A 288358-nucleotide genomic window follows, 5' to 3' on the forward strand; every position below is an offset into this window, starting at 1 on the left:
ATAAATATTTAGGTTGCAACTCTATGAGGTAGTGTGATGGGATATACCATGACCTTGGGGGCCCTCTGCTGGAGGCATTGTGGTCCTACCACACCCGGCCCCCAGAAAAGGAGCAGTGAAGGTGGGTCCTCCAGGCCTGCCTAGAAAGGCTGCAGGGAAGCAACCAATCAGAGCGCAGCAGGCTCAGTTAAAAGGCACTGTGGGGCCTGAGCAGTTCAGTTGCTGGTTGGGACCAGAAGGGTGAAGAAGGACTAAGGGGCTGTGAAACTCCACAGGTAAAGAGACTGGGAGAAACCCTGCTCAAGCAGGGACAGGACTGTTACAAGCTTGTCAGGCAAAGAAGCCTGAGAGAAGACCCTGAGAAATCAGGACAGAGACTAAGAAACTCTCCAGGCAAGGAGACCTGGAAGAGACCCTGCTCAAACAGGGAACAGACAGAGAACCCAAGAGGAGGAAGGGGCTATGTGGGAAGTGTCCCAGGGAGTAGCAGCAGCACCTATTGCAGGAAGCAGCATGTGGCTGTTATTTATAGGATTCCTGGGTCAGGACCTGGAGTAGCGGGTGGGCCAGGTCCCCCCCACTGGCAGAGTGGCCAAAGGCCCAAGAAGGGGATGAGGCTTGTTTAGAGGCCAAGTGATGGGCAGGTCTTAAAGGGGCACCAGAGAATGGCTAAGGGACTTAGAGTCTCCATGGAAAAAGTCCTGGGGTCACTGCTCTGTACTAGGGCAGACATGGACTTAGAGCTAGCCCAGAAGGGGCTGAGAACTGAGCCAGAGACAGGGCTGCAGATGTTACCAATGGCAAAGGGACAGGCCCTGCTGGACCTCTTACCTGGGAAAGGGTTTGTTCATTTGTGCATTTGACTGTGTGACTTAGCCAGAGGGTGACAGCTCACACCACAAAGAGAGAGAGAGTGCAGGTTCACACCCAACCAACAGGAGGTGCTCATGAGGGGTGTCCATCACCTCAGGTAGAAACATTCTATGAACTCAGTTTTTACCCTTTTATCATGAGTCTCATGATATCTGATGCTTTTCTGAAAGCCCCAGATGCTGGAGTCAAGGGAAGTTTTTAAGGTCAGGCTTGACAAAGCCCTGGCTGGGATGATTTAATTGGGGATCGGTCCTGCTTTGAGCAGGGGGTTGGACTAGATGACCTCCTCAGGTCCCTTCCAACTCTGATATTCTATGATTTCAATGAGAATCTCTGCTTTCAGTTTCTAGCCCCCAGGGATCCAAAAAAAAGCTTGAAAACTTGACCTCCAGTGCATCCTAAATGCTCCCAAACCAGAAGGCAAATAAAAAGAACCCCTGGTTTATTTTTATTTCTGCAACTCTCATGATTCTGGGTTGCCTGACTCATTGTTCTTGAATACTTAGGGTTGGCAATACTGAAATTGGAAAACAAAATTTCAAGGCTACTAGTCACGGCAGGTGGCCCTGCAATGATCAGAATGGGAATTCATTCCAAAGCCAAGGCATTTGCAGCAGGCTGGTGAGGAAAGAAGTTTGCATTGCCCACAGGCAGCAGCATCCTCTCATAACTGAGCCACTGCCTGTTAGAGAAAGACATCAGGCCTGGGACAATCTGCTTTCATTTGCACTGCTGTTATGCCAGTGAAATTCCATTAATCTCAGTGGAAATGCTCCTGATTTATACCCTTTTGGGATCAGAATCAGGCCTTGCTGTATTTCCCCCTTCTGCTTGGGGTTATGGTTCTGCACCCTTCAGTGCAGTGGCAATGAGAGAATAAGGAGAGCAAGAGAATGGGCTAGAGAGAATGCTAATACGAGCAGCCTCTCCCCAAGAGAAAGCAGGATTCGGTGTGCTATTGACTGGAGTCTCCTTAAGACTATGAATCCTCAAGGGAGAGCCAAAGAGTCTGCCATCCTGCTCGCGCATCACAGCCATGTAGCAGTAGGGTGTAAACTCTTGGTTTTGATGAGGATAACCAGGGGGTGCGGAGCTTGTGATGTGTAAGAAAATCGCCTCCATCCCAACTTACTAACAGCCACAATCAGGGGCCATGAGGCAAACAGCTGTTTATTTTCAAAATGGAGGGGGGGGGGCTGGTCTGTTTGTAATCCAGATTTGTTTAGAGGCCCCAAATCAAGGTCAGGACCCTGTTGTCCTCGGTGTTGTCCAAATGTGCTGGAAGAGGCAGTCCCTGACACTAATTGCTTAAAGTCTAAATACCTTACCCTGATGAATTTTAACAATATGAATTAAAGGTCTTGGGGGGGGGGGGGGGATATAGGGCCTGATCCAAAGCCCACTGAAGTCAATGGGAGTCATTTCATTGGTTTCAATGCCTTTGGATCAGGCCCCTAGTGCATTTGACTAGATGAAGGCAATAGAGGGGGGTTTTTACTGGTGAAATTGACACGATAGTGACAGAAAGTGTCTGTCCTGAAAGGTCTGAAATGTGTTTGCTTCCAGATCCCTGTGTACCTTCATCTACCCCTGGCAGTGACTAAAGCCAAAAGTGCCCTCCGGGAAATTTGATCGCAAATTGCGATCTTAATAGTCAGTCTAAAAACAGTGTTTGCAAAGCAATATCATATCTGCTCAGAGGACACTGCTGCAAAGCAATCCCTGTGTGACAGCCTCTCGGCCCCAGATTTCATTATCGCCAGCATTAGGGAATACCATCACTTAATTTCCTCTTAGATACATGTGCCCCACCCCTGCAAACACACAGACCATTTTGAAACTAAAGGTGAAAAGTGCATCTCTCCAACCCTGCAGTGTTTTCCTGAGCAACAGAGAAACAAGACCGATAATGATTATTTGTTGCCAGGCTTGTCAAGTCAATGTGATGTCAATTTAGAGGAAGTTCAACTAAAAATAGCTGCCATGACAAATTATACCAGTTCCAAACAGCAAATGAATATTTATAAATGCTTAGGCGTCCCTGATTTTCACTGTGCACACTGGATAGTTTTGCCAGCCCAGATTAACATGTAAATATGCATATAATCAGGCAATTATATGCAAAAATGACTCTCATCACTGGGGAACAAGAAGTGTTTTTTCTTACTGCTACGCTTTGCTATAAGGGCTGATATACTAAGTTCCCTCTACACTGCTCCAGTAAGTTACTCCCATTTAAAGGCCCTCTGCCAGAGTGGTGTAAAGGGACCTTAGCATAAACAAGACTCAGTCACAATAGCTGATTGCTAAAATGGAATTAGCATTTCATCTTCATTTTGGATTATTGTTAAAAGACACAGACAGTAGAAAGCAATTCCAGAATGCCGTGGGTATTGATTTGTTGTAAGCGCAAGATATTAAAACCTTATTTTTTGATTTATTATGGATGTGGACCCAATTTGTACTTTTTGCAAAGCTAAAAAAACTCTGAAAACACATGGAATAATATCTGAAATATAAATATCTTAAATACAGCTCTTACAATCCCCAATAACACCATTTTTGGTCTAAAAAGAGCACATCTCTTGGATAAAGTGGTTTTTATTTGTTTGGTTTTTGTTTTGCATTCCACAATGTTTTTCTTTTTTAATCAGTTAATAAAATCATGGTCCTCTTCGACATTGGTTTAGCTGATCTGGGAGAATTGAATCCACAAGGTATTCAAACAAGAAAAATATCCATACTATGTTCCTATTGACACTACGAACAGGATTTTCATCTTAGTCTGATGAATAGAACGTTCTGAAAATGCTCCTTAAATGTCTTGATTTTTCTCACTGCATGCATGTAATTCCCATTATTGTTAACGAGTTTAATCAAAGAAACAATATACCCTTTAGAAACACTGAGGAGGATATTTTATTTTTCTTCACTTAATAGCTTAGATTTATTAAAGTGCCTGATAATTCTTAGAGAGTTTGTTAAAACAAAGCAACCTGTCTTCTGTTATTTCAGATAAAGGAAAATTAACGTGTTTTGAAATTTTTAGAAGTGTTTTTAATTGCCTAAACAATATCTTTCTAAATGAATCCAATTATTTAAATCAATGGAACATTTAATAAGCTACTATACATGGCTCTCCTCAGTTCTCGGATAAGCAGCCCATATTGCTGTGCGTTTAAACCAATACATCATACAAAAATGCACTTCATGTCAACCTTTTCATTCAATTACCATGACCTCAAAGATCTGAGCTGAAATAGGTCATGTGGTGTATGAGGCTGTATGTGGGGAAGTTTAAAAGCACTGAGAATGAAGAGTAATATGGAGTGGGAGCTCATTTGTATGAGTCCTTTCTCTGCTCTGTGGCTATGGCAGAGATCAGTATTTATTTATCTTTCCTTATGGACTTAAAAGGAACAATGACAAGTAAAATGTTACATCTATTATGTACACATATGTATCCATTTCCTTACTTTTGTTGCTGTTAATACCTTAGATTGTTAAAACAAAGAATTTTAAAAATCTAATTTACACTCATTTAACTTTTTCCATTTTGTTCAGTTACACAATGCAAATCGACTAGTGGTCCTTTCTGATGCTAAAATCTGACCACATGAATCTTTTGCACAGCAGGAGTGCTACAAAGGAAATGGAGTGAGAATCCTAGACCTGGCCTATATATTTTCCCATATATAATTTTGGATTCAGAAGTACAAAGTGCTTTGTGCTAAACACAGGGCCTTATTAAGAGAATATAGAGCCATCAGGTCAGGGAAATGTAGGACCCTCTAACATGATGATATAGCGTCCAGTGTCTGTGACTCTGTTTATATTAATAATACTCAGGAATTGCCAAGGGTAGCCAGAATTTGACACACACGCCCTGGTAGGCTGTACATAGAGAGTTTCTGTCCATAAAAAGGTCACGTGTGTTGGGTTTAAACACTAACAGCTCAGTAAAACACAGTCAAAATCTCCCCGTGGTGAAATCATGAAACATTCAAAGTTGCATCATATAATTTCAACTTGATCAGTGGTTCTCAAACTTTTGTACTGGTGACCACTTTCACATAGCAAGCCTCTGTGTGTGACCCTCCACCCCCCCCCACCAAATTAAAAATTTTGTTACCATATTTAACGCCATTAAAAATGCTGGAGGCAAAGCAGGGTTTGGGGTGGAGGCTGACAGCTTGCAACCCCCCATGTAATAACCTCGTGACCCCCTGAGGCGTCCTGACTCCCAGTTTGAGAACCCCTGAACTTGATGAAAGTATAAAGTGTCCTGAGGTCACTCATCTCACTTCAATTTCCTTTAACCTGGACTGAGCTTCAAGTTTGTAACAAAACACCAAACCAGGCAAGTTGTCATTCGAGTATGACTATTTTGCATGACTAGCTCACAATACTATAGCAGGCTGCTGGACAGAGGAGGAGGAGATTCATGTTAAAATCCATGTTGGAAAAAAGAAAAATCTGTACATATTGAAAGAGTCCCTGTGGTGGGGCAGAGCCCCACCCCCTGAGAAAAAGGGCTGAACCAGGCCAGAGAGGATGCTTGGACCAGCAGCCAATCAGTGAAGGCCTGGGGAGAGCCAATCAGGGCAGGGGAGGGGCAGCCAGGCAGGACCGGGCTAGGTCCTATATAAAGGCTCCCCAGCTAGGGAGAAGGTAGTCACTCCCTGGCCAGCAAGGGAGAAAGACTGGCTCCTGACAAAAGGAGCAGCACCTTGGACAGAGCAGTGCTGCACAGGCTTGGGGAAGCAGATAGGGGTGAGATTGAAGCGTTGGGCATTGCTGGTGGGCAGTGTCCTGAAGCAGATGAGGACTGTCCTGAAGAGGACGCCGCCGAGCAGGGAGCAACGCGGGTCCCAGGGCAGCGGAGCAAATGATGAGCTCGACACCATGCATCAAGGGTGCTCTGCAGTGGTTGAGAGCTAATTCCCAGAGTGACCGGCAGGAGGTGCCAGCGGTGGTGAGTTGAACCCCGTCACAGTCCCAAATCCAGATTCTTCCTAGAAGACTTTGCCATGAAACTACCTGAAAGGGGGTTCCAAAGAGGATGGATCTAGACTGTTCTCAGTGGTAGCTGGTGACAGAACAAGGAGTAATGGTCTCAAGTTGCAGTGGGGGAGGTTTAGGTTGGATATTAGGAAAAACTTTTTCACTAGGAGGGTGGTGAAACACTGGAATGGGTTACCTAGGGAGGTGGTGGAATCTCCTTCCTTAGAAGTTTTTAAGGTCCAGCTTGACAAAGCCCTGGCTGGGATGATTTAGTTGGGGATTGGTCCTGCTTTGAGCAGGGGGTTGGACTAGATGACCTCCTCAGGTCCCTTCCAACCCTAATCTACTATGATACTAACACGCTGCTCAAAAGATAGAATACACTGGGGAAGTGGAGAAGTTCCATTTGTCTACCAGTGGAAAGAAAGCGGAACAAGGCGAATATTTCTACATCTTGAAACAAAGCCCCAGAGCTTTGCTGCAAAATGCAACCATGATTCTAGCAGTCTGCTGAAAAGACACAATTTCAAAATGAACTTCACTCCTTGAACCATAGAAAGGAAACAGCCTTTGTAGGAGAATCCCCAAGTGTCTCAGATGCCTGTAGCTGGCAGTAGTAGATAGTCTTTTGTTAAAGGACTGAGATTCCCTTTCTCAGCAAGTAGAAAAACAGGTTCAAGCCCATAAAAAGGCTAACAGTTACATTATTTTTCTAGCTGAATTAATCTCCTATGGACAAACTGTTCCTTTCAATGGCTTGTCACCAGCAGCAGGTACTTGGTAGCACTGCATCTTTTTGCTCTAGCCTCTCCTCTTGGGAGATATTGGTTCAGAACTTAGTCTGCTCATACAGGTGAGTGTGGTGGTCTTATTTTAATCCTCCATGAACAGTTGCACACTGTGTAACTGGAGGCCTTAACCAAAGAGAAGACCAGGAGTGTGGAAATCCTGGGAGCAGAATGTAGCCAGAAGTTCTGTGTCAAAACGTGGCATTCCCTTCTTAACTCTTGACATTAGCATCAACTACAAGGCTGTCCTACACATCTCTATATCTGCTGTGAGGCTCCTGCATATAGACTTGCAGAAATGATCTCTAATCCATAAAAAGCAGGCTGCCCTAGAAGGTTCATAGAATATCAGGGTTGAAAGGGACCTCAGGAGGTCATCTAGTCCAACCTCCTGCTCAAAGGTTCTTCCTCCTGCAAGGATTTGAAGTGTTGGGTTGCATCTTGCTGACAAGGGCCGGAGGAAGAGAATCCTTCTCTCCCTTACCTTACTTTCTCTTGTCCCCTCAGGCCCACCAAATTCTGGTGTCTAAGTTAGACTCTGTTCTAGTGGTTTCCCTCCTGACTGAGATACTGTGATAACAGCAGTAGACACCAGCCTGAAAATCCTGAGGTGTTTTTTTTTATTTTTTTCAAGTTTGCATGTGCTTTTCGAATCAGAATTCCCTTCCTCTAGACTCCATCCAGACCTAGAGAAGGTAAGGTGTTTTTCATTCCTCCCAACAAACTGAGGCCCAGACATGGGAGGCAATGGGTGACAAAGACCCAGAATGAGACCAAAAAAAATTCATGCAAGAAAAATTAAAATGCTATGGGGTTCCCTCTAGTAGTACAAGTTAACTCTTTCTAGAGCCTCAGTTTTGTGATTCTTTATTTCTGAGGTAAATGATTTCTAGTGATACCAAATTTGCGGGAAATGGGTGTCACTGGGACTAAAATGAGAGACACTCAAGAGGTCCAGATGTATTTTGATTTGGTCCATTGTGTGTTCACCTCTTTGACCGGCAGCCTATAAGTATATAAATATTTGCTAGGTGAGGCTGGGGGGTAATTTAAGGCAGGAATGTAATGAGCCTACAAGGCCTGTAAGACAATAGTTTAGCTAAACTAGGCATAAGGCCCAAAACCATTAGCATAAGCAGCTAACCGGAGGTAACCCTAAATCAGTGGTTCCCAAACTTGTTCTGCTGCTGGTGCGGAGAAAGACCCTGGCGGGCTGGGCTGGTTTGTTTACCTGCCACGTCCGCAGGTTCGGCCGATCATGGCTCCCAGTGGCCGTAGTTCAGGCCAATGGGAGCTCCTGGAAGCGGCGTGGGCCGAGGGACATATTGGCCGCCGCTTCCAGCAGCTCCCATTGGCCTGGAGCAGGCCCCGCCACTTTCAGCAGCTCCCATTGGCCTGGAGCAGTGAACCGCTATCTACTATCTCTTGCTTCATTTAACCATCCTTCTTGTGGCTTTCACTTCAGCTTCTCCTCTACTCAGGGGCATGCATATGGGCGCCACATGGCTCCCCAATAATCAGGGGCACAGAACTCCTACAGCCCCAGGGCTGCAGGGAAGTGGGGGCGGAGAGATCTCCTGCTGGAGTCAGGGGCAGGGAGGGAAGAGTGAGTTCCTGCTGGGCCTGAGGCAGGGGGCACAGAACCCTCCCGCCCCCACAAAAGGCATCAAAGTTAAATTTGTGCACACGCCCCTGCCTCTACTCTAAACAACCACCCTGGCTCCCCCAGCAGCTAAATGGGATTCCCTTTTTCTTCGAAGTCAGGGAATGAGGCCATTCAAAATAAATCATAGAAGCCATTTCCAATCTGGTTAAACAAATGACTGTCCACTGAGCTCCCACCAATAGGAAATGGCTTTTGGAAACTGTTTTGAGCCATGTTGCTGAATTTTCCATCTAGCTGAATTCCAGATGGGGTGTTTTGTATGACAATCCTTGTGGTGTATGCTTGATTGATTAATCACCCTCTCAATGAACCTGCTACAAATATCGGGCTATCATTTGACAAGTAAAAGTGATAAATTGGTTTGGTCTCCTTATGTTTTTTTTTTTCTCTTTTTAAATCTTCTGTGAACATCCATTAAATCCCAACCTCAAAGCCTTACTGACTTAGCTTAATGGAATCAAGAAACTAATTCTGAGTAAGGCCTTTCTCATACCAGGCTCCTGCCTGAGAGGAGGGACAGCTTTGTGGGCAAGGCATTGGCTTGGCACATGAGAGAGCTGGGTTCATTTCCCGCCTCTGCCATGTATTTCCTGTGTGACCTTGGGTCCCGAAGTGTGAAATGGGAGTGGTGATAATTCCATTTTCCCACTTTTTGTATTGTCTGCTTCACTTCTAAACTCTGAAGGGGAGGGATTGTCTTGCTGTGCGTGTACAAGACCTAGTACAATTGGTTGGCACCTCTAATTGCCATCATAACAGAAATAATAATGCTGACAGGGTTGGTGCTGCCTTAAACCGGCAGGTTTGGCGTAAGATGATGGGCTCTCAGCTGTCTGTCCCCTGCCCCCCCTTCCATGCTGGAGCCCGACTGCTGGCACAAAGGGATTCACTGAAAGAAGTGATGGTGACTCAAATTTCCTCCCTTTGATGAAGCTTGGGTGAAAGGAACAGGTTTTCCTCTTCTTTCGGCCCCTTTGTAAATAGATAAATAGGTGGGGACTTTTTGGCCCTTTATCTTTCAAGGCTTACTGAGCACGTGTGCCCCAAACCCCCTTCATAGAGTAATTCAATTAAGTAGGAGTGAGGCAAAGTTTGACCCCTCCTCTTCCTCCATCCATAAGGCCTCTGATGTTTGTGCTAAGAGCACAAACTAGGTCCTTTGTTTCCATCTTTTTTTTTTTTTTACCTTAGTAAGTACCTCGCCTTCATTTAAAACTACTAACATGGCAAATCATGCGAGTTTTCTACCCCTTTTTCTACAGTTTGCAAAAATGTTTGGTCAGGCAATTGGGGATTCCTTGTTCACCCTCATGCTCTTAATATGACGTGCAAAGAAAATGCAAGCTGTCTCTCTTTCCTGCTACCCTGGACTAGTTTTCATGTGTGCTACCTCTGGTCATACCTTGCTACATGCTGTTCTACAGGAATTCTCAGAGCTGAAGTTTCTTTCCTTCAGAAAAATATTGCTACCCATTATACAAATGACAAACCCCCGTGCATGCCTTTCAAAGGTATTCTTTATCTGACTTCCAGTAGCACCTAGTGGCTCCAGCTGAGGTGAGGCCCTGGTGTGCTAAGCTCCATGCAAATATTATAAGAGACAGTCCCTGCCCTAGAGAGTCTACAAACTAAAGCAAGACAGATTACATGATGAAACAAAGTAGTGTTATCCCTATTTTTACCAATGGGGACAGGCAGAGTGATTTACCAAAGATCACACAGTCAGTAGCAAATCTAGGACTTGACCCCAGAGTGCCATCCCAGTGCCTTATCCACAAGACCATCCTTCCTCAATGTAAATAAATGAAGTGTCTTCCTGTCTCCTGTAGCTGAGTGGATTATCGCTTTAGCCACAGTGAAGGGATGGGCAGTCAGGATGAGCTGTTCAGAGAGAACGAAATGTCATGTTAATTCATATGAAAAGGAATGTCTCTTGTGGTGGTTTTTTTTTTAGCAGCCGTCTATTGGTTAAGTAATTTTCCCCATGATAGATAATAAGTCCTCAATTCTGAGGCACTGCTGATCATCTGCCCTCTAGACGAACTGGCAAGTAATTCAGTTTGTGAGCAGAATCTGAAGTTAAATCAAGCAGAGCTACTTACTGATACCTGAAGACATACAGCAGTTAGTTGCTCCATGAAACCAAAGGCTTGTGAATGCAGCTGGGAAACTGTAGCTGATGCATGAGAAATAGAAGCATTGTCTCATAACAAATTAATTACATACAGTTAAGGCCACAGTGGTGGGGCGCCTAACATGCCTGTCAAGTGTTTTTGAAACCTTACTTCTCAAAATCCATGATTTTTCCCTTTTGCAGTCCATTTTCCGTGCTGCCCTATGCCACTTGAAAAGAAGCTAATTGTGTATTTGAGCGTTACTGGATATTGCGGACAACAGAACTCGGCAACAACAGCCAAATCCTTTCTACTTGCCTATTTTAAATACTGCTCCGGCCTTCATTACTGTAGTCTCCAAGCACCTCACAAGCTATCTTCACAACAAGTAGGGAAATACTGTTACCTACATCTTACAGATGTGGAACTGAGGCATGAAGGCCCAAATCCTGAAAGCACTTAGGCTCCTAACTTGCAGTGAAATAATGGATGTGAGGAGCCTAAAAACCTTTGAGGATCAGAGCCTAAGGGCTTGGCTACACTTGAGAGTTAGAGCGCATTAAAGCAGACCCGGGCGCCCTAGCTCACTCCCTGTCCACACTGGCAAGGCACGTAGAGCGCTCCGACTCCACAGTTAGAGCGCTCTGGGTGCTCCACCTCGGTGAGAAGATTAACGCTTGTTGCGCGTTGGCTGAAACACCCGGGCCTCAGTGTGATCGAGGTGTTGCACTACTGCTCTCCGATCAGCCTCTGGAAACTTCCCATAATCCCAGCCACTCTTGTCATTGTTTTGGAATCGCTGCAGGAATGCAGATATGCCCTTTGAAAGCTCCGTTTCTGACAGCCGGCTGCTTATCTGCTCCGGGACAAAGCAATCATTAGTGTGGAATGCTGTGTGTGTGTGTGTGGGGGGTCTTCTGCTGTCTGAACTTACAAGACACATGCTGATATGCTCTCAGCCCCCCCAAAACCCACTCTCTCTCCTCCCACATTCCTGTCACACTCCACCCCAATCCCCCATTTGAAAAGCACTTTGCAGCCACTTGCATGCTGGGATAGCTACCACAATGCACTGCTCTCTGGCCATTGCAAGAGCTGCTAATGTGGCCACGCCAGTGCCCTTGTAGCTGTCAGTGTGGACAGACTGCAGCGCTTTCCCTACTGCGCTCTACGAAGGCTGGTTTAACTCAAAGCACTGTACACCTGCAAGTGTAGCCATGCCCTAAGTAACTTGCTCAAGGTAATGCAGGAAATCTGATGAGGAACAGGGAATTAAATCGGGTCTCTCAAGTCCCAGGCTCAGCACTGGGCCACCAATTTTGCTGGTTTACCAGTGGAATCACACTGGACTCAGGGTTGCATGAGTGTAACAGAGAGCTGAATTTTGACCACAGGTGTCTGCTTGTCCGAAGAGTGAAGATCAGATTCCTATATAATAATTCCTTGCTAGGTGCCTTGTGCTCTCCGTGCTGCACTCCATAGGATAAGCAACTGTTTGGAAAATAGTTTAACAAAAAGGCCTCCAAGCGATTTGTGACTCTTCTCACTCCGTTGCTACAGCTGGAAGTCCCTAGTCCAGATCTTAGGTCTAGATCTTGGCTTCAAACCACAGATGGGAGGGGTGGCAGAGGCGGATTACCCTGGTCACAGCTTGGGAGATCAGACATATTCTCTTGGGGTGCTGAGGGGAGTGCGTGCAGCTTTATCTGTGTCTGATTCTTTTAACAAGTCCACAGCGGTATCTGTTGCTGTGCCCTTTGATAGGGCTGGGAGCAAAGGGTGAGGCTTTGGCCCTGCTCCAGTGTTAGTCAGTCCTACTTCCAACATTGAATTCAGCCCTGTGCAAAGGACCACCGCCACCTAAACCCAAATCCCGGGAAGAGCTCTGTTGATGATTTATGTGTGCAGGTCCCGCCACGCAGAGCTCTCTGCATGACCACAGCCTCAAGGCTAAAGAAATGCAAAGGCCTTATGCTGGCTTCCCACACAAGGTTGTGTTTCGTTTTCAGTGAGCAAGGACTGAGGGGAAATGCTTGACCTCTGCATGACTGCAAGGGAAGCAAGGATCTGTGCACTCTCCATCCTCTTGTGCCTAGCCCTGTGCAAATGAACAATTCTTTGCTCCCTCCATTGCACAAGCAGATCTGCTGCCTCTCAGTGCTAGTCTGCTGAAATTCATTTTCTCTCTTTAAAGAAAGCATAGCATTTAAACTTTTGCTTTTGCTAAGAGATTAAACAAAAAAAAGTAGGTCACATTTGAGGCTACCAACCTTGACAGAGTCCCTTTGAGAATTCAGAGAAACATTTTGGAATGAAAGAGAATATGACTGTCTGTGTTACTGGAGTTTATGTTCACGGGTTGCTTGCCCAGACACACTGCTCTTGTTTTTTGTATTCTGATATGGAAAACCTAACCCAACTTAAATATGGCTGGTGGTCAATTATATTCTAGTGTCTTTAATGAGGGCATTTGATTAACAGTAATACATTGTGTTTGCGGCATCTGGCTTTGCTAAGTGATAATTATACAGTGGTATTGTGATTGTTTTGTTTGAAATTTAGCCTGATTTTACTAAAAAGAAATAGTAGCATTAATTTTTGCTCTGCAGTAGTAGAGGGTTTTTTTTTTTAGCTAAATTTGCTGAAATTTACTAATTACAGAATGCTCCTGTTTAAAGTACTGGAATAATATAATCTGGAAGCTAATATCTAAAAGGATGTGATTGATCTAGACAAGGGGTTGGATTTTTAATAGGGAAGGGGAAATTGAGTTAAAAAAATAAAACTGACCTCAATCTTTGTCCAAAACTAAACTTCAAGCAAGCCTTCTTTGGATTTTGAAAAATGATTTATTGTGTCACTTTCCACTTAATTTCACCTGAACCATATATTGAGTTACCAAAGAAAAACTGATATGGCTATTCTAGGTTTTCCTATGCAGTTGGAGGAAGAAAAAATCTGGAGACTATTTGCATCCGATGAAGTGAGCTGTAGCTCACGAAAGCTTATGCTCAAATAAATTGGTTAGTCTCTAAGGTGCCACAAGTACTCCTTTTCTTTTTGAGACTATTTGTGACACTGGCAGGCCAGAGGCCAGCTCTTGCCCAGGTTGCAGGCATTAGCGAAGAATGGGGACACGTATAGTTGGAGACCAGACCAGTTCACCTGTATGTTAGTTTTGCTCAAAATCAGTATTCGTCTTGTAAGAATATATTTAGTGTTTACACTCCATGAAATGCTGGTAAATTGCTGCATGCATTAATCTCACTTGCAATGTCTGTTTTCCATGCTATAAGGAAATAGGCAAGTTTTGCTGTATAACTTTTGAAAATGTTTGCTCTGAACTTGTGCACTTGGGTATGGTTCAAGTGCTGATTTTCTATTGTAGTGCCCAGAGCCCCAGTTGTGGACCGTTGTTAGGTGTGTACAAACACAGAACAAAAAGACATTCTGTGACCTAAAGAGGTTCCAATCAACTCCTTGTTAACCAAAATTCCTTGGTATCCCTAAGGCTAATAGCAAGCAGTGGCATCTGCCCTCAATTTTACAAATGCTTTGGGTATCCTCTGAGACTCTTGTAACAATGATGTTTGCCTGTAAATACATCATGACACAGAATAAAGAGACATCATGAGAAATCTGACTGCCTTGTAATGTTACTTAAAAGAAGCTATACTGAATATAGCGATGAAAATTAAAAGCTTTAGTTTCTGCCAGAGGTGCCAGAATGGCAAATGCAACATGCTAAAGATGCCTTTTCCTCCTCTGCTCCAAAATAATTGTCATTTAACCCATTTGAATTCTAACCACTGATTCATTAAATAACTGTTTTGTCCTTTTTTCCAAGCTGTTTTGCGCCAAAGCCAACATTTGTCTGTGTTCTGACTGTTTCTAGTTCTAAGTTGTAGCTGTTATGTTGCAATACTTTGAGGTCTCTTACTTCACTGGACACCTTTCCACTTGAAGGCAGTTAATGACTCCATTTGGCCCCATTTTATATGCATAAAGCATTTTATTGGAAAACAACAGTTTACTGAGAATTATTTAAATTCAGAGATACGTGACTATGTCTGAGGAACGAACAATGGTTTGCTACCAGATCTGTATTGCTGGTGGTCTTTTGGCTTTGTTTTTTGGTTGTTTTTGTTTTTTGTAGAGGTATGTTGGCAAATCTGCATCTTCCTATTTCAGTATTTGCAGGATGTCTGTTGGTATTAGTATATTTCCGATTGCAGATTGTCTCCGTGATAGTAAGACACCTTCTATTTTACACGGGTATTTGCTGCGTTACACATATTGAATACAAATGTATAACTATTGACGGCTCCTCACATAATTTTCCAAAAAGTTATTTAGAGTGACTGAGAGTTGTTGTCAAAAGCACATCCAATTTTGTAAGGGGGGGGGGGGGGTTGTATTTGGCCTTAGCAACTATGGCATCAAGAGAAAACCCTCTGAAGCTGTTCTGGAGTCACTGTATTTCTACTGAAAGCCTCTTGAAACGAATACTGGAGCAGCTATTCCTACTTCGTACGGTCACAGGCATTAAGCCCGGGAGAGACATTATGATCATTAAGTCTGACCTGCATAATACAGGCCAAAGAACCCCATGTATCGACTCAGCCGGCAAGCCCAATCATGTCTGGTTGAGCTAGAGTGTATATTCATACTATGGGCAACCGTCCCCTGTTACCTTTCCTCTCACAGCACGAAGAGGGTCATTCATGAAGAAAGGCTGCAGAATGGAACCTCCACAGCTGTGAGTGCCACTTCCATGCTATAACCAGCTCCCACCGGCTCAGTCTCTTCACATGAGTTTTTCTTGGATTGCCAGAGCAGAGGTTACTGAAGTCTCTACACAACCTCCTGTGCAGCACCCCAAGTGCCCTATTTGGCTACTGGAGGTGGAATTCCTATTTGCCCCAAAAGCAAACGTTTGTGGGGGGCTGCAGGTAGCTTTGGGACTGGACTTGTCATTCAGACAAAACACAGCCATAGAAACAATCCACAAAGACAGTCAGATGGGTGAGTGAGCTAACAGGTCTTTTCCTGGGAATTAGTTGGGGAAAGCTTTGTGCCCTGTATCATACAGGGGGTCAGACTAGACAATTACAATGTTCCCTACTGGCTTTGCAATCTATGGATCCGTTCTAACTCCTGTGGCTCAAACAGGGTCCAAATGTATCTGTTCGTTGCTGGGGCATGAGGTGAAGGTTCAGACACTCCTATTGCTGAGGCAGAACATGCTACAGAGAAATATTTTAATCTAATCGCTTCTGATAGCGACTAGATGTACAGCTTTAAAAAAAAAAACCTCCTTTCCTTCTTGGGCATCTGCCAAGAGATAATATATGGTGAACAAATTTGATAACTGAGACCCACAAAGGGCATAATGATCCTCATCAGTATGGATCCTGAAAAGAGTGACAAGGGAGAGTGTGAGACTTAGTCCTAGTCTACACTAGAACCATCTGGTGTGCTAAGCACCATATGGTTCCCCGAATGTGTGTGTGTGTGTAAGACCTCAGACCACACACAACTGCCCCCAACACAGCACTGATATTACATCCACCAGTGAGTTTCAGCTTGCTATAACCATCTGGTCTTCCACAGTGCCCGTCTCTACTGATGCAATGCCACTATGGATGGCGATCGTTGATGGATTTGCCCTATCACATAGCAATCAAGTCATAGATTCAATACTGGAAATACAAGAATACTGGGAAGGAAAAAAAAAGCAGAAAAGACCTCGGGATCATGTAAAGCATAGAGGGAAAATATACATCTGCTACTTTTAATGTTAGGTCCAAAAATAGTGTTTTAATGTTACCAAAATTCCCGTTGGAACATCAAAACAATGTAGATCCCTGGTAAAGTAAGTTAGAACAAGCCTTTCTCCAAGTTAAAGAAAATCTTTCCAGGCTGATGCAGCTCTCTGCCATGTCTCCAGGCTGAACACAGCCTTTGCAGCTTGGAAGAGGCCTCTGCCTAGGCCAGGTTCTGAAGCTAACTTCCGTTCCCGGTGAAATCTTCGAAAGCCAGAGCCGGCCTCTGCCAAAGTTTGGATCCCAACCCAGACCCAGCTCTGAAAGACTTTAGCAGGCCTCTAATCAAGCTCCACTAAATACTGGCCAATTGGTTAACCCTCTCAGTGAAGTACCATTCTGTCTCAAGCCCCAGATAATCCTCCCATTACCATCCCACACTGATAACTGCTTAGGTGGCCTGTCTGATCTGCTCTCTGCACTTCACTGCACAGCAGTCAAGAATAGAGTGACCAGATCACCTGAGTAAAATATCAGGACACATGTGGGGAGGGTAGCAGCCACAGGCTCACAGCCCCCACTGGAGCCATGGGGGAGGGGGACGCACAGCCGTAGGAAGCTGTGAGGAGGGCACATGGCCCCAGCTCTGCCCCGCCCCTCAAGCCATGGGTCAGGGGCGCATGGCCTTGGCTCCATCCCCTGCTGCAAGGGGGGTGTCTCAGGGCTGCAGCAGGGGGTTGGAGCACAGGAGGGGGGTTGGGGTGCTGACTCCGGGAGGGAGTTTGGGTGTGGGAGGGGGCTCAGGGCTGGGACAGGGGGAGGGGGTTGTGGGAGGGAGTGCAGGCTCTGGGAGGCGCTTACCCCAGGCAGCTCCCCGGAATTAGCAACGTCTCCCTCTGGGTCCTAGGCAGAGGCACGGCCAGGCAGCTCTGTGTTCTGCCTTGCCCACGGGAGACGCCCCGCAGCTCCCATTGGCCATGGTTCCCAGCCAATGGGAGCTGCAGAGCTGGCACTCATGGCGAGGGCAGCACGCAGAGCCCCCCGGCCCTCCCTGCACCTAGGACCCAGAGGGAGATGTTGCCACTTCTGGGGAGCTGCATGGATCTGGGTAGGGAGCCTGCCAGCCTGATGCCAACCGGATGCCTGGCAACCCTACAATATCGAGACAAATGGTGTCCCGATCGTACAGCGGTCGGGACACGGAACAAAGAGTTAAATATCAGGACAGTTCTGATTTTATCGGGATGTCTGGTCACCCTAGTCAAGAATCCACTTTGCTGTAAACTGTGCATCACAGCTGTCCTCTCCACCAGCTTCTCCGTTGCTTCCTCAGTCTTCTCGTCTTTTAATCTTCAGCCCGCAACACCTGTGCGCTTTGCCTTCCCTTTACGGCCACCCTAGCATGCTTCTTCTGCATTGCTGCTGAGAAAGGGGTTGCTCGTAATACACACACCATTGGGGCAGCAAGGGGAAGTCCGGACATGTGGGGATCTAGCACGTGATCCTGCAGGGCAGAGCCACAGAGAGGTTTTTAGGAGCCCGGGGCAAAGTCTGAATCTGCCCTTCCATTAGAATTATGACTGAGGGGAGGCTGGGGAGGTGGACCATTGAAGCATGAGCCTGCAGGGCATGCACCCTGCAGCAGCTGCTCCTGTCCCACAGGGCTGGGTCTGGCTTCCCACTTTGGGCATTGTGACCTGGCGGGTGGAGTTGCAGCACCACTCAGGTTTGGCTTGGTAGCCCCTTGATGGAGGGGCCACCAGGCCAAATGTGAGTAGCGTTGCCCCTTGTGCCAGGTTGCAACACCACTTGGTTCAGTGGCCCACTCAAATGGGGGGCCTGGGGCAAACTGCCCCTTTTGCTTCCTCTTCTGGGCAGCCCTATGGAAGCAATAAAGCTGCGGGAGGAAACCATGCCATTGTGGGAGTCAGACATCACTGTACATGTTGACAAAAAGGGCTCTCTTGACCTGTTTATCCATCTTTTGGATTGTCTTATAATGGCATTAATCGGGGAAGTTCTTATAGAATCACAGAATATAGGGTTGGAAGAGACCTCAGGAGGTCATCTAGTCCCATCCCCTGCTCAAAGCTGGAACAACACCAACTAAATCATCCCAGCCAAGGCTTTGTCAAGCCGGGCCTTAAAAAATTCTTCCTGAATTAGTGTTAACAAATTGTGTTTTCTGCCATTCAAGAGAACGAGGTATGGGCTTGCGGAGTTCTGTAGATGGGGCTGATCACTATTTTTGCCTAGACAAACAAGTCCATGGTTCTTAAGTTGGTATGTTTAACTCTTAAACCGCTAATATCTGCATTTCTGCCATTTTAAATTGACCTTGATTTCTTACACAAAGAAAGAAGAGAGAGAAGAAAACAACGACCTGATTGTGATTTTCTACACCCAGAGTAATTGCAAGCTGGCATTGGCAGTTTTCTTATTACCCTGTTTTGTGAAGGAGCGAACAAGCATATTGGTTGGATAAGAAAGGTGGAGCACAAGAATTGTTGTCCCTGTATTGTGAATGTAATCTTTGAGAAGTGCGCTCCATGGTTTTGATGACCCGGTGAAAGAGGTTTCATCCCTCTGAAACATTTTTTTAACCTCTTTAGTCTCTCTACCATTCATCACAAAGATTTATAATTGCACCTCTTCTGCATTTTTGGGAGGCACTGCTTACCAAGCACAGTCATACAGGTGTGAAAACGCAGTGGAATATAATTTAGCACAAACCTAATTTTAGTCTCTAGATCCTTACTCTCCCCTTCAGAGTTTCCAATTGCAGACCTAGCACATTTGCTTGTTTGAATGCAGGTTTGAGGTTTTTTATGTAGTATCAAAAGGCGTGGGTCTTTGTTTCTTGAATTTGAGGTGTCATTAGTAGAGTAAGATTTAGATTGGGAGCTTTAAAGCCAGTGAGACATTTCTACTGCTAAGATGTCTAAGGTTTTGTGTGCAAAGAGAGCAGCTGTGAAAGCCAAAAAAAGCATTTGTGTTTCAGTGTGGCAGAATGTGCTAACAGCCATCTGGAAGACTCAATAAAGGGTAGAGCAGATATTGGTCCATAACCAGACTGGTCCATTGGTGCCATGTTCATCTGAGGATTTCCATTCAAAGAGAGATCTGACCATGAACTGGCTCTGTGCTGAAATAGCATCAAATGATCATGAGCCACAAATGCCATTAGGTCATAAGGGAAGAAAATTAAAAAAAAAAAGAAAAAGACAAAGGCACTTGCATATGTAAATCAAAATGCAAGCATAAAAAATTAAAAAGCAGGAAGCAAAATAATCCTGTGTTTCTTCAAGATGGCCCAGCTTTTCTTCAATGTGCTGTGTATAATCTCTGAAAACTGTAGCCAAGTGTATTGCTAATAAATTACAGGAGTGTCTGTTAAGGATGGGATTTTCAAGAGGCTAAGGAAGGTAGGTGTCTGAATTCCACTGATAGTCAATGGGAGTTGGCCACTTAACTCCCTCCTTTGAAAATCCCAGCCTAATTTACCCAGGTCAAATTGTGATTGTGAGAAATGATCTTTCCGTATCCATCACAGGTTCATCCTGATTTTCAACTGCCTGTTAGACATTTCAGTATTATTTTTATCCTCCATTTTTGGAATTACGTGAACCTAAATCGATTCAACAAATCTCCAATTTAAAAACTATTCTCTGTGAAAACTACTCTATTAAAGGAAAGGTACCATGAAAGCTACTCTAAATAGTAAGTACCGGTAAGTAGAATGGAAATCTCAGAACTAGCAGTTTGGGCAGTCATTTATATTAGTGCAAACTAAGTATAAATCTTTAGATGACATCTGAGGTATTATCTAGGCTATGATCCTGGGATGGAACTGGAAACCTCTGAAGGAAGAAGGACAACGTGCTAGCTCTTTACATACAGTGGCCCTATTTCTTTGACAGGTCTGTGGCAAGGTCCTCACATTAATCTACCAAAGCACCTCCACACTGGCCTGGAGATACAATGTCTAGGAGTCAGAGGATAACTTGCATCTCTCTGCATGTTCATTCTGTCGCAGCTACATTGAGATTACCAACAAAGAATGTCACGTGGTGATGGTGCGTTTTGGCTTAAGACCACTAATTCATTTCACCTGTACAACCAAACAGCCAGCATCTGTCTGATCACTAGAGTCCCTCAAAAATGCTCTATATTTTTCACTGAAATTTTTGAATGAAAAAAAAATTCTGTGGATTTTTCAGTTTTATTATTAAAAGAAAACTAAAATCTTTTTCAGTTTTTAACCTCTCACCCACATGCACTCTCTCTACCTGTTTTTTTCCCTAGGAAAAAAGAATAGAAGTGTGTGTATATATACATTTTTTTTCTTTAAAATTTTAATTTGGGTAAAAGTTATTTTGCATTTGAAAAAAATGTTTTGATGAATTTTTTTTCCACCTCTGTTGCATGCTACAGATCTGGCTCGGATATAAATTGATGACCTTTGGATGAAAGACTCTGTGTAAAATTACCATTAGGCTCTGAGCAATTCAGTCCCCCCCTAAACTGTTCTTGATTCCTAGACTTTCTAAAACCATGTTTTTAATGCAGTTTCTGTATTTATTTGTTTTTTACAGCTCTAGACTGGAAAAGGCTAACCAAATTACTGATTTAAACTTTTGATTATGATTAGCTCCTTATGTGGAGTAACAGCTTCAGGTATTTAAAAAATGAAAATGCTTGGAAATGTACTTAAGGCCCAGATGGAGGCCCAGACACTGAATGTGCTTAACTATACCAGCATTCCTACTGAGACAATTTGTGGTAGTTAAATAAAGCATGTGCATAAATGTTTCCTGGATTGGGGCCTAAACCTGGAAATGCTAGCTGCAGAGCACGTGCAGTTGTTATGCAATAAGATGCTTCGCCCCCACCCTGCCTTACCTTCTCTTTATCCTTCACTTTAGCAGGACATAATTCCATCACAAAGTTCCCACTGTAAGGTTCTTCATGTTGAAAGGAAATGAAACTCTGTCAGCGTGAGAGGGTGATGTAAAGGAGGAAAGACAAACGGGAAATGCTCTCAATGCCAGGCTATGGCAATGATATATTATTAAGGCTATGTTAGGAAATGATGCCAAACCCATTGTTCTGCTGTCAAGAAAATGTTACAAAAATGCCAGTGTGGGTCTCTGCAACTGGTAGGATGGCATAACAATTCGGTTGCCACATAAATTTGTTTCACGGGGTCTAATGTAGAATGTGCTCTGGGGTGGGGAATTATCTTGCATCTCACTTTTTAAATGTCAGATTGTGTGTTGAAGATTTTTAACACCGATGGCTAGAACTGGTGGAAAGATGCTTAGATCTGGGAACGTTTTTTCTTGAATTCTTTTCCACGCAAAGAAATAATTTTCAGATTTTCTGACAAAACTCACTGACAGTGGTTGTTTTCACTTTGCTTTTTCTCTCCTTTTCCCCTTCCGCTGCCTCCTCCTTTTACCTTCCCCTCCCTTCACCTTTTCTCCTTTTGCAAGTAAAAATGCATGTCCAGTGATTGGGCGGGGGGGGGGGACTAAAACAATTGGAGAAACAAATTTTAAAAATGGGAGGGTTGTTCTGACACACGCCCAAACACACAAAAACTGGACAGCTAAAATAATCCCTCAACATGTTTTTGTGAAAATATTTTTAATTTTAAAACCATTTTTAAATAATTTTTCAGCCAGTTCTACGGCTGGAGAATGGTGTTCTGTAAGGCCGTTGAACTCTGGGGACTAAGCCCGCTGTGCGTTTGCAGGATCGGGGACCAGGTGTTCCGTGTCTCTTTGGCAAACCCGGGGGGTTAATAGACGGGTCAGTTTGCGATTGGGTTTTTTGGGTTGAAAAGGAGCCTCACAAACGTCTCAAAGCTTCAGAGCCTTGTCAGCATCAATGCAGCTGCCCTCTAGGTCCCCGGGAACGGGGCTGCGCCTCGCCATCCGCTCGGAACTCCCCGGTTCAGAGCCACCGGCACGTTCGCCGGCTTCCCAACTCCATAGTGTGCCCTAAGCCATCAGCTGGTCCCCTGCACCCCATCCCTTCGTGCCCCCATCGCTCGTGCTCCCCTTAGCCCCTCTCAGCCCTGCGGGGGCCTTTCCCTCCACCCTGCTGCAGGCTCTGTAACCCGACAGCCTCCCACCCCAAACTCACATCCCCACCCCGGCTCCCCTCGCTCCTCAGCTCGGCTCCTTCCCCCTCTGAGCCCCATGCCCACTGCCACCCCAGCCCCTCCCGGGCAGCGCCCCTCCTTAGCTGCTCGCCTCCCCGCCCGCTCCCCGCGCGGGCCCCGGGGCGCGCCCTGGCCTCCCCAGCCCAGCGCGCCCATGCCCGGGAAGGCGGGGCAGAGGCACCCGGCCAGCCCCTCCCTTGCCTCCGCCCAGCGCGCTCGGCTGGCGTGTGCCACAGCCCGGCGTGCCCGTGTGGAGGGAGCGCAGAGCCCGGCTCCAGCCCCGGCTCCTGGGTGGCTTCTCCGGGCGCGCAGCGGCGCAGGCACCGCGTCTCCAAGCGGCCTCTGCGCGCAGCGGCCCCCGGGCGCTTTGACGCGCTAGCCGGGGAGGGCAGTGAACTTTTGGGCGTCGGGGGCAGAGGCTTCGGAGCAGTGATGGAGGCGGTGAACCAGGTACGGGGAGAGGCGGCTTGGGGCAAGGGCCCGGGCCGGGGCTGGCTCTCGCTCTGCTCCATGATCCCGTCTTGTGTTTGCTTTCTCCTTAGCTCGCCTCCACGGGCACCTTCCGGGCGGTGAAGGAGCCGCTGGCTTTCCTGCGGGTGCTGGAATGGGTGAGTCGGAGGAGCTGGCAGGGGCGCGCCGCGCAGGGCAGAGGATGCGCCCTGGTTGGGCGAGGGGCTTGCAATGGGGCTGGGGGCTGCAGCTGGCTCCCAAGTGCATGGAGCGGTCTGGAGCGGGCGAGGCGTTTGCCGGCGCTGGTGCCGGTTCGTGTGCTGGGGGCCGGTCCCCTGCTGGAGAAGCCCCTGCCGCGCAGTCTCCCCGTTTCCCCGGGGCTTGGGGAGGGAGAGACGTGCCTTGGTGGTGGGCTTGGTGCTCATCAGCTAGCTCCGACCCTGGCACGCCGAGTGCTGTTGTGTTCTTCCAGTTCCTGGTGGACTCCTGGCCATGTTGAAGGCGCAGTGCTCGGTGTGTATGCGCCGAAGCCCTTCTGTCTCTGGGGGGGCACAGCCTGGATCGCCTCCTCCAGCCGTGCTGGAGTGGGAGTGTGGAGGCAGAGACTTTCCAAAAGTGTAAACACAGAACAGGCGGCTGCGTGCACATGTTCCCCCTCGCAGCGAGCTCAGGAAACGGGTAGCGATGGACAAAGGAGACTTGGAAGTGAGGGGGAGACAGCAAGGGGGAAAGGAAATAGGGGCTGGGCTGGGGTAGCTCCCACCATCCCAGCTAGCTTCCCCCGTCACCCTAGCTGCAAAGTTCTTTGGATTCTAGCACCCTCCCGTTTGGCTCTGCTCTTTGGCTGTCGTCCCCTTCCCTGCCCCCCCAGATCCTTGCACACAAATAGAAGGGGAGGGAGAATTGTGTTGTTTTTTTCCATTCTCCATTAAAAAAAATCTTTACTGTACATTTAGCAAATTTGTCTCTGGGCTGAGCTGCAAAGGAGGCAAATAATGGGTTAGTGGCCACTGTTTCTCTGATCGTTATTCAGAGTGAAATCTGCAGGTCAAATGACACCCACTGCCAGTAGGTCTGAAGGAGGAGGAGAGGCTGTCTGAAGGGAAAGTTCAGAGCATGTCATGTAGGATTAATCACATTCGCCTAACGCTGAGTGGCTGGTAAATGTCAGATACATGTATGTTTGTGTGTTATACATGTGTGTGTAGATTAACATGTAGTGGGATATATTGATCTCCTTTGAAGAGGTATATTTTGCTGTTTCATGCATTTTTATATTCAAATTGCAAATTCGACATAGTGTTTCTGAGCCCAGCATTTCAATGTGCTGTAAGAATATGTATTCATATTGCTCTGTGCTGCTTGGGGACATTCTCTGCAATTGTTTCATGGTGTCTGTGTATATAATAATGTATTCTGCAATTTCCACAGTATGCATCCAATGAAGTGAGCTGTAGCTCACGAAAGCTCATGCTCAAATAAATTGGTTAGTCTCTAAGGTGCCACAAGTCCTCCTATTCTCTGCAATGATTCTCAAGAGGCGCTCTGCTCTTGTATGTATGTGTCTGTAACAGCCATGCTAAGCATTAGTGCTTCTGGATTCTGGGGGACTTGGAACATCAGGTTTTGTATGGCAGGGTCAGGGAGTCCTGCCTGCATCAGTTTGATAGCAGGGCCTGGGCACCTGTGAAATTTTTAAGGAGAGGGTGTTTTCTCTTGCCGAATGGGTATTAAATGTAATGGACGGTTGTGTGTCCCTGTTATAATGTCACTCCTGACCCCATTTTTTATATGGATAATTTAGGCCAGCCAGGGGATAAACAATGGGAAGCTTTTGGTGCTTTCAATCATTGCGACTTATTTTAAAAGCTTACTGTAGTTGTGAACTGGAAACATTGGTATCTAAGCTATGCGTACAACTTACAGCTTCCCTTGTGCTATTGACCAAAATGACCCTCCTCTGATGGCTGTCTGGAGGCCTGTGGGAAATGAGTTGGGGCTCTTAGTCCAGTTCCTTATGGACAAGTGTCCACATGATAAAACTTGCCCCCCTTTCTTGGCGGTCTCAGTACAGATCCCAAGCAAGGACCAACTCGGTCTAGAAACTGGGCCTCCCAGTTTCACGAGATGGTTCCTCTCCATCCATTAGGTTCTTCGGGCAGTGAGTGGAAGCCTGCACTGCTGCTCTCAGTGCTGAATTTGTGCTATGACTAAAGAGTGGACTTCATTCTCTAGGGCAAACCAGCCAGTACTAACATATGACAGCAAGCTCTTGTGGTCACGGGTGACATGCAAAACAAGGGTGTGGAACTCTTTGCCCAGTATCCTGTGTTCTTGCCAGCATATGAGTGTTATAGAGAGACATCTCTTGACTCCATTGAAGTACACTGGATTAAAGGGAGCTTTATGCGTTGAGAGAGTGGGCAAACTGTAATCTTTTGCTAACATGTCAGAGGGGTTGGGAAATAATTGTTCATTCTAAATAGATGTATGTGAAAGTAAAAGTGCTGTTCAGTATCTGATGTTTAAAAGAGTGTGGATGATTTTAAATACCTTTCATATGATCCGTTTTTCTGCTTTTCCCAGTTTGCCTTCCCCCCCTGCAATCTTTTCGCTCCTCTCTTCATCTCCCCTTGCAGTCCTTTCTCCCTGCTCTCCTAGTGCGTCTGCACTCTCCTTCATTCCCCACCTCTTCTGAACATTCATTTGTTAAGTACTTTAATTTTAAAACCAAGCACTCCTGCAGATTCTGTGGCAGCTCTCAAATTCCACAGCGGCACTTGATCAGAACAGTCAAAGTACAGCGCTAATTGCTGGATTTACAGCTGTTTCATTTTGGATGTTGAATGGCGTGTGAGTGATTTTTGTTTTATGCAAAAAGTGCTGACCACAGTGGAATTCATCAAAGCTGCTCATGTTGGTAGTGATGAGTTTTTCAGGACTTTATAGTCCTAAACTATAAGGAGGCCTATCCAGTGTTGTGTGTTGGAGATTTGATAGTGAAATTGTAATGTAATACATTGAACTTTAAAGTATTTTTTTAAAGATTTCAAAAGAAAATTTAAAGAATTTTCTGATGCCGCCTTTTTGCTCCTTTATGACGTGTAAAGTAGGCCTAAACTTTTTTTCAGCAACCACAAAACTCATAGCTTTTTCCTGACTGTGTTGTTTTTTTTAACCTTAGCAATATTAAGAAATGTCAAGTCTGTTCTTTCCTGATTTTGCTGAATCAGATATCTTTGTGTGCGCTGAGCTTTCTCACCATTGAATTGAACAGGCACTGGGAATCTTAACCACAAACATCCTTTTCTCCCAAAATGTTGCTCAGATTAGCCAAGTAGGTGTGTGTTTATTTAAAGAAATATTCTGAAAATAGAAATTTTAAGCAGCCTGACTAGCAAATCACTCCTCCTGTCATTTGTTCCTCTTTTGTGATGTCATAATCCCACTAGTTTTCCAGCCAGAAGGAGTGTTCCAGGAGAGACGAGGTTTCAGTTTCTAAAGTGAAAAAGTAGTAGGAAACATACCGAGGTGGGGAAAAGCTCTTTATATATCATAAAGAAGCAAAAAAAAGTACCAAACTCCCTTTCCCCCCACCCCTTCTGCCTAAATATGTCCCACTCGAGCCAGAAATTGTATTTGTGCATATAATTTTTCTGTGGAGAAATGGTGTTCTTCGCTTCCTGCTCTTACTGATCGTGTGGTGTTACTGTGGGATATTGAGCAGCTGCCATGTTTCATCTCAGAAGCGTCTGCATTCTGGGGAAGGGGTTTGATTATTACAACAAAGATGATAAAGAAAAGAATAACACGCTGAAATAGGAAGTCAATCCTGTCTATCTGTTCATAAAGAGCTTTGGGAATCCTTCAGCATGGACAGTGCTGTAGAAACACAAGGTGTTACGTTTATTTACTGAGATGACTTTGTCTTGATCTTACGGCAGACAGAGGGAATTAAACACCCTTGATATTTAGAAACAGGCCTCTCTGTTTTACTGTGCCAGATACAGCAGTCCAAAGTTCAGATGAGCACATTTTAAATGTAGTCCAGTCTCACATTTTGCAGTCACAGCCTTTCATTCCTGTCAGTTAGGCCCCTAGAGAGAACAGTTTATAGGCTAAATTCATGATAATCAGTAACTATATTTATTATAAATACTGATTGCCACAGAGCTTTTGGAAGGGCTAGCAAACCTACAGCCCCATCACCACGGGAGAAGTAAGCACAAATATTTATAAATCTAGGTCACTGGTGGAATGGGTTTAGAGTCACAACCGTGAAACTATGTCCATATCAAAAAAACACCACACAGCTGGGCAAAATTCAGCTTACATGTCAGCCTTTTCTAAGAGGAGGACACAGACCTTGAAAAGCAGTAGCAGACTGATGCAGGAGAAACTTATCTAAAGTGTACTGATGTGTGGTTTCTCTCTGTTTTCCAGTATCATCGTTTGATCAGCACCAAACATCTAAAGAGATAATGTTGTAAAAGGAAGCATTTTAAAAAGGGCTGATTTCTCTGGATAGCGATGCAAGTCTGTGTGTAATATATTTTTATTTATATTTCTCATGTACATCATCAGCTGCTTTGTAATCTCATTTCAAGCAAAATTATGGATTCAGGGGATTTAGAGACTAAATTGATTTAGGTCCAATAAAAGAAAGATGAGAAAAGAGGTTTGCAAGAGACTTTAACTATTAAGCAATGGAGGTGGATATTACGGCCGGTACAGAACAGTAACATTATAACATATAACATTGACAGATATATAATTCTTTGTGTAGTAAGACAATTAAGAGTTGCACTGTCTGGATTTTATATATTTCACTTTTTTGAGCCAATGTCAAAATGTTGGAAAGACTTCTCTAAAAGCAGTTCTGTCTGTTGTCTTTTCTTCCCTTGTTTGTTGTTGTTAGAAACATTTGCATGAAAAGAGGATATTTGTTTCTTAAGGATTCATCTGTTTCTGCTGCTTATTTCTCTCATTGCAAGCCTCAGCAGCCAGTTGCGATGTCACAAACAGAGCATTGCCAGTCAGCTGAGAAATGGCTCTCGCACATGTGTTTCTGCCAACAACAAACAAGTTAGGAGGCAAGGAAAAGCAGAATTTTCTCTCGATATAGATATAGACACATATATGCTCACACCCATATATATGGTGCATGTGTATATACACAAAAATATATGCTATGCATCCGATGAAGTGAGCTGTAGCTCACGAAAGCTCATGCTCAAATAAACTGGTTAGTCTCTAAGGTGCCACAAGTACTCCTTTTCTTTTTTCTTTTTACGAATACAGACTAACACGGCTGTTACTCTGAAACAAAAATATATGGCATTATTGTAGGCAGAATTATTTGTAAATACAAGGTTTTTCCAAAGTACTTCTTAATGTTAGCCAAGTCTTGACAGATTTCTGCTTTTTCTCTGTCATTTGCTACAGCGCATGCAAAAGTTCACCCTCAAACGTGAAGTAACTTCTTGACTTTTTTATAATTCTATCTATAAAAAACAGTATGAGTCAAAGTATCATTTTTAATATCTACACCCAAACAGTGAAATTGCTGCAGGTTTAGGAGCCCAGGGTGCTATGATTGCCTTGGGCTCAAATAAATTTGTTAGTCTCTAAGGTGCCACAAGTACTCCTTTTCTTTTCACATTTATATTGTTGTTTTTAAAGCTGACGTCATAAACTCAAGTCTGGAGAATCAAGTGTCATGTTAGCCTTGTCTACACTAGGCTTATTTCTGAGTTTTCTCACCAGTTCAGCTTCCCCAGTAAGAGCCCTAATGTAGAGAAGGTGCTAAGTACCTTCCTGATCTGAACAGGATATAGACAGCACCTGGCTACCTGGAGCCCTTTCTACACTCATATGGTGGCAACAGTGGGGCCATTTTTGACAGAAAAAGCCTAGTGTCGATACTCCCCTAGAGTAAGCAGGTGCTGTTTTTACCAGGGAGGGACTAAGTCATTTACACTAAAGGACAAATCATAAGGCCAGATTTTCAAAAGTGCTCAGCGTGTAAACCCACCTCCCAACATTGTTACTGGTAGGGTTACATCGATGGTTAATTAATTGGTATTTTTACAGCCTGTTAATTAGTGACAGAAAACCCTGCAATGTAAATCAGAATGGGTATTTTAATCTGCCCGCACTGTAATGTTCTGAAAAATGATCACTAGGTGTTTTGGATGAGACAATTGGCATTTGGACATTAAAATGCTTAGTGAACCTGAGATCTTTAAAATGAAGTACAGGATTTATGACTTTAGATAATCATTATATATGAGCATCTTTATTATATGTGGCTGAGATTTGCAAAGCTGTACAGGGCAATTGGACATCCAACTTGCCCAATTTCTAGTGGGAATTGTGCATTCCAATTCCTAAGTCATCTTCAGCACTCCATTGGTCAGCTGATTGGTCAGCATGCAGAGCCAGGGCAAGGCTGCTTCTATCAGTCTGTCACAAGTCACATTTGCCTTGACTCTGTAGTCTTTTGATTATGCCTTGCAAACATTACATAGATCTATGATACAAAGTTAAAGCTCTTGACAGACTGGTAGCAACAGCCTTGCTTTTGTCTCAGTGACAAGACGTAAATTCAGCTGAAGCTGTCCAGAGCGGAGTGCCGGTAAATATTTTCAACCCCTGTGGAGTTTTATAGCATGCTGGAGGCAGGAGGAATGCGGGGGGGAGGGGAGGAAATACTCTGAGAATTTAAGCCCTGCTCAATGTGGTTAGTCAGCTGACCCATAGAGTGTTTTAGTCAGATTGTTTTGCTTGATATATGAAAGGACATCGGAGCTGAATGCTACCAAGTGTGTCCTGAAAAGCCATCAGGAGAGATGGGCCTAGAAAAATATGTCATCCCGGATACTTTGGGTCATGAGGTAAAGGTTAGCATCTGTTTTAATTAAGACATTTCTGGATAGCAAGTTATTCTACAGACTGTATTACAGACCCATAGTTTTTAAAGGAGCCTCAAGCCCTCCTTTACATTTCCCTATGCGAGTTTGATTTCTGCCCTCCAATAAGGAAGATATCCAACCACCTGATCTGTGCAAATGGGGAACTTACAAATGGAGGGCCTGTAATGGGAACTGTCAGATGAACCACAGCACAGAATTGTTGAGGTCAGCAGGGCTACACATGGATGCAGGGATTTGCCAGGGTTGGGGCCAGGCCAAATGGCATACCAAGTGAGGAGCATCTTCAGCCCCCCACCGCCCATTTGTTAACCTTCTGAATACCTTATCTTTTTATTGCATTTGTAGCCCATTTCATGACTTTGCATGATTTTTACATGTATGATTTATCACTGTCATATAAGACCATACATTTGCATGCTAGGATCTGTTAATCTGTATTTATTCATGCCAAGAAGTAACGGTATTTCTTTTATAGTGTTGCATAGATAGGGGCTCGATAGAGATCTCTGGCATCTCATTAAATATGTCCTTTATTAGTAGCTACTCACACTCTTCAAGTCTTAAAACACAAGTAGACTTTCACAATTACACAATAAAACAAGGTTCATAATATCGCAGCTGGGCTCTCACATCACTTCGTTCTTATATCTCACTGACTGATTGGTGACGCCATTTGCCTTAAATACCCGGGAGGGCCTGGCTGACAACATTGGAGACTCAGGGAAAATGTAGTTCTCAAAGTCTGGAAGGTTTCACAAGGTTCTATAAAGGTCCAGAACATTCTAGGAGGTTAGTGACAAACGAATCCGCATATGGAATACCGGAAACATGTTATTTCAAACATTCTGTTTTCCCTTTTGTCGCTCACAACAAAAATAGCAGTCGTCTGCCCCTAAATCCATCCCTAGTTAGGGCCAGAAGAGGGATATTTGACCCTCATGCATTTAGAGCAGAGGTTTTAACGTAGCCTTGTTGTCTGCCTGGTGATGCTTACACTACACTAGCAGCCAGATACTCTGTTATGAATTAGGCCCTGACTAAAGGTTGTGAAGCTGTGGCCCCTTCCCCACAGATCTGACACAGGCAGGGTCAGGGAGAGGGATGCAATAGAACATGTGTCAGGCTGTCCTTTAGTGGCTCAAAAGCATGAGTAATAAGCAGGGTGCAAACACTAAACTGGTTGTGAGTTCTACACTTAGATTTCACCAACCAATTATCAAGTGTAAATCTCTCACACACTATAACAGCCTTAATGTGGAGTCACAGACAGTCTCCGGGGTACTCCGGTCTATCTTGCTACCCAGATAAGCTTGTCTCTCTGAGAGCTGGTCCCTTTCACCAAAAGTCACGATACTATTCAGGGTGCTCCCAGTCCCAAAGGACCAGTCACTTACCGAGGTCAGTTGCTCCTTAGACCTCACACCAAAGATGATGCTTGTAGCAAATCCTATCATAATCTATCTAAAGATCCCTTAACTAGGAAAAGGAAGTAAGAATTTTTTAAAGGTTAAAGCAGGTAAACATGCACACACAAATGAGTTACAGTTTTAAGTTTCAAAAGGTAATAGAAGCTTGTATAATAAGCAAACTCTATGTCCTAGGGCTACCCCAGGCTTAACACTGAGGATCTCGTGTTTAGGCCTAGAAAATCTTGCCCTTGAGAGTCCATGCAGTATAGAGGTACAGTTCCTCCTTGTTAGGGCTTTTTATTCCTTCCCTCCTTCGGTTTTGCGCTGCAAACTTAGCGGATGGGAAGAATCCACTTGCATCTCTCCTCTTCATGGGGGGGGGCGCACTCAGGGAGAAAGAACAATCAGCAAAGTTTTTTGTCCTCTGATATTCGGCAATAGTTTGTCTGGTGTTGATGGGTCTTCTTGTCGGGCAGGACTTAATGCCTTCTGTTGGAAGCCAGCATTTCACACTCATTCATACCCCTTTGTGGTCTAGTGATTTGCCCAGTCACGGAGGCTGACAATGCAAATGCTCAGCTATTACCTTGTAACGTGGGATACAGATGTCATAAGTGAGATTAATGTAGGCAGCAATTTACAAACATTCAATCAAGTCTAAACAATGAGCACATTTTTATAATTCTAGTACCTGTTTTAACAATACCTATACCTGGGTGAGCCAGACTCATTCCAGCTATGTGTTTGTCAGTATCCAGGTGAGGCACAGGGACCTTGGCATAAGCTGGCACCTGGTTTGCCAGTGTTACATTGTTCCGTTTTAAAAGTGACTATGAAACCATGTACAGTACTTTAATATAATTATGTAAGTGTCACATGAGTCGCTCTGACTAAGCATCATTACCTGGTTGATTGCTTATAGGCAGCATGGCATAATGTCATGTTGACTGTAAAGCATTAAAAAATGTACTAAGGGTTCTCTCATAGCGTGCTTAAATGACTTGACAAAGGTCACACGGTGAGTCACTGGTAGAGCTGTGAACTGAGCCCGATTGTTCTAGTAGCCACCTGCTGTTGCTATTTAGACAGCACTGTCACCCTTTGCTATGGAAACACTCTTTAAAATCGTTAGCTATTTTACAGAAGCTTTATATATACCGTTAAAGGTGAGAGAAACCTCAAATCCCATTAACTTCAATAGGTTTTAAGCATATTGAATGTCTTGAACCACGGACTCAGCCCCTTGTGGCACCAGGCCCTAAGAACAGACTTAGTCCTGATAATTGGCACTGTAACTCTTGCATACAGCTTCACCCGAAGCTCAAACCAGGATCCCAGTGGCCTGCGGGTAGAAACTCTTCCACATGTATTATTTTTATTATTTGAGAGGGGCCGGGTAGCCGGGTTCTCCATTTAAAATCGGGACCCTATTATGCTAGGTGGTGTCAAAGTACATTAAAAGACCACCTATACCAGTGGTTCTCAAACTTTTGTACTGGTGACCCCTTTCACATAGCAAGCCTCTGAGTGCAACCTCCCTTATAAATTAAAAACAAATTTTTATATATTTAACTCCATTATAAATGCTGGAGGCAAAGTGGGGTTTGGGGTGGAGGCTGACAGCTTGTGACCCCCCATGTAATAACCTCGCGACCCCGACCCCAGTTTGAGAACCCCTGACCTATACCATGAAGAGCTCATAATCTAATTTAAGACAAGATGGAACAAGTTGTTGTTACAGTCCATAGATAGGATTGGGGTAAAGGAGGAAAAAGCAATTAAGAACACATGCAGGGTTGTCAACTCTCTGGATATTTACTGCTTTTCTTAAAGCCTCAGCGCCTGGAGTCATGTGATTACATGAGACTCTCAGCTTTCACTTTAAAAAATAGTACATTTCTAGCCTTCATGGTGGCAGAGAAAAACTTGAAGATGCAAACTCTCAAGGTTCAAACACTGGAAGACAAATAAAAGAACTGCAAATCCATTAGTGATATAATCTCTTTTCTATGATAATCTCACAATGTTTGAATGTGTGGGGCTGGCAGTACTGCACATGTTAATGTAGTCTAACTCTGTGTATTAACTTGAAGGGAAGAAGTTGGACTTCACTCAGATCTTGCCAATAAGAGCTGTGCTATTTTTTTCTCATCTGATAGTTAGTGTTACAAAGTGAGTCTGGACAAAATAGGTTTTATCGATTTCAAATTTTTTTTTTTTTGATGACTTGAACATAAATTGGAGGTATGTGATTTCTGGTCTGAGTGGTTGTCTTTTAGCATTTAATCAATTAATTAAATTAAACACAAAAGTATGGCTGACAAGAGACAGTGGGATCAGTATTGATTTAATTCCTTCAGTAACTTTAAAATTAAAAACAACGAGGAGTATTTGTAGCACCTTAGAGACTAAAATTAAAATTGTCTGGATACAGATGCCTTTTCCCTTCAGTATTTGCTATATTATTTCATCTGTCTTGAAATGGGAACTTAAAGTGCTTTCATCAATGGAGAGCACAGTTGTTTACTGCTTTCTGTCTTGAAATACGAAGTCTTTGGAACTGTTTTTGATAGTGTTCATCAGAGAGTCAAAATATGACTCTCAGCATCCAACAGAAAAACGTATAATGGGAGGACCGAGACAAACAGTCTGCTAGAGTTAGCTACATTCCTTTTTCCTTTTGTGGATATAACCTGTAGGCAGCAACCATATGTAAGGAAATAATCAAATAAAGACTAGGAAAGATCATCCTTTACCGGTGATATGCTCTGCATCTAAAACGAAATGCATTGCAGCTGATAATAAGCATTTATTTGAATAGCTAACTCCCTGCCTTTAATGACAGAACTAACCAGATCATCTATAATAATGCCCCCTGTGACTCCTAATAACTTTATAAATAGAGCTGGTTATGAATTTTTTGAGGGGGCATATCAGGTTTGATGAATCTTCCATTAAGAAGGTTTCTCAGGTCCAGGATGAAGTGTATTTGGGGCAGAGGGTTGTAACACTCATCTGAGTCTCCCACATCTCAGTAAGTGCCATAACCACAGAGCCATGAAACACTGCTGCACAAAATAGGAAACTCTTTGGAGTTATGTGGTCCCTGTTTGCTTTGGTAGGCATTTGTCATTGAAACGGGTGAGATCGGTTTTTGGTGAGGCTTCTTTGTGACGGAAGAAAAGCTGGTATTATCACCATGTGTGTGTGAACGTTCTAAGCACTCAAAATAGGGGCTGGGGAGAGAGACTGATTAATGCTAAATGTTTATTATATATGCAAGTCAAGAGTCTGTGAAGGGAAGAGCAAAAATGATTTGACTTTCAATGAAGAGGCATGGGGGCGGAGAACTGTGTCATTAGACACACTACAGTAATGTGCATCAGAAGTATTCTTGCCAATTTGTATCGGGGAGATGCTTCAGCCATTTCTTTCCTATACATTGACGTCTGCATGATTTCAGCCACTGGGTAAAAAGCCTTACAAATTGAAATCTGTGGGTGCAGATCCTGCACAAAGGGCTGGGGAAGCCTGGGACGCCAGAGAAGCTTCGCTCAGTGAGCAAGCTGCTACTGTTACGATTTGAAACCTGAGTTCTGGATCCCTGACTTGAAGGCCGTGGTAACTCTGGTTACGTTAACGTTTTTTGTGTAGTGAGTCGCCTAGCAATCCAAAGAGAAGGTATCAATTCCCCCAGCCTCTGTATGTACATCTGTCCTAGAGAAAGGAACTCTCTAGTCCCTTTTTGCTGAAGCAATCACGGGGTGGTACAGAAAGCACGTGATACTGTCCCAGGTACAGTACTGTGGGTATGCTAACATTCAGTTCCACACACATGCAAATTCAGTCTTTCCCCTTTTGTATCAGAGGCCGTTAAACATCGTAACAGGACTGTAAAACAATACATAAAATAGCGCATAGCCACCTTTCTGTTTGGTCAGTCACATAACTTCGAAACAAGGGTGCATATAACTCATATATTTTAATCTTCCGATAGTGTCTCTAAAATTACTGTAAAAAGTACAAAAGATCACACAACATGCTGTGTGGATGTGCTGCTTCTAAGGTGTCTTGTTAAGAATGGCGTATGTACTGCAAAACGTGACGTAGTTGCTAAGGTCGTGACAGCGTGGTTTTATTTGGCAGAGTGCTGAACTTTGGCAAACTGTAAATTGTTGCTTCATTTACTCTACATTATTTACTCTTATGGCTGTTTTGGGCACCATTTCATCAGAAGAAGCTTTTTCACATTTAGAAGATTTTACTTTCTTAATCAGAATGACTGGAACCTTCCCCCCGTCCCCTTTGAGCAGGTGCTTAGAGTGCATCTATAATTATGGATTTTTCAGTGGCTCTAATTGTGATGCAAAATATTGTATTGTAATAAGTTTGGCAATAGGATACATTCACCTAAGGAAGTTTTCCCAAAGAAGTACCACACAGTATAAATAAAGAACTATTTATTTCTTCGTTAGCTGTTTCTTCGTTAGCAGATCATGCGTAACTGTGCATGCACAACCGAGTGTCTGATTTGTGTGCATGCATTACTTTCCTAATCCTAGCTAGTAACCTTTGGGTGGGCTAGAGTTTGCTTCATCGCCCTTCGCCGATGCCTAAAACCCCCAACTCCCATAGAAAAGTAGCTGGAGACCCAGAGTTCAGGCTCTTAAGGATTTTCAGCAAGGATTGCACAGGGTCAGTCTCCCCACATTCAAGTCCCAAAAGGAACTAAAGAAATGAATTCAATTAAATAACTTTATAAAGTCTTATGATAAACAAATTAATAATCTAATTTTCACAGCATAACATAGCTATTTTATAATCCACACACATTATCTTCACAGTTATACATAAACATAAAGAAAGAAAACAAATTAAAATCTGAACAGTTCAGTCCCCACAGAAACACAGTGAGAAGAAACGGAGAGTTCCCAAAAGCTTAGGGCTAATTCATCTAAGTCTCAGTTAGAGTCTTTGGCCACCAAATCTGTACAGTCTGCTGAGTCTAAAACACCATCTTCCCTCCACTTGCTTGTAGGAATCTTCATGGAATCCAGGCAGACTCTTCCTCTGCTGAAATCACTGCTAGCCAGTCAGCTGATGGATTAACCAACCGCTCAGTTAAGTGTATAGATTTAAAGAAAACCCTGCCGCAAAATGCTTCAGGGTTAGGGACAACAGCCTGCTTCCTGCTCCTGGGCTCAGCTTCTTCCAACTCACACAGGACACATGGCCTTCTGCAAAGCAGCTGCCCTGGCTGTTTGCTCTCACAGAGTCTGACCCCGGCACCAGCGAACCTATTGGAGCAGACCCAAAACTACCACACCCAAATCCAGAAGCTTCTGGATGTGGAGTGCTAAATCTGCCTAGCAACAATGACCCAGACGCAACTCACTCCTACCTCCCCACAATGGGTCTCTTAGAGACAATTCTCCCTATTAGGCACATGGATTACAGGTGCATGTGCAAAGCCCAGCTTGAGCATGTGCTTGGCGGTCCATGCGCACTAATGCGCGTAGCTTTCCAAGACAGAGTTAAATAGTTGCATGCTTACATCCTTCAGAGTCCGTGCTGTCCTAGGTACCATATTAAACAAACTGAAGTCTAGCAAGTCCACCAAGTACGTGAGACGGTGCTTATGCTATTCAGGTGTAAGTCAGTGGTGTAATGTCCAGTGTATGTAAGGTGACCAGATAGCAACTGTGAAAAAACGGGACAGCGGGTGGGGAGTAACAGGTGCCTATATAACAAAAAGTCCCCCAAAACGGGACTGTCCCTTTAAAAAAGGGACATCTGGTCACCCTAAGTGTATGTGAAAGGGGAATCAGGCCCCATATCTCTTGAATGACATGGTATTTAACCTGGAGCATTAGACCAAGATGCGGGAGCAGAAATCTGTGGAACATAAAGCTCTCGTTAGGTTCAGGCCGTTTCAGAAGACAGGAAGTGTATGCATCCAGAACCAACGTTAGAAATAAATCGGATCTGATTGCATTGCGACACTGCTGGCCTGTCAACTCGATCTTTATTCCATGAGAAATACCAGAAAGCGCTCCAGACGCTCAAGTAGAATATTCCTTTAGAAATACATGAAAGCAAAGTATTGAGGGAGAAAATTCCCCCAGAATTTCACCAAGAGAGGAATCCTGTCTAAAATCCTTGAGATCTTTTACACCTGAGAGGAAGATCTACAGTGGCACTCCAGTGGAGTTTTGAATTTTTAAAAAAAATATTGGTTATATTCTAGTGGCGTTTTAGCCTCCTTTTCTGCTAATGTTAATGCTTTGCCTTAATGTGAAATTCCTTGGATGATGCAAATCTACTGTTTTTGTGGTTTGAAATTATAAACTGAAGCTCAGATCTTCTTATACTGCTGTGCAGCAATTGGATATCTGAGTGGGATTTGGCTGTATGTGTTTGTTACATATTGATTGTTTCCATCTCTTTTTATGGCCGTAAGGAGTTAGGCAAGCATGTAGTTCCTGAGTCACACCCTGGATGTAGGAGAGTTCATGGGAGCAGCATCTCTGAACTGGGATGCAGCAGGATTTGCCGTGTACTGTGGAAAGCTAGTTGGGAAACATGCTGTATCAGAAGATTTGCCAGACGCCTTCACCTTGTCTCTTCCTTTCCGGGCTCAGTCAGCTTTGAGCCAGGTATTAACAGCTATATGTAAAAGGCTGTGCACTCGATGTTCTTGAGTGCCTTCTGCTGGCACCTTATCTATTGCCTAACTATTGACCTCTATTCAGGTGTCTCTCTTTATTGTGCATTCTCGTAATGCCTGGAGAGAGAGAGGGGTGAGCAACCTGAGCCACTGCATTCCTGGCTTGAGGTGGGCTTTGGGGAATCTGCATCCAGATGTTCCCCTGACGGAATCAAGGCCCATAGTATGTAGCTCGCTGGAACTCAAAATAAATAGCATAGAAGTGTATTAATCTTCCTTGCCAGTCCACGAGTTAATTAGCTTGTGTTATGCCTCCTGAAAAACCAATAAGGCAGTCTTCACTGCTGTTATTTTCTTGTGATTGTAGATGGCTCATGGCTGACACATGGCACCTATTATTGTCCCTGCTAATGATGCACATGCTCAGAGTCCAAGTTGTGCTCAGAGTCCAAGTTGTAATACTCAAAGAAACACCTTGTGCTTTACGTTCCTATACGGCCAACAAACGTAGTGTTTCCAGGAACGCTGGACTCAGAGCCCAGCCCCTCCTGGTCTGACATTTGTCAGTAGTAATGGAGCGTGGGGCGTGGAATAAAAGTCGGATGGTCAGAAGCAGCTTCTGTTCTAGCAGCAGGCACTAAATATTATGCTTTTTTTCTCCCCTGCGTGTGACAGGTTTAAAGCTCCTTGGCTGAAAGGTCAACGGCAAATGAACATTTTTAGCGTGCCCTTTTCCGCTCCTTTACAGTGCATAAAGTTGGACTCAAACGTTTTGTTCCAAAGTTTATTTTCTCCTTGTGTTTAGCCTTAGAAATAGCTGCAATATTAAGTCCCGACTTCCTTGTTTTCACTAGAGCACAGAAGAAATGGAGTGGGATGGTTTTATCTGTCTGGATTGAAACTGAAGGAGCCACTGCTCTCAGCCCCCAAATGAGCCTGCGGGATTCTGAGTCTTTCAGAGAGAGTTTTTCTCCCAACTGTTTGGGAATTGGAGGCGATGAGGTTTCTAATTAAAATACACATTCAAAACAATGGGCTCCAAACAGTCTTCCCTGCTCTCAGAGGAGGACTGGGAAAATTGTGGCTCAGGCTTCAGTCTGTGGTGTCATATTGTGGTGTTGCACTAAAAGAATGTGGGTTTCTTTCTGTCCACTATATTGGCTAGTTCACAGCAGAGGTCTATGAGTCTGCTCGTGCTTCTACTGCAGGGAGTTTGTTCTTTAGCTCAAGTGGTAGAGGCTCATGCTTCTGGTACTGAAGGTGCTGGTTTAACCTCCCCTGTCAGTCTGGAGAAGTTACTTTATGTTGTCCTAGTCCCTCCTACTGCCAAAGCATCCTCTTGCAAAAATAAAACATGGAAATCAAGGTTCAATGTTTTTAATATTAAAAAAATGGAGAAAATAAAATTATGAAATAAAAAAGTTGAAGTTTGTGCGTGACAGACGCCTTGTTATCCATGCCCAGGGATTGACCCAGGGCCCTCTGCAGCAACACGCATCAGCCTCTACAGCTAGAGTGTCAGAAGCAGGCTCTGTATGTGGGGGTTATAACACACGCATCATCTGTGTGTTGGGCACTGAAGGGGGATGTGACTCACTTTGACGTGTTGGTTACAAGGGCTTTTATATAGTGCTTTATTCATCCTTAGATTTTTAAAACGCTTCACAAAGGGCAGAAGGTAGCATTATCCCCGTTGTTGTCTGCTGTGCTGTGGTAGCCATATTGGTCCCAGGATACTAGACAAGGTGGGTGAGGTGATATCTTTTACTAGATCAACTTCTGTTGGTGAGAGACACAAGCTTTTGAGCTTGTCTGAAGAAGAGCTGTTTGTAAGCTCGAAAACTTGTCTCCCCAAGAGAAGTTGGTCCAGTAAAATATATTACCTCCCCCACCTTATCTCTCTATTGTCCCCATTATGCAGCTGGGGAAACTGAATGATAGAGACACAAGTGACTAGCCCAAGATCACACAGTAGGTCACTGGCAGAGTAGGGAAGTGTCTAGTGGACCCTGCATCATTAATAAACACAAGAGCACAAACACATTTTTATTTTTTTTAGCTTTGTAGTTCATCTTCAGCCAGTTAAAGCCATTAGATGTAGTTTGCGTCCACCATAAATCCATATAACTCTCCACCAGGATTTATTCTCCTCTTCACCAGCAGCACAATGGTTCCTGTTGTTCTTTTGCCTTTGTTTTAGTGTTCACTTTAATGAAACTCTGCACTGGACGTAGGGTGGTACAAAATTCTGGATAAGGCTCTGATGTGACAGTAATGGCTGTGCAGGGCCGGGGCTGTAATGTGTGAAAGTGATTTGACCACGGTCATTCAAACGTCTAAGTGAAGAAATGGTTTCGCATTCCGACAGCTGGCATAAACTCATCCGGGGTGCAAGCAAGAGCGACTTGTGAAGGGAGCCTTGACCTCCCACCTGCCCCCCCCCATTCTCTAAGCAAGAGCAACTTGTGAAGGGAACCTTGACCCCACACATGCACAGTCTGTAGTGGGGTCTTGTTCGTGGAAGGCTCTAGGCAGTTCTTTGAGTGCTGAGTGGGTGCCCACAATGAAGCTCACCCCCAAACCAGTGAGTCCTTTGATTCTAGTAGGATGGGGCCCCGGGTCATGAGGAATTATCCAGCTGAGGACACATCTTCTGTGTTGGGCAAAAGGAGAGAAATATCCTGCCTTGAGGGATAACGCTTCCTGCATTTAGCTGGGTGTTTAGGTAGAGATTAAAAGAAAAAAAATCACATGTTTACTCTGGCAGTGAATTAGTGTTGAATCTGAACGGGTATTCAACCACCACACTCCAGCCCAGAGCAAGAGTGGTATGTGGTTAGAAGTTTGGACTGTACAGAACCACCAGGGGAGGATGTTCATGTCAACGACAGATTGGGGGGGGTACAATCCTGAGGGAACTACACCTCAGATTGTGGGGGAGAGTTAGATTCAGTAGGGTCACAGCCTCATGTTTGAGATGGCAAACGCTCTGCATCAGGGACTGCTTCTGTGTTTGTACAGCACCCTGTACAATGGGACCTTGATCTTCCTTGGAGGCTTTGGCTGCTGCTACCATATAAATATTTATTAATGAATGAAAAGTGTTTTAAAATTAGGCAGTTTCCACAATCAGTATTTGGGGCCTGTAATTTGAATATATCCCTCCAAAATCAAAGGCAAATGTGTGTTTTTTAAATCCAGCTTCTGATAAATCCAGCAAAACCCTCATGATTATCATCTACAAGGAGGGCAAGAGCATATGACTCGAATTTCGATCCCACTTTCAAATAAGATGCCTGCTAACAGATTAAACAATAGGCGCCTTCCTGCTTAATTTTAACATTTTAATTAAATTCTTTGCTGCTGTGTCTCTTTGATCTCAGCGAGCTGATACATGCAGTGTCACTTAGTGTGTTAGAACAGTATTTTATGCTAATCTCGCAAAAAGAAGCGGGGATGCATTTGAGTGTGAATGGTTCTTAAGGTGCAGAAGATACACTCTGCCAAGCATTGAATGTAGCACAAAATGACCTTTCAAACTGATGACTAGAGATAGGTGCATACAGAGAAACTATTCATGAATGTTTTGGAGACTTCTACGGCTATTTCTACACTACAGTCTTAAATCGACCTATGTTAGGTCGACTTACAGCGACCGCATTAATTACTGCAGTGGCTGATGTCCACACTACCCTCCTGTCGGTGGTGTGTGTCCTCACCAGGAGTGCTTCCACCAAATGAAGAGGGCAGTGGGGGGGACTTGGAGTCCCCTCAGTTCAACGCAGCTCCCCACCAGCAGCCCAGCTGCCCCCCCCATGGCTTCTCGCCTTCCTGCTCCCAGCTGGCAGTGGGGGAGTGGGAAGCTGCCTGGGGCTTCTTGTCTCCGGCACAGAGATCCGTGCCCAGAGTCTGGTTGGCTGCCATGCTCCCAGCCTGGAGCGGGGAGCCGGGACCCCAGGGGGCAGCATGGTTCCCACCGGGGAGCAGGGAGTCTGGGCACCAGCCCAAGCCGGGAACCTGGCTGGGGAGCCAGCAGATGGCTTTCTTGTCAATTTCATGGCTCTGCATTTCAGTGTGTACACCTCTACTGTTTTGTCAATGAAAGCTGACTTGTTGACAAAATTGTGTAGTGTAGACAAGGCCTTAGTAGACATTCACTTTGACCACATTTGGTCCTGTTTTTATGAGTGTTGCTGAAAGAAGAAGTTCAGTTTATACGATTTTTTGTGAAAAGATTTCAGGCCCAGAGCCGAGATTGGCTTATCTGTGAAACAAAATTCATTTCCAGTGGAAGCAATTTATAAATGTAGGTCATCCAAGTGAGGGACAGAAACAACACCATGTGACTTTGATGACCAGCTTGTCTATTGAATACTCTCAGTGGACAGTTTGAGGGTATTCCACAGGCTGGAATTTGTTCGCACAGAAAAATGAACATGGCTACTTCAAACTGTGAGCCAATTAGTAAAAACCTCAATCTGTTTGTAGATAATGTGCACATGGGCAGAAAACGGCTAAATTCACCAAGTGACGAGTTAGTACCCTGCATCCTCAGCTCCATTGACGAGCAGCCTTTGCAAATAAAGGAAGAGAAATAAGCCCTCCAGCAATGTGTTAAACTTTAATAGCAAAGAACTGTATTATAATGGGTTTCCCCGTTTCCATGAGCTGGGTTTGCAAGTGGCTGTGGTTTGAGAGAGGCAGGGGAACGGGGAATGTGGAAACTGAAAGAAAAAGTTCTTAGGAGTGGGGTAGGGTAGGGTGGGGTGATATGGCCTGTAACTGGCTTTTAGGGGACTAGACACAGTGGCATGAAGGCTCCAGCTGGATTAAAAAGGGATGTTGGTAAATGTTTTTTCCCTCCCTTCCCCCACCCGGAAAATTTTAAGCAAACTGAAAAATAATTAATTTTTTGTCTAGATTTGTCTATGGAAAATGTCAGTTTTTTGGTCAAAATTTGAGTACCAGAATATTTCCACTGGAACACAATATTTCAGCCAAAACTGAAATATTTTACTTTGGGAATGCTGCTGCGGTGGGACTCATAGTTTGAGTGTGTCATGCTCCCGTTCTCTGTAGGCTCCCTGGTTGGACTACATCTCCCATGATGCACGATGGTTTCCCTTCTTGGAGAGGGGAGGTGGTATATCATGGGAATCCCTGACCATGTTGCATCATGGGAGATGTTGTCTGATTAGGGACACCTGCCTATAGAGGAGAATGAATTGCATTCAGATGCTTTAGATCTTTGACTGTAACATGTGCCCAACCTTTACATGGTCAGAGCAGGTGCTTTTCAGAGCATTATGGAACCAGCATAATTCAAAGTCAATAGAAGGGAATTGCTTGTGGTAGGTACTACCTGGCTTGCTACCTCAGTTCACTGGGTTTTCTATGTTCCCACTGCTCTCATTCATGGCAGTTTGCTCTACAATAAGAGCACCAGGTCCAGCACAGAATCTGTGTTTTCAGATTGGTCTAGCCCTGAAAGACAATCGATGCTGGCTTCAGGGCGTGCCAACATATGCGGGGAAAGCTCATAACAAGAATCCTGCTGCTTCAGAGAAAGTCACAGAGATGTTATGTAATTGAGCCCCGTGTCTGCAGTCCACTAGTGCCTGTTCTAAGGACAAGCATACGCCTCACTGGGGAAACTGCATGGGATATTTGTTGATTTTTTTATTATTATTATTTTTAACCATGCTACACACAGTGGAGTTACAAAAAGCAGGACAGTAGAATCTGGAGAATCCTCATATCATGCAGTTGCCCACGCAATATTCATAGATTACAAGGCCAGAAGACACCATTGTGATCATGTAGAACATAGATCACAGAACTTCCCCAACATAATTCCTAGGGCAGATATTTTAGCAAAACATACGGTCTTGATTTAAAAATTGTCAGTGATGGAGAATCCACCAGGGCCCTTGGTAAATTGTTCCGGTGGTTAATTTGTCTCATGTGATCTTTCTTGTGTGTGCTGTGTCCTGTCTCCCACAGCCCAACTGTCACCAGCTTTACGAAAGAGGGCACAAAGATTGAGGGGAAGTCCAGTGTGACCAACCCCAATAGTTAAAAACCATGAGACTGGCATTAAAATCTTGAGATTAAAAACAAAAAATCCATTTTGCATTCTCTTTATTTGCCTTCAGGTTTGACTCTTCAGAGTGTGTTTGGGTTCTGTTTCCAAGCTTTCCTTCTCAGCCATGAGGGCTGGAAGAGCATGCATGTAAAAGAGAGCTGGAATTCTCATCTAATAATATGCCTCCAAGAGCTGAGGCATTAAGAAAAATGCCAGCCATTGTGTGACTCAGGATAGAATTGTGAGGGATGGCAGCCTTGGAAGTCTGAAGCTTTTGTTACAAAGCTGCACGCCATAGTCAGTGCTGCTGTATGTTAGAATGAAGATAAAAGTCAAATGAATTTAGGGTGAAATTCACTCCTCTTACAGATACCTGGGTACTCCGGCTCTTTGCGGATGGAGAAGGGAGGGGCAGGGACAGTGGGGTTTTCTGCCCTCATAACCGTCGGCTGTTGAACAAGATTTACACATTCCCCAGTTGCTACCATTTCTGTCAAACCATCATCCATCTGCATCGGTGGGATCTGGTGTTGGAGCTATTGGAGCTGGGTAAATGTGAATGTTGTGGCCTGTCCCTTGACTTCCTTCCATCTCAGCCTTCTGCCAGGATCTATGAGAGGATGATAACTTTCTACAGTATGTAGGGATTGTGCAGGCCCATATACAGGGCTTAAATATGATGGCAGTCCTTATGTTGCCTTCTGCAACCTTGGTGAATTTCACCCTGAGTCCAGTCATTATGTTAATAAAACATAGTACAGTAGAACCTCCGAGTGAGGAACACCTGCAGAATGGAGCTTGTTCATAACTGAAATGTTTGTAACTCTGAACAAAACGTTCTGGTTGTTCTTTCAAATGTTTACAACATTGAATTAATACAGCTTTGAAACTTCACTATGAAGAAGAAAAATGCTGCTTCTAACCATCTTAATTTAAATGAAACAAGCACAGAAAGTTTCCTTACCTTGTCCAGTCTTTTTTTTTTTAATTTTCCTTTTATTTTTTTAGTAGTTTACGTTTAACACAGTACTGTACTGTATTTGCTTTCTTTCTTTTTTTTTTTTTTTGTCTCTGCTGCTTCTTGATTGCATACTTCTGGTTCCAAATGAGGTGTGTGGTTGACAGGTCAGTTTGTAACTCTGGTGTTCATAATTCTGAGGTTCTGCTGTATGAGGGATGAAACTAAAGAGACGGTAACATATCCTAGTCCAGCAGGTGTGTAACTTCAGTTGTCATATTCTCCAGTGCTACTCTGATGTAGGGCAGGAGGACCATATACCTTCACTGCTAATAGGTAAAGCAAAACACATGATATAATTCTGAATTGCATTTAATTTATTTTATGGCCACAGGTCAGTAACTTTATATAAGCTCCCTGGTGTGTTACATGTTTTTAAATAGTACTTTCTATTAGCAGCAATAAAATATTGTATAGTATCCAATAACACGTTCATCTGATTTGGAAGCAGAACTAAAAGCTGCAAGAGTCCATTGATATGTTGCTTGACATAAAAGAATATTCTGATAGTCTCAAGGTAGCAACAAATCATAATAAGGTGTATTAGTATCTGGGAAGGAGTTAGATAAAGATAGGTAAGTTATAGCTTGTTACACAACAGAAGATGGCCTGTGACGGAACCTTCTCATCACTCCTATATCTGACCATCAGAACTGACATGAAAATGGTCCTTGATGTGCCAGACCAGCTCTGGTTAGCAACTTAGGGGTAGCCTGAGGGCAGCTCTAAGTTGTGCAGGCTGCCACAGCCCGCAAAGGGCCGTTCCAGTAGCTAGGGGTTGCTAGAGTGCAGAGCTGCTTCGGCCATGCCTTCTAGAGCCAAGCAGGGATTGAGGGGGAGGGGGCACAGAGCTGCTACACTGACTGCACAGCACCTAACACAGTGGGCTCCTGGTCTGTTTCCTCATATTGCTCATACGCAAAACAGCTGAGTCCATGGCAAGGCTGGAGTTGGACTCTCTTTAGGCTCTGATCTTATTGTATATTTAGGCTTTGTTAATCAACACTTAGAATTAAGCATCTAAGTCCAAGTGGTCAGGGAGTTTACCATCTTACACAAGTTAAGGTGCTTAAAACATGCTAAAAACCTCTTGGTGGTTCCCCCAGATGCGCTATCACTTAGCACTGATGCCAGAATTAGCTCAGTCGCAGAAAGAATACTTCCATTTACACTTGCTTTACTCTTCTGGAAATTGCGCCTTAGAAGCTTACGAGGGCTCTGTCCCAGAGAGCATTAAAGTCCCAGAAAGCCTCCGCAGGCTTTACCAGCACAAAGTATGATGAAATTAAAGGCAAGCAAAAGAAATGTGGGTAAACCTACACAATCCTTTGCTCTATTGTCCAGCATTCTCTAAGTAAACAACTGGGAAACCCCCCAGACCAGCTACTCTAAATCTTTGGTTCTGCTTTGGGCATAAGAGCAGTCTGCTTCGTTTGAAAGAGATTCTAGCGATTTTCACATCCACCAAGCACTTCGGGATGTTTTCGACCTTCTCTGCTGAATAGGGCTCCAGATGAAGGAAATAAATTATCATAAATTAGAATAGATTACACTCTTCAGCATCATTACATCTGTCATTGTTTCTCTAACAGTGCCATTTATTTAACATTGATACACACTTTGACAGCAGTTACGCGTATGTGTGTTATAAATATTGGCTAAGTAGCAGATAGCAATCCAGTTCTAGCTCAATGTTAGATTCCATTTACTGTTACAAATTTGTATGACGATGTGCAGAGGAGAAGCATTAAAGGCATCATAGTATTGTTCTAGAACTATATTTGCTAGACACAGGCATGCCGGTATGTTACTTGGGAATGGTGTTTCTGAAAAGTACATATGGCCTCAAAGATAAAAACCCCTGTTATCTCTTCAGTTCTTTAGTCCCCTTCCATTTTGAGACTGTTCCTTACTCTTTGTTACATTTAGATCTACAGCTAGCAAATAACTTTTTCTAGAATTTTAGCACATCATATCCAATTGGCTGCATTGTTTTTTCAGAAAACAAGGTAGTGAAAGTTTGACCACAGAAGCAATGGTTGTGTACACGGTGTATATAACACCAGGAGAGAGTCAAGCAAGTAAGATATCTCCTACAGCTCCTCCCTGAGAGACTAGCATGTCGTCGGAAAGAGACGAGAGAGATCAGAGGATGGCTGTCTACATTCACCCTACATTGACAGCTATTGCTAACTCTGAAACTAATGGCTGTTGAAACACACTGACACCCTGTGATAGCTCTGTTTTTAGAGTGGGAGGGTGGATGCAAATCACTTGCCAGATGTGTCTGTGGTTAACATTACTTGGGAGCTTTGCACAGCAAATTGGCTTAAGCCACAGTGAAATTTCTGTTTAGTGACCACTTATAGGAATAACATCAAAGGATAACAGAGAGTGGAAATGTGCTTTGTACACTTCGAGATACCTTGCGGAGGTGTGAGGGGGCACACACAATAGTAGAGAGCAGGCTAACGAGTTTTCATGGGTTCAGCCATCACTAACAAGACACACCTGTAAGGCTTGCGCCGCCTGGAGAGAGGAGGCTTAAAAGGGGAAGGCCTGCTGCAGGAAGACTGGTGAGTGAGGGGAAGACTGCTGGCTTCAGGGACAGCTCAGTGAAGAGAGAGACATTTGCAGACCCTGCTGCCCATGAGATTGTATGGACTGGGTATAAAGGAGGGGCGGGAGGCAGACCCTAACTCTGATCAGCCTGCAGATAAGCCAAACCCTGAAGGGGTGACAAAAAGGCTGACCGACAGGCTGACCACCTTTGTCTTTTTCTTTTACTCTGATTCTCCCTTTCCCAGGTTGGGGGAGGGGGACGTGTTTGGAGAATCCCTGGTGTGCCACGACCTGGGGAAGGATTCTGTAAGCTGCCCAAATTGGGGTGGGGTTGGGTGAGGCTCTCTCCCTCCCTCCTACCTACCCACTACAGGTGGTCTCAAGACAGAAGCTTGCCCTAGTAAGGGTAGCGCTTTGTACAGATTTCACTGCACTTGTGTTTGTCAGCTGCAGCCTCTTGGCTACTTGAGTCTGTCCACGGTGGGACTCTCTCAGGTGCTGGTATTTCTCGGGCTTCCCAGCTGTGGGCTGGTGGTGTGGCACCCAACTGCACTTGTCCCAGAGACTGGCCATTTGGGGGGAGCTGGTGAAGCAAAGTGCTTAGCCCATCTGAAGCACCTAATTCAGCCGTTTGGTGAAACATCGGGCTAGTGCCTTCCCCGAAGCAGCTTTTCCTCCTGCTACAGTCGTATGCTTCCGGTTCTGTGGATGCTTAATTTGCCACTGTATAATGCAACATAGAGTAACCTTAATGTCCGAGCTGACTCCAAGCGTGGCATGTGAAGGTTGTAGGATGTGCTCTTCAAGCTGTAAATTGCTAATGGTCTCTATGATGCCTGTGTGTTGAAAGCTGGGAAGAAAAATCCTACAGCTGTGTAATTTCAAGACCACTCTCCTGAAAGCTGCTGAGGGGAAACAGATAGGAATGTCCAAATGGAAACTGATTTACATTTTGCATCTTGCACAGCTCTTGGTTATCACAAGGAAAACAGCGAGCGGGGGTGTTTCCTTTTTCTTCGGAGCTGGAGAGGTTTTTTTATGGCAAGTGTGTTCTCATGCTGTTTGCTGAGGGGCCTCATTGGGCTGAAGCGCTGAAGGAAATAAATACCAGACTGTGGAAAGAGGCTTTCGAAGGACCTTTTTATTACGTAATTTGGCTGGATGGGAAAATGAACTAAAATAATCCAATTCGGTGCTGGCTAAGGGTGGTGCTGCAGTTCTCTGCTAATTTAGGTCAGCTCAGTCTGGAGGCTTCTGGGGCTACGGGTCTGTGCTTTCAAACCCAAGTAACTTTCATAGGGAATTCTAGCATTCCCGGGGTCCATCCAGCCCCCACTGACTTAAAAGGAGCTGGCTCAGGGCCTTGTAACCCAGGGAGCTGTCAGAATTTGCCCTCTCATAACTGATCAATCACCCTTAATTTGCCTTTTGAAATCAAAGGCAGAAAGTAATCAAAGAAACTCTCCCTTTTGTGTTTACAAGGCTAAAATTGGCAGATCCAGAAAGACAATAAGCCCATCTGTGCTCCTCCCCAGCACCCAGCAATGGCAAGACTGTTTCTCTTGCCAGGATGGCACTGGCCCAGTCCCCATCCTTGCCCAGCACTCATGCCCTGTCCAATGGCGTGGAAGCTGCAGAGGGAGAGTATACTCCTGCCTAGTTTTTGTATTATGTCTTAAGATATGGGAAGGGAGCATGCTGCTTAGTGGCTGCTGTTTCCCTCCCCCCCCCAGCGCTCAGGGCATCCCCACCACCCTTTGTGTTACATAGTGGCCGTGTTGTGTTAGAGGTATGGAGGGGTAGGAAGCAGGTAAGCTCTGAGGAGGTGTTACATGCAGTTATTTCCCCCCTCTGTACTGCTGTCCCAATGCAATTTTGTTCCCTATCCACAACCATGGGAGAGTGATAAGGCTCATCAACAATAAATTGCCAGTACGTGTTTGGTAGTTGATGAGAGAAGAGTGAATGTGGTACCTGGCTAACCCACTGGTCAGCATTTGTTGCATCTCCTTTACTCTGCCTAATCCACAGAGCATGTTGGAGACCAGCTACAGTGCCTGGCACCCGAGGTCAAGCTGTAGCGACCTCTGCTTTTGGCACTGGAGGTCCTTCATTCAGTCCATACTGTGTTGGCCAATTGTTGCCCATGACACACATGCAGGCTTTGTTTGTTAAGCTGACACACAGGCTGGCTAATAAACTTCGGAATGGACTGGTTGCAGGACGAAACACAGGGTTACAGTCCAGACAGTGGCTGCTGTCAAGATGCATTAAGTCTATGGCCCAACAACCTTGACAGCATCTTTTCAAATTGCTTGTTCTTGTTAAAATGCATAATTCTGTTAGGAGTGAACAGAGCTGTGCAAATAACTGACTTTGTGGTAGGTAGGTCAAGTGAAAAATCAAACGAATTTGGGGTTGACCGAGAAGCTTTGTTCAATCCAATATGTTTAGTTTTTGTTTTAACTTTTTTTAAAAATTAAAATTGATCTAGAATTTGACACAAACTTATGAAATGTCTCAATTTTTTCTAACACCTCCGGTAACAATTTGGCAGATTTGCCACAAATTAGCAAATATTTCCATCCACCTGAATTGGTATTCTTCAATGAAAAATATCTGCCTGACAAGTGTTGCCCAGTTCTACTTCTGAATTTCTGAAAAGATAGGATTTTAATTTTGATTGCCGTTTGTTTTTATAGGACATTCTCTAGTGTTTTGTTGCTTGAAACATACAATTTATTTTCCTGGGGAAGGTGCCTATATAGTCTATTTGCGTAAACCTGCTAAATTTTCACTTTCCCACACTTCTGCAACTATGTAATAAGGGGATATGGTAGGTGTTTATCAATCTTATTTCCTTTTATAAATACCTAGAATTGCCCCTCCACCTCCCTGAGTAAATTTTGAGGAATGGCATTACCCATCTGTTGCTCCTTTAAATTGCAGGGTCATATCAAAAGACGATAGTATACTGTAGTCTCTTGGTAAGATGGGAGGGCCGCATGCTTTCTGGACTTAGATCAATGCTAAATCTCAGGATTTAAAAATATTGCAAGTGAAAAGTGTGCATGTGACTCATACAGACCAACTCCATATCCCTTTCATTCTAAGGAGAATATGAAGATCACAGACATTCATTCCTCAGATGTCTGTTCCTCCCAAGAGGTAGACACATCTAAGGTTTCAGTTTGAAGTATTTAATCATAAATGTCAGTCCCTATTGTCAGATACACCATGAGATCTAACATATGACTGCTAAATGTCACTAGTTAATAGACTATGTAGAAATAAATAAATGGTAATGGACCAATTTTCCTCTGTAAAAGAAAAGAAATTCACTGAAGGCTAAAATTTAGTTGTGTGTGTGTGTCCAGGTGCTCCACTGATTGCAATCTGTAGCAAGTGGTCCTCTTTGTAGAAAGGATATGCCTCATTTTAGACCTAAACACCCATACATTTCATGAATCTGGTGCTGTAAATTGTTTCTCACAAATGCAGAATCATGGAACAATCTGCTAAAGAAATGGATTGTATGTAGTGTTTATAATTTTTGCAATGTTTTCTTGCTGTTTGCTTTGGGTTCTTATCTCCTTTGCCTCTCAGCAGGTAGAAAATTATGCTTTTGGGTCAGCGAGGCTGAATGATGAAAACTTACATTCATCTTCTAATTTTTAAAGCAAGTGCACATTAAAATGTATAAGCATCACAGTTTCCCTGTGTTTATACAAGATTAATATTTTAAAAAGGACATTTGATACATAAGTGCTAAAAATTATTTAAATCTGGCCCATGCTGCAGAGATCAGAGCATTGTGATAAACTGGAGAATTAACAGGAGTACTTGTGGCACCTTAGAGACTAACAAAAAATTTATTTGAGCATAAGCTTTCGTGGGCTACAGCCCATTTCATCGGATGCATATTAATAAAATCCCATTAGGGAATGCTCTTCAATTTTAAATGACTAAAAGGTTTTTCTGAGAGAGAATTTTGCCCACACTTTTCATGTCTTCAGTCACCCCCTAAAACAATTAAATATTATGCTGTGGCTGCTGAGAGATCTCCACATTGCTCATAATGCAGGGTAACCTATCGATTCTAAGCATATGTAACTCACTGGTGAGCGGGTGTGTTACAGGTCCCTCTCTGTGTCTGAGCTGCGGAGGATATGGCTCTTTTGCTCAAGCTGTAGCAGCTCATGCTTTGAGCACTGGCGATCCCTGATATGTCAGCCAAGATGGCTACATTCAGGCCCTGATTCTCTAATCTGTTCCATTTGGGCAGACCTCTGCAGCTGTGAGGAGTCTCATTGGCCTCAGTGGAACTCTGCTTGGGAGTACAGTCCTGGCTGGGCAGATCCAGAAATGGGACTGGGCCCTTCATGTACAATTTTATACTTTTATTGAAACCTTTGGTCGTCTTCCTATATAAAAGGACGCAGACCATGGCTGCCCTTTCACGATGCTCTAGAATAGAGTTTAGTACTGTTACTGCAATATCATCCATGAATTCTAAATGGGAGGCTCTTAATCAGAAATAACGCCTCATCTCACAAATATTTTTCCTGCGTGGCCTTTTGGATGCCTAAAAGCCTGTGCAACGTGACGTGAATTACAATTGTGCCTGACTCGTTCTTAACTTTTAGAGGCCTTCATCTCTCACAATCGCCCTTTGAAGCACGCCTGACATGAAAGCATAATAAAGGAATTAATATACCAGGCCCACCAAATACTTCTCATGTATGTTGCTTTTAAAAATTGTGATTGGCAGAGGATGAAGTGGAAGCAGTGCCAGCTTCTTACAGCCGGAAGTTCCTCTCTGATGAATTAGATAAATATGAAAAACGGTGCGTGCGTGTGTATATGTTTGCAGCTTAAAACTCTTTCTGGGTTTCAGCTGGAACATATTTGATGAAACAATGCAAAATTAGCTTTTTTAAGTATTTTTTTGAACTTTTCTTAATTATTTCATTATAATGGTAAGGAACAAAGTGGAAGAATCAGTCTGCTCAATTATTACATCTAAATGCAGAGAAATTAGTCAGTCTCTCTCTTCTCCCAGGAGGATTAATCTTCCTGTGCTTTATTTCCAATGTCTACTAGAAAAAATGAAAGGCTTATCATCTAGCAAACATATGGTCTTAATCACACAGGTCTGGCATATTTGTGGATTTATAGGCAGAGAGTGGACTCTTACTTAGCTGGTCTTTTGTCGCACAAAAATAGACTTTCATTTATTTTTAACCACTTCATCTTGGTTTTGTAGTTGGAAACCTTGAGCCACAAATGTTGATGGCTCCAAGAACTGGTAATGAGATAGCGTTTTGCTGACTGCTGGAGGCCGTTCCCTGCATGTAGGCCTGAAGGGGCTGTGGTCTAGTGGATGTAGGACAGGACAGATATGCAGAAGGTGGGTTCTCTTTCTGGCTCTGCCACCAGCCTGTTGGGTGATCTTGGGCAAGTCACTTTGCTTCTTTGTGCCTCAGTTTCCCTCCCATTGTTTGTGTTGTCTGTTTAGATTGTAAGCTCTCTGGGGCAGGTCTTTAGCTCAGTGTGACTCTGATGGCACTACTGCAATACAAAGAATTCAAAAAGAGCAATAAATGGGCCAGTCTGGGGAGACCTGCACTGCACCTTCTGTGGATGACCAGAGGACATGGGTCCTCCAGGGCTCTCATCTGTATAAATGAGGTCAGCATCAGTTCTTTGGGAGTCCATTTGTATGGCACATAGAAAAACATTAAATTGCTTTTATATCATGATAGTGTGATGTCCAGCCCTTCTCACTCAATCACCACGGAGTCCTCAAGGAACCTGAGGCACCAGTTCAGTGAGAAGCTTAACTTCGTGTGAACCTTAAGCATGTGCATATCCAGTGGTGCAAGTGGAATCCATTTATGACTGGTGTGCTGCCCCCCCCGCCCTTCCCCCACCGGGGCCATGTGACCTCCTCACGTGACCCTCCGTGTGAGTCCTCCCCACCCCAGCCCAGGACCCTCATGCTCTCCTCGCATCCCCTCCCCATGATTCACTCCCCTTACTGGGAGCCGGGCTCCATCTGTCCTCCTGGTGTGGCTGCTGTACTATCCCAGCCCTTCCACGCCTGGTCTCCTCCACCTGTACAGCAACCAGCTGCACCAGAGGACAGGGCTAGGGGTGATACAGCTGCCAGCATGGGGCCGCCTGGTGGCCCCACGTTCTGCTCCTTTCCCTGCTGCAGTTCCCAGGAGAGCCCTGAACCTATGTGCTTAAAGGTACAGATGTTCCTAAGTACCTTGCTGAAGCAGGGCCTTCTAGCAGCATTTACTTCAGAACTGTGGCTAATTGTTTTGGTGTAGCACCTGGAGGCTTAGGTCCGAGTCCCTTTGTGCACATGGAATACAGGGAGGCACAGTACATGGGTGCTGGGGCCCAGTGTCACCTTTATAATATTCTTTTTCATATAGGTTCTTATACCGCACTCATCAGTGTAGTATGTGGGCACCTTCCTTTAGCACATTAAGCATGGTGACTAGACATCTGTCACATGTTTGTTCACTCATCCTGTCCTCACAGGAAGAAAAACCAAGAAAACGGGGCGGGGTTTTCACGTCCCAGATGACGCAGGTTGAGAATAGCCATCTTTCTATGATTCGGCACAAATCATTGCCCTTAAATTCAGAATTCTCTTCCCACAAATACTCTGTCGTTTCCATACACTTTCCAGCTAGTCGCCCTTTTCTATTAGAATATTGACAGAAGGGGATTTGTGGAAGCACCGGGAAAAACTTGTGGCCTTTTCATTTTCAGAGTTCTCCCAGCCCAGTTAGATTAATTTCTTATATCACCAATTACCCTCTGTAATTCATTTTTAATATTATGTTCATTACTGGCTGATCATTAGTTAATATACTGCTGTATTGTATTGCTCTATGTAAATTACATTCAGATATTCAAATTCGAACACCTGCTTTAAGGAGCGGATCCAAGTCCCACTGAAGTCTTTTTATTGTTTTGAACTGCGTTTTGGATCAGGCCTTAAAGCTACATTTTGGTCTTTCAACTGCCAAAATGTACAATTCAAGGTTGGTCGCTTACTGACAGAATTTAAGGGAGCGTTTCAAAATGTCAGAGTTCCTTTTCCAGAGACAAACCGGACTTGCATTTTTTTGTGCTCGCAGGTCACTGAGTGAAGGTCTACCTGAGTACGCATGCAAAATCAGATGTCGTCACCACTTAACGTTTGTATGTGTCATTACCTAAAAATGTGAGCACCTTTTATGGATGCAGCTTGCATCTATGAGCTGCAGGGTTGGGCCACACCTTTGCTGAAAGCCCACTGCTTAGTATATAATAAATGCATCAGATAAAACATGAAGCCCAGATAAGGAAGGGCTCTTCTCTTGGGTTACAATGGGGAAATTGGCCTTGAGTTTTGCAAAACAGAGTGATAGCTAGCTAAGGGGGAGTGCTTGTTTCCATCAATTATTTTGCATTATTGGGATTGCATTACTCACGGCAGTTTATTAATTAGTTGCTATTTTATACTTTATCTCAAAAATAAAACAACCCATAAAACTCATTCTGTATCATTCAGTTCCAAAAAAGCATTCCTCAAATTATGGTCCGTTCATGTCCCCTTTGGCTATCCATCTTCTTATCTGTGGCGACAGTAACTGGAGGGCATGGGATGGGCTACTGATGAATCGCCTGATTATGTGGCCAAAGAAAACCCTGAGGTAAAACCTCTGTTACCAGAATAAATTGGGATTTTCTGCCAACTAATTGTTGGTGAAGCCTGCGGTAATGTTAGTTTCTGCTAGATGATGCATTATGGGAGCCAATTAGCCTTTGCTGGGACAAAGTAAGCTTTGATTAAGCAGATTCAGGTGCTCTCATTGCAAGTAACCTGTATTACTCATTGGACGTGCAAGCATATCTGTTGGGTGTAATTATAAAATATTTTATAGGCGTGACCTATTTAAAACAAGGTTTTTGTTCACTACTGTTCCTCAGTTGCTCCCGCAAATGCAGTTGTAACGTCTAATTCAGCAAATGTAAGTGACTGGCCTGAGGAGTTAAAATATCTCCGTAAATATTTTCTGCTTCAGATGCTGAATATAATGAAGCCCACTGTGGTGGGTCTGGAAGCCATTTGAAAAGGCGTTGTGCTCTGTAGCAAGTCTTCAGGAGCAGTGGACTGGCAATACCATGATCCAAAGCTTGAATCAGTTGGAGAGTGATCCTGATCTGATAATGAACTGTGCCAATGAATTCTTTCCGTTGCCCTGAGATTTGGATCAGGCCTGTAGCTCATGACTGTAGCAAGAGAGGTCCTGGGTTCGATTTCTGCTCATGACTGCCATGGGGTCATATACAGGATGTGCATGTTTGGGAGTTTTGCAACATCAGGCCCTGAGGTTGGGGTGGGGGGGAAGGGAGGGGTGTGTGTGTGTGTGGTTTTTACTACTTCAGTGCTAGGAGCCACTAACCTTTGAATTAGCAATTGGGTAACTCATTAATGAGACTTTAGGAGCCTAAACCTTTTCCTAGTCTAGGTGACAGCTTAGCATGTCTACAGTGGAATAGTAGCCCCCTGTGTAGCTTAATGTTCAGGAAGAGGCAGATACAAGCAGGACAGAAACGTATCCATTGGGTGATAGAGAGTTTTTGGCGTTGTATGGGATTGGGCAAGCAGGAGTTTCCTGCAGGTGACATTTTCTTTAGCATCTGATGGACTGAGTGATTGTAGGGGTGTCCCAGCTCTTTCTTCCCAACCGCAGCCCCGTGCAACCTTTCAAGTTAACCAGGAATTGATCCATCCTTCAGAGTCCTGTGCAGGGCTCGTTCTAGGGGCAGGTAAGTAGGGTGGTTGCCCTGGCGCCAAATTCCAGGGTCACTGTACCACTTAGCCAATTTTTTTTTTCTCAACTGCTCTTGGAGGTGCCAAAAACATCTTTCTGCTCTGGCTGGCAAAATGCCTGTGTCTGCTCCTGATTCTGTGTTGTTGAATCTTCAGCGCAAGGGAGAGTCCATATCATGGGTGTGTGCAGCGACTACAAGCCAGGACACACAGATTTGGTCGAGATATTTAACTTTGTATTGGGCAAAGGAAAAAAAATAGATTACCACCTTTCTTCTACACTCTATGATAGACGCATATACAATCCTAAAAATATATAGCACCAAAATTAAGGGACATAAAAAGCATAAATGCTCTCTTAATCATAGCAAATTAGTAGAAAAGGTGTAATTTTAAGCAAATTGTGACTTGTGATTCACAAACTGATTAAGAATGTATATGAAAGCCAGGCACAAATTGTATTTTGAGTCTTGTAACACATTCACTTTCCTTAATCAAATAAGGATGCTGCAGTTATTTATTTGGCATGTTTCATAATGAGCAACTAGGGTACAAAAAACATCACACTGCATCACATCTGGTAGGTTTTGAGTTGGCTGACAGTATTGTTTAGTGGGACATGTATAGAAGTTAAGCTGTTACTTATTCATTTAGGTTTCCAGCTAAGTGAACTCCTTATTTTGGACCAAATTCTGCAAAACTCCCCTTGACTCATTACTATAAATATCTACCATCCTAGCATTTGGTAGGTAAGGTTTTTAGCCAAACGACTAGGTGTTTGGTGACAAAACGAGAGCTGAAATATTAATCACTTAGGTTTTGTCATACACACTTTGGGACTCATGAGTTTGCATATTGGAAATTTTGCTTTTTATTTGAGACCAGGCTCCCATTTTGACAAGTGCATGTGCTGATGTGTGCTCACTTCTGTGCACATAATGCCTGATATGTACATCTGTCATAGTCTACGCTGAATTCAATGCTTTGCAAAATAATGGATTTCACCTGGCATAAAGGTTTTAAAGCGAAATAAAGTTTTGCTAAATATAACAGGGTCTTGTAGGTCACTGTCCGTGTTTTAAATGTAACACAACTTGAATCTTTGTGTTGGAACACAAGTAAAGATTCTGGGAAACATTTCCTTATCAGAAGAGAGACTGTCCTTTTGGCTCTGGGCACAAGGCTGTGTGGAGTGCTGTAGTGAAAGAGCTGCAGAGAAGTTTGTTCTTTGTAGTCTCTCTTTTACTTCTTCTGTAAATAGCAACCAATGATTAGAGTAGTACAATAACTATTTCTTTGGATAATGTTTGACGGTTTTGGCTCTAAGGCTTAGCTTTTGCACCCACAAGTTTATAGGGGCTGGATGATTGGAAAGAATCTCTTAGCTTCAGTAGAATAAAAGTTTAGTGCCATTGTTTTGGTTCATAGTAGCTTGGATCAAAATCATTCATGTGCAGCTTCGGCATAGAAGGGTGGTGTAACATATATGATGTTATGCACTGAACCATAGAACACCCAAGTTCTTAGGCGGTTGGAAGATCTGGAAAAGGGCAGATGTCTTGAGAGCCAAGGGCCATTCGTATAATGTATGGATTAACTGGGTTACTTTTACTTGTAACACAGCATAAAACCGGATTAGCTCCTCAAGCCCTGAATGTTGTTGTTGTTCAGTGTTGTATATTTTTAATGGGTAGGTTGTTGTTGTTTTGATGGACTGCAGGAAAAAACAATGCACTCAAAGAATGCTTCAACTAAATTTTGCAGAATCTAGTACTGAACTGCAGACAGAATAAGCTCCCCATATAGGGCCTGTTCGTGAGTCCCTTATTGATTGAGTGAGTACCCTAAGTCTGCAATTTGTCCCATGTCATTCAATGGGAATGAAGTATTATTCAGTGTGACGGTGGCAGAATCTATCCTATCATTACTTCGGGGGCAGAAATCTGTTTTAAAGCATTTTCCGTGTTTATGAAATTGATCATCTATGCTTATCACCTTTCACCCTCGTTTGCCCTCAGAGAATCACAGAACTGGAAGGGACCTTGAGAGGTCATCTAGTCCAGTCCCCTGCACTTGTGGCAGGACTAATTATTTAGACCATCCCTGACAGGTGTTTGTCTAACGGGCTCTTAAAAATCTCCAATGATGAAGATTCCACAACCTCCCTAGGCAATTTGTTCCAGTGTTTAACCACCCTGACAGGAAGTTTTTCCTAATGTCCAACCTAAACCTCCCTTGCTGCAATGGGCTTAAATTGCAATGGGCTTAAATTGCAATTGATTTCAATGCATTTCCATTGCATTGAAATCAAATGTTGTATCCAGGGTCCAAAGATGGATTCAAGTGGACACATATTTTATTCTCTAATTTGCTGAAGAAAAAATAACAGATTCTCTAGCCATCATTGGATGCTACAGGGATCAGGGGAAATTGGTATTCATTTAGAGGTTACAATTAAAATTGCATTGCTCCCTCATCTAAAAGGTCTTAAAAGTAGCATGTTTGTTACACTTTTATGCATGTATATACATAATACAAAGCAGAAAAGAACTATATCATTTTGACGGCATTGATTGTCCTAGAGCTGTTTTGTTATACACGTTTCTATACCATTTTGAATCTTTAAAAAAAATCCACTCTGACATATTTTGTGTTTTCTTCTATGCTAGATTAAATGCTAACCTGTCATCTAATTTTTTTGGGGGGCTCATGGCAAACTCTTGGAAGTTAAATGGTAAATTCTTGGTAGCTTAGAAATGCAGGATTATTTAAACCTTTCTTGACATTGTTCTGTACTGAAAATATTCTCATCTTTCCATTATGGAAAAATTACTGATCTGCACAGACAATACTTTACCTCCCTGCAACTATATAATTAATAATTATAACATTTGATCATGCTGGATTTTGGGCATTTTTTGCTTTCAGGAGTCAAATATGAGTCTTCTATGTTGTCAATGTTAGCAGGCTGATGTCCATTTCACTATGCAGCACCCACTATATATATATAATGCTTCCCGATTAATAGGTTTAAAATGCCAGATTCTTTTACTCAGTATGTGGATAGATGCATCTGGGGATTTTCTTGCATATAGCATTCTGAACAGCCTTACAAAAGTAGCGTATCGCTTCAGCTGAAGAAGGTTCTTGGTTAAATATTGGAAAAGGCCACATAAAGAGAATATGATTTAAGAGTGCCACATACAAAATATGGATTAATTTAATACCCACTACTAGACAACAGGATCCTAGAGTAGGGCATGGAGTGGTTGTTGTTTTTAAAAAGCCAGCTTTTGATAGTATCGACTATATAATGGTATCTTAGATTGCCACCGTTTTTTCCTCTTTTCTTAAAGACAGATCTGTAATAATGGCGTGGTAATGTTCGGTAAATGTTGACTTTTTAACGGCTGCCACTGTAGTGTGCCATAAAGTGAAGTTACCTACTTTACTCACTGCCTGTGTGTGTGTGTGGATGTATATGTCTATAGTACAAAAAAAGTCCGTTTGGCAGGTAGCTGTCACGTGAGTGAACTTGGCTCCGGAGGCTCAACCTGCTTTATGAACCAGGAGCTGCTGGGATTGGAGCAGTGCTGATGCTGGTACTTTTGCCTCTAAGGAAGGATGATCAGTTGTTATGGAATTGGGAGCTCCTTCTATCAGTTGCTCGTCTATTTTGTGTGCAAGCAGAAGTATGTTGAAGGAGAAGAATATAAGAACAGACATACTGGATCAGACCAATGGTCCATCTAGCCCAGTATCCTGTCTTCTGACAGTGGCCAATGCCAGATGCTTCAGAAGGAATCAACAGAAAAGGGCAATGTATCAAGTGATACATCCTTGTCATCCAGTCCCAGCTTCTAGCAGTCAGAGGCTTGGGGATTGCAGAGCATGGAGTTGCACCCCTGACCATCTTGGCTAACAGCTATTGATGGACCTATCCTGCATGAACTCATGTAATTCTTAGTTGAACCCATTTATACTTTCAGCCTTTGCTACATTCCAGGGCAACAAGTTCCATGGGTTGACTGTGTGTTGTGTGAAGAAGTACTTCTGTGTGTGTGTGTGTGTGTTTTTAACATGCTGTCCATTAATTTCATCATGTCACCTCTAGTTCTTGTTGTATGTCAAGTAGAGGTAAATAACACTTCCCTATTCATTTTCTCCACGCCATTCATGACTTTATAGACCTCTATCCTATGCCCCTTAGCTGTCTCCTCTTTCCTAAGCTGAACAGTCCTAGAAGAATTCAAATGGAGGAAAAAGTAAGTTTTTCAGAAACTGCCTCAATCTGAAAAACATAAGCAGGTGTGAATTAACCCAGTCTCCGGGCGATAAGAGGCTCTTTGACATATGCCCTTTGCCACAGTCCGCAGGGAGAGGGAAAACTCATGCTGTGGTACTTTGCATCTGACACAAAACAAAAATCTGTAGGAAAACCTGGTTGTATGGTTTACTGAGAAATTATTGTGCCCATTTTTAAAAAATCCCTACTTTAACATTATAGTCCCTGAAACTCTGATACCCCTTGAGACTGAGTGGGCATTCTACAATCCTGTACAGGCAGGAAGACAATGCAGTCATATAGGTAAGATGACTGTGTGCTTGCTGATATTTGTGTTGCTGTAGCTCCTAGAGGTCCCAGGCAGGGATCGAGGCCCCATTATTCTAGGCACACAATACATATAGAGATGGACATAGTCCCTGCCCTCAAAGAGGCTGCTCAAAGCAGATACATATATAAACATCTGGCAATTGGAAACAGCATTTCTGGCTTCACTAATTATTTGTTGTTGAGGTTTTTGTGTGTGTGTGTGCGTGTGTGTGGTGGCGGGGATTAAAAGTGACAATGTGAAATCTCATTAACAAGAATCTAGAGCTGAAGGGAAAGAGAAGCCAGGAATACTAAAAAGAGAGAGAGCCCTCACTGAAAAATGCTGGCCAAGCAGCTGTTCCTGCCTTCTATTTAGTGTGAATGGAAGACATAGCTCTGACTACAGCTGCTACCTAGCATTCTGTAGCAGACTGGGCTGAAGATTACCAGATGGTTAGCTGTGATTAACTTGTCTCCATGGAGCATGGGGGCGGAGAGATGAAATATATTAAATGTGATGAACATGCTAGGTACACAGGTTTTTTTTTGTTTTTTTTTTTATAATGAATGTACCAGATTTGTTTACATGCTTTTCAAATAAAATATGGCTGCTAGTTTGACTTAAGACAGACATCTTTACTAAATACTGTGTTGCAAAACCTTGCTCTTTTGATTGTAGGTGTGACTAACTGTTTCAAATGCTGTGATACATTATAAAATTGGTTGGCAGAATGTTGATTCTGCAGTGCCGAAATGAATTGCACGGATGGGAGTCAAGTGTCGCCTTTCCTTAGGCTAACAGCATCGCCAAGGTTACGTAGAAGTTTAAAATTGAACTTGGAATCCTTGTATTTCTTTAACAGCTATGAAGTAGTAAAAACGGACACCTGGAAGAAAGGAACATAGATTAAAACATGATGGCCCTATACTCCTTGTAGCTTTTACAGCAAAAGATACAGCTGCTTATTACAAATTACAAATTCAAATGTCTGTGTTTTTGCAAAAACGCTCCTCCTTATTCTGCTAGCAAATAGGGTCGTGGTTCCCTGTAGATGTACTCTGAGGAAATGTAGGAAAGAATTGGGGCAGAGCCAAAATACTATTGCACTAATATGGTTTGGCACTGAGCTGGACTTTTGCCAGGAGGGCCCAAGACTGGGGTGAGGGAAGGGAGGTTCAAATGGGGTCACCAGATGTCCTGATGTTATAGGGACAGTCCTGATATTTTCAGGGCTTTGTCTTATGTAGGAGCCTATTATCCCCTTTTTCACACTTGTTATCTGGTCACTCTGGGTACAAAGGTGTTTTAACCACACAGCTCAGGATCTGGACATATGTTTGTCACCTGAGGAAGAGAACCAACAACTTCCATCTCACAGGAAAGAGCTGGAGCTGTTGAAAGACCCCTCTGAAACATACTGGTCTGGATTGTGCCATGGTGAGTAGCTGTCACCCATGCCCTGTAACTCGGGTGCTTTTTACAATGCCTTGCTGCTGTAGCCTCCAGCCGGCAGTGCACCTTGGCTCTTACCAGCCTGGGTTATGCAGCAGGGTGTCCCCAACACACTCCCAGTCCCAGCTCTTCCCCCAGAACAGTAGGTCTTGTACAGCCCAGCCCTCTGCTGGACAGTACAAATAGGTTAAGTCCCTTATTCCTTTAAAGGAATAATATGCACACAACTTGTTACCCCAAATGGAGGTACCCAGACACTTCAACCTGAACACACTGGATTAGATCAAACAGTAAAACAAGTATATTAACTACAAAGTGATTTGAAGCAAGTACAAGCAGTGAGGTGTAAAAGTCAGAAATAGTTGCAAGAAAAAGAAAGATAAAATGCTGACTGGTGCCTAACTTAACAAACTAGATTGGATTCAAAGCAAAGTTTTCTCACCATATGCTGTCAGCAGTCTGACTGACCACTTGTTAGGTTAGGACTCCTTCCCCAGAGTCCAATGGCTGCTTCAGGTGCAATGAATGCAATGGGTGGCGGGGAGAGGGGTAGGGAGCGTGAGTGCCTTAGGGTGTTTTTCCCCTCCTTTTTATAACTTCAGTTACCCTCTTGAAAAACACTTCCAGCTGAGACCCAGGAGAGAGAGTCTATGTGGAAAGATAGTCTCTGCTGGTTTTTTTCACCTGTTTGAACTTCCTTTGTTTTCCCTTCCTGAATGATGACTCTGTTTACCATTTAAATGCAAATTAAGCAGAGCACATATTCTTTTGTTTAGGACAGAACTATTTGTCAACTTTTGTTTGGATGAGGCTGTAGGATTTGGAACATGTGGTGTTAACATTCTATAGGGGAATCTTATAACTTCACATACAAAGTTGTCACACATTTTACCAGGACAATACTGATCAGCAAATTGAGTTCTAAAATGATACCTTACAAGGCATATTCCATACAAAAATTATGACAGTAGGGTGTGTCCATTAATGTGAACACACAGGTACATTCTGTCACACCCTCCCCCAGGAAAGGTATCCCTGTGACTTCTGACCTTGGGCTGAGCAGCCAGGGAGACAGCTACCAGTTAAGGCATACTTACGTCTGAAAATTGGGAACAATGCAATACTACTCTAGGTATCTCATGGCTGCCTATAGTCACCACCTTCCCTGGGGCAATCTCTACAACTCTGATAAGCCCAACCACCTTGAATGTCAGGAGTGAAGCAAAAATATAAACTCTCCCAATCTGCGGGAAACTTCTGATCTGGATTTAAAACTGCCTTCAGACCCTGGGTATTTTTATAAGGCTGGGTAGCTCTTTGTCTAACTTTTTCTGTAAGATGTTTCCATCAGTTATTGGGTTACATTTTAATAAACTCTCAATGCCAGTGGAAGTGCTGGGTTAGTGTTGTGCTGTTAAAAGATTCCACCAGATCGTTCCACAGCATTCAATGAAAATACCTTTATATTGGAAGAGGAATAAAATCTGAATAGCATTTGAGACAGCGGGTTGATGGGTTTTAAGACAGGATGAGGTTGCTACTGTAGCAATTTAACTACCAACCAGTTATTTAACAGCTAAGGAGTTAAGTGGGAGGAACCTGAATGCTGATAAATAGTTCAGAACTGGATTTAAGATCTAAGAGGTTCAACCAGTGGCTAAAGTATAGGCAAATAGCGTGAACCACAAGAAGAATCCGTGGCAACCAGCTAGAGAGAGTAAACACAGAGCGCTTCCTAATTAGGACCACATTTTTCTCAATGAAATATAGCGGACCTACAATAATGTGTTGGGATGGCTTAGTGGCTAATCACAGCATATGGGAAAATTTGACTTTCTAGAAACTGGTTCAGATCTCAGTAGCTCAGTTCATCCATTTCTCTTCCAAGACAGCTAAATTGAAGACCATTCAGCTTACTATGTAGGGTACTTTGAGCTGGAAAAGCAACCAAGGTTCCTGCCTGCTCTCTGGATATTCCCTACTCTGGCCCTTTTCTTAAAGGTAAAAGTTTGCCCTTGTGCGCTGGCTGGATTGTCAGTCCTGTCCACGTTGGGCCTTTTACCTATTTATAGACAAGCATGTCGGCTCTACTTAAATATGGTTCCAGACAGAGTTTTCTAACCTGGCTTTGTCAGCTAGTGTGGATGCGGGGGGGAGGGGGAGGGGGAGAGCCATTGCAATAATGTGTCGGTCCCATCCTCACTGAGGGTAAGTAGATTACCTGTTTGATTGTTTGTGATGCTTGAGAGAGAGAGAGAGAGAGAGAGAGCGAGAGCTCTGTACAAAGCCCTTAGTTTCACTTCTGCCAGCAGGCCTTGGTCAGGAGAATATTCAAACACCTTATCAAGCTCTCTTCTGTGCACATGGAAGTGGGTTGGTGGCATTGACTAGTAGATAGGACATGAGACTGGAAACACAATACCCAGCTCTGCTGTTGCCCAGATGAGTGACCAAGGGAAGGTCACTTCAACTCTCTACCTCTGGTTCCCTTCCCACCCTCTGTCTCATCAGTGTAGACGTTCAGGACGGGAGCTGTCTCTTACCATATGTTTGATTGTAGGCCTGAGACCTGATCAAGCTCTCCCCTGTGTGCATTATACCAGCCTTGGGTGAAACTCAGGGAGTTCACCACTAAAATTGAAAAAAGGAATGTTTTGCTGCTGATAAAGCACCCCCACCTCAGGAGTGTCCCTAACGAGAGTTATAGCCACCCAGGTGGTAAAGATGCGGGGAAATTAGGGAGGATACAGAAAGAGACTCAACAAATGGTAAGATAAGCTCTGACCAGTGTTTTATGCTGATGATCTGCACAAATAGAGAAGGTCCCAATTAAGTTACAGTTTGGGCATGAACAATAAAATGTAAAGAACTTGGGCAGGAAGGAGGACACATACATGCCAGTGCGTAATTGGTTACATTTTTGGTTATTTAGGAGTGTGGGATCATGTGATAGTTTTAGTAAATTTAAGGAGGGAGCTAGTTTTACCTGTCTAATGTAAATGAAAAACAATGCTCGGTGGGAACTGTTTCTGGACTACAGTTCAACATCAAGCTGCTGGAACTCTGACCCCTCTGCACGACTGGGATGGGCAGAGGCGTTACCGGGAACCCCCAGATGAGTGGATCCTGACTGGCCAGCGGGTGAAATTTGTCTATATGGTGGGAGTGGTGAGCACAAGAGATTGGCTTGGTAGCCGTATTCTGTGTGTGTTGCTAATAAATAGATGTTTAGAGAACAACTTCTGCAGATCCACAGAGCCCTGAGCCCCAAGGGAAAAGGCAGGTACTTAAATTGACCAGGTTTCTTCCTGAGCCCCCTAGGTAAGGATGGGTGCCTTACACCCTGAGGCCTTGGAAGGGAAAGGGTGGGGTGCCTAAATTGATGGGTCACGCCTTGAGCCCTTGATAAGGTATAGGCGGGGTGCTATAAGTGGGTAACAGTATAGTGCCCAGCACAATGAGACCCAAGTCTCAGTATGGGCTTCTAGCTGCTCCTTTAATACAAATAATAAATCATGCCTGTTGCCTACCTTGGCTCCCATTACTCTCCGCAACGTACAAGAGGATCAGTGCTAGAAGACAACTGCAGGTAACTAAGAAAAGAAACTGCTAATTCTGAAAATAAATACCATGCTGAGGCATCAGAAAAACAGTAGTAAGCTTGAATAATTTAGAAACCTGAAGATAAACATTGTATTTGAGGCAATGTAATGCCTCCAGCTGGGGTTAGTGAGAGCAATTAACTGTGGCTTTTCTCAGAGTTGAACGTTTATTTTATAATGTATTTGTATTTATTTGTGAAGTGAATTACAAAAATGTCAAAAGGATTGAATTGTCAATAACTCTAACACCTCTCTGTATTATTGGATTATGAATCAAATTATACGATACAGATTTATGGCCATACTTGCTGTCTCCTAGAAAACATTCCTGTTGCATGTGAGAGGCTAGCCTATAACATTCAGAGCTTTGGTTAATCTTATACAGTCACGATAAGAGTGCTGACTCAGGCTTGCAACATTTGCAAGGAAATTATTTATTTTGCCTTTTTTTTTTTTTTTAAGTATTAATGTCCTGGGTACCACAGACCAGCCAGTGCAGTTGTTGTATAGTAGAGCTAGTTGAATGTTCTCAACATTCAAAAAGTACAGGTATCAAAACAGGCTGCAAATTCTTCATTTGTAAGTAAGCTGCAGATGAGAATTCTGCAGTAAGGGCTAATATTAATATTTTGCAGTTCTTTTAGCACCTTCCATCCAAGAAGTTTGAAGCACTTTGCAAACAAAATAAACTTCACAGAATAGGTCCCTATTATTCCTATTTCACAAATGGTGAAATTGAGGCACAGAGATTTTGACTTACACAGTTAATGTAGGAGAGAGCTGAGAATAAGGCCTATGTCTCCTGACTCCAGCTAAGGTTCCTGATGTGAACTACAGTACAGGTAAATGTTTGGTTACAGATTTTTCTTGTGCTATTGTGATGGCAGTCCCCTAGCATTACCCAAATGCTAGCAACACTTATGTAAGTATTTCAGGGTAATTACGAAACCTTCAAGTTCAAATATAAATGCAAGAGTCTGAGTTTGTGCTGCACTGGTGAGAATGCAGGCGGGTGTTTGAACTCTTACTCAGCCTCTGAACTTTGGGGGCTGCAGTGCATTTCAAGTTTGAGCCAGGCTAGTCGGAACAGAGAATGTAAAGCAAGTTGGATGGTATTTCCCTTATCCCTGACTGTCTGAACTTTCTTTCTCCCTATGATCAGGAGGAACAACTAAGCTTTACTTAGTAGAGTCGAATGAAAGGCATCATTGTGCTTGTGCTCTCTGTTGATGGAAAAATCAATGGTGGAAATCTGTTTTCTGCTCACTCGTGAGCCTGCCTCGTGGTCGAATAGCAAGGGTTTTTAGAAGAAGAATCCTTTGTTCCATCTTTAAAGGGGAAGGAATCCCAGACCATTTTTTCCATCTTCTTTAAACTTAACAATATTTACATGAAGTTAACATTCATTTGAAAGTTGTTGACATTAGAGCTCTGGATTCTCTTTTCATGTGTCTTACACTATCCATGTGGCTTTCAGTCCAGCACAGCATGAACACTGTAAAGAAATCAACAAAACACCTTTTGTCCTCAACATATTTCTCCAGACAGATTTACACTTGCAGGTCCACTACTAGATTGAGTATGAAGACCATGTGAAGCAATAGCTGAAAAATTGAAGGAACAACTAAAAGAAGATAAGAAATGACTTGAATGTGGCCAGAGAAACATGAATTGTAACTGAATGCTATTGATGAGCTGTCTGAATATTGCATACAACTTCTGATGATGCTGTCCAAGATTAGAGACTGTAAAAAAATTTCCTCCATTTCCTCAGACAAAAAAATAAACCATGGAAGATGAGAACTTCTCAGGTGCAATAATTCTAAAGGTCCTAGGTGTGGCTGTTCAGCACTATTTAAACAATATTGAGAAAGAAATTGCCTAATACAGCCCTACAGCCTATTGTGGAAGTTTAAAAAAAATTCTTCCATGGCCAACCGTCAATCAGCCTCTTATTTGGTTGATGGAAGGAGGATTGAGGGCCTAGCGTTGCAGTAACACTTGGTAGAATGCTCAGGAAATTGTCTCTCCACATCTGCATCCAATTAGCATAAGAATGTTTAAATTTGCACGAAGCATGAGGAGGACTGATCAAAACATAGCATGTGTTTTACACAAAAAGAGACTGCAGTGAGGCACTAAATTTACAAAAGCAACTTGAAGGAAGTTTGAGGGTCTTGACAGATTACAGGCTGCTGACACTATTGTCACAATCTCAGTGGAAAATATGGTTTGATCTGCTTAACAGCAAAGAACTATGGAATCACATAAAGACAAAATCAAAAAATGGTTCAGAGAAACTATGTGTGATGGGTTCCCCCCGGGATGCCACTTGGAACTGGGGTCCCACTGAGCTCGCATGAGCCACCAGCCTGGGTTCCCTTTACACTGTGCTGCTGTGACAGGCTCTCAAGCCTCCTTCCAGCACACACACAGGTAGGGACACACCCAGCTGCAATTTCACACAGATGCTGAGATCAGCGCTGCATGGGAAAGCTCAGCTAAAGAACTCAAATGCACAGCCCCTCTGGAGTGCAAACCCAAAATTGTATTGTATTTTGCATGGCACAGAGAACTGTACAGAGTAGGCTCATAAAATTTGTTCCCTCCATTAATGTGGGGGAATAGTCAACTAATTTAAAACAAACAAAAGGAAGTATTTTTTTTCACACAATGCACAGTCAACCTGTAGAACTCCTTGCCAGAGGATGTTGTGAAGGCCAAGACTATAACAGGGTTCAAAAAAGAACTAGATAAATTCATGCAGGATAAGTCCATCAATGGCTATTAGCCAGGATGAACAGGGATGGTGTCCCTAGCCTCGGTTTGCCAGAAGCTGGGAATGGGCAACAGGGGATGGATTGCTTGATGATTACGTATTTTGTTCATTCCCTCTGGGGCACCTGGCATTGGCCACTGTAGGAAGACAGGTTACTGGGCTGGATGGACCTTTGGTCTGACCTAGTAGGGCTGTTCTTGTGTAAGATATGCACAGCTTTTTGCCTCCCAGTTATGAATTCCACAAACTGGTTTTAGAGAAAACAAAAGCAAGTTTATTAACTACCAAAGATAGATTTTAAGTGATTATAAGTGTTAGCAAACAGATCAAAGCAGATTACCCAGTAAATAAAACAAAAACACAATGTAATCTTAAAATACTACAGAAACTGGTTACAAGTAGTAATTTCTCACCCTAAATGATGTTTTAGGCAGATTGCAGAGGTTCTTGAAGGCAAGTTTCTCTTACTTGCAGCTTAAAACTCCAGGTATTTCTTTCACAGGCCAGATACCTTCCCAGCCTGGGCTCAGTCCTTCTACCCCCGTTGGTCTTGGTTTCTTAGATGTTCACAGCAGTCATCCTGGGTGGGGATTCAGTGAAGAATGACCCCTGATTATGTCCTTCCCCTGCCTTAAATAGATTTTACATAGGGCGGGAACCCTTTGTTTTCCAGGGTGGTTCTCCCCCCCCCCTTTCACCCCCCGACTCTCAGTAGAAAAATACCTGGTACTGGACTCCATGATAGAGGACCAGTGACTTGATCACATGATCCTGCAATGTCAAAGTAGCCATGAGTCAGAGGTTGTTTGTAGTGTCCCAGGAAGATTGGAGATTAGCATCTTCAGAGACCTATTGTTCTCCCTAATGGTCCATTGACTTGTTCCTAGCCTGATTGCATTCTGTCTGGTGGGCATTCCCCAGGTGCAAACACTTCTGTAGTACAGATTTCTTGTCAATATTTCTAACTTTAGATACAACAATGATAGACGCATGCAAATAGGATAAACATATTCAGTAAATCATAACCTGTCCAATGATACCTCACATGACCCATCTTGCATCAAATAGATTATGATTATGGCACAATTGTATCCTAATATTACTATGAAAACTATGGGAAGCAGTGTCTCACTATGGAACCTTTCCTTCCCTTTCCTTCCCTTCCCTTCCCTGCATGCCTGTTCCCAAATATAAAGGGTCGCAAGTTGAGCCCAGAATAGGGAGAGGTTGAAACATGTCTGGGCTAATAATAATAATGGAAGCAGAGTTCGGTGGATGCTTTTAAAAATCCCACTTTAGGTAGTGAATGTTCCCAGTTCATAAATAGCCCCTCAGGTTCCCCACTGTCTTTCATAGTAAACCACCCCTATATAGCATGATTATAATGTTAGTTTTGTAACTGAATGTTCATAAATCAGGTGGTGTGAGTAGCAATTAGTAGAGCCACGACTCTGTCACGGTGCTCACAGAAATCATGAATGAGAATAAAATTGGGAAAATCTTGGAAATGGCTGTAAAAAGCCACATTTGATTAGGCCCCCGCAAACTGAGGGGCGTTGTAACATGGTGCATGTAACACGGTGCATGCCACTCAGGTTTGGTGCGTCTACACCTCTGCTGTGACCCTGCGCTCCAGATTGCGACACCTTCAGCAGGGAGCTGGGCATGACCCTTTGGGGGACAGGGGAGTGTGTGGCAGGCTCGCTTTTCAACCTCCTCCCTCCCCCAGGTGACTTTTCCATGCCTTTTATTTCCCTCCCAATGTCATGAAGTTTACTAAGTTTCTGTGCCAAAATCATACCTTTAGCCTTTAGAGGACACTGTCTTAAGCTATCCGAATCCATGTAAACGTGGATAGGTTGCTGTACTGATCAGCACAGCTGTTACTTATGTGTCTCGTGTTTGGTTTTAAATTGTACAGCAAATCCATGTTAATAAAATGCCACTGAATCTGCTCTTGAAGGGAAGTTTCTGTGAGTGTGGCTTTCATGTCATTTGCTATTGACCATTGTAAATACCGGCAGAAATGAAGAGATTTATGGCTTGTTTCTTCTGTGTTTTACTCCATCAGATCTAATGTTAAGATGGGCTTGTACAGTGCCTGAGATTTAATTTCTCTTTAACATAACATGCTGTATCATTTACATTTCAAATCCTGGTCTATGTATTACTGAAGCTTAACAAAAATAATTAGCTTGCTCTACGTAGAAAGCAGGTAAATGGGACTGTTTTTATTTACTGAGCTGCATCCTTTGAAAAGACACCAGCATCCAACATTTTTAAAAATATTTTTTGATTTAACTTTACTAGCAGCCTTAAAAATCCATCAGCTCCATGTCATTTTATCACGGGCAGTTCATTGCATGACTTTTTGCTTGCAATGTTTCTGAGCAGAGGTTTTGTTCCCCCGGCCCCATCAGCGGAGTGGAAATGGATTTATGCTGTCTTAGCTCAAGACCCGGTGCAGTACTGAGGATACCAGTTCACCATAAATAGCAGCTGTATGGCAGAATGTCATGTGACTAGGGTGTTCGGAATTCTGAACCCCTAAATTGGTCTCCAAAAGCCTGCGATGAATTAAACTATTCCAGCAAACCCTGATAAATGGGCATTTCTTAGTAGCAGAGTGTCTTATAAGTAGCAAAACATGTAACTAGTCAGAAAGTGGAAATCCAAACTAGCCCCGGTTTATTCATCCTGACTGAATGAAGGTTTGGCTTAAGAAAATAACATTGGGCTTTGTTCATATTCAGAGCTACACCAGTTGAATTTGCTTAAAAAGTTAACGTCATCTGGGGCAAAAAGTGTGGACGCTCTTAGTCTGATTTACCTCCTGTCTTTCAACTATGCGGCAGCTTTTTAAAAGCGCTCAAGTGACTTTGAAGCAAAAAATGCTTTTGACAATTCCGCCCTGTGTTTCTGAGTAGTGAATGCTGATCTCATGGTCCTGCCCGGGCATTTTTCTACGTCAAAATTTAAGCAGAACAAATCAGAAGCTTTGCAGAAAGCAATCAAGTTGTGTGGTGCCAGGCCTTTGTCCTAATGTTAGTAATAATGGTGACTGGATCAATTTAAATTCAAGATTTTTTTTTACTCTGTACTGTAAAGGTGGGCCAGAATGGGGGTTTTAGTAGGAACACCCCCTGTTGTTGGGTTTTTAAACTAGGCAGGCGTAGCACAATTCCTGAATGTCTAGCATTTCAACAGAGAATCCTATTGGAGTTACGGTTGGTAAATAACTCCTAGGGCTGCCTTTTGCAGCAAATTATTCAGCATTTTGATCTGTAATGCTCAGAAACATTAATATGTTTTGACATCTCTGCCCTTTACAGTGAAGCTTTGTGAATAGCTAATGCCCTACTAAGATACATCATTTCAGGTCATAGTAATAATGCTTTCCCCAACCAATACAGTTTAGGCGCAGACTTAGGATGCCTAGACCATTCGAAAACTTAGAGCAGCTTTTTGGCACGGATAGGAATTGCCTTCGGGGAAGGGATCCAGATCACATTGCTTAACCAGTCTGCTCAGTCAACGGTGTTGACTCCAAAGGGACCTATGCATTCAAACTGCTGCCAAGATATCTAAATTAGCAGCCTAAGCAAGAAGGGAAAGGTGTGTTGGATGTAATCTGGCAAACCCCCAGGGAGGCATTTTTAAAAACATCTCTGGGAGTTTGGTGGCCGGCTCTCCCTGAAAGACTGGGGGAGTTAGGCCCTTAACTCCTTTAGCTGACTTTGAAACTTTTGTTGCAGATTCTCTCCTGTGGGCCATCTACTATTGGAGACCTCACCCCTAATCATAGGCCTGTGTTTTTACCCCAGTTACAGTGCTGTGAGATGGCAGCTGATCCAGCCTGTTCTGAGCTCGGACCACACTTTCTTCTTCCAAGCTCTGTAGTCCTTTCTGCAGGCAATATTGCCATTGATATAAAGCTTGGTGTTTTTTATCTCCCCCAGCCCTTTATGTCAAATATCTTCTGCAGTTTTACAATAATGCTCCTGTTTAACATTGCAAAACACGGTATTGTTCAGTATAGTTATATGTAGTGTATGTGGCCTAATTTTCAGACCGGGGTGTGTACCCCATATTTAATCACATCCGTAAAAGTGGGCTGACTGACTCTGAGAGACGCTGAGCACCCATTGACTTTTTACATGGCTTCAGATGACCAGGCATAGGCACCCAAACTTAAAAATTTCAGCTTTGGGTTTCAAAGCCTGTATGGAATTGCCCCCTGGAGCCCCATTGCTCCATTGTGGATTTGTTCTAGGGCTGCCAGGCTGACTTCGATAGAATGTGAACAACTTGGACTTTGCTAACTACTGGCTACATTAAATCCCAGCTCAGTTCAGTAACAAGATAAGAGTCTTTGTTTCCCCATGTGTGCTGTACCCTTAAGGGTAAGCCTACAGCTTCCAGCTGGAAGATACATTGTGGAGACTGGAGATAAAGAGAAACTATAATCACCCAGTTCAAAGACCTCAGTGTTATGAAAACCCTGTGTTTTGAGCTGATTTTTAAGCTTTGTTAGGAGATGTGCGTGTATAAGTCTTGCCATACAACACTCTATTGATGTGGGGTACACAAGGCCAGACGTTCAAAATCACAGGGCAACGCAGGCACCAGGTAATGGGCAAGAGGTGTTATTCATCCAGTTGGAAGCATGCACTTGTGCAAACATGCCCAACAGTGGCTTCGTGTACAGTCTGACGTGTATTTTGCAGATGTCATTTGGGTGCATGGTTTAAAAATGTTCCTCAGTGTGTTAAGCCATTTAAGAATTGCTGGTGTTTTCACGTGTGGAAAAGTGCTTCAGGACCCTGCTGCACGGATGCAGCTTCTCTTCTTGTGGCGTCCCCTGCAGTAATACAGCATGAAAATCTCATCATACAGGATTAGAGGGTTTAGTTTTGCATTGTATAGTCAGGCTGGTTAAGCTGTGCTCAACTTATCCACAAGCCTGAGTATTTGAAAGCGTTCGTGAGTACCTAGTCTAGGAGTGTGGGATGTTCCACTCACTAGCTATGGATCAAATTAAAAACAAATCTGAAGTAATGGAGCTGAGCAATTGATCTGGATTAATCAGAGTCAACGCTATTAGCCTCATACAACATTAATCTGATTCCAAACTGTTAACATATGAAAGCTGCTTAATTGTCATATGTTAGATTGACACAATAACATTGTAATGCTGTTTGATTTAGGGGCATATTATCACTGTGCTCGGCTTGACATAACACAGCACCAATAAAACACAATATGATTTAGGAGTTGATAGGAATGGGTTACCTAGAGAGGTGGTGGAATCTCCATCCTTAGAGGTTTTTAAGGCCTGGCTTGACAAAGCCCTGGCTGGGATGATTTAGTTGGGGTTGGTCCTGCTTTGAGCAGGGGGTTGGACTAAATGACCTCCTGAGGTCTCTTCCAACCCTAATCTTCTATGAGTCTATGATCTATATTTGAATTACAGTAGGATCGAGAGGCCCCAGTTGAGATGAAATGCCTGTTTCCTGGTTTTATGCATGTAGCGCAAGCTGAGATGTGAATCTGGAGAAGTTTGCTCAGATCAGATTGTTTAATAATTTATATGTTTAGTATGCACAAAGGCCCCAATCCTGTAACACGTGTTGACATAGCCAAAGTCAGGGTGCCAACTCGTCCCTGGCACCAGGGGAGTGGTGTTTGCTGTGGAATCCGCGTCTTGCTACAGAATTGGTGCAGCAGTCTCACTTTTCATCACAATAAATGTTTCTAGCCCTTTATGGGTTTGTGTGAGAATCTTCCAAGTGTAAAAGTAGCTTAAGTACATTCCCGAGTCGGTAGGTAGACTGAAACAAGTGTAACTGCACACTTTTGTCTGAACGCACACACTCAAACCTAATGATAGATTAACTGAAAACGTTGATATCTGTATCATTACATTGATATCCATACCACTGTTACCATTCCGCCAAAGCGCGTCTCCTACAATCACAAACCACCATCTATGGCTTTCTGGCTCTCGGAAGATCTGGTGTTCAGGAACCCGAGCCTCCAGGTACCCGCCCCCGCCCCCCAAACGTTTTCTACAACGCAGCTAGAATGTATTGCAAATGCCGATAGTGTGTTTCACATTTTGCGCCTGCATAACATCTTCATAATGAATACAGAGCAAGTTTTCATTGCTTGAACAGATTGAATTACTCATTTCCATATTTAATTCATCAAAAATCCTGAGAAGATTTTATATGTACATGCAGCTATTACAGAAATTTTCAAGGCTCTTGGTGTAGAACTTAGTTTAAGCTTGTCACAGAGGGCTTGGGAAAGTTGGTCAAGGTTGCCCTTCAGAAGGGAAGCATTTCTGTAGGCAGTGACCCATAGTTAGGTTATTTGTGGTTTCATATCTGTTTCAGTGATTCACCATCTGTGTGTGAGGTCTGCAAAACTTTCTAGTCTCCATGGGCGTGTCTTCTAAAGTGGTGTGGGCAGAACTGCTCCTGACCTTACCAGTGCCTTTCACCAGCAATGCAGTATTAGCCACAGAAAGAAATTTACTTCCGCTCAAGAGATGAGTGACAAGCCTCCTTTCTTTGAGGCTGACAGGATTTCTATTCAAAGAAAAAAAACCCTGCTTCTGGGAGGAAAAACATTAGCATATTCCAGTGTCCCAGGTTTGTCCTAGCACAAGCTGTTCTGCAAAATTTCACTCCCTTCAGCAAGGGAACCTAGGGATTATTGACCAGGAAAGAAGTTACAGCCCCAGATAAAATTTTTTTATCCATGGCAGCCTAGATCGGAACTGAACAAACAAATAGTTCTGAGCCCCTACAGGGAGCATCTTTCATCTGACAAGACAGAGCCCAGGATACTGAAAAAATGTTTCCTCACTGATCATCTTCAAAATAGTCTCCGTGTGGCTGTCTCTTTAGGCAGTTAGTGCTATGGCAGCATGCCCAGAATTAGTGCCATGGGGCCTCTTTCATATATGACACCCCTTCGTTTTTTCTCCCTGTGCTAGTACAGACTGGAAAATTTTACCTCCTCTGCTACTGCCATCTTTGCAGGTTACCCATGAGGCTAATAATACCTTCTCTTCAGTTGATGATGTGGCTTGGTTTTTAGAAAGGTCACCTGTGGACTAATAGAGAAGAATAGCCAAAAGATACTTTTTCTTTTCCGGTCATTGCTTTTCCTGTATTCAGCGATCCCATCTGTTGCTGTTTTGGCTCTTTGTGTTTGAAGCTTGGTTTGTACTGGAAGTAGCAATGACCACACACACAGTGTAGATTTGAGGACAGTTGGTCACTTAACACCAAATTTTTCTGAAGTGTCCCTTAACTTTGTGGGTGAGGGTGCTATGCCTGGCTTTAGGCACTTAGGACTCAACTTTCACAACTGGGGCTGTAGGTGTTCTGCACCTCTGAAAATCTTCTAAAAGTGGGCACCAAAATGAGGCCCTTTGGAAATCTGAACTGTAACCTCTCTGCCTCAGTTTCCCCTTGTAAAGCAGGGCTAATAATACTTGCCCACCTCACAGGAGGGTTTTGAGGCAAGCCAGATAACAAGTATGGTTGAAGAAAGAGGTTAGTGTGTTAACATCATGGGGGGAGGGCGTGCCTTGACAATAACAAAAAATACTTTGAAATAGACGATGAGTGCGTGGGGGAACTTTGGGGACACTAACTCCAGTCAGAACCATGAAACTTGGGCTCTGTTTTCCATTGCGCTTACTTAGAACCTGTGACATAGTGCGTTCCAACAATTAGCTGAGCTTCCTCAGTCCCCTGGCAGGTAACTAAAACAAATGGATTGGTTCTTTTATTCCTTCTATAAATGGTGAAAAATCAGAGTAATGGGGCATGAACAAAAATAAACAGCCAATAAAGTAGCTTTCTGGACACTCAAATAATGAAAAATATTTAAAATAAACCCCAACAATTTCTTAAATTAGATAAGTTTTTTTTTTATTGCTTGCTATTTGTACGTGTGGCAAATAAGAACCTGACATAATGGCTCCTAAAACTTGATCAATATTATGCAAGAATTTGGTGACACCTGGTGGTAGACTATATAATGCCCTGTAGTAGTTATCTTTCAGAAAAACATGTATACTTTTTGGTTGACCCAGTTTCACGAATGGATCCCTTTGCGTTCACTTCCACAAAATGTATTATTGTTTACTGGTGAGGATAAAATGAAGTAAACGATATTTATGTCAAGGGTTTTGCAGAAGCAAAACCTGGTGTGATTTGAGAGCTAGGTAATGGTAGGTAGCAGTAACAGAATATTGACTTCTGCATGATTATTTGTACTGTGTGCATAGGAAAGATTATGTATCTGAGATTGCCCATGCATGTTCCTAGCTGTTTGAATTCAGATGAGTGGTCCAGTTGCTCATTGAGTGTCTTTCCTGTAAAAGAAGACATGTGAGGAAGAATTACAAACTGCTGAGTCTAACCTCAGATATGTAAACACCAGAGGTATACTGGCTTCGATAAATCACATTTATATTTATCTCAGTGGTGAATTATGAATTCTAATGGGGGAGATATTGGGGTACTAGGTCTCTTAAAAATAATAGCATGCTCATCCACTAATATCTTCTACACTTGTCAGTGCCTAACCCCTCAGGGAGTGTCCTTGTGCCCGAATACAATGGCTCTGTAGCTATGTCTCTGCAAACTGATACCAAAAGCAGTGACAGGGCCCTGAGGTCTCTGATATCTCAATAGGAAGACGTTAATGTCAGATTTTGAAAAAAGCCTGGATCGAATATATGGGAGACTTCCCCCCTCCCCCCGGCTATGCTTATGTAGGGTGACTAGATGTCCTGATATTAGGGGCTTTGTCTTAGAGACACAGCTATCCCCCTCCCCCCAAAAAGTGTCCTGATTTTTCACACTTGGTATCTGGTCATCCTAAATAGACATAAGAGAGAGGGGTTTAATAATGAGGCTATAAAAACACAACCTATGCAGAGGTTAGAGCTGAGTGCATAATTTGAAACAAATTACTCACTGGGAGAATGTTTCCAATGTCTCCCCTTTTTCCCCCCCAGACCCTCACACACCCTGTTCATGTGGGGCTGCTCACAAACTCCTACACACACAACGGACCCACCCACCCACCAATGAATGGAGAGAACTGGGTTGAAGTACTTCGTGGCAGAACATTAACATTCTGTATTTATCTGTGTGTATTTGATTGTGGACGTACAGACACTTTTTTATTGGTAAAATTCAGTTGCTTGTATTTTTGTGGGGAGTACACACAAAGAATGGAAAAAAATCTAATTTTGTGCTATTCACACCCGTGTATAGGGCCTGCTGAGGTGTCTGAATGCCTCAAAACTATTGACCGACAATTGGATTCCCTTTACAATCAAGTCTGTTTTTAAGGCGCGTATAACCATTCGCGTTCAGCATGCATGCACTGTGATGAAATTCAGCCCTATGTAGATGGGGCCCCATCCTGTCCCACTTGGGTCCACAGGTCTTCCAGTAGGACCTAAGCGGGATTTAAATGGTCCATAGGCTTTATGGTAGTCCACTGTCCAGAGATGAAATTCACCCGATCAGACTCTGATGTGTAAAGTGGATTGATCTGTATTGCACATGCACAGCGTAGCTGCATTATGCTAATGAGACTAGCACTCGGTAGTTAAGAACATTCAATGTGAAAATCGTGTCTATAAACATTTTGTATTTATGTAAAAAAACATGCAAAAGCAAATGTTTGTATAATGAATATTTACTGCCTTATGTAACCTTTTTAAGATGCTTACATTTTCCAGCCACAAAGGAAAGAAAATTGGGAAGGGAGTGGGGAGTCTACAGATGTTTGTAGCTGCCTGGAGGTGAAAAGAGACAGTCAAGAAGAGTAGGCCTTGAATTTGAGTTGTCTTAGCCCTGGTCTACCCTAGGGGGGGATCGATCTAAGTTACGCAACTTCAGCTACGTGAATAACTTCAGCTGAAGTCGACGTACTTAGACCTACTCACCGCGGTGTCTTCACTACGGTGAGTCGACTGGTGCCGCTCCCCCGTCGACTCCGACTCCACCTCTCGCGGCGCTGGAGTACAGGAGTCGATGGCAGAGCGCTCGGGGCTCGATTTATCGCCTCTGGACTAGACGCGATAAATCGATCCCCGCTGGATCGATCGCTGCCCGCCCATCCGGCGGGTAGTGAAGACATACCCTTAGTATTCATATGCCGATAAAAAGTGTCCTGGGGATTTTTATGCTGTCAGTAATCAAACCCACCCTGCTTGTACAGAATCTTTTTTTAAAGGCCAATACAATCGCCACATGCCTATCTGCAGAATATTTTTGGTCCCCTACTGAACAGCCAGATGAGGACAGTTTTTTAGCACTTTTGAACAGGCCTGTTGAAAAACAAGTTGCCCAATCAACCATTCACCCCAATATAAACAATTCCTGTCCATCCACTATCCCAGAGCTGCCCATAGAGCTCGGGGGAAGGTTAGTGAGATGATTCTTTGGGACAACCCCCAAGTTTAACTGACTCAGTTGATGCTAAAAGTGTTTGTTGAGGGAGGGGACTCAGAAGGGGAACGCTGAGCTAACCCCTCATTTTGTTCATGGTTTCTTAGGTATGAAGGTTATATTTCCACACTGCACACTTCAACAGCATTAAAGTGCTGAACTCAGGTAGTGCATTTTTTCGTGAAATACTCGAGGGTCGCTGTTAAAATTCTGACCATGTGCCTTGTTTCAGTATGAACTGGTTTTTAATGGAATGCAGATGGAAATGGCAACAGTACATTTCAATTGCATTGGAGATGGGCTGACATTCCCATTTCCCTTTCTTAAAATGCCGGTAACTTACAACTAAAAGTGACTCTTTGTTGCCAGTGTCCCACTAATCTCCTAAAATGGTAATGTCCATGACACGCATGATCAATGTAAGTGACAACAGAATGTAGACATAATTGGATTAGATTGTAAGAACTTCAGCCCAAGTCTCTTCCTGCACTTGTGCAGCACCTAGCGTAAGGAGGCCCTGATCCTGATAGGTGCCTGCAAGCCTTGCCACAATACAAATAATAATAATGACCAATAATGCCCATTTGTAGGGCCTCCTGCTCCGCTCCTGTACGTGGTGGGGAGAAATCCAAAGTGTGGCAGACACAGCCATGAACAGGTGGAAGGGAGCAAGCAGTGTCTTCTCATCACTCCAAATCCTTTGATTTTGGGGCTCTGTGGCTCTGGGGAAGCATAGGGCCAGAACTGGGGAGCAGCAGCTCTTGGTGGCAGGCTTTTCTTGGTAATGGGTTATTTCTTCTCGGAAATTTCCTGGGTCACTACTGCCGCTTGGGAGCAGGCTGGGGCAGGCATGCACTAGTAGCCGAGGGCTGCACAACTCCTAAGGGATCAGGCATCTGCACATACTAGCGATTCGGAGTCTGAAACTTGCTATCTACACTTTTCAGTTAATATTTGCTGTTTCCACCATTGCTCCTGCTGGTAAACTGATTAATTGAGATATGCACCCAAAGTGAGTACGAAAAGGGTGTTGGGGAGTTTTCTGCCAAGTTCCGGTGGAGGGGAGGACTGCTTGCAGCATGCTTTTATGGCGTGGCTGCTCTCTGACACGGAGAGTGTGTTTAGCAATTTTTTCAATTGCCCCCCTCCATTCCCCAATAGCTGTAGGTTCCGATCCCAGCCCTGCAGAGGGTAGATAAACTTACAGTGAATGATGGATTATGTTTATCTGCTCATAAACTGAGTTATTAGCCACATTAAAAAGTATATGCATTCTCTATGCTGGACTGCACATACTAACAGATCATCGTATATTACCTGAAAATAACTGAGCTATCAGTATTATCTGTGCAACATCTCTTTAAAGCAATTGCAAACTGCTAAGAGCATGTTCTAACCTGCGGTATAGACATCCATCATGCAAAGCCTACTGTTGTCCATAACTGTAGATTTGAAAGATATATAGAAAATATTACAAATCTGAGGCCTGAATCAGTCTCCAAGGACCAGAATTTCAAATATTTGGCACCCAGAAAACAGGGCCACATTTTTAAAGCATTCAGCTTCCATTGTAACAATGTGCTGGACTTTTTTGAAAATCTATCCATTTTTGGGGGTGGCGGGTGGGGGAGGAAGGGCTAAGTGGAAGCTGAGATCTCAGCAAACTCTGCACTCCTAAGGAACTGGATGGGTATCGGTGCTAGGATGTGGAGTTTGGATATGTAATATTTATTCTGTCGTGTCTCTTAAGTAATAGTGAGATTTGTTTAGTCAGACAGAGGACATTATTCTTAGTGCTTGGGAATAACAAATGCACAGTTTAATTTGTTACAGATGTCTGTAATGGAGAATCAGGACCCTGGAAAGCTTCCAAAGAAAGAAACCTTCGCTTCTGAAAACCATGTGCTTTAGGCTGGTGCTGAAATCAGCTGAGTCATAATTGCATACTTTGCCATGATGTAGATGGATCCAAACTCAAAGTCTTAATTTGAGGGGTGTTTTGCAGATGTCAGCCATTAGGAGGTTTATCTGTTTCTCTGACATTGTGTTTGCTCTGGCTTCATTTGCAGTCACTTTAAACAGTGAAGGAACATATGAATAATGTAAGTCTCAGTTTGGAATATGTTTTTTTTTCCTAAATAAGTTTGATGTCATCAATGGGATGAACTGACTGCATTGTGAATGTGAGCCTCTTATCATAAAAGAGCTGACCGAGGATGTAACCAAAGCAGCATTTGTTTGCATCAATCAGTGAATAAAACCCCACTTACAATGAACTTGAATATGGGGAAACTCAACATGGTGTGAAGTGAAATGACCCCATTACAAAATCAGATTCCTGTCCTCTGCACTTACAGACAGTAGCATCTGAGAACCTCTGGTTTTCCCTATACGCAGGCTAGGAGATACTCCTGCATGCTGTGAAGTAATGTTGATGTTTTAATGGCTTTTAATACAGTGCAAAAATACCCCACTTTCTTTCAATGCATTGCAAGGTGCATGTTGCAAATGATGCTTATAGTGAAGATGTCTCTGAAAAATGGGCTTTGCTATTGGACAAATCTCATTCTGTGTACCAACGCCATAGCCCATGGGGTACATTGAAGGTGTGAAGAAGGGAGGAAACTCCCCACATTTGCTGCATTTTCCTATTGCAGCACCCATGAGAGAGAGCCATCAATTCTTCCCCCCCTTGTCTCGCTCATCTATTCCCCAAGCTCCCCACCAAGCTGCATTAAAGGAACAGACTGGGAAGAAAAAAACTTTAAAACAAAGCGCTTGTAAAGGAACAGAGATTTCTTTTGAAGAGCAGTGGAGCTAACTTTCCCTGTAACTCTTCCCAAAAGTTTCTCTGTGCTGGTAAATTAGCGTGGCCAAAATGGATAAGCCATTCTGAGCAGTTTCATGTTGCATCACTGAGTGCTGATAACAAGTAAATCTCCTACTTGGGATGTAACCCTGTCAGCACTGGGATTTTCTCTGTCCAGCATCTAGCACAATGGGACCCCGATCTCGTTGGGAGCCAATGGGTGCAAACGTAATACTAGTACACATGAGGCCTTACTGCACATCCAGGAGCGTATGTGAGACACTGAGGAATCTCAGCAACTCAAACAGAATATTAGTATAATGAGGCTCAACATGACAATCTCAAGGAATACAAGGAAGAGAGCCTGACCTACTCTGACAGAAGACGATTGGTACAGGTAACTTTAAACAAAAAAAACCCCCCTGTGCTGAGGTGATAACCTACCCCAGTATTCCACAGGACTGTGTATCATATGTTTGGAGTGTTCCCACAGAAGCTTAAGTCTTAATTTTGTGCTTTTAGAAAATGAATTAGGGAAGAGAAATGTAGTGGAGACCTTATGTCCAACCAAAGCAGCCCAGATTTGGAATATTAAATGTTCTCAATGTAATGCTCATGAACAGGTGACTGGCCAAGTATAACTTGCTGGACTCATTCTGCCAGTAATTTAGAATGGTGAGTATATTGGAGAAGGTCACAATCCTGTTTGTGAACAGAAAGACTTGGAATTTGTTGGTCAAATTGATTGTTTACCCAAATCAGTTGCTGGACATATAGAATAATTCATGATAGACAATAAAGGGTTGATCCGTTATGAAAATGTGATGAGTGTCTCAGCCCTTCCCATGGTGGCCTGCGGGAGGACACATACGGTGGATGGAGGATTGGTGAATAGCCTTGTTTTATATATCAGAGAAGAAATATATGAAGGTAAGAAACTTTCCAATAGCTTTGCTCTCTATCTTTTTGCTCTGCTTACAGTCAGCTCTGCTGGAGGTGTCTGTCCATGCCAAAACTCTTCTGGTCCTAAGCCATGACTAGATGGAGGTGCTTTAAGCAGGGCTCTTTAAATTCCCTCTCTTCTGTATATAGCCATCGCTGCATCATGCCACACACATGGTCAGACTTCTCGGAGGTCATCAGATATCTCTATTTTATATACTCTGGCAGTGAGGTGCTTATAAGCTGATCCCAGACACTGAGGCTGGAATTTTCAGAAGGGCTCTGTGGCCCTACTTGCTCTTTCTAAAGAATTCAGCACTCAGCAGCTTCCAAAATTGGGCTGCCTTTTAGGTGCCTAAATGGCAGCTGAGTTCTTCTGAAAATCAGGCCCTGGGTGTAGGGGCCGAGCACCTGTGACAGTCTAATCCTAAGCATGTGAAGTCTGCAACCCCCCCTTTCAGTGAGGCTGTCCCAAACAGCAGGGAACACATCACAACATCAGCGAGGTCACGAAGCCAAGCCAGGTTTTATTTTTTCATTATGAAGTGCAAGAATTAAGTGAAGAATAATACACAACATGAAGAGTATATGAAAGCACGGGCTGTTCTCCAGTTTTCATTGACATTCTAAGTACGCTCCAGATTCACTGCCGATCAGCTCCTTCCCGGCACCTCCCACCTGCTGCTATCAGCTGTTCCGCAGCGTGCTGGGGGGGAGGGGGAAGAATGGGGGCGGGAAGATGCAGGGTGGGATGGGGATTTGGGGGGAGGGGTGGATTGGGGGCGGGGCCTGGGAAGGAGCGGGGGTGGGAAGAAGGGGCTTGAGGGATGGAGCGGAGTGGGGGTGAAGCCTGGGGCAGAGTGGGGGTCGAGCATCCCCTGGGAACAGATGAAGTCGGTGCCTATGGTCTCTCGTGTTGTCTTTTACCAAGTGTTCTGAGTTGCTTTGCTCTTATGTTGAATTCCCAGTGGCTTAAAGCCAGCACTGAAGAAAGTGTCTCAAACTGAACTGTAGCTTGGGGTACAGCTGTCTTTAAAATGTGGATTTCTTATTCAAATATCCAATTTTTTGGGTCAAAATCCTAAATATTTTGATTTGGAAGTGCTGCTGCAGTGCTCCCTGGGATGTCTCCAGCTGTCATTCTCGACAGGCCAGTATCTCTGGCTGGACTGTATCTCTCTTGGAGAGAGGGAGTGGCACATGGCAGGAGATATAGTCTGGCCAAAGAGCTCTCCCATGGAGGAAATGGCAGCATGAAGCACCGCAATCAAACTACTTTGGGTTTTGCCCAAACCGGTTTGTTTTGAGCATTTTCAGTTTTTTGTGTTTTAAAAAAATTCTTCAGAAAGTTCATTCCAGCAAAATCCCAAATTGATGTTTCTAAAAAAGGACATTTGATGGAAAACTTTAATCCAGCCCTACTCTGAAGATTTATTTTAACTTCTCTGGCTGCAGTATCATTTTTGTCCCTTACACCTAAGCACATCCCATGTTGAATGCACCGCTACAGACTAGGGACCGAATGGCTAGGCAGCAGTTCTGCGGAAAAGGACCTAGGGGTGACAGTGGACGAGAAGCTGGATATGAGTCAACAGTGTGCCCTTGTTGCCAAGAAGGCCAATGGCATTTTGGGATGTATAAGTAGGGGCATAGCGAGCAGATCGAGGGATGTGATCGTTCCCCTCTATTCGACACTGGTGAGGCCTCATCTGGAGTACTGTGTCCAGTTTTGGGCCCCACACTACAAGAAGGATGTGGATAAATTGGAGAGAGTCCAGCGAAGGGCAACAAAAATGATTAGGGGTCTAGAGCACATGACTTATGAAGAGAGGCTGAGGGAGCTGGGATTGTTTAGTCTGCGGAAGAGAAGAATGAGGGGGGATTTGATAGCTGCTTTCAACTACCTGAAAGGGGGTTCCAAAGAGGATGGCTCTAGACTGTTCTCAATGGTAGCAGATGACAGAACGAGGAGTAATGGTCTCAAGTTGCAATGGGGGAGGTTTAGGTTGGATATTAGGAAAAACTTTTTCACTAAGAGGGTGGTGAAACACTGGAATGCGTTACCTAGGGAGGTGGTAGAATCTCCTTCCTTAGAGGTTTTTAAGGTCAGGCTTGACAAAGCCCTGGCTGGGATGATTTAACTGGGAATTGGTCCTGCTTCGAGCAGGGGGTTGGACTAGATGACCTTCTGGGGTCCCTTCCAACCCTGATATTCTATGATTCTATGATTCTATGAATGTAATGTTGTGAATTTTGTACGTTTACATTGAGTTTGGCTCCTTTGCGGTGAAGGCTACAAAAAAACTCCATGAGTGTTCAGTTGCTGGTGTGCAGAGTCCACTGTCTACTGTGGAGACCAATATTGTCTCATTGTTTGTTTCCGTGTACTCCCTCATCTGTCTGTATCCATCTTTTGTCTCATACTTAAATTGTAAGCTCTTTGGGACCTTTTAGTTCTTTGTTTGTACAGTGCCTAGCACAGTAGAATCCTGGTCCATGACTGGGCTCCTTCACACTACAATAACACAAATAATAATCTACCTTCACTTCATTGCACTCTGGCACTGTAACTCTTCCAAAAAAAATCTAGATTGAATGACTTTCAAAAGTAACTGCCGTGTGTTTTAATCGGTTGTGGCGAAATTTTTTTTTTTCATTTTAAAGTTGCAGTTTCCCCACATTCCAGCAGAGGTCATGGATGCCTTTCGGATGCAGTGTATGCAGGTATCTTCACATTTTCTGAATCAGAAATGTTGTTGTGTGCCGTTATGTGCAGCTATTAACTCCTGGCTTACCAGAAAAACCCTCAAAACACAATTTTCGGAGCCTCTTAAAACCATTTAATGGTAAGAGCCACATAAAATGTGTGGTGTTGTGCTAACAGCATTTGACTGGTGGGCTATCAAAGTGGCACCTTGGGGAGGTCTACCCTGAAATCCAGCTGACATTAACAGGACACTTGCAATTTCCCACTTGATGCTTTGAAAATTCCCCTATGAGCTTCAGAGAATGATAAACTACAATAATGTGGCCAATTCACGTAGTTTCTGGCATTTACTATGTATGTATTCATGTGGTCTTGTTAGCTATTGTAGGTACTCTTGTCAAAACTGGGGTAGTTTTAATCTTGATTTTTTTTTAAAGCCAATACACATGACGTATTTCCTTACAACCTGACTTATAATTAATGAAAGATTTCTGGTGTCTGTTGTTGTTTTCTTGACCTTCATTTAGAGAAGTACAAGGCCAACCAAGGAGTTGCTTGATTCTGTCCATCAAATCCTCAGTAGTTTTCTCTGCTTTCTTGTGGTTCATGAGGTTTGCTTGCAGGCCAAGACTGAAAACATTTGTTTCCATTTAGTTTATTTTAATATTACATTATGAAGCATGTAGGATTTTCACTTAAAAATAGAGGTCTGCCTGGCCTAATTATTAGACCTGACCCACCCAGACCCAAGCTTGAGAGGATTTTCCAACCAAACCCTGACCTGAGTCAGCACTGCCATCTCCTGCCCATGGGGTTGGCATTGCAGCGACTGCGAGCATCAGTGGCTGTGTGCCCTGTTTCTGGTCGCTACCGCCCCCTGCTGTGCTGTGTGTGCTCCAGGGTGGAGGGGTTGCAACTCACCTCAGTGCGTGCGCACACACAGCACAGAGTGGCAGCAGCTGGCAGGAGCAGGGCATACAGTCTTAGTGCCAGCCCCAAGGACAGGAGGAGAGCCGGCCCAAGCCCGAGTGGATCTGGTTGTTTTCCTATCCTACCCCACCCAGACTTGACACTTGTAATCGGGTCCCATCAGGGTTGGGTTGAAGTCCTCTACATATAGAGGGTTTTAAACATTTCTCCATAATGTGCCAGATGTCATTAGGCTTGGAAGGATTAGATTATCAGTAAATGTTTGATTTCACTGGATACACACAAACCAACACAAATATTTCCACTGATAATCAAAATGTACTGATAGGCAAAGTAAGAAAAATGCTACATGTATATATTGGAGTTTGATTTAAGGACATTTACTTTGTGTATTTTGACATGTGATGCTGAGCATTTGTGTTAACAGTTATAAAGTTTTAACTTTTTGAATCTCAGCATCTATTGTCATTAAAAGATTGTTTGCCCCACCAGAACGTTGCTCAACTGGGAAAATGTAAATTGATAAAAATGGGGGGGGGGAAATGCTCAAAAATAAACTGATATCCATTGAAATTATATTGTAAAAAAATCAAATTCTGCCAAGTCTGGACATAATTAACAATACACCATGTACACGTATAGTACATTTTAACTTTCAGTTAAAACCATAACTACTTAACAACACAACTGCAACGGTTACTGCAATTCTTTGGTATAGGAGTTTGCAGACGATACAGAAAAGGAACGCTCAACTTTCACAGCACAAACGTGAGATATTGCTGTAACTTGATCTATAATAGCAGTGCTGCCAATTCCTCTGTAATCCTTGAATGCAAAAAAAATAGTTTCTTGTTCAAAGGAGTTTGCTGAAAAGTTCCCTAACCATCATTCTGGTTTTCCATTCAGGGAGACTGTATGAAATTGCTATTTGGTACTGTAGTTTGCACAAAGCTACAGAGAAATTGCAGTCCGTACCACTCTCCACACCTTTGCAGACCTTGAAAGGAGGTGATGTTTGTTTATCTGTATAGCATCACGGCAACAAATCAGGCAAGATTCACATCAACATGCATTAGTGGATACCACAAATATTTGAAAGCAGTTTTAAAACTTGCTGGGTTTAATTTTGTCCTCAATCTCTTTGCTGGAGCTGTTATCCTTCTGTGGCTCTCTCTCCTGAAGGAAGGATGGTTTTGCAGTTAAGGTACTGAGCTTGCACTTAGGACATCTGGGTACAATTCTTGGGCAAGTAACTACTTCTCTCCTTGCCTCAGTTCCCCTTCTGTAAAATGGGGGACGATAAATCCTCCTTTTCTTCTACGCTTTGTCTTGTCTATTTAGATTGTAAGCTCTTTAGGGCAGGGACTTTCTCTACAGTTGTGAGGAAATACACTCCTGTGTTCACATCCTGCAGGCTATTGTAATGATCTTTGTACAAAGGTAGGTGATAATACTTTATTGGTCAGAAGTTGGTCTAATATTTCCTCACTCACCTTGTCTCTCTAATATCCTGGGACTGCTATGGCAACAACTACACTGCAGAAGATGCCTTGTATCATTTGAAAACTCATCATTTGCTTTTTCAGTATTGTCCTGGTAATGTGTTGCAACACTGTATGTGAAGGAAGTTCAAACAGCTGAGGAGAAAAAAAACCCAGCAGGGAATATCCTTCTACAGAGACTGTCTCCTGGGTCTCCGCCGGAAATTTTTTCAAGAGAGGAACAAACTATAAAAAGGAGGGAGAAACCAAGCCGCCCCCTCCCCCTGTTCTCTCCCTGCCCACCTCATTCTCCACACCTGAGAAAACTAAAGGAACCAGCCCTTGGATTCTGGGGGAGGGGTCCTGACCTGAAAGTTTGGCCAGTAATCTGCTGGAGCATGTGGTGATTTTGCTTTGCAACTAAGCTAGTTTCTTAAGTAAATACTAATAAACATTTTTCTTTATTTTCTTATGACCATTTATGACTCTTAAGTCTCATTATACTCGCTTAAAATCTACCTTTGTAGTTAAACTTGTTTTACTGTTTTATCTAATCCAATGTGTCTGGGTAACTCTATTTAAGGTAATAAACTGGCATATTATTCCCTTAAAGGAGAGAGCCAGGGTGCAGGCTGCAGCTACCCAGACACGCATCGGTGTGGCTTGCTTGCTGTAAGGCTGTTTGTGAGCAGCCCAGGTGGGAGCTGCTCCAGCGAGGCACCCAAGGTTGTACGGCAGGGGTGACACAGCCCCCCTCTCGTATGGGTTGCATCCTGGTATGTCACAACAGTACCTAGCACAATGGAGCCCTGATCTTGGTTTAGGACCCCAAGTGTTGCCAGGATATAAAGCTCCCATTGACTTCATTGGTACAGGATCAAACCCAATGTGTAGGAACCTGACGCTCCAACTCAGACATACCCAGCATTCTATAGACAGGCCGTGTGCTCTCTCCTCCCCTGTGCTGATGTGCCAAAGAGGAGGGGCGGTAGCAGGGAACCGCATCCCCATATTCGTGCCGTACGGGAGGATCTTGCCGTAAGTCAAGAAACTGCCTAGCGATTGGTTAATGTCCTCTTGCGCAGCATATCCCCAAGATGGGACAGCCTGTGGATTGGATGACAAGTCCGTCCCCTCACCCAGCATGTATACTGTGCCCTGTAGCTAGTGCTAAGTGGGGATGGGCTTCCCTGCTGCTCAGAGGAGCAGCAAAGTGGTCTCTACAGCTTGATCCTCATATGGAAATCTGTCCAGGCCAGCAGGTGTCCTGTTTCCAGTGTTTCTGCTCCTCCTTCCTGCACTGGCCAGAGCAGAGCATAACTGATATTACCACGCCATTTAACTGGCTTACGGCTCTTTTATCTCTGTTCTGTTCACAGGATTTCTTTCACCAAAAACAGCCCAAGGACTAGACATCACTTGAGGTCTATCTTTAGAGCTTAAATAAAAGTTAATTGGTGCTTAAGTCTCAGGCTAGCTCTCTGCACAGGGGTGAATTTCACCCTTATGGTAACGTTTTCAAAAAACACCTACTTTCCATTCCATTAAAAGTGATGTGGCATGTAGGAACCTAACTCCCATTGGCTTTCACTAGCTCCTTTGGCCTTTGGTCACTTTTGAAAATAGGGCTTACGTTCCTAGATCACTTAGGCACTTTGGAAAATTCTAGCTGTAATTATTTTAAAACTGTTTAACCCCTGAAATAGAGTGGGTGAGGTGGTTAAGGATGAGGCTGCAGGGTGTTCCCCAATACTGGGAGGGCCAGGTCTTTGGAGAAGATCCTGCTTTGTTCTATGTTTATAATACCAAATGAAGAAATGATGATAACATACTGTAACTGCTACTGGAAACGCCTAAATACTAAGCTTAAGATGAGTGAAGCAGACCTAAAAAAATCCACTGATCAAAGAATTCAGGCCAGGCTGAAAGCACCATTTTGTTCCTTCATTGGCCACAGCGTGTCCCATCTGTAATGCTAGACCTAGCCGATGCCATTAGAGAAATGGTTGAAATCCCTCCCTGATAAAATAGGTTGCACACAATTTAATTGTTCAAGCTCTGAGCTAAAGTTTGCGGCGTTGCGGGGGAGAGCGAACACAGCAGCATGTCAAGGAGATACTCTGAGCAACGTGTGATGCGGCTAGTGAAACAAGTTAGAACATACAAGTTACAGCATAACCGGTAGTGTGGAAGAGCAGTTAGAGGTAAAAGGTATTCCAGTCTTGCAAGGAGGGTTGAAATGTTCGAAAGTCTCTGAGGGACTGGCAGACGACCTATCGAGGTCCCTTCCAATCCTACATTTCTATGATTTTATGCTGTTGGAATGTGAGATTTCTGGATGAATCTCGCTCGATAAAGAGGACTCTGCCGTTCCATTTATGGAAGACACAGTCGTACGAGTGGTAGAATTACCTCTCCCTTTGAGTGGGTGTAGAGAGCCTTCCTGGCAGAAGTGAAGATTCCTGACCTATGACTGAAACAAAATGTATCCAAAACAGAACTTGAGAGGGGAACCTCAAATACGAGAGTTTTTAAAGCTATTTTCCTGTCTGAGCTTTGAGAGTCGTAACTCAAAATGAAAGAACAGAATCTTATTTTTAAAAAAGTCTTTGCTGAACTTGCTGAAGCATCACTACGCTAGTCCAAGCTCGGATTGGTTACAACAACTAAACTTTGCCCTTTCAGGATAACAACTCTCCAAAGAAAATCAAAGCAGGAACTGGAAGAAATGAGTCAGAGAATTCCCACAGGCTAAATGACTAAAGAATTACTGAGGGTGTTATAGTGCCTGTGGATGGAATCTGAATTCTTCATGTAACAGGCTTTTTATGTGAACTGCTATTTTGTGCTCCAGTTTCCCCCTATCCTGTGCAGTGTTAATGTGGGAACTTGCTGTGCAATATTAAATGGCCTGAAGCTCTTATACATGTGTTGAAAATGTTACTCACTGAATATCCTTTTTGTTTCCATTTTATGTTTAAGTAGAAAAACTTCTGCATCTAATTTTAAAGTATCGTGTATATTGCGAGTCGGCCAGTTCTTATCATATGTCTCGTAATTGCTGGTCTGTTCTTCCCCCATCACCCAAGACTTGCTGTATGTCGTAATGAAGACATAATATGACACTTGGTTTTTATGTTAACTCCTTTTGTTCATAAGGGTGAAATTCACCCTTTATGTGCAGAAGGCAGCAAAGGCCTTTGCACCCCTTGTTGTCTAGCAAGATTCATTTAAGTCACTAGGGCTTAAGTGTTGTGTAGACCTGCATCTGAGTGAATTTGACCTACTATTTGGAGTGCAATACTATTAATGCTAGAGATGGCTGAAACCAAACTCTAGAATCAAACTCCCCTGAACTGGGAAGGGGGTGACCTTTGGAATCTGGAACTGTATCAGAATATCATGAGCAGCTGCTACTTCTATAATGGAGTGGGAGGGTGCGGGTGGGAGGGAATCTGCTACAGGAGCCAAAATATGGATCCGGATTTTTTTCACTTGAGCCCATCTCTTGTGAGAACATCTAGTACTGCAGCTTGATAACTGTGACAGGGAGCAACTCACCACTGCAGTGCCTCCTGCTGGCTGTCCCGGGGATTAGCGCTGCTAGTCTCACTGCCATCACTTCTGCATCCCAGGACCTGCACTCCACCATCCAGTCACTTCCCCCAGTGGCAACTGCAGCCCATTGTTTGGCCACTTCCTCAGTGGCATGGGCAGGGGGGCTGCCCACTACTCTAGGTCCCAGCCCAGGAACCCTGGAGATGGCTGCCATTTGCTACGTCCCCTCCGAATCCTCCATTCATTTCCCCGGGCCACTTCCCCACGGCCCCCAGCACCTTCTTTGGCCTTACCTCAGGGCTTCAGCCTGCCAGTTTTAGCAGCTAGCAATGAGCTCTCCCTAGCTTCCCTGGTCCTTGCTGGCAGCACTGTGCTGTCCAGGGTGCTGGCACTCCTTCCTCCTGCTAGGAGCCTGAGCTTCCCTCCTCAAGCTCTAGGCACCTACTCAAGCTGCTTTGCCCTGCAGCTCTTCTTATATGGGCCTGCTGGGCCCTGATTGGCTGCCCCTCTCAGCCCTTCTCTGATTGGCTGCCTTGTGCACATCCTCCCTAGGTGCTTCTCTTAACCCCTTAGAGCCCAGCGTGGGGCAGATGCCCCATCACAATAGCCTTCTACTATTATAATATATTATCAAACTTTATGATGTTATAAATTTCTTGTGTGACTGAGTTATGTTCTGAGCCAGTGATTTGTACTTAAAAGCATAATAAGAGCATTTAAAGAAAAGACTAAATGAATGTGAACTATGTGACTGAATGAAATGTTCAGCATTGCCAAGATTTTTCCATTGTCCTTTTTGCTAAAAACTTTTTTTTGTTGGTACAGAAAGGTATACTTTCAGTATCAACTACTCTGAACTATGGTATAAGTGTCATCCATTCCAAGTGCAATGGCTGGCTCCAAACAGGCCTCAAACTCCCTTGAATTCTCTGATGCACAACACTAAGTTGATGCAACTAAGTTTTATGCTGGAAAGTCATTTCTGGTTCTTACCTGAAAGTCCTTCTTACAACTATAATTATCAGTTGTAAGTGAAACTGACAGCCTGGAAAATTAAAGATCTTTCCTACAGTAAAATATCTTCAGGCAACGGTAGAACTTTGGAGAGCTATGCAAAACCTATCATCTCCAATGAAATCACTTCCTTTGATCTAATGCCTCATTTTAGCTTTCTCTGATATCAAATAAAAAATGAAAATAGGGAAAAAGTTGTAAATGAGAACATGACAAGGCAGTTGCAGGATATTGTGTAACAGTAGAAGCCTAAGAAGTTGGAAACTTTAAAGGTCTTTACTAGACCATGTTTAAAGTCATTGTCTGGCAAAAAACAATCAACAAGCCATTATAGCTGTTATAAAAGATGTTTGAGATGTGACTTTACCTTTATTTATTAGTTGGAAAACTAAATGTTTGGAAATACCTTCTCATTCTCTATGGAAATGGGGCATTTCATTTGCAGAACATAAAACGAAATATATTGGAAGATCAGGAAGTGCAGGAATGAAAACAGTTCTCTGAAAAGTGACTCTGAAAGTCACTTCTTACATCCTAGACCTGCTCCTTATGCATATTCAGTTATTTCTGTATGCGTTAGTGACTAAAGGACTTTTTTTGCCCCCACTCCTCCTCATTCTTCCTAGCACTAGTCTAGTCTTAACTTCACCCACCAGCACCCTTGGTATGCCTGGAGACTTCATAGGCATTCAGACAGTTGGTGATTTTAAAGTTGCATTACATACCACCCTGCAACATACTTCAGCACCTAGGCCGTCAGGGTAGTTTAAGAATGAAGTGTCCATCTCAATTTTAAAATGCAGATGTTCAGCTGGGGCTTCTAAACTCTGTGCTCAAAAGTTCCCCATACAGATCTTGCATTTGTGATTTCTAATGGGAATTTGCATGTGAAAAGTAAGTATTTAGGCACATGGCTACCTGATGTGTTCATCCAAGTACCCAAGAGCAGAGTTTTCATGTTCTTTTGGGTTGTGCCTATGAATTGTTGTGTGTTCAAATATGTAGGGCAGTTTGGGACCAGCTGAAAACTTGGTATTTAATGCTGTTGGTTTTGTTGGTTTGTTACATTCTTTATGTTGTTTAGGCCTTATCTTTGTTAAATTGTTATACACTGAATATTAGCATTATGATTTCTACTTTGGTTAGAATTAATCTTTGGCAGGTGATAACATATTGGGATTATTTTTACATTTATTACTTACCCATACACCCCTCCATCATCTGAGACTCATTGTTTTCTTAGCCTTGATATTTTTTTTTTAGAGCGAGAGAGATTTACCAGCTCCAGTGATGAAATGAGTTCTCTTCTAAATGATGAGATGACTTTGCTGGCCTCATGTAACTTTTTATGCATTTTCTCCATTGGCCTGTTACGATGGCCCAACCCCAAGTGACATGTAACCTCGACAGCTGTTACAGCAGTCAGAGTAATCTACCAGCTGGTAAAATAAATGAATCTAATCTCAGTGCAGTAGTTTGGAACTAGATGTGACATCAGCCTTAATGTTCTGCCAACCAGTGTGGAAGGGTGGGCCCTTGTGCCACACTTCATAAAAAATTCACTCATTTGTTTACAATTTTAGTTATAAACCTAAAACTTACACGAGATTTGTTTGCAAAAAAGTTGACTAACTTGTTTTTGTTTGCAAAAAAGGTGAACCAAAGCCATGTGCAAAGCAAACCCGTTCTGATTTATGAGAGCAAGAGAGAACCTAGTCATGTGCTTGATGGCTTTAGCTCAGTTTTGCTGTGAGTTTTGGGGTTTCTAAGAACCAGATGCTCGGAAAGTGTCTGCCCCCCTGGGCCACAGCAGAAGCTTCATGCAGCTATTGCTATTGCATTAAATCAAGAATAGGTAAGGGAAAGGCGCTGACCAGTGGACCATGGGACTAAATATAGCCCAGGACTAAACAGGTGCAACTTGTCTTCCATGGAAGACAAACGTAGCAATGAAGGGGAACTACATCCACTTACATCAGTGGTTCTAAACTTTTTTAGTAAGGCAACCAACTAGTGGCTCTTCTGAACCCGGCACATGGGTTGCACTGCCACTCAGAGAAGTGTTTGTTTGCCTAGAGCCCCGTGACCCATCTAGAATCTTCTCATGACCCCACTGGTGGGTCCGCACCCACCATTTGGGAAATGTTGACTCATGTCACAACTGAGTTTGGTCCCTAGTTCCCTATCCCATTGACACATGTGAGCAAACAGTTTTCAATCCAGGGATTTTCACGGTAGACCAGAGAGTGCATGAAACCCGCCATGGTAGCTGTATCACTAGGGGAAGCCTTTCCAAGCTATGAGCCAGGAATCTGAAATGAGACGATGACCAGGACAGTTGGATCTGAGTTTGCAGAGCACTTCATTTGATGCTCCTGTGAGGGCAGGTGTCTCCATCTTTCAGGGCCTGATCTAATCCCAGTTGAAGTCAGTGGGAGTCTTTCTGTTGATTTCAGTGGGCATTGGTTTAGGCGCCCTATGCTTTTACTTGTTGCTTCCCTGAACGACTCCTGCCACGTGCCATGCTGTACCATCTCCTGTGCAGCTCCCCTATGCCGGGAATATCCCCCAGGGACCTTTGTGCCATGTGAGTGGTCTCCTCCTTCTGCCCTCTCCTCTAGACCCACTTCCTTGGCCTAGGGCTGACCTAAACTGCGTCTTCTCAAGAAATAACTAAAAGATGGACACAGGATCTCACGATTGTGGGACTCTCGACTTTTCTACTCTCCTGGTCATTAGTCGACTGTCATCCCTTGCTAATTATCTATTCTTCGTAGTCTGGTAGCACCCATCATGTTGCACTCCAAACACACAGGATGACTCCATCCCAGGCCCTGAAGAGCATGCAGGGCTAGGTCTGAGTTAGACTAGAAGCTCCTCGACATTTCTCTGAAGTGCCATGCCAAGGGCTCTATATTATGTATCACTGTTCTGCAATCTAGTCCTACATTTTTACAGCGTCCAGCAGAATGATGCCCTGATCCTGATGCAGTGGCACCTGATGCTCCCAAATGTCCCATTGTGCTAGATACTGTAAATCACATAGGACTACACTGCACATGTAGGCAAGCAGTTTGGCCCAGATTTTTAAAGGTATTTAGCCGCTGCTGCACTCAATGCCAGCGTCTGTCTCATTTTCAAAATTTAGGCACTTTGTCATTGGGATTTAGGCTCCTAAGTGCCTAAATCTTTTTTTAAAATGAGACTTAGGCTCTTAAATCAGGTAGGTGTTGCAGCTTTGAGCCCAGCAGTGCCGAAATACCTTTTAAAAATCTAGGTTTCAGAGTAGCAGCCGTGTTAGTCTGTATTCGCAAAAAGAAAAGGACTAACAAATTTATTTGAGCTACAGCTTATGCTCAGATAAATTGGTTAGTCTCTAAGGTGCCACACGTCCTCCTTTTCTTTTTATAAATCTAGGATTTATTGTCACGCAAGCGGTCCCATTGACGTCATTGCGGCTCAGCAACGTAAGAATTGCACATTAGCCCATAGCATGGGACAGGCTTTGCCCCAGAGAGAGTACAGGCTAAAAACACAAGCAACAGCCAAAGGATGTGGGGAAATGAAAATAGTCAGATAAATACAATTACCTGACATTTTTTTAAGTGGGTATAACTAGATAAAGGAAGAGTGCTGTCTCGAAACCTCACTCAACCTAGCATTCATTAATTGGGTAGTTTCTTGTTGAGGCAGCTTATGTAGGGATTATAATAATAATTAACATATTCTGCAAAAAAAAAATTCCTTTTTGGCCGGAGGAAAAGCGAAGAAATGTGGGATGAACTAGTTGTGCGAGGGGCAAAAATGAGCGAGAGCTGAAGCACAATATGAAGAACGATTCGTTAGTTTCCTCCACTGTAATCACGCATTAAAGCTGATGAGTTTTTATCCAGCATGGAAAATCCACTGCTCAAACACTCTGGCACAAACTGCTAATGTGCTATGCTCTGAGTTAGGCTTTGTAACCCTCTTCTTTTCTCTCTCTCAGAAGGGATTGTCGCAAAGAACCATCATACCAAGCTATGTGGGGCCAAGTGTTTATTGCACAGTGCAGTATGTTGTTTCTGAAGGAGTCCGATTGATTCTGGGACAGTTACTTTTCTACATGAGTCGTCTTTCCTCTAATCCTCATCGTTAGCCAGACTTACACAATAACCTAATAAGATAAAGCACACTGTCTGCACGGGGAAGACAATAAGGGAGTTTTGAACGGTAGGAATGGGATTTGAAACTGAGGAGGGGGCCAGATTAGCACAGCTCCGTCAGCTGCAGATCTGACCCCAAACTGCTGAATGATGCTGAAGAAGAAAGATGTCACGAAGTTGCAATAAAAATGTTACACTCCCGCTAGCAGCAGGAGCCCGGGCTTTTGTGCGTAATGACAGATGAGGAACTAAACATCAGAAGCAGAAACCTGCAAGGTTTGTAAACTGCAGTCAGTCCAGGTCAAGAAGGGTTCCATTATCCCATCAGATCTGCCCGCATGACTCCCATTGTAGCTAATGGGAGTTCCATGGACTCCCCAGGAGGGGAGAGCCCCCCGTGGGGCTGAGTGTCTGTTTAGAAGTGAAGAAATCTACGTGGCACATTTGTCCATTTGCAAATGAACTTTTGCAGCTGGTGAGATGTTTAGCGACAAGCACAGGTAGTGCAGTACCGGCTTGGCTAGCTGTCTCGAGCCTCCATGTTCAGCACGCCCTCCTGCTTCGCCTCTGGCTAGCTGAATTGCCCAAACGTGGACTCCTCCTTCTTAAAGAGCACGATGGAAGGGAAAAGGCTTCCTATTGTATGTGTCCTTCACCTGCTGAGCGAGGCAGTCTGTGTTAATTCCCTATATTACAGTAATACCTCGAAGCACCAATTGAGACCGGGTCCTGCTCCATGACTGGAGATCTTAGGTGCTATAGTAATATAAATGAATAATAACAGTGACTCCGTTGTGTTAGGTGTACACACACACCAGGAAAAAAATGTCAGTCCCGAACAGCTTGCGAGTTAGGTAGACAAGACAGAAAAAGGGTGAGAGAAAGGAAGGGTTATCCTCCCCGCTTTTGCGGATAGGGAAACTGAGGCACTGAGCTGCAATGGCTTAAACAACTCTTCTTAACCACACTAGCCTCTTTTGCAATCTGACCCAGAAAACTTTTCTACTCCTAAAACTAGTGCTATCTTTAGAATACCATCAGGGTTTCTGTCTAGCTATTTCTCTTCCTCCATAATCATTTCTGGTAACAGAATCTTTTAAATGCTCCCCAATCCTGATCCCCAGCACCCTGAGTATTTGGGATCCTGCGGGTCTGAGCAGAGACTGCTGGCCATGAGTTGTGTGACTCTCTCCTGTTTACTCGGGCAGTGCCAGGGAAACAGGGAGTTTGGGCTCCACTTGAAATTGTGATTTTTACCTTAGATTAATTACAACCAATTCTCATGAAAGAAAATAGACTGCATTGTATTATGTCCTGTAGGGCCTGCCACAATAGTGATAAAACACTGTGCAACCCTCTTAAAACACAGCACAACAAACTCGCGTCCAGTGTTCCACTCGTCATAGCAACTTGCCTCCTCCAAAGTGTCTAGTGAAAGAAAGTTGGATTAGTCAAAAGCCTTGGAGCATGACCTGCGGCTTACCAGATTCAGGCTCTGACAGAAGGAGCAAGTGCTGGAACCTGCAATTTAAATTACCTTTTCTGACCCAGGAAAGCTGGGCTCCAGCTTCTGACGACCACCATGTCCCATCAGGAAATGAGGGTGGAGACGGGACAGAAGGGAAAAGGGGCCCTGGACCATGAAGATTTCTCTTAGCACCTTGAACACAACCTCATATCAAGTGTGTAGCCAGAGCCAGCGGGTGGCATGCAACACAGGGGTCCAGGATTCACGTTGTCCCACTCTGCTCAGAAGGCAAGCCTCTATGTTCTGTCTTATCTGTAAACCCCAGCCACGTCTCACGATAAGGGCTGCCCCGAGCTGATATGAATAAAGAGAGGGGCTTGATGGTGAAGAAAAGCATCTTCATCTCATATGCTGTCCTCATCATTCAAGAGCTTTGCATCTGCCCCATGTGCAAAGATGGGGAGGAGTTGTCAGCTCGACTTATTGCTTGTATGAGTGATGCTTGTGCAGAGTGAAGCTGCCAGACTATTAAAAATAGCCAGGTTTTGTATCCCAGATGCTGTATAACTGTGTCAATTCCTTCCACTTTGTTCTTGCCCACTCACAATATTGATAACCAATAGTGTAAAGTATTAACATACTGACAATATGCGTGGCATCAACCTCTAATGGCTGGTCAGCCCTGTGGTAATTAGTCCCACTGGCTAATGAAGCTAACTCAAACAGAACAGGTCTACGCTGAAGGGTCCAGATTCAGCTACTGCTGCTGAATCTGTTCATGGGGTCTTTACAATTGCTTCTGTCATCCAGTTATTTTCAAGCACATTACCTGTCAACTGTTCTGCACAGTGTACCCTTTTTACATTTGGGGAAACTGAGACACAGAGGGAGGTTAGGTGATTTACTCAAGATCACGCTGAGAGTTAGAGGCAGAATTGGGAATAGAATCCAGGAGTCCTGATATCCAGTCTCTTGCTCTGATGACTAGAGCAGGGGGCCCAGTGTACTGACCTATTGTAAATTGTTGTGGTCTTCGGTGGAAATATCCCAGTAGAAACATCCCAGTTTCATCCTGGGTAGCCAGAAAAGTCTGGTATATTTGTTGGAATGAACAGACCAGCCAGTGAAAGCTGTTTTAACGTTGGAGGTCCCCGAGTACAGTCCTTTGCTTTTACTGCAGTAACCACTCTAGGGGGGTGCACAAGTTCTAGTATTTCGTTGGTTTTTCCGAAGATTTTTTTTTAATGTCTCAGGGAGTCATTTATGAGGCCAAGACAATGAGCAATCTGCATCAGCCTTTCAGTTACTGTGCTAGTTCATCCCTAGTTCATAGATAATTCTTTGCAGGATAAATAAGAGCTTGTGGAAGAACGTGAACAAAAGCAATGGGACTTGTGGCCCAAATGCACCGTCCTAAAGCAGTGAATAAAATAGTAGCTGCCACTGTCTGGAGCTGGAAAGTCAGAGTGGTAAGGGTCCAAGTTCAGTGGAGTGAGACAAACCAAGAAGTAGTGAGTTTCCATATCCAACAGGGTGCTAACTGATGTAGGAAGTGCCAGTGGAGTTGTATTGCTACCCTGCTTGGCTCTTGGAGAGAGTGACTAATTTTACTGGGTTATTTGTTGTGTTGCCCATGAGTCCTGTTGTCCTTATGCATTGGCCAGAATCATTTAGTTTTGACTCACAGGTCTCCGCAACAGCTCTCCTCTCCCTGCACCCCCATCACATGCACTCTGGATACAGGCAGGCTCTTTGTTGTGAGGATGTTCTGCAGCAGAGCACACAAGGGCATTCCAAGTGCAGACAGCAAGGAGATGTGGTGACTGGCCTTCTGCCTTTTCCATTCAAAGATGCACACCAGCTCATGGCAATCAACGGCATTATGGGAGTCTCTACTGGGGGTTGGACCTGGGAGTGGGAAGGAAGACCTGGTTTCTTGTGCTTGATGGCAGGTAAAAATAGGCAAGTGGAGTAGGCCAGATCCTTAGCTGGTAGATGTTGGCATAGCCTCGTCGATGTCACTGGAGCCCTGCATCCAGGGATCTAGCCCAGCTTGAGTAGATCCTACGTGCAGAGCTGCCACATTCTAGCTGGAGGCTGGAAAGGGAATTGGGTTTTGTTTCTTCCACTTTGCTCCTACATGTCTCCCCAGTTTGTCACCTCTTCCTACCTCCCTTTCCACCAGTTGGATGATCCACATAAGCACAGTAATGCCTGTTCTCTGACCCCAGTAAAACATTGTGAGTCTTATCAGAGTATTTGGGACCCTTTAAATACTACCAAATCATGCTACAATCCTCTAACCTCCAACTGGGTTTATTAATGCAATCAAAACAGGCAGGACCCAACAGTTCCCCAACGCGCGGACCCTTTGAGCTATCTTTTCCACTAGTACCAGAGATACACCTTGTAAGCAGAAAACAAATGAATGTTTGCTGGTCCATTTTACATACAGGTACCACCCAGGCACAGTCCATGTCCTTGTTCGTGGCTCCATCTTTGCAGTTCAGTATGCACCGATGTCGCAAAGACCCAAATCCTCATCCCATAAACAAAGCCTGTGTTCAAAAGGCCTTGCCCATAAGAGCTACGTGCAGTTGGAAGAAAAAGACCTCAGTCCCAGGCAGCTAACCAACCCGCTCCTGCTACAGGCCATGGGAGGGGTTGTGGACATGCTACTGACCATGTAAGTCCAATGGGTGTCATTATTATTAGGTGAAAGAGAACTTCCATCTTGACAGGTTCATTCCTGCCCTTGCTCTAAAAATGAGGCAGACATTAGTGGAGTCCCTCTGCCTCCAGGAGTCCATTGATTTAGGGGAGTTCTCAGTATAATGAAAACAAAGGCAGGGGCCAGACCTGGCTCAGTCTGTATCTTTTCTTAGGGTACGTCTACACTGCAGTTAAAAACCTGCAGCTGGCCTGTGCCAGCTCACTCAGGCTCCCTGGGCTTGGGCTAAGGGGCTGTGTAATTGCGGTGTAGATGTTCAGGCTCAGACTGGAGCCCAGGGTCTAGGACCCTGCGAGATAGGAGGGTCCCAGAGCTCAGGCGAGCATCTACACTGCAGTTAAACAGCCCATTAGCCTGAACCCTACGAGCCTGACTCAGCTGGCATGGGTCCGCCGTGGGTGTTTAATTGCAGTGTAGACAGACCCTTAGCGAGACATGCGGGGGAATTACTCCAGCATTTGGAATTCCTGCCCAGCTGCAATTGTGCAGTGCTAAATGAATGTGTTTAGAATGCGAAGCGGTTAGACATATTTACATTCTCTTCTCCTTCCATGTGCAGTGTTGCTACTCCCAGTACAGTGCTCGTCTGTTCCCCCCTCACCGCCCCTGTTGTCTTCCAAGCTAGACTGACCTTCCTTCTGGATGTATTCGCCCCTGTGCTCAGCACTCTGCAGCTCGGAAGGCAGTATTTTTCAGTCTACTGAATCAAGCCTTGAATATTGAAGAAGGCAGTGGGCAATTCAGTGTAAGCACATCTGTTTACTTTCTCAGAGGCATGGTCAAGGGAACTAATATAACAAGCAGCTGTATAATTAGTGGAAATTGATATCAGTACTCACATTTGTTGTATAATCCGTTTCAGTCGGAAATCGTATAGCACTTAAGGGGGGGTGGGTGGACTCATTCCACATCATTGTCTTTGTCACTTGCCAAGTTAAAACTTATGCTAAGTTGGACACAGGTGGGCTGCTAAGTGTGGTGAGAAATAATAGAGACTATTAGTTTTAGCCTGAAATAAATGGGTTGTCCAGCTGTAGTTGCTGTAGAGAGGAAGTTGAATGTTAATTAGATGCCAGCAGTAATTATAGTGATTATGCACTTTTTGAGTAGCTGGTGGGAATAGCTCGATTTACATCCAAAGACTTATGTGAATGACATGCTAATCGCTTTCAGGGGAAAAGGAAGGTACTCTTTTTTTACTAAAGAAATTATAGTGAAGCAAAGCTACACTGGGATACAAAGAACTGCAAAAGTGGCTCATTGTAATTACTGAGTAGCTGCAAGAATAGCTGCATATTGGAGAAAGTAGGGGAAAATGCTTTGGCATTGGTGCAATATGTTCTGCTTTACTCCATTCCTTAGTTATCGCCCGATGTCTCATGGAAGGGTGTAGAAAAAAACAGCACTGGAGGATCCATGACCATTGTGTCTTCACGACTTCCAGATCTCACATGCTCGGTTAACAAGTGAAAAGTAGCCTTCCAATTTCCAGCCCTGCGAACTTTCAGCCTGGGATCTGAAAGAGCCCAGCTTCAGTCTTTCTGGCTCATGCTCAACAACATTAAAGATTCTGCACTTGGTACTTGATTAACTCTTCCGTGAATAACACACAAAACAGAAAAGGATCCAGGTTGTTCTCTGTTCTATAGTCCTGGTGGGAATAAAACTTTAATTTTAGGACCTAATTCTGTAAACTTGTACATGTCTATCTTTACTCGGATGACCAGTTGCGCTGACTTCAACAGTACTACTTGCCCAAGTAAAGTCATTCACGCACCTAAGTGTTTGTAAGATTGGGCCCTTAGTAAAGTAACTCCACTGACTCTGAAGATGCCCAGGGAACAGTCTAGTGAGTAAAAGGATGGCAGTTTACATAGTCAATCTTCAGAGCAGGTCAGTACTTTAAAACCAGACATCGTGTGGAAATGAACACTTCATTTCCCAAGGCTTACAGAATCCAGCAGAGCTCTCCTGGAGCTAACACTCAAGATACACTTCTCCAACTAAATATTCAATTTAAACAAGCATTAACAGCCCCAGAATTTCCTTTCTAGTTCTGGATATTTTGTCATTGGCAACTTTATTAGCTGGGTTAATAAAATTAATAATACAGTTCTTTAAAAAAAAAACCCCAAACACTTTTTGTCCATCCTGTTTGCAGTGATAATATGTATCTGAGTACGACGCAGAAGACTTCATTAGGGGAGTTCTCTGGAGCAGTGGAGAACAGACATGGAGAGGATGCCTTTGATGACCTCAACAGTTCTCCACTAAGAGTAGATGCCTCTAGGTCAAGCAATACAGCAGTATAAATAGCAGTCTCTGAACAAACGATATATTCTGCTCCTAGCCAGGGGGGAAGTACTGGGCTGCTCCTCCAACAGCAGAAGGGCAGAGAGGACAAAGAGAAACTCTTTAGTGCTGTATGTACAAACTCTTTTGTCTGGGAGAAAAGCAAACTATAGGCTTTAACATGAACCACACAAAATCTTGTCAAAGTTTACACAGCCTAAAAAATAACCTGTGTGGATTCTGTATATCTTGAAGAGCTGAGTGAAACTGTTTGCAAATATTCAATCAAAGAACATTATTGTCCACATTCCGGTAGCACTAAGAGACCCCTACCAAAATCAAGGGCCCATCATGCTGGGCATTGCACAGAGATACAGTAAGAGGCAGTCCCAGCCTCAAAATATAGACAGGCAAAAGTTGGTGAGAATAAGGATTGTTATCCCTTGTTTACCAGTGGGAAAGTGAGGCACAGATAGATGTGGTGCACACAAGCCCATCTTTCCTTTCAAAACCACTTTGAACTTGCTTTGTTTGTTTTCAGGTGCATTTGGTGTTGGTTTTTACATTCATTGCCAGAAATTTTCATGAAACAGAATTTTGAGTGAGTCTGAGATAATATTAGCAGAAAGGGAATTTTATATTTCACACCCTAAACCAGATTCTAAGGCCATGTTTATGCTGGCACGGTTACAGCACTGCAGTTAGACACTTCTGACATTGACGGAAGGGGTAGGGGTTTTTCCATTTCTCCAAGAGGCGGTAACTAGCTTGACAGAAGAATTCTTCCATCAACCTAGCCACATTTACATGAGGATTGGGTTGATTTAACTATGACACTCCAAGGTGTGAAATCTTTCACAGCCCTGAGTGATGTAGCTAGGTCAATCTAATTTTTAAGTGTAGACCAGGACTAACAGTTACGCTTATACAATCAGGGAACAGAATCAATACCATACAACCTGGATGTCTAATCAAACATAGCTGAAAAGTGGGAGGTGTTGTTTATCATATAATCTGAATAAACAGCTCCCAAGTAATCTCTAGGCCAAGAATTATTTGCAGAATAATTTTGCATAAGAAATCACAAAAATCACTGGCAAGTCACATGCAGAAAAGAACAATTTGTTGATTATGTTATTGTACTGTAAATGATTTGCTCAGATCTAATGTATTGTATGTCCTTTCACAGTATAAAATCTTTCCTCAGGGATTCTTGGAATGTGGTGGTCCCTATAATCCCAGTACTGTATTGTGAATTTTCTCAGGGTCCCTATCTTCATGAAATAACAGGAAACTCTTGAACATTATACCTACTGACATGTGCACAGGTCTAACAGCAATGAAATTATTTGCATTGAAAATCTACAATGGTTGAACTTGGACAAACCCACTGTTTAATAGGAAAAAGACCCTCCAGGAAATGTTCTCCCTTAAGAACTTGGACCATCGCTAACTCACAAACATAAAAAAAATACGTCGTTTCCCTTCATTCACAGGGGACATACAGGTCTCCTGCATCTGATCCGACTGTTGATACTACTTGAGAGGCTTATGCTGTTGGTGACCAGGTAGATCCTTCCTTTCCTTTTGACCAGGTTACATTTAAACAAGCATTGTTTACATCGTTTACATTGTTTTGTCCCCGGGAGATGGTTGGATTTCTCATACATCAGCACTGTACGGGATTCCGCCCTATGAGATTAACACACGCCCTTGCATTTCATGATAGTACAATATATAGGGCAGTGATGTCGTGCATAGAATTGAAATAGACATCGAACTCCTTGCTGTGTCCAGGTCCTGTACCCTCCTCAGGTCTGTCATGGCTTTTCAATGCCACACTCCCGTCTGCCTGCTTCCTAGGAAGATCTAGCCTTTCGCTGAATGTCCTAGCCATCACCTCACGCCTACTTCCCTTCCTCCTTCAGGCAAGAACTCAGTTTCTCTAGGGTGCTCAATGGTAAAGGTTTCCCACCCAGCTGCAAATACAACATTTCCTAATTCCTTACATCCAGGAAAGACGACAGTCTCTTAGATGGCTTCTTTTATTGCTTCTGAAAGGTTGAATGAAAAGCATGTGGCAAGAGAAATGGTTTGCTTTCATGTTCATAATCCCGGCTCTAACCAGATTTAATCTTAACGTGAACTGTTTTTCATTGAATATTTAAACTGAAAGATATCTTACACGGTTGCATGCAGTGTTGTAACCGTGTCGGTCCCAGGACATTAGAGAAACAAGGTGGGGGACGTAATATCTTTTATTGGACCAGCTTCTGTTGGGGAGACAAGCTTTTTTGTCTCTCTCATTGACAGAAGCTGGTCTAATAAAAGATATTACCTCCCCCACCTTGTCTCTCTGATTGAAACAATAGGCCTTTACATTTTCACCGTTTCATTTGCAAGACTTAATTCTTGGGATAGGTAAAGTCAGATCCAACCCAAACTTTCACACAAGCTCAAGCCCTTACAAAGAAGTTTGAAGGGTTAGGATCAGAGGCGCTGACTTTCTAATTTCGCCAGGGGTGCTCAATCCCACTCCCCCTGCTCTGCCCCAGGCGTTGCCCCATTCCACCCCTTTCACCAAGGCCTCACCCATCCCAGCCTCTTCCTGCCCCTCTCCTCCCCCCCATCCCCCGCAGCACCTCCTGCATGCCTCTGAACAGCTGATCACTAGCAGGTGGGAGACACTGGGGGAGGGGAGGAGCTCATTGGAGGGGCCGCGGTTGGGTGCTGAGCACCCACTATTTTTTCCTATGGGTGCTCCAGCCCTAGAGCACCCACGGAGTTGATGCCTCTGGTTAGAGTGACTTTGATTATTCTGGTGGTTACAGATACTGTTTTTTCCCTTTTCAGGCTCCTCTTTAAGGATCTGCTGCTGAATGCCAGGGAGTTCCTGAAACACATGATGCCACAACAGGAAGAGCACCAAGGGGTAGCTGGGGACTTTTATTTCTTACCTAGATAGCAGACAAGCACCCTAGGTACTCCACAGAGGAACATGAAGATGAGTTTTCCATCTGCATGGACACCGTGCAAACCCCAAGGCCTGTGGGAGGTGGGGGGAATCAGGAACTCTCAGGAAGTGCTCACCACTTTGAACTTCCAGCCCCAAGGCATAGGCAGTTCATACCTTAAGGCCACCGTTTTCCAAAGTGGCCACAGATGTGGTTGTGTGTCCAACTTGAGAGTTAGCCTGGGCAAAAATGGAGCATGCAGCAGCAGTGACCCCTTTAGAAAAGGCTGGTCCAAATCCTCGAGCATTACTTGGGTTTTGTTGGCTAGTTTTTACAGCCCAGCCACTCCCATTCATCCTCTTGTTGCCATCCAGGTGCCCTGGCTGCTCCAGTTTTCCCTTTCCACCCCAACAATTCTCTCCTCCTCTTCTCCCCATCCGACACTCTGACCTAGGAGAGAATCAGAGGATCCTCACAAATGACCAAAGAACGTCCCTGTGTCTCTCAGCCAGTGACTGCTGCTTGTCTCCGCGGCAACCCTCCTCCTTCCTTCCCCGTTCCAGAATAGCGGTGGTGTCAGTGGGCCGAGGCCAGGTGGTACGGCTGGGCCTGCCCCGGGCAGCTCAATGCCCAAGTTGTTTGGAAAGGTAGGTGTGAGGCTTTGAACTCCTGGTGAGCAGGATCCCTGGGCCACGTCCGTTAATGTTCGTTTTGTTAGTTACGTGATGAAGCGCTGAAGTTTAAATACCCCCAAACTTACCTTTACAGAAAACCCATACAGGCAGAGAAGCATGCGGTGCTCTTCCCGCAGACTTGCTGCGTGTTTCGGCTCCGTCCTGACGCTCAGCAGCCGGTCCTTCCCGAGGAACCTGTAAGTAACTCTCTCTGAGGTTAGTGCTTGAAATGCTGCAGGTGTCTGGAAACAGGGAGTGGGGACAGGGCAAGGATCCTGATCCTAATGCAGCCTGCAAGGGTTAAACGCCCTTTTAAACCATTTTGGGTTTTCTTGGGGTGGAGGTTGAGAGCCCCTGTCCTGGTAGGGAGCTTCATCTGTTGTGTAAGGACATATTTAGGCCTTAACCTGTGGGTTAGTTAATCCGCACCATTAGGGTCTGTGATAAAATCCTATCTGTCAAAAGCTTTGGGCCGGCCCCATGAGTGACATTCTGTTAGACCAGAGATCACAGCTTCCTACCCTGCTGTCCTGAGCAGGGGGGAGGCAGGAGGCTCTCTCACCCTTCCCCAGAGACAGATGGTGCGAGGGCTCACTGTCTCTAGGCGAGATATAGCCCCAGCGAAGACGAGCCTGCAGGCCCTGTTGGCTCAATCCCGATGGGTCCTCTTGTTTGGTTCAGCTGGTGGAGCATCTGTCCATGGGCTGCCCTGTCACAGGTCAGGGCAACTGCATTGGTATTCCTCCTCTGTGGTCCCTCAAGGGCACCCACACCAGGCTTCTCAGCTGTCACTTCTGTTGGGCTGAGATCTGTCTCTCTCTCCCTCCTCACCGGGGTCTTTCCAGGCTGCACAGTTCCCTGCCCACACTCTGTTATTCCCCAGCAAGCCAAACTGCCTGTGTTTTGCTTTCTCGCTGAAGGCTGTGAATAGCTGTGGTTGCCAACAGCTGTGATTGCCTTCTGAAGCAAGCGCATTTATTCTTAAGGTGAAAGCATTACCGAGAAAACATATAAAACAACACAAAAGAAACTACACGTGCTAATAATCTTACCAGAGATCGCCACCAGCTTCACCAGGGCTCTGCTAGGACACAGTCCTTCAAATCCCACAGAGTGTTGACCAGTTCACAACAGCCTTAGCCCAGAACTAGCACGCCCATGAATATTCAGTCTTTCCTTTATACAATTTGGGCCTTTGATCTTCAGACTCCAGGAACAGGTAATCAGTGGCCAGTGTCCCTCTCCTCAGGGCGTAGCTTCCAAAGCTGGGTTTTTGCATAACCGGAGGTGGGTAATTTGCATTCACCTCCCCATAAAGATTCCTCAAGCAAACAATGTGACACTATTTGTCCCAAAAGTCCATTCTTGTCTGGCCCATTGTTCAGTGCAGTCCTTTGATGTTAATAACACTTCCCAGGGTTCACATCCTATCCTCCCCCGAAGTGACATGCAATCCAGGCCCCCAATAACACAGAACCTTTGCGTTTAATACAATGGACTCCAAAGAGATTTAAACTTAATTCACTAAGAGTTTTCAAGGATCTAGCAGGCAATTGCCGCAGGCCTCGTTTCAGCTATGTGCATATGCACAGGGCACTTGGCCGCTGGAGGGAAAGGTCCACTGACTGTACGTGTCCACGGTATTGAGACTAATTCCAGCTGTGCAGTCCCAGTTGTAGCCATTGTGAATTGCCTGGGTGTACCCGAGGGCAGCATGGAGTCCTCTGCTTGTCCCGCGGACATCAGACTGACATGGAGAGCGGAATTCTTCTAGCAAAGGATAAAATAAGAAGTTGTGGGGACTGGGAAGGGGAAAAAATAACCCAGTGAAAGAAAAAGAGCTGAAAACAGCATGTGTGTAATATGGGAGCGAAACCAAAGGTGAGTAAGGCTCCAAGCCTTGTGTGTGTGCAAACCAGTGCGTGTTTAACTTTGTACACTGTGAGTCATGCTGGTGGCTACCCTGAGGCTACTTGCAGTACATAAAGTTAAGTGTCTTGAGAACACTTTGCATGATGGGAGCCTAACCAAGCGTCCTTTAGAATAGCTCAGTCTCACTTATGAATCAGGTGCTCCTTTAATGCTGCCAAGGCATGTGCCCCATTGTGGTGTGGCCGTTCAGGAGCTGGTCACTCAGCAGAAGGGGCTTTGGCTTAAACTTTTTAACAAGCTGGGTGAAGTTTTTCTAAATCTTGCCCCCGCAAATTGGTACAAGATGCCTCATTTCTTTGCGGGGATGGGCTCTGTCACTCCTGTCCCACCCAGAGTAAGCAAAATCAAAGTGACTTAACCTCTGTCCCGGTTCCACCCGTCATTCAAAGCTGTTCATTTGACTGCATAGCACTGCCATCTTCCAGATGTAGGATCTCTGCAGGGCAGTTGCTCCAGTGCACCGGCCACTAGGGGGCTCCAAAACAGCAGCAGCCAGGCTCCAGGCCAGGTGACCGTTGTTCATTCAACCGTCCATCACCCACACAAAGAACAAGGGCTCCTTTTAACGGGGATGGGGAAGCTCCCAGTTCCTCTTTTCCTGCCCTGCCAGTGGAAGAGTGCAGATCTCCTTTCTTTGAACCTCCACCAGGGGTCGGGGAATATGCCTCTCCTCTCCCCATGTTGGAGGTCGGGGATGTGTGGAGCTCATTATTCTTATCTGCCCTATCTGAGGGACGCTGGCTTGACACAGTGAACTGCTCTCTTTCAGCTTGTCCTGATCTCACACAAGGGTTGATAAACTGGCCCCCTCACCTGGGACACTGACTGGATAAATGCCTGGTGGCCCGGGCCAGGTCTGCCTTTTGCCTGCTGTGGCTCCCACGTATAAAGCAGACTATGATCATGTCCTAGTTCTCCCTCTGTTGCTACGAGCCTTCCAGATTCATGAAGCGATGTGTGCACTGGCTATGCCAGTGTCTCTCTCGAGCTCAGGCCTTTGACCTTCCGCCCTGCTCCTTGACTCCACGTGCTGTCACAGCAGGTGGTGCCCATCTGCCGGAGATTCTGCCTTCTCTTCCTCATTCATGATTTATTAGTAATTTCCTTCTGTGTCCACCAGAGAGCAACACCGGTACAGGGTTGTTGTCTTAATCGAAGCAGTGTGCAGGCAATTGGAACACAGACTCAGTCAGATTACCTGATGGCATAGCTGAGAGGCAGAGCAGATAAAAGCAGCATCGGATGGAAGATGTGGATTTGGTTATAGACTCCGACCCTCTGTGCTCTCCTATCACCCCAGTGAATGGAGATGACTCTGATTTTCCAGTGCGTAATAACTCCAAAAGCTGCCTTCTGCTGTAGCTGGCACACTGGGGTCACTCAGGTAGAATGCTGTGGTATCTCTCTGGGGAGCCGGAGCCCAGCCCAATCTCTCTCACCTGTTTTGCAGGGGGAGTTTTGGGCATGCAAGAAATGAAGGGTCAGGGTCGGGGTGAAGGATATATAATATTGTCCACAGGGGAAGTAAGACTTCCTGGCTTCCAGCAGCAAAACCTACTGGCTGGATGAGAGCTGTAGGCCTGAGATTTAGCAGGGGGAGAAAGGCTGGCTTAATAGTTAAGAAGCAGGCATGACTCTGAACAAGGGCCACAACTTTCAAACTGGAACGTGTAAAGAGCTAACACACCATGAAGGCACCTAATAAGTGGCCTGGTTTCCGGGGACGCTGAGCGCACACAGGTCCCATGGATTTCAGGCCCATTATTTGGATTCAGATGCCTAAGCATGGGTTTGTGCATGAGATACTACACTAATCGTGGGGGAATAACACCAATTTTTTTTCTTATGCCCCGATTCAGCAAAGCCCGTGCGTGAAATGAAGTCCAGCTGGAGTCCGTGGGACTTCAGCCCAGTTGGAAGAGCATTGCTGAGCTGGGGTGCTAGTGGGTGTATAAAAGGCGAGGCTGAGCCCCAATAGCATGGGGGGAGAGGGGAGAAGAGACACAGCTTCTTGCTAGGTTTTTTTCTTTTTCTGGTATCATCTGGTGGCATCTGATTGACAGGCTCTGTTATGAAGCCAATACTGTGAGATTTTGGCTGTGAGTAAAATAATGCTGCTCATGTGGGAAGGAGAGTAAAGGAGGCAATTATACAGTAGTTTTAATAACAGCTTTCTGCTGGCTACATCGCTGAAAACTTAAAGTACAGTTGACAGTAATTCGGTATTTAAATAATTAAATTAAATAATTTTTTACTTTTAAATACCTTCAGGAAAATACAATAGAAATGGCTCTGATTAATTCTTATTCCACATGGTTTTCATCCGCCCTCTGCTTGTTTGGCCTCTAAGTTGTTTTTTAAAATGCCAAAAGTTTAAGAAATACAGAGAAGGGACTTAATTATGGGAACGGGCTAGGCAAAATTTTGGAGCAAAACCATAATAATGAGGTGTCGGTGGCACTGTTTTGAACTTCAGAAATACAGTGGATGTTCAGATTGACATGGGTAGGTTTTCAAATCTATTTATGCTGATTATCTGCTAGATTTTGATGGGTACGTGCCACAAAAATAATTCCAAGTCCATTAAAATAAGTGGAGAGATTAGCCATGCTCCTAAATCCTATTTTCTGGAACTCCTCAAAAATCCTCCTACATACACTTTTTTTTTGGCCAGGAGTTAGCACACCCGTTCCCACTCAATCCTGTCCTCTGTTCAAGAATTTGTAGGCCACAAATTGTCTCCCTTACTTGCAAATATGCCAAGTCAATTAAATTCAGTGCACTAATGGAACGGGATGATTTTTTCCCTGTTTAGAGGGGCAGTGAATTTAGTGCAGTGGAAAGGTACCCGATGGACAGCTCTTTCGACTGCAGTCTGCACAGAACAGCATGAGTAGATGCAGGCGGCACGGGTGTTGTTGAGCTTGCCCATGAATGGGCCTCTTCTCTGATCCTGGAGGCGCTCCCTGTAAGCGGAGGTCCAGTCTCCAGCTACTTGAACCATGGATGAAGATGTTCTCAGCACGCCATCTGAGCGGGGGGGGGAGCAGTTGGGGAATGCACCTCCCCTCAGCAAGGCAGAGAAATGGGAGCTCTTCCTCTGCTTTTAGGAGACAAGACAAGGGCTGCGCTCCACACCATTGCTTCTTCATTAAGCCCAGTGAAGCCTCAATGCCAGGTCACTCCTTGACCTCTTCCCTGAGATTGTCCACCAAGATACCAGCAGTGAGGATGGTTTACACTGGTATAAACGTCAGCCCAAGAGAAGTTGGACTCATACCAGTCCAGCATTGTCATCCCCAGGAATATCTGCAATGGCGCTAGGGCTGCTGCCTTACCTTTATAACCCCACCCAAACAACTGCCGCTTTCTTGCGGAGATTGAGTGTTGTGGTGTTTGCACTGACGAATATGCAGTCTACAGCTGTGTGGGCATCTCCTCTTCCTGTGGTTTTTCTGTCCCGATGGCTGCCTGTACTTTGGCTGCTCTCCTTGTTACTTAAGGGTTCTCTCTTAGTATTTTGTGTCTCGACATTAAATTCTCTGTTGTACCAGTAGCAGCGTTAAAACTATGAATTATTTTAACAATTCCGTAGTTTGGAATTTAGAGCAGAACTTGATGAACCAGCACAATTTCAACAGCTTATAAATTCAAAGCTCTAAGCAGCATAAAGGGAAGGGACCGGAAGAAGGCTTGCAGTCAAGATTTAAAGCTCATGATAAGATGGCTGGTTTGAGGCAGAAAGTATTTTTTCCCTCTTTGCTGAATAACACAAAAGAACAAGGTGTGATTAATGATTTTTTGGTACTTGACATTGCAATAGGATGCTGACGGGATTAACTGCCAGGTCTCCTTTTGAGTGGTTCCTGATGGGATCTTTGACACATGCAGCCAATATTCTGATCAAGATTCATGCTCCCAGGTTCAGTGGTATCCATGAGTGTGACAATGTAGCACGACTCTCTCTATATGTATATTTCTTTTCCATGTCATAAACTTCAGGTTTCAACTTTAAATCGGTGTTTTAATCCTAAATCCGCAAGTCACTCTGGAGTCGCTCTGAATCAGAGGTATGGGGAAGGGTACATGCCGGTATACATTCACAGCTGCTTTTTTATATTGGTTGGCAAGAATATACCATTTTTGGGCCACAGTAAATGGTTTGGATGGTGCAGATGAGAGATTTGATTTTAACCCCCTTTGCGTCCATTAAATCCAAGTAGGTCCTTTTCAATGCACTTTGATTTTAATTCACTTTCCTGCCCCTAGCTCTGGATCAAGGGGGCAAACCTCTAAATAAATGTCTGTCCCCCTTCCCCCCCTACCCCCCCCCCCCGAGTCCTCTTTGTAACCACAATGAACTGCTGCGTTCACCTACCCTCAGAGCAATTCCTCCTTCTACCACCCAGTCCTTTTGGTAGGATTTTTGGTGTCCAGACTCTTAGGGTATGTCTAGGCTGTTTAAAAAAAAATTAAAAATTAAACAGCAAAACCAAAGCTGTGGCAATGAGTCTCGGTGCTTGAGTCTACAAGCTGGAGTTTGCGGGGCTTGCGTTACCCTGCTAAAAATTGCCTTACTGCTGTTTCAGCTTGGGCTCTGAACCCTCCCCCCCTCACTGGACTTCAGAGCCTGAGCTGGAACAGCTACCTGGCTATCTTTAGCACCATAGCTGAAGCCCAGATCTGAAGGTCCAGGCTCCGCGGCTCACTTCTGGGGTTTAGTTTGGTTTTGGTTTTTTTGCAGTATAGAAGTACCCTAAAGGGTCCAGAAAGTCAAGGAGATTGTGTGATAGTTTGTCGTAATAGCCAAGCATCTACAATGTGCTAGGTACTACACAGGCCAGGAACGAGGCAAGGGGTGTTATCCCAGTTGCATTGAAATCAGTGACAAAGCTCCCAGTGACTTTAAGAGGAGCATTTTTAGGTTTATGGTAACTGACCCAAGGAACCTACAACCAAAGGCTCCCCGTCCTGAAATGGGAGCTTCAGTGAGACTCTGCTTGGATGCTGGGGTCCGTGCTAGCAGATTCCCTGGAAGCATTGTGGTCTAAATAAGGAACTTACAGTCCAAATAAACTTTCTCCTCCAAGAATTTCCCTGTGTAATGCTGATCTGTATCTTGTGAAACAACCTAGAGCGGGGGAACCTCTCACCCCAGGGAAAACTGACACTGAGTTGGGATCATATTACAAGAATGGGTCTGAGCTTTTTCAGGCTTGAAGTTTCAAATGTAATGGAATTTCATGGTTTTTTTCCAGAGTTTAACTTAAAATTGGGCAAGAGGAAGCCATTGTAAAATGCCTCCTTAACAGTATATGTGTGTGTGTGTTTGTTTTCTGGGGCATCTGTCCTGAACATAACATTATCTGGAGACAGGGCTGTCCCTAGGGTGGGGTGCAGGGCCAGGAGCAAATCAGCCTGTATGGGGCTCCCCTTAACATTTTTATACAGGTGAAATCTGGTTACAGTGAACTTCAAGGGCAGCTGCTGGCCGCAGGTTAAATATTGATAGCGCCCAGCTGTATAATTATAATGTTGTTATATTGTAGTTCTTTTTTATAATTAAAATGAAGTTCATATAATTAAAAAAAACCCTCACCAATCACAATTAGTGTCGCACCGCTTGCATTCTCAAATCCACCTTCCTGGACTTCCTTGCAGCAAACTCACTTCCCAGGTACCCATGGTCTCGCTACCCTCCGTGGATTTTTTAAAACTGTAATTACACATTTGCAACACTGAGAGTGCATGTCTCTGGAACTGGGTGGCTCTTGGAGAGCCTATATGTGCCCTAATGCTGGAGAACCAGGACCCTCCAGCATGGAGGAGGGGATCTAAGATCTATTTTCTCTGGTGGATGGGAGGGGGCTAGGAGGCAGAAAAGCAGATGGATGACCCTAGTCCTGGTGGGTGGTGGAGAGAACAGAGTTGTGGGACCCCAGGTCTTGGTACTGCGGGAAGGGGGACCACAAGGCTGGAGAACTGAAAGGCAAGGAGGACCCTGAGGCAGGGGGGTGATAAGAGCTGGTGCTGGCCTGAAGGTGGCATTGAAGGACCCCACCCAGTGCCTGGATAGAGGAGAAAGGGCAGTGGAAGCGGGAGGTGTGGGGCACTGGAGGGACACCAGTGCGGGGCGATGGGCGAGGGATGATGGAGGAGATGATGGCTGGCACTCACCTGTGCTAGGGGCGAGGGGGCCCCCTGTGCTGGTAGAGGGTCCTTCCGGAAAAGGGAAGGGTCTGTCTGAGGTGGAAGGGCAGGGTCAGGGTCAGCCTGCCCTGGCACTAGTGGTTGGGGGGTGCTAGGACTCTGCGGTGTCAGGCAACGCCGGGAGCCAGTGGAGCAGGAGTGGGCTGGGGCCAGCTTGCTTGCTGCTGTAGCCGCAGAGACTGAGCCCGAGCCCAGGGGGCTGCGGACAAGAAATAAATGCCCAGGCCGGTGAGTTCGGGGTGCAGACCCGACCCTTGCTGCCTGCACCAGGTCCCCCCCGGCTAGCCTCCTGGGCCGCCCTGGCCTCCCCGTGGCATTCCCCCCCAAAAGTGTGGGGGGCCCCCAAAGCACGGGGCCCAGGGCAGTTGCCCCAGTCTGTTATATGGGCGGGACAGCTCTGTCTGGAGAAGTCGTGTAAAGAGGAGCATTCTCACAATATTTCCAGCTGAGTTAGTCTTCAATGGGATATTGAGAAGGAATACAATGCCAACCACTAACTGGCAGGGGCTGGAAGGCCTTTCCCTAGAAACAGCTCATTCCATAACGGTCCACTATGAGGTTTCTTATGCCTTTCCATGAAGCAACAGGAGTCTAGCTGTAAGATGTACCAAAGCATTTTAAAATGCAACCAGTTTTCATACTAGCAAGAAAACTCAGTTGTTCATGATCATCGTGGAAAAGAGCATGCACAAGCAAGAGATCTCAGCTGGGAGTTCAATTAAGCCTTGAAGAACTGTGTATGAGGCGGAGTGGCAGAGAGCTTCATAAACAGTAATGGAAGGACATGGATTATTCCCCGTTCAGTTACAGTGGGGATTTTGGATGGTAACTTTTATGTATTCCTGGGTCATCTTTTCACATTGTATTGAATATCCCTGTGTTGCACTTTATTACTGTGCTGTTCATATTGCAGGGAAGCTGCTTCATTTTCAGTCCATCTTGAATGCCATATACGATGCCATTTATGTATTGTCCTGTGCGCGTTCGTTAGTTGATACAGTGCATTGGCACTACGCCTCAATGTGGTTACGTTCATACAAAGTGGGTCATATAGAATTTCTGCTTCCCTCTCTCTTTCCTGCCTTGCCATCTCTGAAACACAGAGAAGTGATAAAGCCCCAAACTCCTATGGGTGGAGGGGAAAGGAAAGAATTGTTCCCCAACACCCACTACTTTCATGTCCTAAAATGATCACTTGTCTAGTTAAGTAAGAATGCACTTTCTGCATTTGCACTGTTTAGGTCCTTGTCAAAACCTGTATTCACTCAGTATGTAATCCATTGCTCCAGATTAGAAAGCTGTTCAGTGTGCTGATTGAAGATGCAGTGGAATTTGAGTGCTCCCAAGTGCTGCAGATCACAGGAGTTGAGATTGCTGTTTTATCTGGATGCCTGGGGCTCCAATTACCACCCTACATCTCATTGGTCAAATACTTCACTTACCTTTTAAATACACCAAGCACTGGAGCTGCATTGTAAAGTCTCTCGCAAGAGAACTCTCTGCACACTCTATTTCCCATAAATAATAATGTCATTGGCCAACCTGGAAGCGCTGTACCTTCATGGGCCATGCTCGCCGAAAGGGCAACATCACAGACTGCAGCATCACTCACATGGAAGGGTCTGGTAGGCAAAATACCTACCTTACAACAAACTTTTGGGTATCCACTGTGTTTGGGGTTGACTTAAGATCAGGCCTGTGAGAGAGTGCATGGCTGGAGTAGCTTAAATCTAATCATCCAACTAGGGCAACCTCCTTCATTTTTGTCCTCTAGAATGTCCCAATAAAGAGAAGGCCTGCTTCTCTTCTCATTCCTACCAGTGTAAATCCAAACCCACCCTGGGAAGTTAGTGGGGTTATGCTGATGTAAAATCAATGGCCAAAGTATGGTAGCTCAAATTCTGCTCTCAGTGTCGTCAGTAGTCGAGTTGTACTGGTGTCACACAACAGAATCTAGCCCAGTGCCTCCCCTGTGCTGGAACTTTCTCCTGTCCAGCTTTTGAAAGCAAATGGGTTTCAATCTAGCTTTGCAGACTTGTCGTCACACAGTTGACATCTCTATGTGAAATATAACTATGCATCTCTTGTCCTCGAATAAAAGAGTGTGTTTTCTTGTATTAATTTGCCTTGTTTTTCTGTAAAGTCACAGGAGTGTGTGTCAGCGTATGTTTATTGCAGTGTACAGTGAAGACTTCAGATACGAAGGTTCAGGGGGTGGTAGGCCCTGTGCGAGATGGAGGAGAAGCATGCAGAAAGGGCCGTTCAGTATTGGAGTCGGTGCAAAATGCCACTGTTGTGATCTGGGAGCACTTTACACCCACTATCCACTGGTAGAAATGACAATACAAGGTGAACGGTTGAAGAATCACCCCCACAGACTAAGCACTGAACCAAGTCCTTTGCCCAAAAAGACAAGATACACGGGCGCTTTATACTTACCCTGTCAAAGGTTAACCAGCAAGGGATAAAATAAAATGCTCAGTGTAGCAAGCTCCACTGCTATGGGCTGGTTTTCCTTTTGCCCCTTGTTTAACTGCGGAGAGGGAACAAATGTGAGGAATTGATGTTTAGGCCAAAGAATGGTGAGCTGTGGAGGGACAGAGCCCGGTCCTGCAAGGCATGGGGAACTATGGGTACGGCTACATTGCAATAAAACGTGTGGCACCGGGTCTCAGAGCCTGGGTCAATTGACTCAGGCTCATGGCTCAGGCTGCAGGGCTAAAAATAGCAGCGTAGATGTTCGGGCTTGGCTGGAGCCTGGGCCCTCAGACCCACCCTCATTGCAGGGTTTGGGACCCTGGGCTTCTGCCCAAGCCCAAATGTCTACACTGCAATTTTCAGCTCCACAGCCCGAGCTCGAGTCAGCTGACCCGTGCCAGCCGCAGTTCTGTCATAGGTATTTTATTGCAGTGTAGATGTACATTGTGTTCCTCTTTCCAAGAGAATTCCATGGAAGTGCTATAAAAATCCCATGTATCCAATCTGTGAGCTGGTCTCTGTGTTTGTCAGATGTAATTAATAGACAATCTTGCTGTCTTTCCCCCTTTATCTGGTCGGCACAGGTACGGGATTAATATTTCAGGTTTTGGACAATGAATTGAATAGAACTTTTTCCTACTTTTCTTATACCAAAGAGAAGCTGTCAAGAAAAAATAAGTTCTATCAACCCTATAACGTACTGGACAACCTCAACACCCATTAAAGCCCAGGAGGATTGGAGGTGCTCAGCACTTTCACGACTGGGCTCCTCTATGTATTTAATGTACGCGAGAATCTGTGCAGATCGACAGAATATAGATCTGTCTAGATACAGTAAATATCCAAAGTGCCCCATTAACAACATCATGACTCCTACCAAGTGCTCTTTTTAAAATATCATTGATCTGAATCAACCTTTAGTCTTAGCACAAACCCAGTAGAGAAGAGAGAGAGCTTCTTTCCTATACCATGTTCATAAAAAAAAAAAAAAAAAAAGCAATCCTGCATTTACTATGGTGAGTAATGAGCTACATTTTATAGCACACCATAGTGGTAACTACACCACAACAAAGCATTCTTCTTCCCACCAAGGGGAAAGTATTCAATTTCTTTACTTAGCCTGTGTGTAGTCATTGTCTAATAATATGACCATTTTGCCATCCCTCTGCAAATAAGGTTGAGGCTGCTGCCTGATTGGTATATCATCTCACTTTCTCTCAGCATTGATTTTCTTGCTCTCCTTATTTGCTTCATAAAAAGAGAGACAAGGAGCTGGTGCTCTCTCTACTGAGAAGCTTTTTGGGAGCCTTTATTTTTAGTATGAGACAACCTTTGCTTTATTTCAGGAGAGGGAAGTTGGATTATAAATCCTTTTGTAAATGTGTATGGTGATATTTGCTCCGGTAAGTTTATATAAATGTGTGTGTGTGTAACTGTACTGTTTTTGGGGGGGTGGTTAGATGATTTTGAAATCTCCAGTTATATCAGGTTTGGTTTCTTTTCATTCACATTCTGACCCCCACTGATCTGTGTTTCTCCTGAAATTCATGTACATGAAGATATTTCCATTTTATATTTTGCTTCTCATAGTGGGGAAAACTATGTTGGAAAACTTATTCTGCACTTCATTATAACGTAGGGGGAGTGAGGTTGTAATAGGGAAGGGATTGTGATTGAGCATTTTACTTTTGGCATTTCAAATCGAAGAGTCTTTAAAAAATAGTGCAGCTGTGCTTGAGGGGTTTTTTGGGGGTTATTTTTTTAAACCATTAGGAACTGGTTAATACTGATTGAACTGAAGTATGTGAATACCAGACTGTACTTTTATGGATATGTAAGAAAAATATTGTTGATTAGCAAGGAGGTGTTGCTGATTTTACAAATGTCTTAATGAAAACTAAGGTAATCTTTAAAGGAAATAGCCAGACAGCTTTCTTCTTGCAGAGTGTAAGGTCATTACACAAGTTGGTATACTGTTGCTTTCCCGGCTCCAGCTTGTGAATAGCAATGATTGCCTCATTCCTTAGCATTCTGTCTTATTCATATACCTCCTTGCTCACCTGTAAATAAGAAGACATTGCCTTTTTATTTGTCTGTAAAGTGCCATGTACTTGGATGGGGCAATAAAAACAGTGATGATGCCCATGTACCTAAGCAAGATAAAAAAATGTTCACCATTATTGGATTGATGAGGTTGCATGGTAAACGTCTGAATTTGTAGCATTAAATTAATTCATGCATTGGTCCCATGACTCCTTCATATTAGAATTAGCTAAATATGAGTCATTCTTCATTTGATGCTTAGTATCCCAAAAGTCTTGAAAAAGTCCTGATAATTGTTATACAGCTACAGATTGATTGCTGTCATAAGAACATGTATGAAGAAATACATGTTTGTAATATCAAAATATTAGTTCTGGTATAAGTTCATTACTATCATGATATCAGTCATAGGGAGGGATTCTGGTAATGGAAATGAAAGCAGAGTTTGATAGGATGTCAGATAATCATAGGTGAGGTTATATATTTCTAGTGAAAGTTTAAGATACTGTGTCTATTAGTCTCAGGTGAGCTCTTTCAGAAAAGAAATTCAATTAGGCAATAAATGCTTTGCAATCTCAGAATCTGCTTTTGAAGCTATTTAAACGTTTTTCAGGATGAATTTGTTACTCATTCCTTCTTCCCCTGTATACGCAGAAATCAATATTCATTCCCGAAGGTTGCCACTGTGCCACTTGTACTCAGAGCTGTAGGGTTTGCTATTGATTTGGAATAATGCAATTGTAAGGACACATTCCTTTACATTTAACAAGAGAAATGATGTCGTGTATAGGACACTGAAAAATACAAGCAAAAGCTGGGCAAACCCAATCAGATTTGATTCCTTTTGAAAATGATCCAATGTATACCATTCTTAGTCACTTTTGAATATTTAGCCTGTTAGCAATTTATAAATACTGTGTATTTTATACCTGCTGCCCGTTTTCCTATAACTGCACTCTTTCTGTACAAGAAGACTCATTTCTTAAGGTTGTAGAAGATGGTGTATATCAAAATAAATATCCCGTCACTTTTTTCAGAATTGTTATGTTTCTTCTGCTAGGGAAGGGTCAGTAGCACAAATCATGTACAAGCTGCAGAAAGCCAGGTGAACCAAAAAGGTAATATTCAAAGAGGACATTGGGTGGCAATCGGGGGGAAAAGTCTTGGTGATGTGAAACATCAGACATGGTTGGCACTTTGAATACCCTCAGAAGCAAGGATATCTAGAGCTTAGGATCAAATGTCTAATATCTAATCACAGTGGGGGTTCTCGGCTTATCCTTTACTTTGAATATAAGGCTCAGGAAACACACCCGATCGAGAGCCCTGTTCTCTGAGGATCTCTGTACCAAGAACAGCAGTAGCAGGGGTAGCATTAGAGTAAGCTCCACGAATTCTGTGCAGCCCTGTCCTCCAGGGATATATATAGGGGTCAAAAGATAATTAATTCCTATTCAGCCACTGGCTACTCTATCAAGTGAAAGTCACGAGAATTTATGTACAGAAAAGCTCTCTGGGTTGGTTTTCATGGCTCTCACTGAGCCCTTTACAGCTGGCTACTAAGCCACCTGGGTTTCCAAGGGCTGGGGTTCAAAAGACGTGGTCCAACGCATCGTTTTTTAAGTCTGTGAAGCCGTGCTAAATGAGTGTTTCTATAAGATATGTGGCATATCCTGAATAATGAAGGAGTGGAGTCCTATAGAGGTATTATTGGCCCGCTTTCAGACGGCTTGCACAGCTCGCTCATGGCTTGGTCAGTCACCACATTCTTTACCATCCCAAATTCATCCTTTAAAACCTGTATAGCACTCCACACCATCATGTACTTGCTCACACATGCTTCTGGCGATCTGTAGCATTATAGAGAGAGATATGGCTATATAGACATATATGTATAATGATGGGTGTGCATACATAACCATATGTGTGTGTATCCATTCTTCCAGCACAGTAGCTGATTTTAATGAGATTGTATAGTTTTGCTAACGGCTCAGCCGCTTTGCTCTTCCCTTCCTTCGGTGCTCTTGGATATATAATATCCAGTGCTAGTGACTTGTTGCTCAGCCTTTAATTTATCTGTGTGGTCCAGCACATTTCACTCTTGCCACTGTAATCTCTGACAGTGCTTCATCTTTATTTACTGGCAAACAGTTGGGGGGGGCTGGGTCTGCTTCCCGCTAATCTATCCCCACTGTGAATGCTTCTCATTTTTCAAACTTCTAAGTGGTTTTTAGTAGCTGCCAGGAAAAATATTACTTTCTTTCCCCCAAAATTCCCCTGAGCTGAAGTGCAGATCAGGATTCAGTCCTAGATCAGGGCCATCTTAACAGCTCAATACTTCAGTTCATCCAAAATATAAATGTGAAGTTTATGCCATTGGGATTGTGAGAGTCACGCTTTCTCTCGCTGATTGCATGGGGGAGGAGGGGAAGTATTTGGGCAATTTGTGGAGGTTTCTAAAGTTTTAGTTAGGTTTTTTCTGTTCCCCTGATGCCTGTCCAGCCGACTGCATGGTAACTAAAGGAGCCTGGTGAGATGCAAACAATACCAATAGCAAAACATTCAACTCTACAATTCCTCAGATAATTGTTGCCTACAATATGAGGCATACACAGCAGGCAGGGCCTTATCCTGGAAACATTTAGGTAGGTGAGTGATGTGCCTCTTGTGCATTAGTCCCATTGAAATTGGTAGTATTTCTGTATTGAGTAAGTTATTTACGTGCATAAGTGTTTGGAGGATTGGGCCCTTAGGCCCCAATCCTGCATGGATTCGACATGAACAGACCCTGTGCCCCCATGGAGTTCTTATTACAGGATCAAGGCCTTGGACTGGGACCTCAGGTTGGGACATTTGTATGTTTGTTCGGCACCCAGCACAACAGGGCCCCGATCTCTGACGGGGCCCTCTAATTGCTTCCACAACACAAATAATAAATGTTGTGTGCAATTAAGGTTTCATGGGCTCCTGTATGGGATCAGGAGCATAACTCACTCCTGGCTCCATTAATCCTGAGTAATGCAGCTGTCAAGGAAGCATGCAGATAAAACGTTTATCTGGCAACACCCCATCATGTGCATTCTCACCCCAGCCATACACGACACACACACTCTATAGACAGCCTGGGGAAGACGGTGGCAACTATCTCCTGCCCCATATGTTGGTGTGAGGTGGAGTAGCATTGGCCCTGCAGGAGCTCCCCTGTATTGTGTGTATGATATACACACACATGGTGTGTATACACTTACCCACCTAGACTAGTGAAACTGTTCAATACTTCCTTATTTTTGTACATTGTTTTCACGTTTTGTTTCAATTTTCTTTCTAACACCCACTTGACCTTCATTTGCAAAGGTGGACAGTGCGCGTCCCATGGGGTGGAATTCAGTCCTTAAGTCCCTCCTGAACTCCTCTTGACTTCAATAAGTGGGAGTGCAGGATTGGGCCCACAGAGATTTCAGGGTGCTATAAAAGTCCTCTCCCTTCTGTGTTCCCCTCTCATCACGTTCAACTTCCCAGTTTTGTCGAAGGCCTGAGACATCGTTGAAACTTGGTATATTATCGGGTGAGTTAATTTTAAAATGAACACAACTGTCAATAACCTTCCCAAGCACTTTGGCATAAACATAGCTGATGCACTGCAATACACTCACAAGCCTTTAACATCTGGGCACCAACAACTCATTAACTGACTGATTTCATACGAGGGAGTTGGAAGATTAGGGTAAAAAGGTGATCACACTTGCGTAGAGTTGGTGTGTAGGAAAGATCCTTGTTAGCATCAATGGGAGTTTCGCCTGAGTGTTGAATGATACTGTCAGTATATACATTTTGTGCCCAGATCCTGGGGTTCTGGCTTTTATGCACCCAGTCCAGCTAGGTGGCTTTAACCCTCTCTGTGCTTCCTGACCGTGGGACCATCAGGCTAGGTACTCCGCCTTAGATAGATAACTCAGCTTCCTGTTGTGGCATTAACAAACCAGAAACTGATGGAAGAAAAACCACGTATTTGCACATTTCACTTAAAATGGCTCAATTTCATAGTAATATCTTTTAGTATGTACAGTGCCTAGAACAATGGGTCCCTGATCAGGGCCTCTAGATGGTACCATAAGGCAAATAATAAGTGCTAATAAGTGTCTCACTGGCTATCATCTTCTCTTAGTGAGAACCACTGTAATTAGCTCTTCTCTGTTTCTGAATTTACAGCATGCTCAATTGCAGAGAAGCCCATATTGACGCATTATTGGTTTTAAACAAGTTCTTGCTCTTTCCCATATCTGGCAAGAGTTGAAGCATATCGGGAAGCAGCAAAGAAAATGCACGACTGTTAGCAGTAAAAATAAATAAAAGGAAGTCTGATTATTTGAGATTGCAAATATTTCAAAACAGAAAGTAAAAATGATAATAGAATTAGGGAGAATTCAAGTGAGGGTGGGAGGTTTGCCATATTTCCTGTGTTCACAAGCTACTGTAGCTGCAGGATTTTTCTTCCTCCCCCGACTTTAAATATTAAACCTGAATAAAAATCTGTGGAAAGAGAAAGAGCCCAAGAAGACGTGTTAGGAGAAAAGTCGTGAGGATGAAGCTGTGGAGGATATAGGGGTGACGTAAGCAGGCAGTATATAATGCCTCAAAAGCAAGGGATAAAAGGAACTTTTCCAATTTTTAAGAACCCCATTATTCTTAGTATCATTCTGCTTAAAAATTAGTCAAGTTTTGAGCTTTACAAGGCAATACTAGAGTGAAAAGAATGAAAATCTCTTTGCGGAGTGGATGAAGGAGGGGCTGAGATATACAGGAGGAAAAAAGTTTTAATTTTGCAAAATTTTCTTTGCTTGAAACATATTCTCATCACTGAATTTGGTCTGCTGGTTAGATCATTAGCATCCCTGGGCTGGGCCAGGTACCGACAAAGAGTGCAATGTGAACACTGATCCATGACCCCCAAAGGGGCCATGATAAAAATATACAGAATGCTGAATGGTTTAAAGGAAGTAGCTCAAGACTCTCTCTCTTCACCCAAGAACAAGGGGACAGTCAATGAAATGGAAAGGTGGCAAAATAAAAAAAAAAAAGCCAGACAAATATAAATTTGAAATAAGGCACAAAATTTTAACTACCACGGGAATTGGTGGATTCTCCGTCTCTTGATATCTTCAGATCAAGACCAGATGCCTTCCGGGAAGATGTGCTTTAGCCAAAACTCAAGTTATTGGGCTCAATATTGGAGTAAATGAGTGAAATTCAATGGCCTGTGATATACAGGAGGTCAGACAGATGATCTGGTGGTCCCTTCTGACCTTAAACTCTGTGAAAACTGCTAAAAGGGAAGGGTTCTTTTCACATATGCAGAATTAACCTCTGGAAATCATTGCCGGAAATCAGTGCTTTTGGGGCTTCAAAAATGATAAGAGCAATGAGATATGGCTGAAATAGGTTCCCCTAATTGAAGGTATTAATAATGGTGCACTGAGTTGCTGTCTCAAGCCTCAAGCTTCACCTCCCAGTTGCTCTGTTTTATGGGTATACAAAGCCAGGAGTGAGGGAAGCTTTGCCTGTAAAACCTAGAGAACATTCCCAAACTCTGGCACTCCTGTGCTTGGTGCCAGCATGATGGGAGGGCTGGAGTCACATTCCATGAACGTGCTTAACACGTTCTACTGATGATTCTCCGTGTCAGGGGAGGGGAAGAAATCATGCAACCTGCATGCGCTAGATACTTCTGTGTCATGACCAATGTGCAGCAGGTGGAATACAAGGGTATTGCAAGCATACCCAGATTGCTGTTGTGGGGCTAGTCACTATCCCTGCAATGACTGTGTAGGACACCAGCACCCTGCCACCCGCTCTTGGCTTTGGTCCTGTGTGCTGCAGAGAGAGGGAGCCTTTGATCCCCACTTTGGGCAACCTCTTGAGGAAGGTTTTAAAAGACTTAGGCCCAGATTGTCACTTTGCACAGCTCGGGCCATTGCTGGCCAGCAGGGAGTTTCCATGGTGCAGGGTTTGTTCTGTGCTAAGCACAGTATGGATACAGAGGAGAATCCAAGCCTTTATAGCGTGTTAATGTTGTTGTGAGTGGCTTCAGGTGCCTGTATTTTATTAGCAGGTTTCAGTTCTGTCCTTCCCTGCATCCAGCACAGGGCTGTTGTGAATATTGACCCTGCGGCTCAGCTGACCTGGCGGGGCAGGACAAGTGCCATGTTCTAGAGTCAGAACGGAGAGGTGCTCCTTATGTCATGGGAATGCCGGTGCAGAATGGACACCCCCCAGAGCGCTCTCCGTGGTATACGTATGTCCACTAATCGATGGAGTTAATAATACCAGGCCACGGGTAGACACACATGCCAAGCTCTGCTGCTGAGTTTCTGTGCGCGGCCTGTGCCCTGCAAAATTGTTTCCATTTTGATTGAGCTGGTTGCGGAGATTTTGCCAAAGGCAAAAAACAAAATAGCACTTCGCTCTTTGCCCTTTCCCCCTCTCTCTGCGTCCTTCACCAGCACACGCAGCCATTCCTGTCAGTGGGATAATCTACCCATTCTGGTTTAACCTGTTCACTTCCTTATTTTCAACTGGATCAGAGAGATCAGCTACACCTAGCCTTTCTGTGACCGAGACGGTCACATGGCTTCCACCTTGCCCCCCAGACTACCTGGGGCCAGGATCAACTCTCCAGAGTTAAGGGAAATGGCCATATCCCAGGCAACTTTCTGGACTCTGCCATGTCGCTGCCCGTGAGCAGCCAGCCTTAGAACAGACAGAACAAAGACATATGCAGATTTGCTGAGATGCTCCCAGGCCTGGTGCACTGCTGAGCTGCGGTCTCACTTGGAATCAAGCTGATCTTGAGTGAATGCAAGGTTCAAGTTGGATGTTTTGCACCCCTCTAGATTTAACCTCTCTGGCTTAATAATGGGCATGGTGGCGATAACCTTACAGTGAGCACCATTCAAACCAGCCACATGGGGAGATCCATTCATGAGGGTGGTCTGCGCGGCAGGCATAGTTTTGAGTTGAATTTCGGATTGGAGAGGAACATTTTGTCCTGAGAGGTGTTCTTCTGTAGAGAGCTGAAGGGACATCGGGGAGTGATGAAACCCTTCTCACAAAGATCTAGGGTGCCGGAAAAGGGGTCAGTGAGTTAGACCCATTGTGGTCACTGTGTGGGGGAGCACTTGGTCCTGCCGTTTGAAATTCTTAACCCTTATTTGAAAATAGAAGTCCTCCAAATAATGGAGGCATCTGCTTATTTGGCTTTGTACTTGGGGTTTGCTTCAGGATATTTATTCATTTGCAATCATATCCTTTTTCCGCACATACGATATCCGCTGACATCAATGGGATATCCATTGTTGGCAGCACATTGTCCTTGAGGAGCAATGAACTTGGCTATCAGTTCAGGCAAGAAGAGTATTCTGTTACTCCCTCACTGCCCTTGGACACTTGAAATAACTTCATTGACTGTTCCCAGTCTGGTCTCAGACAGTCAGGGCAGTCCCATGCTTCTCATGTTATTCAGCCTTAGGGTGGAATTCAGCTGATCATAATCATCTGCTGGAGAACCGCTATAATTATAGTGGTGTGGGAGTAGTTAGGGTTGCATCACGACATCTGCTTAAGGTCAACCTTTATAAGTCCTCTAATAAAATCAACATTCTTAGTTGGAGTTCTTTGAAATTTTGGTGTGCCTCAGGAAGACTCAGGGTAGGGTTAGTGACCCAAATTTGGAGTCATTTGACTGAAGGGTTCTGGAGATAACGATTTTTTAAAAAATGGTTCTAGTGGTCTTCCCCTCCCCCATTGAGCTAGAGATCAAACTACTTATGAGCTGTGGGACAAACTGGTTTGAGACTGAGTTTTACCCAAGGTAGTGGATGGACTCACTAAATCTTTGGGGAACCCAAACTGAACACTACATTTAACAAACTGTACCTTTTTACACTGTGTATTTGCCAATACAGAGAATTGGCGAGAGGGCTTCCATTCCTCCCATTTTATATGCTTTAAACTAAAGCTTGACTCTTAAGTGCTCTAAAATCTGAACGGTTAATTGGATTGCTTTGAAATTTGGAGTATGTCATGGAGGTATGGGGTAGTGTTAATGGTCCAAATGTGGGTCATTTGACCCAGGATTTCTGAGTTATAGAGCCCCCCCAGTTTACTTCTGCTGCCTGAGACTGTCTACCCTAAAAGGCTGCAACCTGTGTCATTGTAGCACGTCAATGTAGGCACTCACTGCAAACAATGAGCGGGTTTCTCCCGTCGCTGTAGTTAATCCACCTCCCCAGGAGAGGGTAGCTAGGTTGACAGAAGAATTATTTTGGTATCCTAGTGCTGTCTCACTGGGGGGAGTTAGATCTATATTGCTATGTCTCTCAGGGGTGTGGATTTTTCACACCCCTGAGCATCATAGCTGGGTTCATCTAATTTTCTAGTGCAGACCAGCCCTTATACTGTTAAAAGAGAGGTACCAATGACTGGATGAATCACAGACCACTTGATTGTTGTAAACTCACCCTCCCGTTAACATCTAAAGGGTGTTCTATTTTGGAAATTTACATCAGCGTAGCTACACCCAAAATCCACACCCTTTAGAGACATAGTTGTGCCAGCCTAATCCCTGGTGTAGACAGCACTAGATTGATGGACGAATCAATTGATGGAAGAATGAGCTAGCCACTGCCTCTTGAGGGGATGGATTAACTTTGGCAATGGGAGAACCCCTCCTGTCCTTGTAGCGAGAGGCTACACTGAAGTGCTACAGCGGTGCAGCTGTACTGCTATAGCATCTTAAGTGTGGACATAGCCTACGGGCAAGTTAATCGTAAGTCCCCACCTGACAAGACAAAAGGTGTTTTGAACTGAGTAACTGGAAGTTGCTACAATTTGTGAGTTATGGGTGGCAATTTTAGGTTGGGGGGGGATATAATCAAAGTATTTGGGGGGGGGAACTAGTCATGTGAATGCTTCCTGGGAAGAGAGGAGTAATAGGTGGTGGAGCAGTGGGGGAACATAGGGAGAAGGATGTGGGTTGTATGAGGAGTGCACTAGGCTCAGAGGCCTCCTGCTGGAGGCTTCAGGGTCCTGCCAGACCCATCCCAGGAAAGGAGCAGTGACGCTAAGTCCTTCAGGCTACCTAGAGAGACTGCCCAGGAAGCAGCCAATCTGGGGGTGCTGCAAGGGACTAACCAATCAGAGGGTTGCAGGTTAATATAAAAGGAATAATAGAATAATAGAAGATTAGAGTTGGAAGAGACCTCAGGAGGTCATCTACTCCAACCCCCTGCTCAAAGCAGGACCAACCCCAACTAAATCATCCCAGCTGGGGCTTTGTCAAGCCGGGCCTTAACAAAAGGAGCCGCAGTGCAGACCAGACTCAGTAAGGAGTGCAGTTGGTGCTCCTGGCTGGCCAAAGGGAACTGCAGAACCATGGACAGCTCAGTGCTGGCAAGGACCAGGGGAGTGAGAGAGAGCTCCTGGCTAGCTTCTGGGCCTGAAACAGAAGAGCCCCGAGGTAAGGGTGAAACACTGGTGAAGGCTGGGGCTGTGGGGAAGTGGTCCAGGGGAAACTGAAAGCACTTTAGTTAAAGGGAGCAGGTACTGCTACTGTTAGTGTCCCTGGGCTGGGACCCAGAGTAGTGGGCGGACCTGCTTACCCCCATAAGCTACTGGGGAAGTGACCCACAACTGGACAGTGATAAACCTGCAGAAGGGAATCTGAACTGATAAGAAGCCCAGATGGACCCAGAACAGACCAGAGTTGATGAAGAGTCTCCAGGGAGGAAGCCCTAGGGGCCTGGCCCCTTACCGCATGGCCCCCTACCAGGGCAAGGAGCACTTAAAGACATTGTTGGACTAATACCCTGAAAGGGGTCTGTTTTGAATTATGTTCTGTACAGACTGTGAGTGACTTGGCGGGAGGGCTGAGTCCCTAGAAACTGTCAGAATGAGTCACGATAAACTGAGAGAAGTGCAGACACACCCGACCAGAAGGGGGCACTCATGAGAGGTGGGTGCCATGCCATTACAGAGTGCAGTGAGGTGAGGAAGGTAGTTGGGATGGGTGGTAAGGGACAGGTTGGGTGCTCAGATGAGGGAGGTGCAGAGTATCCCACAGCTCTGCCAGGGCACCCCAATCTGCCTGCACCCCCCAGAGTCCTTTTGGGGTGGGGGTGTGGAATTAGACATGTGAATGCTTTCTGGGAGGGGAGGGATAATTAGGGGGTGGCAAGATGGCAAAACACTCCATGAACGCAGGGTTAAGATTGCTTTGGTGCTATGTTGTCCTCTTGTAGAATAAAACTCAAACTTCTGAAAACCAGGAAATGAGATTTAAGATTGCACAGGCAACCTTAACTCTGCCCTCTTTCAGCAGTGCCCCAGCAGACCCTGTTAACATGCATACCTTTACTCAGTCAGCCCTGCAGCTATCGTAAGACTCATGAAAACATTGCCAGAGTTGGGGACTCCGGTCTGTCACTGGAGGATGAGTATCACTTGGCAAATTCAGACTGGAAACCCGGTGTAAATTTCTAACTGTGAGAGTAATTAACTGTAGGAACAATTGACCAAAGATCAGGGTGGATTTTCCATCACTGACCTATGTGACAGGGTCAGGCCAGATGGCTACAGGAGAGTGTTAGAAGGCAGATATATTAGCCCCAGATTAATCAGGTCCATTTTCCCTGGGTAAGGTAACAGGGGCAGTTCCAGAACAAGAAGGGACTTGCTGGAACAAATTCAGGCAGGTAGGCTAATTAGGACACCTGGAGCCAATTAAGAAGCTGCTAGAATCAATTAAGGCAGGCTGGCTAATCAGGGTATCTGAATTTAAAAAGGACCTCACTTCAGTTTGTGGCGTGCGTGCAAGGAGCTAGAGGCACTAGGAGCTGAGAGTGAGATGGCGTACTACTGGAGGACTGAGGAGTACAAGCATTATCAGACACCAGGAGGAAGGTCCTATGGTGAGGATAAAGAAGGTGTTGGGAGGAGACCATGGGGAAGTAGCCCAGGGAGTTGTAGCTGTCGCACAGCTGTTCCAGGAAGCACTCTAGACAGCTGCAGTCCACAGGGGCCTGGGCTGGAACCCGGAGTAGAGGGCGGGCCCGGGTTCCCCCCAAACCTCCCAATTCCTGGTCAGACACAGGAGGAGTTGACCTGAACTGTGGGTTCCCCCAGAGGGGAAGGTCTCTGGGCTGTTCCCTGACCCACATGGTGTATCAGCAGAGACTGCGGAGATTGTTCTCCTTCCCTTTTCCCAGGCTGGCCAGTGATGAGGTTAGCTGAGTGAACGGCAGGTTTGAGCCACTAGCAAAAGTGGCCAAACTGAGGACTGCCGTGAATCTCTGAGGTGAGCAAATCCGCCAATAAGCGCAGGACCCACCAAGGCAAAGGAGGAACCTTGTCACAACATATTTTAAATCGAGGTTGGATGCTTTTCTAAAAGTTCTAGGAATTAATTTGAGGAAGTTTTCTGGCCTGTGATACACTGGAGGTCACGCTAGATGATCACAATTGTCCCTTCTCACCTTGGAATCTATGAATCTTGGCAGATATGTCATAGGGCTATTTGGAAGTCCAATTGTTTTAATGATTGTAGAGCATTTTGAGATCTTCAGATGAAAGGGGCTGTACCTACAGTACCATTTTATTAACACAAAGCTATTTACGCAGAGATCATGTTCTGCATTTTAATCTAGTTCTAGATTCCTTGACCCCATATATGTAATCTACATACATTGTCGTAAGCTTTCTTGATAAAAGGAAAAAATGTCAAACGATACATTTCTTGATAAATGGGGGAAAATGGAAAAAAGTAAACAACACCAAGCCACTAAGCTGTCCGACTCAGTAATGCTAACAGCTAAAGGGAAGATATTAATGGCTTCTAATATGCCCTGCCATGGTGGTCTGACAGGACAATAATGAGGTTAATTCCCTCTCACTCATCCAGAAATATCTTTGCTGAAGTATAATTTAAGGTTGCCAATAAGCAATAATTAGATCATAAATAATGCACTGTGATTGAAGGACAGTGGCCTTTCCTGTAATCATAACTTTTTAGTCCATTGGGACTCTGGGAGTTTTTTTCTTTCTTTCACCCACGCTATGTCTTATAGCCATCAGAGATTAGTAGGGTCGCATTTTCTAGTTAATGTTACACTGCCCATCATTTCTGTTCTGTACATTTGCTGGTATCAAATTTTAACAAAACTACAAGATAATGCTGGGCAAGATGAAAAGAAGCTAATGGAGAGAACAAAGAAAAATAGATAATGAAGTATTCTAGCACCCATCAGTTTCCATTCCCTGGGGACATTATCTGGCTGGAAATGCCTACCGAACTTTCCAAAAGCACAGCTGTATAACACTAATGAAACCCACATTGTTGCTGTATTCCCAAAGCTTGGTAGAGCAGCTGTGCTCTCAACCCCCCACACTGATCAGATGCCCAAACTGGGAAGTACCTGCATAACTCCCTATCTTCAAGTGCAGATGCCAGTTTGTGCACAAAAATGTAGGGTTTGGTGCATGGAACTGGCATGCACTCATTTCCGCAGGTGCAACTGCTGCAACCATGTTTTGGAAACCTGGCTCTAGATATTGGAAAAAGCTGACAGGGCCTGTAGTGAGTCTAACAGTATTTAGTGCTCTCCTTCCTGGATATTCACCTAGTGCCTTAGTTAGCCTATTTTGTGTCCGTTCCCAGTAATGGAGTTTCCAGAATTGTTCTTGGTAGACGTAGTCACATTCTTAAGATAATAACAAGAAAATATTTTATTCCATTCTACATTGCCAGATAAGGTTTGTGAGCAATTTGATACCATTATTCCTCATCCTTTCTTGTGGCATCCTGAACAGTGCTTTATGCCTCTCCAACGTTTACAACTTTCAGATATTTACAAACTGCTGTCACATCCAGCTGCCATCCACGGGATTTGGATTTATGCAAGAAGGACATGGATATATTTGGTTTTTATTCAGCCCTTAGCATTGTGCTAGCCATCCACAATCATGATATTTTACCTTTCTATTGTACTTTTCATTCCAAAGCACCCAGGGAGTTTGACAAGCGGTGGATTCAATTCTACCATAATGTGAGATCCCTACGAACACCCCAGAAGGAGAAAACACTGCACACTAGAAGTAACTTGGATCCCATGCAGATTTCCATTTGCAGTTCTGGTCCAGGAGGGCTCCAGGAGGTTTGTGTCTGGCTGGGAGTGGCCTAGGAGACGATCTTTCCCTTTGCATTTGCTGCATGGGAGGCTAATATCTCGTGCTCAGGCTAATGTACAAGCAGAAGGATGGTGCTACCAATTCAGAGGCCTTTTGGATGCCTACTTGGACAGTTTAAAATAGCGAATGCACAGGCAGAATGCAGCAGCCATTCATCAGAAGGCCAGAAGTAACTGCAAATGGAAAAATCTTGCTACTTGGGGGCTTCACTGACCCCCAACCCACCCGAAATGGCCACATTGCAGCAGGTTTGGTGGGATAGAAGGTGCAATATTTCAGACTTAGCCCTAACACAGACTCCAGCAACGTACATTATTTTTTTTCTTTTGGGTCACTGGTCTGGCACTAGCGCTTGGAAAAGTTTTCAGCTTCCAGAATAATTTTATTGCTCCACCGAAGCGTTCCTGTTCCTGGTGTGCATCGAGACCTCAGGTATTCAGCAGCTAACTGTGCAAATCTACAGTGTTTAACCCTTGCTTTCATCTTTTTAAAAGAGCAGTACACAAGGAGGTGCTTGTCGTGATTGCATGGGAAGAGCTGTAACTTCTACCGTGCTTCATGTCTTGAAAAAGAATGAACTTCATTCTTTGAACACTTCAATTCCAACCCATTGTGGAATACCCCAGCATAGTTACCAATGGAATCACTGTATATGGTAAAAAGAAAAGGAGGAGTACTTGTGGCACCTTAGAGACTAACCAATTTATTTGAGCATAAGCTGTTCATGAGCTACAGCTCACTTTATTGGATGCAAAATGTATCCGATGAAGTGAGCTGTAGCTCACGAAAGCTTATGCTCAGATAAATTGGTTAGTCTCTAAGGTGCCACAAGTACTCCTCCTTTTCTTTTTGCGTTTACAGACTAACCCGGCTGCTACTCTAAAACCTGTATATATGGTAGTTATCTCCTGTACTCCTAAATATATCTACAATGTGTGTCAATAGATCTGGGGTTTTTGGAAGACTGTGTGTTGGTGTCTGGGTAGAAAGCCACTAGTGCAGGAAAGGGAAGAAAATGGAGCACGAGCTTGTACAAGTCTTCGGGTAATGTGAGCATTTTATATATGTTAGGGAAAGGACTGAAACAGCTTATTGTTTTATACATATTGTGTAATTTAACTAGGTTTGTTTTATGTTTGTTTTATGTTTGTTTAATTTCCGTAAGACTAAGATGTTCTTAGGATATGTTCTAAGTATGCCTTTATTGTCTGCATATTAACTCTTCTGTGTATACTGCCACTTTAGCATTAACATTCAATTTTATGGCTGGTCTATCAAATACAGAATGATGAAATGTATCTCATTAGCTTACATTACATTTTGAACTTAATAGGAAAAGCGGTACAGAGACTTCTGTCTGGCCGTCTGAAGGAACAGTATTCTTTACCTCAAAGACTGCATATCTAATCTTCTAGTGTACAGCTGGGTTTTATTCTATTAAAGTATAATGAGATAGGACTAGTATATCATTCTGTGGGGGAGGTAAATGGGTTTTTTAGAATAATCAATGAAAGATGGTTAGGAAAGATGATTTTCTTCAAAGCAAAAGAGAAAATTCTCTTCTTGGGATTAAAGTATAGTAATGCTAAATTATTGTAACATCTTTCCTCACTTAGACCATCACCAACTTCAGTCCCATCATCCTTCCATTAAGAACCAAATTAAATATTTTTTCATTTTAAAATTTACAGCACTGAAGGCTGGAGTAAGGAGTAGCACGTAGTTAGCTCAGAGACAGTATTGTGGTTCCCTGCACTGGGGGTGCATTAAGATCACAAAATGGTCCCTCGCCTCAATGGGGATGTAATCTGCACCCATCCTAATACATCTGTGCTGACTTAGTAGTGCTGGCCTGTGTGTTGAGGGAAGGAGGAAGGGGTTAAGGCTTTACTATGTGGGAGAGAGAGAAATCGCCCTGCAGAAATTATGCTGTCCCCTACACTGCCACCTGCAATACAGGTAACCTGCATGGATGAATAAGTGGGCACTTTTCTCCCCTCTCTGGGCATGAAACATGAGTCACTGTTTTGACGTAAGGGGCCTTTGACAATGACCATAGAATGATCAGCAGAGTTTGCAGCTGGCAAGTTCTCCCAGCTTTGTGGGGTACCTAGAAGGAAGGGCCTCTGCCCTGTTGAACAGCTCCACTGCCCCCTAGAGGTCATGGCTTCTATTTGCTAGGTCCCCCAGCTAGGGAGAGGACCAAGGACATGGGCTACATGTTCACTTGAAGCTAGGGTGTGAGTCCCAACCCATGTAGACATACTTGTTCTAGCTTGCTAAAAATAGTATAAGTACAGACAGCAATGAGCCGTGGCATGAGCTAGCCGCCCCGAGTATGTAGTCATGGGGTCCAGGCAGGCTTCTACCTGCAATGGCTGGTCTTGGCAAGCTACCGCGGCTGCACTCCTCTATTTAGTGCACTAGTTCAATGAGAACTAGTGCGGGTATGGCCATGCGAGCAGGGAATCCCACCCCTAGCTCCAAGGGTAGATGTAACCTAGTTAGTACAGCTCCAAGCTGTATTGTATTCAATAGGCTGGCAGGGTTTTGCTACCCTGCTCGGATCCTGGTTGCTCACAGCGCTGCTCCCTTACAGGTGGGGAACCTCAGTTGGGCCCCAGGCAGAGGGGGAAGAACGTGCAATGGAGTCAGCTCTTGGAGCACAAAAGGAGTTGAGTTGAGGAGATGTTCCACTAGAGTAGAACTCACACCAAGCTAACAGGTATAGAAGACAATCCAGCCCAGTATGGACCTGATGTGTAAGTTGCTGAGCATCTCCTTTGAGATTCCCATTGACCTGAGACTGGTATCTAATGGGAGCTGAGGACACTCAGCACTCAGGATCTGGCCCCATATCATTATCTTGGAATTATGTACTCGAGTCCCATTTTTGCTAAGGCCACTTTAACACGCCCTAGAAATGTAGAGGGGCCTCAGCGTGAGTGCAATGTAACTTGTTAGTGTGAGAATCAGAATCTGTTTAAATGTACCCTGTTGAAACATTACCTTGCTTATCTAACCCTGGGTTAGCGTGTGTAGTTACTGAGATTCCTGGGTCTACAGGAGAATGTTCTACTCTCTAGAAAGCGCTTCTGTTCTAAAGCATTTGCCCAAAATTATCGGAAAATGACTGATTTCTGGTGCCTCCATTTCTGGATGCTTGATTTTTTTCAGAGGTTGGGTTTCTCACTTTTGGAAAGTCTTGGCCTTTTACTTCAAATGTAACCTAACATATGTTCTAGAGTGGCTTACTATAGTTGTTTTAATGCAGTTCATGCAATAGAATGATCATAGAAATATAAGAATTGCCAGATGTGATCAGCTAACTGGACAATCTAGTCCGGTATCCTCTCTCTAACAATGGGCAACACCAGCATTTTCAGAGGAGTGTCCTCGAAACTCTGAAATTGATCATTATGAAATAATGAAATAAAACAATTGTTTTAGATTTATGAAGCCCCTGATATTGCAAATTCCCATTAATGAGAGGTACTCAGACCAATGCTTTCACCAAAACAATTTTTGTCCATAATGTTGCTGTTTGTTTAAAGATGGGATGCTAAATCCAGGCATTTAGTTGACGGTTCCTGTAACTCTTAATTTTTATCCTAGTGGGAAATAATCTCAGCAATCTATGTGGATAACAGTGGGAGGAAGATAATTCTTACCAATCATCCCCCTCCCAGCACTGTGCAAATGTGATCATGTTAGCTAGCTCTAATTTATCAACCAGTCAAGCTTATATAATTAGGAATCCCAAAGTCAATAATCTGATCATCTGCCCTGCTTGTGGGATAAGTGATTCCAGGAAGTGCACATCTCGGATTGGCATGGGAAAAGTGCCAGCGTTTAAAAAAGGAACAGGCAGAGATTTAGATCAGAAGGCACTCTTTAATCTTTCATCAGTGACGTTTTGGGATGTTTAAATGTTTCACCATATATTTGCGCCGTGCTGTTGAATCTTCCCATTACTATCTTTAGTTGAATTGTCTTTATATTTACTTTAAACAAATCCTAACTTAATCAAGATACACTGTGAGTTATACTGTGTCCTCTGAAAGCCACACGGTAGAGCTAAGTGTTTCCAATGCACAAAGGGAAACTTTTTGAGCGATATACTCTTCTGACTTATTCTCATGTAGCCCTATTGGAAGGTGTTAGGCAGTACAAAATTTGCCAAAAATTTTGTAATCTCTTTATTATAGAGAACTGGGAAAAGGGAATATTTGTTTGATCATCATGCCAGAAAGTGTGTTTGTTGTAAAACACTTTAAATAGATAAAAATCGTTAATGAAAAGGTGCAAATATTTAATATGTTGCTATTAAAAATGGTCATGGCCCCTTTTGCTTTCCAGTTTTAAGGGAAAGGGAGTCATCTGGTGGAAGGGGTTTCATTCAATTTTAGCTCCTTTAGCACAAAGTGCAAGTTTTAAAGGCCAGTCTTGTTATGGTGAAAGTGGTGCCAAAGCTGCACCAGTGTGATCAGAGTGTGTGTGCGTGGGGGCGAGGGAAGCAGCTCTTGATGGTTCTCATGACTGTTATTGCATTGCTTGTAATCTTTGGTTTTCATTTAATTTCAAACACTGAAGAAGTAAGTACCTGTTGGCATAGCTTGGTGTGGACCTCATCCAGTTCAGATTAGGGTTCTCAGACAGTGGTCCATGAACCCCTGATGTTAGCAGAGCTCCTCAGAGTAGGAATCCACAGCCTGAGAGGCAAGTTATGATCAACTGAACAGTTGGGAAAGAAAGGTGGCCTAGGAACATGCTGTCTAATGAAGGAGGCACTGAATGAAGACGCCAGGGAGCCATTCCTCTAGTCTAGATGAAGCTGAACAACTTTAAGGTCAAATATGAGAGTTTTAGCTTTTCTGGGAGAGCAGGAAGCCAAGATTAGCAGATAAAGCTGGAACCTTACCTTTCCACTTGGGAGGATTTGGGTGTATACAGAGACCTGCTTTCCTTTTCACATTTCATGTGGGTAGGGCTCCATCATTAGATGTTGCACCTCACAGAACTGATAAGACCAGTCAAAGTTAGAGCTATCACACGGACTCTTGCATAAAAGAAACCTATGTGTGCAAAAAGCCAGTGGTTTATATAAATGTTTCATCAATTTTTAAATGGCAGTTAGCTTCATAATAGGATGTTTTAGCTGCCACGTGCTCTACATAAGCCTTTTAACTTGAGAAACATCAGAAATTTTTACATCTTCTAATCGTTTGATTGAAAAAAAGCTCTCATAATGCAGCAGACCTTGAAGACTTTTTTTTGGAAAGAGGGTAATATATCCCCCCCACCCCTCTTTTTTTAAACATGGGATGGCAGGATGAGTGAAGGTTGGGTGTTGGGGCGGGGGGCGAGTGATAGGAAAATGCTAACTTTTTTACATACTGGTAGGACTTCAGACCTACATTTTCAATATCTGCCCTCTCTTGCTGTGAATCAAATATTTGAAATTCTGAACTTTCAGAACGTTTAACTGATTGGTGACTACAAATATTTGTGTCCCCACATCAGACTGATCGCCACCTGGTGTCTGTCATTGCACTGGCAAATAATATTTCTGAGTATTATGTAAACCCGAGTGCAGTGGATTGCAGGAGCAAAATGAGAGGCTGGATTGTCCTCCTGTTGAAGATATGGTTCTATTCTGATCTCAGAATAGAAGAAAATTCTAAGTGCTTCCAATTGATCCAAGTAAATCAGCTATTGAATCCTGGCATCTCCTATGCTTGGCCTAATATGACTGTGAGAAGTCAATGGTCTGTTGTGTGGCTTTTCCCCCACAGCAATTAGTAACAAATGGATCTTTAAAAGATGGAGTAAAATGAGTGCTGGAAGTGTATTGTGCATTACAGACTATTCACTAGGCACCACATAATTATTCGTTTTACATAGTGTTATAACACTTTCCAGGGATAACATACGATAGTCACTACCTGGAGATTTTTACAATGGAGTTTACACAGGTGAAGGTCTCAGATTGTGGAAGGAGTGTGGGGGGGTGACAAAACAAAGAGAAGGGGAGACTCATAGAAGAACATGTTCTAAGCATCCGAGATGTGCTGCCTTTTGAAAGAGGCAAGAAGCATGGTCTTGTGGTTAAGAACTGGGATTCAGCAGCTCCAGTTTCAGTCGTAGTTCTGCCACAGACTTCCTGCATGACCTTGGGCAAATCACTTAATCTTTCTGTGCCTCGGTTCTCCATCTGTGAAATGGGAATAATAATCCTTCCTTTCTCCCCCCCATCTATTTAGAGTGTAAGTGTTTTGGGGCAGGGACTCTCTTTCACTGTGTGTATGTGCAGTGCCTTGCACAGTAAGGCCCTGATCTCATTTAGAGTTCATGAATGTGACTGTAATACAAATAATTTCCCCTTGGAATAAGTGGGCTAGTGGTGCGTGGCATGGCATATTATACTCTCAGACACTGAGAAGTGTGGGAAATACCACCCATGTAGGCCATGCTCTCTGTGGCATGCAATAACCGAGTTTCCTGAGGGCTTTAGTCTAATTCAGGTTGCTGAGCTTGGTGCATGGGTGCTGGGTGGTGTTTGGTGGCCTGTGAGATAGTGGAGGTCAAACTTGGTGATCTGGTGGCCCCTGTGGGCCTTAAACTCTAGGACACACTCTATGTACACAGTCTCCCATTCAGTCAACGGTGCTCTGGCCTCCTCCCCAGCAGTGACAGCATGGCTGAACGAGGCCAGGCTCCCACTCAGTCTGATGCTCAGGCCCTCTCAAGGACAGCTATTGCTCGCTTGTGCTGTCCCGAGAAGGGAACATTTTTGACGCAGGGCAGCTGTTCACCTACTCCTGCTGCTTATGGCTTCTTCAGCCACAGGGAGCTATGAAGTGAGCTGTAGCTCACGAAAGCTTATGCTTAAATAAATTGGTTAGTCTCTAAGGTGCCACAAGTACTCCTTTTCTTTTTGACATAAGAGAGTGTGACTCTCCCTAGTATGGCTAATCAGGAAACGTACGGCAATGACCTCCCCACTTGTGTGGCCACAGGCCGGGTCCTGTGTGGTGCAGCTTTGTAGCTGCTCCTTCACACGTAGCAACTGGGGAGGCGGTGGAGAGCTGCCAGAAATCGGTGGAGCCTCATCTCTCCCATGCATCAGTCGCTAGGCTGAGTGGGCACAAACTGAGCAGTAAGCCACCCCCTTTGTACTTCATGATTGCATGGTGTGTGACCCTCTGAGTCATTATTCCTCCTGGAGCAGTGCTGCTTCCCCATTGCTTCTTGCTCAAGGCTGAGCCTAAGGACACAGTCTAGTCCATAGTTGCTCATTGCAGGTCGGAAGAAGATGTATTTAATTTCAAGAGGAAATATGGCATGCATGCATAGCACAGATGGGAATATTGGTACGTGTGGATTTATGGGTAGGAAGTAAATAGGAGCATAACGAAACATGACTTTTGCCAATAAACTTTTCTATGTCAGAGGGGCCAGGTTCAATAAAATTATTTTCCAGATGGCGTTTTTATTGAATCTGGTCCATCAAGTTCCCATTGCTGGGTTTACAGCTGCAATTTACACAAATCTACCTATAATAAAAGTACAGTATGCTTGCAAAATTACAGAGCAGGCAAAACCTGATGGGTAAATCTTGGTTTAATACATGATATACTCAGCTGACAGCAGAAAGCAGTGAAAGCAAAAAGGGACAAAGAAGCGTTTGAACAAAAAGAAAACAATGCTTACAAGTTTGTCATGAAACCCAGGGTGAAATATCCATTGTTGAGAGCCTCTGTTCTTCCCGTCTGCCATGTGACATGTAGAGCGTCTCCCAAAAGGTGCTGTTTGTATATTTCCTGCTGCTGCCGCCAGACCAGCTGTGCTTTTGTTAGCTTCTATGAGTTCAAGGTGTTAGCTATAGACGACCCCCGCACATCAAGAGACAAAGCAATAGGAAGTGTCAGGGCAAGTCCCAGCTTTTGCTGAGCCTTCTGTAAAGTCAGACATGCAGAGCCCTATTCAGCCGTCTTTTCACCTGTGGCCGGGAGCCCATGTCCATATCCTCCCCCAGGCTTCTGATCAAGCCCAGAAGGCTGCTGGATGTGACAGGCAGGCATGGGAACTAGCCTGCAGCGTTCTTAGGCTTGAACCATAGATGGATAAGGAATTTAAAGAGGCTGCACAAATTCAGGGGTAGCCTACACAAACTCTGCCACTGAAGAGAAGGCATCAAAACAGGAGAGGAGAGGAGACAGCGTAGAGGAAAAGGAAGGTTACTGCTCCCTCCTGAGTAGTAATAACTGTGGTTGTGGGTGGCAAATTCTTTATGAAGAGATTTATAGTTTCATAGATCCCAAGGACAGAAAGAACCAGGATGTGACCATCTAGTCTGATCTCCTGTAGAACACAAGCCACAGAACTTCCCCAAAATGATTCCTAGAGCAGATCTTTTAGAAAAACATCCAATCATGATTTAAAAATGGTCAGTGATCTTGGTCATGGTTAATTACTCTCCCTGTTAAATATGTACACCTTATTTCCAGTCTGAATATGTCTAGCTTGAACTTCCAGCCATTGGATTGTGTTAGACCTTTTGTCTGTTATACTGAAGAGCCCATTATTAAATATTTGCTCCCCCTGTAGATACTTATAGATTGTCCTCAAGTCACCCCTTGAGTAAAAGGGGCTCCTTGAGTTTAAATGGCATAAATGTATACTATCTGATAAAGCTTTAGCAAAACAGATATACCTTCAATGTGTTCATTTCTTTGAACTCTGTGCCCCAAATACAGAGCAGCCCAGCTGCCAGGGAAATGGAGGAGATGCTACTGTGTATTCAGAGCAGGGCTATCTCTTCCTGCACTCCTTTAGCTCCCTCTTTATTTATTAGGGTCTATTAATCTTTGTGGCCCCCTGCATATCTGCAAAATAGTTGCATTTACAACTCCATTAATTAGGCCAGAAAGCTGCTCAGCTCCGGTATTTCCCGTTCTTCTTAAATGTATTGTTTTCTGACTTTGCCTTACAAATTAAAACAGAATGATTAATCCCAATTTCCATTGCTATTCTGTATGGAATTCAATTAGTTCCAAGTGCAGAATAACTCCTCTTTACAAAGGAAATGTTTGACCTCATTTACTATCAAGGCCTATTATTCGAGTTACGGTAGCAAAATTTATAGTTTCGAGATAAATATTTAACAGGCTAATACACAGCAAATCTCAGCTTTTACCCACTTAGGTTTTTAGCCAACCTGACATTTAAAAAGTGATTGAATAAATGTTGTATTACGCCTTTCTATTACTGTTGTTCATTATTCAGAACACAGTGGCAGCTGGAGGCCTGTATCAGGGCTCCATTATACGAGGTGCTTTACAGGCCTTTAACAAAAAAGACTGTTCCTGCCCCAAAACATTTATAATAGTGCATCAGAGATCGGGTAAGAGAACTGCAGGAGGGGATGGCAAGGTAATGGTGGAATATGCTAATGTGGTACGGTAAACAGTAGTTGTTCATCACTAGCCTATCTGCGGTCAGATGGCAGGGTTCTGTGGGCATCATAGCAGAGATAAATTTCTAAAGACTCTGCCCAAAAGTAAGTGAATTAATAATATTGTTTTAGAATTATCTTCTTATCTACAGTACTTATATGGTCCCATTAGCTTAGTGTCTGAATGTCCCATAATCTTTTTAATGTATTTATCCTCACCGCAACCCTGTAAGGCAGGGAAATGCCATTATCCCCCTTTTACAGATGGGTGCTAAGACAGAGGAGCCAGAGGCCAGATTTTTAAATTCCGGTGCCTGAAGATGTAAGTAGATGTTTAGTGGGATTTTCAAAAGTGCCTAGGCACTTAACTCCCACTGATCTCAAGCTTTTTGAGTAGGGCCTGTCTGTCCTTTTTGTCTTGTACAGGCAGGGCCAAGGACACTGCTGGCATGTAAAAAGTACTTAATAATGCTGTGGGGAAACAGAAGAACATAGTGTATGCTAGCATTGGGATACCTATGAGTGAGTGTTATGGGTTCCCCGCTGTGCCTTGTCCACAAAAAATAGGAGCCTGATACAGGCCCAGCTAGGGAGCCCTGGCTCTTTAACTCAAGCTACAGCAGCGTGTGGTTTTAGTTCTGGAGGCCCGTTGTGATGGCCAAGATGGTGGCTATCACACTGGCATGAAGAGAATGTCTCAACCCCCTTCACTATTGGGACTCCATTTTAACAACGGTCATTGCAAATTTACTGGACTGCCACCTGCTATAGCTGGGGATTTTTGTGTTTTGATTTGGCTTTAAACTCTTTCTCTGGATTTTAATTATCATTGCCCCTTATAGATTTTCCTTTCAGCTCCCACCCATCGCTGACTGAAATCCCACTAGGATTTAAGTAGAAGTGTGTTGTACAGACGCTGCCATGTGAGGAGTCATGCCTTATTTACTATTTCTATTAGGATAGCTCCTAAAGACTACAATCAGGGCTCCATTGTACTGTGCAAATGAACAATACAAAGTCTCCGCCCCAGAGAGCTCTCACTTTAAGAGCGGTAAGCCTTCACACTAGGTTTGTTGGGAGGCCAGACTCATTATGCCGGGCTCAGGGCAAACTCATAACACTGGCCCTATCCCACAGAGATAGAACATAAGAACGGCCAGGCTGGATCAGACCAGTGGTCCATCTAGCCCAGTATCCTGTCTTCAGACAGCAGCCAGTGCCAGGTGCCCCAGAGGGAATGACCAGATCAGGGCAATTATTGAGTGACCCCTCCCCTGTTGCCCATTCCCAGCTTCTGGCAGTCAGAGGCTAGGGACACCCAGAGCATAGAGTTGTGTCCCTGACCATCTTGGCTAATAGCCATTGATGGACCTGTCCTTGATGAAAACATACTCAGATTATATAAATAACATTGAATCAAACCAAATGGCCACAATTTGGCCTGGGTTTTTTTTCTCATGGTGATGGGCTTGTGGCCCTCTGGCTAGCTGCCCCCTTTGGACTGGGCCCTGATAGTGTACCCATTCCTCCCCCACTTCTACTTGGGGCCTGTGGCTAGGCAGTCTTGTCCCTCTCCCTCCTGTAGGCCTGGTTCTACATGGGCTGGGCTGACTCCACGGATGCAGGGCCCACATGTCACACACATAACTTCAGGGGAACGTGAGGGGTCAGGTCCTGTCAATCATTTGGAGGGACTGAAGTGACTGCGTTGTTCCTAACAGGGATCTCCAAAATGGAACTGGAGTCTACCCCATCTCCATGGTGATGAGGGCGGGGAACGAGCAGAAGTTTGCAAGCCCTCTGCAGGCCCCTCCCCCAGCCACACCTAAGTGCCATTGCTCATTTTGTTTTTATTAGATTGGGGTCCCAGTGCCCACCCTCCTCTTTCCTCCTGCAGGAGTGACACAGCTGCCCTAGAATGGCGTAGCATGGCTTCAGGGGAGAAAAGAGAGGGGGAAGCAAGATCCATAGAGGGCTGCTGGGGGAATGGGTCAGGATCCCCATCTGCCATCCCACCCCTAAATTTCCTACAGTTGTGTTAGTCAGTCCATCTGTCCGTCCAGTGTAGGTCTGACACTTCTGACTGCAAGGAGTTACCTTGCTCTTACTGCCACATTGCAAAGACCTAGGATTTGGCCCTACATATCTTCCATGCCATTGAGCACAAAATATTACTTACGTGGGAAAAGGCCAGAATGTTCACCTGTCTAGCAGCCAGTCTCTCCAATTATCACTGACCTCGTACTTCAGCTTTGTTCCTCTCCACTTACTGTTCCTCTTGTGGTGAGTGCTTCCTTCCCATACAATCTCAATTGCCTGTACAAACGCTGTGGCTTGGCTTTGTTTTGAGTCACCCCCAGCAAATCATCTTGTGCCAGCAAAAAGCTTTTTCCGTTCCAAATGCTCAGGAACGGTTATCTGGCAACAGGTGGCAAAAATATACAAGTATATTAAGGAAACCTGAAGACAGAGTAGGATAATTCAACTCCCAGTTTGGCTGTGATTGTGCCATGAATTGGAGTGGTTGGTGGGGTGAAGGTATACAGCTGTTATTGATAGCACTTATTAGGGTCTTGTGCCTTGGATGGGGTTACAGTACGCTCTAGTTTTCTGTTTCCTGTCTCTCTGTCTTTAATGCAGTCGTCGTTCTTTCATTCTGCCTCAAATTTACTTTTCCTGTTGCTGCCCACATCTGTCTTTTCAGTGCTTCAGGACAGGCTCTGGTTTACGTGACATGTGTGTGCTATGCTTGTATTCCTCCTTCGTCACTGACCCATCGTTTATTTCATTGTTAATATGAACGTGACATAATCTAGGCAGCCAAATTCCACTCTTTTACACTAGTGTAGATCTGGAGTAACTCCATTAAAATGAGTGGAATTACTCCAGATTTATACTGGTGTCAGTCAGAGCAAAATCTGGCTCAGAGTGTGATTTTTATTTATTTATTTATTTTTATAGAAGGGACAAAAATAGAATCAAGTGCCTGACCCATGTCCATGTCAAGTGGTGTTTTTGCAAAGCATCCTAAATGGACAATTGCAAAACCAATGCCAGCCTTGTCCTCCTAGATTTAAAACAGAGATGGAGCAAAAAAGAAAAAACAATAGCACTGCCACCTCCGCCATACAAGTATGCACGCGTCTTTGGGAATTAAGATGAAATTGAACCTGGATTTGAACCACCTTACTTTTTGCCCAGGCCTCGTTGGACTGTTGAATTTATTCTGTAACTTGCTTTGCTTCCCTTTTACTCTAGTATTGATTTATTGCATCTGCTCATCTATCTAAGATTACAATAATGATTCCAAAAACTAATAAATCATGTTAGTCTTTTATTCAAAGTCATATGTAGCTTCATTAAAAACTAATGAAGGATAATGTGATAACATATTTTGCATGTTGTGTCAATATATCTACATGAACCATGTGTCTGTCTTTGTGTCACTCCTTCGAAATCCCTATACTGGCTCCTTAGAACATTTTGCAGTGATTTTATTTATATTTAAAGTTTAAAATGGTCCATTGTACTTGGTCAATCTTCATTCTATCTCCATATGTTCTTAGTCTAAACTAAGGTCTAAATTGCCTGGTTGTAATTTTTGGCACTGAGAGCAAGAGAAGCTTATAATTATGCCTCTTAATTATGGAATTCACTTCCTATTACTATTCAGAATAACCAGTCTGTTTGTATTAAAACCCAGATGTTCTTGACCACTCTGCCTTATTGATAATCTGAGAGAGTTTCTTGGGCAGCGACCTCTGACTCAGTCAAGAAAACCGCTGTATAGATACAGTTGTTCTTGTCGCTGAAGTAAAATGAAAATGTCATTTGTTTTTGACAGCTTTTTGCAATCTTTGCATTTGCAACATGCGGTGGTTATTCTGGAGGCCTGCGGCTCAGCGTGGACTGTGCAAACAAGTCAGAGAGCGACCTCAGCATTGACATAGCCTTTGCCTATCCTTTCAGGTAATCCATTTTGGTTCTTGACCGTTCATATTCAGGGATGCAGCTCACCTGGGGCCTGATCTGAATCCCACTGTCAACAGTGGGAAGACTCTCATTGATTACAGGCTTTGGATTGGGTACCTCTTTCAGAAAGTTTTGGATAATAAGGGTAGCATTTTCAGAAGCACTTAAGTGACATAGAAGCCTGTCCCATTTTAAAAAGCGACTTAAGAGCTTAAGACTCACTGAAAAATCAATGGGACTTAAGCTCATAAGGGCCAGATTTTCAAAGGTATTAAAGGTGCCTAAATGCAATTTTCAAAAGCACTTGAACAGGTTATTCTAATGGAAGTTAGGTGTTTGGGTGCTTCTGAAAATCCCACTAGGCATCTATCTGCATCTTTCGGCATCTAAAATCTGGCTCTAAATCCCTTTTGAAAATGAGATTTAGGCTCCCTAATCACTTAGATACTTTTAAAAATCTTACCCTAAATATAAGAGGAAGAAGGTGGGTGAGATAATATTTTTATTGGACCAACTTGCATGGATGGAAGAGACAGAGACAAGCTTTTGAGCTACACTGAGCTGAAGAAGGGCTTTGTGTAGCTTGAAAGCTTGTCTCTGCCTTTGCCACCAACAGAAATTGGTCCAATAAAATATCTCACTCACCTTCTTTCTCTTATATCCTGGAACCAACATAGCTACAATAACACTGCAAACTCTAAACACAAGAAAGACAGAGTGGGGCAAAAAAAAGTTTAAAATTGAAAAAATGCACATGCTGCTAAGCATTCTAATTCTGTACAACTTTGAGTGAACATGACGCCCCCAACATCAATTTTAAAATATGACTGAGGGCCACTCTAGGAACCTGTACTGCATTTCTAGACGACTATACTCTTCAAGAAATCTTGAGATGACAAGAACAATGAAGAATGTGTGGCCCAGTCTCAAATTAAGTACACCACGACCTGATCGGAAATTGTTATATTGCTTTAGAAATCACATGCTGTTTTGCTTAGGATTTCATTATGCATAGACCAGAAATAATGGGTTCACCTTTACAGCACTAACTGAGATATAACATCTTCCAAACTATGCACGCTGTTGGTGATTTCTTGAATTGCTGTTAATTTATGGTATATTTATATTACTCCAAAGAATCGTATTTCCTTTATACAAATGGGTTTTTTTCTTTTACTGTTCTGCACAGCCTTTAACATCTTTTTAGTATGCATGAGATGAGCTCTGAAAATTGAGTTATGTGAGTTTATAATGTGATTCGCTTTCAAATAGGTCATTTCACCAGCATTTATTATAGAAGTAACCATAGTAAAGCGCTTTTAATTTAGATTATTATAAAACATTATTTTATTTTAAAAGTTAACACTAAATGGTAATTAAGTATCGATTGGCACTATAAGTGGAATGTAGAGTATTGCTTTGGGAAGAAAACAACCAGGTATACTGTATTATTGTTCATTAGGAAATGGCAATTAATTTGCAAATAACTACTGAGTAATTGTACCTTTCTAACAAATATGAAGGACAACTTGTCAATAGGATGCCACTGTAGCAAGGAAATCTAACAGAATTATTTAAATTATAGGACTTACAAGTATGTAGGTCCACATCAGAAGGGAGATGTCATTTATCGAAGGAGAATCTTAGGACAGATACTGAAGATACTCAAAGTGTTTTTGCAGACGAGACACTTGTGTGCAAAGATCAAGTATTTGCATACATAAATTAGGTACTCAGAAATATATGCACACAGTCTCAGCTACTAACTTTGAAAATCTGTCCCTGTGCTTCCACTGGAAGTCAGTTATGTTTCACTTAACTAGTCTTTCCTATTATGCCTGTTATTCACAAGCGTTTCCTTTCTCCTTTCTCTTTAACGCTCATGTCAAGCGATGAGATAAAGTGCCTTTGTACAGGCTGTCAAGATGGCTAATGCAACTCTTGAAGCAACGGCAAGCGATCTGCTTCCTGAGCTCTCCTTTATTTTCATGGCTCTTTCTTCCATTCTCTTGCAAACCTGATTTTGCAATTTGATCTACACAGGCAGAATTCTGACCACTAACTTCTATGGGACTCAGTAGGTGTCCACCCACTCAGATCTTATTTCAGGATCCCTAACCTGCACCCCAAAGAATGTGGGCTTTGTGCAAGCAGGGTGAATTTTCCACTGTTTGTTCCCTTGTGTGTCCATGACTGAATAAGTCTATATTCACACAGCAGTTTTTATCAAGCTGCCTTCTGATTTCTGATCATTGGCCGACAACTGAAGGAGGTGTGGGTGAAAGTCAGAAATGAGAGAAGCCGCACAGATCCTGGCTGTGCTTATAACTGTCATGGCTGTCAACTGTAGCACTGGAACATTTGAATAAGGGAGAGCTGTCGTTTTAAAAATCTGCCTTGCAACTTAACTCGAAGCGATACAAGCATGCAGAGGGTTCAGCAGATGCTTTCCTTCCTATTGCAGGATTTTTCACTCTTGTTCTCAGAAGTTACAGCAACCAGGCCTAGGCTGTTGAGTTTTTAAGGGGTAAATGTGAACAGCTTTAAACAAACAAAAATTGAGACTCATTGCCCAAGAAAGGCAAGCACGATCTGGCTTTGCGGGCGTCTGCTGGCCAGCTTCTCATCAGAAAAGATGAGATTTCAAAGAAAGGAGCGTAACAAGTTTTGTAAACGTATTAAAGTGGTTTGAAGTTGATAAGAGGATAATATTTCCAAAAGTTCCCAAGTGATTTAGGGGCCTGTCTGATTTTCAGAAGTGATTTAGGCACTAAGGGTGCTGTGCTCAGCATGATAACACCTAGCTGATTTAGAAGCCTAAATCTCATTTCTTCAGGGATTTAGGCACTAGGAGCCAAAATCCCATTGCCAGTTTATGGGATTTAGAATAAGTGCCTAAATCACTTTTGATAATGAATCTTTGTCTCCTAAATCAGCTGGTGTTGCAATGTTTAGTGCAGCTAGGGCTAAATACCCTTAAAAATCTGCCTTTGGTGCCTAAATATGCAGATAGATGCCTAGTGGGATGTTCAAAACCACCTACGAGGTGCCTCACTACATCTTTAGTGGCCTTTTTAAAGGCTGGCCCTTAGGCCCTTTGGATGAGATTTTGGCTCTTAAGCCACTTAGATACTTTTGAAAATTTTACCCAGCATGCTCACACTAGAGCAGGTTCAGAAGATTTTCAGAGAAACAAAAGAGAGTTGGGTACCCAAATGCACTGGAAATTGTGCGTCCAACTCCCTTTTCTGCCTCTGAACCACTCCCCTCCAGTGAGTAGGAAGTTTAGGAATAAATATGGAACCCAGGCAGAACTACTGCAAACCCAGGGCTTGTCGCCTGGGGATTAGCTCCAATCAGGTCTGACAATCCCCTTCTGATGGTTGGTCCCACCACGTTCCTCCTTGCTCTCCAGGACTTGTAGTGCATCCTCTTCATGACTCGTCCCTCTAGCCATGTCACTGTGTAGTCCTCCCGTTCCAGGGTTTCAAAGTCCTGCCGGCTCAGCTGTCCGCATGCCAATCCAGACAGTCTTCCACTCCTGTGCCACTTTCCCAGCAGCTGGTAGGGGAACCCAGGCCAACCCACTAATCTGGGTTCCAGCCCAGGGACCCGATGTCCAACAACTACAGTCTGCTTGCTCCCAGACCCTGTCACTATTTCCCTAGTCTCTTTCCTTCTCCCTTCTCTATCTTCTGTCCCCAGTTCACTGGCCAAACTCCTTCCTCCCATGGAGTAACTGAAGACTACTTCCCCTCTTTGACTCCTTGGCAGACTCTGTAGCTGTTTAGAGTCATGCAGTGAATTGGGGATCCTATCAACATGCAGATAGGAAGTTACTCTTTGATTTCTGTTCGCCATGTTAGGTATTACAAAAAACGAATTTGTTGGAGTCTAATTTTCAAACCAGGAAATGAAATATAGAAACTACATTAACAGTGCATCTACTTCGCACCTGAATTACCAGAGGTTCACGTCTGTGCATTTCAAGAGATTTACAAACTCATTTCTGAAGAAGAATTTGCATACAATGCCATGTCACACAAGGTGCAATAGTACTGTATAGTTATAACTAGAACTAGGTAAACTTCAGTACAGATTCTTATCGTTTTGACATCCCTAGCAGGACCTCCTCCCTGGTATTTACAAACCACCTACTCAGAATTATTCCTGCTAGTCTAAGCAGCTGATTATCATTCTGGTTTTAATTTACCCAATTATCCTGGTGCCTGGAAGCACTATTTCTCTGCAGCTAAGAACTTGCCAAGGTTGCCATTTTTAATCCTGTTTTTACATTATATTTTACAGATTCCAACTACATTTTGTAATGCATTTTGCTATTCATCAGTGTCACTTTGAAATCTGGTGTTTGAATAATAAGCCCTGATAGGCAGATATTTACTACTGGCGTTCATGGTTTTAGAGTGCATTTGATCAATGTACAGATGAAGCCCCTTCAAAGTTGCTACACCCATCGTCACCTACATAACATATTTCTGAATTACTACCTTTGTGCTGAACACTGTTACTTCATAATTGTCCACATAACAAAATGTATTTAATGTGTTTTTTCTTGTAAGTGGCAAAGTCGCATTGAAATGATCAGGCTTTCTCAGCTGCTGATTTAATAAAACTTTTCTCATAGCAAAAATGCAATGCAATAATGTATATTGTACTAAAATGGCATTAACTCAGCCAATCGGCGTACAGGGATGCTAGGGGTTAATAACCCACAACAGTATGATTATCTCTCATGTATGCAAATCCCAGCACTGTGGCTGATGGGGAACTGACCTGAATAACGACTGTGGTTATATCTCAATAAACATATAATATGCAAATCTCTGTGCTCTGGCTGGCTAAGGGTCATTAGCCAATCAGAGTGCAGAAATGTGCATAATAACTGCATAGCTGTTTCATGCAAAATGATTGGCTAGTGAACCAAAACTCCACATTCCTGTGTGCACAACAAATATGGCTGCCTCTCCTTCCTACCTCCCTGTTATGACACCCACCTCTGCTCCTCTCAGGAGCCCACCCTCACCCCATCTGCTGCTCTTCTGAGGAAGCTGCTGCTCCGTGGGCTAAGGCTTTTTTAATTTAAATCCTGTTTATCTGAAAAGCTCTCTCCAGCCCCCAGTATTAGCTGCACTGATAGAGGAAGTGTCTTTTACCCTTTCCTAGTTTGTGTTTAAAATAAAACTTTGAAATAGGAAAAAAAAACCCACTGTTTATCAGAAGGCACAAAGGAAAAGCAGGAGAGGAGTATAATGTGTTATGTAATGAAACATATTACAAATCATCCTTGTGAGTGCTCCTTCCTAAGAAGGAGGGAGGATACGTTTCAATATGATAATTTAAAGGTACTGCCTGTTAACTATTGAGTCAGATCCTGGACCTATAAACTCCTTCATTTTCAACTATGGGATTGCAGTAGCCCAACCCTTGTAATCCAGGGACACCCTCGAGTTAAGTAGTGTACAGACATTTATTTTAGCACCTGCTGGTTGCACTATGGATTCGATCCTGCAAGGTTTTGAAAATATTGGCCCAGAAGAGCACATGCTTAAATTACAACACGAGTCGTCGTCTTAGCATATGCGCGACGTACCTCAGGTGGCACGTGATCAGGATTCATCACCGGATTTAGTCCGCTGATTGGATCATTCGCTTCCCTGGGCCAGGCCAGGTACTGACGGGGAGTGCGACGAGAACGCTGATCCACGTAGCCCCACTGAAGTCAAGGTTAAAGCTCAGCATGTGCATAAATGCTAGCAGGGTTGGGCCATACTTACTAGAGAGATGGAGATGTTGATTGTCACCCAGCTGTTGTGGAAGGCCCGGGAAGCTGATGAAAGGGGAATGTGATGTTTTTTTTCCATTACCATTTCTATGCATCACAGCAGTGAACAAAACAAGCATTAATGTTTGTCCTCATCAGGGCCGACTCGAGGCACCAGCAAAGTAAGTGGGTACTTGGGGCGGCACATTTGCAGGGGCGGCATTCGGGCCACCCTTTTATTTATTTATTTATTCATTCATTTATTTGGCTTGGGGGCTGGCCCTGTGGGCGCTTACCCAAGTAGATGCTGTCCCGGCCCCCAAACTGACGCCAAAGTCCAGGTGGAAGAGCCACAGCGGGTGGCTAAAGCTGGCCCCGGGACTGGGGTCCAGCAGCAGCAGTGCGTCATTCGCGGCGGGCGCCTTGGGGCCTCTGTGATTTGCGCCGCCGGCCGCGGCCGAGCCATCCGGCGGGCTCCAGCACGTGGAGTGCGGGACGCTCGGGCTGGGAGCCACCCCTGTGGGGTGCACGGAGCCGCCTGCAGGTGCTGCAGGGCGGCCGCCCCCGCCAGGGCTGGGCGAAGCGGCCTGAGCCGCCCGGGGCTGTGACAGGGCAGCCAGGAGCAGCAGCGGGGCCATAGAGGGGACTGGTGCCCGGGGCATGGCCGTGTGGGGCCCGCATCCCGCTCTCCGGGGCTCCGCTCCACGCCGGATGCTTCCTCTGGGGCTGCCCTGCCCCGGCTTCTCAGCCCCCTGCTGGGGCGGTCCCCCAGCTCTGCCCTCCCGATTCCCAGCCAGTCCTGGAGGCAGGAGCCCCAGCTGGAGGGACCCTGGGCTGAGGTGCGGCCCGGGAGCCCCGCTGCTTACCCCTACCCTGCCAGAGCCGGACCGGCTAGAGGTGAGGGGGGAGCGGGCGGAGTCAGGGCCCCCCGGGTGCTGGGAAGGAGTAGGGGGGGATGCAGCCTCCGCCCCTGCTAGTGTCATGTGCAGGATGCTGATGACCCGCCCTGGGAGCGAATTACCAGTGACCCAGGGCTGGGGCAGCAGTGGGGCGGGGCACTGGTGGGGAGGAAGTGGGGGAACCCAGAGCTGGGGCGGCAAGGGGTGCGGGTGTTGGGGGGAGAGCCCAGGGCTGGGGCAGCAGGGAGGTGCGGGGGGGGGGAGCCTAGGGCTGGCAAAAAACCTAGAGCTGGCCCTGGTCCTCATGCTTTAAAATCTTTTCAGTGAAATATTCAGTGCCTCTCCAAATAATCCTGTGTCAGTTTATGAAGTCAAAGAACAGAAAGCTCTGTCTGACTGGACTTTTTCATTCATTCTTTCTGAGTATCTCATTTGAATAAAAAATTCCTGCTGAGCACCCTTAAAGTTTGCTTGTTTGCTTGCTTAAAGTTAAAACTTGTCGGCACATAACGGCTGGACTAGTATTTCTATTGAAATACGGAACCCAGGCCTGATTGCCAGATCAGAAGCCACAGATTATCATCAGGGAAACTGTGGCTAACCAATGCATTTTTAAACAGTCTTCTTTTCAAAAAGCCTGTTTCTGTCCCAAAATGAACCATTTTGTTTTTAGGTTTCTCTTCTTCCAAATCAAATCCCTTTTATAAAAGTTTTGTTGGCTTTTTTATTGATGCTTTTGAATTTGACAGATTGTTAGGGGATCATTTGTTCTGCTAATCTATGGGCATCTAGAAGACCTGCATAAAGGTCTTGATGTATTTGACCGACTAAATTATTATTTTTAAAATTAAGAGCGGTCTCTCTTTGCAGAGAATTATTTCTGAGTGTATGATCATGGCCATCGAGAGAATAGTTGCAGAAATGTCACTTCAGAAGCATGTTTGCAGTGTAGTTGTAGCTGTGTCGGTCCCAGGATATGAGAGAAACAATGTGGGTGAGGTCATATCTTTTATTGGATCAACTTCTGCTGGTCTCTTTGAAGAGCTCTGTGGAGCTAGAAAGCTTGTCTCTCTCACCAACAGAAGCTGGTCCAATAAAAGATATTACCTCCCCCACCTTGTCTGCCTCAATTTAGAGCCATGACAAATGAATGAAACAAGTGCAAAACCTTTATGCAGAGACAGATCTGGGAGAACTGGTTTGCAGGGGGGTAACAGAGAATCCACTTTGCTCAACACCGGCCATTCCACACTGGGGAATCCTAAGCTGCCTGCATGAGGCAGTTTTGTGGCATTGCTGAAGTAGCAGAAAGGAGCAGCCATAGCATGGGCCAGGACCTGGCCCATTGCCCAGTGAATAAATTAAAGCAGTGGAGGCAAGCGAGGGTGGAATCAGCGAAGATTTTGTAGTGTTTGAAGATGTTCCTCTTGCTGATAAGAAGCAGTTCTGCCTTTGAGGCATTTAGCTGAAGGTATCTGAGATGAAGCCAGAGGTTTGCTTGGCCAAGATGAGCAGTTTGGGTGAATGTGAACGGTTATTCAAGAGGTTAAAGTATATCCCGATGTACAGCCGAGCCTCCTCAACATTAAAGGGTAGTTAGGGCTGAGGGTAGAAATAAGATGACTCCGATGAAAAGGCTGAGGAAACCAAATGCTGCACCCGCCATGACTCCAAAGAGGGGAGTGGTTTGTCGTGGTAACTGGAGCGGTGAGAAAGGGCTGTTTCTTCAACCACTTTGCTGAGCAGTGTAGATTTGGGAATTAGGGTTGGGGGAAGGGATGGATAGTGGCAGAGTGTAGAGAACAGGGCAGTAGTCAGAGAAAAGGAGCTGTTAGCCATAATGGTAATGTAATGGCTGGAGATGAGGGAGATGATGATTAATATATAGAGTTGGGTGAAAATTTTCAGCAAATAGTCAATTAATCATAAAACACATTTTGGGGGGCACACTGAAACTGTGTGTGAGTTTGGGCTGAATTTGGCAAACAATTTCAGCAGGAAAAAAGAATTTGGAAATGTCTAGAGATTTTGTTCTGGTATTTTGAAAACAAACTGTTGCAGCGTTTCACTTTGAAATTTTTTTTTCAAAACAAAATGTTGGGTTTTTTTCATAAAATTCAATTATTTTCTTAGATCTATTAATAAGCAAAGAGGAAGTTGACTTTTTTAAGTGACTAAATTCTACCAGCAAGAAGCATGCAGGATAATGGTGAAAGAAGAAGAGGGCTTAGGGAAATATTTCCCCCTACATCTCTATAAAATAGACCTTCCATTTATTAGTAAAATACTTTCATTGTATGACCCATATGGGAGTAGATTTAGCCACTGTACTGGGATTTAATAGAGCACATTTCTGTTAAGGGGATTTCCGCCTCTGCTTAAAAAATGTATTTTTCTGACTGTTGGCAAACTTAAAGGCTGCAGTAACTCTACCTCCTTTGGACATGATCAGCATTGCTTCTTGTATCATGGTGGTATCTCCTTCTGTGAGCAATGATATAAGCAGGTATCCTAGTGTGAGTGGTGTCAATTAGTAATAGTGAAAGACAGAACGTGTAAGTTACAGACCAGTAAGTGAATGTTAGGGAAGCCATGTCTAACTGGTGTAATTTACAGGATGAAGGACCATAAGAGAGAGTTGTAGCAGCAGAAAAACTAGCCGTGTATGTTCAAATAGGCCACCCACTGCTTTGACTCACAATCTTCCTGCTTCCTTTGAGTTTCATTCTCATTTGCCTGGCACTTTGTGCAGTCATTATACCAAATCAGAATGGTGATTTACTCACTTTGCACAGGTTTAAGTGATTGTACAAGGCAGGGGAGAATCAGGCCTTTTGTGCTCAGGCCCTGTGTTTGAGGGATGGCAGGGGTAGGGGGATGAGGGGGCTTGCACTGGGATAGCAGTGCCAGTGTACGATGGGGCTTCCATTGGTGTGGCTTACCCCAGTAGTTGACCGGTGCAATGGGTCTACAGTAGGTGTCGTGTTACACCTGTGCAAATTGTCCTCGTCTAGACAAGCCTCAAGGTATTTTTTCATGCTTTGTGTGTATAAAAAGATCTTCTACACTTTCCACAGTATGCATCCGATGAAGTGAGCTGTAGCTCACAAAAGCTTATGCTCAAATAAATTGGTTAGTCTCTAAGGTGCCACAAGTACTCCTTTTCTTTTTTAGAACAGAAATAAGTTGCATTATTTTTAACAGGGAGGGTAATTAACCAGTAAAGCAACTTACCAAAGGACGTGGTGGATTCTCTGTCACTTGCAGTCTTTAAATGAAGGTGGGATCTCTTTTTAAAAGATATGCTGTAGCACAAACACAAGTTATTGGGCTGGATGTAGGAACTTCACTGGATGAAGCGCTCTAGCCTGCGCTATGCTGGAGGTCAGACTAGATCATAATGGTTCCTTCTAGCCTCTATCAATCTGTAAAAGTCTCCTTTAAACCTGCTTACCAAGGTGTGATCTCCTTACCTATCACCTCTGAACTATGCACATTGACGTGACAGGGTTAATATCCAATCCTTTAAGGCTTTGTGTTCAATAATAGATCAGTAAAGCTGGAGATCTTGAGCTCTATTGCATAATTATATACAGTTAGTATAGGCACTTAGGAATAGGTCACTGCTTTTATCATCTTCATCCACCATGCAGCTTCATATCCTGCTCTCAGCAATGCCTTTTATGCCTAATTTTGGCCCTCTGTAGATAGATAGATTTGCCTAACCAGGCCTTTTTTTTAATAGCTGTAGTACAAACTGGAAGTGAAGTGAATAAAGACCATAATGTGGCATCCCACTGTGCCAAGCTCAGGAGGAGAATTCTTCTGGGTTCATGCTGCTCTAATTGTGACATTTTAACAATTCCCTATTCGTTTTAATGTAGCCTAATAATACAAAGCCAACTTGAGTCTTCAGTATCTTGGTTTTCCCACAAGAAGACATAAGTATTAGTTTATGCTTCTTTTCATTTCATTCTGAGTCACATACTTTGGTTATGTATGGTATTATTGGAAAGAGGGAAAGGTTTTATTTTTTTTAATAGGGCATTGAAAAGTACTGATTTGTTTTTCCATGTGTGGTTGCAGCCTTTAACAACAACCTGGTGGTCAGATTCGCAACTCGTGTAAGTCAACATAGCACTCTTGAAGTCAATGTCAACGTTCATCAACTTCAATGAGGCTACACGGATTTCCACCAGTTGAGAGTCTGGCCCTTTGTTTTTGACTGTGATGATTTGTGGAATCTGTGTATATACAATGTATAAATTCTGTTGGCTGTCCAATAGCTGTATCATTGAATGCCTCAATGTGTGTGGAAACCACCATTTGCTGTCAAGACTGTAGAGTGTGTCTCCCAGACCAGGGAAATTGGAGTGGCGTTAAAGCTTGATGGTGGAAGCCGCTCTGGAAAATTTGTGGCTGAAGCCCAGAGAAACCAGTCCAACCCAATTAGCTGGAAGGGGAAGGGGTTCAGAGCAGAGAGGCTCTGCGGGACTTGCAGACATAGGAAGCTTGGCCAGGAAGGAGGAAGAGAGGGCCGTACTGTTATAGCAGACGGGCCCTTTTGAACTGCAGGACCAGGTGTGGAGGGAGAAGACTGGCTGCCCAGGAGAGAGGGAGACTCCATGATTTGGAGGAGAAGCCATGCACAGGAGAGGGGATCCTGGACTTCTTGGGGACTCTGACTTCAACCCAAAGAACACTCCAGAGTGGTGAGGAAACTGAGGCAGGCAAATGCATATGGCTGGCTTATTGTTCGGTCTAGATCTGCATATATCTTGTGATATGTCAAGTAGAGAGTGATTGGTTTTGGGGAAGCCTTACAAAGCCCATGTGTCTCTTTGCTTTCACTGTCAAGTTTCCCTGAAGAGGTCAGCCATAAACTCAGTGCAATGACAAGGTTGGAGCTCTGGGAAAGGGGATGTTTAAACTACTGGAGGCTGAGGAGTACTTGAACATCAGGGTAGTTTCAAGTTAAGCACATGCTTAAGAGCTAAGCATGTATGTGGAGTGCTTTGCTGAATTGGAGCCTTAGTAAAGGGCTGTCCATGCTTTACAGATCTCTAAGGCTCATCAGTAATTGTCTTGCTACTGAATTTGAAGAGCAGTCTCCCTAGCCCAGTGAAGAGTATCACTTGATGTACATATGTAACACCGACAGACCCCGGTTGTCGGCAGGCAGGATCGAACCTGGGACCTCTGGAGCTTAATACATTAACCTCTACTTGTTAACTAAGGCTGTAAAGCAGATTCATTAATCTCTCTCTCCAAGTGGTCTGGGTGCCACTAGATTGGACAGAACACCACAGCCAGGATGTGTTTGGGTTACATACTTCCTCTAGCTGAGGAAGCATGTCCCAAGCTTCAGAGACTTCCCAGTTGAAATCCCGCATGAGCCCCCACTTGTAACACCAAGAGACCCGGTACGGCCCACCAGCCATATGGCTTTTAGCTCATGCAGTAGAGGCTCATGCACTAAGCTCCAGTGGTCCCAGGTTCGATCCTGCCCGTGGATGACCAGGGTCTGTTGGTGTTACACATACACGCTCAGGAGACTCCTTTAACACATAACTGACTCTGAAGTGAATGGGAAGGAGAGTGGTAGCAACATTCTACAGGTACTGTTTTGTGGCAAAGGAAGGAACATTTGGATTCTTAAATCAGCACTAAATTGTAGGCTCCTCTGTTGTACCCGCAGCAATTGCATTTTTGATTAATTGGGACACTATTGTTCCACACTGTCTTCTTTCTCTTAATTGACATGGTATTTTATGCTTCTTTACGCTGTTTTGGGGCCAGAGGAGCCTTCACTAAGGCTTTACATATAGTTGATTCTTAAAGTGTAAGTAATCCTTGGATTTATTAATGTATTCAGCTCTTTCCCCATTTCCATTTTAATATATATTCATGCAGGGTCTCTGTGGCATTCTACATGTCGTGGGGTTTTATCTATGCCTGCCACACGGAATTTTTTTCTGAAACAAGACTTTTTTTCAAAGTTACTTTGCTTGCAGATTTTTTTACACTTTGTAATACTACTCTTTTCTAGAATATTTTTGAACATTTCAAGCCCTGACTTCAATGCCAGAACATAGGCAGCCAATGCAGAAAACATTCCTGCCTCCTTTACTTTGGTTGGGATTTGACTGAATTCCCATTGAGATTATGTAGTGTCAATGTAGTGAGTAATTGAACAAATTCTCCCCCTTTTCCATCTTCCTTCAAAGTATGTGTTCACAGTGCTTCTCTAGAATACCGATTCCAAATCTAGAAGAGTATGGACCCATTTGGAAAGCTTTCACAAGATTTTTTTGGTCTGTTCTGCTGTTACCCATGGCTCAGGCTTGAACTTATTTGCCTATGGTTTAGTGAAATATATCAATATTTCTATCCACAGTTAACAGATTACTGGGAGTGTATGTATGATCTTTGCTAATATGGCCACATTCTTTTATGAAATCTAGTACTGCTCCTGGATTCCTAGGTAATTGTTGTGGCATTTCAGGCCAGACCCTTAAAGGTATTTAAGTGTCTAACTCCCTTTGGTGTAATAGGTGCTAAGTGCCTAAATACCTTTGAGGATCTGAGCCTTGATGCCTTCTTCCAGCAGTGCTTGTGTTCAACTATTCTGACTGCAATTTATCCATGTGCTACCTGTAGACAAAACAAAAGACCAAAAAATTCCTGTCTTTGGCATCGACAGTGTCCTATGCTCACCCTGCTCATCTCTTCCCTAAGAAGAAATATGAAAGTTTGCTGGGAACAAAATTAACTTTTATTGGGATTCTTGTAAACTTGTGCAGGGGTATAAAACTAATTGGTTAAAGTTCTCAGGAACTTACGTTGTTGTTTTTTTAATTGCATTTAAAATACAACGTTTCAGGATAGACCGTTGCTGTGTTTTAATTAATCTCAAGCTCATCTGAGCTCCTCTTGGTGCTAAGATTTCTGTTTTCTAAATCTAGGCCCAATTCCAAGTGAACTCCTCCTTTTTCCCATAGGTTCTGGCAAAGGATTTTGAGTGGAAACATGGTTCTGGCTGAGCACCAGGAAAACCACAGTGGTTAGGGCTGAGTTTCACTTCAATGGGGGTTTGTTGGTTTTTTTTTGGCTTATTCAAATCTGAATCATAAGGTGAGACTCAGGTGGTGCAAAGCCTTGTGAGTGAAAGCAGCGGTGCTCAAAGTGTTGGCTGGACTCGCTGCAAACTTGAAGTGTGATTTATTGTACAAGATGTTGACCACCCCCTCCCCCCAAAGAAACAGAATGTTTGACTCAACTGCTTTTCTGATGGCTTCCTTTGTATATTCATCATTCTCTGCAGTGTCCTTTTCAAAGCCTGGTCATTTATTTTCCCTACAGTTGTAGCATTTGCTGTTTGGCAAAGGTTTTTTGATTGGTTGGTTGGTTGGTTTTGGTGGTACTGGACCTCTGATTATTTTTTAGTTGGAACCAACTTCACCTGTCAGGACAGAGGAAAACTGGTCTTGTGCTAAATCGCGGGACTGGGATTTGGGAGACGTGAGTTAAACTCCTGGCTCTGCTACAGTCTTCCTGTGTACCTCATAAATCACTTAGGCCCAGATTTTTAGAAGTATTTAGGTGTTGCTACACCCAGCACTGCAACAACTAACTGATTTAGAAACCTCAATCTCCTTTTCAAAAGGGTCTTAGGCACTTCGGTACCTAATCCCATCATCCATCAATGGGATTTTGGGTCCTAAGTGCCTAAATCCCTTTTGAAAAGGAGATTGAGGCATTTAAATCATATAAGCATTGTAATGCTGAGCCCAGCAATGCCTAAATATGTTTAAAAATTTGGGCCGTAGAGTCTCTGTGCCAAAGTTCCCCATTTGTAAAAAAAACTACCTCACAGGGGTATTTATAGGATAAATTCATTAACGTGTGTGAGGCACTCAGAGATGACCTGTAAGGTGAAATCAGTGATGCGAAGTCTGGATATTTTCTTAATGTAAATTATCGGAGTTATGCTATATGCAGAGGGGGTCTAACAGCATGTAGGCAAACTCCTCGTTCAGAAATCTCAGCCCAGACGCCAAAACCTGGTTCTTCAGAAGCAGAGATGAATGCAGAGAGCAAACTCCCGTGCTCTTTGCAACAGTTCCTCCCACAAAATATGTATAACAAAATGAACAGTGACACAGCAGGTACTGTCTTCAAGGGCAGCATACGGCCCACACGCTAAGAAAAAGAACTTGACTGTCTCTATGCCACCTCATGACTGTCACCATAATAAAATTGGGATAATCTGGGGATTGGGTTTTGCTCTGCTGGGTCGACCACCATGAAGCTCAATCTTGCCGAGGCCACGCATAACAACTGGTGGTGTTTTGCTTTGGGCATGAGTGCTAGATTTTGAGATAATATAGACGTTGAGATCGGGAGGGGGGACAGACATGAAAACATAGCCAGTGTTTTTCTTCCTCCTTGACGTCTGTGAGAGAGTGCTCTGTGAATTTACACTCAAAGTCCTGAACCGCTCTGTCCTATTGAGGCTGATCTGACCACAGTAGGATTGTGCTTGCATAAAGGGATCCACAGTTACCATAGAACAGACTGCACCATTCCCTTCCCTGCAGCTGGGTGGCTGAGGTGGCCGAGAACTGCCAATTCCAGGAGCTGGATTGGCCCCTTGGGACTGTCGCTGGAGGCACAAGTTAGAGCGGCCTTCAAGCTCCTGTAATTTGCACCAGAGGAGAGTCCTTGCACAGAGTGGCTCAAGGATCAGGGGAGCATTGAAGAGAGTTAAAGGCATCTGTGCATTGCACTCAGGTCTGGTGAGCATGCATTGGCCTTGCGTGAGGACCTGGCCCTCATTTAATAGAGAACAAAGTAATGTTACAAATTCCACGAGGTGCTTATATGGCTGATCTTAAGCATCGGGGATATTGTGTGTGTTGCTCTTTAGGTAACAAACATAATATGTGGCAACCAAATGGGCAAAGTTGGATCCCAAATAAGCAAGTGTCACATGGTGACGGTCCCTTTACGGGGTGATGGGGCCAGCTATACCTGTGCTGTAATTAATTAGTTGCTTCCCAGCCTGAGGGGGTGAGTCTAAGGAGGACCAGGTGACAGCTTAATGGACATTTGGGCCTTATAAAATGGTTGAGAAAGATCGGTCTGAGGAGTGGAACCACCAATGGCTGGCTGGTTTCTGTGGAAAGCCCTGAGCCAGGGTCTGCAGAAAAGTATTCCATGGGAACCGGCCTCAGGACCCAGTGCTCTATATTGGAACAGCAAAGGATGCAAAGAACACAGCCCAGCAGGGGCTCAGAATGGTACACCGGGGAACCAACCTGGGGGCCCAGTGCTCTCTCCCAGAGCCAGAAAGACTCTCGCAGGTAGCCCAGAAAGGGACTGGGAATAGGGCCCAGAGGGCAAGCTGCAGAGAAGCCCCTGACGGGCAGAAGAACCTTTTTGTTTGTCTGGATGTTTAGTTGGACTTCTGCTACTCCAGAAGGGGTCAAGTTTTGTTTGTGAGTTGACTTGGGGGCTAATCCACACCTGCAGCACAAACTGGTGTGTGCAGAGCTGTGGAGACCCACCTCAGGGAAGGACACTGAGGCAGGAAGTACCCGTAATGCCATACTCAGCCAGGGGACTATAGGACAGCCATATGCCATGAAATGTATTTGCTAAATATATACTCACACGGAAACCCATCAAAGAGGATCTCAACCTCCCTCCATCAGTTGTGGAAGTTATAAAAGCCATCAACATCCAGAAAGGATGGTATTCTAGCAGAATTATATAAAGTAGCAGGCCCAAAGGCTACTGAGGTGTTTCATGACATCTTGAGTAGCATTTGGAAGGAAAAAGAAATGCCACAAGACTTCAAAGATGCTATTATTGTATCACTTCAAAAACAAAGGCAGCAAAGCTGACTGCGGAAATTACAGAGGCTTTGCTCTCCTCTGTGCAGCAGGGAAAATACTAGCTTGCATCCTACTGAACAGACTCATTGCAAACATATCTGAGGAGACTCTACCAAAAGCGCAGTGTGGATTCAGACCAGGTCGCAGCACTATGGACATGATCTTTGTTGTAAGGGAAAATGTTTAGAGTAGAAAATGGACCTCTATGTAGTTTTCATTGATTTGACCAAAGCTTTTGATACGGTCAATGGAGAGGGTCTATGGGCTATTTTACATAAACTGGGCTGCCCAAGAAGGTTCCTACAAATCATCCACCTGTTCCAGGACCACAAGACAGTGCAAGTGCTTGCCAGTGGTGACTTTCCCGACGTGTTCAAATGGAGTGAAGCAAAGCTGCGTATTTGCTCCAGTACTGTTCAACATGTTCTTTGCCTGTGTCCTCAGCCACAAGGGACTTGGATCAGGGGATATACGTCTGCTACCGACTCCATGGCTCCCTCTTTGACCTTCAAAGACTCAATGCTAAGACCAAGACGCTGGAGAGACATCTCGTTGAGGCACTTTTTGCAGATGGCTGCACCTTGATGGCCCATAGACATGACGACCTTCAGGTCATTGTTGATAGATTTTTCTGAAGCATCCCAGCTCTTTGGCCTCACCATCAGCCTCGGGAAGACAGAGGTCTTGTTCCATCCAGCACCTCATTCCAATGCCCCAGTGCCGGCCATCTTCATCCAAGGTACACAGCTGAAAAATGAGGATCAGTTCAAGTATTTGGGCAGCATCATCTTGAATGACAGTTCCCTTGGTAAGGAAATTTCCTTCAGAATTAGTAAAGCCAGGCCGACTCCAAACAAAAGTCCTTAACCAACACAACATTCTCTCCACCAAATTGAGGATCTATAGTGCAGTGATTCTAACATTTCTCCCGTATGGATCTGAGACGTGGACTCGCTATACACGTCACATTAAACAGCCGTAGCAATTTCATATACGCTCCCTCTGCTCGCTAATGAGCTTTCACTGGCAGGACACAATGACCAATATTAAGATCCTTGAGAGAGCAAACACAACCAGCATTGAGGAAATGCTACGGAGAGCGCAACTGAGGTGGACCGAACATGTCATCAGAATGGAAGACCACCGCCTCTCAAAACAGATCCTGTATGAGGAGCAGAGTCAGGGCAAAAGAAAGAAGGGTCGTCCGCATAAGCGCTTCAAAGATAATCTGAAGAGCAGTCTCCATTGGGCTTGCATCAGTCCCATAGAACTTGAGCAAATGGCTCAGAACAGGACTTAGTGTTGCTCTCTGACAAGATCAGCATGTAACAGGTTTGAGAGGGATTGACAAAATCATCTCCAGGCTGCATGCCACAGAGCTGCATCATCAAACATCCTGGATACAGACTTCCCTTGGCCTCAGTGTGGCCGACTCTGCACATCAGGGTTCGGACTTCAGAGTCATATGCACAGCCAGAGATGAGAACTGCGACAATATCGTCATCATTGTCAGCAGTGGACTACGAACACCACAGACATGGAAGGAGTAGGTACATACACGCTGCAGTCCTGCCCAGTTTCTGATGGCTTCTAAAACACAGATCACAGTGAGCACCACTCAAGGGCTCACACACTTATCCTCTTCCCAGAGGGAGAAGCGTGTGGAGTGGAGTGTCTTGTTTTGGTAGGGTTTAGTGGAAATATGCCTTGCACTTGGAGTGGAAAGTGGTGAGGGTTTGTGATAGTCCTTGATTCCCTGTCCTTGTTCCTGTACGCTACAGAAAGCCTGATTCTCCACACACACACCCCCACACACTAGTAATACACATCTGTGCAAAGTGTGTGCAGAGTGTATATATGGTGCCGCTGCCCCTGGAAGTGAGAGGAGAACTTTGACTGGCTAGAGTTTTATACCCTCTTTGCCCCATTGTAAATGACTGTACAAGGAGCAAAACAGAACCCTTGTTGCCTTTTATTTTGTTTCAGGCTCTATTTCCGATGGGACTGAGATACTGCAAAAATACCAACAGTGACTAAAGGCTTTTGTAGACTGGTAGAAATAAATTGTTTCCTTGCATGCAATTAGAATTGATTGTAGTTGTTGTTGTTTTGCGTAGCAGTGGCACCCACAGGTCCCAGTCAGTGATTGAGGCCCCACTGAACTAGCACGGTTTTTGCCTCCAAAAGCTTAGCATAAGGTGAGAGACAAGAGGTGGAGAAAGCAGAGGGGACGGGGTAGAGGACATGGCAGCAGTGAAACAATGGTGTTTAGTGTCATAAGCAGCAGTCACCGTCCGCCCACTGCTTAATCATTGACTTTATACGGAAATAACCCATTTATCCCACAGTGGCATATACAGCACAGAACATGTGAATAGCAGATTGTCTCATTAAAAACAGAACTTCAACAAAAATTGCATTGATCAAATTTTGCACAATTGCCATGAGCAAGGGCCGGGAAACTAACGAGTCAGGAAACTGAAAACATGTGAGAGAGGAAAATATTTTCCAGTATTATGACTAGAAATAACCCAACAGAGAATACACTTTTAGTAAAGCTTTTCCAGATAAATTGCCAGTGGCATATTACATTTTTTTATATAGTGTCTGCTGTGGAATTACACCAATAGGTGCTTTCTGACAGCATTCTAGGGAAGTGGAACCCTTTTAAATCCCTAAAGCCAGCTGTAATAAGAATGAGATTTTTAGGATCGATGTAAGGGCCTGGCTCTACAAACATTTCAGCAGGTGTGTGATGCATATGTGCAAGTATTTTCAGGATCGGGCATGTAGTGAAGCTGATGTCTGAAGCAGGGCTGCTTGTGATTTTGCGTAACCCTGGGAAGACCTTAGTAAAAGTTATGAAAGGATTTTAAAAGTGAACATCTCTTGACAGTGAACAGTTTAAAAAAATACAAGGGGCCAAATCTGTAGCAACTGGATCAAGTTCTTAAGTGACACTTGATTTTTTCTGTCCTGTATTCACAAAAGGCATTGGGCCAGTTTTAGCAGTGATGTGTATATGGCATAAGTTAGATTAGGTTTGCCAGCTTTCTACTCGCACAAAGCCAAATACCCTTGCCCTGGCCTTTTATCTTCCATCTGTCTGCTTAACCACACCACACCTTCACAGAATCCTCTGCTCCATCTTATACTGTAGATATTTGACCCTGAAAGGGCAAAGAGAACTTTAACTCTGAAAGACTTTGAAAAGATCAAATGCAGTATTAAGATATCATCTTTCTTTGAAAATAGATCCTACCTGACAGCTTCTTGATCCTGAGAAGTAAGTGGTGTGAGTGGAAGTCACTGGATAAAGGTTAGAATTGGTGGGAAGTGGACACAGAATGGTAGGAACAATGGAATAGTCCACACTTCGTAGTAAAGCTCCATATGCAAGTATCCACATTATTTAAGAGTACCTTCTGGAAGCTCTTATTATTGCTTCAGTTCTGCAATTAAAGATTTCCTGCATTGTAAGGAATCCCTCTTCAAAGGCTAAACTTTAGAACAGGAGTGAGGTGTATGCTAGGGATTCCAATCATAGCGAACAAAAGCTCTCCGCTTCATTGCTGTTCAAATGTTACTCTTCCACAAAAGAGCAAACCTGAGCCTAATCTGGCTAATTGCAGGAACCAACAGGGTTAATAAAAACTCCAGATAATAATCACAAATAAGCTACAGTGCTGATTGACCTCACCTCTTATCAGTGGCTGCTAGTTGGCTCCATCTACCCTCCTTATTACTATAATAGAACCTGCTTCTTGGCTTGCTGCTATCAGATGGCCTTTCTGATGTTACTGGAAGAACATACTTTCCTGCTTGGTTAAGAACATACTCTCCTTTGCTTTCCCTTTGAAGAACCATGCTGTGGGAAACATTGGTGCTTCAGAAGATGTTGGCTATGGAAAAGAATAAATTCTTGGGGATTTCAGAAGAGTGGAGACCATTCCTTCCCAGACAGATCTGCCCTTCTAGCTAAGGATCTTGGAGCACTTTTAAAGTATTTTTCCTTCATCAAAGTGGTGTATATATAAGAAGCTGTTTCTGGGAACATGATTTAGTCCATTAGAGGAATGGCTAACAGATGTAAGGTCAGCATATGCCCACTTCTGTAAATGTTCTTCAAATGGAGTTGATGAAAGATTTAATAGTCAGCACCTTTGTAAGATGCACTGCTCCTCCATCTGCACAATTTCTCAGAGAAAGAATGGCTGAAGTCCATTGTCTGCAGAACAAATCAGCATGCTCAGGAGGAAGTGCTGAGAACTTAATTATTTCCTAATGTATCTAAAAGAAGTTTCTTTACTTTGTTCCTTTGTTCACTAGAAAAATGTAGACCATTAAAAAATGTGTTGGGTTTTTTTTTTTGGTCTCTTATCTCACCAGGGACTGGGAGCTGTATGGATTCTATTCATTTCAGGAGATGACTTTTGTATTTCAGAAGAGCACCTCCCCTTTTGAGAGATTACCAGCCTAAAGGAAACATCTCACCCAGGGGTGAAAGTAAGTTAGAGGACTTACTGGTAAGCCAGAGTCCTGAGCAGGGGGCGTGGCCTCAACCGGAAAAGGCAAGGCCTTAAATCCCCAGGTCCTTTAAATCTTGATTTAAAGGGCCAGGGCTCCAGCTGTGGTTATGGTGGCTGGGAGCCCCGGGCCCTTTAAATCACTGAGGAGCCCTGGGGGCTCCCGGCTGCCACCGCTACCCCGGGGCTCTGGGCTCTGGCACAGCTTTAAAGGGCCTGGGGCTCCGCTGTGGTAGCAGCTGCCGGAGCCCTGCTGCCTGAGCCTGGGGTCGCGGTGGCCGGGCTCCATCAGGGATTTAAAGGGCCCCGGGGCTCCAGCCGCCGCTACCGCCCCGGGGGAGGGGTAGCAGTGGCTGGGGCTCAAGGGCTCTTTAAATCCCCACCGCAGCCCTGCTGCCGCTGCTACCCCAGGGCTTTAAATTGCCCTCTCTGAAAGCTGGTCCTGGTACGGCGCACTGGCTCTTACCGGTACGCCGTACTGGGGCGTACCGGCTTACTTCCACCTCTGATCTCACCACACGTTCCTACAAGAATTGCTACTGCAATAACTCGTTTCCAGAACTCTCTCTCTTTTTCTGGTGGTTGGTCTGGTCGCATTGCTGTTAATACTTCCTTCTGTTTTTAAAATGGCAAAGAAAACTGACAATGGGTGTAGCAGATAGCAACAAACAATGGGGAGGAAATAAAGCACAAACGCGAGGAAGAAAATTTAACATTGTTTTTCCATGGGGATTTTTGGACCAGAGCAAGAACAATGGGTGGGTGTGTGATGGGGTAGTCTGCCCCTTAAGAGCAGTACAGCCTACTGGTCAGTCTTACACATGGCATGGCGCTTCCAAGAGTTTGGGTGGTCTGCTACACACAGCCTGAGGAAATATGGAAAGGAGTCCGGGAAGACCTGGCATTCAGAAGGAATCACCAGGGCCTGGGCCCGGGAGCCTTGCAGCGGGAGTGGTGCAGGGCTCTCTTCTCACTCAGCTAATAAGGAATGAGCTGGGAAAAGAATCCAATATAAATCCTGCCTCCTCCTTTATAGCAGGGCCGATGCCTGCAGACACTGACGGGAGTAAGAAGGCTCCTGCAGCACCTGTGTTAGCAGGGAGCAGACACCAGCAGTGGAAGGCTGCCAACCTTTCTGAGCCTGAGCACTATGTGGGGCTAGCGGAGCGAGATAAATTGCCTCTCAGCTCCGGGAGGAGAGCTTGGGCTTCTGCCATGAGGAGAGACTTAAAGGCAGAGACAACGGACTGGAAACAGAGCTTAGAGAGCTGGCGTGGAAGGAACCCTGAAAGCCAGAAGTACCTTTTGTTATTTGAGACTCTTTGTTATGGCCTTTTTTTTTTGTAGGAGGTTTTGTAATAAACAAGGAGGATACGATTGAATCAAGCATCCAAAGTACCTCAAGTGGAATGGTTGGCTTCCTGGGAAGGGACACTGAGGAAGGAAGTATGTACAGCACCACACTGGCTCAGCAGGAGGCGCTACAGAGCAGGCACTCCCTTTGACAGGGTGTCACATTGTGTGTATGGATGTCATGCATTGTGTGTTGGCCAGTTTGTAAGCTGTTATTTTAAGAAAATAGGACAACTTACCAAAGTATATAGTGGCATCAAGATGTCTGTATTGAAGTGTCTGTTTTTCTGCTCATTTCCAGTAATGAAATGGAGAAAATACCCCTAATTCAGAATTTCCCAGGCAGAAAAAAGTTCATATTTTTTCTTTTTACTAGGAACAGATCATTGCCCTGACTCAGGAAAGCACTTAAGATTCTTCTCTATTCGGCAACCCCCCCTAAACACATGCTTAACTTTAACCACATGCTGCAGTGCCTTCAACATCAAAGTTAAGCCCATGGTTAGATGCTTAGCTGAACAAGGATGTTTCCTGAATCAGCTCCCATGTGAGGTTTATTGGTTATAAGAGGGGATAAGTAAGAGTGAATGTCAAAGAGATGCTCATTCATGAGCAGGGGACAACTCACCTTAAAACAGCCGCCAACTAAATAAGGAATGGGATCCCTTTGATGCTGCCAGTTTCCCCACTGAAGGTGTCTTGAAACCTCACAATGCAAAGGTAGCTTGAAAGAGGGGCATTCAAATGGACAGATCTCACAAGCATCCCACAAACTGTATGCAGGAGTGATAACCCTTATTCTGTGCTCCTACCTCCAAACTCTAGTTTCCTAGGGACATATAGTGAGTGTCTGGAAAGACAGCAGTGCTTTACTATTGCAGCACAAGGCAGAATCCAAAATACCCAAGGGGCCCCTTTATGATATTTTCAAGCTGGACATTATAGCTGTCTTGTCATCACATTTCTCATGACAACTTAGTTTGCAAAGCTGAAGGGGAAAAAGGATATAAAACGTAGGGTCTGAGTGTCTGATCTCACCCAAGGTTTACACCAGCGCACCTGTATTGCCGTCAGTGGGCTTATTACAAATTTACACTCATGTAAAAGAAATCAGAAAGAGAAACCTTGGCTTGTAGTGGTCAAGAGAGACCAGTCTGAGCAGGGGGTTGGACTAGATGACCTCCTGAGGTCCCTTCCAACCCTGATATTCTATGATTCAGTTACTTGATGTTCTTGGGGGTGCTATGCTGTGATAACAATAAACCATAAGGTTAATCTCACTCTGCTATGCATTTTACAGGATATAAAGTCAGGTTCTCATTAATCATTATTAATGCTTATTTATTAAACACCAACAATGTGTTTGGTGCTGTGAGAGAGACAAGATACAGACAGTCCCTACCCTGAAGAGTATCCATTCTTCTTTGCGGGGGGAAAGGAAATTTCTGTCATCTTTAGTGAATCACTTTTTCCCAATGAAGAGCTTTTATTTTTGAAGTGGAGAGTAATTTTTACTTGAGCTACCCAGCAATCAGTGCGAATCTGTCTTGCTAACACAGATCAGCAATGTGCCTGACAAACTCACCAAGCAGTGCGGCGTACCTGTTTTTATGCGGGGCTGAGTTTAATGAGAGAGCAAGACGCTGCAAAGAATAGTTGTCAGGGCTGTGAATACTTTCAAATTGCAGTCTTCTCCTGTTCATTCTGATGCTGGAGAGCTCTCTGTCTGAAAGGGAGAGAACTGGCCCACGTGCACACACGAGAGGTGAACCTAAAATTGTCATGAAGTTTAAAATGAAATAAAAGATGGATTGTGGCGCTGAACAGTGACAAAGCGATTAAACTGTGAACGAGCCAGGTCGGTGTGGTGTCAGGATCAACCGTCTGAAATTTGTCATTGCTTCATCACAGGCAGGCTTTGAACCTGGGTTTTTTCTGGTTCTCTTACTCCACACGGCACACTTATGGGCCTCATCCTCTGGGCAAAACTATTGAAGACAGCTGGAGATTTTCCTGCATAGGAACTACAGGGGAGGACACTTAGCATCAGCTGGAAAGAAAGATGGGTCCAAGCCCCAAAGTTTCAGGAGTGGTTGGAGCTGGGCTTTCAGTTCAGCGCATTTAGAAATGGAGCCTGGATGCTAAGTCCAGGTACGAATCGGAACTTCACCAACGTTTAGGGGTGTTTGGATCTGGCGTTTCAGTTCAGACCCATCCTCTGCCTAAAAACAATTGCTCACGTGAATTTGCAACGTTGGGTGGAAGGAATTTATTGGGAGGTTGCTGGGACTTCGCAAGACAGAACTGGGGGATGTCTTTTATTGGCATCTCTGCCTTCATTGAGTTTGATGTGTGCCGAGTGTTTCACTGGACTTTGCTAGCGCTGCTGGAGCAGAAAGAAGAAATAAATTACAGAAATTAAGGACTCCAAGGATAGAAAGAGAAAAGGAGAAATGTTACTGCGCCATTCTTTTCCCCTACAGCCTCTCTCAGCCACCTCCTTTCCCCATCCAGTGTTGTTCTATAGGTGTGTGAGCAACAAGTCACATGCAGTGATGTTTTCCCTGTCGGACACATATTTAGCAGCAGTCAACAAACACAAGTATGTCATAGAAGAAAAGAAGGCAGTTCACAGCTGCTTATACTAATGTCTGCAAGTAAAACTCATGCCAGGTTGAACTTGACTTTGTGGCCTTGGCACATTGACTTACTAGGACAGGTAGCACTGAATGTTGGTGGTGCTGTTAGTGAGCTGCTCCTTAGACTTAGGAGATGGGGACAAGAGAGTTACAAGAGAGGGTAAGGTGCATTGTTAGAAAAAGCAGAAAGGGGAGGTTGAGTGGAGGAAGAACTGGGGGAGAAGACTGATGAGAAGAGGGAGAGGTGGGCTGGGTAGAGAGACCGGAGATCAGAAGCAACGGGGGATGAATAGAAAACAGAAGGGCAGGCAGAGATGCAGCAAAAGCAAAAGGAAGAGATGGACAAAATGTCTTTGTAAGTCACTGAGAAGCAATGTTATCCCCAGAAAAGCTGAATCAGGCATCCAGCAGTGGTAGGACATTAGAGAAGAGTTTAGAGCTCCCAGCCTAACACAAGAAAATATCATTAAGGGGTGGGTAGAGGGTGATCTTAGTTGATAACCCCAACTCTTCATTTTTCACCTGGGCCCTGTTCCAATTTAACAAGTATAGAATAATAGAATCATAGAACTGGGAGGGACCTCAAGAGGTCATCTAGACCAGTGCCCTGCACTCATGGCAGGACTAATTATCTAGACCATTCCTGACAGGTGTTTGTTTAACCTGCTCTTAAAAATCTCCAGTGATGGAGATTCCACAACCTCCCTAGGCAATTCCAGTGCTTAACCACCCTGACAGGAAGTTTTTCCTAATGTCCAACCTAAACCTTCCTGGCTTCAATTTAAGCCCATTGCTTCTTGTCCTATCCTCAGAGTTTAAGAAAAACAATTTTTTTTCTTCCTCCTCCTTGTAACAATCTTTTACATACTTGAAAACTGTGATCATGTCCCCTCTCAGTCTTCTCTTCTCCAGACTAAACAAACCCAATTTTTTCAATCTCCCCTCATAGGTCATGTTTTCTAGACCTTCAGTCATTTTTGTTGCTCTTCTCTGGACTCTCTCGAATTTGTCCACATCCTTCCTGAAATGTGGTGCCCAGAACTGGACACAATACTTCAGTTGAGGCCTAATCAGAGCAGAATAGAGTGGAAGAATTACTTCTCGTGCCTTGCTTACAACACTCCTGTTAATACATTCCAGAATGATGATTGCTTTTTTTGCAAGTGTTACACTGTTGACTTATATTTAGCTTGTGGTCCACTATGACCCCCAGATCCCTTTCTGCAGTACTCTTTCCTAGGCAGTCATTTCGTATTTTGTATGTGTGCAGCTGATCGTTCCATCCTAAGTGGAGTACTTTGCATTTGTCCTTATTGAATTTCATCCTATTTACTTCAGACTATTTCTCCAGTTTGTCCAGATCATTTTGCATTTTAATCCTATCCTCCAAGGCACTCACGACCCCTCCCAGCTTGGTATTGTCCTCAAACTTTATAAGTGTACTCTCTATGCCATTATCTAAATCATTGATGAAGATATTGAACTGAACCAGACCCAGAACCGATGCCTCCGGGACCCCAATCGTTATACCCTTCCAGCATGACTGTGAACCACTGATAACTACTCTCTGGGAATGGTTTTCCAGCCAGTTATGCACCCACCTTATAGTAGCTCCATCTAGGTTGCATTTCCCTAGTTTGTTTATGAGATGGTCAAGCAGGACAGTATCAAAAGCTTTACTAAAATCAAGATATACCACGTCTACCACTTCCCCCTTATCCACAAGGCTTGTTACCCTGTCAAAGAAAGCTATCAGGTTGGTTTGACATGATTTATTTTTGACAAATCCATGCTGACTGTTACTTATCAGCTTATTATCTTCTAGATGTTTGCAAATTGATTGCTTAATTATTTGCGCCATTATCTTTCTGGGTACAGAAGTTAAGCTGACTGGTCTAATTCCCTGGGTTGTCCTTATTTCCCTTTTTATAGATTGGCACTATATTTGCCCCTTTCCAGTCTTCTGGAATCTCTCCCGTCTTCCATGACTTTTCAAAGATAATAGCTAATGGCTCAGATATCTCCTCAGTCAGCTCCTTGAGTATTTCAGGATGCATTTCATCAGGCCCTAACTTGTCCAAGTAATTTTTAACTTGTCCTTTCCCTATTTTAGCCTCTTCTGATCCTACCTCATTTTCACTGGCATGAACTACGTTAGACGTCCAGTCACTACCAACCTTCTTGGTGAAAACCGAAATGAAGTCATTAAGCACCTCTGCCATTTCCACATTTTCTGTTGTTGTTTCCCCCCCTTATTGAGTAACGGGCCTGCCCCGTCCTTGGTCTTCCTCTTGCTTCTAATGTATTTGTAGAATGTTTACTTGTTACCCTTTATATCTTTAGATAGTTTGATCTAGTTTGTGCCGTGGCCTTTCTAATTTTGTCCCTACATACTTGTGTTAATTGTTTATATTCATACTTTGTAATTTGACCTAGTTTCCATTTTTTGTAGGACTATTTTTTTTTTATTTTGAACATCCAGAACAAATCCTGCAATGGTAATAATCCTGCCTAACCACCTGTATGTGAGGATTATCTATCTTCCTCCTGCTAGGGCTGAGTCATGGCCTATTTTTGAGCCCTTCTGCACAGCTGATCTATAGATTGCTTGTTTGGGCTGAGGTTTGGGCTGAGGTTAAGTGGCCACAAGTGGCACCAATTACTGCAGGCTCTCTTAGGGGCTTGGAAAATCTAAACATAGAAGCTCATGAGTAAAAATAAGGTAATGAAAGAAGGCTGGTGTGATCACAGTGTATCCATTATCTCTGTAAGACACTTGGCCAGGAAGGTACTGCCAGAGAGATGCAGGGATTAGAAATTTAAAACAAAAACTTCAGGCCTATCATGGGTCAGATCAAAGGACACAGTAAGGGTTAATGGAGGGTATAAAAGAGAAATGATATCAATTAGTTTTCAAAAATCCCATCAGGCTTGCAAAAATCATTTTGAGAGACTCAGGGCCAGATCGTCAGACTTCAATGACGTGAAATTGATTCGCACCAGCTGAGGATCAGGCACCCAGCTTGAGATGCACTGGAGGAAACTTTGCAGGACTGACCCTTAAATGTGGTGAGAATCATGTCCTTTAGTTACTTTACCTTTGGTCAGCTGTTTGCTACCCAGGTTAATTGCCTCAAAATGTTATTTCAGCACTGCAAGAGGGAAAGAAAGAACTGGATACATATTTTAAAATGATAAAATGTCAGCAGACTGCTAATATTACCTCTTTATTCTTTCTTTTTCTTCATGGTTTAATAAAGCACAGTTCCATAATGCTTAAAAAGCTAATGCTGGGGCTGAAGTGAAATTTACAAGTCATGGTCTTGTGTCTTTGCAAGTCTGTTTAACAGGTGTTAGCATAAAAACTGCCCAGATGGCTCCGATCCTCAGAGCAAAGCCAGTCTCTTAATAATTTCATTCTTCACCATTAGAGGACAAAGTCTTCGCTCTGCCCAGCTGGTAAATATATGCATCAAACTCCCTCAGTGGTTGCCATTAAAACATCACCACAGTTGCTTCAGAGTCATATTTGAGATATAACAATATTTCCTGCAGTATTTCAGACCCATAAAGTCCTAGACAAGCATTCAGGAAACTGAGCTTAGATAAATAACTGGCAACTTTGCTGTCAGGGTCAGAGGGGCTGAGGACCAAATGGGCATTGGAGACTGAACTATTCCTAGTAGTGGTTCCCCTGGGTAGATCACAATTAAGATACATTGGCAAAATACCATCAAGGAAGCTTGGAGAGCAGCTACTGTGCTGTTCCTGTTCTATGGATAAATAAAGGATTTCCCCTCTAAGAATGTCAGCCTAGCACGTTTAACAAATGTACCCTGCTTGTGGAATGAGAGGATGGTCATGCTTAATAGCTGATCCAGAGCCCACTGAGATCAATGCAAAGATTCCTGTTGATTCGAATAGGCTTTGAATCAAGTCTTTATTTCCAGTGTGCCTTCTGGATAGGTACGGTACATAAGCAAAGGTGTGCAAGGGACGTGTTTATTGCTGGTTGCTGGCTGGAGATTATTTTTCTGTGCATGGCCAGGCCACCTTTGGAACATTCTAACCCTGGTTATGTTTTAAAAAAAACAAAACCTTTTGTCTCCAGGACTTGCAAAATCCCAGAGACAGGCACTAGGAGATATTTTATTTTTCCAGGGGAAGACCATAAGCCTTGATGAAAAATGTTTGCATAATAGAGACAGGAAGCTTTAAAAGCAAGTCAGAAAACTGTCTGAATATGTTCAGTATCTCTCTCATATATTCAGTTTTAATCAGACTTTGTTGGCTGATGGGGGACAAGAGCGTCTGTTACTGTACATCTCCAGAATGCTGCAATCTAAGGAGACAAATGAATTATTTTAGCCATACCAAGGTTATAGCAGCAGGAGCTCAGTGAAGAATATGTCTGCAGCAAGTAAATATCTTTATGCATCAGCCAATGAGAGTGTTCCTTCTGTGCATGTAGTTAGGTTTCGTTTGGCTTACAAGAGGAAAAAGCCATGCAATCCACTAATGTCCATTAATCTGCCGTGTGAGAGTTCTACTTTGGATACCTTGTTTTCCTCTAAGGGCCTAATTCTCTTTAGTTAGAAATATATTCAGGACTGCTGTTACCTTTGGCACTCAGTTCCACACATTAATTACCCGCTATGCTAAGGAATGTCTCCCAGAGGCTCAGCCCTTTCTTAGCGTCAGATCATAACCACTTTTGGAAATTGCTGGTACCTCTGTAATAGCTCTGTCCCCTCCACCTTTCCTAGACCCTCAGAATTGTATCTGCACCTCTGTCGTGCCCTCCTTAATCTGCTCTTCGGTTGTGTTCATTAGATTAGCTTTCCTAACCGCCCAATATCTATTACCCCAGAACCCCCTTCCTATGTAACAGACTAGGGCATTCAGACATGGTTGTGCCAGCTCTTCGTGCAGCACTACTTCTGCCTGGTGCTCTGTTCCTGCATTCTAATGCTGTTTGATTTCCAAGTTACTATAAGACACGGAGTTAACGGGATTAGGTTTCTGTCTAAACCCAGTTGTTGTTGTGGTGACTTGCAGTCTGGGACCATTTCAAGGCATCTCCTACCATTTCTCTTTACATTGGGCTACATTCCATTCCATGAGCTACTCACACCATAGTGCCTCGTTAATCTGTTTCTTCTTTGCTATGGGCTAGCCCTATGTGTGGAGTTCTTTGGGGGAGAGTGTTCTGGAGTATATCATATCATAGGGTCACCTTTTCATGCTGCAAGAAAGGGGGCTCTTTGGCTTTCCTGAGGCAGGCTGGGAAAGCTAGAAGTCTGTCTGACATTCAGTACAGCCCCTGTCAGCCAGTCAGAGCTGCCCCTGCACAGCGGCATCAAGGACTGGATTTTCTGCTTAATGGAATCTCTTCAAATACTTGGTGCCTGAGTCCTTGCCACGGGGCGGTGATGGGAATAGTGCTACAGCTACGTAAGTGTTCGGAGTTGAGTGCCAGTTGACACTTTTCAGCGTTCCAGATCGGCTGTGACACAGATGATTTTGGAGCGGAATGGCGAGGGGAGATTGATTGGCTTCCCAAACCGTGGGGAGATCTTTTAACTGGCCTTTGTTGGGAAGCAGTAATATTAAAAATAACCCCCCCCACACACAGTCCCAAACTTAACCTCAGTTCATGCCAGTGGTGGATAACAGAACCCCACTGTTATCCAGGGGGAGTGTTGGCTCACAATGTGCTTCTTCCTGGGCTTGCAAACATCTTTCCATGGCATGATTCGAGGCAGTTGGTGTTGGTTGAACAGAGGGGACAATCTCTGCATGGGAAATGCTGGTGCAATTTAGAGCTGAGTCAGTAGTGACTGGTTCGTGCACTCTCTCACACACACAGATTTTCTGCTGCATATGGTGTCCCTAGGAATGGTGTCCACATTTTAAAAGCCTTTTATGTTAAAGTGCCACATATCACACAGTCATGAGTGAAAGATCCACTATGCAATTTACAGAGCTGAACTCAAGACCTGAGCTTGCTTTAATGATTTATTAAACCAGCAAACTGCACGGTCTTTGTCTTTCATTCTGGATTAGATTGCAAGCAATTTTTGTGCTGAATTAATTGTTCTCAAGAAATCAAGAGTCACCTGGTTTTGTAATGTTTCCTCTCCGTAATAATTGCAAAAGTGAAAAATCTGGGTTTTATTGCTTAGATGAACAAGAGTAAATTTTACTTTTCCCTATAGGACTTCACCATTATCTCAGATGTTTGTGCAAAAATGTTGAAATGTTCTTACTTAAAGCTAATATTTGTTTATGATGCAGTTGATTTAAAGGCTTTAATTTATGTGATTACGTTCCCAATCCTGCAAACGCTTGCACATATGGTGTCCCTAGGAATGGTGTCCGTAGCCTCTGTTTGCCAGAGGGTGGAGATGGATGGCAGGAGAGAGATCACTAGATCATTACCTATTAAGTTCACTCCCTCTGGGGCACCTAACGTTGGCCACTGTCGGCAGACAGGATACTGGGCTGGATGGACCTTGGGTCTGACCCAATATGGCCATTCTTATGTTCACATATGAGTAACCTTAAGTGTGTGAAAAGCTCCATTGAACTCCAATCAACGGGACTGCTTACACACACAAGTGTTTATAGGGTTGAGACCTATAGATGTCAGCATTTAAAGCAACAAAAATACAGCTCGGATGTAACCATGTCACTAGTAGGTAACAAATGCCTAGGCCTTTTCAATTCACCTCTCCTGTCTTGGATTTTTTAGGTTGCATCAGGTGAATTTTGATGCTCCCACCTGCGAAGGCAAACGACGAGAAACGCTCTCGCTAATAGGGGACTTCTCTTCTTCTGCAGAATTCTTCGTCACTATCGCGGTCTTTGCTTTCCTCTATTCCTTGGCAGCCACTGTTGTTTACATTTTCTTCCAGAACAAATATCGTGAAAACAACAGGGGGCCTCTAATTGTAAGTGGAAATTTTCAGTGTCCTGAAATCTGTCTTTTTCCTGTTAGATTTTTGGTGCTTGTGTTTGTTGTCTTGTTGGAGAATTGATGAGTGTCCCACTTCCTTGTGCAGCTCTTGACTCTGATACTTTAATGTTGATTTAATCATTTGGGACCATGAGAATAGGGATGATGGAAACACATGGCCCATATAAATATAATTTGGTCTCAATCCTGTGAGTATGTGTGGTACATTATGCCCGTTGACTTCAATGAGACTTTTCAATTGTGTTGTAAGTGTTTTCAGGATAGTGGTGAAGCTACTGGTGGAATGTGGGGTAGTGGTGAATGGATGGTCTGGGAAGGAGAGACTGCTGAGGCCAGGAAGAAGTAGGCAGGTGGAAAAGCAGAGGGAGAAAATAAATCTCTAGGAGCAATACAGATCTTAGAGTGACCCTAACAGGCCACTAAAATGATGCCTTGGAATCCAAGTTTAACCCTGAAGACAGCTTGTTTGATGATTTAGCAGCTACATCCACATCTAAATTTTAGACCATTATCTGCTGTAGATGTGTTGAGAATGCGACAGGGGCCTAAGCTACTGTGTAGTCAGCTAGAAATATTTTGCTCCCTGGGATGGGGTTTTGTCACATCATTTGTGGAATGTTTCTGGGGCTGGTTCTGCAGCATCACACTGTCCTCCATGCTGAGTTCCCCATACTCAGATGCACAGTTCCATACTGGGTCTTAGTTTATCCCCCTATTTAAGCTAACAGGATTTTGTAGCTGCTGCTTCAGTGCACCATAGCTGTGGTTGTTTCTCTACAAAGACTGATTCTTGTGAGGTCAGAATAAAAATCAATGGCTATTAAATAACCACTTTATAATAAATCAGTCTTTTAGGGTCCTTTTCTTCCTGGGTTCCATTCGCACTTGAATGCATCGTGAATCGTGAGATGCCCTTTGGTCTGTTTATTCAGATAATCTCTGCATATTTGAGCCTCACGCTACACTCGCTTTTAATTGGTTCTGTGAATGTGCAAGCTTTTATGGGAACCCACTTGTGTCTTGTCTCCTTATTAACATATAGAAGTCTTCCCTCCAAAGATGGTAGAGGAGAAAAAGGACATACTAGGGTGAGTTGTGAAACATAAGGCTACGGAGAACAATTAAATTAGAGAGGAGCTTAAGGGAAAAAATTTAGCTCTGGATTTCAAATGCCCTAAAGTTCATTGAGGCTGGCGGGGGGAGGGATCCAGGCTATTTGGTTCAGAACTGTTTCTACAATGACTCATAGTTTTACATGCATAATAAAAACACAAGGTAAATAAAAGCAAAATACTATAAATTACCAATATAGAACGGATGTACCTATTAAAGGAAATATCTAGAATAAAAGTAATGAAAGAAGAAAAATGGGAAGGTAGCATTAATGTCTTTTTAGTGCTGGCTGAAAAATTTTTCTTAAAAAAAAATATGTCTATTTTGAGCTATTCAACTTTTTTGCAACATTCAGAATTTCCAACATTTTGACAAATTGTTTTAAAATAAAAAAATATTAGTTTCAATTCCCATCTAATGAAATAAAAATGCAAGTGTTTTGGGTTTGGGGTTTTTGTCTCTCCTTTTCCTCTTTTCACACTGGAGGGCAAAATATTTACTGGAAAAGGTGAGGGAGAAGGAGGGGAAATCCCTAAAAAAAAGTGAAATCCAAACATTTTTTGCTTCGATTCCATTTGATTTTATTTGAATTAAGTACTTTTTTATTTCAAGTTGCTTAATCAGAAAATCTGAATATTCCACAGGAAAAAATCTGAACAAAATGAAAAATTTTGGTTTCAATTTTGTTGTGGAAAATAATTCACATTTTTTGACCAACTCCAATCACTACAGAAAATAACTTACAACAAGGAGAGTGGAAAAATCATACTAAAATCTCAGAATACCATCTCAGAATACCAAGTTTGTTTTTGCATGATATTTTACTGTTAAGAATATCACTGCCATATTGCTTCCAAAATTCATTCAAAATCCGTGATGCAGTCACGGGTAACAGTTTAGTATTAATTCACTGTGTTCTATTTAACCAATTGTAATGGAGTCCAGGGGTTAAATTTAATAGGCTTCTGTGGCTAATGTTGTTGTTCACAGTTTTTCCATCTGTAAAACAAGGATAATTTACATTACTCATATGGGTGTTCTAAATATTAAGCCGTCCATTTGCATGGTGTTTTAAAGATGTAACCAGCTGTTGGTGCTGAATATTGTTATGAAGTGTCATTGGAGCATCACATCTTGCTGGGTATCTTAATAATGAATACACATGAAAATTTCAGAGAAGTTATAGTAACTTGCTGAGATTTTTTCTCTTGGAAATATCATTAAATGCAACTTTTAACTGGCCTGTCCATTTACACAGCATGGTCGGGAGCATAGTAACCATTACAAAATTATGCTGACAATTATTGACCCTCTTGGTTATCTCATTGAGTACTTGTACTTCCCTGCCTGTCTCTATCCATCTGTCCAGCTCCTTGGGGCATAGACTGTCTTTATGTTTTGTGTTTGTGCAGCGCCTAGCACAATGGGCTCTGATCCAAGACCAGAGTTCCTAGGCACTACCATAATATATATAAATTAATAAAATTAATAATTTGTACATGTAATGAGATTGATTGGGAGTGTTTGGATGCTGGCAACAGAGAATTCTTGAAGAGGTTTCCTCAAAGAAAACAAACTAGTTCTTAATCTTCTCTTCAGGTTGGAGAGACCAATCTCTATTACAGAGATAACATGGGTGGCACAAATCAACACCGAGTAACCCTGCCCTTCCCATTTCAGCCAGAAACACATCTCCTAGTCAATTGTGGAGAATCTGCCACCTCTCCAAGTGAGAGGGAGAAAATGGGAGTAATGCCTCAGTCACTAAGCCCAGTGGAAAAGAGAAGTGATTTTGAGACACAGTAATTTAAAACGTCTCTACCTGAAGCAGTTAGTGGAGTGGTAAGGCACAAAGAAGCAAAAGAACGTCAGCAATCAGGTGGCCAGTTAGTCTCCGTTCTTTTCACCTTCAGGCCTAGCTGCTCCCCCTAACCATCTACTGGTTCCAAAAGAAGGCAGACATAGGAAGACAAGTGGAGGGAAGACATTAAAATCCCTGCTCTGTGCAATGGCAAAATATCATCAAAACAGAGAGCCCAAGAGGCAGAACCTACAAAGGAAGAAAAAGCAGGCATAGCCAGACCTCATTCAAGGGCCTATATCACTTGAGTTTACTTCCCAGTATGAAAATTAAAAGTGCAAACCAGTATCCTTTATGGCACAAGTCCATGTAGCCCATATAACGGTGAAATATTGGCAGTGAAAAGCCTGTAACACACCTTTCAGTTGCAGGTTGATGTTGCAGTGGAATGTAGTATCCAGGAAGATCTATCCAGATGTATGGCTACCTTTGATCCCTGAGATGCTGATCCTCCCAAAGACCATTATTCTACAACTCTAGAATGTTCTGAGCAGCGTTGAAGCAATCTAAGAGGCCTCCTGTTCACATCACTAGAGATACATAGAGCAATTGTCAGTTATTTCCTCTAATCACCGGGGACAGGCACTCCTAGTGCCATTTCTATAATGCATTTTTTCCTGCTCCTGCAGGTAGAAGATGATCATGATTTCAGTCTTCACCTTTGTTCTTGTCCCTGATCCCAGACTGACCTTGAACAAAAAACCCCACCCCTTTTAAACTTCACTCTCACTCTTGAATTGACATTTGTTCATTCTGTGATTACTGCCGCCTTTAAACTTCACGCTTCAGGGAGCTGCTTTTTTCTTTTTTCAGGGTTTTAAAATAAATTCTATAGGAAAAATGGGGAAAAAGCTGTGTCACTTGAAATTTTAAAAAAAGGACAGAAACCCTGAAATAGACAATAGGAGCACTGCCAATGAATCAAATCGCATTGAGCCTAATTTAAAGTAAAGTATAGTATCAATAGAACAAATTAAATATTTTAATTCCTTGCAGGAACAAGAAAATTACATAGCATATATTTTGGTAATTAAAGGTTTTAAATAGTATGAAAAAGCAATCTTTATTACCGTGACAACCCAGAAATCATTAGATGTGTATATTTGTACAAATAATTTATACTATTTGTGTGTTAAGGTTCTCAATAAACATCACTTTAATTGAAGCTTATATTTTCTTGAAAAGGACAGAACAGTAAGAAATCAAGCATTATTGGGATTAAATATTTCCAATAACGGAAGATTTCAGTTCCCTCTGCCACCAGTCTGTTGATAATGTTAAAGACAATGCAGGTAGTGATGCCTATCAGTAAAGTTTCCATTATAAGCCCCTGTTTTCAGTGACTTATTACTCTACCAAATTTTAACCATTTAGGTTGAAATTTTCCATGCAAGGCATCTGCCTAAGGTTGAACTTTTTTGAAAAGTTTCAACACTACCGGTTCAATTGCTTCTGAGAACAATGTTTTGGAAAAATACATTGTTTTTCCATGTTAAAAACATTCGTACAGCCATTTCGTTGAGATGCTCTAGCACTGCCTGGGGTCAGGGTTGTGCTTTTTGTCACTGCTTTGAAGATATGCCCACATTGGACCAAGTTATAAGCCTCTGAAAAATCTCAGTTTGCACCTACTCAGTAGAGACTTGTTACTGATTGACAGCTAAATTGTCTGAAATTGTCTACATGGACTTGTGCCAGTGTCTGAAAGCCTGTGCTGTGTCACACAGAGGCACAAAGTAATCCACCATCTGTGCAGTTTCCTTCATGCAGCCAATGAAATTGTTGCTTGCTGTGGAGTAAGGGTTTGTGATTGGTGGAGTTATCTCTGAGTGGTCTAAGACTTGTGGCATAGAATAGATACATACCTTACTGTAGCTGTACAATGTACACGTGTAGTTTGTAAAGGCAAAATGCCTGAGAACTTAAAATGGGAGAGTAACAGACTGCCAGTCCCTGGGATGATTCAAGTTGGTGATAACCTAGGCAAAATTGTTCTCAGCTAAGCTTGTAGTGCTTTCCATCGCTTCACACAGACTCAACAGACATTCTGGGCTTCAGAGTGACACCCGGTGACAATCCTAGAATCTTATATAGATTCCTTCTGCACTAAGTATGCTCTGTCCCCCCTCAGCTCCTGCATGCTGACCACACTGAGCTTGGGCTTATCCTCACAGAGCAATTGAGCAGGCTCTAGCCCAAGGCTGCGCTGGATTTTCCTTGTAATTGTTTCCTCTGACTGCTGGCCTCTGTGGTACCAGGCACAGGACCTGAAAGCAGGGAGCCTGTCTCTCCTTTCTCTCAGTGCAGGCCCCCACCCAGACAGTGTGGCAGAGAAGGCGGGAGCTACCTGACTCAAATGCAGATGGGAGAAAAAGAGGAAGGGGAGAGGGAGTGGGGTTTGGAAAGAGAGCCATGACTGGGGGACAGGAGTAAAGGGAGCAGAAGACAGGGCAGAGGGGACAAGAGCAGTCTTAATTCTGGCATTTCCTGACTTTTGGGTGCTTGACTTTGCAACCGCAATGTTCTTTTAACATAGTTTTTTGGATGTAATAAGTATGCACAGTATGTACTGAGCTGTTTGTTAATAATTAATTATAAGCATCAGTCACATTTGACTCTGCAGATGAACTTCGTTTTCTTTCAAAATCCTAAATAACACGCACATTCTAAATATAAGTCTGGGTCCATCTCAAGGAATGAAAAAGTAGGGGAACAAATATAAAGGAAAAGCTATTTGAGTGACGGATTAGTATTCAACAGCCAGGAATATTTTTAAAGGAATTAATTACACAGGTGACCTGGACTCTAATGGGCATAGAGTCTCATTCTGAGATTTACCAAAAAAAAAAAAAAGTAATTTTCTGAGACATCCATTACTCAGGGCAGGTATCTAATCTGAGACTGATGGCTCTGTTTCTGAGCACATTACAGTGGAGTGACTCTATTATCTTGCAGGGAGTCGCTCCTGATATACACTGGTCTGAGATCAGAATCAGGCTGGATAATCGTAATGCATTCCAGTCTCATCTATTTCAATAATGTACTGAAAAACTATATACTCTCAGTCATTGACAAGCAGATAGGAACCAATCCAATTAAGCCATACAAAGCTTTTGGGAATGTGGGGTAGGCAATGGAATATTTCCATCAAGTCCTGAATGGGAAACTGTTTGGGGGACATTCATAATCTGCATCAGTCAGTAGATATCACTCCATCATCTTGTTTTTCTTCACAAGCTTCTCCATGTGTACACCACTTAGAATATGTAATGTGACAGCTATATTACATTGTATCTTCATCTGCTTTTACTGTTTTCTGGGGGAGAGTTATAGGTCATCCTAAAAAATCACATACATGTAATTGTCCTTGAATGTAACTTTAATATTCAAATCAATTACAATCACTGCACAAATTACTAAGAGCATTAGAAAACTGATACTGATGCAGGCTATGAAAATGATTACAAAACTGAAGAGAGACTTCTCACATGCAAAGTGATCAGTGGATACATCCCATTGATAATACACATAAAAATTAGTGGATGTAAGTTTCCAAATGCAAAAGGATGAGGTCTTTCCTTAGTCTCTGGAATTCAGTGAATAATTAAAACAAACAGGAGGTTATTTGGTATTCTACATATAGTATGTAACAATTACAAATATGTACATTTAAAACAATACTGTCTATTTTTCTCTTCCTCACAAGGTATCCTCTGCTGCATATTTTTAAACTTTGTCCTCCTTTTGTAGTTTAGAAATCAGTAAGAATTCCCATAAACATCCAGAGAAGAAAACAAATACACAGAACAATGATCGCCTCTTTACAATTAAAACAAAAATGAAAGCTACCAAGCAACTTAAGGAGTCTGTGCATTTCAACGTGACATTTCCAATCCGCATTTGTCATTTCCTTTTTAAAACACAAGACTGTTTTACTGCGTGCTTTATTAGAATAGAATGTGCGTCGTCTCTTCGAACCAAGAAGGTTCCAACTGTATCTGTCAGATTCTTAATGTTCCAAACTATCATGGTTTATCATCACAGAGCTAAATCATCACACCTGAAGTATTATTTTATTTTACTATTCAAAGAAGTTACACTCTTGTCCAAGCTTCAGTTACCCATAGCTTAAAACAAGTAAAATGCAGATTTACTTTGGGCAGGGGCAAGAGAAAGAACAGACAATTGCCCATCTTGCAGGCCAAAGGCAGAGTCTGGAAAGTCTTCATTTTCCTCTTCACTGATCCCTCAGAACTTTGCGAGTTTCCATACCAGAATATGGCAGGCTGCTAGCAAGCTCCATCAGTGAAAAGGCAAAAAGGATACAGCCAGCTCTCTGGACTTCTTTTCCTTTAACTTTATACTCTGGTTCAGGGGCTTCCTCATCCTGAGAATTTGCTGATAGACAGGCATCAATTTTGACTGAGGGGGAAATCGTTTTTCAGACTCTGTGAAATCCGCTCCAAGCCTTTCCTTATCCCTAGGCATATGAATCTCGTAGAAAACCTTATGCCAGATCTAGATGTCTCTCCAGCATGGTCAGATTTATGTGGGGGGAATTCACCAATCCAGGAAGTATTTTCAGAACAATATTATATGACAGGAGGAAAAACAGGTAGCCAATGTACTACCTGAAATTTAAAAAAAAAAAAAGGCTTACAGGCTTCTTTTAAAGGTTAACAGAAGGGAAGGTGAAGACATGTGTAGCTGTGACTTTTGGCATTAAGGAATGTGATCGCATGCAGTAGGGGGCTGTACATTTATTTTCCGAATAGTTTGTTACCGTTTTTCAAAAAGTAGTCTGAAAAATGGATTGTGTTACCTTGCACATTGCAAACCTTTCAGTAGAGGTTGAAATTGTGCTTCCTTATTGAATCTAAGAACAATGAGAGAGAGTGCGGAACATCCATTCTAAGGACAATTGGTTAGTAAATACGAATTTTCAAATCCAAGTAATAGTCTGACATTCTGATAAATACAGAAAAACCTCATATGCAGTCCTAGAACTTTAAGCAAGAATCTACACCCAAGGGAAGCCTGGTTTCCAAGTGTCCGCAAGGAAGCTATAATTTAGAGCTGAGTCAAATCTTTTGTACAGGGGAGCACCTCAAAGGAAAGTGCTGGTAGGCATTGTTATTTTTCATTCATTTGAATTACAGCAGTGCCCAGAGGCCCCAACCATGATACCAAGATCAGGGCCCCGTTGTCCTACACTTTTATTTCATAAGAAATCGCCCAAGCCCTGAAGAATTTACAGTCTAAATACACAAGAAATAGGCTGGGAGAAGGGTAATACTATTGTCCCCATTGTACCAAAGGAGAACGTTTACACCCCAAACTGGAACATGCTAATATAGAGCTGACTTTGTCTCCAGACAAGGGGCACTTTGTATGGCTGAAGGAACGTGTGTATTCTGGAAATGAATGGAAAGGCAATCCTTGCCAGAGGATGTTGTGAAGGCCAAGTCTATAACAGGGTTCAAAAAAAGAACTAGATAAGTTCATGGAGGATAGGTCCATCAATGGCGATTAGCCGGGATGGGCAGGGATGGTGTCCCTAGCCTCTATTTGCCAAAAGCAGGGAATGGGCAACAGGGGATGGATCACTTAATCATTACCTGTTCTGTTCATTCCCTCTGGGGCACCTGGCACTGGCCACTGTCGGCAGACAGGATACTGGGCTAGATGGACCCAGTGTGACCATGCTTATGCATATGCTCTAAAGTCTGCTATGTGATTGTGCCTATCTTAACATACATAGGTACAAATGTTGCTGCTGTTCATCAATGCCCTCGATGCCATCAGACTTGGTGACCTCCCGCAACACTGAAGTGTGGAAGGTGGCAACACTCATGGCAAAGTAGCGTTTGTGAATTTGACTGCCATTGGTTTGAGAGATGCTCTTGTTCTTGTATTTTGAGGGCAGTGGGGTGAATGCCATAGTCACTCCTATGACAGCTCATTTTAAGGTTTTATCCTCTAGTACATGCTGGCAACAAACTTCCACACCATTAACCAATAAACAGAGGCTGAGTTTTCATTGAGGCGTCCTAGGAATCAGGCCATCTCCACACTGATCATTGCACTGTGGGACAGGAGCTGGAGGGCTGTTTGCACCATGTGTGCTAACACGATAGTGAGATCCATCCACACGGAAAGGATTAAGGCTACAAAGATTGAGCATCAATTGCTGTTTGTCCTGGTGAAGCATAGTCTATGTGGCATGATTGTAAACAGATTGGAGCACCTGGGAGAGATCTACAACTAGTATGAATTGGTGTAGCTTCAATAGAGCCATGCTGATTGGCACCCGCTAAAGATGTGGTCCTGTGTGTGTGCATGCAAGTTGCATGTCAGTAGATTAACAGGGAGCAAATGGAATTTAGCATCTTCAACTTAAACAGGTGCTCCCTGATATATTGTAAATATTTACATATATTTTGTCAAACCAAGACATCTGTGGAGTGGGCACTAATGAATGGAAATGCTACAGAGAATCTAAAAGCTTTTCTTGAAAACAAGGGAGAGTTACTGTCTCTTTGCAGTTAAGAGTGATAGGTTTTTCTTTGTGAGATGGATAAAGGAGAGTTAAATGCATGTAATGAGCAGGTACTGAATTGCACATAAAACTTAGACAAACTTGCTAGGGCTGGTACAATGGGTGGAGGATGTTCCACAGTTTTTTGTCGGTTCAATTTGTGTGGTTTTTGCATCTCTCTCTCTCTCTGAAATGGTTCTAGTAAGTTCCAGTTTCAAGTTGAAATTTTGCATTTTCCAAATTTCACAAGGAAGTGCTATGGTAGCGATCTTTGGCTATTTTGGGCTGGGACGGGGGGTGGGAAGACCAACGGGAGAGCTTCTGTTGTTGTTGACTGACTCAGAGCTCACCAAATTCAGATACTTCCTCTGAGAAATTCATTCACAGTAACTTCTCCTAACCCTCTTAGCCACCTGAGCTCAATTTAGACAGCAAGGGACCCAAAACCAATACTATGAGACTAATGTGATCAATCACAACAACGAGTGCAACTTGAAATTTGAAAAACAGTAATGCGGCACAAGTTTGACACCAAAAAATGTTTCTCAGTCATGATAGAAAAGATAAATCATGTAAAATTTCATTGAAAAAAAATAAAATGTCATAAAAGTGCTCCAATTAGGAATTTTTTTGCCAAACTCAAAACCAGACAACAAACTATTGTGCTATGAATATTAAATGCAATTCTTAACATTACCCTCTTGGATCTGCACAGTATATTTTAATTCAAGATTTCTGCTTTCCCTGACTGTGCAGCCCTTGCCTCTTTCCCAAAGGCACCTGCTGGAAAACAGCCAAGTGTGTGAGCTGAGATTTGAGAGAGAAACTTTGCAATGACGAGTGAACGGTAACCATGCAACAATACACGTTGGAGTGATCCATAGACATCGTTGAGGGCTAGCTACTAAAAACGCTTATTTTGTTCCAAAGAAAAAAATTGCTCAGGGGATATTAAACATTCAAAATGTAAGATTTGTTTTAGAATGCAGAAACTCAGGCTTTAACTACCAAGGAGAAATCCTCATGCTAAGCATTAAACTCGAGAATAACTTAGCTTGAAATTCTCTCTTATTTTCAGCAGGTTGTTATCTTGTAGCTCTGCTCCTCCTGGAGCTGTGCAAACATTCAGCCAGAAGCCCAAACCCACTTGAAATCAGAGTGGGTTCAGGTTCTAGCCAAAACCACGAAGGTCAGCCCAGACTGACAAACCTTTGGTAGACATAAGGTTGTTCTACTTACACAGTTCCCTTCTACCCAGCTAGTCATGTCTTCAAAGTCTTGGGACCTTGCATCCTGGTCTCCAGGGACGCTGGGACCTGCCTCTCTTCTGTGGCCTGCTAAAGGTGTCAATTAAAACACAAATTGTATTACCCTCTTGGCCTGCAATGTAGACAATCTGTTTGGCTTCAGGCATGACTCACCTTCTCTGGTATTTAGAATGGGGCAATGGTTTTTACTCAGCACCCTGGTTCCCAGAGCCCCACCTTCTGACATTCTCCTTCTGGCTGGACACACGTTGTGCCTGCCCTCCTGTACGTTTTCTCCCCATGCTCTGCGCCCCAGTTTGGAGCGGCATTTTTCTGTATCCCTCTCCCTAGATCGGGGTCTCATTTTACAACCTCGGACTGCCTTGCCATTTGTACCACCTGCTATAGAGTGACGTTTGACCAAATCACGGTTAGCCTGCACCAGCTTAAAACCTGTTTGTGTTAATACATTCCCAATCCAAAGCATCTGTGCCGCTGCAGAACAATCGCACAGGATTCGACAAACTGCAGCTCAGGGATCCAGCACATTTCAGCTGACTGTGTTGTCCGCTCTTGTTCCAAATGACGCTAGAGAAAGGAAAGGGATTAGCCAACGCACCTGATTGATAGTGAACACTACATTAGCTCTGAAAAGTCTCTGGCTGGAGGCACCTGCATGAAGTGCTTTGCCAGTTGTTAAGCTTTCCTTTCTTAGTAAGCTTAATCTTCATTATCAAGTTAGTTTCACTCAATTTGCTTCTACCCGCCTCAAATTTCTACCCAATGTTATTTAAAAAAACCCTTGACTTCCTCGGCTTGATTTAATTTCCAAGGTATTAAAATTCTGGCAGAATTAAGAAAAACAAATTATGCTTAATAAAAAAGGCTTGGATTGGAACCCCATGTGACATTTTATGTGCAATTTTGGTGTGCAATTAGATTACATACCAGGCCCTGTAAGAGTGGACCTCAGTAAATAAAATGCAAGTTGTACTAAATGTCAATTTAGCAATTATCTCACCAGTTTCAGCCCCAGTTACGATTTTTCAGGAAGATGTTTGCCTTTAAACCATACCCATAGGAGCTAGAGCGTGGGTTTTTTTAACTGCTTAAGCTTCAAAGAATAACATCTTTTGCTTGAGAATAAATGAATTGCTCTCAGGCCCAGCATTTTTACCCACCATGAAGCCCCTGGGTGTTGATATATTTGTCATCAATTCCGTAACACAAGCGTCAAGAGAATTCATCTTGGTAGCAAGAAGCAAGGTCAGTGTAAATCAAAGCATTGTAGCGTGGCCATTTAGCTGCTGCAGTCCTGTGTGTCAGGAAGGTTTGCCATTAAAAAATGTAGCTAGCTTTTGGCATTCTATTGAGGTGCAGTAAATTTAATCCTGTTTGTGAGGGTGAAGAAATAGCTTCCTCATTATTTCTTGTAAGCTTAGGGATTTGAGTGGCTTCCAGCATCAAAAGGACAAGGGGGGGAGGAGTGGGGGCGCAACTGAGGAGGTGACCCTCCTCTAAATTTAAAAATCACTTATGCTTTGCATGTCAGCCCACCATACTGCACTTTGTATTGCGTTCTTTCACTTCCAGTCATACCTCCCTTATATGTTAAGGCTGGGGGGAGGCGAAAGGGCAAGAGAGGGAAAGCAGCCTGCATGGGAGATGGTGGGATACCGAGACACAATCATGTAATGAGTTGTGCGTTAGACTCGCAACACGTCAACCATCTGCTGCAGACTGACAGATGGGATGAACAGTGACAGTAGAATGGCTCCTTAGTTTTAGCAGGACATAAAAAGCTTGAAAAATAACACTTTTTTTTTCCTCCCGAGACCCACACAGTAGCAATAGAGTTTGGTCACTTGTTCCTATAAAAAGTGAGAGTGTGTGTATGTGTATAGGCATGTCTGTAACAGAAAACAGGCAAAGCAGTTCAGAATAAATGCAGTTTCGGTCATTAGTGAGACTCATGAAGCCCTGAAGTTCATTCTCTTGTGGCCTCACATTGACAGGAAGTAGGTAATGGTGCTTGGTACCTTGCAGAATCAAGCCCTTGGAATGTTTTTGCTTGGTTGGTTTGCTGTTCCTAGTAGTGAAGGGCTAGTCAGCTTCAGAGGGCGCTCAGCTGAAACACTGATGCACAGTGACAGCATTTTGCAAAGGAACCCCTAAGCACACAGCATATGGTAACTGAGCTAAAATGAAGAAGCATTTTGTGGAACTGCTTGTATGGCCAGACTGAGAGTTCAGCTCTTACATCTAAATCAGGGCCAGATTTACAAATTCACTCACCACCCAGCAGCCTGCGTTGTGACGCTGAGGGACAGATTTTCAAGATAGTTCAGCATCCAGCAGGCTGGATAGATTCTTCTGAAAATCTGGCCACTTACTTAGAAACTTAAATTGGATCTGTGCTCATTTCATAGAATCATAGAATATCAGGGTTGGAAGGGACCTCAGGAGGTCATCTAGTCCAACCCTCTGCTCAAAGCAGGACCAATCCGCCACTAAATCATCCCAGCCAGGGCTTTGTCAAGCCTGACCTTAAAAACCTCTAAGGAAGGAGATTCCACCACCTCCCTAGGTAACGCATTCCAGTGCTTCACCACCCTCTTAGTGAAAAAGGTTTTCCTAATATCCAACCTAAACCTCCCCCACTGCAACTTGAGACCATTACTCCTCGTTCTGTCATCTGCTACCACTGAGAACAGTCTAGAGCCATCCTCTTTGGAACCCCCTTTCAGGTAGTTGAAAGCAGCTATCAAATCCCCCCTCATTCTTCTCTTCTGCAGACTAAATAATGCCAGTTCCCTCAGCCTCTCCTCATAAATCATGTGCTCCAGCCCCCTAATCATTTTTGTTGCCCTCCGCTGGACTCTTTCCAATTTTTCCACATCCTTCTTGTAGTGTGGGGCCCAAAACTGGACACAGTACTCCAGATGAGGCCTCACCAATGCCAAATCGAGGGGAACGATCATGTCCCTCGATCTGTTGTCAATGCTCCTTCTTATACAGCCTAAAATGCCATTGGCCTTCTTGGCAACAAGGGCACACTGTACACGCATATCCAGCTTCTCATCCACTGTAACCCCTAGGTCCTTTTCTGCAGAACTGCTGACTAGCCACTCAGTCCCTAGTCTGTAGCAGTGCATGGGATTCTTCCATCCTAAGTGCAGCACTCTGCACTTGTCCTTGTTGAACCTCATCAGATTTCTTTTGGCCTAATCTTCTAATTTGTCTAGGTCCCTCTGTATCTTATCGCTACCCTCCAGCCTATCTACCACTCTTCCCAGTTTAGTGTCATCTGCAACCTTGCTGAGGGTGCAGTCCACGCCATCCTCCAGATCATTAATGAAGATATTGAACAAAATCGGTCCCAGGACTGACCCTTGGGGCACTCCGCTTGATACCGGCTTCCAACTAGACATGGAGCCATTGATCACTACCTGTTGAGCCTGATGATCTAGCCAGCTTTCTATCCACCTTATCATCCATTTATCCAGCCCATACTTCTTTAACTTGCTGGCAAGAATACTGTGGGAGACCGGATCAAAAGCTTTGCTAAAGTCAAGGAATAACATGTCCACTGCTTTCCCCTCATCCACAGATCCAGTTATCTCATCATATAAGGCAATTAGGCTAGTCAGGCATGACCTGCCCTTGGTGAATCCATGCTGACTGTTCCTGATCACTTTCCTCTCCTCTAAATACTTCAAAATTGATTCCTTGAGGACCTGCTCCATGATTTTTCCAGGGACTGAAAGTCTCTACCTAATTGGGGGCAATGAGCACTTTTGAAAATTCTGTCTGTGGGTTAAGATCACCATATTATTTCCAGGAAATACAAAGCTCTCTTTCTGTCCTATAATCTGAAGTTTGATTTGTTGATACATTTCCTCTGATGCTTCGCTGCCCAGTTGACCCATCTATCTAATGCTTTTGTCTCATCTGGTTTTACAGGACTTCATCGTGACAGTGGTCTTCTCCTTCTTGTGGCTGGTGGGTTCGTCTGCTTGGGCCAAGGGACTGTCTGATGTAAAGATTGCTACTGATCCAGACGAAGTGCTATTACTGATGTCGGCTTGCAAACAGCAGTCTAACAAATGCATGCCTGTGCGCAGCCCTGTTATGTCAAGCTTAAATACTTCGGTTGTAAGTAGATCTGTTTATTTTTTTTACTGTCGGGCAATGAAAGTGTGTGCACCTATTTTCAGCTCTCCAGACATACAGATTGGGCCACATCCTCCGCTGGTATAAATCAATGTAGGTCCACTGGCTTCTTTGGAAGTTCCTAAAATGTTGCCAGTGATTTGACTGAAAATGCTGCCTCACTGAGATAGTTACCATGGAGAAAAATTATAGACTGACTTACAGGTAGTTTCATTCAACAGTCAGCTCGCTTTGGAAGTGAACATTGGGAATACACCTATAAAATAAGTGTGATTTTATGAATGTGTCTCCCACATGTGTGGTGCTCTAATGTGCGGAATATTTATGCCATACCGAGGTAGATATGGTCCCTGCACCAAAGATCTTCCAGACCAAGGTTCCAATGCTTAGCTAAATTTTGAGCCGCCAACAAGCCATTTCCCTTCCTTTGACACTCCAGCTTTTGCTTATCTATCCATCTGGATGCTCATCCCCATGCATCCAGGATCTAAGCCAGACCGTCCATAAGAGCACCCTTCCATACACCCCACCAGGTATTCAGTATCTGCTTGTGTATTGCCTTCTCCTGCAAAGGCGTTTTCTTCAGCAGCGATGAGCTCTGCAGGTGGAACATCAGAGCCCAGCAAAGGTGGCTGCAGCGGCAACATCGGGATGAGACACAAAATCCAGAATTAGTATGGTGCACGCTTGCACTGCCTTTCCTGGGGGCCATGAAGGGTCTGTTTGCTTTCAGCTTCAATCTACCATCACGTGTTGAAAAAGAAACACTCTGTCTTTGTCTTACGTAGAGCTGGGAGGAAAATGGTCTTCCTGTCCTGGCAAAATGTTCACAATTTAGACATTTTTTTCTCTATTCAGGTTGGGTCAATTGAAATTTTGTTTTGATTTTGGCTTTAATTTTTACTTTGAATTCCTAAACCAAGTCATTTCAAAGCGAGAAGCAGGACTGTTCATTTAGAAAAGGGCGAGGGCGGGTGGGGGGTGGGGGGAAAACATTTTGACAAATAAAAAAAAAATTGAAATTTGTCAGACTGGCCCGTTCCCATACAAAGTTTAAGTTTCAGCAAATTGCGAGTGCCTCTAACACTAATTAATATTACAAAGACAACAGCAAAACCTTCAACCACCAACTCAACAAAATAGGCAAGGCTTTCCCTCCCAACTCCCATCCCCTATAAACCACCATCCCCATCAAGCCCCAACTGGTTTAGCTACCTGGGCAAAACGATGGGCTTTGCAGCCTCTGTCCTTGACTATTTTGGGGTAGGAATGAACCCTTGTTTCACAGCTGAGCATGTAGCTTCCTGAGCCTTTTGGGAAGGGTTGTCTTTAAATTGCCTTTGCTCATTTCATTAAAAGAAGTGTATTAGATAAAGCTGAACATTACATATATACTGGGCCACAAAAATCATGCCTTTGTACTAATGAATTGCTTTGGTTCTTGTTTAGGTCTTTGGATTCTTGAACTTTATTCTCTGGGCAGGAAATATTTGGTTTGTTTTTAAGGAGACTGGGTGGCATTCCTCGGGCCAGAGGCACCCTCCAGACACCATGGAGAAACAATCAAGCAGGTATAACCAAGGTGGTTATAATCAAGACAACTATGGTCCAACTGGAGGATATAACCAACCTGCAGGCTTTGGCCAACAAGCCAACTATGGCCAGGTGGGTGAATATGGCCAGCAACAGAGCTATAGTCAGAGTGGGCCCACCTCATTTGCCAATCAAATTTAGCATTCACAGAATTTGCATTCCTACTCCCCTTATATGTAGACAGTGTAACAACACTAGGTTTCAGTGGCACCAGATTTGTAAAGAAAGTTTAAATAAATTAATACTCCAAGAGAGTATGTAATGTAAATCAAAGATCTAATGGTACCTATTGAAGCAGATGGTGGTGGCTAGTTTGTTATTTTTGTCACTAGACAACTGATGATGATGTATTCATCACAGGTGGTGAACTGAAGTATTGTTGTATGTATTGTATAGATAACTTTATGGTAGTTTGTATGTGTACTAAAATGGTAAAAGCATTTTGTAGCCTCAAGTCTGTATTGTGTAATATGCATAACATAATGAAGTAGAATAGAATTTTTCTTCTGCATTTTGGTGAGAAACAGAAGTGTTTTATTCTGATTTCTAAAGATTATTCAGTATATCATGATGCATGTAACATTACTCCTAAATTTTCAAGACTGCCTGTTTGTGATACTTTAGAGCGTTTGTTTTTAGTATATTTTTTTCCAGAGGAATTTTTTTAATTATTATTTTGATTAACCAGTTCCTGTGTGACTTAGTGCATGGATAAGCAGTTTCACACCAACAGAATGTTTTGGACCCTGTATATGGAACTTTTCAATTTCTGCCACTCCTTTTTTTGTTAAATGTATGTTTAAGAAAATGTATGTATATTTTATATATTTTGCAGAATTGGGTATATGGCTTACCCAAGTTCTGAATGCTTTGTAACTAAAATGTTTTTCCTTGAGAGAGCATTCAGTAGCATAAATGGTACCTGACCAATGTTTATTCCAGTTAACTAAGCTAAGTATTCATTCTATAAATCACTATTTCTATTGATGTTTTGTGAAAATTTTAACGTGAGCTGTGAAAACTAAGGACCAAGTAACTGTGTTATATGTTTACAAAGGTATTTATTTAATTAGGATAACAGAGGTGCAGATATCAGTAACCAAAACCATGTGAAAAATATGCCATGTGTCATGTACTTAATTTAACAAAACATGGCAAGGACATAGATCATTGTTAGTCAGCATTACAAAGCGTAATTATTCCTTTATTCTGGATGGAAATATTTCTATCTATGCCATTTGAAAATCATTAAATGACACTTCTGTTCCATCATTATGGTGAATGCTGGTTTTGAATAATGGTTTTGGTGCTATCAGTAAATGTTAGGAAACTGGCAAAATCTAAAAAACCTCATCTTAAAATATATAGAGGTCAGATTCCTAGCAGGTGTAAATTGGCATCACTTCACTGAAGATTTGGACTTTGCTTCTTACAGTACATGGGATTCTGTGTTGCCAAAAGGGTCACCCTAAACTCTCTTTTCTTACTCAGTTTGAAGCCTGAAACTCAGCATCATAATCGAAACTGGTCATCTGCATTTCTAAATAAAAGTGTATCCGTCTATAATATTGTATGAGCTGTAATGTTAAAAGCATAAAACAGCATAGTCTTATATGATTGTTGTAACCAATTTATGGCTACTCAGTGGATGGATCTATATTGTGATATCTATTTGACCCTAATAAAGTTAATGCATACAATGTACATTTGAAGAGTATGGTGGTATTATAACAATGTAAAATAAGCCTGCACTAAACCAAAAAGTTGATAATATTTTAACTACTGTGTTTTGACCTTATAATTCTCATTTTGAGTATTTTCCAAGATTTTTACAAGGATTGTACGGACATACATTTGGAGACATGATTCATTTCTGGTAAGTCAGTGTCACAACATAAAAATACCCAATTTTAACGTATACAATCCAATTTCTGTGTGTGTGTGTCTCTCTCTCTCCAAGTATTAATAAATCAGTACTGTGTTGTTTAATTGTCCAGAACAAAACAAAAAACTGGAGTGTGTGTGTGTGGGGGGGGTAATCCTTATCTTCTAGCTTTGCCCCTTTAGTTTGGTGCCCCCCAGTTTCTTGAACTGGGGGAGAGACTGTCTCTAGACACTTGTGACTTTCTGTCCTGAGCTCCCTTAAATGTAAAACAGACATATTGGAATTGGAGAAGGTTCAGAAAAGGGCAACCAAAATGATGAGGGGTATGGAACGGCTGCCAGATGAGGGGAAATTAATAAGACTGGGACTTTTCAGCTTGGAAAAGAGACGACTAAGGGGGACATGATAGAGGTCTATAAAATCATGACTAGTGTGGAGAAAATAAATAAGGAAGTGTTATTTACGCCTTCTCATAACACAAGACCTAGGGGTCACCAAATGAAATTAATAGGCAGCAGGTTTAAAACAAACAAAAGGAAGTATTTTTTCATACAATGCAGTCAACCTATGGAACTCCTTGCCAGAGGATGTTGTGAAGGCCAAGTCTATAACAGGGTTCAAAAAGAGCTAGATAAGTTCATGGACGACAGATCCATCAATGGCTATTAGCCAGGATGGGCAGGGATGGTGCCCCCAGCCTCTGTTTGCCAGAAGCTGGGAATGGGCGACAGGGAATGGATCTCTTGATGATTACCTGTTCTGTTCATTCCCTCTGGGGCACCTGGCATTGGCCACTGTCAGAAGACTGGATACTGGACTAGATGGACCTTTGGTCTGACCCAGTATGGCCATTCTTATGTTATTTGCCTATGCAAATGGGAGGCAGCATTGCTTAGTGGCTAGAGCACTGGCCTGGGATTCGAGAGATCTGTTCCCAGCTCTGCCCCTAGTCTGAGAAGTGGCCTTGAGAAAGGCACTTTCCCCTCTCTGTGCTTCAGTTCCTCCATCTGTGAAATAGGGATAATACTGACCTTTGTTACATGCTTTGAGAGCTGTGGATGAAAGTACTATGTAAGAGCTAGGCGTAATTATTATATTATTAAGTTTCAAGTTTAAGCAAACATTTTCATCTGAAAAACAGAACTGAGGGAATGACTTAGTAATAGAACCAAGCAACATATCCATGCTCAAAAAAGAACTTATACAGTAATATATTCAAGGAAGGAGTAGGATATACAGGCTCTTTAGTAGTGTTTAGCCATAATGAGCTGATTGGTATCTGATACATCCTCTGCCTGGGGACTATAGTTTCATGGACAGGCGTGTGGGTTGCAAGGTCCAATAAGTTTTTTCCCTCTCTAACTTCTCTGATGAATATAATATAGCAACCGCAAAAATGAAAACAAAAATCCATGCATGCATTTGTATCTGTTACAGCTGGAGAATATGCAGGAACGTTCCCTTTGTGTTAAAGTCACGGTACAGGGCCAGTTACATCCCAGGGGAGCATGAGGAGAAAAAACACTGAGTTTGGTGTTTCCTAATGTAAGGCAAATAAATGGCTCTGTAAACTCCAGCTTCCTCTTCGAAGTCCTGTGTGCACGCTGCTGGCAGACGGATTTCTTTCCCACTGCGTTATTAGTGGGTGTATCTGCTAATTAGTTAAATAACTAGGTCAGCCTTGAAGCATACATGTCCCTTGATGTTCAGGGCAGTCCTTCCTGCTCATTTATAATCCTTCCTGTGTGTTTCTCTTTGTTGCCCATTTCTCCGCTATCCTAGCTGTTAGACATGTTTGTATTATTAGGTATACACACTGTGGAGGCTTTTATCCCCTTCCCTCCCCACACACTCCTTTTCCCTCCAAGTAGCAGGCAGTGCTTGTGTCTCAAAGCCCAAGGCCACGTGTGTGCCTCCATGCTTGCCCCGGGGTTCCCTGCAGCCTTGCCCAGCTCCCTGCCTTCCAGAGCTGCTCCCCTCCCCCCACCACACATCCGCTTAAACGGCAGGTTATCCCAGCAAAATGAGAGCTGCAGAAAGTAACCCCTGGGTGCGTTAGCCCTCCACCTGGGTAGCGATGGGCATCTCCCCTGCCTCACCCTGGGCTGGCCCTATTTCCAGCCCTCATAGACAGAGGGAGCTGTGGGGCCTGGAGCATGGGGAGCAGAGACACAGAGATTGCTGATTCCCTCCCACACTGGGTGAGGATTCCTGGGGCTCTGTCTGCAGTGGGATTTCAGCACAGACTTCTAGGGCAGGCCTGGCTTAACACTGGAGAAGCAGGAGGTGCAGCGCAGGAGTTCTAGAGAAATAACATATAGACTGTGATCAAGTCTTGTAAGTATCTACATGGGAAACAAATATTTCCTAATGGGCTCTTCAATCTAGAGAGAGAGGTCTAATGAAGTCCAGTGGCTGGAAGGTAAAGCTAGACAATTCGGACTGGAAATAAGGCAGTGAGAGTAATTAACAACTGGAACAACTACCCAAGGTCTGGATTCTCCATCACTGACGATTTTTAAATCAAGATGGGATGTTTTTCTAAACAATCTGCTCTAGGAATGACTTTGGGGCAGTTCCCTGGCCTGTGTTACACAAGTGGTCAGACTAGATGATCACAATGGTCTCTTTTGGCCCTGGGATCTATGTATAAGGCCTGAGTTTTTTGCTCTTCGTCGTGATGGGTATAAATTCACAGTAACTCCATTGAACCCGGGTGGCTAAAATCCCTGTCTGAACAAGGCCTGTCTTTCCCATGCAAATTCTCCAATATTTGTATTGTCCACCAGCTGTAAAGCTAAGCAAAGGAAGAACAAGGCTCCAGTGGCCTTTTGCTGCCATTTAGGGACACACTCTGTGGTCGGGTACATTGTACCACTGCTTCTGGCCAGGGGCAGCAGGCTGTGCAAAAGTACTACATTCCCCTCTCTAGCACGGTTAATCTGGAGGGAGGAGGGAGCAGAGCCTTGACTCTACCCCCCGCCTCCTATAGTATATTGAGAACCGAGCAGAGACAAGGAATTTACTTCCCGGAGCAGTACAAAAACCAGGAGGGCAACTATGTCTCCTGCATTCACAGGGCAGCCCATAAGCCTAGTTGGATATTTTTTTTATTCCCATAAATCTCTGCAGATCAGTGGTTATATCTTGTCTCCTGCTTGGCACTGAGTTGGCCTGTGATAAATCATAAAGGTTGGGTAACAAGCGAGACGCAAGGAGATGCTGAAGTTCAGTGGATGGATTCATCTCGTGAGCGTTTGACCCAAGTAGCCTAATTATTCCCAATTTGCATATCCTATGAATTAAAAAGAGTTGTTTAAAGCTGAGATCTAGCTCTGTATTTATGCCTGGCAAAGTGTCTGATGTATTGATGAAAGAAGCCGTTGCATGCATCTGTCTTTATTCTGCCACATGCAGTATCTCCAGAGCACCACAGTTGTTAATAGAGATTTTAAAAAACACCTCAAATAATAATAGTCCTCTTAGTCTGTTTCATGCCTATCTCAAATATTTCCCTTTCATTGTATACCTATTTAGTGGTTCTATAGTCCACTGTGTCATAAACCTTTAAGTCCTTCAGTCTACTTCTTTTAAACCAGATTGATTCAAAACTCTCTCTCTGGAACGGATGTGCTCCTTAACTTATACGTTCCCCTAACATATATTTTATTCCTTCCTTTGAGGAAACACTGTAGCTTTTTCCTTCTGGAATCCTTCCAACATCAGGAATAAACTACATTTCAAGATTAATATCGACAGCAGCTTGACACATCATTCCTTATCTGAACTATATATCTAATGTAACGTTTTCAGTGCATCAGCATTAAGTTTTAGTGGTATGGGGAATACTTGTCATTGCCGTTCACTGCCATTTTCTTTATTTACATTTTCACCCTTGTGTGTCTTTTTCTTTAACAGGAATTCGCTCTTCTGATGGCTACTGGCACATGCCTAAGAACCAGTTCAGTGATGTATTTCCAGTAAAGAGATTTTTTTCTCCCAAATTTCCTTTAATAAAATGCTTTGGGGGTGGGGTTTTAACAGGTGAATTATGTGGCTGAAAAATTGTACCAAAGAGTGGTGTGTGCATTTACGCCTTACACCCGATATTTTCAAATGAGTCTAAGCGAGTTTGGTGCCTGAATTCATTAGGATTCTACACCGGCTCCATGGGTCAGAGCCCTCTACAACCATGGGTTACAGAGCAGAATTTGGTCCAAAGTGATATGCCGTATTCTGAAAGGTGTCTGGACTTGAAATGAGAAATGACTTTTCCCCGCAGACAGAGACTGATTCTAATAGCTTTTCAGAATGACATTTCACCTGCTTTGTCTTCTGCAGTGGGCTTCATTAATAATTGAATCATTAATGACCACAGAGCTAAATTCCACTCTCAGAACTACACGTACATATTTCTGAAGAGCGAATTCAGGGAGGATTGTGTGGGCAAAGGTGCTCAACTGATACACGGTGGGATTCTCCACTAATCCCAAACAGGTCTGATTCCTGATGCACAGCCCTACTGGTGTCCCAGGTGGTGCAGTCATTTGTATTTCCATTTGGCGAAGTGGTCCCCATCACAAAGACCATCAGAATACTTTCAGACAAGGTAAATACTAGAGCACTGTTATGCTTGGGAAGTGAGAACAAGCTTGAAAGTCCTGTTTCTGGAACGTGGAACGAATGTGGAAGACCTGGAGTTAACCAGATTATAGAAGAGAACCAAAGAGCATCAAATGAGTAGTTTAGCCCACAGAAGACGTTATCACTTCTCAGGGAGACGCATGCTCACCACGACGCCATCCTCCAGAATTTGACTGCCAAGTCTGAGTTGCTTGACTTCAGGAGGGGTGTGTTTCAATCAGAAGGGAAGATGGTTTATGCAGAAGTGTGATCATTGCAATGGAGATATATAATGTGTCTGTTCATGATGGATGGAAGTAAATGGCAAAGCTTTCAACAATGCACTTGCTGTTCCCAAAACGAACTCATAAACCACTTCCTCAGCCCACTGCACACAACTACATTAATACAGTCATGATCCTTTGATCATTATTATCCAGGCTCTGGTAGTGAAGGTGAATGAGTGCCCTGCAAAGGAAGGAGTCAGACCCTGATTCTGGGAGTTTTGCAAGTAGGAGCAGGATGAAGCCTTCAGCGATGAGCTAGAAAAGAGCAATGGCAGCCGAAAGGCAAATGTTCCTGAGCTGCCACTTTGGTTTGTTTGGGGTGAGGAACACAGAACACAGGGGCGGAGTGGCCCAAAACAGTACCGTGAGAAATAAACCACTTACTGGAAAATGATTGTCCTGTGAGTATTTTTGTACCCTATGTCTCCCAGCAACTTTGCCCTCCTTCTGTCAGGATGCTCATAATCCATTTGTTTTTAAAAATGAAGTGACTTTCCTTTGCGTAGCAGTCCAACCTGAAACCTCTCCCAACATTCCATTTAAACAGCTTCCTAGACGGGAAAATATTACAATGCCAACAGCATTTCTATAATATGCTCCGTCATACAAGCCCTTTAACAATTTAAGGGCAATGCATAAGTAGAGTCCTTCCAAGCCTAGCCTATCAGTAAATGTTGGTAAACATCAGTTTCACCCTACCCACACACAAACTAATGACTAAATATTGCCATTGGTCATCAAAATTTCTGGATAGGCCAAGTATGAAAAATGCAGCTTGAGAACTTCCCAGAGTCTGATTTTAAGATATTTACTATGGATGTTTTGAAATGTGAAGTTGATGCGTTGGGTTTTAACCATTATAAAGATTTAACTTTTTGAATCTCAGTGTCTGTTGTCATTAAATAATTGTCTGACGCCCTGCACCATAATTTCCCGCAATTGAAAATTTAAATTGATAAAATAAAAACTTAAATAAACGTTGATAGCATTTATCAATATTGTAAAAAAAAAAAAAAAAAAAAAATTCAGTCCCCAACCTACTTATAGATTGATAGTCCCCTTGAATTCAGTAGGACCACTCACGTGCAAAGTTATGTATGTGTTTGCAGGATCTGGTTATTAAAAGGGTTTCCATTCTCCTGCTGAATAGCATTCATTGATGTCAGTGAGAATTTCCCACACGCGTAGAGTCCCTTTGAAATTAACTAGCACGTGCTGATCGAACGCGTGTTAAAAATCCAGAACAGATGCAGCTTCCAGCCAAGAATGGATCCCCAAAGCCATGGCTCAGACTATACCGGACCAAAGCTCTGACTCCAGTTGTCCTGTGCTTGATTCCAGGGGAAACCAGAAAGTCAGTGGATACAGACTTTAGTGAATTGCTGCCACTCGGCGTGTAACAAGCTGTGGCTATGTACATATAGGTGCAACGGTCATCAGCTAAATTACATGTATGCAGACTGGGGATAGGACTCTGGATTGTTTGTTCTAGTAACATAGGGCTCAACCACATGAGCTAAAGGCAAATCACCATTAGTGCTCGCAGAATTGGATCCTGTGTCCTCTTTTTTAGGCCAGCAAACAGAACACGAGAAAATTCACAAATAATTTAGCAGGTCTGATTCCGTTCACCAAAGGGGAGAGGGAGATGTACACACTGGTGAAGGGATTAAAGACATATGCTGGACCATTGGGATAAGTGGACCAGTTTTTATATAATGGGTGCACTTAAAGATCTACTTCTAATGGTTTTCCCATTTTAAGGATATATAATGTATTTCAAAGTGTAGAGTAGTAGAAACATTAAGTGTACCTGCTCTGGTCAATATCACTTTCAGCTTCTCATGCTTTGTCTGCAATACTTGGGTTGCAAACCTTGCAGGAGAATTTTGTTTTATCAAAACAGTTTCCACCAGAATTTTTTTTTAAATTCCATTTAAAAAAAAATCTGTTGATGAAATGTTTGGTAAATGTATAAAAAGAATGCTATAGAAATAGGGTTGCAACTTTATAATCACACAAAACCGAACACCCTTGCCCCATTCCCTGCCCCACCCCTTCCGCAAGGCCTGCCCCTGCTCCGCCCCTTCTCTGAGGTTCCACCCCCACTCACTCCATCCCACCTCCCTCTGTCGCTTGCTCTCCCCCCACCCTCACCGACTCACTCATTTTCACCGGGCTGGGACAGGGAGTTGGGGTGTGGGAGGAAGTGAGGGCTCTGGTTGGGGGTGCATGCTCTGGGGCCAGAAATGAGGGGGTCAGGGTGTGGGAGGGTGCTCCAGGCTGGGGCAGGGGGTTGGCATGTAGTGGGGAATTCCCATGCAATGAGAGCTGCGGAGCTGGTGCTCAGGGCGGGGGCAGCATGCAGAGCCCCCTGGCAATACCTCTGCCTAGGGGCCGCAGGGATATGTCGTCGTTTCCAGGGAGCTGCACAGAGCCAGCCTCATGCCAACTGGACTTTTAATGACGCAGTCATCAGTGATGACTTGATCCGTCAGGGTCCCTTTTCGAACTGGTGTTCCGGTTGAAAACTGGACACCTGGCCACCCTATCTAGAAAACTACACAAACTTCAAGAAGATTTGGACCTACATAAGAGACATCAACTTTGGCACCTGTAAATAAGTATTTACAAGTGTCAACCCAAGAGATGACCTAAGCAAATAATGTTATATCCTTGTATTTATTTTAGTAGTGAAAGGAAGGAAGATTATTTTAAATAGCCACAACAATTATTATTAAAATCAAACTACTCTTAACAATGGTACATTTTATAATAATCCATACTAATAGAATTCATTCATTCATATTAAGATAAGATCTCAATGAGAATGAAATTCCCCTTACCAAAAAAACCTAATATATTACCTTCTTGGCTGCAATTTAGCAGCATTTCTGCTCCCATAAGCCTACACAACTATGTTTTGATTGAAGAGATGTCAGGGCTAGAAAGTCTGAAGGCATTAGGAAAAGGGAAGCCCTGCCAAATCCATTATTCTTGTTTGGGCTTTAAATTTTAGCGGTAGCTGTAATGATATCTACTAAGCTGTTAGTCTTTACTCAAAACATACTCCCTCCCAAACCTGGGCAAGCCCACACATGTTTATAGGTATTGTTGAGTTCATCGCCATAGAATCCAGGACTCTCATGACATGGTACATATTGTATTAGAAATGTAGCCCAACATGAAGATTCGGAATTCTTTAGTGTATAAAAAAGGAAACACCTCTGGGAGAATGCCAAGAAGAAACTTCATAGCCTGGTCTTTTGCAGCTGCAATTAATTTAAATGATTGCATGAATAATTTATGCAGTCATGTGTTTGTGCGTACATTATTGTGGGCATGTGAAATCTGCTAAAACTTGTCCAGTCAATAATAATGAATGATTTGCACATTACAGTATAGCTAGAAATCAAGATAGCTGTGTAAAACAGAATAATGTGTGTATATACACAAGTATATTCTTACATGCCATGTGTGTGTATATCTGGGTTTAAAGCCTGAACAAAATACTTCACCAACAGAAAGTTGCTTAATATTGTGAAATCTGAGTATTTAAAAAATCATTTGTGTTTTCTCTTCAATATTTAAGTTTGCATATATATCCTTAACACAGAATCACAGACATGATAGATGGAAGAAACCTTTTAGTTCATGCCCGGGTCACAGAGTTGTCCTCTTTTGGTTGTTTATCTGTGTATTTCAATTATGTGTTTACAAAATGTCAACTACTTCTGGCTGAATTTTAAATAGAGGTGGAAAGTGCCATGAGCCCTAACAACATTTGCAGCTACTCTGTGCAAGCTAAGAGTAATTAAATCTCATGCTGCAGAGTATGAATTGATTGCTTGCGGCATGCAGGCATGGATTTTTCACCCAAATACAACATGGCATGGTTGCTACACTATAGAGATTTTTCATCTTCCTTTGACCAGCATTGGCTGCCTCTAGAGACAGCATGGTAGAAGAGATGGGGAAAACGGTGGGGAAGGTGAGCTCAGAGGTTGGTGGCACACCATCCATTGTCAGATTGATATAGGGCCGATTTGGTCACGTTCAAGCCAGTGCGGCGTTGACTGGCCTATGTCAGGGGGTGGAGAAGCCCTCCATTAACTGCTATGCCAGCCCTCCCAGGCCAAATGAGGCAGCCGCTGTGGTTGGGTGCACAACCGCCCCCCCCCACACACTTTACCTGAATTTGAGAGGGGCTGTGAATATGGGGGCAAACAGAGATCAGTGGGTGAATTAGTCTAGGGTTTGGGGCACCGGGGACGTAGCAAGCAGTGTTTTGACACTGCACACGTGGGCCCTGCTTGCTCTGAGGCAGAGGAAGGTGAGTAAGCAGGAGAGGTAGCAGGAGAATCACAGGAGTTACTGTGGGAATGAACCAGTCATCTCTGTCTACATGCTTTTTTTTTTTTTTTTGGTTTGCATGGGGCCTGGTTTGTGCTGGGTACATTGGGAGCACATGTCCGTGGATGATCAGCATACGGGAACAGTCCATTAGCATGTGCAAAGATGACAAGTAGAGGTCGTGAAAAACCTGTCTTGAAGCCATGCAGGTCAGGGAATGAGTAGCAAGAAGTGGTGCATATCGGAGTTGTGTTCTGGGGGGTCTGCTGTTGCACATTTGGGGTGAAATTCACCTGCAGGCAGGGGCTCGCCCTTTATATCCCACTTCAACTCGGGTTGCCAATGCTTGTTGATACATTCTACCTGGATAACGTATCCCGGATAACGTATCCCATGTCTGTTTCAACTCATTTCTCACCCAACAGGGAAGTTACTCACTGTCACTGCTGGAGTTCAGATCATCCTGAGGATTGGGGAGCCAGGGTAGTACAAATGAGGGTCCTCGAGGTATGCATAGTCAAATCTACAGATTACAAAAAGCAAGCATGCAGAGGGCTGCCTTTGCTCTCCAGACGCTTGTTGCAGCTGAGATACGCGCATCAAGTTTCCCGTTTCCATCCATATTTTTGCCCTGGACTCTAAGACCAAAATGTTCTTAACTTCTTGCACATTAACCAAGCTGTAAAACATTTGATGCCTTGTTTTATGGTCCTGGAGATGAAAAAGCAAATTATTGCTTCACCACAAGAAAGGTCTTTTGCTTTTTTGTTTTGTTTTTTAACTGATGGCAGATTACTAAACCCTAACTCTTGTTTAATTTTAGTGTGTTAATTGATGGGATAACGAGCGTTGATTATGTGCGTTTTGGCTGCGTCACTGCAATTACGGCTCTGTTTTATTCATGAGCCAACCCCGAAGAATGCACTGGAGAGCTAAGACAGCTTAAACCTTTCAAGAGAGGCTCAGAGTTGTCTGAGTAATGACACTCTTAGATGGAAAATTAGGGGTTCTCTTTTCCCAGGCTTTTTAAGATACTTAAAATCCAAGAACAGTAAGGTGGTGAACATCCTTAGTCATTATGCTTCAGTAATTTAGTTTCTTCTGAATGAGGAAAACATTTTAATTCTCTCGGCCATCTGTTGCAGTCTCCTTTGACTGTCCTGTTCCATAAAGTCTCATTCTGGGTAGTTTTGTCATTGGTATTTTACCCCTTAGCAGGAAAAGTGAGTTGGAAATTGTTGAAGCCATCCTATTCACTGTCCAATCTTAGAGGGGGAAGGGACCTATAGGACTTTCAGGTATAAGCCTATAGGCTCACAGGTAAAGCAGACAGAGCCATGCTCAAAGCAATTTTTGGAGAACTTTGACAAGAAACGTGCAATGTGTGCCAGTGTATTTTCAAATATCAGCAGTCATGCTGAGACACAACGGAGTTAAGAGGCGTTCTGAGAGTGGGGATTGAGCTGTCATGTGGCTCTGTGATTTTTGGAAGCGGAGACCATTCGCTACAGTCTAAATGAAACACAGGATTACTCTTAGATGCTATTTTGCAAGAAGCCTAAGAAAAGACAGAACACCTCCTCCTAACACAGTGTGGAAAAAATTATTAGAAAGGCCGCATGCTCTAGGGTACAACCACTGGCCTAGGAGGTGGTCTAATCCCGTGTATGACAATGATTCACTGTGTGACCTTGGAAAAGTTACTTAACCTCCCCAGCCTTGTCCACACTAGGAAAATTATCCAGTGTCCACAAGAAGTGCAGCTGACCCAGTGCTGTGGCTTTGTTTCCTTGTTTGGGAAATGGAGGTAATGAAAGAGGTTCTCTGACCTCTTCTGTCTCCTGTACACAAAGGGACAGAATCTGGCCCTAATTCCCCTGCTGGGGGTGCCCTTAGTGTGGGGGAGACCCTAGTGGGCACAGATGGAGAATTAACAGCATCTACTCCACTTGTCTCACAGTCTCTACCACAGGGGGCATCTCAGGAAATGGGGAGGAGGCGTGGCTGGAACGTGCTGCCCTCCAGCTGTGTTCAGGGGGTGCACGCTCCCTTAGCTACTGTTATCAGCTGGCACAAGTTGGAGCAGCCCCCAGGATGCTCTCACCTGCGCTGGGCCAGAGAACCCAGACATCAGAACCGGTTCCATGTTGGTCCTCCTGCTGTGTGCTGAGCTCAGGGTCTGCTGCAGGCAGCAGAGAATCAAGCCCACGATTCCTGGTTACTTGCCTCGCAGGTGTGGTTAGCGTTGACCAGTTAACGTTTGCCCAGCACCTTGAGAACACAAAGCACTGCATTCACATGAATACTGTTACTTTAAAAGGCTAAACCAGTCTGGCGCCATTTATTCTGGAGAACAAGAGGACTTCAGGGACAAGTTTCAGTGGCAGGTATGTGAGAAGGGACCACTTTGTGGTAAATCGATGCCATCAAACCTGCACTCAGGATGTCAAAAGGAGGTTGAGTAGATGGTAGGTGTGCTGACAACTGCCAAGTTCGTTCCTTTTCATGCTAGCACAGTGACCATTGACATGGTGTCTGTCATGCAGGATCGCTCGGGAGAGCTTGCTGCTCAGTTAGTTTCAGCTCACTTTGAAAGTTTTTCCTGAAGAAGGAGGCGAGCTCGGAGCCTGATCATTCCTGGAGAGTGTGTGTGCGCTGAACAGCATGACTAGTCCTTGGCATGACAAGCGTCTACACACAAATTTGCCACAAGTGTTCTAAAGGCACCTTTACATTAGACCTGCTGCAGAAAAGTCTGTGGCCTTGTCTTGGCTAGGATTTAAAAGTATGTTATTACAAGATGTTAGCTAACACACGATAAATCTCCAGTGTAGACAAAGCAGGATAGTTTAACTCCTGCTAAGCTGGTCTAATTGAAGCCTGGCATTGAACACTTACGGCTTGCCCACACAGTGCTGCTGACTGAGCTACGGGGGTTATGCATTACAGAGCGCTCTTACTCCCCCATATAGAGCCTGCTGGCGCAAACTAAAAGGGTATGTAGTTCATACTGATGTAGTCAGTACCAAAAGAATGCGTCAAAGGCCTTTAAAGTCAATGGGAAGATTCCCATGGTTCAGGCCCCCATTGAATCCAGTTCCCTTCCTCTTAGTCTTATATAAAATAAACAGCAACTTCTACTTTCCGATACCTCTCCATTGTCTCAAACAGGCTGCTCCAGACTGATTTATTTAGCTAGCTCAGTGTTCACCAAGTGGATTTACATTATTGATGGGGCATGCTGAAGCCAGGCTGTGTGCTCTTTCCCTTTCACAGCAGGGAGTTTGGATTCATCTGTTTGCAATTACTTGAGTTGCTTAGAGATCATAAACAACACGGCTATTGTGAAGGATGTGTGGCTGTAATGCTAGCACTCAGAACTCAAAACTATATTCCATAAATCAACCCGGTGCTGCTCCAACCCAGAAAACAACTTCAGCTACCGCAAACATGCCCAAACGGTAAGTGAAAATTTTGTTCTTTAATAATCTGACATTTGTCTTAAAGTTCATTATGCAGACAGATTTGTCTATATCCATCACAAGAGATGGATTCCACAGCATGATGGCTCATCTATAATTAGTTTCCAGCACTTTAGCGAAAGTAATCATGCTTTAAATTTTAATAGAACGTAGGAAGAGCCCTTCTCACCAAAATGACTTCTGGTAAAAATAAAAACCACATATGCTGCGCTCCAGAAGTGGGAATGGTACAGAGTGGAAAGTGCATAGACCTGCTGTATTTCTCCAGGGTGCACTCCAAACCAAGTCTGAACATTTACAATTGCTGTCGTACTTTCATGCTTTGAAAATGAAAATGAGCATCCAGTGGTTCTCAACCAGGGTACGTGTCCCCCGGGGGTACGCAGAGGTCTTCCACCGGGTCCATCAACTCCTCTAGAGATTTGCCTAGTTTTACAACAGGGCTATCTACAAAGCACTAGCGAAGTCAGTACAAACTAAAATTTCATACAGACAATGACTCGTTTATACTGCTCTCTATACACTGAAATCTAAGTACAATATTTATATTCCACTTGATGTATTTTATAATTATATGGTAAAAAGGAGAATAAGCAATTTTTCAGCACTAGTGGGCTGTGGCACTTTTGTATTTTTATGTCTGATTTTGTAAGCAGGTGGGTTTTAAGTCAGGTGGAACTTGGGGATACGCAAGACAAATCAGACTCCTGAAAGGGTACAGTCGTCTGAAAAAGTGGAGAGCCACTGTGTTACAGTTTGTTCCACTTATTTCATATTTCATACAAATGATGGGCCAGAAGCTGAGTCTGAGAATCAGAAAAAGTCCATTGTTGTTGGATTATTTTGTGATAGTAGTTTGTAAGAATATTGATCTTTCCACTATGGAGGAAACTCATTCCTCTTTGAGGAGCCCTATGATATAGTCTGTGGAATGGAATAAAATGAGTAGAAATGAGTCAGTTTATGAAGGAACTAGTCACACAAGGTTCACCAGTGTAACAGCATTTCTTCCCTCTTGTTACCAGCCTACCTATATCCAAGCAGCTGGCTTCTGTGAAAGGTAAGGAGACCGACTCCACATGGTTCCTTAATCCTTTTGGGTTCTGATTTTCAAGACAAAAAACAGCAACAGCAGGAAATTTAGTGGCGACCCCAAAATCCCACTGCTCAGGCCACAGCCAATGGCAAATAGAATTGGAAGGGTTGTGAGTGAGTCCTCTGCCCTTCACTGCTGGGGCTTTTGCAGACAGCAGAACGGGACGCCCCTTTTAGAGGGATCTCCATTGCAGAGTGATGGGGGCATGGAAATGTAATTAACCCCAGACTGTGTTATGCTTCCAGGGGGGATCTGCCCAGGCTCAGGGAACATGGGGCGGGGGACGACTGCATCTCGCACCTTGTCCTGCCTCCGGCTTGCCCCTTCCCTCCTGCAAACCTATAGGGAGCCCACCTCAGGGGACAGGAGAAGCAGAGCTTCTGCCTCTTGAGGTCACGGGCTCTACTTTAGAAATGGGGAGCCAAGGTCTGCCCACATCTCTGGGGCATGATCGGGCCCTCAAGGTGGACCCAGGTCTTTGGGATTTAGCCCATTGATCTAGCTGGGAGTTGAATACACTCAGTAGTTCCCAGGATTTACCCCATGCTTAGAAGTTACACCTCCTCTGCCTGAATGTTTCCACTGCATTCTCTGCCCGTCCCTACACAATACTGCCCAGCAGTGGGCAGCATTTGCCCCAGGGTAGGGGGCCAGCTTAGACCCCGGCACCACTTAAGTTTTACAAGGAGAGTGTAAGTGAAGCACAGGCCATGTGCTGGCTCTCGGCGCAGGGGTGAATTTCGCCCTGCCTGTACGTCTGTATTACAGTGGCATCTACAACGTGCTTTGCACAGACTCACCGGAAGAGCTAGTCCCTGCTCTGCAGAACTGGGACAAAACCCAGACGGAGGGGCAGAGTGAGGGGCAGGTGGGAAACGACAGGTCAGAAAACGGGCTTTTTACCATGATGAATTTTGAGTTTTTGGTGAAAAATCCTCTGTCAAAATATTTTGGCTAAGACCAAATATTTCAATTCTGAAATGCCACCCTGGGGCCTCACTGGAGTTGGAGTTTGGGCACCTCATGCGCCCATTCTCCTCTGGAGACTGGGATCCCTCCTCAGACTACATCTCCCATGATGCCCCACATTGGGGGAGGGAGGCGGTACATTGTGGCTGTTGCATGGCTACAGTGCATCCTGGGAGATGAAGTCCAACTGGGGAGCATGCCCCATAGAGGAGACAGGGAGCAAAAGGCACCTGACCACAACTTCCATGAGGCATCATAGCAGCATTTCAGAATCATAATATTTACATTTTTAGTCAAAAGATATTCAGTTCTTCAATGGAAAAAAATCAAGATTTCCTGCAGAAAGCAGACACCTTCCACGGAAAATTCTGTTTGGTCAAAAACTCAATTTTCCATCAAAAAACAGTTTCATTGGAAAAATTGTCACTGGCCCTAGGTATAACATAAGAGAATCCAGCCCTACATATTTAGTGCTATGCCTGTGTAACCCCGCTACACTGAGTGGCTCTCTATGTCCTCCCATCCCACCCCCGCCAGTGGCTGGACCACATTTAAGTTTAAGTCTGCCGCAGCTTTTGAACTAACAGACCCAGTGACCTAGACCCACAGCACTGGTTATACCTGGCTCACTTTTTTTAGTGCTTTTGTTTTATATTTATTCATAGCATAAAATCTTAGTGGTACGGTGCATTGAAATTTTGGCAGGGCATAGTGCATGTTGGTACCTCGCTTGTAATAAATTCTGGGCCAGATCCTCAGGTTGTACAAATTGTCAGAGGTTTATTAACTTTCATGGAGCTACACTGATTTACACCAGCTGAGGGTCAGGAGACCAAGTCAGAGCCGGAGTCAGGCCTGCTGGTCAGAACCAGGAACCAGGGCCAAGGGTCAGAACCAGAGTCAGTCCAAATGCCAGAGCCCAGAGCCAGACAGAGACAGAGTTGAGACAGAGCTGGAGCCAGGAATCAGAGGCGAGGGTCAGAACCAGATTACCGGGAGTCAGGGAAGGCAGGAGCAAGGCAGGGACAGGAGTGGAACAAGGCTGGGTGCAGGGCAGAAGCAGAGCTTGGAGTAAGGCAAGCACAGGAAGGCAGAGAATCTACAGAGGTGCGCACTGTTCAGCTGTGGCCCAGCAGCACTTGTGATTGGGCAGGCACCGCTGCAGGCTCTCATTCCTGACGCTAGGGCTGTTTCTAGCACAAGATTTTCAATAATATTGCAAACCTTTGTATGTGTCGTCGTCTTCCCATAGCTCTCGGGAAAGGCTCAGACCTGGAGAAAGCATTTGCTACCGCGGCCTTGGTTTACAACAACTCTGCTGACCCCGATGGCAAACTCAACAAAGCTGAAACCAAAACCCTGCTGCAAACCCAGTTTATGAATTTCATACAGGTAAGAAGAGCATGTCGAGCGGGTGTCCAGAGCCCAGCCCTGTGCATGTTCACCTCGAGGACAGGTCAGCCCCTTTTGTCATTGCCGGTCAAGATGTTTTCATTGTGCACTGTTCGTGCAATCGCAGCCGACTTGCATACTTGGAGGCATGAAACATGCATTGGACAAACTGAACTATCCAACTGCCAATCTCCTTTCCGGGCGAACCCTTTGCCCCGTGTCTGCCTTTCACCGAACGACCAAACAAATTATTCCTCAGCCTGGGAAGGCATTTTGGAGGCTGCAGATACAACATGCATATTGTCGCCTTGCAAATCCCCAGTGAGATTTTAATGACTATGTAAATACATTCTTGATGGATTCCTTGTCTGTATTCCTGGCCACCTCCATGTGCAACACAGGGCAAGAAATTGAGAAACCACGGTTAAAGTATCTGCCTGCATTTCCATCTGGAATGTAGCACAATTACAAGGGCTCAAACAAAGACTGGATACTGGGTATTTGTGGCAGGCAGAAATGCACACACGTTTAATGCTGCATCTGCCATTACATCATAAACACATGACATGAGAATCAGACTTAGACCCCCAGGGCAGCTGACGCCAGATAAATTGCAGAGGCATAAATGATCTCTCTAGGAGACGGAGAGTTGAAAGCACCATGTTATCAGCACCTCTTTTTGAGAGTGTCAGTGACAGCTCTACGGGGGATCTTGTCATCCCAACCTTCCTAGCTCTGTCTGGAATAAAAACACAGTATGAGAGGAGGAAAGGAACTCAGTGGAGGTTGAAATAAGGGAAGAATATATTATTTCATATGGGTTCTAAATACATAGGGCCGGATTCCATGATGCACACAGCTTCCATTGGGTGCAGAAGAGAGGGGAGGCTGTTGGAGGGCCAGATAAAGCTTCTTGATTCTTCATCTGGCGCCAGCACTGGGCACAGTTTCGAGCAGCCTGTTGGCTGCTCTAACATGCGCTACTTATGAATTATCCACGCTTAAGAAATAAAGATTGGATTTTCCCCAGCACTCCTGGCCAGCAAAGTTAAGGACAAAAAAAGGAATATTTTAAGTATATTAGGAACAAAAGAATCCTAACAATGGTAGTGGTACATAATTAGATAGAAATAGTAGAATTGTCAATAATAATGCAGAAGAGGCAGAAGTGTTCAATAAATATTTCTGTCCTATATTTAGAAATAGGCCGTTTATGTATTCATATCCTATGATGATGATGATGGAAAATAGTAAGTCAGGAATATGAGCAGCTACTAAAGTCAGAAATGTTTAAATGAGCAGATCCAGTTAATTTGCATCCCAGACTTTTAAAAGAGCTGGCCACAGAGCTCTTTGGACTTTTAACGTGAATTTTTCAATGGACAATGGGGGCGTCCTAGAGGACCAGAAGAAAGCGAATGTGCCAATAGTTAAAAAGGGTAAAAAGACTTGTCAGTCTGACATCAATCCTGGCCAAAATGATGAAAAGGCTGATACAGGACTTGATTAATAAAGAACTAAAAGAGAATAGTATAATGAATGCCAGGTTTATGAAAAATAGACCCTATCAGTCTAACTTGATATCTTCTTTGGATTACAAGTTTGGTTGATAAAAGTAATAGCTTTGATGTAATATACAGTAACAGCTTTGGTATCTGGCATGCTGGGGGAGTCGGGGTGCAGGCAAGTAAAAAATTCCAGTTAACTAAGAGGGAGAGAGTTTGGGTGTGGGAGGGGGCTCAGGGCTGGGGGTTGGAGTGCGGGAGGGAGTGTGGGGCATGAGCTCTGGGCAGGAGTTTGGGTGCGGGAGAGGGCACAGGGTTGGGGTGCGGGAGGGGTTTCGTGGTGCCAGATCCAGGTGGCGCTCACCTTGGGCAGCTCCCCGCAAACAGAGACTTGTCGCTGTCCTCCTCCCGAAGGCACTGCCCCAGCAGCTCCCATTGGGCACGGTTCCCAGCCAATGGGAGCTGTGGAGCTGGCACTTGGGCTAGGGGCAGTGTGCAGAGCTGCCTAGCCACGCCTCCACCTAGGAGCAGCAGGGACATGTTGCCATTTGCGGGGAGCCACACGGAGCCAGGTAGGGAGCCTGCCGGCCTCACACCAACGGGACTATAAATCGGACTTTCATTGAAGATCAAAAATGCCAGTTTATAGAGCTTTCCGCTTGGTAGAGTGCTGGATAACAGTTTTTACTGTACGTAGTTTTCTGTAAGGCATTTGACTTGATACCACACAACATTTTGATTAGTGAACTAGAATAATACAAAGTCAACATGGGACACATTAAATGCATTGAAAACTGGGTAACTGATATGCCTCAACATTTAATTGTAATAGGGAATGACTGAGGGGGTCTATTTCAAGTGAGGTCCCACGGAGATCAGGAAAGACTGATGGAGCTCCAACTATTTAGCTTATCAAAGAAAAAGGTTACGGTGTGACTTGATTACAGTTTGTAAGTACCTATATGGAAAACAGAAATTTGGCAATACAGGTCTGTCCATCTGGCAGACAAAGGTATACAAATCAGATGTCAAGAATTATAACATTCATAAACCAGTCGGAGAACACTTCAATCTCTCTGGTCACTTGATTTCTGATCTCAAAGTGACTATCCTTCAACAAAAAAACTTCGAAAACAGACTCCAACGAGAGACTGCTGAATTGGAATTAATTTGCAAATTGGATACAATTAATTTAGGTTTGACTAGAGACTGGGAATGGCTGATTCATTATAAAAAGTAACCTATTTCCTCTTGTTTATTATTTCCCCCTCCCCCCACACTGTTCCTCAGATGTTCTTGTTAAACCCTGGATTTGTGCTGGAAATGGCCCACCTTGATTATCATACACATTGTAAGGAGAATGATCACTTTAGATAAGCTATTACCAGCAGAGAGTAGGGTGGGGGGAGCGAAAACCTTTTGTTGTGATAAACACCCATTTTTTCATGGTTTGTGTGTATAAAAATACCTTCTGTATTTTCCACAGTATGCATCCGATGAAGTGAGCTGTAGCTCACGAAAGCTTATGCTCAAATAAATTGGTTAGTCTCTAAGGTGCCACAAGTCCTCCTTTTCTTAAAGGTATAAGAAGCTCCAGTGGTTTGTTGTTAAAAGCTAGACAAATTTAGACTAGAAATAAGGTGCAAATTATTCACAACAAGTGTAATTAACCACTGGACAACTTCTCAAGTTTTGTCGTGGATTCTGCATCAGTGGAAATTTTAATATCAAGATTGGATGTTTTTCTAAAAGATCTGCTGTAGTTTATACAGAAATTCATTAAGGAAAGTTCTGTGGCCGGTGTTACCCTGGAGGCCAGACTAGATGTTCACAATGGTCCCTTCTGGCCTTAGAATGTATTAATTTCCTGTGAGACATGCAGAAATTGCAATGACAGGCATGATTATAAGAACCTGGATGGATGGATGGATAGAAAGGCAGGAAAATGTATCAACATTTACATAAATGTTTTACTATTTTCAAGAAGATGCTGGAAAAAAGGAATTTTGTGTTAAAAACTTTTTTATTAAAATTCTCCACAGGGCCAAGAAAGCAAACCAAAATACCAGGAAATCATTTCTGCCCTGGACGAGGATAAAGACAACAAAATTGATTTTGAAGATTTCATGATCTTGCTCCTCAGCCTCGCTCTGATGTCAGACCTCCTGCAGGAGATCAGAAATGTCAGAACCACGAAATGAGCTGTCCTCCCAGCAGAGACTGAAAGGAAGAGCTGTGTACATAAGGGAAGTGGGAAAACAGGGATAAATGGCAAATATTTGCATGTACTAATATCTACAAATATTTTTTTCAGATTTGGGAAAACAATCCATTTTCTATTTTTTTGTTTAAAAAATGGAAAATTTCCTTGAGAATTTTCCTCAGCGTTTTTTAATTACTTTGAAAAAATGTTCACAGAAAACATCATTTTCCAACTATCTCTACAACTAACACATGGTAGAACCTTCCACTCCTAAAAGCCTAGAAGGAATTTCCATTTGATCATGTATGTAATAATAATAATAATGACTAAATCTTAGCACTTTTAAATAGCACGTTCCATCAAAGGGCTTGGAATTAATGGGCCTGCACTATCCACTCAAGAAATAGATCTTGGAATCATTGTAGATAGTTCTCTGAAAACATCCACGCACTGTGCAGCGGCAGTGAACAAAGCAAACAATGTTAGGAACCATTAGGAAAGGGGTAGATAATAAAACAGAAAATCTCATAATGCCACTGTGTAAATCCATCATACCCCTGGATCTTGAATACTGTGTACAGTTCTGGTTGCCCCATCTCAAATACATATATTAGAATAGGAAAAGGTATAGAGGGCAACAGAAATGATGAGGGATATGGAACAGCTTTCACGTGAGGAGAGATTAAAAAGACCGGGACTATTTGGCTTAGAAAAGAAACTAATGGGGGGGATATGACGGTGTGGAGAAAGAGAATAAGGAAGCGTTATTTACCCCTTCACATAACACAACCACCAGGGGTCACCCAATGACATTAACAGACAGTAGGTTTAAAACAAACACCAGGAAATACTTTTTCCCACAACACACAGTCAATCCAGTGGAACTTGTTGCCAGGGGATGTTGTGAAGGCCAGCAACCGGGTTCAGAAAAGAACTAGATACGTTCATGGAGGATAGGTCCATCAACAGCTCTTAGCCAAGACATTCAGGGGTGCAACCCCATGCCCTGGGTGTCCCTAAACCTTCCAGGATGACAGGGGATGAATCACTTGATAACTGTCCTGCTCTGTTCATTCCCTCTGAAGCATCCAGCATTGGCCCGATGGCAGACAGGACACTGGGCTAGATGTAGCATTGGTGTGGCCCAGTATGGCCGTTCTTATCTTCACTGGGGAAAAAATAGCCCATGGAGAGGTCAGGTGACCTATTCCATTGTGCACCATGAGACAGAGATAATGTTCTAAATGGACCCCAGATAACCTGACTCTCCACGGCATGCTCCGTCTCATCTCAGTTATCATGTGCTCAAGAATGATAACTGAGTTTAAATCAAAAAGAACAGGAGTACTTGTTGCACCTTAGAGACTAACAAATTTATTTGAGCATAAGCTTTCGTGAGCTACAGCTCACTTCATTGGACGCATGCAGTGGAAAATACAGTAGGGAGGTTTTATATACACAGAGAACATGAAACAATGGGTGTTACCATACACACTGTAACGAGAGAAAATGATGTTTTCTGTGAACTTTTTTTCAAAGTAATTAAAAACACCCATTGTTTCATGCTCTTTGTGTATATAAAATCTCCCTACTGTATTTTCCACTGCATGCGTCCGATGAAGTGAGCTGTAGCTCACGAAAGCTTATGCTCAAATAAATTTGTTAGTCTCTAAGGTGCCACAAGTACTCCTGTTCTTTTTGCGGATACAGACTAACACGGCTGCTACTCCGAAACCTGAGTTTAAATCGGTTGCTTTATGATCTGAAAATGACCATGCTAACAACTGCCCAACAAGTGGGTGGGAGAGGGCTTCTTTAAAAGGTTGTCTATTGAAACTGACACCAACCACCCAGCTCTGTGCTTAATTAGGGCCAGATCCTCAACATAAGGATGTTTCTGTGCTGAGTCATACCAACTGAGGCTCTAGTTCACACTCAATATAGAGCCTATTAAAACACCCACTCTCCCACACACCATAGAAAATCCACAGCTTTTTAAACAGCCCGGTACGGTAGGGTACAGAAAACACGTCCAAACTCCAGTTCTATGGTCAATTTTTCAATTTTTACATGGGGAAAGTTTCTAAGGGAGGAATTGGAAACAAAAGAGATTTCTCTACAAGATCTTGACACATCCTTAAAAGAGCACTCTGGTGACAGAGCCAACAAAGCCATTACAACCTCCTAATTTTCTCTTTCCAGGTCTGGAAGAGACAAGAGATAACGATTTAGCCTCACCCTATTCTTGCTTTTGTTAAGCAGAAAAAGAGAAAAAAATAGCCCATTCATTGTTGACCTTTGGTTCTAACGGGGGGGGGGGGAAGTAGGAGGGGGGGGGAATAAGGTTTTAGGAACTAGATTTAGGGCAGAGGGTTTAATAGAAACAAGAGGAAGTATTTCTTCACACAACACACAATTAACCTGTCAAACTCATTGCCAGGGGATGTTGTGCAGGCCAAACGTATAAGTGGGTTCAAAAAAGAATTAGGTACGTTCATGGTGGATAGGTCCATCACTGGCTATTAGCTAAGGTTGTCAGAGATGAAACCCTATGCTCAGGGTGACCTTGAACTTCTGACTGCCAGAACGTAGAAGGGAAAGATAGTGGTGGATCTCTCCAGCTGCCTTGTTCAGTACATGTCCCCTGAAGTCCTGGTACTCGCTGCTGTTGGACACAGGATTCTGGGCTAGATGGACCATTGGTCTGATTCACTATGGCCATTCGTATGTGGTGCCCACTGGCCATAAGAGCAAGCACTCCTAGTACAGTTATGGCTGTGGGCAGCTATGCAGCTTTGCTACAGAGGGTGTTCTTGTGTGAACTTGGACTTTTTGTGGTTGCCCAGAGTGCTCCAGTCTGACAGCTTAGATGCCTGACCTGACACACACAATGCATGAAGCTGGATCCTCGGGAGGCTGCTTAAAAGCTTATCTTGCTTAAAAGGCTCCTGTCATGTTTCATTTAAGATCTGGTCTTGATCCTATTGAAGACAATAGGAGTCTTGCCATTGATTTCACATGGCAGAGGATTAGAGCCCATACATTTATTCTAAACTAAGTAAACCCAAGTAAGTGCTAGGGAATCTAGAGAGGGTCTAAGTGGATGTAACTTACAGCTTCTTCTGCTTACATCACTAGCACATCAATATAGAATCCCTCCAGATCTACTCGGGTAAAAAGAAGCTCATGCAGCATTCAGAGCAGATGTTTAAAACCTGACCTGGTTTTTTTTGCAACTGCACTTTGCTGATGTAAATAACTGCAGCCACAATTTAGGACATCGGAAGGTTAAAGGGGTTGATCCAGTTCCCAAGGAAGCCAACGGGAGTCTTTGCACTGATGTCAGTGGGAGTTGGATCTGATTCTAAGTACTGCCCTGAGAAGTCTGAATTATACCTGCAATTATTTGCACTTTCAAAGTAGAGGTTTATGTTAGGACTCGGCTTATGTTTATGTTAGGACTCTTCATCTTCCACTTACAAATATTTGATCAATGGAGCGACATCTATTGTCACCCTCCTCATTACCAAGCTGGTTTCTGAGATGCTGTAAATTGCTAAGTCTGTAACAGCCGCAGCCGCTAATCCCGGTGACAGTACAGACTTCATGTGTTCAGCTGGCTGCCAGGAAAATAGAATTTCCATTTTCTCCCCGGAACTCAGCCAGAGAAATGCAGGCGCGAGCGTGCAGCAAGCTGTGCATTATGCAGCAGGCACTTCTTGTCTGACATCTTTCTCCGACGAACGCTTCTCAATAGTTCTCTGTTCGCATTCCATATGCCAAAGGACTCAGGGTGCCGGTCACTGAGTGTAGCTAAAAAAATGCCCAGGTGTTTCAGTGGCCACAAGGGAAAACTCAGCTTATTTTTAGCATATCTCCGGGTGGTTACCGGAGAAGCTTTTACCTGAGTTTAATTCTTCAGCTCTAGAAGCTCACCGTGACACAGTCAACTGCATTCCTTAGGCAGGACTTTTCAAATGGGGCTCATCTTTGGGGAGATTTTGTAAAGCCAACGTCTTATTTTACCCAAACAGCAGAAGTTCTTTCCCTGAGATTCAAGTAGTCCTGGCCCTATCAAAGTGAATGGGAATTTGATGTCTGTGGGGGGTCAGGATTTCACTCAATGGGGCAGATCCTCAGCTGGTGCAAATTGTCATAGCTCTGTGGAAGTCAACAGAGCTAAGACAGCTGGGGGTGCGGGCTCTGGGGTGGGGTCGCGGATGAAGGGTTTAGGGTACAGGAGGGGACTCCAGGCTGGGGCAGGGGGTTGGGATTTGTGAGCGGGTGCAGGGTGCTGGCTCCGGGAGGGAGTTTGGGTGGAGGAGGGGACTCTGGGAGGGGGTAGGGGGTTGGAGTGCAGGCGGGGGGGTGAGGGCTCCAGCTGGGGATATGGCCTCTTGGGTGGGGCTGGGGATGATGGGGTTTGGGGTGCAGGAGGGGGCTCAGGACTGGGGCAGGGGGTTGGGGTGTGAGTTGGGTGTGGGGGGGGACTCCAGGCTGGGGCAGGGGGTTGGGGTGTGGGAGGTGGGTGAGGGCTACGGCTGGGGGTGCAGGCTCTGGGGTGGGGCCAGGGATGAGGGGTTTGGGGTGCAGGAGGGGACTCCGGCTGGGGCAGGGGGTTGAGGTGCAGGAGGGGTGAGGGGTTCCGGTGGCACTTACCGCGGCTCCCAGGAAGTGGCCACCAGGTCTCTGCAGCCCCTAGGCACATGGGTGGCCAGGGAGGCTCCGTGTGCTACCCTAGCACCCACAAGCGCCGCTCCCGCAGCTCCCATTGGTCCCGGTTCCCGGCCAGTGGGAGCTGTGGAGCTGGCACTCGAACGGGGATGGTGTATGGAGCCTCCCTGGCCACCCATGCACCTAGGGGCCACAGGGACCTCGCAGCCACTTTCGGGAGCCGCACTGCGTCGCCGACCAGACTGTTAACGGCCTGGTCGGTGGTGCCAACTGGAGCCACCAGGGTCCCTTTTCGACCAGGTGTTATGGTCGAAAACCAGATGCCTGGCAACCCTATTAAAGTGTTATCATTTTGCAGAGAGGCAAGACATCACTTACACCAGGAAGTTGTACTGCAATGGCCTGGGTGTAAGAGTGGAGATAAGGACTGTGGACCCCGAGCCTGCCATGAGCTTGGTGCAGGTGGATCGTGCAACTGCATGGAGTCCCCCTGACATCAGTGGGGGTCCATGTGAGCACAGCGGGCTGCCTGTTCAAAGTCCATTGCAGGGCCAGGGCTTATGCATTGACTGCTTGACTTGATTATGTTGCACCCTCTGGACTCCTTCTCTTATGCTCATCAGTCATTTTGGGAGTAAAGTCCTCTGTGCCCAGAAAGGCAGGCGTCCCTCAAACTGCCCAGTCAACGTGCCTCTTGCCTTATCTGGAGGGATCACATCCCTTCGAGTGCGAGAGGGTGGCACGGCCTCCATGCCTATTCAGCTTCTCTCCTGAGGCTACCAACGAGGCCACGCCCATCAAGGCTAGCCAACCCTTCCTCCCCCAGATATGAAATTCACTCACCGTTTGGCCAGGTGTGTGTGTGTGTGTGTGTGCGCGTGCGCGCGTGGAATCTCAGTGCAGATCTGAACACACACTGCACAGCTGGCCTCAGCTCTGTAATGAGCTGACCCAAACCCCCAGGAACGAGGAGGGCTTTGAAAATCCAGTTTGGGCCCATCTCTAATCAGAGCAGGCTCTTTTGCATAGCGGACGACACATTTTATGCTGGCCCCCGTGGAGTCAGCAGGTGATACCTGCCCATTCTGTTCTGAGTTGAACTTCTTGCCAGGAGCCCAGGGTCTGAATTCAAGATGCAGATAATTTTGCACAAATGTTTTAGCAAACATTCAGTGTGCGCTCTGGCCTGTGTTGCTCTGATTCTCTATGCTGGGCACTGCACTTTTAAGTCTGCCTGCTCGGGAGGTTAGGGAATCGTCTTGACTGAGACAGACCTTCTGCTTGCTCCCTCTTTTTAAATTAGTTCTTTGTTATTTTCTTTAACCTAAAATAAGCCACTTGGGCTGCAAATGTACGCTTTGCTCTTTTCAAAAGGGAAACAACACACACGCCCCCTCCCCCCCGCCATAACGGCTTACCTTTGTGTCTTCTTGCGAGGTGCATTTCTTGCTGCATGAATCCAACAGAATGATTACAGCTGGCCATCTCCTGCCTCAAGGCAGGATGACAGTGCAGCTACGGCTCACACTTTCGAGCAAAGTGGGCAGCATTTAAACCCTGGCTTCATTTTAGGGACCCTGTTCAAGAGCATCTGAACAGCTCAGAGGGCAACATGAGTAATGCATTGTCTTATGAGCTTACTATTTTGTGCTGAAATTACACTATTTCCAAAGTATTATACTTTAGAGCAGGGGCAGGCAAGCTTTTTGGCTTGAGGGCCAGATCTAGACATGGAAATTGTATGGCTGGCCATGAATCCTCATGAAATTGGGGTTGGGGTGTGGGGGATGGGGGGATGCGGGCTCTGGGGTGGGGCCAGAAATGAGGAGTTCAGGGTGCGGGAGGGGGCTCCGGGCTGGGGCAGGGGGGTTGGGGTGGAGGAGTGGGGGAGGGCTCCGGCTGGGTTGCAGGCTCTGGGGTGGGGCTGGGGATGAGGGGTTTGGGGTGCAGGAGGGTGCTCCGGGCTGGGATCGAGGGGGTTGGAGGGCAGGAGGGGGATCAGGGCTGGGGCAGGAGGTTGGGGGGAAGGCTCCAGGCGGCGCTTACCTCAAGCAGCTCCTGGAAGCAGCAGCACGACCCCCCCTCCAGCTCCTACTGGGAGGCGCAGGCAGACAGCTCTGCACACTGCCCCGTCTACAGGCACCGCCCCTGCAGCTCCCATCGGCCATGGTTCCAGGCCCATGGGAACTGTGCGGGCGGTGGTTGGGCCGGGGGCAGTGTGCAGAGCCCCTTGGCTGCCCCTACGTGTAGGAGCCAGAGGGGGGACATGCTGCTGCTTCCAGAAGCCGCGCAGAGTGGGGCAAGCCCCTGACCCCGCTTCAGGGGTCCTGAAGGGGCAGAAGAGAGGGAGGCTGCTCCTGAGGGAACTCTCCCCACAAGGGGACACTCAGGAAGCGGCAATCCAGTTCCAGAGCTACACAAGAAGGGCCACAACCGTCTCCATTAAGAAGGATTAACGGGGGCGGGGGGACAATGGTGGGAGAGAGTTTGTTCACTTGGCATCCCCACTCATTGCACCCCCAGATCTGCTGTGGGCCCTCACTTGAGGGCGGCATCTGTTAAATGTTCACAGTGCTGCTCATAGCTACGGACGTCTGAGGTTCTGCCTCTACGTGTTTCTTGGCGCGCTCCTGGGCAGTCACGTGGCCATTATGTCTCTGAGCTCTATGGCGATGCACATGGTGTCCGAGGGACTTCACTCCCATGCTGTCTCCATTTTATTGTTCTCTTCATCTAACTCCTAGCTGTGAGCAACTGCTTGGTCTTTGTGTCTGGAGGAGCACAAGGGCCTGATCTGGTGGTGGTTCTGCCTGCAGAAATCATTGGGCGTTCAGGAGCCTTCAGACTAGAGGCTAGTAAGTCTCTTCCGGTATATTTGTGTTTAACCCCTCCCCCCAGTCAGAGTGGGTGGGCCCCCCTTGATGTCAGTGGGGCTCCTGGTGGGTACAGAAGCCTGCTTGTGCAGAGCAGCTTGCAGGATCGGAGTCCAAACTTCGGCTTAAATTTACAAACTCAAACCGTGCTGCACTCTGACATCCTAGCTAACCCGCTGACAACACGCAGGGGCCAGCTGGCCTCCTGCCACATGGGTGGTTGGATCAATAGAGAACAAGTGTCGTGGTTAATGGTCATTGTTGCAAAACGTACTTTACTGTATATTTTCTGGATGGCTTGTCTGGGGATTAAACGCCCCAGGGCTTGCGAAATACACTGTCCGTCATGGAGTGCCCGCCAGAGTTGGGACAGCTCTTTGCCCTGGTAAAATGCTAAAGCCCGTGTGGCTACTCCAGCTTAGGAAACAAAATGGCAGAGATGCACCAAGTGCTAGAGATTCACTATGCCTGCTGGTGGCTGGGCCAACCATCTGAAACCAACATGGACGGAGAGACCGCCTTGCTCTCCTGTGACAGAGACACGGAGAGTTCTCGAGCCTATAATCGTCGGTGTTGTACCTTGCTGAGGACGCTGGCAAAGGACTCAGGTGAGCTGGGTGCACACCGATTGTGTCACCCTTTGGGGGCACGTCACTTCAGCTCAGTGCCAGTGTTTGCCCTTCCCACCCTTTGTTTGCCTCATCGGATTAGATCGTTAAATCAGGGGCAAGGACCGAGGTTGTGGGCAAGGCCTAGCACGATGAGGCCTGGCCGTGGTCTCTGTGGCATGCACTGTTTCTCTATCGTTTTTGATAATGGATAATCTTGTGGTTGCTCTATTTACTCCTGCCCACCCCTGCAAAAAGAAAAAGCGAGGGAGGAGAGGCTGAGGTGGAGAGTCCAGTAAGTGTACATCAGCAGCAACATGTCCTCAGAGTGCAACCCTCTTGTCCCAAACCGTGGGGCGCAACCCCTAGGGCGGCACAGAGGAACGTCCGGGGAGCATGATGGGGCCCAGGCCAGCCCCCATGGGGTGCGGGGAGGGAGCACACCCAGCCCCTCCCCGCCCCCAGCTCTGTTCCGGTCCTGCTCCCAGCCCCATGCCTGGCCCCATCCCCAGCCTCGGCCCCTGGCCACGGCTCTGTTCCTGGCCCAGGTCTGAGGCTGGGGGTGGGGCCAGGAGTGGAGCCGTACCTGGCCGTGGGCCCGGCTGCCGGCCCCCCCCGCCGCCCGTCTACATCTCCACTCCCACCCCAGCCTTGGCCCCTGGCTGCAGCCCTGCTCCTGGGCCCAGATCCATCCCCCAGCTGTGACCCGGCTCTGGGGGGTTTGGGGGTGCAGACAGGGATAACGGGGGGCGCAACCTTCAAAAGTTTGGGACTGCTGTGCTGTTGCATGGCAGCATTAAACAGTCCAAGGATTAGCAGTATCCAAAGAGGGAGAGGAGGAAACTGACAAAACGAGAGAAGCTGGGGGGGAATCCTCATTCCACCACTGAAAACGTCAAGCTGGTTTGGTTTGGGTTTTTTGTTTTGTTTTTTTTAATAAGCGAAGAGTTAGGGCTGGGTCTCTGGGGCTCACCCTCAACACACAGGCTGTTACATTAAATTCTGCATGGACTGATTCATTTTCCAAACCCAGCAGATCATTTGCTTGACCCCAGAGTCAACTGAATTAGTATGTATCTGCTACATTAAGGGCTGGATTCTGTAGTCTTGCCTCCTGCAAGATGTAACATGATCCAATGGCTGGAAGTTGAAGTTAGGCAAATTTAGAATGGAAATAACGCATAAACTTTTAACAGTGAGAGTTGTTAATAATTGGAGTGGCTTACCAAACGTCGTGCTGGATTCTCCGTCACTGGCAGTTTTTAAATCAAGATTGGCTGTTTTTCTAAAAGATCTGCTCTAGCGATTATTTTGGGGAAGTTCTCTGGCCTCAGGAGGTCAGACTAGATTATCACAGTGATCCTTTCTGGCCTGGGAATCTATGAATGAAAGAATGAGGAATCTCATTGGGACTACACACATTAATACAGATTGCAGAAACAGTCCCTGTATAACATGTTTTAACTCTGTGTGCAACTGGAAATGTTAGCATACATTCAAGGTATGTAACCAGGTCTGGGAGCAGATCTTTGGCTGGATCTGAGTCCTTAGGTCAGTTGAAGCTGAGACTATTTACTGTGGCTAAGGATCTGTCCTCTGCAGTAATAATTTCATAGACTTTAGTCTAATTAAAGAAAGAAATAGTAAAATGGTTAGTTCTACAAGAAATTTCCTACATATTCAACTCATCTCATGCTGGAAGAAATGGTCTGATTCTTTCACTGACACACTTCATTAGGCAGCAAGAACAAACTGTAATAAAGAACTCAAATTAAAAACAGATCATACAATGTTCAACATAGCAATTTCTAATATTAATACCTCATTCCATATACAACTGAATTATATGGATGAGATCATTCATTTCCCTCTGGCAAAAAAATAGCATATTCATTAAGGAAGAACAGTTTCTATATAAAACTTGACATTAATAAGCAGATCATGTCATATTTAGCATTAGTCTAGTATCAACAATGGCTCTCTAAGTTTATCATCTGATGTGTTCTCCCAAGCCTGGACTGTCCCAATGAATTTGCCTTTACTTATTTCTCTAAACGTTCCTTTTTGGAATGTGTGGCTCAGCGCAGCACATAATCTAAAATTACTAGCGAATTCCTTGGAGGAAAAAGCTTTAAACTGTGCCTATATTGGCTAATCTCCTGATTGCATTCTGTGGGGGTTTGTTTTTGTTTTTTTGACTCTTTAGCATTTGGAGTGGGCTAAGCTGAATACAGAATCCAAAGTGAGATGCAATTTGCATACATAATTGCCAGCAGCAAGGCCAAACAAAATAGAAATTTTAACAAGCACCCTAAGCTAATGTTGAATGCACACTGACGAGAAATGTTTCAGCTTCGCGTGTGGGATAGAATGGTTGAAATTTACCACCGTGTGGTTTTTTTCCTTAATTTTTCTAAAAATAACCCTTAAGTATTTGTAATACCTGAAGCAATGCCAATGGAATTAAAATATTTCTTACCCACTGACTTATACGCAACTTCAAGAGAGAGTCTTTGTCACATGCCCTGAAGTTCAGCAAATTTGGATTCTGTTGGACATGAAGGGGAGGGAGGAGTTCTAGACTCAAGGTCCCTTCAGTAAAAACCCTCTGCTCTCCAATGGACAAGCCTAACGACTGTTGGTCCACTGACCTGTCCATTGGAGAGCCACAGCAGCCAGGTAATAGTGCAAGGAGATGAGGCAGTCTTTAAGGGATTTGATTTGGGATTTTTTCAGCGGTGTCGAGCACCTGCAATTCCCATGACTGTAGTTGGAGTTGTGGGTGGCCAACATGTCTGAAAATCAGGCCCCAAGTTGTGTCTGCATTGCATTTGTAGGCCTGGCTTGACGTAAGTAACTTGCCTCATTTCTTAGTGGGGAGGAAGGTGAATGGAAGGCTAAGTTGCAAACAGCGGCTTGACAGACAGTACGCTGGAGTCAGGATGCCTGGGCTAGCTAAGATAAGCAGCAACATCTTGATGCTAGTGACTACGGACAAGATAAGCCTGGAATGTAAAGATCAGGTTCCCGGTGAACAGAACATGGACACAGCATGCTCTCCAGGGATTGGCTCCTGCAAAGTGACCAAGCCAAGTCAAAAATGTGTGGAATAATATATAGCCAATACAATGTAATGTGTAAATGTCTAGAAAGGAAGGTGTGGTCTGTAACTGGATGTTGGCATGTTTTATACCCACCCCCTCTGCTTGAGTCTGATCAACTCAGCGCAGCTGTGCTGTATGCAGTATAAAGGAACCGGAGTGACGAAATCCAGAGTCGACCTGAGTGTTTTGAATCCCAGAGCACTGGATGAAGTGTTCTCCCAGAACTGAATGAAGTTGTTTTGGATGAGCCTAATGGAAAAGGTGCCAGAGAGAATCCCAACAGCATGGTCAACTCCGTTTTGTGAGACATGGACTTGTGGACTCACTGTTTTCAAGCCCACGCTTGAGCATCCACACTGCATTATAAACCTGGGTTTACAATTGCTGGACCCAGGTCTTACGGCCATGCTTTTGCATCCATAACTGCACTGTGCAGAACTTCTGATTTGGGTCTGCGGCTAGAGCTGCGTCCATACTACAAAATGACGGAGCTTAGACCCGAGTCACAGTAGAAGTTTGGCTCTGACTCACTTTCCTCCCCCTCCAGCAGGGACCTAGGACCTGACTGCTTACTGGTCCAAGTCAAACTGATTTGAGTTTGATTGAAGCAGGGCTTAGGTTTGAGCCCAAGTCAGAGCCTGGGCTTAGTGTGCAATGTAGACATAAGCTAAGTATCCATAATGGAAACTATTTGGATCTAAACCAATACCCTGAGTTATACCTCAAATAGGAAGCCAGGTCAGGCAGTGGACCACCAGCATGAATTAGAAGGCTGGCCTAGAGGATAGAGCACTTAGGCCCCAAAGACCTAGCTGAATTCCCATCTCAGTCACAGACTTCGTCTGTGTCCTTGGGCAAGCCACTTAATCTGCCCTGTGCCTCTCTCTGTTCCCCATCTGTATACAGGTATAATACTTCCCTGCTTCACACAGGTGCTATGGAGATTACGTCCCGTGGTGTCTGAGTCCCTTCCATGTAAAATCAATAGCAAAGTTCCAAGTGGATTTAATGGCATCTCTGGCGTTTCTTCCTTCACAGTGTGAGAACTCTGCTTGGAGTAGGTTGTTTGGGGGCTGGGAATAAAGGCAGTGCTTGAATTGTGTGGGTCACTTATGGTGGAAAGGCTCTCTCAAGGAGGAAGGCTTTGTAATGCTGGGTTCATCCGATCTCCTCTGGAAGGCTGTTCCATTGCCAGAACCCCTTAGTTGAGAATGTTTTGTTCCCAGCTCTCATGGGCTACATCCTGGGCTTCTGCATGGCCCCAGCGGAGTCCAGCTCTTATGGTATTTGCACAGAGCAAAATCTGGGGCTTGATCTGTTCATTGCTTTGAATTATTGACTGTGAGGTGCTCAGACGCTGTGATGAGGAGGGCCACGTGAGTATCTAAGTTGTGCACAGCACAGAGACTACCACTCGGGCCAAGTTCTGCTCTCGGTGACATTGGTGTGGCAGATAATGAAATCAGGTTGGAGGGATCGAGGAAGTGATGGGAAGGGAAGGTGTGGATGTGATTATCGGCCCATTTAGTTCGGGGAGGCTTTTTTTTTTGTACCATTTGCAGATTATGGGTTTTTTAAAATTTTGTCTATGGGTTATTTTAAATCCTTGGTTTCAGAGTAGCAGCCGTGTTAGTCTGTATTCGCAAAAAGAAAAGGAGGACTTGTGGCACCTTAGAGACTAACAAATTTATTTGAGTATAAGCTTTCGTGAGCTACAGCTCACTTCATCGGATGCATTCAGAAAGCTTATGCTCAAATAAATTTGTTAGTCTCTAAGGTGCCACAAGTACTCCTTTTCTTTTTTTAAATCCTTGGCTTCTTCTGTGTATCCAAACTGCTTTTATCCATCTTTGCTTCCTGCTGAATTCAGCGGCTCTACTCCTGGCTTACGCTGGTGTAACTGAGAGTGAAATCAGACCAGAAGTGAGGCGGCCAGCCACACAAACGGGGCCCGTTAAGGCTGCTTTGCCCTGTTGGCCCCTAGAATATCCGGCATAAATCTTCCAAAATTCTAAACACTATGAAGGCAAGTTCAGCCCACAATGTCTGTCACTGGATCCTTAGATTCCTTCCTTCGTTGTTCACCTGTCATGGGTCACCCACCTTGGGTGAAATCCTGGCCTCAGTGAAAACAATGGGAGTTTTGAAGTCAACAGGACCAGGATTTCATTGCTTAGGAAGAGTTTGTGTATGTTTAAGAGATATTGTATTGATAGCTCTGGACAGAATAAAAGGGTGAACCAATAAAATGGGTGGTCTGCCTAACAGGACCAAAGGTGGGCCTGGCTGACCTCAAACCAAAGGAGATGACACTCTGAGCATGATAACAATGTTATCCCTATTTTCCATGCCCAGGACAGGACCCAGACTGTGCCAACTTTACCTGTTGAGACAGAAACTACCTGGTTCTTGGGCTAACTTAGAAGAGTCATTGACTGCAGGAACGTTGAAGTCCCCAAGGACTTTCAGCCTGGACACAAAGGGGCCACTGCTCCCCAGGGACTACAAGATGGAGAGGAACTCCATTGGCACCACCAATGTATTGGAGGCACATGAGGACAATCTGTACATCACTATTGCTGTGTCTTCCATAGGCAGCGTGCAAAAGGATGCACTCACAATAATTAGACTCTTGAAAAATTGGAGCCAAAAGAATAGGAGTCGGTGCTTTTAGAAAAACACACTGACGTCCTTTTGATACATTTTTTAGCATTTCTGGAGTGATTTGATGTGTCTGAAGCAATGCAGCATTTTGGATTCAGGTCTAGTTTTCTTTAACTTAGAATTAGCAAAATGAAGTCACAGCAAAACCTTAAAATAATCTCTGCTGTATCACATGGGCTAATGTTATTGCTTTACAGCAAGATGTGCCAGGCTTTCCCTTCGTAAATTCCAGTGGAAAATGAAAGGCAGGCGTTCGGCTCCCAAGTGTTCCAACTAGTGAAATCTGGATATGTAGAAGAGTTGATGGGTTCTGAGAAGGATGTGGGACGTTTGTCCAACAAGTTTTCATCAAAACAAAAGGAACCAAACGCATCATTTAATGATCATACAAAGTAGGTGAAGACGCAGCAATGCAGGACTATTGGGACACGATGGAACACCGGACTCGACTCACTGCTGCTCTGTTCCACATTTCCAGTGGCTCAAAATGGAGAATCTGATCCACAGTGCTTAAAAAAAAAAAAAAAGGGCCAGTTCCTCAGCAAATCAGCACAGCTTCACTGACATCAATTTACGCCAGCTGAGGAGCTGTGCCCATCTGAACGGTTTTGCATAAGGAAAACACACATCCAAACCAATGTCCAATTTAAGACTGTCTTGTGCCCTCCTCACTTGCCTTCCACTGTGCAATGAGAATTTAAAATTAAAAGAGAGGACTCTGCTGAAAGGATGCTGGAGAGAGTAAAAATGCCCTTGTTCTGCTGAATGAGCAGGGAATATGTTTCTGCTGGATTGATTTTTGTGCTCCCTACATTGAAACATGAGATTCCTGCCAAGATTTGAATGAGGACTTTCACATGAATTAAAATATTTAATCTGTTGGTTTAAATAATAAAACAGGGTCTGTATCAGTGGGCTAAATGTTTAAATAAGCTGAGCTGGTTTTATTTTTCAAATATCTGTGGCATCCATCACCATAATCTATAACATCTGGGTTCTTTATGCTAATTTAAAAGCAACACACGCACATTCTCACCATATGGGTAGATCAGTGACCTGTTGTAGCTAAGGGAGTGTTATTGTCTGTCTCCATGATTCGTTGCATGGCCATGACAAAATTTGTCTAACAAAGTTTGACTGCACACTGTGCTCTGAAGGCCAACAGACAGCTACCTTTGGGTTCTGTGTGCAGCGGCTGGTGAGTAGACTAGGTTTCATGAGTCCTTTTGAACAGTGGAAGTGGCCCATTTACTCCCAGGGATGGCTTAGTAGTCTCTGACTAATGTCACACAAGTTCTCCAACAGTCCATACGTTCTGTGTTGTTGTGCTTAATGTCATCTTCTCAGTGGTGGCAGATGACAGAACAAGAAGCAATGGTCTCAAGATATAGTGGGGGCGGTCTAGGTTGGATATTAGGAAACACTATTTCACTAGGAGTGTGGTGAAGCACTGGAATGGGTTATCTAGGGAGATGGTGGAATTTTCATCCTTAAAGGTTTTTGGCTTGACAAAGTCTTGGCTGAGATGATTTAGTTGGTGGTGGCCCTGCTTTGAGCAGGGGATTGGACTAGATGACCTCCTGAGGTCTCTTCCAACCCTAATATTCTATGATCCTATCCAAACTTCTTTGTTCTCCAGCTCTAGCCTGGAAATCTTTGAAGAATTGCTTCTCTCGTGAGACTTCTAGCGCTAGATGTTGTTGGTACAGCTGGAAATGCCATAAGATCAGCTTTGCTCAGATCTTAGTATTTCTGTACCCTCAGCTGGTACCAGAAAGTTGCAAAACAAACCTCACTAAAAAATTGGCATTTCCAACCCACGCAGGTGCCTTTTGAATGATTTCTCCATCCTATCCAGCATTCACAATATCTCCTACTTTAATATAATGAATTTATTATAAGAGAAAGATGTTTCTTTTCTATATAAAAACAGCAGTGTTCCTTTTTGGAAATTAGTTTTGCTGTTTTGCCATTTTGTCTGTAATAAGCAGCTGAATTTTAACTGCATCAGAAAAATGATCTAGTTCTTCCCAAGAGACTACCTGTAACAGGTGTGCACTGTGAGAGCCAAATATTTGCCAGCAAACCCATCTGACATATGCTAAAGTGAGCAGAAAAATGCATCTCCAAAATAAGCTCTCTGTTAGCCATTAGCTAATGATTCTTCAGGGAGGGGTCTGGGATTTGTATTAAAATAAAAATAAAATCTGTTAAAATAAAAAGAGACCCAAAAATGAGTGCTTTAGATTCTTATGCCAGTCAGAATATGGTAGACTGCCTGGTCTGGGGAGGCGTCATTGCTCTGGTCAAAGGAAGGGTTCACATGGTAGCTTGACATCCCCATGTTAGCATGTTTTCACATCAGAGCCTTCTCATTGGCTCACAGCCTCAACACTCTTGTCCACCATCACAAGGGGATGGACTTGAGTGGAATGGTCAAGTGAACAGGTGGCTGAAAATTTTCAGTCAACAAGTTTTCATGCCAACAAATGGGGTTTCATTGATCAGGAAAATTTTAATGGGAAAAATGGCACTTCTTGATTTTTTTTTTTCAGTGGGAATTTTTGAATTGAAATTCAAACTTCAGTTTTTGAAAACCAAAAAAAAAAAAAGAAAATCAATATTTGGGATTTTTTCCCTTTTCTCTCCTTTTTTGGCCCTCTGAACGAACTGTGGGCAGGTTCCAGAGTTGCAGAACCACAATATTTTGTTTTCCTTTTGCTGCTCCGTAACTTTATCCGAGTTGGAGAAGTTCAAGAGGGTGGAAAAAGTGAAGAACCTACCTTACCCTGGCCTTCATTCATTTTACTGAACTTGGGGCCAAAAGTAGAGGGGAGGGAAAAATCTAGTAACTAAAACTCAAGCCCCAAAATAGGTTAGTTTTCAAAAATCAAAATGAAAATTTTAAATGAAAAATGTTGTAATAAAATTCTTCCTTCTATTTTTTCCCAGTGGAAAAGAATGGGGTTTTGTGATAGCTCTAGACAAGTGGGTAGGGGAGGCTAAAGAGAGGACCTGGAGCACTGAGCCAGGAAGGGAGAGTTAGTGAATCACCGGTGAGGTGCATTCTGGGAGGGATCAGCTTTGACATCCAGGGTTTCCAGGCAATGGGAAAGCACATAGCAGCCCTTGGTGTACAGGACTGTTAGAGCTTGTTGTTAAAGGGGAACGTCAGGGGGAAGTGGTTTGGGGAAGAATGTCAGTCTTGACTGCAATGCCTCTTGCTCTTCTTGTGCTTCGTATCTGTGAAACATTGCTGGGTATCCTCCTTTAAGATACAGCGAATAGCGCATCAAGACTGGCCCTCTTCTTCTGAGTCCATTCTCTCGCAGTCTCACAGATCTTGTGGTGAGAGCCATCCCCACTGCAGATCTTGCCTCCCATATGTAGGGGGGACGCTGTATTAACCGTTCTAGAATAGCTCAAAGCTATGCAACTGTTTCCCAGCACCTGCTCTTTAGAGTAGCCTTTTTCTATAGCTCCTCTATGTACCATCAACCCTCTATCCCTTCACAAAGCCCATCTTCAGTGCAGCTTACCACGGAACTTCCCTCTGCCTGAACGGGCCAGGTCCTCAGCTGGCGTAAAGCCGAACAGTTCCTCATTGTGCTGCAGCCGTGCCGATTTAGTGGCCAAAGGTCTTTAATGTATTCGGAGTACAATGTCTTTGTGCCACTGACTGTGTCGTCTTGTCCGACAATTGTGTAAACCTATTCAAAATAAAGTCACGCTGTATATCTAATGGCTTCTTGCAACTAGATGTGTTTGAGCCTTGCTGGGGGCCACTTTAGTTTATGGACTGACATACTAAATGGCAATTCGGTAGCTAAGGCACATGCAGGAACCCTTTAGTTTGCTGATCATTAATGTAAATCTTACAGGCCTCTTCCCATCACTGAATCTCTGCAGGCTAGCACGGACTATTCAAGATACCTATGAAACTGAAAATGATCAGCAGGTATTAGCCGTGGACTGAATTGCAGCTCTGTTGAGGAGGATGGCAGTTACTTTTTTTGCTGCCCCTCACCCATCTGTGCCAGGGCCATGCACAATCACTGTCTCTGAGCATAGGGACTGTTCACTCCTGGTACCCTATGGGTCTATGCCACGCTGAATGGAGGAATTAGAAGAAGGGTCGGGCCCCCAAACCTCTCCACACCACATAGCCAAGCTGGCTGGCTGTAGGGGGAGACATGACTACACCATCCCACGTTCTAGTGCAGTATGCAAGCAGCCTGGGGCAAGGGGTGGATCTGTGCCACTCCAGGGCAGGTTTGCACTTTCCTGGTGCATGATGAATATCTGGCATCTAAAAATGAAAATATATATTTTTTTGTCTATGGTGGACACAATGCAACCATTACACTATTGCTGTAAGAATTAACAAAAAAAATAGTGTTCTTGGACTTCTGGGTTGTCACTATGTTGCACATCACTTCAGAGAAGACAACTGCTCTGGAAGCATAGGTCTGTTGCTTGAATGAAAGGAGTTTGACTTGGTGTTAACTTAAGGGCTGTGACACACAGTAGAGCAGTTCTGAATCCATCCAGTAGAAGGCAGCGGTAGATGTGCACTAATCAGTTCTTTACACTTGCAAAACCAATGTTAAAAATAAAGCTGGCTTCTCCCTGTGTGGCTGAATGCTCTGTTTCCGGAATGCTTCGGGAAACTTGTGTGCTCTGTGGTTTGGTTGAATGGCAGCCACATTTCCATAGGAGAGCACTTCAATCTCCCTGGACACTCAATAACAGCCTTAAAAGTGGCCATTCTTCAACAAAAAAAACTTCAAAACCAGACTTCAACGAGACACTGCAGAACTGGGATTAATTTGCAAACTTGACACCACCAAATTAGGCCTGAATAAAGACTGGGAGTGGCTGGGTCAATACAAAAAGTAAATTTCCCTCTGTTGACACCTTCTCGTCAACTGTTGGGAATGGGCCACATCCACCCTCGTTAGCACTAAAAAAAGTAATTTTCCCTCTGTTGACATTTGCCCCTTCTTGTCAACTGTTGGGAATAGGCTACATCCACCCTGTTTGATTTGGCCTCGTTACACTGACCTCCCCCCCCCCACTAGGTAAGGTAACTCCCATCTTTTCATGTGTTGTAATATATATACCTGTGGGAGAGGAAGATGGCTCTGCAGAGGAACTGTGTTCTCCCACCACCACTTTGAGTAGGTGGGTAAAAGGGGCGGAGCCTCGGCTCTACCTTCCCCAACACACTGGGCCAGCACGTCAGTCATATGTTGTGCCAGGCAGAAACCCCCTCCTCAGAGCAGCAGGAAGATTTTACCCACAAGTCCGTCTCCTTCCCAGACTGCTCCAGAGGCAGCATGAATAGTTAACTCAGCGTCCAGCCTAACACTCTTTGACTGATGTTACATCAGAGAAGATTTCTTACTGAATTGTGTGACCTGCAACATACCCTAAAATCGCGTCCTATGTTGTTATAAAAGTATCTTTGTTTGGGTCAAGCCTGTAGTCCTTGGGTCTGAAACTAAAAATGGCTCTGAGCTAGAATCTCCTTTTGTGTGACTTGCTTGCCCCGAGAGCCCAGTATTCCCTTAAAGAAATCTGCGGTTGGCAAATTTAAAATACCAGATCTAGGGCTGAATAAAATGCTGAGTTTCTCTTATTTGGATGCTGAGTTCCTTTGCAGACCATCTACCATCTCGTTTCTTGCACTCAGTGGAAATGGAGTGTTGTCTTTGGACTAGTGTTCAGTGTTGAATGAACATGAAATGTGTTCGTTTTTATTTACTGTGTATCTAGAAATGAAGTCTCTTTTGGTTACTACACGGGACAGCTTCCTGAGGTACCTCTAGGAATGTGTATCAGTGGTGATGATGCTGCTCTATTAAGAACGCAATGAAAATGTCAATTTTTCTTTTTAAACTATTTATCAGAATGTTCTTTAATAGTGTAAACTGAGATTCAGTCATCCAAAGACAATTGCATTTCTAGAAAGATTTGCTTCAACAGGGCAGCAGTATTGCTGTGTTCCTATTATCTGAAAAGATATATTGTCAGCAAATGACTGGCTGTCCATAAAATGAATTTAGCATTTAAAGATAAATCTACATGCACAGTGGGTAAAGGTGTATAACTTTTTTGTGGTGAATAAAAATATGTTACAAACTGAGAATTCTGAACAGCCAGTTACTACTTGGAGGTGATGCTCAGTGACTAGTCTCGTCAGTGTCCAGTCAAATTCTCCCTGCTCAGTCTGAGCAGGTCTCTAATGTAAACCGTGCAGTACAACATATCCAACTATAGTAAATAATCGTACCTAGAGAAATCATCCATAGAAATCTTTTTCATAGACATGACAGACTTCACCCCACAACACCCAGACTTGATTTCAGATCTTTATTTTTGATCTGATCACGTTGGAGGGGTAGCCAATTCACGAAGTATGAATAATCCAGACTTTGAAGATGGCTTGATTGCTGTAAATCTTTGCCATGATTCTACTTCAGTGTGCCTGCAGCCATGTCACCTTGGGCTGAATGCCCTTCAGAACCCGCATCAGCTAACGTGACTCAGGCCTGATCAGTTCTTGCAATAGACCTCCAAGGGGAGACTGCAATACATGGCATTGGTCTTTCCGCAGGTGCCACTTTTCCCTCTGAGTTCTTATTGAACCAGTGCCCCAGGATGGTGTTAAATGTAATGTGTACAGGAGTGATCGATACATGAGAGAGGTGTGTGGATATCTAGACAACCTCCTAGCATTAATTAATGTTTTATGTAAATAGTTAATAGAGGGCAGTCAAGAACACGTAGCAGTCCTGCCCAATGTTCCCTCTAATTTTTGACAGGCCGTGTGTGCAAAAAATTTCTTCTGTGCAAATGTTTGTGCACGCAGTGTTTTGCCGTGTGCGCGGGGTTTAGGATCTGTGTGCGTGCGCACACTTGTACAGCGTAGAGGGAACAGTGGTCCTACCCCTTGCTGCTGTTTCCCTGGGCTTTTCCTACCTAATCCTCTCAGGCTTCCTTTCCCCACAACTCCTCTGGGGTTGATCCTTCTTCCAGGGATAATTTCCTCTTGGGTTGACACCTCCCCTTCTCTCTGCTCTCACAGATTGACTGCAAAGGCTCTTCCTGGAGCCCCTTTTTGCTAAAAACTTCTTGACTTTATAATCCAGCCTACTCCTGCTCAGCTGGGCTTCTTGTTCACTTAGGCTTGGCTCTCCCTCCAGGTGCAGTCTGGTACTCTAACTGGTCCCTCAGGCCCATATTAACCCTTCAGGCCCTGTGTGTGGGTGTGATGGGGTTAATGGAGGCCACATGGGCCAATTCACTTAGTAGATTCAAGGCTGAGAAGAAGCCCTAGTTAGAGGAACAGGCTCACTTGTACAGAAACAGGTGGGGCCTATATAAAGCCAGGTAGCTGGCAACAGACAGAGGCTGCTGGGAAAGGCTGCAGGAAGGCAGGGAAGAGGGAGGAAGGTTTGAGCTGGTACACCCCCATGACAGGAGAAGAAACAAAAGTGTAGGTAGCAGGCCGGGGAAGGAGCAGTGAGGGCTGAGAGATGAAAACCCAGAACTGCTGGGTTGAGGGTCCCTGGACTGGAACCCAGAGTAGAGGTTGGGCCCAGGTCCCCCTACCAGCCACTGAGGGCATGGAAGTGAATGGGAGGACTGCCTAAGACTGGTGATGGACTGTACTCCAGGAGGGGGAACACTGAGTGACCTAGCTGGAGGGCTAAGTCACGAAGGAGACGCTGAGGATCCTGGAGCAAGAGAAGCTGCAGACCAGAGCTGGAGTGATGGCATGCAAACTGTGGACAGGGGTGTCGGCCTCGAGAGCTAATCCCCAGAGTGATCAGAAGGAGGCGCAAGCCCAGCAGTGAGTGGAACACCCTGTACATACCCCATCACAACCTCTCACTGTGGTACCTGGGGCATCAAACATCCAGAGCAGCGAATAAGTTTGGTGCATGCAATGCACCCCCTGTGCCAATTAATTGCAAGGTCTGTGCACCTCCAAAGACCCATGTAAGCCCCTCATATGCCTAGGCCTTGTGCCGATCCAATACATAAGGTTGGATTTAACTCTCTGTGGTCTCTAGTATCTTCAACAAAGACTTTCTTTTACTTAGACTATAAACTCCTCTAGGCAAGAAGCGTGTGTGTGTGTGGTTTGCCGAGCACAGTGGAGCCGAGGCCACTCTGCAATACCAGAATACAAATAATTAAGTTTACCGTATGCAGCCTTTTTAAATCTGTGACTCCATCTCTCTTCCTGAAGTCATCATAGAATGGCCCTTTGCTATGGCACTTGTTCTGCTCCATGATGTACCCTGTCTGATAACTTGGGACTAAAGGGCTTGTCTACACAGACGAACAATGCACACTACAGGGCTGTGATTTGTAAGTGCTCTACCATGGTTTGCACTAATTGGTCTGTGTAGACCCTGTTGGTGTTCGCTAAAAGTTTCCTAGCACTCTTTAATGTAGCACTGTTTGAAACAGAGCTATGTTAAAGTGCCCCGGCTGGGTCCCAGGGATCAGTTAGCGTGCTTAAAAATCACACCTTTGTGATTGCAGGTCCATGTAGACGTGCCCTAAGAATGTTTAGCCCATCAAACAATTTGCCCCTTGGTAATGTCATTTTTCTTTCAAATCCTTCCGAAGCCCAGTGTTGCTACTGTACTACAATGAAGTGTCAGCTGCACTTACTTCAAAACTTGTTCTTCGTAGAGGCAGTGTATTAGTTCTAATCAGGTGTCTGACCATAACGACAGTCCCTGTCATGGGCCGGACAGCCGTCCTGTGGTACAGGTTGTCATCAACACTGTTAACCACAAGGCGATAGCACTCCTAAAATTCAGGCTCAGCTTCAGAGGTAAGTGTTTTTCCCAATTAGTTTTGGTGTGTTGGAACCCCAGGCTGGGACAAAGGCAAAATGATTGTTGTTTTGCCTAAAAGGAAAAAAAATTAATCTCTCCAGAACTTTAATTTTCCTCACCATATTGTGACATATTTTATGATGTCTTCTGCAGCCTGAAGTCCATAATGTCCTGTAAGCCTAAAACATTCTGTTCAGTCTCTAAATCTGAAAACTCATTTGCTGAATATGCAGGATGGAAACACACTTCTAAAGATTGTTAAGTAAAGAGAGAGAGTCTGATTCTCCATTGCCCAGCACCTTGGCAAGGCACTAAAGCCACTGTGCAGTGGGTGCCCGGTGCTACCATTCTACTGCCGTAGCATTTTACATCCCCTTTGCACGGGGGTCAATGACAAAAAAAGGTGTGAGTGAAGCCAACGTCCATCATACAGGATGGAGTCGATGATAAAATCATCATTGGTAGGTTTAACGTGCGTCTCCTTTGCCTGTTTTCTGACTCTCCTTGAAGCTTGTGGAGGAAGCAGAAGCATTTATGTGTTGCATGCAGAACTCAGGAATTTTTCCAGAAAAGTGCATGGAAAGACTCCTTGGCATCACTTGAAACCCATAAAGGAAAAGGGGAGCCTGCAGAGACTGTACCTCCAGCTGTGTGATGGAAGGTGTCTGGGAAGGGTTTTCCTACCTATGTTACTGAGATGGGGCCCTCCAGGAATGTGTTTGGGTTGTGGGATGTGTGTTTAGTACTTCAGACTTGTGCTAGTTGGCAACACATGTTGCCATTAGACTGGGCCATGCCTTTTCTTTTGCACTGAACATTGGTTTGGGGAAGATATCATGAATGCTACAAGGTGCCCTCCCTAATATCTCCAAATGCTGCCTGTTGAAGGCATTCTTTTGGGAACTGATTAACGTTCACTATGTGTATAAACCATGCCCAAGCCCTCAGATGCTTGGCAAAGGGCACATGATCAATAAATACAGATAATACAGAGCAAATGAACTAGCACTATTAATATGGACTAACCTTCAGTGTGTTGATTTTCTGAAAGGCCACATGAACATTACCATTTGAAATAGAAGAGGTATAAATGCTTCCTTTAGAAGCAATCAGTAGCTGAGCTCCAGCTGCAGCAAATACAAAAGCCTTTACCAGATACTATCCCAAACCATATTGTAGAGTCGCTTGAGTCCGTGTCATGGCAACTAAGCCAAAAAGTGTTGACGTTTGTCCCAAAAGTAACATTGTCAGCGGTGATTGCCTTATACAGAGGTGACTTGCATGCTGGTGGTTTATCGTTCTTTTCTTCAGTGTTCGTTGTAACCCGTTCAAGGATTGAAGAAAAATGAATGAGCCCATGGATCATATAGTTATAGTTTATGATTTGCCTTTGTGCACCATGCATGTTCTGTAGACAACATGAATCTTCATCGTAGATTTACTGACTGCAAAAAGCTATAATTCACAGGCCTTGCACGGCTAAAAGCTTAACTCCCTGGTGTGACTATCTACTACTTAGCTAGATATCTGTGAATTATACTTTTGATGCTACAAGCTGACGCTTCTCTCTTCTCTTGACGCTGCAGATGCCAGTTTCAATGCTGCACTGCCCACAGCCATTCGGAGCTTGCACTTCTTGTATAATATGAAATCAAGTGTAATAAACATTTAGCTTTAAAAAGTTGTTTGAACTTCAGAAACTATGGGGTGGTTTTTTTTAGCTGCAGTGGCTTGAGGCCAGGCGACATGCGATCTTTGTAAATTAAGTATTGTGGGCATTACAGTTTTGCTGTAGCCCAGCTGTATTGTGTGTCTCCCCTACCCAGCATGGAAAGGAAGGAATGAGCCACCATGTGCTACCATTCCTCTTGCCTATGTGTCCCTCTGTCTTAAGTACTTATGTAGCTCTCATTATCTGAGCACTTCACAATCTTCAATGTATTTATCCTCTCCCCTGTGAACTAGGGCAGTGTTGTTGTACCCATTTTATAGATGGGGAACTGAGGCAGAGACAGTCCAAGTGACATGCCCACAGTCACACAGATTGTGAAGGGGCAGGGACCAGACCATCCTTCCTCTCATGGAGGTCTTCCACATGAGACAGGGGCATATGCGAGCCTCGGTTAGTGGGGAACCCATCGCCTCCCAACTATCAACACTAGTTCATTCTGGGCCACGGAGGTGATGCTGTGGAGTTGGGTATGAGGCCTCTGATTTGGAGACACTGAAATCACCAGATCCTGTTTAATGAGTTTTAGCCAACAAAACTGTCTCAGGCCCTGACAGCCACGTTGTCACGGGTATTAATGCAGCATAAAGGTTGAAACATCGGCTGTCAAAAGTGAGAGTTGCTCCCTCCAGCTTAGTACAGCCACTTTGCTCAGCCTCTTTATCATAGAATCATAGACTATCAGGGTTGTAAGGGACCTCAGAAGGTAATCTAGTCCAACCCCCTGCTCAAAGCAGGACCAACCAACAATGGCCAACCAACAATCGTACATTAAAGTTTACATTTAGGGGAAAAACAGGCTACGAATATGGACGTAAAAACTTCTGGGCATGTGTCTCCAGCCTGTTATATTGACACCAACATTTATGGCTTTCAGGAGCTTATAAAGTCCACAGATGATATAATATATCATTTCCCCCAACTGCGATCCCTCAGCAATACTACATCTGGGCTTATTCAGGCAGGTTTCCACCCGATGATTGTTAATTCCTCCATTTTGTTTCCAATGATAAAGTCTCTCCAATCTGGTTGTTCTTTCCCTGGGGGAGTTCAGCAGCTCCCTGCCCGATTAGCTGAAATAGGCGATGCTGTGATGTAGAGGTTTCAACTCTGAAACCTGTACAAATACCAACAAGGTTTGTCCTTAGTTACCCAAAGGCCAAAAAATCTGTGGCACAAAATGTCATCCTGGTACCAAAGACTTTTACAATAATTTCTATAGCAGGTAACATTTTTTTTGAGAAATGGGAGCGGTAGATTCCACAGTGGCTATATGCTTGATCGCTAGGGGTAAACCAGATGAGGGGGACTCCATTGAACCACATCAGAATCTAAAGGCTCTGAAACGAGGCTGACGGCAAATGAATTTCTGATTGTTTTTGCTGCAAACTTTAGCTGTGCTTAATGACAGGAGGTCAGTGGAGTCTACAGTGTATCTTTCTCTGGCTCAGGGCTCTTTCCACAATGCGTAAGCTGCAACACTGCATGCTGACAGGAGGAACAGGATTGATTTGAAATGTGTGATGGCCATCATTAGTGGCTTGTCGCAGTTTTCTTAATTAGAATATCACCAAACGGGGAGAATAGTGTGCTAATGCACAGTGAAAAGTCGAAAGTATCAATGATTCTAAAATGTCAGTGACTGAATGCCAGACTGCAATGTAAAGGTTATCTGCCTCTTAGATGAGTAATGGCGCTTCACCTGCGACATTCACAGGGGTACCCTGTTGTGTTTGTCTCCTGCAAGAACACCCTGGAGAGATGATTTAACTTTCCTCAACTTTTTATTAACTCAGCCAAATTACAGGAGCCTTTATTCAGCACTCAGGCAGCTGTCCAAAAGCACAACTGCAGAGCTCAGTCTCTGTCTCTGCTAGGAGCCTTGCAGTGCTGATAGCTCTCAGAGAGGAAGCTTATTTTCACACAGGCGGTAAGTAGTTGCTCTTATAAGATACATTTGCCAGCTGTTTCCAGATGGGGGGATCTAAGCTATGTCTACACTACAGCTTATGTTGCTTAGGGGTGTGAATAAACCATATGCACTATGTCGGTGGGAGAGCTTCTCCCTCCGACATAGCTACCGGCACTCACGGAAGGGGTTTTATTACGCCAATGGGAGAGCTCTCTCCCATTGGCATAAAGCAGGGATCGGCAACCTTTGGCATGTGGCCCGCCAGGGTAAGCCCCCGGCGGGCCGGGCCAGTTTGTTTACATGCCACGTCCGCAGGTTCGGCCAATCGCGGCTCCCACTGCCGCGGTTCGCTGCTCCAGGCCAATGGGGGCTGCGGGAAGTAGCGCGGGCCAAGGGACGTGCTGGCCGCCACTTCCCCAGACACGCTACAGTGGCACAATGCTTCTAGTGTAGACGAGCCCTAAGAAACCACAGTTGTTTCCTATTCCAAGGTCTGCAAATCTTGGCAGCATCACTGTGTCAGTCAGAAGTGTGGAAAAACCCACACCCCTAGCCAACAGAGCTATGTTGGCAAAGCCTGCAGTGCTTCCGTCAGCTTAGTTATTGTAGTTAATAACAGGGAGGTGGTGTTATGACACCCTCAGAAAGTCTCCTGTTGGCATACACGGCCTCAGCACTAGGGCGCTCTGCTGATATGGCTGCATCGGCAGAGCCTGTGTAGTGCAGACTAGCCATAAGTGTGTGGGGAAACTGAGGCAACTCGGATATCAAAAACTACTTAGAGTTTTGCCGTTTCCAGTCATTAACTTTACCATGGTATTGCCAGTAGTCCCTGGACTCAGGATAGGCAGTAATGTCCTGATCTTGCTCCCGTTGAAGACCGTGGTAAAGCTTCCATTGTCGTCACTGGTGCAGAGCTGGGGCCCTATTGGGTAACGTTCATTACTTGAAGATGGCACATATACAGATTGGAGTAGTGATCACTACTATCAGCAGAACTCCATCCAAGCACAGAAGACCCTGAAAAGCCTCACTCCGCCCCCTCCAAAAGAGAGATGGAAACCAGTTAAGGGGAGAAGGTGGCTTGGGGACCTGCATCTGGAATATCTGCCTGTCCCCGCACATTCTATCACTGGTTTGGTGCAGCATCACTGCATGCTGGGATAGATGAGTACACACCGTCAGGCTTGTAACTTCTAATCAGTAAACCTGTTCCTTTTATTACATTAATCCCGTGTCGGCAAGTATTAATTAAATGGTCCCCATAACCTGAGACACAACAACCCCCCCGCGTTCTGAAATACCAAGTGAGCTGTAGATCAGCTCATATTGTGTCTGACCTGACAAACAGCCGCAAGGAGCTCCTCGAAGCATCAGCCATGGCTCCAACTCCCTCGGTTCACTGTTACCCACTGAGCCACAAAACTGGAAAAGAAGAGTGGGGAGCAGGGGGAATGGGCTGCTCCTCTTTTCACAGTAATAAGTTACATTCATGCAGTTCTGTGGTCCCTGTCCCACAGCAGATGAGGAAAAGGTTGAGGCTTATTCTGCTAGCATCCAGTTTATTCTTTCCTGGGCCTGGCGTACATGTCAGTTGCAAGGATGCTATTTCATCCTGAAGTCTTATTGCACACCTGTAGGCCTGGCTTGACATCAGTAACTTGCCTCATTGCTTAGTGGGCAGAACTGGGAAGGTGAATGGAAGGCTAAGTTGCAAACAGCGGCTTGACAAACAGTAGGCTGGAGTCAGGATGCCTGGGCTAGCTAAGATAAGCAGCAACACCTTGATGCTTGGGCCTATGAACAAGATAAACCTGGAATGTAAAGATCAGGTTCGGGGTGAACAGCACATGGACCGAGCATGCTGTCCAGGGATTGGTTCCTGCAAAGTAACCAAGCCAAGCCAAAAATGTGTGGTGTAAATGTCTATAAAGGAAGAGGTGGTCTTGATTTTGGATGTGCAGTACGGCCTATACCCACCCCCTACGCTTGAGTCTGATCAACTCAGCGTAGCTTTGCTGTATTCCAAATAAAGGAATCTGATTGACAAAATCCAAAGTCAAACTTAAGTGTTTTGGATCCCAGAGAACTGGATGAAGTGTTCTCCCAAAACTGAACAAGGTGTTCTGGATAAGCTGAATGGAAAAGGTCTTGGAGGGAATCCCAACAGCATCATTGCTCTGTAACTCTGGTTCACTATGCATTACAATACATGCCTTGCAGTGTAGATGCTCCAAAACAACTAAATGTATATTTCAGTTCACAGATCACATTCTGAGTTGTTAATGCATCCAAAATATATTAAAATGTTTGTGATAAACCAGGTTGATAGGGAGTTGACACCAGCTGGAATAATGTAGGATTTCTTTTTATTATGGGGGAATTTTGGAGGGGGGTGGATTTTTTCCTAGTGGTTAAGACAGGACTAGGCATTGGTACTTGATGTACCAAACTGGTGGTTTCACATCTCAAGAGTTCATGCAAACATTTCCTTTGCTTTCTAACCACAGGGGTTCACAAACTCCTGGCCACTAGTTTCAGGGGAAGCTGAACCCAAAATCTCTAAGCAAACTACCATGTCCCACCTAGTTTTACATCAAAACTGTGACCGTAGTATAATTTCATTGCAAAACCAACCAACACCTGGCCTTTCACAATGACAGTCCCAGAATTCACTGAGACAGCTTCCTGTGGGCAATCCTGGGGAGCACATCACCTGAAGGAAGAGGGACTCTAGTTCCTACTACTCCCACAGAAGGATGGTGCAGTAGCGAAGCCAACAGTCCGTGACCTGGGAGACCCAGGTTCAATTCCCTGCCGTATCAGACTTCCAGTGTGACCCTGGGACACACAAAGATATTTAAGCTACAATAGGAATGGCCATAGTGGGTCAGACCAAAGGTCCATCTAGCCCTGTATCTTGTCTTCCAACAATGGCCAATGCCAGGTGTCCCAGAGGGAATTAACAGAACAGGTAATCATCCAGTGATCCATTCCCAGCTTCTGGCAAACAGAGGCTAGGAACACCATTCCTGCCCATCCTGGCTAATAGCCATTGATGGACCTATCCTCCATGAATTTATCTAGTCTTGGCCTTCCCAACATTCTCTGGCAAGGAGTTCCACAGGTTGACTGTGCGTTGTGTGGAAAAAATACTTCCTTTTGTTTGTTTTAAACCTGCTGCCTAAACCTGGTAGCCCTTAGTTCTTGTGCTAGGAGAAGGAGTAAATAACACCAGTCATGATTTCATAGACCTCTGTCATAGCCCCCCTTAGTTGTCTCTTTTCCAAGCTGAAAGCTCTGACGTTCCATTTATTAGCAGGAAAGTTCAGATCTTTGTGGAGCTGGGCCTTTGTCTCTCTGGGCTTCTATATCACTAAAATAGATAACCGGGTAGTGCTATCTCACGGCGGCGTTCTGACGGTCATGAGGTACTCTCAGTCTATGACAATGGTGACTACAGAAGTACCTTAGATGGCTAGGTGGCAGGCTGTGCCGTCCCAAAGGATGTGCCATTTCTGCACTGTCCCTCTGTGCACCAGAACACGAGGCACAGAGTTTCCTTGAATTTGCTTTGAGGTGATGCTTCTCTCCCAATGCACGGTTTACCACGATCGGTTTTTACCGAGTTCCTCCCCCAACTCTGGTCCTTCAAGTGCAACGCAGAGTGAAAGGGAAATAAAAATCTGTGTGCTGGTTCTGTGGTGACTAGAATAAAGGCAGCTCTGAATGAGTTGTCTCCTTGTCATTGGAGAAGAGTCAAACTATCTCCTAAAATCATTGAGCCAGTCTGTCTGTACTTGTCTTGTATCTATTCTGGATCAAATCCTTGCCTGTCCACACTGAAGCAGTAATCTGTTCTGAAAAGAATGCGAGTTCTGCCTATAAACTACAGCTCTCATTTGGCTGTTGTCATGTCCCTGAAAGTAACTTGTCTGCTGTTGATTTTCTTTGTCCCCGCAGGACTGCATGAGGCAGGGTGATTAATACTGGAACGCAAAGCATTTTTAGATTGAATGTCGGCTCTCAAACTAGACAACAGGTACTTATCTGTGCATTACAGGATGAATTATTTTTGCACTAACACATGGTAAAGTTATGCAGCAGTTTTCACCAGATAGCAAAGCTGGATCAATTCTTCATGAAAATAACTCTGTCCAGACTTCACTTTTATGGACCCGTGACAAAAAGAGCGGCAGCGGTTTGAACATGACACGTTAACATAATCCCAGCAAAGTTTGAAACAAAAACTGTAGCAGCCCCAATGGTGCAGTGTCTGTATTTGAGGAAAGAGGTTGTTGATTTTTGAACAAGGGGAAGGATTTGGGTAGTTTAGAGCTGAAACATTTCTGTTGGGCAGCCCAGTGCTTCAGGAAGGCTTCTTGTGCTCAAGAATCACAAAATACAGTAGACAGAATGGGCCTCATTCTAACCTCACACATGATTTCACATTAGTGCAATCCCACCAATATCAGTACAAACTCACAAGTGTGTCTAAACTGTTCTTTTATAGCATAAGCACAGACTATTTCCAAAGTAACTTGAAAATAGTACCAGCCACATGGGGAGTTTTTGCCAACCCCCAAAGAAACAACATCCATAACTCACCCCAGCCGTGTAGGCACATGGCACAGAATGTCCCCTTCCCATCCCTTGTGATACAGTGATCCTTCATTGTATATGTAAACACCTCCTCCTTCCTGCCCACAGAAGACCTGCCCCCCAGACCTCCCTTGCTCCCATCCTGACTCACCTGGCTATTGGTTTTACCAGTAAGCAAAATAAAATCAATTAAATCATCCCTCTGCTACCAGCCACACCAAGGCAAGCCATAGTCCTCTTCCAGTGGAACCAAGGAGGCTGTTGTTTAATTCAGTGGCTGGCTGTTAACCTCTTGCTAGTTGGCTACTCAGTGATTCGCTTCATCTAACCAGCTGCTACTTCTTTCCCTTTCTCCAGCCACCCATCCATGTCTGCCATCTTAGCCCACCTTGCTTTTAGCATTTGCGCCTTCTCATTTCCCTTCCACACTAGTCCCTGGTTCTTTACCATTACGGTTTTTTATTGAGTTGCCCACCCCTTCTCTCTTTCCCCCAGACCTCTGGCGCTTAGGTCTCTGCTCTTCATCTCTCCTTGGTTTCTAACCCTTTCACTTTCCTGGCTCATTTTCTGCCACCCAGCCTCTTCTCTGCCATCGTCAGTTTTAGTACAGCTAATTCTTTTTCTTGACTTCTTTATTTGTCCCATGGTTCTTTTTATGGTGCAATTAATCTCTTTGTGGTTCTGTCTGACTTCAAATTCTTCAATTTCATTGCATCTTCTAGCCATTCAGGTGACAAATCCAAACAGCATCCTGGAAAGATGGATAGACTGAGTGAAGGAACTTTTCGATTATCCTGAAAAATTGGAAGAGAATGAAAATCACCACATATTACACTTTGGGAACTAGAAAGAGTGCTAAAAAGTACAAAGTGAGGTAAAGCAGCTGGGCAGGATGGTATTGTGGTTGAAATACTACAATCCCTGAATAAAGATCAAACTTAAATGCACTTTTATGCTCAAGATTTGGCTCTGACTGTGCATTTGGAGTAGCTAAAGGCATTCCATGTCTGCTTGTAAGAAGGTCCAGTTTTCTGACCCATATAGCAGGTAGTTCGCAAATTTGATAAATCCAAACTCATCTCAGCACAAAATGTTCTTATGTCCATGAACTTCATACAGGAGGCAACGAGACTTATCTCGTTTGCTGCAACTCTTTGAACTTTGCTTGCAGCCTAGATAGATGAACTCATCTACGCTCTTGCTCCCCACCAGTATTTTGACCTCACCTGCACCAGGGGTTCCGGTGGCTGTGATGGGGTGTGCTCCCCACACTAGCCCTGAAAGAGCTAAGTAGGCTGCAAACAGGGGGAGCTTTAGGCTGAAGGCAGCTGATTAGAGAGAAGCTCACCTGTGAGGGACAGACAGGGCTTCCACAAAAGCCAGGAAATTGGAAGCAGAGGAGGGGGCAGGAAGAAGTCTGCAGTCACGCCCTGGAAGAAGGGAGGAGTGTTTGGAGGGCTACAGAGATGAGTCGCCTAAAGTAACTCTCTGGAGGAGGAAAGTAAGAGACTGGCAAACCCAGAGGACTGCCTGAGACTGCTGAAGAGCAGGAACCTTAATACACTCTCCCCTGGAAGGGGAAACCACAGCAGTGACTGGCCAGAGGGCTGAGTCACGAAGAGGACACTGGTTCCTGGAATGAGAGAGGAGCTGCAGAGAAGAAACTGATGGGGGGTGACCATGGGGGAGGGCATTGATCTGCCAAGCTATTTGCCAGAACGATCAGGAGGAGGTGCCAAACCTTCAATGAGTGGACCCCATCACAGTGGTCCAGCTCTGAGGTTCTGGACCATGGACTTCTGCCGGGAGATGTTCAACCCCATAGTCCAGGAAGGCAGGGATGAAATTCTCTTGCTTCCTTAGAAGCAAGTCGGTGTTGTCTTGGTTGGTGAACACTTCTTCTTGACAAATCTTGATTCCAACATGTGGAGCAGCAAGTCCTAATACTCAGTCGATAACCTGACAGAAAGATGCAAGACTGCATCTTTGCCACACACCCGAGGTTGTGTAGACACGTGGAGAAAGCTATGCACCGACGCACACTCTCTTGCTCTGACACGGGTTGGAAAATCCTGCCTCAGACGTAGCAGAACATCCGGAACACCAACTCCTTCCATTAATTCTTATGGAAGTGCTGGCTTCACAGGTTTGCTAACGGAAATCCACATGACAGGGATTGCATAGTACCAGGGTGCTCTTGGACATTTTTCACATGGCATGCACAACTGAATCCCTTTCACTTAGCATGGCACCACTCGTGTTTGCCCCGGCTGTGACCGAGGGGCTGCCTGACCGAATTGCACTGTCTGGTCTTGTGACCCGACACACAGGGTTACAGTGCCACTCAGTTTGAGAGTTCTCTCAGATGAGGAGCCTGCCCCTTTGCCCTCCCTTCCCCGCCCCTCTGGACAGCCCTGCTCCTGCCAATGGCACGCATGTAACATGTATGGCTGCAGGTGCCACTAGTGTGGTATGAGCAGCAGCAGATTAAAAACTCCACATCTCAGTGTGCCTAGATCTGACCCGGAGAGACAACCGCTTGGATGAGCGGGTCGGTAAGTCCTCATTCCCACTGAGCCCTTATCCATTCTGATACCTCACACTGCCAAAGGATGTGAACTCCAAAGCGATTGCCAGCTAGTACTGGTATTTTGGGAAATTGCTCATGCCTACTCTGTTCTAATCTGGATTCACATTCCCTCTTTGTACCACTTGGATTCACATGAGCATCACTTCGTATTTTGGACTTTTCATCGGCCTGTTACTAAGGCCCACAACTCTGCGGTGTCAGTGCTGTAATTATCATGCACTGACACCGTCTTGTAGTTCCCATCAAGGAATAATATTAAACTGTACGGGAACATTCTCTCATGGCAAGGTATGAGCAACAAGCTTTGTTGCCAATAACGGTAAGAAGAAGGCAATACTACTGTACTGCCTACTCTTCCTCAGTTCTGCTATGGAAGTCTAAAAAGCAACGAGGGTTAAAAATGCAACAAACGTTGCACATTCATGTGAAGAGAACATGTAATTTTCACACTTAACACTCCGTTTAATTGAGTGGAAAGCAGATATTTTTCTGTAGGTGTGAAATTAACCTTTCAATAAAACTAAAAGCTATCTTGAGTATCTTCAAGATGAAGTTTAAAATAGAGCAATTATGAAACTTGCTGAAAGACTGCCAAGTTTTCTAGCTGAAAGCTATTGTAAATGAATTATGTTTCCCTTGTGATTTACAGCACAATGTGAAGGAACTTTAGTTTGTGTTTTAAATCTGCTCTTCTGAAAAATTATTTGCAATTTAAAGAATTTCTTTCGCTCAAAAGCTTTTGCCAACTCTGGATCCACAACGCTGTCAAACTCCATCAGAGAAAATTACTTTCAATATTTGAGATCATTATAAATTGTTAAAAATTATACAGTTATCTAGACACTATACAAGGCAATTGTGTATTCTTACTTTTAAAAAAATACAATCTTTTCAGAAATTTCTGTTTCTTAGAGTATTTTGAGAGCTTGAAATACAGTTTTGTTCCAGTTTAGAATGAAACCCAAAAGTTTCAAAATTCTCAATGATAGAAAATTTCTAACAATTTCATTTCAGATCAGTTCAGTGGTTTTTTATTTTGACAATAACAATGATGAAAATCAAAACAACTCATTTCAATTTAGCATTTTTATTTTATTATGATACAAACTTTAAAAAAACCTTCGAAACAAAACCCATTTGGAAAGAAAAAATCAGACCCTGAGGCTCTGAAAATGTTGCAATGGGGCGTTTCAACTTTCCCCCCCTTTTTGTTTCTAAAACACAATGTCAGTGAAATTAATGTGATTTTTGTGAAGCACTTCAGCTTCGATGGAACTGCATTTTACAACAGAAAACTGTTCTATCAATGTTTTTCCGACTGACTCCAGTTAGCCAGAGCTTGTTTCCGCTGATGAGAGTAAAAATTTTGTGAACTCATTCAGTGAAAACAAATCACAAAAAAAGTATCTTGAGCTGATGAGAGTCCCGAGCCAGGTTTTAGGGATGGCAGAACCCCCCGCCCACGCCGTCCTCTCCCAGGGAACTAGCCTCACGTGACTGGGCCATGCAACTCCCTATAGACTTTCTCTTGCTCCTTCTACTCCTTTCATTAAAAGGTAGTCCCAGTGCCAAATTTTGTCCCCATGATGTCTGAGAGGTACCAGCCCATTCACCCAGACCTGTCTGAGCTTTAGTTCTGTCTCCTTTGGGGGATGGCTACCAGCTGTATCCTTATGTGACTGGGGGAGACACATCCTGGACTAGAAAGGGTTGAAGTCCAGACTTGGGCTGAGGTTACCACACCCATTGCACCTGTGTTGGGTTTGGTCTTAAAAAGAGGGAAGTTCAGCAGTTGAGACTGGGAAGGGGAAGGGTGCTTGCTGGGAAGCAGGGAACTGGCTGGGGACTGAGGCCAAAGAGACCTGGTTGCTGAAAGGTAGGCTTGAGCCAGGAAGATTGTGACTGGACCTGAACGGGCCGTCTGCAGGGTGCAGAGCCAGGCCATAAGGGCTGGCAGCTACTTACAGGAACAGGGACTGGAGGTATAGCCTGGCTGGACGGAAGATTCCTTTGCTGCACACCTTTTGAGTCTTGGTGTTTGGAGGACTCCTTTAGCCTGGCAGGGGCTGGATGCATTGAGGTCACCTGGCCAGAGGGCTAAGCTGACATTATGGCCGGATAGGCCATAGGATGAGGGGCTGTGGGGCAGGAACTGAGATAGAGTATTCACAGGTGCTGCAAGGGGGCACACGTGAGGTTTGTGCCCCATCGCCACTTACTTCATGTCTCTTGCATTGCTCATAAAACTACTCACCCAACCGGAATTTTCAGCCCCTGGGACCCGTTCAAAGAGTTTCCCAGCACCGACTGGCCCGCTGTTGGGCTGACAGTGAAGCACATCTGGGGAGACATCCTGGTTGTGACATTTCAGCTCAGCAACAACTGAACTATTTGCAGTAACCTCAGTGCCCCTATAGCTAATTAAAGAGAAGCCATTAAAATGTCAAAGAAATGGGTATTCTAGCCATAGCTGTAATTATCCTCCGTTAATGCCCATCAGCTATGTAAATGCTAATATGTCACCATCCGTTCAACAGATATGGGGCCAGATTCTCAACTGAAGTAAACTGATGTCTTTCTGCTGTCATCAGTGGAGCTCTGGTGACTTACAGCAACTCAGAATCCGGCTTGTTGAATTTAATACCTAGTAGGTATTTCTTGGCAAAGCTCAATTGAGATAGTTTCATGGTTCTATGAAAACACAGTAAAGCAAGTGATGAGTCGGGTTATGAAAAAGACTCATTTTGATCTCATTGACACCAGTTTTAGATCAGTGTAAGCGCTTCATTCATAGGCGTTATGGGGTTTGGGTTCAAACCTGAGCCCACTGAAGCTACCGTTAAAATGCCCATTGTCTTAAATGGTGTAGCATCTAGCCCCGTTGTCCCAGTTCAGCACTGCCCCTTCCTGCACCCCCCGGTGCAGTGTTAGGACCTTACACCAGTGTGCCTAAGGGGAGAACCAGGTTCATTGTCTGTGATATCTGGTGCATCTGTGGTGTGGAGCAAATGCCCAACACGGATTATGAGGATGTAAAATAACCCAGTCTTTCCAAGAGCAACAAAAGGGTAGATTTTGGCCAAATTTTATCAAACGCTATTCAGGGGAAAATAGTAACATTCCTAATTTAATATCAAAAATAAAATGACAAACAACGTTTACCTGATGAACTCATTAGTGTTCCTACCCACTTGACTAGCTACACAGGAAGTACATGTGAGCCCCCCAGGTTTCATGGTCAGCACAGTAGGTTAGTGTGACACACCTCTTAGGGGAGCTGCTGTTCTATTTTGGGTGTGGTATTATTAACATATGCAGATTTATTGTTGCTCAAAACAACACGGCTGCTCCGATGCGGGAGTGAGTGCCGACTCCGTTAGGAGCGCTCCTAGATGGATATCGCGCTCCTTCTTCATCCTAGGTTTGAAGGACTTGAAGATCCGGCACTTGTCACTTATGTGCCCCTCGCCTAAGCACCTTAGGCAGCTGGTATGTGGATCACTGATGGGCCTAGACCGTTTGCAGCGATCACAAGGCTTCAAGCCTGAGGACCGGGACACGCCCCGACCCCCGGCGGGGTCCCGTTCGGGACTAACGAAGAGTCTGAGAACTACTGCTAAGAGTAACTAAGAAAATTACTAACTATACATAACTATTTTACAGGATTTCAAAATGTGCAAGACCAGGGAAGGAATCAATGCTCGCTGAAGCAGCAGATGTTCCAGCACCGTCACTGGAGGCAAGAAGGAACTGAGGCTGGGAGAAGCCAGTGATGCCCCTTACACCGCGTCCTGTGGCGTCACTCCAGGGGGCACCAGAGCCGATCCTCTACGGATACTGCTGAGGGAAAAACTTCCGGCACGGGTGCAAGTGGCGAGCACACACACACCTAATATGGAATGGAGACGAGCAACACATCTCAAAGAACACCAGTTATGGAAAAGGTAACTGTCTTATCCTTGGAGTGGATGCTTTCATTAGGTATAAACTGAGTATAGAAATATTTCAGGCACTGGGAAGAATTTCGTCTGAGTATTTTTAATCTCTGCTAGGTTTGAAGTCCAAATTCTACCAAAATAGAGGCTGGATTGCTGCCATCCATTATGGCCATTTTGTGCTGCCAAGCCACTACAGCTGGGTGGGAAATGGTTTTCCCATCACACAAATATTTTTGAGGTTGAAAATTTTGGCTGTCCCAATCTGAGATGAAGAGCTGAAATTTTTGCAAAATCTTTCATGGAAACTTTTTCTCAGTTCAGGTCAATCAAAAAAACTTAATTCTGATCATTTTGAAACATTCTGTTTTGATTTTGACCTTTTTTCTTTCACCTTTTGTTCAGTAACTAGCTTAAATTTCAAAATAAAAAGTCACTCTAAACCAGTGGTTTTTTATATTGAAAATGTCAAAATGAATCATTCCAAACAATTTTGATACTTTTTTCATGTTGGGAGACTCATTGAAATGGACCCTGTTTTGCAAAAACAGTTTTGGTTTTGACAAATCAGCATTTTTCAATTTCCTGACCAGCTCTACCCTGGATATAACCAAGGGAGTCGTCTTCATGATGCAGACTTTGCTTACTGTCCTATGAGATCTCTACTGCAAGCCACAGATTGACTGCAAGTCAATTTCAGCCTCGGAGGCAAAGCATAGCCAGAACCAGTGGGTGAAAGCTGCACTTTAAAAAACAAAACTGGAAGTAATAAACATTTGTCTTAGGGAGGATAATTAACTTGTAGAACAGTTTACCAGTCCCTCACTTGGAGTCTTTCAATCAAGACTTGATGTCTCTAAAATATGCAGTGTTGGTGACTGTGTTGGTCCCAGGATAGTTGAGAGATGTCTCTCTAAAATATATGCTCCAATTCAACCACAAGCTATTGTGCTCAGTGCAGGAATTCCTGGGTGAAATTCTATGGCCTCAGTTATGCAGTCACATTTGTCCCTTATATCCTTTAAAATCGATCAATCCATGGACATTTGTGATCTCAAAATATAGGAAATAACCAATAACAATAGAAGGAATCTTTAACTTTTTCAATCAGTGTTGGCACCCTTAATGTATAACTCAATATTGAACCTCTTCTGGTGACAGCATATTTATAACATTTAACCTCTTTAATATCTTGTGGTATCATAGAATATCAGGGTTGGAAGGGACCTCATCTAGTCCAACCCCCTGCTCAAAGCAGGACCAATCCCCAATTTTTGGCCCAGATTCCTAAATGGCCCCCTCAAGGATTGAACTCACAACCCTGGGTTTAGCAGGCCAATGTGCAAACCACTGAGCTATCCCTTCCCCCCAAGAAGCACCTAGAGTGAAGCAGAATGGAGGTCCTGAATCCATTCATGCATTGCAATGTGCAAATTACCCCTCTGGTTATAGAGATTCTCCACTTAATGTGAAGCCCTTCTGTGACAGGGAGGGGTATTGTTTCCCAAAACAAAGAGTCCATGGTAGCACAGCTTAAATAAATTCCAGATCATAGCTGGGAAGACGGAACAAAGTCTCATAGTCTTGTTATATGAGGACTACACTTTAAAACTTGCCACAAAAAAGCCTTGAGCTTTAATCTGGTGGTTTATCACTCAGTAGATGACATACATGTGAGGCAAGGATGATCCTGTTTCTAAACTGTTAAAGGTCTGTCCCCATCTGTGCATAACATAAAAATGGGGGAAGGGTGTTTATAGTTTGTATATTACATGTATGTAGGGCCAGACAAGGGGCCATATCTGTGTAGGAGTGATCCCCTTAGCCCTGAATGAACTGGCTGTGCAGTCGACTGACCCATGGAGTGGGTCAGGAAAGCTCTGGGCCTGAGCCACAGATGCGCCGTATGAAGCTGCTTTGTGGGAGGCATCCAGCCAAATTATTTCTCTGCTACTGTCTGCCCTACGCTGGGCGCACCTGCATCAGAATGTACGAACGTTCCACAGTCCACTGCAAGGCTCTCTGGTACCAGTACCACAGTGTGTCTCCATAAAGGCATTTTAGAAAAGATGATAAACACAGACTGAAAGTCTCAGGATTTGGGTCTTTCAGTGGACATTTTCCTGAATGAGAAGGAAGCTTTGGCCAGCAATATTGTACCTAGCATAGTTCCACTTACCTCTCTCTCTCTTTCTTCAATCCAGATCAAAAGGTGCTGTTGTAGAAATTGCCTCAGTATCCTCACTAGTTTCAGAGTAACAGCCGTGTTAGTCTGTATTCGTAAAAAGAAAAAAGAAAAGGAGGACTTGTGGCACCTTAGAGACTAACCAGTTTATTTGAGCATGAGCTTTCGTGAGCTACAGCTCACTTCATCGGATGCATAGCATATCGTGGAAACTGCAGAAGACATTATATACACACAGAGACCATGAAACAAAACTTCCTCCCACCCCACTGTCCTGCTCACTAGTAAACTCTTGGCCCATTGGTAAAATCTCTGCTGTGGTACTAGACAATTAGGGGAGAGACAGGCATTACAAACACTCCTGTGTGCATACGCAGGCTTCCCTTAATGTCTAAAAAAAAATTTTTTTTTAAAGTTAAAGTGCCAGACAGTTAAATAGCAAGATATATTATTTAATAAAATTTAACCTTTAAAAGCATGTATCTTGTTATCAGGGTCACTGAACCTGTTTCTAAGCTGCAAGCAAATTCTTCACTAAAAACAGTCGAAGTTCCAATAATATGAAAAACTAAATCTGGTGTAGCGATTTGGTGTTGTGAAATGATTTGTGTAAAATCCCTTGGCTGTGTACGGTAATAAGAAACGAGTGGTTAACTCTGACTCATCCAGGAGAGGATTGTTCAATCCTTCCTTACTTGTGCTTTGCTGCAAAAACAATCCTACTAACTTCTGTGCAACTACTCATGGGGCAAGGCACTACTCATTGTGCCTAAGGGGATCAGATTCTGGACCGCGTGATCTAAGCAGAAATAGAAAGTCCCGTTTTCCTTGGGTATTAATAATTAGTTCTTACCAGTAGATCTCAAAATGCGTTACATAGGAGGTCGGTATTGTTGTGCCCATTCTTTACGGCTGGGGCAAAGGAGGCGCGGGGCCATGAAGTGACATTGCCCAAAGTCTGTGGCTAAGCCGGGAATAGAACCCAGGTCTTCTGAATCCCAGTCCAGTGCTCCAGACGGTGAGAAATCATATTGGTGGTTATTGTGTCCGGTTAGTTAAACTGGATAGCAGCTGATTGGCTTACGACCAGGATGCACTGTATAAGTGCCCACCTGGGGCGGGGGGAATAAACCTTTGGGCCCAATTCTGTGCGCCTGTGGGGTGCCTTCTCGGCTCCCACTGCGAGTGTTCAGCGTCTTCTAGTGATGGGTTCTGCTGTGGGTGCCGGTGCCACTGCTAACCTCCCCAGGGGACACACCCCTATAAGCAAAACCAAAATGGGTGCCCATAAGGTGGACCTGTCTTAATATTTAGTCCATGAGTGGCTGGTTCTGTTAAACCAATCTACTGACAGATCTCCCCCCCCACCCCAGTAACTTAACTGGAAATGAAGTGAAATACTTCCAGATGCCTGGGTTAGTGCAGTGAAATTCTGCCTTCCCATAAAATTCCTTGGGGGGGGGAAGGAATAGGCTTGGGATGGGTGAGGGAAATTGCTGGGACCAGTCAAAATGTCACCGTCCCATAGTGAGAGCTTTGTATTTAGTTGCTGTGGGCTGGATTCTGCCACCTTGCTGCTCGATTGAATAGTTCAGTTCCATTTTCTGTAGCGGGGCTACTCTGAGTGGGTATAAATCGGCATAGTTCTAACGATTCCGGTGGAGCCACGCCACTTTGCACTAGCTGAGATTCTGGTCTAATGTCCTTTCTCCCACCCTTTACTGACCTCTTCATATGGACTAGGATTATGTCTGTTTAAGAGGAGACTTGGCAGAAATGTCTCTTAGAACATTCTAGTGAGCAAACTGAATTTAAAAATGTATAGATTTTAATGGCAGTTATCCTCACAAAAGCACTGTAAATACCAACAAAATTAGGCAGTGCAATCTGTTTTACACATGCCTGTATAAAATTGTTACAATTAATTATGTCAGAATTAATATCAGGGTACTTGTTCAGTAATGAGCACTGTAACGTAGCCCTGTGTGAAACATTTGTATATTCTAGTGCAAGATTGAAATTAATAGGCAGCAGGTTTAAAACAAACAAAAGGAAGTATTTCTTCACACAATGCACATTCAACCTGTGGAACTCCTTGCCAGAGGATGTTGTGAAGGCCAAGACCATAACAGGGTTCAAAAAAGAACTAGATAAATTCATGGAGGATAGGTCCATCAATGGCTATTAGCCAGGATGGGCAGGAATGGTGTCCCTAGCCTCTGTTTGCCAGAAGCTGGGAATGAGCGACAGGGGATGGATCACTTGATGATTACCTGTTCTGTTCATTCCTTCTGGGGCACCTGGCACTGGCCACTGTTGGAAGACAGGAAACTGGGCTAGATGGACCCTTGGTCTGACCCAGTATGGCCGTTCTTATGTAAGAAATCCCAGCTGATATTCTGAAGTTTGATAAAGGCATAGGCATCATACTGTAGAAGTAAATAAAGGTACTCCTAAGGCTTAAAATGAGGGCCAGACTGTGATATCCTCACATATATTGAAGAGTACTTTTATACCAGCAGTACTCCTACTGAAATCAATGGGCCAGCCCATGAATAAAGGTCCTATTTGTGTGAGGAAGGGTATTGCAAATTGGCCTATTGCTTTATTTTTTAAAGCATTATTTATTTGTATCATCATAGCACTTAGGAGCTGCAGTCACAGACCAGAAACCCATTGTGCTAGGCACCATTCAAATGTAGAACAAAAAGCCAGTCCCTGCCCTGAGGAACATGCATATACACAGTGATTACTATGGCCAAATGTTCAAAGGTGTTTAGGCACCTAAAAGATAGAGATAGGCACCTAGTGGGATTTTCAAGAGTGCCTAAGCAGGGATTTAGGTGCCTAATCTGCTTCCATATGAGGAGAGATTAAGAAGACTGGGACTGGTCATCTTAGAAAAGAGACGAGTAAGGGGGATATGACAGAGGTCTATGGAATCTTGAGTGGTGTGGAGACAGTGACTAGGGAAGTGTTATTTACCCCTTCACGTAACACAAGAACCAGGGGTCACTCAATGAAATGTATAGACAGCAGTTTAAAAAATACACAAAGGAAGCATTTCTTTACACAACGCACAGTCAACCAGTGGAACTTGTTTCACGGGATGTTGTGTAGCCCAAAGTATAACTGGGTTCAAAAAAGGACTGGATAAACTCATGGAGGATAGGGTTATCTATAGCTCTTAGCCAAGATGGTCAGGGATACAACCCCATGCTCTGGGTGTCCCTAAACCTCTGACTGCTAGAAGCTGGGATTGGATGCCAGGACATGGCTCACTCACTAATTACCTTGTTCTGTTCATTCCCTCTGAAGCATCTGGCATCAGCCACTGTTGGAAGATGGGATACTGGGCTAGATTAACCATTGATCTGACCCAGTAAGGCCGTTCTTATGTTAAGCTCATCTTTGGGTGCTTAAATTTCTTTGAAAATCTGACCCCATGAGACTGGCAAATTTGGCAACCTTGAGAGACTTTGTTTCAGCAATCATAGTGAACCAGTTGCTGCTGCTGTTTAATAAACCTCGGCAAGATCTTGATGCTGTACAAAACTTGAAATGAGCCAACTCTGGGAAACCCAGAGGAGGGAGTTAGCTGTTCCGGTTGATGTTGGGAAGGAAGAGTCTTCAGGAGGGACTTGACTGAATCTGGGAACATGACATGAGATGGGAATTCCATGAATGGAGGAAGGCACCGAGACAGGAGTGAGAGAAGATGACAAAGGGGGCATCTAGGCTGGAGTCGTTAGAGGAGTGGAAGTGACTAGGTGCAGTAGAAGGCTAGATCGGAAATACTGGCTGAGTCATTCCTGTAAAGACTTACGGGTGAGGACAAGCTATCTGAACCTATGGCAGTGGCTAAAAGCTAGAGCTGAGTGAACAACTGGGTTTTGACAAAGGTTTTCTTTGGCCACCAAACAAACAAAATAAAAGACCCACTAAAACTGAAGGTCTTGTTCCTGTAATCATCTCTGCATGGGGAATCCCTTGTTTTAAGCGGGGGGGAGGGGGTCTCCTTTAAGTCAACAGAGCTTTATGTTGGAACAATAGTTTACCTGTGCGGATCTGTTAACAGATACTCTTGGGTACCTCTCCTGCAATCATTTTATCCACCTTTAAAATGCCAGACACTGTCTCTAAAACATGAGGTGAGAACTTGAGTTTATAGCCACAGCTTTTTCCTTATTTTTTATCTTCTTATACAAACAATTTTGCTGGTAGTTACCAGGTTCTGACATCTGCAGTGTGGCTGGCATGGTTGCTAGGCAATGTAAAGGCTGTCAGGCAGCTGAATTGCTTAAGAAGCTATCTGAATGAATGTTCACAAGATTAACGAGTGATCTTAAGTGGCTTGCAATCACTACTGAACTGGCTTAGCCATCCTTTGATCATCAACAATGCCTGGAAGTGGGGCCTTACCCATCTCATCCTAGAGGCTGTTCCCAGGCAATACTCTCCCTGAACTCCACAGTGGGGTTGCCCACGTGAGGACTGGAAAATGCGACCTAGGGTGACAGTCAGTGATTCCCCTCCTCCCCCAGTATATTGTTCAGGAATCAGTACACTCAAAGCTGAAGATCTGTTTCCCCCCAGGCCAGATGCAGGGTAATAAGATTGTAAACCCATTCCTAGTATAGCCCTTCAGTCCACATGACCATTTCGGCCCCTATGCTCATGTTCAGCAGGAAGAATAGTCTGTATAGATGTTAAACTCCTTGGAGCAGTAAACCTGTCTTCCTCTGTGTCTGACGCAGCAGGCAGCTGACAATAACAATAGATTCTTCCATGTCTGTTCCTTGATCTCCTTGCAGAAATAATATAACTTATTTTGGGGAAAGTATTGGGTACATGCACAATGGTAGATATGAAACCCAGCGTATTATCACCTAAGAGCTGAGAGAGAGATTTTTTTCAAAGGCATCTAGTGTATTTGGGAGCCCATTCCCCAATAATTTCTAATGGGAATTTAGCATCCTTTTCCCTGCCCTTACTTAGCTTCCATGGAACAAAAGCTTTGAGACAAGCCTTTGGCCTGTCTAGAATTCTCCCCACGTTTGGAGGGAGAGGAGTCTCTGACCAGTGCACAAACCCAGAGTGGGGTGAATGAAGCCAGCTAGTCCTGGGAACTCCTATTTAAATTTGGGCAGCACTAAATACCTAATATGGTAAAGTCCAGTGGGATTGCTCCTTGCTTTAAAGGTGTCTTGCTGGATTGAAACCAGAGCTAGTCAGGAATATATCTGACTGTTTTTTGCTGGAAAACACCAAACTCTTCACAGAAATCTATCAATTTCCTTAAAACTTTCTCAGGTCCAGGATGGAATTTCTGGATGTGCTCTGCCAGGCTGAGAGCCAGGACTTGAACCTGGGGCTCCTGGGTGAGTGCTCTAAGCACAGAGCTATTGGCTCTTTTAGGATAGACAGTCTGTCTCATGTTTTTCATGAAAAATTTCAGTGTCTCATTTTCATACTGATCTAAAACCAATGGTGAAGCCTCGACATTTTCCATGAAACGGAATCCTCGCTTTTCAGCCAGCCCTAATCAGCGTCGGATGCTTTGGGGGGTTCACCCACACCTGGAAGCGGTTCTCTCGCCACCTGTCCTACCTCCATGTTGTGCAGCTTTGCTTTAGAATCCTGACCCCAGCAGCCTGCTCACAACACAATGGTCTCACCCTGGCTTCCGCCAGCCCGGTTACTCCTGGCAGGGTGACCCCAACAACCCTTCCAGTCCTGAGTCTCCCCCAAATAATCTCCCCTGCAGTGTCCAGTCCCTCTGGCTGGACACTCGCTGAGGTACTCCAAGAGCCAGTACACACAACAGTTTGTTAGCTCAGCTGGGGTCATACGCCCCACCTGAATACACTGCAGTGAGGTGGTTTGTAATAAAACCAAGAATAAGTTTATTAACAAAGAACATAGCTTTACTTGAGTTCAGTCAAGAGTAAGAGTTGTGAAAGGGTTACCAACAAAACAAAAATAACACGCTTTCAAGTGTCTTAAATGTAATTCTAACAAGATACGGCATTGCCTAACAATTTCTTACTCACACCACGTTGTCAGCTTTCTCCAGCCTGGTTTTAGGAGGACCCATCTTTCATGGGTACAAAGCGCTGGCTTCTATGTTCTCTCAGGTGATGGATTCCCCCCAAGTCTTTCAGCAGTTCCTCTATCCCCAAAGCTTATCTCTGTCTTCAAAGTCAGGAAGCCCACCTGGGCTGTGTCCACCAGGGAGCTGAAACCATGTTAATTTTGCAGTCTCCTGTGGTTTACAATGCAAATGATCTTCCTGCAGCCTTCAGTGCAAACGAATAGCCCTTTGTCCCAGTCTCTGGTCACATCTGGCTTGATTTGCAACTGAGCCAAAGAGGTGTTGGCCTCTCCTTTCATACAGGGCCTCAACCAATTTTTGTTTCTTTTTAACCTAGACTGACGCTAAGGAGGCTTGACTTGTCCTCTTAAAGGGACAGAACTACCTATGCAGTGTCTACCCCAGTGGCTCTCAACCTATTTGCCATTGTGGGCTGCATATATGGTCTACAGTGTGTTATGTGGGCCGCATTCAACGCTATCTGTATGGCCCTCAGGATGTCACACGGGCTGCAGCTCTGTGCTGATTGGGCCGCAAACAGCCCGTGGGCCACAGGTTGAGAACCACTGGTCTACCCCAAGCAGACTTGCTGGAAATGAGGCTAAAATAAAACCTTGCTTTGAGAGTAAGTAATGTCCTCTGTCATTGACTATAAAGGCAGGTCAGTTCTTTGGTCTTAGCTGTTTCGCCTTGCATACTTAGCAGCATTGCACAGAGTATGCCTAGAGGATGTAAATACTCATGCAAACAAATATTCCAGAGTGATTTAATCTCTGCAGAGCTGCATCTTAAAAAAACAATATTCTTTCTTTTCTTACGCTTGTCATTCAACAGTTTTGATTCTGCGAATGTTCAGATTTAAAAGTTATATGATACTAGTTATTTGTGACAAGCTGTATGGATTCTGTGTTAGAAAGTGAATAATTGAATTAGCAAAAGTTTTTACTGTTTTAGTTTTTAAACAACAATAAAACGTTGAATACATTGCATCCGATTCAGATCTCAGGTAGTAACTAACTACACAAAATCTCCACTGTTACTTGTCACATCTTATTTATGGGACTTGAGTGGTCTAGATATTACCTGAATTAAGTTTGCTCAGAGCTTTGAAGATGTAAAATGCTAAAGAAGCATTAAGTATTCACTATTACCATTTGAGGCTCTATCGAGAACTTTAACTACAGCTTTTTAGCTATTGTTGATTAATGTATATTATGAACTTGTATGCCACCTTGTGGATGAGATAACTTTTATATTATTCTAACTTGTAATTGGCCTATGGGCCCAATCCTGCAACCTTTGACTGTGAAGGATTTCTTTTGGGCTACTCACCTGAGTAACAGATTGCAGAATGTGGCCCTGTGTTCAGATATGCTCAGAATGAAACCTAGCCAACTGTAATCGAGCTGGAAGGCCATAGTATTAGCATGGATTTTCTGCTTTAGATCATCCCTTTTATTTGTTTACTTTCTCCTGCATTACTTCCATAGATGAAGACTGTAGGGTCAGATTTTGTGCTACCCTGTGCCCACAGTCAGAGCAAAATTCATCCCATAAAGTCAGGGCAGCTTTCCGTCTTAGCTGAATTTCTTGCTGTTTTGGAGTTTACACCAGTGGTCCCTAACTTTTTACGTTGTGCCCTCCCTTACCTCTGTTTGTGGCCCCCACCGGAACCACGGTCAGGAGACAGAGCCAGGAACAAGGCCACAGTTGGGAGTAGGGCCAGAGAAGAGCTGGAAGCAGAGTGGGGCTGGGTGGTGCTCCCTTTCTGCCTGCCGTGGGGGTTGGCCCGGACCCTGACATGCCCCCCCAAAACATTCCCCCATGCCTCCCTAGTGGGGTGTGCCTCACAGTTTGAGGGACCACAGGTTTACACTGAGATAATTTTCAAACTCTTGTATTTGGCATCAGCTCTGATTTGCACTGGCACCAATTCTCCTCACACTTGCACCGTTGTAACTGAGAGCGGCATTGGGCTCACCTTCCTTCCAAGGGAGTCATGCAAACTTAAACATACACTGTTCTGAATCATTATGCCTCAGACTAATGCTCCATCCAAACGCTTAACTGATGAGGTTAGTTTAAATTTCTCCAAAGTTTATAAAAAAGCAAGGCACAAGCCATGAGCATGCGCATATATGCAAAATTGTAGTAAGGGAGATTTAGGTCAGACATGAGGAAAAACTACCTAACTGTAGATAAGCACTGGAACAAATTACCTGGGGAGGTTTTAAAGAACAAGTTAGACAAACAACTGTCAGGGATGGTCTAGAACAGTGGTTCTCAAACTTTTCTGCTGGTGACCCCTTTCACATAGCAAGCCTCTGAGAGCGACCCCCCCCACTTATAAATTAAAAACCCTTTTTTATATATTTAACACCATTATAAATGCTGGAGGCAAAACGAGGTTTGGGGTGGACGCTGACAGCTCGCGACCCCCCATGTAATATCCTTGCGACCCCCTGAGGGGTCCCAACTCCCAGTTTGAGAACCCCATGTCAAGAATAATACTTAATCCTGCCTCAGAGCAGGGGCCAGCACTAGACAATCCCTTGAGGTCCATTCCCTACATTTCTGTGATTCTATGAAAAATTAAACTTTAACTATTCCATAGCTCAGAAACTGCCAAACTTGTTTTAATGTTCGTTTTATAGCTGATTATCAACATCTGAAGATAGCCGTTAATAATTAAAATGCAAACAATTCCTTAATTATAGGCATTGCTACAGTACCATTCACTATCGTTGTTTAGCCTTCTGATGAAGAACATGACTAATTGTTTCGTTTGGAGATACCAGAGAAAAATATTCTCAATAAGACTGTGATCATTTCATGCCCTGTCAGTCTACCTGCCAGAGAAATGCACAGTGCTTAAAACAATGCACGGTTCTGGTCAAATACGACATCTCTCTCAGTAAGAAAGAAACTGCATGGTCAGATGCCCATCTTGTTCAAATTGGCATAGCTCCACCGAAGTGGGTTGATGCCAGCCAAGGATCTGACCCAAGAAACGTTAAGGCCCGTCTTCTCTTCTCACACCACTGGCAGTGAGGATGGCTCTGTGGACATCGGTGGAGTTAAGCTGACATAAGTGCTGGTATCAGAGGGGTAGCTGGGTGCTGGGTTTCTCTCTTTCATTCGACATTCTATCCATCTTCCATTATCCTGTGGGGAAATTGCAAAACTGCTAGAAGGATTTTCTTTAATCTCTCTATCACTTTGTCTAAATTAAGGGGAGGGCAGAACCCTAAACTTGTTGGGTTAAATCCTACAGTCCTTGCCCCTAGTCTCACAGGGAGTGGGGAGATGGTTGCTTGCAAGATTTGGCCCCTATTACTTGGATGCTTTGGAGGCTGTGTGTCCTAGTGGTCAGAGCACTAGACTAGGACTCTGAAGACCTTGGATCTTTCTCAGTTCTTCCAGATCGGATGGATGACCTTGAACAAGTCACTTTTGCCCTCCCTGAGCCTCAGTTTCCCCATCTGTAAAGTGGGGTTGATTATATTGACATCCTCTGTATAGTGCAATCTACTGATAAGTGCTATAAAAGAGGTAAGCATTGATGATCCTTATTTTTAAAATATCAGCTCTAGTAGGACATTATCCACCACAGGTCTATTTCTTAACAAATACTTCACTGCAGGAGCAAACTTTTGTAACTACAACCCCATTAAAGTAACGTCACTTTCAGTGTATTTTAATTTTTCATTCAAAACAGTTACTGTAAATTATCTTTAAAGCAGCTGCTTCTGGCTCCTTGGTGGTGATAGGAAAAGAGGCTAGTGACAAGGAGATCCTCTGCAATACCACCTTCAGCAACTGCAGTAAAAAATGACCTGGGCACAGTTGAGAATTCAGTGTCACATCCTCTCTGAATTCCTGGAGTGCTTCAGGGTGATTCTTTCTAGCTGAGAAAGGCCTCCAGGAGGATAGTCAGGGCCCACTGTATGTCACTTGCAAACAGGGAGGCATGGGAAGAGCAGAGACTGTAACATCAGCCGTGCACCATTGTGCAACCATACTATAGAATCATCTGTGGATTCCCTTGCCAGGCCTACGCAGCAACGCTTGAAATCCTTGCCAGTGTGCCCGGTTGCAATTCCTGCTCAGGACTATGGGAGCACTGAAGGTGGATTGATGGCAGGATCAGGCTCTTAGTGTATATTTAAACACAGAGTAGATGAAAGTGCTATGAGCTATCCATAGGATCCATTTTTAATAAGGTGCACTTACTGCACAAACAGACGATACTTTCTCTATAGATCTAGCAGCATTGCTTCATAAAAATTACTCCATCACTAAGATTCATGTAGTACCTCTGCGTGACGGGTAGTTAGTGTGCCAGCAGGGAGCTGCATGTGGGGGGAAGTGTGGATGGAGGTGGTCATGACTTGGGGAGGGTTGAGGGAGTAGAGAGGATCTTTGGTCTGGGGCTTCTCCGAGGAGTAGCATCAAGGAGCAAGGGAAGAGCTGCCAGAATGGAGCATGTGATCCTGCGATGGTAACATGGGTGCAGAAGGGACTGGCCAGGTCAGCAGTGGACAGTAGAACGCGTGGGTTCCAAAGAGAGATGTAGAATGGCCTAATGGAAATCAGTGTGACAGGGTCCAGCCAATGGGCTAACTGAAGTGAGATGGACGGGGCTAGATTCAATAGCATCTTTCAGTGCCTGTTGTCAGAAAGCCTATCCAGCTATTGCAATACCAGCCCAGAGACTTGTATGGCTATTGGGTTTACTTCGAATATAAATGAGCTAATCTTCAGCTGGCGCAACCTGTCATAGCCTAACTGAACCAGCTGTACCAATCGCCATCAGCTGAGGAGGGATAGCATGGTAACTGTGCACAGGGCTCCCGCAGTCTGGCTAACAGGTGGGTCCATCTGTGGCCTAGGACCCTATCAGCATTTCCTTCCAGCAGTCAGAGCTGTACCTCCACCTGGCTTGCCCACTGCAGGGCCTTGTTTCAGAGCTGTAGCTGTTCTGAAGGCCCAAAGGAGAAGAGGTAAGGGCCCAGCTGGCAAAACCAACAAAACAGAATCATAGAAGATTAGGGTTGGAAGAGACCACAGGAGGTCATCTAGTCCAACCCCCTGCTCAAGGCAGGACCAGCCCCAGCTAAATCTGCTGTCATCTACCAGCATTTTCTGCCCATCTTGATTCCAAAAAGTCATTGGGCTTCTCTGGCCAGGCACTTGGTGTGAAGTAAAACCAGCATCCAGGTGACACCGAGGTAAACATGTGAGGGGTTCCCAGCCCCTTCTAGCTGTCTAGCCTGACTCCTCCTCATGGACACAGCTCTTGGTCGAGGCTCACAGGGAAAGAAAGGAGTTTGCATCAAGATGTCCCCCCAGGCAAGCTGTTGCGTGGTCACTGCGTGGTCCCATTTCCTGTACCAGCATCTCTCTCCTGTTTCCCCTCTCTCCCCACCCATTTCCTTGCGTACAGCACTTCCACAGAGCACTCCCATGTAAGAGATTAATCTCTACTGGAAAAAGTCACTTGCCCTCTGTTCTTCCCAGCAGTTGGCCATGGCCCCTAGAGAAGGACCAGGGGTTTCTCCAGCTCCTTGGAGGTAGAGGGAGACAGTGTTCAAATTGATCTTGATATTAAAGAGACCATCAGCGATTGATGAGAATGACCTGATTAGTCCCAAGACTATGGGGCATGCTCCCTGGGACTGGTCAGGAGCCACTTCTTCTAAGGGACAATATCCCTTAGACGCATGAGTGCAATGTGGAGCCAATTGTTCAAGGAGCCATCAGCTTGTGTTGAAACACATGGCATATAGCTCTGCAACAGCCATAATTGCACTGCCCTAGGTGTTTGGCTTGCCAAGGACATGCAAGGGAATATGCCCAAAGAGTCACATCAAGAATCTGAATTTCTCAGACCCTATGGGTGATGCCAAGTTTTGTGTGATGCAAGAAACCAAAGTGAATGCAGCATCTTGTCCCCTGAGTAATAACCTTGCACGTTGCGGGACACTGAGAAACTGACTTCCAGACTAAGTCATGCCATCTTGCTTCCTCCCACCAGTGGAGGGAGGAAGAGAGAGAGACAATCTACAGGAGTGCCCTAGTTAAAGCCATCAGGAATAAAATAAGTTCCCTAGTGCTGTACTGAAACCTTTACTCTTCTTAGCCTTCATCTTCATACTGGGGCCAACACAAGGTCTCTTGTCAGCTCCAGCATTCATTCCAGAGTCTGCATAGATCCAAATGTAGACTGTGGAGCTAAGCCAGGAGATAACAGCAAGCATCTAACCAACTAAGCATCTGAATCATCCCCCCACATACACACTTTCCCTATGAGAAAGACACCTCCAACTTTGCCATCTAAAGGATAGGGAAGTATGATCAAGGCTATGGTGATGCTGGGTGCCAAAACTTCAGAAGAACTGATTGGATGAATTACCTGGGTCAAAGGAAAGCAATGGAGTAGCCCAGTGTTCCTGATTGGGGGAGTCCTTTGCAGAACACCAGCTTTCAGGTAAGGAACAAACTTGCTGTGTGTTTGCTTATTCCAAACAAATTATTGTTGAACTCTGAGAGCCTGATTCTCTTCTCATACCATTGCGCATCATTGATTTGAATAGTGTTGTTCCTGATTCTCACAAATGTGAGATCAGAATCAAGCGCATTGCAACCACGTTATACACGCCTATTGAATGTTACATGTAAATTCTTCATACTTTGGTCAGGTTGACTTTGACAATCTGAACAAAGATTGTCCAAGAAGCTGAACTTCCCTGAGTAGTCACTTCTAATACTGGTGAAAGATAAAGGGCAATTGTTTCAAAATCCAGCTCGAGTGATTAACTGGCCAAGAGAGAACAGGTACAATATAAGAAAGTTGAAATCAAGTAATGTATTTTGCGGTATGAGTACATCTTTAAAATCTTGACCTCCTGCATTTCTACTTAACTTTACAGGAAACACAGGGAAATATATTTTGAAATTCTGTATACAGAAGAGTAAGAGCTTTCCTTCACCTTTTATTTTGTTTCAGTCCACAGCCAATGCAGTCTACTGTACTAGAGTAAACACAGAGGACCTGCTCCTTTTTAAGCCAATGAAAGTTTTGCCATTGAAATTAATAGGAACAGGGTTGGATCCAAAATGGGTCTCTTCAGTTCATTTTCTTGTTCTGTATTCTCAGTACAACTAACGTGGCTAATTGCAATCAGAGCAACAGACAGGTAGCAATTTGAAGATTATATAACCGGACTGTCTCTTGTCTCATTTACATTGATGTATCTATATAATCAGTTCATTTCAGTCCGTTACTGTTGTTTCTCTGTGAAATTGCTATTCTCTCGCTTGACTGGCTGCCCGATTCCCCCTCCTCAATTGGATGAGTAATTGTAAAGCAAACAAGCAAAGGAAGGAAACTTAACAATGGATAATGATAGGATGACACAAAAATAGGAAGGTAAATTAACTTTCTAACACATCTTGAAATGTCAAGATAAATAGTTACAGGGGTTATTTGCTCACTTTCTTTGGCTCTATTTTCTCTGTGGAATTGATTTATATAAAATCTACTCAGTTTCTCCCAACAACGTATATTTAATAGGACCATTTGGTGCGTTCATACATCATCACTGATGTCACAGGGTGTTAGTGGCTACCGCCATGATAAAGGAAACATGACATCAAAAGATGAGTGTTTTTGTATTCATTCTGATAGGTGCAGGGCAGGGGGTTGGGGTGGAGGAGGGGGTGCAGGGGTTGGGCTCTGGGAGAGAGTTTGGATGTGGGGTGTGGGCTCTGGGCTGGGGCAGGGGGTTGGGGTGTGGGACAGGGTTGGGGGGCGGTTCGTACCTTGGGTGGTGCGGCTTCCAAAGCTACTGGCACATACACCCCTCCGGCAGTGGCTCCTAGGCAGGGGAGGTCACGGGGTCTCCCGAGGCGCCGCTCCCCCCAGCTCTCATTGGCCGCAGTTCCCAGCCAATGGGAGCTACAGAGTCGGTGCTCAGGGTGGGGGCAGCGCATGAAGACACACACACCCTCAGGGGCCACAGGGACATACCGGACGCTTCTGGGAGCGACGCGGTGCAGAGCGAGGGAGGCAGAGCGGGCAGGGAGCCTCCTTAGCCCTGCTGCTGGCACGTCTCTGCACGCCCCTCGGGGTGAGGGGGGAGCAGGTCTCTGTGCGCTGCCCAGGGCAGGGGCAGTGCGCGGAGCCATCTCCCTCCGCCCCCGCCAGGGGCACACAGAGACGTGCCAGCAGCCAGCTGCTTCTGGGAGCGGCGTGGGGCCACCAGCCACAGCATGCAGACAGCCTGCCTGAGCCCTGATGAGCCGCTGGCCGGGGCTCAGGGGCAGGTTGTCAGATAAGATTTGTCCTGCATTTTGGGGGGACCCTGTTGTTGGGGGCCCCATGCCACCACATAGTTTGTTTCCTGGTAAATCTGCTCCTGGTTTCCTCTTTGCTAGATGTTTATGCAACCCCCATACATCAGTGTTATCCTTTCCTGCTAGGTTCAGCCTCAATGACTAGTTTTGTCTCCTGTTTAATTCAGTCCATCAGTTCTCACCAAAAACACTTCTGACAAGATGTTTACTGCATGCCATTCGCCGTGATTATTGTATATGCAGTAAATCAGTTTCAGATTCACCCAACAGGCTGGTTTCTGTAGTACCGAGGAGTCTTAAAATACAGGTGAATAGAATTTTAAAACATTGTTAACCTTGCTTGCTTGCAGCCTTGGATCAGGTCTGCACACAGTTTTTGTACTGAAATAATTTCAGTTAGGGATGTGCCTGTTTTCCTGGTACAGGTACACCGTACAGGTACACCGTACAGCTCTAGGTGTGGGCACAGTTTTACTGACAAAAAGGTGCTGGCAGGGGTGAAAGTAAGTCGAGTGACTTACCGGTACGCTGGGGCCAGCTCTGGCCCCCGGAAGGGGCGGGGCCAAGGGCGGAAGGGGTGGGGTTGGGGGTCAGAGCCAGCCCACCCTGTAAGGTAAGTGCCCCCCCCACCGGGGTAGCAGCAGCAGCCCGGGGCTCCGGGGGCTATTTAAAGGGCCCGGGGCTCCCCTCTTCTACTGCCCTGGCCCTTTAAATAGCCGCCGGAACCCTGGGGAAGCGGCGGGGCTCCAGCGGCTGTTTAAAGGACCGGGGCCGCAGAGGCAGCTGGATCCCAGCCCTTTAAATAGCCCCTGGAGTCCCCGCTACCCCAGGGCTCCAGGGGCTATTTAAAGGGCCTGCGGCTCCCCTGCTTCTACCGCCCCAGTCCTTTAAATAGCCGTGGGAGCCCTGGAGTAGCGGCAGCGGGGCTCCAGTGGCTATTTAAAGGGCCCGGGCGGTAGAAGCAGGGGAGCCCCAGGCCCTTTAAATAGCTGCCAGAGCCCTGCAGCCGCTACCCCAGCCACTGCTGGGAGCCCCAGGCCCTTTAAACTGCCCCCTGGGGAAGCCGGGCTGCCCCAGTACGGTGCACCGGCTCTTGCCAGTATGCCATACCGGGGCGTACCGGCTTACGTTCACCTCTGGGTGCTGGGTACCATCTCGCTTATTCCCCTTCCCGTGCATGAGTCACTATAAAACAACTATAGCAGTATAGTCTTTGAGAGGTACTAGTTTCTATTGTAGACAAGGCCACAGGAAATGGAGAGAGCACAGGGGAGTGGTGTGAAGTGAAAACTGCGTCTTACTCATGTGCCTTCATTGCTAGAAGGCCCTTAATCATGTGAGAATTGCAGACTGATGTCCCTGAAGATCAAGCTGAGAATATGTCCCAGGGTTTTGCAGGAGGAAGCAGTACTTTCTGGGAATTAATCACTGACTGCGGCCTGGTCTACACTACACGGTTTGGTCAGCCTAGTTGTGAAAGCGTCTTCACTTAAATTTGGCTCCCACCAACATAAGCTTCTCTCTACGCTGACCTAATAACATCGCCTCCCTGAGCAGCTTAGAGTTACAGGTCAATGCAGTATTTGTGTAGACACTGCATTGTTTACTTTCACGGTAACTGGCTTTCAGGAGCTGTCCCACAAGACCCCACTACTGACAACACAATCGGTACAAGCGTTCCTGGTGAGGACACACACGGCTGACACAAAGAGTCAAGTGTGCAAAGACACAAGCGATTTAATAACTGTGGTGGCTGAATGCCAATGTAAGTTTGGTGCACGTAATTTTGTAGTATAGACATGGCCTGAGAGGAGCTGATGATCTATCTTAGCTCATTAATTGCAGTTGGCCATTTGTCTTTGTGGATTTGTCTGGGCTGAGGTCATTATTGTTGTTATAAAAGTAACCTTAAAGAACACAATAACAAACCCTGAGGGTGTGGATTATGTAATGGGTACATGTCACTTGGTATGGACTGGGACTTCTTTTAGTTCATGCCCTATACATTAGTATATACATTGGATTTTTCAAGCCAGTTCTTGCACTTTAGAACTGCTGGCTGCTTTCTAAAGTTCTGCAAATTTCTCTGTGTACCTTCTTGCATCTGGAGTTTGAGTTGTGGGGTCTGACTCTCCTCTCGTTTACACTAACTGTTTACTATGTTGAAGCCAGTGAAATTACATGGGCTTTTTCTGACTTGCCCTGATGTAAGTGAGCAGAGAATCAGGTCCTTTGTCATTGTTTTGTGCTTATGAAAACAAAGCAGATAAAATTTGCTGGCTCAGGAGGCGGAGGGGAAAATCAGCACAAAGAACTTATGCATGATTTAAATTCACAAGCCCACCTACTTAGCCAAATAATGCTTTAGCTGTCTTTTACAGCATCTCCTTGAATCTTAATTAAAGGTCCAAAAAATAATTTTAAAAATCCCGAAACCCACAGCTCTATTGTAACAAATATACTGTACACAACTGCTCTGTATTACAGGGCTTGTTTGTCATTAGTAGCTCTGCTAAGACCAGATTTTTCTAACACACTCACCATATACAAGTGTATAGGATCACAAACAGGTCCATTGCTTCTCTTTTGTTGCCATCCTTCTTTGCAAATTGGCAGTACTTAAGCCACACTTTCAGCAGTTAGTCAGAGTGGACTGTACCAATGCACGATTTTGTATTCTATGAAATCATTCATGATGCATTTTATTTTATTTGGCTTTTGTTTGGTTTTTCCATAGTTTCCTGTGGTGTTCATGCTGGCCCAGACTCTGATGTTCACATTGAATAGCACATCACTCTACTTTAGGATGTTAATCCTGGAGACCTTCCTTATTTAGTCCCACAGCTGGGGAATTTGCTCAAGTGAGGCCTGCTGCAAAGGGCCGTAGTTTGAGAATTAGGAAACTGAAGAAATACCCAAGTATTTTTCTTAATTCCAGAGACTTCAGCCTATCTGTGATTTACAAAAGTAAATAAAAGAATTAGCTCTCTTGAGAGGATTGTCTAGTCAACACTCCTGAAATCTAGAAGTATCTTATTCTTGTAGCCACTTTAAGATATCCCCTGACATGCATATTCATACTAGCAAAGGTTTTCTGCTTTGAATGTTTTTAATCGTAAAAATTTACCAAAGTAACTTTTCATTAATTAATATTCTTAGATCAATTCTATTTCACATTAAATCGGTTTAATCAGATTCATTGCACGTGAATCAAAACATCTCGATACTGACGTGGAGGGGTGTCCAACCGAAGATGCATGTGAAACATAATTCTAAATGTTTCCCACTGATTGGGTTGACTATATGTGTATTTCAGTTTACCGTATGGAAAGTCACTTACCGGATGGAAAGTCAATCAAAAGTGAACATAACAATTCCACAATATTAGAAGGAAATGTTGATCTGGACAACATTGTTTCCAGGTGCTCTGTGTACAGTTGTCAGCTACACTTGCTACATAAATAAAGTAGTTAGTGATTACAAGTTTACACTGCTTTGTTTGTGGGTGTTGGATGGGGGGGGTTGGTTTTGTGGTTTTTTGTGAAATACAATATTACAGGAAAATATTTGACTTGGAATACTTGCTGACACAAAATTCTACACAGCAGCTTAAACGCAACAGATTAATTGCACTTGATTTAGTGTAAAATGAGATTTAAGTTAAATAGCACATTTTATGTAAGAGACATTGAAAAGTCGTTAGCAAACAACTTGACCTGCTAGTTGATAACTTATATGCTATGTCTTGTGCCAAAAGAGTGTGCTAATGACGCTAATTCGTTGCATAAAGTACAGTGTGTTATTTCCTATGTACCTATGATGTAACACTATAGTGTTAAACAACTGAAATTTTATTCTTTAAGGCCTGATCCTTTTCCCACAGAGATAAATTTTACATTATCCTGATTACAAATTGGCAAGGCATAAATATTTTTCCTAAATACAAGAACAATTTTTAAATGTATATCCCTGCTGTCTCTGTATCGTTTCTATTAAAAATATCGCAGAGCTCTCATTCAATTTAACTAGTTCAGCATCTCTCAGCCAGGTGCTGTTAACATTGCATTGCAAAGCCTGTATTGAAGTGGTCCCAAACTGAAAGGATGCCAGCCACAAATGGCACAGTTTTTATTCCACGCCCTCTCCCACATGGGACTACTCATGAGCAAAGTTATGCATGTGCTTAAGTGATGGCAAAACTAGGCCCTTAGCAAGTCCAAACTCCATCTACATCAGGTACTTCACCTTCTGATCTTAAACTGTCTCCTTGGAAATAGCTATGCCTGCCAGTAAGGTGAATCAGCCCTTTTCATCTAGCTATGAGGGTTATTCTTACTTAACATTTGTGTTGTGTTCACAGCATGCTCGGGGCTTTACAGACTAACAAAGGTCTTATCATGGAAACACTCCTCAAATCCACAGTTTTCTGTGGGTGGAGCTTTCAGAGGAGAACCTAGATCCTGTCCGCTCTGTGGGGATGTTAAAGAACTTGTAGTATTTTCATAACTGTAAAAATTTGACTTAGGGCAAAAAGGACAATATCTCCATTGTCATGCAGCTCTACCTCAGCTGTAGCTACTGCACTTCAGCAAAGCTCTTTGTAGGTATAAAGGGTGTGATCCTGTGCAGATAAACGTAACCCTTTGCTGGAAAACAGTTCCATTGACTTCAAAGGGACGAGTCGTGGATGTAAGTAAAGTGTCCCGGAAAAGTCAGCTATCACTATAATTCTTAAACTGTTCTGCCTTTTATTCCCACTAAAAGCCAGCACAACACCAACTGCTGGTCAGAAGAACATGCATTATGCATTTTCCCTAAAGGAAAGCAGAAAAGCTAGGAAAAACAGAATCAGAATACAGGACTTGTGTACGATTCAAATTAAATATGTAGCGGGTAATGGGCAGGACTGAACTGTAATAAAACTAAATATTCATGAATATTAACAATCATATATGTGTTAAAAGAAAACACCGGGGAACAGCCTGCAACAATGGAAAAATGTCGTTAACCTCTGCTGCCATCTGCTGGCATTGATGTGCCAATGCATGCTTACTCCTAAACCAGAGACCATTGACGAAGCTCATGAAAGCTTATGTTTAAATAAATTGGTTAGTCTCTAAGGTGCCACAAGTACTCCTTTTCTTTTTGCGAATACAGACTAACACGGCTCTGAAACTTGATGGTAATTGTTACGCCAGGGCTTTGGCCAGTTACTCTGTTTTTGAGTTGTGTGAAATATTCACGTTCAGCTTCTGCTCTGACTGATCTTGTGTTTGTGGCTCGATACATGCGGCATGTGTAGACGCAGAGTAGGTAGCTAAACACGTATGGCTAAAAACGCTCCTTGCTCCCCACATCAGCTATTCTTTTCACCAGCGAGCCTAATGTCCCATCAACTTTATTTTAGACTTCTTCAGGAGGGAGGTGTACAGCTTGCTAGATAGCGGCGGGGGTATGTTTTTTGGGGGGGAGCAGTAGGGCACATACCAGAGACATCGCAATTTCTTCCCTCTGGATGTTTAATTTTGTTATTCTTCTCTTAAAATATTTTTTACTGGAAATAAATCTTCCAGCAGATGCTTGTGAACTTCCTGCCCCAGGAAACCAAACTGCAAGGTTCATAGAGCATTGTTGAAAACCGAGGTCCAGATCCTTAGTTGGTGTAAATCAGCATTGTGTAATGTTGCCAGCCCTCAGGATTTTTATCCTGAGTCCTGGGATATTTGCATTCGACCCTTGAGAAATGGCAAAACTGGTCAGCTCATTGGCTTTAGTGGGGCTGCAGCAATAGGATCGGGCCCTCCAGGCTGTGTGAGTCTCAGAAAGGTGGCTTTAGTGAAGGTCGCTTTGCAGAGGTATTGAGGCCCCGCTCCAATCACCTGAGAGGTGCTTTCCCTCCTGGCTACTTTGTTTTCAGCTAATTGACTAATGTTGATTCCTAATGGTCTACTAGCAATATCTGCAGGCTCTGGTCTTGGACCCAGCTCTGTCCCTCCAGGGGCACCTTGACTGGATCCTTGGTTCTCTCTCTCTGAAACAACCCCCGTCTCCACCTTCTCTCTCCACACTCTCGAAATCTTGAAGGGGGGTCTGAGGGTTCTCAGCTTTCCCTCCAGAAGGGAGCTAATCTTTTGGAAGAGGCCTATAGCATCCAGAGGCCATCCCTTCCTGCCCAACATCTTGACTGAAGAAGAGATCTATGTCCCTTTTTTCCCTTCTGAATGTTTTTCTGTGGTACAAGGTCAGACACTCTCTCTCCTGGCTGCACCAAACAGGTCTGGGCTTTGTGTACTTCTCAAGATCCAAGATGGGAGGTCTGATTCCCAAAGCAGGTAGAGAGACTTGCCCAGGTGAAGCTAGAACTAGCTGCTCGGCCCCTGGGTTCAAGCTTGGCGGCTAGCCTAAGATGCTGCCCGTGCAGCAGCGTCCATGCTGCTAGTCCACATGCTAGTATGAGTCTGTCTACCCAGGCTGGAGATCACACCTCCCGGCTGCTGTGCAGCCATAGGGGTGAAGACTTTCTGGGTATCTTAGCTATTACTTTGGTAAAATCTGTGAAACCCTAGGCAGGCTTTCTCTTTGGAAGAGCCCCTCTTAAGTCCCAGGATGAGGGGTGGTGGGAGGGGTGTGTCAGGTTCTGTCTATGCTTGTAGCTAGGGATGTGATTCCTATCTCGAGTAGCACACCCACACTAGTTCTCATTGAGCTAGCTCACTAAAAATAGGAATGGAGTCATGGTAGCATGGACCGTGGCAAGCAACAGCTCAGGCTAGCTGCCCTGGGTGTAAATCATCAGGGGGAGAAATTGCTGTCCTCCTAAAGTTTTGTTCACTTGCTGGGTAAGGAATTCACCACAAAATGTTTAGCTGCACATCATGGCATTTCCCATAGCTCTGACAAACGTCTTTATTATCACCCCTAAGTTACCTCAAGCAGGACATTTCTCGTAGCGATGAACCTAATACGTGCAAGTGAACGGAGATGAAATTCCTGAAACTTGGCTAAAAGCAGGTCTGAGACAGAAGCACCCACTTCAACATCTGCAAATTGATTGGACAGTCTAAAAGTGTCACTATTAGGATGCTGAGAATCTAAACTAGTCAATTAGCTTGCAGTGAACTAACTATGCACCATAGGCAAATGCATGTTTCCGACTCTTTTAGGAACTACAGAAAAGGGGCACACAATGATAAAATACAGCAAATCGAAAAGAAAAATGGGATTGAAAAGTAAGTAATACTGATGACTTCAATACAGCTATAAATTGTGATCTGGTAAAACACAAGAGGATGGCTATAATACTTTGAAACAGGGCATAGTATGTTTGATGCATTGGTCTTTAAAGGGAGAAAGTCATTATACAATTTTCAGCTCATGCTTTAAAACAAATGGAAAATCCCCACTGAGTTAAGGCATTGAGAATGCATACAAGGTAATTGGAGAAAATCTAGCTCGTACAAAATTGCAGATGTTATCTGGAATGCTTTAATTCAAACAACACAGATCTCTTTGCTTCCTGCCTGAATGGGTTTTAGACTTAATAATAAACTTACATATTGAGTTGGGATTAGATATTTTTGTCTCCACGTCATAAGCATAAGGACTGGGATGATCAAAATATGTTTTATTATTTTTAAGGTATAACTTAAAAATATTCAATGCCACAGACAAAGGTAGGGGAGATGTTGTGATTACTCACATGTAACAACCAATAATTCATCGCTCATTAAACACTGTATGTATTTACTGTCCTATTGCAATCAATACAGAATTTTTTTGTGGCATGATTACTTTTTATTTGTATTGTGGTAGTACTTAAACTCGGGCACGGACGGAAACCCCTGTACAGATGTGGAATAGAAAGATGGTCACTGCCGCAGAGCGCTTACAACCTAAGGAGAAGACAGGAGACAACCATTGGCTACATCAGACAGGCGGGGTGGACGTGGGGAAGACAATGAGACAACCCTGGCCAGCATCAGAAGCTGCGGTCTCAGCGCTCGCCAGCTGCCTGACCACTACTAAGATATTTGTAGCCACCGTGGCCGAGGTGAGGTTTAAGCGACTACCAGGACTTCTCTAAATTCACAGAGAAGCAACTTCGCTACAAAAGAGTTCGTGCTGAGCGTGTGCATCAGTGGAGTTCAGCTAGCTCCCAACATTACTTTTTAAAAAAACCCACAAAAATTATCCATCTTCCAACCCCCCTAGTCATTAAAATGCCTGGTAATAAACAGGTAAAAGACCTAGCCAGTTCCCACTGCATTTAAACCTTTCCCCTCCCATCTGACTAGCACCAGCTCCTCAACCTTCACTCTGCCCCTATCATTCTTTTTTTTTTTTTTTTTTTGGAAATGTAAATGAACATCAGAATGACTAAGAGTATTGTGGCCCAGGCTGTCAGGTAATGGAAAGGGGGCGGTGGGGAGAGAAAGCAACACGATACTGCATTCTGCCCTGGTGAGGTGAACGTACCTCTGTGTAGAGCCTTGAGGAAATACTTCTGAATGTGCAGCCAGGTCAAGCATTTGCTTCAGCCTGGCCCAAACTCAGCAAGAAACACATTGCCTAAGGTTGAGTCAGCAGGAAAGGAAACAAACAGCCTTAGCCAGCACCGGCTCTAGGCACCAGCAAAGCAAACACGTGTATGGGGCGGCACAATCCCAGGGGCGCTTTTGGAGCTTGGGACAGCAAATTTTTTGCTTGGGGCGGCAAAAAACCTAGAGCCAGCCCTGGCCTTAGTTTATACGCCCCAAAAGAGCTTTCCTTTATAGACAAGGTCTAAGTTAAGGTGTGAATTTAAATTGCTATATACCAGTGTAAACCCCCATTTGGACATTCTGAGTCTGGTTTTTGGTTTAGCTCAAACACCTTGCCAAATGGCATAAACTGAACCAGCTAAAAAGCCACTCTTATACAGATATAAGCCCCTTTTATTCCAGTATAACTTTCCCATGTAGACAAGGGACTTAAGGAATCTCTGGTAAAATTAATCTGAATTAACTAAAGGTGTGAATTTAGAGTGGATCAATGAACTGCATTAAATCCCTGTGTGGATACTTATTCAGAATTGAAGTGGCCTTAATTCAGTTAAAACCAAATAAAGCAAGTTTAATTCTATCTGGAAGTGCTCACACAGGGGTTTAGTGCAGTTTAACTAATCCACTTAAAAAGTTAATTCAGATTTCTCAAGTGTCCTCATGTAGACATGGCGTTATGAATCTTTTTTTAAGTAGTTTCCTAGTTCTTGCTTCCTGACTGCATGGTATGGGCAAGTACTTCCCTCTTCCTCAGCGTTCTGCTAGCTCCTAGTGAGCCCGGTTCTTGCTTTCCTTAGTGTGGGGTTTTTACAAACCACTTCATATATAGTTATATCTTCCCCAGTAGGGCTCTGATTCAACAAAGCACTTAAATTCCATTGAAGTCACTGCTTAAGTACATGCTTAAGTGCTTCCCCAACTCCCACACCCAAAGTACTAAAAGGCAATTAATCTCCTTGGCAGCAGATCAACCAAACAAAAGAGAAATGTTGGCATTTTGCTAGCCCGGAGAGATTCTGTGTGAAAAATGTTAGAAAACTTTTCAGAAGTGAACTTCCGACCAACTTTCAAAACATCGCCTCACTTTAAAAACTCCTTTTCTGTGTTCACCGTATTTCACAGAAGAAAAAAATGGTGCTGGATTGAAATACAACGTGCTGGGTTTCTGGTATATTAGTATTTGTGGGGATGTCAGAGGTGAACATTTATTTTCTTCCCACCTTTTAGTAATTTAAAACTTCTCTATGGTCATTACATTTTCAATAGGCCATAACAGGAGAAAATGAGCAAAAAGCCCATTGAAGTTTAGTGGCTGTCCCAGTAATTTCAAGGGGGCCAGCATGTCACCCATTAATGGGTTGTGTAGATGCTCAGCTCTTGTAAGGGTTAGGCCCAATGTTAGACATAGGACTTTAAAGTATCAGGGGCTAGCCATGTTAGTCTGTATCCACAAAAACAACGAGGAGTCCAGTGGCACCTTAAAGACTAACAGATTTATTTGGGCATAAGCTTTTGTGGGTAAAAAACCCACCTCTTAGTCTTTAAGGTGCCACCGGACTCCTCATAGGACTTTAAAAAAACCCTTTGTGTCAGACGCAAGGTATTTGAATTCTGTATTTACTGCATGTGATTACTAATAATTTTTCTTTGTCTCAGGTGGTACAGAGCTGTGTCTACTCTTACTGAAACGAAATCTCTTGATACCAAAAAAGATGACTCCTCCAGTGGAAGTGACTCAGGTTGTCTTGAAATCTGTGAAAATGAGAAAAAAGGTTTTATGATGCACATGAAGACAACAATGGGAAAAATGCTTCTGTCCTATTGAAGAACACGTTAAAAAACTCAAGCTACATGATGACGGCCCTGCCCTGCAGTCTCTGTGCCTCAATTCCACCCCCTCATTAACCTCAGAGATGGATTTTCTTCTCTGTAGCAGAACCAGGTCTTCTGAGTGTGTCCAAGAAATACAGGACTCGTTCATGAGAGCTAACATGGCTCTGAAACAAATACGGACCTTTCAGAAGCCTCAGAAATCTTCAGATTTGTTAACTGTATTAAAATATAGTAGAAGTTCTGAGTTTAATGTTTACATGTGCACACTTTAGATCAAAGTTTTGGTACTGTTTCTCTGAAAAATGGTGCAGGGTTTTCAGAGGGGGCTACCCCATGCTTTGGGTGTCCCTAAGCCTCTGACTGCCAGATGCTGGGACTGGATGACCGGGGATGGATCACTCAATAATTGCCCTGTTCTGTTCACTCCCTCTGACGCATCTGACACTAGCCACTGCTGGATGACAGGATACTGGGCTAGACTGACCATACTAGGTCAGACCAATGGTCCTTCTTATGTACACTACAGAACTGGTGCAAGATCTTGCAGGCTTCCATCAGATATGCTGTTTGATACTGCATGGCAACTTTGCTGAATAAAGTGTAGTCGCTGACTAATAGCACACTTTCATTCCAAGAAATCAGCAGGGCTGGTCTACAATTCATCCTTCGTTTCTAGAGGTGATTCTGTAAAACAAACCATGTTATGCTGTTAATAACTACAACTCGACAAACCTTGGGTTTGGGGATGAGATCAACTGTAGGATCCATCAGTATGAGTTTCAAGGGACACTGCCAGGTGGTTTTGTACCCATAAGGTAGGCTCTGAATAAAACTTTCAAAGGTGTAGGAGTTCTCTTTTCAAAGTGACCATGGCACTTAGCACTAGAGCCACACATGGGACTTAGACTAAGCATTGCAATACCTAACTTCTAGGTGTCCTGCTGCCTCATGGAATCTACAGCCCTGAGCTAGGTACCCAGGCTCCCTATACAATGCATGGGGAGAGTTAGGTGCAGCCAGCATGCTCAGCAGGGAGGAGCCTAAATTAGCCAACAGGAAATGCCAAGGAGAGGGTGTGAGGCTAAACCCTGCCCCTCAAAGGGACTTAGGAGCTTGACTGTGGACTGGAGGGAGGTGCCTCTCTGCACTCGGGACTCACAGCTGGGACTCCTCTCCAGAAGGTAGGCGCCTAAGCCTTTCTTGCAAAAAGAAGAGGAGTGGTGATAGTGGTGGTGGTAAAGGTGTTAGTGATGCATAAATGATAACATGAATCTGATTTTAAAAAATACAACTTGGTTTTAGCTGTCCTGAGGCATTCTAGTGACAAAGCGAGGGGAACCTGATTTTTAAATGTGTGGCCCTAAACTTGTGTCCCCAAGGGGCCTGTTGCAGCACCTGGGAAACCCCAGAGAGCACAGTGCTTTGGCCAGGCTCAGGGCCAGCTTTAAGGGTGCTGTGCAAAGCACCCTCACCAGGCCCGGTTTGGCCCTCGGTGATCTTGTCACCTGATTCTGTGCTTTTAACTATGGCAGTGCTTCCGCTGAGCTGCAAGCTTCTCTGTAGCAGAACCAGGTCTTCTGAGCTGAGCAGCTCCCCGCAGACACACCTATTAAGCCCCCCTCCAGCTAGTACACAATTGCACATACTTCTCCATAGCAGATTGGCCCAGCTGCAGCTACATTGTTCCTTGTCAGTCCCCAGCATCTGCCACAGATTACCCCAAATTTCTGATCTTAAGAAAAAAAATTAGGAAAAGAGGAGTTAATATGTTAAAATAGGAGTTAAAAGAGGAGTTAATGGCCTGTCATCTAGATAGGAACTCTCCTTTGCATTTAGAGGAGACAGGCTGGATTATGTTAATAAGATCTCCTGCTTTGAGCAGAGGGTTGGATTAGATGACCTCCTGAGGTCCCTTCCAACCTTGATATTCTATGATTCGATGATCTTTTCTGTTTCTGAATTGACTTGATGTCTAATGTAGATGTTTGCCATGTTGGGCCCAGCATATGAGACAGACAAGGTAGGAGGGGTAATCTCTCTTATTGGGCTTTCTGCTGTTGGTTGAAGGTACAAATGTTTGAGCTACACAGAACTCTTCAGGTCTCGGGAAGGAAATCAGCATTTGAGCCAAATACAAGTGGGGACAGATTGTTAAGCGTTAGCGGTGACCCATGTTGTAGGAGGCTACTTGAAAGGGAGTGGGCAAAAAAAGTTGGCTGCAAAAGGGGTTTGAGGTGACTGGCCATTGAGAATTAGCAGGCAGGTGTATGAGAGTGTTGCAATGAGACATGAAGCCAATGTCCCTACTGAGTCTGATTTTTGGTGATTAGCAGGTGTGAATTGCAGGGCTAGTCTACCCTAGAAGCATTACAGCAGCACCAATGCAGCTGTAACGCCTCTGGTGAAGGCGCTCTAAGGCGACGGGGGAGAGCTCTCCCGTCAACTCAATCACTCCACCTCCGCCAGCACCGGGAGCTGTTTTGGTGAGAGATGCTCTCCCGCCGATATAGTGCTGGCCATACCAGCACTTAGGTCGGTGTAACTTACATCGCTCAGGGGTATGGATTATTTACGCCCTTGAGTAACGTAAGTTACACCAAAGTAAGTGATCGTGTAGACGAGCCCTGTGTTCCAAAGCTTGCCTTTTGAAGGGGGCGAGCTGCAGATTTTCTGAGGCCGAGGACTGATAGGTCAGAGATGGAGTGCTCGCTTTGTGGAAAGTCTTTGCCCATGGGTGATATGGTGTTTTTTTGTCTTTTATCGCTTTTCCATGCGAGTTCGTTCAGCTTGTCTGGTATCGCCCCCATAGTTGTTGGGGCATTTAGGGCACTGGATGAGGTACACCACAGGTGGTTGTGATAGGCGTGTGTAGGAGCCATGGATCTTGAAAGGTGTGTTGTACTGTAGTGGAACTGGGTCATGCTGGAACGGCATACCGGGGAGGATGCCTCAGGGAGGAAGCCATTTTATTCTCAAAATGGCTTCCTCCACACAGCATGACCTTGCACGCTCCATACATGCTGGGCCACAGCAGCAGGGACACCAGTGGTGCTGAAACATATTTTATAGTTGGGGTGCTGAAAGCCAGCGAAACTGCAAAGCCCCCTTTTTACCTCGTGCCCCCCCTTACCCCTGTCTGTGTGGGGCCGGGAGCAGGACCGCGGCTCCGGGAGTGGGGGACATGGACAGGGGAGAGAGGACCAAGGCTGGGGCCACAGCTGCGGGTAGGTGCAGAGTCCCAGGCGGGTGGAGGGAGCAGAGCCCTGTGTAAAACCTGGGGGTGCTGCAGCACCCCCTACACCCATAGTTCCCATGCCTATAAGGGGCAGAATACCTGCATTTAAAATATCAGGACTGCTCCACTGGTGATGTGGGGGCTATTGATCATCACAGTAGTGGAGATATGTCTGCAGGTTTTGCATCTGTTCTGGCAGGGTCTGCTGCTGCTTTGCGTTGGTGTGTCCGGGTCTGCAGGGATCTTGCTTCTGGTGGTGATGTGGGGCGGGGGCGGGGGGGGGGGGATGTTGTTTGAAGGCCAAAAGAGGGGGTTTGGGGAAAGCTCCAGGAATCTTTATGACAAACAGTCTGAACCTAGTAGCTTTTTAAATGACGTTTTCCTGCTGAAGTTATTTCCTTTTAAACGAATCCCGTTTTACTGCAAAAATCAGCCATTTATAGAGGCATTCAAGCTTCCGGCAATTACCTTGCATTGAGCGACCTGTCTTCCTGCTGAGAATACCAAAAGAGAACATGCTTGCTACCTGACGTGTCTGAGGTTCATAAATAGTCTGAATTTGCTCCGTTTATAGCATTGTAGGCTGGAGCTGTAAATCCTGAACCTAGTCCTATATGTTACCAGGTTTACTGTGGGGTATGCTCATTTATCAGGGTTACTAATCGGGGGTGGGGGTGGGGGTTCTGTAATTCTATCAATGTACTGCTTGTGTCACTTGTGTTCTCATACGGAGCTCTACTTCTCCCTGCTGCAAGTTCCCTCCCAATGGAGCTATCCTGCAGGACCTAGGTTCCCCAGGGCTGGGGTCCTCCACCCCCAGAATCAGATGAACACACACATACACATTAACAGAGCGCATCTGAGTGGACCGGGTCAATCAGCACTCCCAAGCTGACCCCTTGTATGCCCCTGGACTCAGCAGGCTGGGTTGAACAGCACTTCCAGGCTGTCACCCTCATATGTCCCAGGTTCAGCACATCCTTATCCCCACTTTCACATTACAATTGTTCTGGTAGTAACCGACTTGATGAGCAAACCCCACCAGATTTTTGGGCACTACAGGGATCTTTAGCTTAGTTAGAGCAAATGGGGAAGCCAAAAACACAAAAGAGAGAGAGAGAGAGGGAAGCAACCAGCTTAACCATAAAAGTTATTTATTGCCAGGTAATAACCATACAAGGAGAGCCAAACAAACAAAACAGTTACAATATTAAATCTAGCTTACATATGATTACCAAAGTCAGTTTAGAAAACTATAACTGATCACACAAGTCAGGGTTAGAAAGCTATACCTAGAGTAGGGGGGAAAAACAGAGAGAGAGAGAGAGAGAGGGATGAGTTCTCACCACTCCGTGAAGCTTGAACTGGTCGGGTTCCCAGGTGGTGATGGTGGCTGAAGGTCTGGAGTGCTGGAGACAGGCAGAGTCCCCAGCACAGTCAGTCAGGAGAAGATGAAGTCCCAATGGAACTGATGCAGATTTTGGATCCAGGCATCAGAACACTTACTTGAGCATGGGTAGGGGTTTTTGTAGGGAAACAACAATGGTTCAAGGGAGAACACTAGATTTGTTTATGGGTAAACTGATGGCTCAAGGGAATATACCCAAGTTGTTTTGTTCAGGCTAGACAATAGGAACGGATCATTCCTGGCTATGGGCGGTGTTCCTTCCAGGGGGCTCACAATGCAATCAGGCAGCTTCAGTGTTTTGGATACCATTAAAGGATTTATTGCTAGAATTGGTCTGATAACCACTGAGCTGGGTGTGTGCAGGCGTAGGTTCATTAACATCTGGAGCAGAGATCCCCCATCATGCAGTGCTTCCCTGCTTTTCTGGTCCCAGAGTTCAGTGCGGTTCTTGCCTTTGAATCTCTGTTTTCCATTCTGTATGCTAATGGAGATGCTTCCCTGGCCCATGTTCGATGCAAATGAGGCTAGGGGAATTGCCTTAACCCTGTCACCCTTGTCTGAAGGGGTTTACGTGTGACTCCCACGGCCTTTCCATTGCTTTTTGTAAGCCTTTCTTCTGATCAGTTTTGATTCAACGAGAGGCTGGGGGGGAGGGGGCGTGTCCTTTGTGAGTCTGACAGGCTGGATACTGCGCCCTAGTTCCCCAAGAACACAGAGCTGACAGGTAACATGTGTGACACACCTTCTGAAAATAACACACAGAGTCAGTTTCTATCAAGAAGCTCCTGATGTTAGCACTGGGACGTGAGTGAGTTTGGCTACTGGAACGAGAGCAGAAGATAGAGGAGGTCGGTCACCAGCACTGTCCCTGGAAGGGATTAGTAAGTAATGAAAGGTTTCACTGAGCTTGTCCAGCATTAGTACTGCCAGCCTCCAGGTTTCCAGTGTGTGTGTGTCAGAGCACAGGAAGAACTGAAACAAGGGAAGAGGAGGATATAAAAAACACAAATTACTTTATGTTGGCTGAGCTTCCAGCTGTCCGTCTCTAGCTCAGAAACTGCACTGTGATGTTTCTAAACTCTCTCCATCTCTTTTTCTTTCAAAGCAACCATCCAGCTAGATGTGAATGTCATGGAGGAACAAGCAGAGAGGATAACTGGGGAAACCACGGTTGTGAGAGCAAGACAAACCATGAGACACTGGTCAGTGACATCTCTGACATCTGAATTCCAAAAGGTAGCATTTTGACGATGGTCAGACAACTCAAATAAACGGCTTTTATTAAATTGTGTGCTCAGGCCCCATTGAAGTCAATGGGAGATTTGCCTGATTGGAGGCTCAGACCCAGAATATTTTCCTAATCCAATTCCCTGCCCCTGTAAGCTCCCCTTCTGAGCTCCCACATGGGAAGACCCTGTCTGTTCTGCTCAGCCACCCATGAGATCCTTCTTCATATCTTGACCAGCAAGGGGAGTCCTGGCAGCAAGCAGTCAGCCAGCGGGGGTGGGAGGCAGAGAGCACCCTGCTGCAGTGGGGTGGAGGCAGCCGCACAGAAGACTAGGGCAGGGGTTCTCAAACTTTTGCATTGGTGACCCCTTTCACACAGCAAGCCTCTGGGGGCAATCCCCCCCCCAAATTAAAAACACTGTTTTTACATTTAGCACTATTATAAATGCTGGAGGCGAAGCAAGGTTTGGGGTGGAGGCTGACAGCTTGCGACCTGCCACGTAATAACCTCGCCACCCCTGAGGGGTCACGACCCACAGTTTGAGAACCCCTGGACTAGAGGCAGAGGAGCAGGGATTCTGAATGCCCCTGGCTGGGCTGGAGGAGGCCACAAATGGGGCCAAATAGCTTTGTCAGAAAAGGGTCTCTTCAAAATCTGAATTTTTCACAAAAAACACTTTTTCAAAATCTTCCATTTTTTTCTTCAGTGGAAAAATGAAAGTGGAGGAGGGTGGGAATGGGAAAATCAAACATGGAAAAACTTCAAAAACGAAACACTTTTGACAAAAATGCTTACAAATAAATAAATTTAAACATGGTTCCTTTGGGAAACATACAGAGAGAGTGTGAAATGTTCCAGGAAAAACTGCTTTCATTTCACAAGCTCTAGCTGTGGGGAATGAGTGGAGATCAGTGCCACCTACTGGTTACCCCTAATGATAGCCCTGCACTTGGATAGCATTGATCTTCCCTGGGTTGCCAATGATTAGGGCTGGCCAGAAAACAAAAATTCCATTTAAACTCTCTCTGTGGCCAGATGAATATTTACTTATACAAAGTGGAACAGCTCCAAAAGGGGAAATTGTGTGAGCGAGAGAGTAGCAAGGTCCCTGGGAGAAGAATAGACTAGGGGCCTGTTGTGATAATTGGGCCTATAAGCTTACCCTAATTGTGAGCTCAACTGTAAGAAGTGAATGAAAGTTTATAAAATGTCACAGTAACTGATAAC

The 288358-nt window shown here is 44.2% G+C and overlaps 2 protein-coding genes and 1 long non-coding RNA gene across 4 annotated transcripts; 2 read left to right on the forward strand and 1 right to left on the reverse strand.

Moving 5' to 3' along the window:
- Positions 1-22584: 22584 nt before the first annotated feature.
- SYNPR (synaptoporin) lies at positions 22585-196619 on the forward strand. Of its 2 annotated transcripts, XM_074957388.1 has the most exons (6): positions 22585-22829; positions 22922-22987; positions 146174-146298; positions 178154-178352; positions 193101-193292; positions 194760-196619. In XM_074957388.1, exons 1-6 carry the CDS (start codon positions 22812-22814, stop codon positions 195042-195044), a joined length of 885 nt encoding a protein of 294 aa, XP_074813489.1. In that variant the 5' UTR covers positions 22585-22811; the 3' UTR covers positions 195045-196619. The 2 variants fall into 2 exon arrangements, with proteins under 2 accessions (XP_074813489.1, XP_074813490.1); XM_074957389.1 differs by lacking the exons at positions 22585-22829; positions 22922-22987 and adding an exon at positions 118758-118993 and having other exon boundaries at positions 194760-196618.
- On the reverse strand, positions 182082-222842 carry LOC141990360 (uncharacterized). Its single transcript, XR_012640162.1, has 3 exons — positions 222791-222842; positions 189130-189227; positions 182082-182181 (listed from the first exon to the last, which is right to left on the reverse strand). It is a non-coding gene; the product is annotated as an uncharacterized LOC141990360 (long non-coding RNA).
- On the forward strand, positions 209330-218104 carry SNTN (sentan, cilia apical structure protein). Its single transcript, XM_074959666.1, has 4 exons — positions 209330-209512; positions 210559-210593; positions 212851-212990; positions 216538-218104. Exons 1-4 carry the CDS (start codon positions 209403-209405, stop codon positions 216694-216696), a joined length of 444 nt encoding a protein of 147 aa, XP_074815767.1. The 5' UTR covers positions 209330-209402; the 3' UTR covers positions 216697-218104.
- Positions 222843-288358: the final 65516 nt, after the last annotated feature.

The sequence above is a fragment of the Natator depressus genome, chromosome 7 (assembly GCF_965152275.1).
Source record: "Natator depressus isolate rNatDep1 chromosome 7, rNatDep2.hap1, whole genome shotgun sequence".
NCBI lineage: Eukaryota > Metazoa > Chordata > Testudines > Cheloniidae > Natator > Natator depressus.

Bases quoted from the DNA above. Each gene is read 5' to 3' on its own strand.
- SYNPR (XM_074957388.1), top strand. The intron at 22,988-146,173 runs GTGAGTCGGAGG...TGTTTTTGACAG, and splicing joins TCCTGCGGGTGCTGGAATGG to CTTTTTGCAATCTTTGCATT. The intron at 178,353-193,100 runs GTAAGTGGAAAT...CTGGTTTTACAG, and splicing joins ACAACAGGGGGCCTCTAATT to GACTTCATCGTGACAGTGGT.
- SNTN (XM_074959666.1), top strand. From the start codon at position 209,403: ATGTGTGGCTGTAATGCTAGCACTCAGAACTCAAAACTATATTCCATA. The intron at 209,513-210,558 runs GTAAGTGAAAAT...TCTTGTTACCAG, and splicing joins ACCGCAAACATGCCCAAACG to CCTACCTATATCCAAGCAGC. The intron at 212,991-216,537 runs GTAAGAAGAGCA...AATTCTCCACAG, and splicing joins AGTTTATGAATTTCATACAG to GGCCAAGAAAGCAAACCAAA.